This window comes from Melopsittacus undulatus, chromosome 12, assembly GCF_012275295.1.
Source record: "Melopsittacus undulatus isolate bMelUnd1 chromosome 12, bMelUnd1.mat.Z, whole genome shotgun sequence".
NCBI classification, from domain to species: Eukaryota; Metazoa; Chordata; class Aves; order Psittaciformes; family Psittaculidae; genus Melopsittacus; species Melopsittacus undulatus.
This window is the reverse complement of record NC_047538.1, coordinates 18,604,548-18,855,778: the sequence shown is the minus strand read 5'-3', so window position 1 is coordinate 18,855,778 and position 251,231 is coordinate 18,604,548. Positions and strand designations below refer to the sequence as shown.

At 51.3% G+C, this 251,231-nt stretch overlaps 5 protein-coding genes across 8 annotated transcripts; all 5 read left to right on the top strand.

The window, feature by feature from the left end:
* The first annotated feature begins 28,620 nt into the window (after positions 1–28,620).
* On the top strand, positions 28,621–74,510 carry KIAA1671 (KIAA1671 ortholog). Of its 3 annotated transcripts, XM_034068150.1 has the most exons (12): positions 28,621–28,715; positions 29,224–30,874; positions 31,959–32,052; positions 32,669–35,860; positions 36,651–36,761; positions 64,687–64,805; positions 68,261–68,516; positions 69,804–69,978; positions 70,585–70,712; positions 71,075–71,214; positions 71,374–71,456; positions 71,928–74,510. In XM_034068150.1, exons 2-11 carry the CDS (start codon positions 29,277–29,279, stop codon positions 71,450–71,452), a joined length of 5,892 nt encoding a protein of 1,963 aa, XP_033924041.1. In that variant the 5' UTR covers positions 28,621–28,715; positions 29,224–29,276; the 3' UTR covers positions 71,453–71,456; positions 71,928–74,510. The 3 variants fall into 3 exon arrangements, with proteins under 3 accessions (XP_033924041.1, XP_033924042.1, XP_033924043.1); XM_034068151.1 differs by lacking the exons at positions 28,621–28,715; positions 29,224–30,874; positions 31,959–32,052; positions 32,669–35,860; positions 36,651–36,761 and adding an exon at positions 40,237–40,437; XM_034068152.1 differs by lacking the exons at positions 28,621–28,715; positions 29,224–30,874; positions 31,959–32,052; positions 32,669–35,860; positions 36,651–36,761 and adding an exon at positions 61,847–61,958.
* Positions 74,511–77,624: 3,114 nt separating this feature from the next.
* Positions 77,625–80,584, top strand: CRYBB3 (crystallin beta B3). 2 transcript variants are annotated; one of them, XM_034068267.1, is made up of 6 exons: positions 77,625–77,839; positions 78,038–78,117; positions 79,205–79,323; positions 79,488–79,620; positions 79,727–79,869; positions 80,340–80,584. In XM_034068267.1, the coding sequence occupies exons 2-6, from the start codon at positions 78,043–78,045 to the stop codon at positions 80,503–80,505; spliced, it is 636 nt and encodes a 211-aa protein (XP_033924158.1). In that variant the 5' UTR covers positions 77,625–77,839; positions 78,038–78,042; the 3' UTR covers positions 80,506–80,584. The 2 variants fall into 2 exon arrangements, with proteins under 2 accessions (XP_033924158.1, XP_033924159.1); XM_034068268.1 differs by lacking the exon at positions 77,625–77,839 and having other exon boundaries at positions 78,035–78,117.
* Positions 80,585–83,399: 2,815 nt separating this feature from the next.
* CRYBB2 (crystallin beta B2) lies at positions 83,400–85,577 on the top strand. The gene is made up of 5 exons (XM_005144883.3): positions 83,400–83,471; positions 83,767–83,885; positions 84,586–84,718; positions 85,042–85,184; positions 85,287–85,577. The coding sequence occupies exons 1-5, from the start codon at positions 83,415–83,417 to the stop codon at positions 85,453–85,455; spliced, it is 621 nt and encodes a 206-aa protein (XP_005144940.1). The 5' UTR covers positions 83,400–83,414; the 3' UTR covers positions 85,456–85,577.
* Positions 85,578–99,924: 14,347 nt separating this feature from the next.
* GRK3 (G protein-coupled receptor kinase 3) lies at positions 99,925–156,912 on the top strand. The gene is made up of 21 exons (XM_034068534.1): positions 99,925–100,131; positions 114,580–114,656; positions 130,180–130,253; positions 133,478–133,579; positions 135,013–135,087; positions 135,927–135,988; positions 136,935–136,986; positions 137,236–137,327; positions 140,053–140,152; positions 143,827–143,905; positions 144,792–144,922; positions 145,474–145,568; positions 146,749–146,856; positions 148,949–149,015; positions 149,238–149,338; positions 150,431–150,497; positions 150,927–151,022; positions 153,373–153,535; positions 154,188–154,324; positions 155,235–155,348; positions 155,855–156,912. The coding sequence occupies exons 1-21, from the start codon at positions 100,019–100,021 to the stop codon at positions 156,014–156,016; spliced, it is 2,067 nt and encodes a 688-aa protein (XP_033924425.1). The 5' UTR covers positions 99,925–100,018; the 3' UTR covers positions 156,017–156,912.
* A 7,874-nt stretch (positions 156,913–164,786) lies between these two features.
* Positions 164,787–220,947, top strand: MYO18B (myosin XVIIIB). Its single transcript, XM_034068431.1, has 43 exons — positions 164,787–164,823; positions 165,458–165,612; positions 166,065–166,994; positions 167,129–167,195; positions 167,380–167,492; positions 167,608–167,778; positions 168,499–168,694; positions 169,497–169,639; positions 170,527–170,627; positions 171,157–171,220; positions 172,080–172,224; positions 176,647–176,817; positions 177,537–177,627; positions 179,386–179,578; positions 180,572–180,652; positions 181,084–181,231; positions 181,344–181,503; positions 182,557–182,740; positions 183,269–183,461; positions 183,955–184,064; positions 185,744–185,809; positions 187,267–187,539; positions 188,717–188,806; positions 189,660–189,779; positions 189,888–189,996; positions 190,565–190,689; positions 191,455–191,609; positions 192,131–192,254; positions 192,746–192,946; positions 193,047–193,157; positions 194,408–194,512; positions 197,483–197,629; positions 200,759–200,872; positions 201,216–201,332; positions 202,033–202,116; positions 203,340–203,477; positions 203,951–204,136; positions 211,998–212,131; positions 213,131–213,172; positions 213,842–214,003; positions 219,064–219,249; positions 219,371–220,353; positions 220,820–220,947. The coding sequence occupies exons 1-42, from the start codon at positions 164,787–164,789 to the stop codon at positions 220,350–220,352; spliced, it is 7,224 nt and encodes a 2,407-aa protein (XP_033924322.1). The 3' UTR covers position 220,353; positions 220,820–220,947.
* Positions 220,948–251,231: the final 30,284 nt, after the last annotated feature.

Sequence of the window (251,231 nt, the reverse complement as noted above, 5' to 3'; positions counted from 1 at the left end):
TTCCCTATTGCCCACCCTGGCCATGCTGCCTGCATGGGAGCAGGCAGGCAGGGACAGGCTGTGACAGTCGCTGTGCTCTGCCCTTCCCCAGCCCCTGTCCATGTGTGATCCCAGCTCGGTTTGATCATCACATCCGCACTGGCAGCTCTGCTCCTTGCTGGCCACAGGTTTAGGTGCTTGTAGAGACCTGGTGTGAAGCAGCACCAGGAGCCTGGGGCTCGAGATCTGTTTGATGGTTAAAACCTGCTAAATTTAAGTGCAGGTTTTCATTGTGCAGCTGCTCGTGACCCTTCTGCCCCACTCTGCCCCTCTGCTCTGGGATGAAGCTCTCTTGTGGGCTCCTGACGGTGAGGATCCCATGGTCCTGTGGGACACGCAGCTCTCCCAGCTGTGCTGCCACAGGATCGTGTTAGCCACAGTAGGAGAAGCCCGTGGCAGGGAATTCTTGCCCTTATACAGTCATCTTGTCTGGCTCCTTGGGGAGAGGAATGTCTCATCCCAGCAGCTCCGTGCCACTGAAATCCACCCCCTGCAATGGCACTGCAGGCTGGGACTATCTTTAGCCTGGTTGCTCTGCTCTGTGGGACCAGGGACTGGAGCTGCTGCCCCTTCTGACTCAAGACTGCTGCATCCTGCCCCTGGGCACAGCATCCCACTTGTCTCAGCCCATGTTCCCTGCTCCAGGTGGCTCGAGACCGAGCTGGAGTGAAGGATGGACATGGACTGAGATGCTCAACTCGCATTGCACCCATGCTGAGCATCCTCAGAGGCATGAGGATTCACTTCATGAGCTGCTCAGCTCACAGTTATCTTGGTATCTTTAAATGCAGTGAATGTCCCAGTGCCATGTTTCCTGAGGGTGTTACTGATGGATTCCCTTTCTGCATTTGAGCTTTCTGCTGATGCACCCTACCAAATAGCTCCTGGTACTCATCCCTTTCAGTGCTACTCATGTAAACCCTTGAGAAGTTGTCTTTGTTCCTAAACACATGGTTTTTACAGGAGTTTTTCTCTTACCGTGTCAAGTCTCTGAGCCGCTTTGCTATGGGTGTGATTCATGAAGACTGAGAGGGCTTTTTGCATGGGGACTTCTTGCTGCCACCCTGCTCTGCTCTCACCCAGCCTCTTGTGATCTGAACATCCCTTCACATACCCATATGGACCTTTCCATCACCGAGAAGTGAAAACCAGCTCAAGAGAAGTGACATTCTTGACGTGGTAACTTGGAATTGCAGTTCTGCCACAGCCCATCCATGGGTGAGCTGCTCCCATCCCCAAACCCCACCTCAGAGACACCAGCCTTGTGGCCAAGAGCAGTTTAAGGGATAAGATTCTTCTTATGCTTTCTCCTTTATTCTTATTTAAATCCAGCTGGTTGGTTTTCCTTTCTCTCCCCATTTACTTGGAGTAGCTGGTTAATCCCCTGCACGGGGAGCTGCTGTGGCACCAGTCCTCCCAACGGGTGTGAGACCAGGTTAGGATCCTCATCACCACAATTTGCTTGTAAGAATCTCTTACAATGTCTTAGATCTCTGCTCTCTCCTGTGGTGTTGCTGTTCAGAGCCCTTCCATCAGGAGGCCTGAAATGATTGGCATTTCATCAAACATTCCTTACTCCATTGGGGAATTACCACTTGGGCCGAGCAGTTCTGGGCTGGTTTTCAGCATTTCACAACCGCCTGAGCACAAATTGGTGGTGAAAGAGCACAACCTGCGGATGAAGTGACACTTCTCCAGCGGGCCCGAAGGGTTGGAACTCGCCAGAGCCAGTTTCCAGACACCCTGAAGCAGATAAAAGGCCACTTCCTGCTGCCTGTGCTGTTTCAGGCACCCCAGTGGTCCTTGCCCAAGGTCATGATCCTCCTTGCCTGCCCTCAAGTAAGCACATTATCACTGATAAAGGCACCTGAAGTCTCTGTGGTCCCACTGACACCCTGTTTGTGTGTGGTGCTGGCAGGGAGGGCTGGGTTAAGCTGTTCTGGTGCCTTTTCCATGGTTTGGAGCATTCAGATTTGTTGTAAGCTTTGTCCGAATCCTGAGTTTCCTGACGAATGTGTTGCTGGAATAGCCATAGCAGTCTGTTAATGTGTCTAATTTTAGATCGGTGATAAGCATATTCAACCTTAAATTCCCAGTCAGTACTTTAATAACTTCCTTTCTGAAATGGGTTTTGCACAGGGGGACCGAGCGGGAGCCCAGGGATGGAGCTGCAGGTCCCAGCCCCTGGTCCGTGTCAGGCTGTGGTGGCTCCTGAGCCGCTGCCACGCTGAGGGTCTGGGGCTCTGTTATTAGTATTATTTAAATGATTATTTAGTTTTTAATAAATCAATGCTAGAGTTTAAACTATGCACAAAATGTTCGAGATACCCGGAAGGTTTGAGGGTAGGTGAGGCTTCAGCGCCGGGGAAGGGAAGGGATTGAACAGGCAAATCCTGGATACCGAGGTCCTAAAAACTTCCTTTTCACAACACGTAAGATCCACTTCAATCCTTGGAAGTTCAGTCTCCTCTTGGAGGTTAATTCCCAGGAGGCAGGGAAGGAGGATGGTGTCATTCACAAACAGAACTAATGAGACCCTGTGTTGGTAATCCAGTCATAGACCCACGGGTGTCACCTCCCTTGTGCTGAGGTGTGTTCTGCAGAGCTTGGTGCTGGGCTGTCACCCTGCTGCAGCCGTTGTGGAGATGCCAGGAACCATCCCAAGCTCTGTGGGACATGGGGTTACCTCTCCACAGCAGGGTTATGAATGTATCTGATGTCTTGGCATTAGACTTTTCTGTTGCCCTACACTGAATTGCTGCTTTTCTCTGTTGATGCCATTTTGGTCTCTGGGAGTTGCTCTATTGAGCTTATCAAGCACTATAGCTTTTAATATATTTGTAGAAGTGCTGCTAATGTTCTGGGATGATTTGAATTCCACTCTGTGGTACAATATCTGTTTTATATTATTTTATCCATGCTTTTGTTTTTTATGTCAACTGTTCCTTATTGTTGTTCAGAAAGAAGAATTAAAGCTCTATTCTCTATGGTTAATGTATTTTCAAACCGATACCATCCTGGTGGTTCTTTATGGCTGCGTCAGTCCCTGGTAACACAGAGGCTGTGGAGGGCATCAGAAAGGCAGCAGGGTCCTGCCTGTGTGTGGGGCTGGCACTTGGCATCCCTGCAGCATCCAGGTCTTTGGGTGCTGCCTGGGGAGAGTGCTGTGTGTGGGGAGATGTGAATGGTGAGCCCAGGAGCGCTCGGTGCCATCAGCCACCTCCTCATGATGGGCTGTTGGCTCCTGTTCCTGCACTGGGAAGAGAGAAAGGATTTGCATCGGCCCCAACATCGTGTTTGAAGCAACACGAAGCAGGTTTCAATGCATTTCTAAACATGGGATAGGAGTAAAAGTGAGGGTGGATGTGAGCTCCAGATTCCTGCCTTGCCGTACTTAGTGCAAGAAGAGGCTTAATTAAATACAACCTGGCATTTAATTAATCCTTAATATGTTTGCTTCTTGGGGCCGGTTTGCTCTCATGGCACAGCACCAGGTTTCAGAACAGGCTCGCAGTGAAGGGCTTCAAAAGGCTGGTGAAGACACTCCCAAACACACACAGTGTGTGAAGTGCCAGCGGGGATTCAACCAGCCCATGTTACTTACCTGCTGTTGGTTGGCAACTGAATCAGTAGGGGCCTGGTCCCCGAGGTGTGGAAGCCAACATGCTCTGCATGCAGGGTGCAAGGTGCTGGCCAGATCCTGCTTGTAGAGAGTAAATGATCCTGAAAGTGAGTTTCATTCCTTCTGACCTGGGATATTTTCCCACAAAAGCAGGTTCCTGAGGTTGTGCTATGAAGCGCTCCGAGATGTCCATCAGGATCTTCACCTCCTGCAGTGAGGAGACACCAGCAGCAGCGGCTCCTCAATGGTGATGCTTCCCTATCTGCTGCATGGAGACAAGCTCCCTGGGCTGCAGACAGGGTGGGCAGGGCAGGAGCGCTGCTGGCAGCCCCACTGTGCTCCATGTCCCGTTTTGATCCTCTGCTGCATGAGTCTGAGCCCTGAGGCTGCTGCTGCCAAACCAGTTCCATGGCACATGCCCAGGGCAGCCCTTGGCAGTGGTGGGGTTGGATGGGAAGAGGGGCTGTGGGGTAAGTCTAGGGCTTGCTCCCAGTCACCCTCCCTGCATCATTGTGGCACAGGGCAACCACACAGCACCTCGGCCGTGGCCTCAGTGCCAGGAAGGATGGGGTGTTGATAGCACATCATTAACGTGCATGAATGAACACGTTAAACCTGGATGCAAACAGAGTACTTCTCTGAACACCTACTGTACACAGGACTGGGCTGTCCTAGTAGCACCTCTGGCTATGTCTGACTGTGAAGGTGTTCGAACACGTATTCCAGGATGCCTTTTTGCTAAGGAAAATAAAGCCATTGCACAAAGGCTTACCCACAGAGCAGCAAACCTGGGCACATCCTTTGGAAAGCCCCATTTCGGCTGGCACAGGCAGCACTAATTTACCCCGATGCCAGGGTGAGGGGCACTAGCATGAACCATGCTGGCAGCTGGGGCTCCTTACCCTGCCCAGCACCACTGTCTGTAGGACAGGACCAGATTTGCCAGCCTGGGGTTTGGAGTTTCCTGCTGGGTCTGAGTGTGCTGCAGTGATTTGAGCCATAGTGTTCCCAACGAGCTGTGGATGTAGCTCACAGCCATGAAAAACAAGCTCGGATACAGGAGATAAAAGAGCAGGGATGTGCTGAGCTGCTCCCAAAGCACAAGGAATTGGAGTTCTTTTTCCTGGAGCAGTTCTCAGAAAGCGAAAGCATTTCTGCAGCCCTTCTATCCGCTGCATTGGGGTGACATTCAGAGCAGAAAGCTCCCATCTGTGACCATGTACCGAGGTCACTTGGGCTGCTTTAGACTGAAGTCTGTTTCCTGGGCACCTTCCAGGAGCTGGGTTGCTCAGGAGGAAGATGCTGGGAGGGCTCATTCGTGCTCTCTGGTTTAGGGACTGGGGTGGACAAGTTTGAGCTGTTCTGAGACCAGCAATGGAACAAAGACACTCGCTGGCCTTTATCGCCTGGGCTGACAGTGTTGTTGTTGTTGGCTGCGGTACAGGCGCGCGCTGAAATCTGAGTCACTGCTCAGCCTCGGGAAACACAAACAGACTCCCAGGAAATCTGCTTCCCTTTGTTCTCCCACCACCCCCCCACGTCCCACCATGTGCCGTGTGCTGATAGCGGGGCTCGGATGGGTTTGTATCGCTGGCAGAGATTCCACACCCATGGAATGTTCACCCTCGTGCAGCAGAACCACCCCTCCAGTGCGTGCTAACAGCTCCTTCCTGCCCCAGAGCGCTGTGCACACAGATGGGATGCTCAGTTATCCCTGTTGTTTTGTCAAGGATTCCTGGCTATAGCTGCTTGGTTGAGAACCTTCCTGGAGGAAGAAGTATGCTGCGGCAGGGCTGTGCTGTCCTCTGTGCTCTGTGCTGGGCCCTTGCTGCTGTCTGTGCAGCTCTGCACCGATGTTCATGGTGGATGAGGATGAAGAGTGGGGAAAGGAGCTTTTGAGGCCCCTGCCATGGTGGTGATGGGGAGCAGGAGGGTTTTCTGCCTTCCTTTCTGCAGATGATCCATAGTCAGCACCTTCCTGCAGTATTCAATACCTGAGAGGTGCAGTTTCCTCCTGGTCAGTTCCTCCTGAGGCCACAGCCTGAACCTTGATGGATAGGTTTGGTTTTCATGGGAGCACTTTCTTCATGGAGGGTTGCAAGAGGGGACATTGAGGTGCTTCACTAGTTAGAGCCAGTGCACTTCAAACCCCCATGGGCCTGAGGAGAGAGATGCTCACTCCCCGGCTCCAGATGAAGTGGGTTTGCATACATCTGCACCTCTGCACAACAGGAGTGACTTGCTCAGTGGGAAGAGATGGAAGTTGCTAATGGCTGGAACAGAGGAGGGAATCTTGGCCACTGCACTGGTAAGGTTGGGCAGAGCCCACCGCTGTTATGATAGAGGAGCAGGCTTACATCCCCATGGAGGCAGCAGGGCAGCTGCTGCTCCAAAGGTGGGTTAGGAAGGAGCAAAGGCGTTTGCCTGGGATCTCCACACTGGCTCCGTGGCCTGACCGCAGGTTTGCAGGTGTGTAACGGGGTTTGGCAGTCGCTCCATGGGATATATGCAATTAACCCGTTTCTCCACTATAGGGCACTGACAGACTATGCGAGAGGAACGGATCACAGATCAGCCTGACTACTACACCCAATAGAGGCGGTTATTCCCTGTTTAATGCAGTTCTTAGTCAATTGTGAAAGAGTTAATTCTGTCAGAGAGAGAAGAAACATTGGCACTACCCATGCACATGCAGAGCTGCTGGTAAACTGGTGCATCAGCCTAACAGAGCCTTTTGTGGGCTTGATGGCAAAGAATGTGCTTGAAAATGGAATCTTCTGATAGAGAAAGGGCCTGTCATTCTGTTCCATATGCGAGCTGTATATTGCTTGCATACCATCACACTGATGGGCTGGTGAAATCATAAACCAAAGGTTCAAAGCTCAAATGTCTGTGCAAGATGGAGCTGGCAGTGTCTGTTTGCTATTGCCATCCACACCACGGGTGGAATTACAGCTCTAATGTATATACATGGGGTGATAGGACAGGGCTCTGCATTTAACTCTGCCCCTAGATTCTGGCTCACTCTGGTCCAACACTGATGGACCAGGGGGAGAAAGGATCACAGAGGGTCTCAGGTGGGGTGGGAGCACAGGGGATGAAACCCTTCATAGAGGGCTGTGTGATCTGTGCTTGCCCAAGGGAGCCACAGTGGTGGGTGATGGTTGGTGATGGTGGGTGATGATGGGTGATGATGGGTGGTGGTGGATGATGGTGAGTGGTGGTGGGTGATGGTGGGTGATGATGGGTGATGGTGGCTGATGATGGGTGGTGGTGGGTGATGGTGGGTGATGATGGGTGGTAGTGGGTGATGATGAGTGATGGTGTTCTCCTGCCTGAGCTGGGGTGCAAGGGCTGAGTGTGATGGTTGGTGCTGGGTACCTGGCTCCCACAGTTCCATGGTTCCCTGCTCTGTGCTGGACCCGCACTTCAGCCATTCCCATTCCCCCACATCTGGGACATCCCCAGGGCAATAGGAGCCAGGTGAGAGTGAGGATATGGCCCCTCCAGCTCTGCACTGGAGACTTATTGTGACCAGGCCTGCTCTGCACAGCGGCACCCACCTCAGCTCAGCGCTGCCGCTGCTGCCTCATGCTGGGGCTTGAAGCATCTCTGTGGGTCCTTTGAAGCTCCCAGCTCTCATGTCCCGGGGCACTCGCAAGGGCTCACACTGAGGCTCCTCTGCAGGCAGTGGGAAACGCGGCTGCAGCTTCTTGGGAAGGCGCCTGCTCTTCTTGAAGTCACCCATTTGAATGCAGGGGCTGTGGAGCCTCCGGAGCCCGGCTCGCCCAGTTCTCCATCTCATGTAGGTGTTTTGTGGAGGGTGCTGCCATTACAGCGGCTCCTGAATAACTGATCAGATGGTTTTGGTGGTTGGCTTTACCTGCTGAAAGCCCCATGCGTTACAGCTGGGGTTCCCAGGCCATGGGTGCGACAGAACCACTTCAAAGAGGTGCAAGAAGCAGGAAGATGCTCTTTGCATAGGCACTGACCTGAGCCACGGATCCCCCTCTTCTATGGGGGCAGGTACCAGTGACAGCCCGAGCTGCAGGCATGGAGGGGGGATATGTGGATGAGGGGACAGGTTATGCCTTGGTTTCAGGGAAAAGAAAGGCAAAGGAGGCAATGAATCGGGATCCCTTTGTGTTTGTGTGTGTGGCGAAGACAAAAGGCTGGCTAAGGTGGGGAAAACACATCTATTATCCTGATTTGGGAGCAAGGGAAAGGGATCTGAATTTAACTGGGGTGTGGACATGCACAGCAAGGGTGGGGACAGGGGCTGAGGCTCGTGTATCCCTGCAGCTGCCACAGGGATGGATGCTTCAGCTGCTGAAGCTTTCTGCTGGCCCCCATCCATGCACCTGCTAAGAGGCAGCACCCACAGCTAAGCTGGGGCTGCTCCTGCAGCTGGGGAATGGATCATGGGGACATGCAGAGCCTGGACTGCTCGGGACCGTCAGCGGCTGCAGGAGGTGAGGTTTGAATGGCTCCCTCGAGGGCTGGGCAGCGGCACACGAGGAAGTTCTCCATTGATGCAGGGACACGGGGCCTGCTGCCCGAGCGGCCAGGGTCCTGCTGAGCACCGGGGCGAGGACGTGGAGCTGCCTTCCTGTGCCACAGCATCGTCCTTGTGCCACAGCATTGTCTTTGTGCCACAGAATCACCCTTGTGCCACAGCACTACCGTAGTGCCACAGCATTGCCCTTGTGTCACAGCATCGTCCTTGTGCCACAGCATTGCCCTTGTGTCACAGCATTGTCCTTGTGCCACAGCATCCTCCTTGTGCCACAGCATCGTCCTTGTGCCTCAGCTCTGCCCTAGTGTGTCAGCTCTGCCCTCCTGCCCCGCTGCTGCCGTACCCTCTCACGGCCGCAGCCCAGGCGCTGCCCGGGGCCGTGAGTCACACACCCGGCGCCGGCCCTGCCTCAGGAGCCGACTTTGGACTCCTCACACGGCCGCACCTTTTGTGAGGCCGGAAAGCAGCGTTCGGAGCGTTCCGATCCCCACAACCACGGCACGGCCTTGGGGGCGGCTGCGGACGGGGTCAGTGCTCGGCGGCCGTTCCTGGGGGGGCACCGGTGGAGCGGGACCACCCGGTGTGACCGGATGCGCTCCCGGCGGACCCCGGCTCCTGTGGGAGCACCCTGCAGACTGCCGCAGGCCCCTCCCTGCAGCCCGCAGCGCCCGGGCCATGGTGGCACAAAGCTCACCCGGAAGGGCCTCCCCTGCCCCTCACCAGCGCCGGTCCGGGGAGGCTGGGGGGGCGGGGGGGGGGGGGGGGGGGGGGGGGCATTGGCAGGGCCGGGACTCGAACCCGCGGCCCCAGCGCCGCGGCCGGGACGGGACCACCGAGGAGCAGGTGGAAAGGGGGCGGAGCCACCGGGGAACGGTGGCCGTGCTGCGCGCGGCCGGCCCCGCCCACCCCCGGCGGAGCCGCGCGGTCGCCATGGCAACAGAGGCGCTTCCCGCGGGGCCGGGCCGGGCTGCGCGCGCGCCGCGGCTCCTGGCGCTGTGGGGCGAAGGGGCCGTGCGCGCTCCCGAGGCTCGGCCCTGGGGGGCGGCGGGACCGGGACCGGGACCGGGACCGGGACCCGGAGCTGGAGCCGCAGCCGGAGCCGCAGCAGGAGCCAGGCCCTGCCCCTCCGCTCCGCTCCCGTCCGCCGCCCTCCGGCAGCCCCGCGGCCCTGGGGAGCGCGGAGGGGCGGCCCCCGCTCCGCCCCGCCCCGCCCCCGGGTGGGGGTGTCCGGCCGTACCCGGCCGCCGCTCGCCCTCAGCCGGGCAGGCCGCGGGCTCCGCCGCGCTCCAAGTTACTTGGGAAGTTCGTGTCTGCGGCGGGACCGGCCCGAGCTCCGCAGGGTGAGTGTGGGGCGGAGGGAGCGCGGAGCGGAGCCGCGCTGCGGCCGGCGCAGGGACAAAGGCGGCCGGGAGCGGGGAGTGACCATGGAGGGAGCGCCCCGAGCCCCAGCCCTGAGCCGGAGCCCACCCATGGGCAGGGCTGGGGGGGCTCCCGGGCTGCTCCCGTGGGTCCGCGTTTCCCCGTAGAGGCGGCTTGGGGGGGGGAGTGGACACACGCGGGGTCCTGCGGTCGAACCGGGGCTGGGTCCGTGGGGTCCGCGTGTTGATGCATGTTCCACTGCGTCAGAACCAAGGGCGAGGGCAGAAGTTGGCTTCGCGAGTGCGTGTTTGTGTTGGGAACAGAGAGGTCCCCCCTGCCCCTGCTCCTTGGGGTGCGCCGGGGGGGTGTGGGTGGCTCTGGGGTACGGTGCTGTGCTGGCGAGCGCGGCAGGTTAGAGCCTCATTCTGTAATCCAAGATGACTTTGGTAAGCGCTGCAGTTATCTGCTCCCCTCCGGATTAGGGGATAATGTGCTTGGCGTTCTTAAATGTACAAATAAAGATGCCCCCTCCCTCTGCCCCCAAGAGTTCACGGCAGAGCTGACTTCTGCTCGGGTGAGAGCTGTCTGCGGGAGAGATACAGCATCCCAAGCGCGGTATGTGACTCCCTTTTGCCTTGCACTTCGGGAAACGTACCTGAAACAGTTTTAAGTGCCAGTTTAAGGTCATTGCGCCTGTTCTTTTCAGTTGCAAATGCACATACCTTGGCTCGTTGGCACATCAGCCCGCGTGTGTGTCCGTGTCTTTTGTTTTACAAGCACGTCTGGCGTTTGGGAGGCGGATTTGTGTTGTGTTATGCAATTCAGTTCGGTTTTCCTCCTAAATTCCGAATGTAAGTGGTTGATGTGTGGATGGGGGTTGTGGAGTTCTGTTTATGGGTGGAGAAAGCTGCTCCGAAGGAGGTCAGCTCCCAGTTCCCTGGGTTTATGGGGAGTTCTGCGCCTGGGTTTGAGAGGGAGCAGAGCTGGGATTCTAGGAGGGTGAAACTGACCTGGGAATTCGCTGTTTCCTGCGTGGGTTTGAGTCCTGTGAAGAGCTTTGCCTTCCCCGATGTGTTTGCAGCATCGTTACCGTTGTGGCATTTCCCCTGTCTGAGCGTAGGAGATTAATCCTGTGGATTCAGGTATTGACTTGACTTCTATTTCTGTGGCGTAATCCCTGTGTTTCTGATTTGTGTGTGAGGAATGGGATTAAGGGAAATCACACTTGGCAGATGGCAGAGCTCTTCTGTACCATGACGAGAGACCGTAACCTCTTACAATACCTATGGATTTGATTCCCAGCGCAGTTGTACTGGAGATGAAGTGTTGCTGATGGCAGAGCACGGGTACTGCGTAACAGGAATGGCAGCAGGCAGCAAGGGACATTTTGTCAAGCTGATGCTTCCTGCCACCCTGGTAACTGCAGGCGGTTTTCATGGTAGGCTGAAGGGGTGAACTATGTTTCCAGGGTAACTGGGAAGTTGTTCAGCTGCTTCAGAGGTACTTTTGGCCAGAACTGAAGGTTGTTGGTGTTTCCTTGCCTTGCCTCTCTCCCAGAGATCAGAAGGGTTTGCATCTTTGTAATGACCCCATGAAAATAGCATCTTTCTTTGTTTTCCCGTGATGTTTTCAGGGTGCAGCAGGGAAACAGACAATGTGGGGCACAAATTCCAATAAAGATACCTGGCAGCTTGACCCAGGTAAAGACTTTATTAAACAAACTCCCAGACTTTATAAACTTCTGTTCACGTTTTTATTTGGTAGGATTTTCATCACTGCTCAGCCTCTTTCTGTGCAAGTTGTCAAGGACATTTATTAGCAAGTAAACCTATAAAGCCTTTCTACTTGAGTATAATTAAAGAGGTAGGAATCCCATTTAAGTAGATGCAGCCTGTAATTCACTTTTGAGAGGCGTATGGTTTGTTGAAAATACACTCATAAACTGGAGTCTGTTCTCTCAGACGATGCTCAACTAATCCTCACTCAGTGTTTCTTTTCCAGTACAGAGAACACACAGAACAAAGTGGCTCCAGAATGTCATAGTATGGGAAGTCCAGTCCATAAAAGAAGTCAAAACTAGGGCTATTTTCTAACTCGGATTCCTGAATTTGTTGGGTTTTTGCTGTCTCATTTTATATGTGGTGGTAACAACGTGTCACAGTCCCAGGTTTATGCTGATGCTGCAGTTCTGGAGGCTGGAGGAGAAAGGGCAGAGTCCCCAGGTGTGCTCCCCCTGCCCTGGGCTCTTGACTGCCACCATGCCAATAGAGTAGGAGAATCTTAATGTCTGATGATGAAGCAATTTATCACCTCTGATCATTGCCATCTCGATGGCTGTGTGTGGTGCTTGGTTGGGGTAAGTGCTGTTTCCAGCTGTGTGTAGCAGTCATCCTGGATGCTAATTGGGTCCCTTGTGTGTTTGCAGGCTCCTCTGACAGTAATAATATGCTTACCGTGTGCCTCATTTCTCCCAAAGGAAAAGGAAATAAAATAGATTTTACTGCAAGAAAGGATTTCAGACTCCAAGGTCTGTGCAAGTGTGGCAGCCCCTACTGCCCATGGACTGAAGGTCTGATTTAGACCCTGTGTGAAAGATTGGAGCCCTGACCAGCAGCTCCCCATGGACAGTCAATGGGGGGGAGCTCAGGTATTCCTGCCTGGCATTCTTTGCTCGCTCTGTGGCTTTGCCTGGGTGGTGTCTTGGACTCTGCTCCATTCAGCACTCGTGTTTCTCTGGCTACTAGATAATTTTGAAGCCAGTCCTGTCACTCCCTACTTTCACACGTGCTTGGTTACTGTCAAGTGAAAAGCGAGCGCTCTCGCCCTGGTGAGGAATGCATTGCTGCTTGGCTGCCTAGTCCCTTCCCTGCGATTAGCCTTTGTTTGATCTTAGCTCATGGAGCTCTTGTCATGGTCTCTTGTAGATTTCCCAAGTATCATCAGAGCTGGGTTGCTAGAGCTCCTTGTGAGTTTGTCCTGTCCTTGGGTTTTTAAATAGGGGTAAGAAAACTTCCCATGGTCCAGAAAATGTCAATGTAGCAGTGGTTATGGGGAGTGCTCTGCAGACCAGGGACATGGGGTTTGGGATTGTATTTGATTGGGAAGCAGCTGGGGGTTGGAACTTGGTGATCTGTAGGGTCCCTTCCCACCCAGACCAGCCTGATAACTTGAGAGGATTACTCTGAGCATGTCAGTTAGGGACATGGGGAATGATGGCAGCAGCAATCTGCCTCTCTGCACCTCGGCCTGCTCGTGTCTTTAAAAGCTGTACTGGTTTCTCCCTGAGCAGTATCAAGGTTTTCCTCTAGGACTTGGTATGTTCTCCCGAATTGCTATTCCACGGGAGCTGGTAACTTGGCTCTGCTCACCGGCTGGGGGAGTTTCCCTTGGCAGATGAGGTTGTCATGCTGAGTTGTGAGCTGTGGAGTCACTTACAAATTTGACTAGTAAGGGGTGTGTGTGTGCATGTCTAAGTGTGAGTTCTGCAGCCAGTTCAGTGTAATGTCACTGCTCTTCTTTTCAAGCTGTTTGTACCTACAGGATGTTTTCCTGCACAAGGATGTGAATGATGCCGGTTGGAAGTCTGTCTTTCACTTCTATGGCTTGATGAATTTGCATGGTACCATTGGAGGTATTCAGTGCCTTAGTTTTTCTGCTGATTTATGTGTTAGTTTATTTCATAATGCAGGTGCAGCCTTTTGGGGCTCCTTATTCAATTGTGAAGTAGTAGGAAGCCTTTGGGAGCAAAGTATGATGTATATTGGATACTTCAAAGAGACATTCATAGAATAGGAGATTGTTCTGCATTCAGTGGGCTGTTTGTAAAAGCCAGACTGGAGTAAACTACTTAATCCTGCAAGCCCAGGCATGAAGCTCGCAGTGATGCTGTGAGCACAATCTGTATCACTTGTTTGTGTTTGATGCATGAGGGTGAGTAGAACCTGAGAATGTTGCAATGGTTTCGGTGTGTTTTTTGTTGTGTATGTAGGAATTGCCCAAAGACATCCTATGGAAAAAGCCACGAACCTTTTGCTTTTGCCTCAGAAGTCTATTTGACTGCTCCTATGCTGATTGCAGTAGTAGCCTCTGCAGTGTAAGCCACTGTGGGGCTATCTTAAGTGTGCAGCCAAAGAGACTGGAGTAATAGCAACAGGAGAGCTGTGGGATTACCTCCACAGCAAACTAGTCCTGAATCCTATTGACAGCTTCTGAACAGCCACAGACCTGGTAGATTTAACAGTGTAACTGGAAGACCTCAGGCTTGGTAAGCTCTAGATGCACTGCCCTGTGCAGTGGAACATGCAGGCTTTCCCAGGACAGGGACTAAGAAAACCTGGATATTGAGGTTTGGCAAAACATGGTAAATCTTCCCTATCCTTTTGCACCTACTGGTTTAAAAAGAAATGAGTAATGTCTCCCTCTTTTTCTCATGACTGGATATCAGTTCATGTCGGTATGAGCTGAATGTCTGATGAGAAGAGGATATGTCGATCTCCTGGATGATGGTTTTCCTCAGGCCTAGGCTTCAATGCTTCTTTTAAGAGCCTAGATTATACTTCAGTAAACAGCCTAATCTTCAGGTTCTTCTCTCAAATCAAGGTGGTTTATTTTCCTGCCTCCCACTGTCTCTGGTTTGTTCTGGAAATACCTCATGCTGGAGCTTACAGACAAAGCTTTCAGGCAGCTTCCTGGGCTGGTCAGGGTTATTTTTCAGTGCATCTGTGTAATTAGGAGGCTGTTAATACATATTTTCTCAGTTCCTGAATACCTTAAAATTACATTGAAACAATGGGAGCTGAGGGTTTTTTTAATACTCATCACTGTGAAACATGCTTGGAGAGGAAATGAATTTGTTCTTAGGCTGTGTGATTGCAGTGATGCAACGTGAGCAATCTGGGACTAGAGAGGATTATTATCCGAAACATTGCTTGGTTTTGTTTTGAGTCATGTCCTATGAGCATGCACTTAAATGTTGGAAATGGGGGGGGGGGGGGGGGGGGGGAGGAATCTGAGCTGCTTTAAAGCCACTTACAGAGCTGCTCATTAAAAGTTCTTATCAGTATCAAGTGCCCAAACTCTGAGTTTTGGGCAGTAATAAAGCTGCTGCGTGCCTGAAAGAAGATAAGCGTTGGTCTCGCAGCAGTGTGGGAACTGAAAGCTTTGTACTGTTGCAGTGATTATGAGTCAGGGTGGTCATTAGCCTGCTGTAACAAGTACGAAAAGATAACAGTTCAATTGCTGCAGGTTTGGTTATCTGCATGGCTTTCACTCAGAAGGAAAAAGGGGACATGTGCGCTCCAGCGCTTCCGAGAGTGTAAATACACAACATGTGAACGGCTCCAGCTTTGGTGTGATTTTGGTTTGCCTGATTTTCCAGGTTTAGTGTAAGCTTTCGGGGGGGTGGCAGCTGATCCCAGGCTTTTCCCAGCTCCGAATACCCCTTTGGGTTGGCTGCGGGCTGGGGAGGGAGCCGTCAGCTGCAGCACAGGCCTGACCCAGTTCCCGTGCAGCGGCTCTGGCCTCTCTGGGAAGCGTGGGAGCTCCTCGAGCTGGGCCAGCCCAGGATCCATCCACAGCTTTGGCTCTGCTGCACAAGCAGCACTTGGGTTCAAAGGGGATGATGGCAGAAATAGAAGAAATGGAAAATGAGCTGCATTTAGGTTTTGACAATGGGTAGGCATGACACAATGGAGATGAGGTGGTGAGGAGAAGATGCTGATGCCTTATTTTGTTAGCTTTTCTTTAAATCTAGTCATTAAAAACTGTTTTACCCCTCGTAGTTCCCGAGGGTAAAAAGCTGTCAGTATTTTAGTGCAGTGCATGAAAAGATGAGTATTTGTGTGTGCTTTTACTGATGCAAACAATGTTGTTGCCACACATATCAGCCCCTTCTGTTTGTTTTCATAGTGACTGTGTTTTCTGGTATTGGTAAACATGCTTCCCATGCCTTTCAACAAGTCGTATCAATAGGGATAAAGTTCTAAGACTTGTTACTCCTCCTATTGTAAAACCAGGATGATCTTGATTTCACCATCTTGATAAGAATTTGAAAGACATAAAGAGGAATGGGATGTAAGTGTGTCTTTGTTCTGTGTTTTAATGAGGTCAGACTGCAGCCTGCAGTAAGTCTGGCTGCTTTTCAGCTCAGCCATAGTATCAGGAACTCCTGGTAGGGAGCGAGTTGTGCCAAACTTGAAGAGGGATGTTTATCTGCTGCAAGCATGTTCAACCATACAAGGCTTTGGATGGACAAAGCTGTCTCATCCATAACGAAGGCATCCTGCCCAGCAAAGCCATGATGTGTTTGGAACAGGGCTGGAATTTTTGGCCACCAGAATTGTGCTCGATATTTCGTGAGAACACTTGGAATTCTCCATTGAACAAAATGGGCACAGATGCCTTTCTAAAAGGAGTGTTCATGCTGGGGTTGTGCAGCTCAGCTGCTGCATTAGAGACCTTTACAAGAAAAGCCATTTCTATTCTTTGTGGTCAAGCAGTGCTCTCGCTCTTTTGGCATTATTAAATGTCAGATATTAGTGTAATCTGCCCTTAGAATATTTTAAGCAACATGATGGTTGCAGACTTACCTAAATATCATCCTGTTGTAGTCCACATGTACAAATGATACAGGGCTTTTCTTCTGTATTGTTGAGCCTACAATAACAGTTATGTCCAAGGAAACAGATGTCTTGATTTATGCAAATGACATTAACCATTTCTAAAACATGTTTAAATTAATGTATTGAAATTCTCACTGATCATCATAATGGTCAGTTTGTTCTCCACAATCTGAGCGTTAAAAAAATCAGGTTACTGCATGTGAATGAGAGATGAAACTAACTAATTTGATGCTATAGAGTTCCAGTGCAACTTCCCAGCTTTACTTACTCTCAATTCAGTCCTGCTTAGGACAGAGATGCTCACTGTTGCTGTGTGGTGGTGTGAGGCTGCAGGAGAGGGTTCCACATCTCTGACCCATTCTTCCTCAACCTGACAGAGCAGCGGATGTTTTCTCACTTCTTCCTTACCATAGCTGAATCACAGCGCTCATAGGAAGGGCTCATCGATGGCTACAGAGCAGCGTTTCAAGGTCAGGGAAGCGGGTTTCTGCATGGTGAGCATTATGCTAATTCAGTTGTTAAACATATTGGAATTGTGCTTCCTTTTGCTCCTGCAGTGCTTGCAAATTCCATCAGAGCCTTTGCACTGCACTTGGAGTACAGAGGCTTGGGTTAGAGCAGGGAGCAGCTTTCTTGTGTGCTGCGTTGTAACCACGTGCAAGAAATGTGTTTGATTCAAGTTCTTTACATGGAATACTTGCTTAAGCAGTGCCACTGTTGTGTTGGTGCTTATGCCTGAAGATGAAACCTAAGGAGGTGATGCCACAATGGAGAGGGTGAAGCCTTGAAGGCGGGGGGAGACTAGCAGCTGTAATGATGGAATTCATTGTTTGTGTGCATGCAGGAATGAAATGAGTGTATTGAAGCAGAGGTGGAACTTAAGCCCTGGTGCTGACACCCTTTACAAACAACATGAAGCTTTTTGTCTCATATTTGGTCTAGAATGCTATGAATGTGTATTGGTATTGATGCCTAACCAGCATGTGTAGTATCTTTAGAGATTTTGTGATACATTAAAGTGTTTGTGATACTTGTCATGATCAGCCAGTGACCTGTTTGTTTGGTATCAGTTGCACACAGTGTTAAAAGTAGCCAATTTTGAATCGGGCTTATCTGTACTGCAGATGTAGGGTTGACTGAGGTAGGTTTTGCACCAGCTTGGCCCTGTAAGGAGCAGGTTAGTGTAGTTTTCAGTGATTGTGCTTGTATGTGTGTTACATCCTTCCTAATCACCCTGGGAAGCTGAGCTCGGTGATGTTCCTCCTGGTGAGTTAGAAGCATCATTGTACCTTGGGACAGTTGGAGCCTTCCCACGGGTTCTCAGGGCAGGGTGATGTCTGCTTCCTGTCCTGCTCCTGCTCAGGGCTGCTGTAGCCTGGAGTTTTCTTACTGCTTTCAAACCTTTATAGATGGTGACCTGCTCCATTTTCTGCTTATGTTGGCTCTGCTCTGGAGATCTGCATCTCAGCATCCTGCTCATTACACTGGTTCTGCCAGGACTCCCTTGCTGATGGGAGTGTGGAAAAGGCTGTGAATGTGGGAGGAGCACCTCAACCCAGAGTTTGAGAACATCTTCAGCAATGTGAGAAGGGAGCAATGAAGCAGAAGGCGGGTTAGTGTCTGGAGAGCTTTAGAAGTGGTGATGGTGCATGTTGGAAGGCTGGGGATGCTGTTCGGAGCCTTGGCTGCCTGGGAGTTTCCTGCTCCTGCTGGGTGCCTGGCATTGCTTTGAGTGGAGGCCACTGCCAGTGCTTGCTGGGCTCTGGCTGGGGAGCTGTCTGACTAGTTTGAGACCAGGGGTAGTAACTGGTAAGGATCAGAGAGAGACAGCACCAGAACCTGTCTTCAAAGAGCGACTACAGAACATGGTGTTGGCCGGATTCAAGGGCTCTGCCCTTGATTACATCCGGAGAGGGGCCTGGAGTGAAAAGCTTGTTGAGACACGAGTGTGTATTTTAAACTGTATCATTAACAGGTTGTTTATAACTGTTTAGCCAATATTGGCTTTAAACCAATGTGCAAAGTGGTGTTTAGAAGAAGTTGGACTGGCTTTTGTTAGGCATCACAGTGTGGAGAGTTTGTCATCTTGCTGCAGAACAAACAGGCTGTGTGCTGCCTGAGCATCAGGCAGTTTGGGTCAGGTAGATCTCATCCTGCATAGCTGTCTTGCGTTCACCTGGTCTTCTGTTGGCTCATCAGGTCTCTAATCTACAGACTACTGGAAACTGAAAAGCAAAGGTATGTTGTGCCTTTGTCACTTCTGAAGCATCCTCCACTGGCTGCTCTCATGAAGGGTGCTGGGATGTGTGAATCATTGATTGCACTGGCCAAGCATGCTACGACCTTGAGGAAGCTGAAGACATGTTTGACCTCCCATCCAGCTCCCTGGATTGGCAAAGCTGTTCTGAGAAGGAATTGATACAGATGGGATTCCTGCTGCAGAAACTGTGGATCCAGAGTCAGTCACTTGTCCTTAGGAGAGCATCATGTCACTGCTGGAACGTGCAGGTCTGCAGCAGAAAGGTCAGGGAGGGAGCTGGCTCCGCAGATTCCCCAGGAGCTGCAGGACTTAACTGTGCCTCTTGAAGTTGGTCAATGGGTCCTGTGGCTTCCAGAGGCATCCAGTGCTGTTAGCAGAGAAGCTAAACCCGGGATCAGTCAGTCACACTTTGCTGTGTGGCTTTCTGGGGGCAGGAATGGACAAGGATGGAGGTGGGGAGCTGGGGCGACTCTGGTTTTGCTTTGGGTCAGATTTCAAAGGAACCTTCTTTGCAGTGACCTTGGGAAGGTGATGGTTCTAACTTCAGTGTGAGATCATTCTCACATTACTAAAATGCTGTTAAAATCCCTTCCTTTGGATATGCCCTGAGAAATCTGGATCAGGCTCTGGGGCGGCTGTAATAGTGGTGTGGGTGTGATGCGAGGGAAGCATCCAGGCCTGGATGCTGCCAGGCAGGTGAGTGCAGATACCCTGGTCTGGATGGACTGCTGAGAGCATACCTGTGACCCTTCATCCCTACTGATTTTTGTGACCTCCAAAATAAGCCTTAAACTGGAGGTGATCTCCACAGTGCACCATGGGTTCTTTGACAGGTCTGCGCTGTGTCAAGTGTTTCTGTGCTACTCTTAGCTTCATTTCCATGTGTTGAGTGGTTCTGTGGCTTCTGTGCTTCAAGCTCACCAGAAAGTGTTGACTTGTGGTTAAAGTGCACTTCTATGCTCAAGGTGTGAGCAGCCACTGTCGCCTGCCCTTGCCTTGCTCTGTGCCCCTACTAGCACAGGGGGGTGCTGGCAGCCGGGTGCTGCTGGTTCTCCATCCCTCTGTGCTTTCTGAGTGCTGCTTTCTCACACTGCTGCTATTTCCCTTTATAATCCCACCTCCCTCAATAGAGACATGAACATTTGAAGTGTCTGAGCTGTTGCCTTTCAATTAATGGGCATTTCCCTCTCTTTTGTGCTTTCTGAAGCATCCAGGGAGATGGAGGGGATTGTGTTGTAGTCAATATCTTCTAGATTGTGTGCTGATCAATAATTCCTTACAGGCCTTGGTTGTGCTGTATAACATCGTGTTTGTGAAGAACAAGGTAGTAGATGACGGCTCATGTGTGTGCAGGCTTTGTGCTGCAGAGGTCTTGGCTTAAACATACTTCAGAAATGGGAGGACATGTATCATTGATCTGGTTCCTCATGTTTGTAGTTCGTGTTTGTTCAGCCTGGAGAAGAGAGGGCTCCAGAGAGACCTTGGAGCAGCTGCAGTGCCCAAAGGGGCCACAAGAAACCTGGAGAGAGGCTTGGGACAAGGGGAATGGCTTTAACCTGCCAGAGGGGAGACTGAGCTGAGCTCTTAGGCAGAAGCTCTTCCCTGTAAGGGTGCTGAGGCGCCGGCACAGGGTGCCCAGAGAAGCTGTGGCTGCCCCATCCCTGGCAGTGCTCAAGGCCAGGTTGGACACAGGGGCTTGGAGCAGCTGCTCCAGTGGAAGGGGTCCCTGCCCGTGGACACCTTCCAGACAAAGGTTACAGCTTAGAGGAGCAGCTTAGAAGTTGTTTATTTGTTCACAGACTGGAATATCCCTTGGAATGATGGAATCATCTGGTCCAACCCCTGTCCAGAGCAGGGCAGTGTCTTTCTCCCCTTATGCTGCAGTTCATTTCTAAGGTAGTGCTTGGGACAAGTGTTTTGGGCTTAAGTGTATTTGCTTGTTGACTAAGCCTGACTACATGCTTCTGTTATGACTAAAGCAGACATTTGGAAGGTAAAATAGTGGATTGAGTGGGAAAAACTGCTGCTGGACAGTATTGGCTGTTTGTACTGAAAGAAAATGTGTTGATAGCAGTAAAACCAAAGCTGTTGAACACAGCTTTATAGAGTAGGGGTGTTTTTAAGAAAGCAAGTAGAACATCAGGTGGTAAAGAAGTCAAATGGCAGAGCTGTAAGAGCCAAAGCATGAATGTCTGTAACAAGACTATGTAATGACAAGTTTCTTTTCAGTTGGGTGAAAGCTTAGAAGCAGCATTACCCATTACAGCATCTTTGCTCAGTGTTTTGCCTGGAGGTGGCACGTGCTTTTTGTGAATGAGTCTATGAGCTGGTGGCTGTACAGCTTCAGAGCCTGTCCTTGCACACAAGAACAGGTAAAACTAACACAGTGCAAACCCTTTCCTTCCCCCTCACCTCAGGAGCAAACACTGTTATCCCCAAAGACTTGTCCCCATGCTCAGTCACTCTTGTTGTCAGTGGCTGTTGGTGCCCCGACACAGTTGGTTTCATGGTGAGAGCAAATCCTGAGGATTAAAACAGGAGGAAAGCTGACTTCCTTGTGGAAACCATGCAGTTTGGCTTTGCCCAGGTGTTCTGGCATGGAGAAGATGCACATGCATATACACACATGTAGTTTTTAACCTGTTATGATTCTTTCTGGTCTCCTATCCCATCACTGTGTTTCCTGTATCCTCTGTTTTATTGGTTCAGGTGTTCTCTGCGTGATTCAGCTGTTGAAGGGACCTACTGAAGGTGCTGCTCCTTCAGCAGCCTCAGGCTTCCCTAAAGGCTTGATGCAACCACTTGTTCTCTTCTCCATATGGCAACACCCTAATCCCGCTTCTGGCAGTCAGATGAAGGTGCAGGAGCTGTAGTATTTATGTATTGGTACCAGTGATATTTGAGTCAATCACAGCACAGTGTGAGCTGGGTGGACGTGCTGAAGGAGCTTTACCATGCAGGCCACCGCCGCATCCTGCAGCATGGGAAATCCTGTTAGAATCTGAAGAGGACGATCAGGGATTATTGGATTTGTCCTTTCTTATGGGCCCTTCTGCCACAGAAGCACCTGCCATGCTCAAAGGCAAGCAGGAAACGTCTGCTCACATCACTGCAAGCTTGTATGACACGATCCATCCTCCATCCCCCAGTTCCTTCCTGGGGACAGGGGGATGTGTCAGGTCTATTGGTGAAGGCAGCAGAGCCTGGCTCTGTGCTGCAGCTCTGGTTCTCTGCAGCCTCTGGCTATTTCTGTATCAAGTAGGTGGCTTTGTTAATAGCCCCAAGCCCACAGATGGTTTCACTCTGTTCTTTGGCTCCGTGTCCCGGGTCAGGCACTGCCTCACCTCCCCGGAGCAGCTCTCCTTGTAGCTCTCCTTAGCTTTGTTCCCATCCTGCTGGCAAGCTTAGCAAGGGCCTTTCTGAGGAGGACTTTAACCTAACGTTTACCCCATGCAATAAATAGTGTCAGTGTCCATGGAGTTCTCACGAGTGCCTTAGGAGGAAACTGGCCCAGTGATACCACTGCTGCCTATAACACATTTGCAGCAGTTGGTAGCTCTGATGGCAGCGAGCACAGTGGCAAACCATGGACTCCAGCAGTGATGATACCTGTGTCCTGCCAGCTCTGAGACTGGGGACAGTGTCCTGTGCTTCCCTTACTGCCAAGAGGACAAGTACAGGCATGTACAGTAAATGCTTCCTGGTGTGGGTGGCCTCTGAGCTCCATTGACTGTTGAAACCTGGTACTGAGCATGGCATTCTGGAGGGGGGTATGGAGTGAAGGGATGCCAAAGGTTTTTTTCCATCCTGTATTCCTGTCTGTGCTGCAGGCAGCTGGCTTCTCCATCACTTGCTCTCCGTCCATGGAGTGCCTGCCAAATGGGAGCATTCCCACCCAGAGCAGGAGCCTGCAGGGAAAACACAGCCCTGCCTTGCCTCAGGGCTTCGTGCCTAGAAAGGGATGCTTGGAAGTGCTGCCTGCTCCAGGGCAGAGGGGTTGGTGGCTGCTCCATGTCTTCCTGAAACAACAGAGAACCAAATTCACCTCTTCTAAAGCAAGGTCGTGGAGACCACATGCTCAAAGGAGGTATAAATACATCAGCATGTGATTAATTTAATTGTATTTGGGATGTACAGCATAGGAGAATGAAAAGGACACAGCCAGGGACTTATCCCCTTTCCTTTAGAATCTTATGTGCAGGAAAACTGAATTCTCATCAGAATGTGAAGCTGTCCTGCCCCATCCCTGGCAGTGCTCAAGGCCAGGTTGGACATGGGCTTGGAGCAGCTGCTCCAGTGGAAGGGGTCCCTGCCTATGGTTGGAGCTGGAGGAACTTTCAGGTCCTTCCCAACCCAACCCAGGCTGGGATTCCATGAAGCTGTATTTTAAATGCAGTGAGGAGCTCCCTGCAGCAGGAGGACTGTGTTGTTCCTGCACGTTACCCAGGAGGAAGCTTTATAATGGCTCTGAAATGGTCTGAGGAGAAAAGTGGCAGGTTGCAGATGAAGGAATCCACCCTGTGCTGTGTCAGGGGCACAGCCCTGGTGACCCTGGGGAGCTGCAGATAGGGCAGGGTTCTGCCTGAAACAACCCAGCATCGGCCTCCAAGAGCCTTGGCTTGACCTCTGTATTTTGTCAGTTCCATAGCCAGTTCTCCTTGCTTGTATCCAAGCCCAGTCATTAATATTTCACCTGGCATGTGCTGGAGCTGGCCCTGGAATGTCTTCTTTTCATGCTAAACTGCATATAATGGGGGGAAGTTATTTGCAAGGTCTTGTCTGTGGGCGAAACACATTTACAGGGATGAAACCTGAAAGAATCTCACCAGGAGCTGGAGCTGACCACAAAGCAAACACTGGATGACACAAGCAACCAAACCGGTGCTTTCTGAGGCTTCCTGGGAATACCGACCTTCTGCACAACCACTCCTCAGCCTCGTGTCATTCCTGCCAAGTGTCCTCCTCTGCTGGCACAAATCAGGGTTCTGCTTTTGTTCCCTCGTTCCAGCTGCCGAAAGAATTGGACTTTGTGAAGATACCCACGCACTGGTGAGCCCATGGGATCCCTGGTGCAGGGAGTGAGCTGGCCAGGAGGGTGACTCAGGAGGGTGAGGATACACAGCAGCTGGTACCAAAACCTGATGAGTCACCAGCACCTGAAAGCATTTCTCCTCTGGGTAGGGTTTGTTGTAGCTCGCTCTCAGGAGACTGAAAACAAATTAGACCCTCTGTGAAACTTGGAAGGGAGAAGCGTTTGCTCTGAAACTGTCAATGAGAGGGTTGTGGAGAATGGAGTTATGGGAGAATGAGGTGTAATGAGGTAGTTGTGCAGGTCAGGAAATGCCTAACGTGCTCTTTCAGTCTGTGTGCTCTTGATGGGTCTCTCTCCAGAGAACACACTGACAGTGGGGTATGAAGAGGGAACACCTGAACCAGCAGTCTGGCTTTGACAAAGAGAAGCAGTTGCCTTTGATTGTCTTAGGACAGTTGTAGCTGTCCTCAGAAGACTGCAGAAAGCTTTGGAGGTCTTGCTTGTTTTCAGCTCTGAGAACTGATGATAAATGTAGCCACGCAGGGGAAGGGATGGTCACCGCTGCTGTTTGGAGGGATCTCCTTTTGCTGGGAAGGATCCCACATTCTTCCTTTAAAGCCATTTGGCACTGCAGAGGAGAAGAGGTGGGAAGGGTGACGGGTGCCATGCCCAGCTGTGTGGAGGGTGGAAGCTGGGCTGGATGAGGAGTGGGAGCACAGACCAGAGGCTGATAGTCCAGAAGGGATGACATTGAGAAGCTGGAGTCAAACCCCTCTAGTTCCAGGTCTGCTCCACTGTGCTGCCTCTTCCAAGCAGTGTGGGCACACTGCTGGGCAAAGGGCCAGGGATGCTCCTGCTCGCTGGTTTCTGTCCATGAATCCTGTCTGGTTACTCCTGCCCATGACAGGCTGGCACTGACAGCTCTGCAGGGCTGGAGGCTACGGAAATGGGTCATTACCTATAATTTGTCACAAATCCTTCCCTCCAGGCCCATCTTTGTCTTGCAAACTCCAGGAAATTTGGAGGATGGGGTGACTCTCTGTGCTTCTCAGCCCTCACACTGCGTTCCCTCCTGGTTACAGACAGTTGCATTTTGCTGTTGAATCCTATCTGAACATAAACTGATGTGTTCCTGAATGAATGTCTCCATTGTCCTGCTACATCAGGAATGCAGTCTCAGATTTATGTTGTCCATTCCATGGACACGCCAGTGTATTGAACACCCCATTTTTGCCTTGCTGTAAATGTTATTGCCTCTGTGGGGCCAGTTTGAATTATTGCACCTACTGGCTTATAGTGCTTTATCTTCTGTTACCCTTTTAACTGCCTTACCCTTATAGCACGGGTATTGAAATACAAGGTGTAAAGTTTTCACTTGGCTTAGCAGCACATGATGAAAAGGGTTGTAGAAAATACTCCTGCTCTTTAGTGCATGCCTGGATCTCGGTGCAGCTCTAAGCAGTGATGGTCGTTATGCAATTGTCCTGGCAATAGCAATTAGAGCTTTACAAGTGCTTGTAAATGATGCTATTTATAGGATGAGCACTTTGTTTAACCAAAGGGTGATCTTTCTCTGCAGAGAGAGAAATGTCAGAGCAGTGGTTCATCCTTGAGGTGGGACTGGACTGCAGTGTCCAAAGGAACAGCACTTTGGCCTTAAAATACTAAAATAGAGCCTTCAAATAGGCTTGTACCTGGGGAATGGAGGCAGACTGTAATTTGGACTATTTGGAATGTTGGTATTAAAGATGTATAGGGCTTTGCAGGTCATAGGGTATCTCAGTTCTCAACCTGTTACTATCGATTATTGAGAAGCAGAAGCAGCACCTTGTTCTGAACTGAAATGTGTTTTGTTTCCTGCTCTTCCTTTGTGAACCAGTTTGTCCAGGGATAGCTGTAAAACTTAGAGCCAGAATGACAGTACTTTTGTTAATCTTTCCTCTTCAGTACAGCTGATGATCCCATGTCAGGGAATGACAGTGCTAATAATGGGAATCGGCCTTAAATTCAAGAACAGAAATAACCCTTTTTTACCAAATTAGTTGCATTATCTGCTTGGTGATAGAGAAGAAAAATCCCTTGCCTGAAAACTTCTGTGTTACTTTGGTCGTACTGGGTAGATTGTGTGTTCTTGGTAGGATCCACACGCACGGTGAAGTTATTCCCTTCTTCTTACGTGCCCAGTAAGCAACTGGATTAAGCAAGAATTAACGGAGGGATCCTGTCAGCAGCAATCCAAGTGCAGGAGGAAGCAGCAGAAGGACAGTTGCTCAGGAGAGCTGATGTGAGCTGCTCTACACCGATGCCAAAACATGGTCAGTGAGGAGAGGAAGGGGAAAATGGGAAAAGGAAAGGATTCTTTTTATGAAGACAGGAACATTTAAGCCACAGGAGGAGCCTTTTGTAGAAGGCAGGAAATAGATCCTGGGTTGCTGTGTGTCTGCTCATTGCCTTTGCTGTCAGTGGTGCCTCTGGCCTCCTGTCGCAGGGAAAACCTGTGGGAGAGGTGAGCATATCCTGCCAGAGCTGGGGTTTTGGGACCTCCTCCTGCATTTGCACACTGACGTTCATACTGGCAGCAGATTTGCTGGAAGAAGGAAAATGCTTTGTTTGATAGTTGTCTGCTGGAGTATTCTTAGTGTGAACAGGGATAGTCACTCTTGAGCTGTGCTTTTGGGTTGCTTTCAGTTTTATAACTGGATTTGGGGGGTTTATTGTTTAGGGGTTGTTTTTGATATTATAGAGGTTTTTCTCTGTGGAACGTTTGTGCTTCCCATCCTTAGGAAATACAGATGGATAGCTCCGGGACAGATCATGGGTTATTCTGCTTTGTGTTGTTTAAAACACTCTTTCTTTCGGAACAAGGAAGTTAGTGATAACCACGTGGTTCGTGGTGCAGAAATGACCTGCAGGCTGCTGCTCCTCTTGGCCTAATAGGCTTAAAGGAATTACCAGCGAGGTAAATACCAGTTCTGTGCTGGTGGTGGGCAGGGCAGCGTGCGATGCAAAAGGGTGTGTTTGGGGTAAAGCCCTTCCCATAGGATTTTAGCGAAGGCAGCACTGCAAAGGGAGCAATCCATCCTAGGTTTTGATGGGGAATGTGGATCACTGTTTAATTGGATTGCTTAGTTAAAAACCCAGGCAGCACCTCAAGACATTGACTCTGTAAGAGTCTGCTTGAGCTTGGAGTGGTGTTGGCATGCGCATCCCTGTAACACCCTGTCCTGGCTCAGCTTGGCTGCAGGAGCTGTGAGGAGGAGCGGAGGGAAGAGCCAGGCCTGCACACGCTGTTCTGGTCGTTATCAGCAGCAGGAATTTCGGGAGTGATTTTGGTGCCATTGATAATTTCATTTGTGCATCCAGGATGTGCCATGGAACAGTCACTGGGATGTGTAGTGGGTGAGCACGGGACTTTGCTGGGTCATGTGGAAGAAAACAGGATCCTGGAAAGCTGTAGTGTAGTAAAACTAAGGTACAAGTATCATTGGAATGGGTAAGCTGTGTTGGGGAATGTTGGCTGGAGACAGCAGTTGTACACTGTTAGCAGGGATTATGTCCTGCATTGTACTCTCGCTGCCAGCTGAACGCTGCCTTGCGTTCTGTTGAGGATCAAGTTTTATGCCATCTAAGAAGCTCTGTGCCCCCTTCTTCCTTTCCAAAGGGAAAGAGCTCCAGGATGAGAGGAGCAAACACGTTCTTGAGTACTGCAAGGCAGATGGTGGGTTTGCAGCTTAATTTTTGCCCTGTGGTATTTCCTGTTGGCATTGCCTTCATTGCAGCAAGTTTCACTGTTTTAGAGCATGTGTCTCCTCATAAAACCTTTGCATCCTTGGAATGTGAGAGCATATTAATCAGATTTTAATGGTGTTTCTTAGAATAAGGAGTGGGTGAGGCAGGAAGACCTCATTCAGATCTGTGAGACCAGCAAAGGGACAGGTTGATGCTGATAACCTGATTGGGTTAGAGCCTGTTTTGGAAAGCAGAGATCATGGGCTCTCCGGGGCTAGAACAGGGTGTTAGTGGTTGAGACACCATTCCAAATGGATTGGGAGGTGGAAGGGAACGGGTGAGGTGAGAGCTCAGCCTGCCCCAGAGGGGAAGGCACGAGTGCAAGGGCTGAAAATAAATCCCTGCAATCTATGTGCCGGTGTGGTGCCAGGCTGCTCCAGGGAAGCTGAAGGTGAAATAGCCCTTTTCCAGAGGGCAGGCCCAGGAAGGCAATAGGCCCTGGTGGGCTTTGTGCCTTTTAGTTTAATACTCACATGCTGGGGGCTGTGTATTCCATGGAATCTGCAAAGAGGCATTTTGGTAGGGGATTAAGTATGCAGCAGAATAGATCGGGCGAGAGGAGCCCAGAGGCTGCCCAAAAGTAGACGAGAGGGTGGCAACACAAAACTGAGCCCCTCAGTGAAAGACTGTGAAATACAGGATGAATTGCCTCAAAACTGAGGGAACAGCAGCTTTTAAAGGGGAAAACCCAAAGCGTCTAACCTTACACAGCCACCAGCATCTGCTGCAGAGCTTAAATATGCTTCTTATTAGGACAAATTCAGGTTATTTCTTGTTGCTGAAATTGTAATTACTGTGCTTTGCCCTCATCTCCGCACTAGGAATAGAATTAAAGCCAAAGCTGCTCTGCCTTTGTGGTGAGAGCCTGGAAAAACTGCTTTGTCATGGCAAAAGTCCTATTTGGCTGGAAAAGCAGGCGCTTGAAGGTCAGCTGCTCAGGTGGCACTTCCCTGCTGCTGCCACGGAAAGGAGATTTACCATTGAAAGTGAATGGCAGTAACTGAGATGATGGCAATGCAGAGCTGGTGTTTAAGCAGTGACTGACAGCACTGGAACCTGCAGACGGTGCTTGTGGAGGTGTGGTTTTACCTGTGGGTCTGTCTGTTGTGCACACCTTTCAGTCTGACCCTTCAGGCTGTAGGTGACTTCTGTTGATGCTTTCATGACTGTCTGAACCCCCCCAGTTGTGTTTGCTGTATGCAGTTCAATGAGGTGGGTTTGTGCTCCCACATGGGAGTCAGCTCTTGTCCCTTTGGATGCTCGGGTGTTTTGTCTCGTGGTGTTACCTGTGTGCATCTGGGTCTGTGCCACCCTGGAGTCTGAAGCTCGCTGTTTGTGTGCAGGAGAGGCCTGAGCAGTGCTGCTGCAGTGATCCCTTCCCCTGCTCTTAATGTCATCCTGGGCACCGGGACCCAGCTGTCACTATGAGGAGTGAATCCGGTTGTGTGGATTGGTTCCAACAGGAAAGGCAGATTACGGTAAGTGACAGCAAAGCTTCTGGAGATGCATTTATTCCTTTGCTTAACCCTAGGCCTTGCCTGAGAGGTAACAGCACTTTCAGACACACCAATCTTGCTGGTTCTGTTCGCTGCAGGGACACCCTCAATGCAGCTGAGCAGCTCTTTATGTTTTCAGAAGGAGCTGATGTTTGCATGTCAACACTGAGATGTTTGCTTTGAAAAAGAAATCTGTTTCTTTATGTTAAGCACCTCAACCCTTGAAACTTGCCAATGGGAGCTCTGTGCTGAGCTCTGTAGGTTTTGTGATGTGTTCTTTGGTTGTTAGGTCTGATCAGTGAATAATTGTGTTGCTGTTTCTCTAGGGGAGGAGCAGGATTTCTGTCCTTGTGATACACTCTCTAAGCAGCCTATCTGAAAGGCACCTTAATTTGAGTTTAGCTGCTGCATGAATTTAAATTGGCATGATGTTATTTGATATTCATGCTGACTCCACATCAATACTTGCATTTCCTTTCTTGTTTTGAAGGTCCTTTTTCCTTGTTGGATTTTCTCCATTCTGTTGAATGTGTAATTACAACTATGGCAACAAGAGTAGAAATAAATTCGACTTTGGCGTCTTTGACGACAGTGCCTGACTTAAATGAGATCAGAAAGGAGGATAAATCACAGCGTGTGTATGTAAGTGTGCTTTCAGATGCAACCAGCAAGGCAAAGGAGGCTTCAGCATCACTGACTCTGGAAGAGAAGAGCAAGTTTGGGAGCACTTTGAGATCTGCAACGATGCCATCACTGGGATCACGGCCAAGGCTCTTCCCAAAGCCCTTTTCTAAAGAGAAATCTTCAGATACGTTTGCAAATGTAAAACCACCTGTTCCAGCTTTCAGATCAAGTAGTCTCATTAGGAAGGCCCCTGAAGAAACATCATCTCTTAAGGTATTGAGTGGAAATGTTCCTCCGTTAGTAGATCAGAAAGCAATAGACAATGAAAGTAAGGCTGGCAGCGAAGTGCTCACAAACATGACTTTCTACACCGGGCCCAGCACAAATACTGTCATTCTCTTTGAGGCAGCAGGCACAGAGCAAGCAAAGGTGAGCCTGGCCCAGGAAAAAAGGGCTGCTGATGACCGCAGGGTATTTACTACTATGCAAACGAAAGAGCTGCAGTGCAATGCAAAGCTGGAGAAGCCATCAGAGCCGTGTAGGAGTCCTGAAGGGCCTCTCCATAGGCAGATAGTGCTTTCCTCCAGTGTCAGACCAGTGTCCTGGAACTCCCTCAAAACTGGTGAAAAAAAGGATGCTTCTGAAGTTCATCCAGCGGAGAAACCCAACGGTGATGCAAATAGCATCAGCAGCAAAGCTGATGTCTCCACTGATGTGCAGCAAAGGCCAAAACAAAGACCAGTATCTGCTATTTTCCTGGAATCGTTACGGGATCAAAAGCATCGCACTGTGGAAGCTGCTGAGGAGACATCTCCTACAAAGAAATCCTGGGCTACGAAACCCAGGCCTTTGTCTGTGGACCTGACAGCAAAGTTTGAACAGAAAGATCTTTCTCCTTGCACAAAGACTTGCTCATCTCATGGTAGTAAGGAGAATGCATCAATGACATCTTTTACTGACGTGGGCTGTCTTGATCAGGCTGAAATGAGGCCAAAACCTGAAGAAACTGAATTTAATAAAGGCACTTCTTCCAAACCAACTCTGAAGTGCAGTAGTCAGGACATTGGTGTTCTAGATAATGGAAAATACATCTGGGAGACAAAGCTTAAACCTAGAAGTGAACAAATTGAGACAAAACCAGAACTAACGAGTAACTCGCAGGGTTCGGAAAGGAGCCATGAAAGCACGTGTGAAAGCAGAGCTGGTAAGGGGGTGAAAAGGCCGGATCAGAAGGATGTGTGCATGATCCCAGGCTCCGAAAGCCCTGCAGCTTCCTCAGAAACAGAGAACACCATTGTAAGAGGTAGTGTTAAAAAACACATTCATCTGTTCACTCCCGAAAGTCCCAGTACCCCAATGGATCCAGAGCTGCTCCCGTCGGCGGCTGAGAAGGAGAACAGAAGTGTGAGCATCCAGCAGAGAATCAAAGAGCTGACGATGGAAACTGCTGAGGCCAAGGCAGGAAACCTGCACAGGTCACTGCAGTCGCGACCGCGCTCTGCGGACTTCACCAAGCTGTGAGTTCAGAGCGGTTCTGTTTAATCCCCCTCATTCAGTAAAACTGATCTTGGTTTGGTCCCACTATATGTCATTCTTCTTTATACTGTTATTCTTGAGCCCTTTCCCACCTTTTCCTATCCAAAAAGTAGGAAATGTAATGAAAGAGACCCCGTCGATAGCTGCGGAGAACAGCAGAAATAATGCTGTCAGCTTTGTGGCCTCTGCCTGTTGCTGTAACTGTATCTTATTAAAATCTCATGCATTTTGGAATCTCGAGGTGAGCACTGCAGCCTGCAAGCTTCTATATCTGTTAGAAGGCAGAAGGATGGTTCCCGTATCTCAGCCAGCAGTACAGAGTATCGGGTTTTCAGCCAGACAGGAATCTTATTTTGCTGTCATATTAAAGCCTGAAGATCGATGATGTCTATGCTGCCAGAGCTGTAGCCCTGAGCAGTGCTATTAGAGTAATGTGAGATCTGCTATTTTTATACACCCAACCAAAGGAGCAAAAATCCTGTCCAGTACAAAGAGATTTAGTCCAAGATAAATGGGTTCTGCCAGTGCCAAGTTGGGTAACTGGGGCCAGCAGCAGAGGGAGGGGATTCTCCCCCTCTGTTCTGCTCTGCTGAGGCCCCCACTGCTGTCCTGCATCCATGCTCATGGGTGTCTGTCATGACAGAGGGAGAAGGACAGAAAAGTGACGGGTGTAGGTTGTGTAAGGGAGATGTGCTTCACGTGATGAACCCAGTGGGTGCTTTTCAGCAGGACCTGCTTTGTCAACCTTGGTCTTTTAACACTGGTATCAAAATAATGATGTTTACCTGAGGCGTGAGGGTATTGGTTTTGTATCCACTGTGCCTCATTGTCTCTAAATCTTACACTATAGAGTCAGCTGCATAACCAACCATTTTTTGGGAAACAACAATCCCTTGGTCTAGATGCAATGAAACCACCACACACCATTGCTGACTATGAAATGCTGATGTTTCTCCTTTAAGAAATAGAATTTATTGGCTAATTTCTACCAGTCTGCTTCAGTGCAAGTGTATTTGTGAAGTAACTTGCTGGAGTAAAGGAAATAACAGAAATCTCTTGGTTTAGGTTTTCAAGTCCCACCTCAAGCAGGGAAGCAAAGCCTGAGAAACCTGCTGAAACACGAAATGACTCCATGGGTGAAACACCAGAAACCCCAAAGGTAAGAAAGTGCCACCAGCTCGGTGTGCTCTCCAGCTGCGTGTGCATTGGTTTGGAAGGCAGAGAGCACTGTCCTGTGGGTCTTTATCAATCAGTGACTTGAAAATGGGTATTGAGAGTATTAAGAATGACATAATCCTAATAGGTTTACTTGTGTGAGGCTATCTTTAGGACATGCTGATCAAGTAGGGAAGTCTTCAGTGCTGAGTGGATCTGTGGTAGCTGGGGTTATGAACCTTCTCAGGTTTTGTGCTGTTTTGGCATGTGTTGTCTTCTCTGGAGTTTGTGGGTATAAATTGACCACAGATTAAGCTCTCTTGTGGAATCTGTGCTTAGGAGCTCAGTCCTGCACCTTGGGTACCAACACATCTTTCGGGTTTTGCATTAAAAGGAAAAATCAAGCTGTGGGATAATTCTGTTACAATCAGGATTCAGGAGCTGGAGCTACACATTTGCTTAGTTACCTTGGTCTGAGTGGATTCTGTGTTCAGAGAACATGGATGTGTTTAACTTGACTAGACCATGTTGTACAGGGTAGGTGCAAGTAAGCTTTATAGTAAGCTTTATTACCCACCTTTTCAATGTACTCTCCTAACTGTTGGCTTTTCCTGTTCCAGAGCAAGGAGATCAAGCTTGGGCATGGCACTGACTGCGCTGAGGCACATGCTGCTGGGAGCCCTTGGAAACCCCGACAGATAGTGAAGATAACACACAAACCTGTGGAGCTAGAGAGGAGCAGGAGCTTCCTTGGAGACAGTCAGCGTTTTCCCCAGCAGAGTGACAGCTCTGTCTCCTTCACAAGCAGCTTGGAAAGGAAACTAAACCCAAGCACACCTCTGGAAAAGACCTCCATTAAAACTGTCCGTGCCACCATGTTTGAGCATCACGTCCAGAGGCATAACGTTGCTGTTGATCACCCTGGAGCTGATGCTGCTCTGAAAGTGAATGATGAGCCTGAGGCAAAGCTCAGCGTGGTGACTTCAGGGCACAGCAGACGCTCATGGATGGGAGAAGTAGAGGAAACCACTGGTATAAAGAAGGAGTATCAGAAGCAGTCTGATCTATCAAAACATATAGCAGGTGGAGAGAAGAGTGGAAAACCAACTTGTTCAAGTGAAGACAAGAAAATGACTTCAGGAATTCTCTTGGAAAAACCTTTGGTTGAGACAAGTGAAAAGCTCCCTCCTAAAACTGCAGAGGGCTCTGTGGTTTACCAGAGAATAGAGCCAAGGTATGAAATCTTCCAGACCTGTGGTGAGAGAGCTCTTAGTGAAGCCGTTACAATGGCTCCAGAGAAGAAGGCCATGACTCTCCGAACTAGGAAATCATCAGTGAAGGAGAATAAAGCCGATGAGGATGTTTCACACCCCGGTCAGTTGGTTAGGATGAGTAGTAAAACTCTCTACTTGAAGGAAGATAATGTTATTTCAGAAGCTAGAGACACAAAGGTGTTTTCAAGCAAGGCTGCTTTGAGAGAACCCACTGAGTGCACTTTACCTGAACAGAAAAAAGAGTCTGATAAGACTGGTCCAGTATTAACAGCTGAGAAAATGCCCTATTCTACAAACAAAAGTAAGTGTTTGGGAATGAATGAAGAAGCAAACAAGCTACATTCTGAAATTCAAAACGATAAGAGTGAAGCCTCTTCCTTGGATAGGACAGAGAGGTCCAATGTGATGAAATCCTCCTCTGAGAAAAGGAGTTTTAGACCAGGAGGGCCAGACAGCTGTGAATTCAGAACCAACTTGGATTGGGAAGTTACTTCAACAAGTGTCACTAAACACAGGGCCCAGTCCTCTGTGCTTTCAGGTGGACAATCTAGTACATCATCCAGTAACCCCCAGCCTGATCCAACTGCACTAACTGTTAACAAAGAGGAGCCAAGGGCTTTTGGTTTAAGGAAAAGTCTGGACTTCACTCGCAAAGAGCAAGACCTCAGCTTAGATGGTCCAGCTCGTGAAAGCAGTGAGAAAAGCAGAGTCACAGACCCAGAGGAGAAAGTCAGGAGAAGCAGAAGCAACGTTTCTGACCTGAAGATTTCTGAAAGGTGGAGGAGGAGAACCTTGCCTCAGGATTCCATCAGGACAGAAGAAGTCATCTGGCTCACCCCTGACAATATCAAGCGGCTGAGCAGGACAGATTCACTGCAGCTGGATGAAGGCTTGGTTAAAAAGAGAAGCAAAAAAAGCAAAGAAGGGCTGGAAGGGGATGAGGCAAACCAAGCTGCTCTTGCCAGGCATGATGATGACTTGAAACACCAGAGTTCTCCTTTTGAGCCAAAGGCAACTTATTTTGCAGTGACTTACCAGGTCCCTGATAACAAAAAGGAGAAAAGCTTCATTTGTGCTCCCAGTGCGAGTGAAACCAGAACAAGTTCTAGCTCAGGTGAGGGAACAACAGTGAATTTGGACCCTGGTTTTCCTGGAAGGTCCAAACCTTCCTTGCAGCAGCCAAATGCAAACGTGAGGAGTACAAACTGTAGAGAATCCTCACGGGAAGTGCATATTAATAGGGACTGGGGCAAGGATGATCACAAAGATGGTATGTTTTCCAAGAACATTGCCTGTGGTAATTTTCATGTATCCACAAAAGATCACCAACAGTACCATGAGAAAGGGCTGGATTGTTCTAAAGAGAAAATTATAGATGTTGATGCTTTCCTGTTGAAACAGGATCTGGAAAGTCCAGCTCAAACTGATCTCAAAGGTAGCAGAAGAAAAGCCTCCTCTTATGTTGAGCCCAGATCCCCCCTGCGTTTTGCACAGTTACCTAAAGAGAGTGAGCCAGCCCCCCAGACTCAGAGTGGAAATCACTCTGATTTCTCTAGGAGGAAGGCTGGGGATGGTTACAGGTCCCATATCCTCGATATCGATGCTCTTATGGCAGAGTACAAAGATGACTCCATGAAGGCCAGTAATGTTCAAGATAAGCTCTCTGAAGAGCAAAGTTCACTGAATAGGGAGAAATCAAAGAACAAGAGAAATGAGTTGGATAGGGTGGCTTCTTCCTATAGCTGGAAAGAGTGGAAGGGGTCAGGTCTCTATTCCGTTAATAACAAGCAAGGTGAGTGTGCAGAGGAGTACACCAGGCCGGAGAAACTAATTCTAACTGAAAAGAGCAAAGAGAAACAGGAATCCCATAGCCCTGAATTGGATAAACCAAAGTCCAAAGACAGAAAGTTCCTTCCTCCTTACTGGGGAAATCCAAGCAGCTTTAGTCCAGATAAGTTTGTGAACTCCCCCATGGAGTTCACGAGGAAGAAAACGTTCATCACTGATGAGGATGAAGACGTGAACTTCAGTTCCAGGAGTCAGAGTTCAAAACTGGTGGTTGATAAGGTACAGCCCATCAGCGCCGTTGGTACAGACCAAAAGGTGGAAGTGAATTTTGCCTCCAAGTTGTCCATAAAGGCAGATGATGGCCTCTTACAGAAGAAGTTGGTCACAAAAGAGCAGTCCCTGGAGGTGTCTCCAGAAGGTGACTGGAGCAAAAATGTAGCAAGGATCTCCATAGTGAGGAACAAAGACAGTGCAAATAAGACTGTGTGTGAGAATGACTCTTCCAATGTGAAGAGCAAAGCTGACTGGAAGAGCTGTACCCCTGGCTCAGGAAGTGCACACCCGGATTTGAGACGATCCTATTCGGAAAAGAGCCGCCAAGGAAAAGACAATCTGCTCCTGGTGCAGGAAGTGAGGGCAAGAAAGGATCTGCACCCGTCCAGGCAGAGCTTCCCGCTGGAAGGAGCCGACAGTGGATGGAAACACAAGGTGGCAGCTCGGTCAGAGTCATTCTTCTATGAGGATAAAAAGGTATTACTGGGGTATCCAGGTGTTCCTGGAGCTAACACTGGAAGTGAGGAGAAGCTTTTGTTAGGTGTCTGCACAGCTTTTCAGTGTCAGCTGTGGCCTGGCAGCAAGGGAGCAGTAGAGTTCCTGTCCTCTGGGTTATGTTTCTTGAGGAGTTGGTATTGTCCTTCAGGACTGGATTGTTTGAAGTGTATAAATGTTGATGTTTCCATGGAGAGCCTGAAAAAGCTTTGAAATGTGTGTGTATGTTATTAATGCTAGGATGTGCAACTGTTAACTCTGCAGTTCGGTAATGATGTGAGCAGTACTTGGGGTTTGTTTGCAAGTTGTCAGCAGTGAGCTTGGAGTTCTTTTTGGGTTGTTTTTTATTGTATCTTTTTTTTTCTGAAGGAAGCAAATCCATGGAATCCCAGAATCCCAGCCTGGGTTGGGTTGGAAGGGACCTTAAAGCTCCTCCAGCTCCAACCCCTGCCACGGGCAGGGACACCTTCCACTGGAGCAGCTGCTCCAAGCCCCTGTGTCCAACCTGGCCTTGAGCACTGCCAGGGATGGGGCAGTCACAGCTTCTCTGGGCACCCTGTGCCAGCGCCTCAGCACCCTCACAGGGAACAGCTTCTGCCCAAGAGCTCATCTCAATCCATTCCGGATTTTCCCTGGATGAATGGCCCTCAGCTGTAGATGAAACTTCCCTGCTGATGCTGACTGGTGACGCGCTGAACATCGATGTCTGTGATGGTTTCTCATTTTGCATTTTCAGCTTTGAACTTCCTCTGTTCTTCTTTTCTTTACACAGGCTTTGAGGAGAGAGTGGAGCAGGCAGAGTTCAGATGGAGCAGACTTCTCCATGGTCTCTACCCAGAGAAGCCACCACAGCTTTTACAAGGAGAGAAGGGACAAGGGGACGGTAGGTGGCTGTGGGGAGGTTCTCATGTGGGGCTCTCAGCTTAGATCATGGAAGCTGAAACAGTGGAAAATGACAGCTTCAGGTATGGTCTGTGAGCAGCACACAGAACTATTTATGTGAAGGATCACAGCTGGCGTTTTTGGTTGTCTCATTTGTCCTTTGGGCTGAACTCCCACTTAGAGCTGTTGGGTGATGTTCTCCTAAACGGCAGGAGGATGTCCTGACTTCAGCTCACAGTGGAATTTTCTGCTGGGAGATGGTGTTCTGTATCCAGGTGTTGTGAAATCCAAAGCAAAAACCTGGATCTTCCGAAAGGTCCGTAAGTGAAAGATCAGAATTTGCTGTGGGAAGTAAAGGGTTTGGACCCACAGCAGCAGCACAGAGCTCTGCAGTTTTAAGAGGGACGTTGGTGCTGCCACTGAAATCCTTCCTTACTGGAAGAACTTGTTTGGAGCCGCTGCAAGTGCTGGGGGGGGAGGGTTTGTTGGTTTTGGTTTTAACCTTGTGCATGGAAACAGATTGGATACACTGGAGTAACAGTGTAGTCGCTTCAGGGTCTCCTCTGTTGTAACGCCACACACGCGTCTTTGCTGTCTTTGGAAATCCGGGTGTCCCATGTCTTGTCAGAGCTCTTCCAGTTGTGTGGAAAGGGGTGACTGGAGGGTGTTTCCGGACTGAGTGTCCCAAGGTCATCTGTCCTCTTGGTCTGCTGCACACTCGTGTGGTGGATGAGAGTATTGCTCCTTGCAGGGATGCTGGTTTTATCGTTACTCACACTGCTATTAACAGCCCTTCAGGTGAGAACAGACAAAAGGATAACAAAGGGAAGGAGCTCAGTGAGTTCTTTCTTTCTCTTCTAATGAAGAAAAAGGAAACCTCTAAGTGTTTTGTGAAAAGTTTCGTAATAGTTGTGGAAACAGGCTCACAGGGTCCAGTTCTAGGCTTAAAACTTCATGGAAAGCATCAAAAGGCTCATATCTCCTTGTCCTTCCCATTCTCATCTTGAGCCTTCATCTTAGGGGGACTTGGGTTACTTACAAAGTTGGTGATTCTCATTTGGTCCCTAAGAGTTGTTAAATGCCATCAGCTTATGGTGCAGGTATGTAGAATGATGTTGACAAGGTAGACTATGGGGGAGAAAAGTGCTGTCAGCAGTGGTGCTGGGATGGTTGAGCTCTTCAGGTGCTGTGCTCTCATAAACATGACTTATTCTCCAACTCGGTCAGGAAGTGTGAGGTTACTCAGGGTAAACCTTTGACTCTGTCCAGCGTAGCCTGAAGCAAGAAAGGAAGTCTGTGAGCCCCGCTGAGGGAGAGCACTCAGTGTCCAGCAGCCACTGGAACGGCTTTGAGGAGCCAGATCATGGTGTACTTGTTCTGCAGAGCAGTGGTAGCAGCAGGGGCAGGCAGGCCTTTGTGTGGGTTGGGAGGTGGAAAGCTCACCTTCGGTTCTTGTTTGCCAAAGCCCCACATGGATGTCACAGAAGATGATGTAAAACTGAACTGTTCCTTCTGGCAGCAAGGCTGAAACCTTCGTTTTCCTTTGGAGAAGTTCTTGGTGGGCAGTTTGCTGGGGGGGGTCTCCGTTGTTGTTGGGATGTTTCAATACTTCCCTCTGGTGGAGAGAGCCGTTGTGGTTGTGTTGGAGCTCCCTCTCGCACACTGTGACTGCACCACGTTGTGGTGACCCGCTGGCTTTCAGGAGATGTTCTCAAGGGTTGTCTTTGATAAATCAGGAGGATTCCATCACAGCTGACACATCTTTATTTCCCTGATGCTGGGTCACAAACCTCAGCTCCTGATTAAGTCATCAAGATCCATAGGAGTCTTATGAATGACAAAGTGAGGAATGTGCTGTGCAGCTCAGCCCCTAAGTTAAGTAACTGTGCTTATATTGGGCTGAAGGGGTTGTGCCTTCATCTGCAAACAGAGCAGCTTTCATGCAGCTATGGGTTAGAACCAAAATTGCTGCTTTATGTGGTTCAAATGGAGCACTCTGGTACTAGAGCTGGTGTAGGCATGAATTATAGTGAAGCCTCTGGTTATGCATTTAATGTATGTATTTAATCACAGAATCCCAGGCTGGTTGGGGTTGAAGGGACCTTGAATCTCCTCCAGTTCCAACTGCTTCCACAGGCAGGGACCCCTTCCACTGGAGCAGCTGCTCCAAGCCCCTGTGTCCAACCTGGCCTTGAGCACTGCCAGGGATGGGGCAGCTACAGCTTCTCTGGGCACCCTGTGCCAGCGCCTCAGCACCCTCACAGGGAAGAGCTTCTGCCTAAGAGCTCAGCTCAGTCTCCCCTCGGGCAGGTTCAAGCCATTCCCCTTGTCCTGTTGTCCTTTGGTGGGGAATCTGGTATCCATATAAATATGTGGCGTGTGGGTGGAGGAGGATTTGTTTAAGGAAATCATGAGCTGACTCTTGGAAATATTTTGGAAGGGAGCTGCAAGGGAGGGAAGATAAATATTGTACAAACACGAGCAGATGAGTTTGTAGCTGGGCTCGGCACAGTTCAGCAGTTCCCAGCTCTGCCTGGGATGGTCTCTCCTGCCTCCTCATCTCCAGTACTGCAGCTTCACCCATCCCAGGGCCGGCAGATGCACTGAAAGCCACGTGTGGAAGAGTGGGTGAAGGTGAACAGGACTTGTCAGCTCTGCAGGGTCTTCAGGTGCTGGTTAGAAAGAATCCAGAATAGAAAAGAGCCAGAATTCCAAGCAGAGGAGGCTGTGGTGTCCTGGAAGGGGTTTGTGTCCCCTCTGTGCTGTCCTCTCACAGGGAAAGGTGAGAGTTGGAGAGGGAGCAGCCATCAGGGTCCTCACTGGACTGGCTCCGGTCACTTGTCTTGCCTTTTCCCATCCACAGCCAGACACAGGTCAGAAAAGCAGGAGCAGGTAGATGTGCTGCACTCTCCTTTCTGCTCTTCACAAAGTACCTACCACTACCTACACCCTTCAGCCACTCAGTTCTGCTTCCTATTGCTAAAACCAGCCCGGAGGAGGGAGGCTGGTGTTGGTTAAGGACTGGGTTTGCCCAGGCTTGCTTCCTTTTTTGGTAGTATTCACTTGCTGGGAGCATTCCAGCGCTGCATAAAAAGTCACTTTGTTGTGTCTGTTCCTTCTGGTTCACAAAAGACGTTTTCGTCTTTAGAGCAGGAGCTCTTTTCGCATGTGGTTTTTGCTTTTCCGTCTACATTAACTGGAAATAAGGTCAGCTGGCAAGCCCCACCATTAGCAGCATTTCGTAACCCAGCAGAGAGGGGGGAGAAGCTTCTCTTTCCCTGCAGATGAAGGGCTTTTTAGCACAAAACCCAAAGTACTGTTATTAATTCCAGCCTAACACACTCAGGATTACGGGGAAGGGAGAGGTCGGAGCAGTTCGATGCTAAATAGCAAGTGGTGAAGTCACATGGTGCTGGGAGCTCAGCTACTGCTTATAAGTAGCCCCAGCATCTGTTAAAGGCACAGAGCGGAGCGTGGTGACGTGGGGCCGGGCAGCACACACCATTCCTACAGCAGTCCTGCTGCTTCTCATCCCACCGGGCTGCTTTGAGCTGCTGCTGGAGGCGGGGAGGAGCAGGAGCCGGGCTCTGCCCACCATGGTTCTGTGTGAACTTTAGCTGTGGAAGATGGAGTATTATTACTGTCCTCGTCTGCTGAAGCTGCTGCAGTACCTGTGGGTAAGAGTACTCCGGTTGTGCTTACCAAGCTGGGTGTTTGTAGCTGTTTTCAGAGATCCTGAGGAGGTTCACATGCACCAGTGGCTTTACTTTGGAGTTTCGTTCTGATGTAGCTGGATAGTAACATTGAACTTACTTGGGGGTTATTTTGGGTGAGAAAGGCTATTTTATCTTTAATACTCACTTAAAATGAGGAGACTCTGAACTACTTGAATGTGCCTCAAAATCCTGCTAGTAACTGGAATTTCTTCCTTGTTAATGTCTAACCATAGCAGTTGTAGCTTTGTATTATTGTGTTAGAAATACTCTTCCTGATGTAGTGATAGGGAAAGGGGAATGGCTTTAACCTTCCAGAGGGGAGACTGGGTTAGGGTTTGGAAGCTGGGCTCTAGCGAGTGCTGTTCCCAGGGGTGCTCCTTCCCCTGCTGCCTGTGTGTGTGATTTCACAGGTCCCTGTATTTCATTTGCCTGTTCTGGGTCTCCCCTGTCTCGGGCAGTGCTTCCTCTCCAAGCAGCCCTTGGTGAAAAGCTCTTTCTGGCCGGCTGCTTGTGCCGGCTGCAGCCTCTGGAGGGTCACTGTTGCCTGGGGATTGCTATTTGATATTTTCACATTCATAAAAGATGAATGTGATTGTGAAGGGTTATGAATAGATGCTCTGTTACTTTGAGCCTAATTCCTTCATGTTTTAATTTCTTCTGTACAAACCCAACATCAGTTTTCATGTGCTTGTTGTGCTGTTGGCGTTAATCTCACGCCGTTTTCAGCTGTAAATCCATGTAACCAGCACTGACACACTAAACCCTTTGATGTTGGCTGTTTGCTGGTGTGTTTTGAAGCTAGCAGAGAGTTGGCCTCCCCCCTTTAGAGCTGGGTTTTACAATCCGGTCCTTGTGTGTTCTGTGAGCAGTCGTGAGCAAAGCTGGGGCTGCCAATGCAAAGTTTTTGCAGCTGGGAGAGCAAACAGTGCTCAGAGAAGTGGCTCTGTCCCTGTTGGAGGCTCTAGTGCTGCAGCCCATGCAAGTCCATGGCCATTTCTGATTTCATTTGGCTATGTTTTTAAGAGGCAAGCTGTCTTTAAAGTGCCTATTAAAGCATGACCATGATGTACCTGACTTCAGGGTGGTGATGGGGTGGATGTTCTTCCTGGGGTGAGAATGCTGAAGTGCTCCAGGTGCTTTTGCTTTCACATTATCGGGTGATTTTTCCATAAGGCCAGGAAAAAACCCCAACCTACCCTGAACTGTTTGATCAGTGCAGGTCCTCATGGGGGTCATGTCTCACACTGGGCAGTTTTAGTCTCTGACAGGACAGGTATGGTCTATTTTCTGGGTGTACAGGCTCTTTTAGGGGCCTCGAGTGTTTCTTAAGGTGTTTTCTTTAGTGTCCACTCCTGATATGTTGTAGGAAAATATTGGAAGGACAATATGATATTATATATATATAAAAGAAATGCAAAGGGAAAAGCACATTTGTGCCTTTAGTCACTTTCTATGATGATGTTATAGCTGAAGGCTACTAAGGAGGTATCAGTTCTCTCTTTAATCAGGAGTAACTAGAGAAGTTGGGGTTAGTTGTCAAGTGTTACTTAATCTGTCCTGGGGAGCTAGGATACTTTATTCATGAGATGGACATGTCTGAAGAAGCTGTGACTCTTAATTAAAAAGCATTATAATGAAAATGCATTTTAAAAGCTCTATTTTGATTTCCCAATAGGTTGCATCTCTCCTGCTGTGCATCTGTGGTGCTCCTGTGCAGCGGTGGAGCTGTTGGACACCAGTGGCCACTCAGTGCCAGCTATCTGCTCACTGTTTGGTGATTCCTCTCCTGATCTGTGGATAGGATATGTAATGTTGCAATGAGTAGGGAAGTGTCAAAAGGAGTCCTTGGTGGTGTTTGTGTGCTCTGCCTGAGCATGTGGGAAGTGGGGATGCCCACCAGGAAGCCTGTTTTGTTCAGTAGGCTGTGTTAGCTGCAGGCAGAGTTCAGTCCTGCAATGCAGCCAAGAGATCTCTTTCCAGTTGGAGTAAGGAAGAGAGCAGCTAATCAAACATGGGTCATTTGCACCTATCATGAGACCTGCTGCAGTGTTCTGAGGTACCGCAGCTCGCTTCATGCCCGTGTGTAACACTGACATGGGATAGCTGAGGAGGAGGTTCCAGAACAGCACCTAGCATTGGACTTTGTGATGGGTAATGAGAGCTCCTGAGGACTCTGGCTCCCACTGTACTGACTAGCAAAAGAAAGAACAGTAAAAGAGGAGGGCCAGCAGTGCTGATGGGTCATTCAGATTACTGCATAAGGCTTCAAGTGTTTAGGATGGCTATTCCAGAATCCAGGAGCTCCTGGCTGGTGTGATTAGCACAGTCTGGGTTTGAACAGGCTGCTTGGTGTTTCCTGGAGAGGGGGAAGAGCAGGACCCTTCAGTACCACTCAAGTAAATTGTCTCTTCTTACTATAAATGTGCTGCTTGTTGGGAGGATTTCTCAGCAACTGATGCTTCTTTGGCTCTGAGCATGCAGATTGGAGGAGCTGTGAGCTATAACCCATGTGGCACAGATGCAAGATCGTGCAGTGACGGGGAGAGGGGTCTGGGCTGCCTCTTGGGTCTGTCTGCAGCCCTTGCTGGGACTATCTGTGGTTGGATCTGTCTTGGGATGGGTTTAAACCACAGCACCATGGTTTGGTGTAGGCTGCTGGGGGTGTTCTGTTCCTTTTCCTGGGCAGCCCAGGGCTGGCTGTTTTCCATCAGCCGGTGTGAGCACCGATTCCTCTTGCTGCTTTTCCATCCGCCTGGAATCCACACCGGCTGAGCTGCTTTCAGGCATGTTCTTAATTACAGAGCAGAGGTGTTATTTGGAGCCCTTCGGACACGTGTGAAGCCAGAGCACTGCTCACTGCTCACCAACTGCACTGTGGTCGGCAGCTGACGTTCAGGACTGAACCATAGCTCTGTGCTCCACGTCATCACTTCCTCCTCTGCTCTGCCGTGCACTTCCTCCTAGCTGAGCTCTTTCCATCATCTTTAATTGGTTCATTATTGTAATTACATACCCAAGTGTCAGTCTTGCAGTGACCACGTGCTATATTTATTCTGTTTGAGTGTTTTCCAGGGTACACAAGGTATTCATCCTCCCTTTTCCAGATGGTGAGGAGCTTTGCTGCAGCTGATAAAAGACATCCTTAGGTCTGACTTGCAGAAGTCCTTTAAGTGCAGCTCAATAGTCTGGTGTCCAGCTGCCTGCATCAGTCACACCGTGAGCTGGTCAGCATGCCAGGGTTGCACCACAGGAGGGTGTTTTCCTGCTCCTCTGCAATGCCCTTTATCCAGTAACCAGCTTTTTGGCTTGCTTGTGGACACAACCACTACTGGAGGGCCCTGGCAGTTCTCTCTGTAGCTATCTCAAAGTTGTGAGCAGTTCTTGCTCTGCCCCAGGGTGTTTGTGGGATGGTGCAGCTTTGATGCTGTGTCTGAGGCTGCTGTAGGAGCACTGTGATAAGCAATGATCCATGTCACAGGTAGAACCAGGTAACATAAGCCAGCTCGGTGAGTGAAGGCCAGGCTTCAGAGGGGGCAGAGCTGGCAGGAGATAGGGAAGCTCTGGATCTCTTCCAGAATAGGTGCTAGAGGGAAGGAATTGGCTGGCTGTGAACAGGCATCACTGTGCTCACAGGCAGAAAAGGGTTGGTGTCAGGATGTGAACTGTGCTGGGGCAGTTCTTAGTACCTTGGTCAGGTAAGTGCCTGAAGGTGCCTTAAAAACAACATAGATGTGATCTAAGGGTGGCCTTGGCTCCCACTTAACAATGAAGGTGCAAAAAGCCCGTGGAAATTCAGTGTCCTCCTCTTAGTAGCAGCAAATCTCTTGGGAATCTTGCAGCTGTGTCACACACAATACTGTGATACAGCTGGAATGGAAGTGGGTTGCTCAGTTTTGGCCTTCTGCTGTGGATGCTGGTGGCGAGTCTCCTGGTAGACGGGTACCATTCCTGACGGGTTGTTTCGTCCCAACCTGGCACTTGTCTTTGTTCAAGTAGCAAACAAATGCTGCATCCTGGAAGCATTCAATGGAAAACAGCATGTTTTAAACGCAACATTGCCCTGCAGCACTGTGATGGTTGTAACAGACTTCCTTATTCTTTATGAGCAGTCACTGAACAGTAATTGCAAAATCAGAAGGAAATTGGGGCATTTCAGTAAGAGCTAAAGTTTGTGTTGCCAAGATTTTGTTGCTGCCCTTAATGGGTGGTTTTGGTGCTGCTTTATCGGGTGACTGCAGAGGAAGTGGCAGCTCAGTAATAGCCGTGGCACACTGCTGCAGCATTTCCAGGGGGATGGAGGGAAACCCTAATGGTGGATCTGTGTGCTGTGGGAATGGTTATCCCTGCTTGGAGGGAGGGCAGGCACGTGCTGGGGGTGCTCTGTGGCTTCCCCTGCCTGTGGTTTCCTCTGGACAGCGTCTGTTCTGGTACAGGTTTAGCTCTGCTGATGGGGCAGTTGTGTTTCAGGCACATGCCTTTTCCCTGGACACTTACAAATCCCTCGCACCCAGGTAGTGTCCGAGGTGTAAATCTGCCTTTCAGACAGGGAATGGAGCCTGATGCAGGGAAAAATCTGGAAAGACATTTTCCTAATCCCTGGAAGCTGCTGTGGAAGAGGAATTCTAACTTGTGTCATAGCTAAGAGCAAGCAGAGAACATAGGGAAGCCCATTCCTGGCAGGAACACGAGAGAGTGCTGTTCAGCCACCAAGGCCGGGTGCTGGCTCCAGGCCACTCATCCTGCTGTGACTCCGGGATTGCACAGGGGACACGGGGCAGGATCCAGGACAGGCGCTTGTCATCAGATGTGCCATTCAGTGTAACTTACCATCAAATGCTGTGATGAAATGGTGCATTCTAGGTTAATTCTGCACAATAAGGACTCTTCAGGAAGAGGCAGCCATTTGTAGACCTGGTCATTTTTATTCTGGAATGAGTCATTCCAGGCTGGGAGCAGCTGGAGCTGGGCACTGCCTGCCCCTTCCCCTTCAATACCAGCCTCAAGTGGTGCGCACGCTGGAAGTGGGTTGTTAAACCTCATTGCTACACACAAAGCAGAGGTAACTGCTACCTCCCCACTAATGTTCTGATGTAGAGTTGTTGTGACTCAGTTCCTGCTTTCCCATGCTGTTGTCCGTGTTCCTGGGGCTGGGACACAGCCAAGTTCCCACTATTGTTCCCATTCTTTCAGCGCCTGTCCGCAGCCAGCCCGTGTTTACTGTACTGAAAGGAAACAGCAGTTTGGAGAGCAGCTTGAGCAGGGGGAAAGCTCCTCCTTTGTTGTGGGCTTCCCTCAAGGGATGCAGGACTTTGTGCTGCAGAGCTTCTGAAGTAACTGCAGGGGATTCTCAAGCCTGAAGGATGCTTGGAAGTATTTGCTTTAGTGATTCATGGCTGAGGCTGATAAATACCTGCAGTATAGATTAGTTGCTAACCACAGGACCTAATTTGGCAAGTTCTGATTGCTAGGGCTGGAGATGGCAGATGTCGGATGTGGATTGACTCCTGGATTTGTTCTTAGCTCAGCAGCATTCCTGAGGGCAGGAAATAGAGCAAACCTAGTTGAGATCACAGGAGGAATTACAGCAGATCAACCTTTTAGCTCCATGAAGTTCCAGACCAGGCAAGAAATAAGGCACTTAATCTATGAAATGTAAGTGAAGGCCACTCCTGGAGCAGTGACCCTGATACACAGCTTCAGATGTGGCCTCCTGCAGCACTGTGGGGCTGGTCTTGCACCATGACACTGCTCAGGGCTCCTGAAAGGCATCTCTGCTGGGTGTAGCTTGATGCAAGCATGGACTTGGCCAGCTTGTGGTCCCCCTCAGTGACCTGGCCTCATCCCAAGGGATGTGGGAGCATCAGCCTTCATGTGGCTGGGCCACCCTCCAACAGGTGATGTGGGGCTGACGTGCTCTGTGTAACAGGAGGAGGAGGAGGCAGCAAGAGCCAAGAGTCCAAGAAGTAATGGAACTGTGTATACGTGTGAGGTCCCACAGCCATGGCAAATAAATGCTATTGCTTTTGTCATAAAAATGGCATGTGGCAAGATAAAATGGATAAAGGACCTATTGTAGGAACTTGTGCTTGGTATTTGTTCTGCTTCCTGCCATCAGGAAGTGGCTGATGTAGATGAAAGATGCATGGAAAGGTGTTTGTAGGGAGAAATGGAAATTGCCATCAGGCCTCATGTTGGGGGCCCCACAGCTGAACGCAGTTGCCTTGCTTAAGGTGTGAGAGTTCATTGGAGGAGGTGATGGAGAAGTAACTGTTCTCATGTTGGGACCTCGGGGCAAACTGCACCAGGCCCATGCTGAGATGGTGCCTTGGGTCAGAACAGTGAATCTGCTCCCAGGAGTAGTGCAGGGTGGTCAGCCTGCTTTCTACTTCTTTACACCCCCATATTTTAATTTCAGTGTGCAAATAGCTGCATTTCCTTAGGGATAGGTTTCACATCAGGTTTCGTGTTGACATCCGATACCTCCCCTATTGTAAGACAGCTCCAAGTTTGCCAAAGCCCCTTTTCTTAGGTGATGCTAAAGCCAGTGCTTAGCTTGCTACTAAGCTTGTAGCTACCTCAGCTGTAGTTTCCAGCCCCACTGGAGGCAATGTCTGGTATCTGTATGGCAGTGTTTATCCGCAACAAGCTTTCATCCTGGGCTCTTATTTGTATAAATGGAAACCAGCAACTCCTCATCCTTTGCTTGGCCTGAACCTTTGGATGTAAACAAATGTAAAGCAAATGTTTTCAGGGCTTTCCAGAAGATCTGTGCGCTCGGAATTTCCTGCTTCTGTTTTGTTTCTCAGTTTTTCCTCCTCCATTGAGATAGAAGGGAAGTGCTGACTGATTATGGACGTGGCCTTTCAAACAACACTGGGTATTTTTAGCTTGGTCCTTCAGTTTTAACGTCGATCGCTTTGTTTTATACTGAAACAATTCAAGGTACAAAAGCTGTGCATGTTCAGGATGTTTAATGGAGCCTTTCTGTAGGTCAGGAGAAACAGAGGTGGGGGACAAAAGAATTAACACTTCCCAAAGAAAACTCTTTTTTGGCACTCTGGTTTTTGCAGTTATTGCTGGTATTCATCTTTAAAGTGCAATGGCTGAAAACCTTAGGTTAAAAGCTATAGTTCACCGTTACCTGTATGTAAAAGCTTGGAATAATCACATATACCATAAAAGGGCACAGAGATTTGTACAGGAAAAGGGATGTCTGGTTTCAGTGAAGTGGGAAGCTGCAGTTTCTCACTGATCCCATCAAGGATGACCATGGTGGTAGAAGGATAAGATTATTTAGGGAGATAGAAACAAGTATGTAGAGAGTCATGAGTTACTGCTGTGTTTTATCACAAGCATTGCTCTGTAAGGAGCACAAGGAATGCAAACTTCATGTTTTCCTTATCTGGCAGCCTTGGACTACATTGATGAGATAACTTCTGAAGTGCTTTAGCACCTTTCTTTGTCTCTGGTGTTAATAGGTGGAAAAGCCTGGATCCAGGACCTGTTGCTGCTGCAGCCTCTCCTTGCTCCATAGTTTATGAGGCCTCTGTGGGCTTTTAGAATAGCCCAATGTAAGGAAAAGGCTTGGAAATGGCATTCCCATCTCTTGCAGCTGCCTGTACGAGGGGAATGCCTTTAGTGTCGTGCTCTGTGCAAACTGACTTAAATTTTGGATCAGCCTGAGTTAGAACTGTCTTTGTGAGTCCAGTTGCTTCGTATCAGGAGAAAACGAAAGTAGGAGCAGAACACAAATATTTAGGGTAAATATTGAGACAGCCGGTGGTGGAGGTGACGGGAGAGTTCACTGTGCAAAGTCCTGGGGCTAAAACACCCTGTCCACTCCTTTATTTCCCTTTTTGTGCTGCCCACAGGCTGCTGGTGGTGGTTGGGGTGGGTGGAACAGTCTGGGCATCAGAATGAGTTGTAGTTATCCATGCAAAAGGAACAAGAAACCCCAACAAACAAACCTGGCACAACCACTGAGGCCTTTCATCTTTGGCTGAGCCACGTTTCATTGCGCATCCTAGATTTGTGGGATGGAAAAGTGAGGTACAGCCAGTGGGAAGAAGGATGGAGGAAGAAGCAAACTTACTGTAGTGACTGGCTGAGAGTCCATGGCATGACAGTTATTCTGGGGTGGTAGATGTGATACTGTGTCAAAATCAGAGGGGGAGCAAGGTTTGTGTTGTGTTCAGAGCACCTGGGCAGCAGGGGCCTGTGCTATAAGTTTGTTCCAGTGTGGGCATAGTGGTACCTGCATCCCAGCTGGTGATGCCCCAACCCTGTGTGTTGGGATCATACAAGAAAGCTGGAGAGGGGGTTTGGACAAGGGCCTGCAGGGACAGGCCAAGGGGAATGGCTTGAACCTGCCCGAGGGGAGACTGAGCTGAGCTATCAGGCACAAGCTCTTCCCTGTGAGGGTGCTGAGGCGCTGGCACAGGGTGCCCAGAGAAGCTGTGGCTGCCCCATCCCTGGCAGTGCTCAAGGCCAGGTTGGACACAGGGGCTTGGAGCAGCTGCTCCAGTGGAAGGGGTCCCTGCCTGTGGCAGGGGTTGGAGCTGGAGGAGCTTTAAGGTCCCTTCAACCCAAACCAGGCTGGGATTCTGGGATAACCTCAAGGTCCTTACATTATCACCCAAGCTGTGTTCACAGCCTGTGATACAGGGAAGGTGTCAGGCTGAAGGATGTCAAGCTGTAGATGGTTCCTGGCCTGCTGCAGGTCCCTGTCAGGACTGCTGGCTTTGGGACGGAGGTGGATGCGGTGGTGTGAATCAGCTCATCTGTTCCTGCTCTCTCAGCACAGATCCTGACTGCACCAAGGGTTTATTTCTGTTTCAGATGAAGGATGTCACAGTGATCTCTGCACCGTGCAGCTTGTCATGGCTTTGAGGTTCTGCCGGGTTTGGAACTCAGTCAAGGGAAAGCAGGTGCAGGAGCCCGAGCACTTCCAGTCCTTTGTTCATGCACCTAAATAGAAACCATTTGTTTAACTTCAGCTCTGGGTTAATTCCTATTTTTTAAGTGTAAATGAAGGAGATCAGTGCGTGCTGTGAGCAGAGCCCTAAATGAAAGGCTCTGTGCGGTGCGGGTGCTCTGCGCACAGTTGTGACAGCTCCCTGACAGGAACGGGAAGCGCCTGCAGCTCTCCAAGTCTGCCTGCTTGCCAGCGAAGTCAGGTTTAACCTGGCAGACACACACAGACAGCTTCTCCCCAGAAGCCTGATAACCTGATGGAAACTTGTGCCTTCGTCAGACTTCCCCAAATCCAGCTGATGCGAAGCTGCGTGCAGGGATCTGTCACTTTGTTTGGGTGACAGCGAGGTGTTCCGAAGGGGAAAAGGGGGAGTGAGAACGGGTGGGTTGGCAGGAGCTTTGTAAAGAAACCAACTTGAGATACAAACACTTTCATTCTTTGTGCATGGAAAGCCAGTCTTAGGTGCTGTGTCTTTTCCCAAGTTACAACTGGTTTTAAGCGGTCCGGTTGGTCTTGGCTTGGAAGGCAATGCAAACCTCTGTTCCAGCTGTTGGGCTTTGTGCCTGTGCCAGGTGTGGGGTGGTGGGAGCGGTTCACAGGGGGGTCACTGGGAAGCCTCAGGAATATTACTTGGCATTTCAGATGACTGAGTGCTGCAACATTCCTCTTTCCTTCAGATGAGACTCTGATGGTGATGTCGTAAAAATGATGGGATGTTACATGTAGGAAATTCAGGCTGTGGTTAGGAATGCTTGTTGGTCCTTCTGCATATGTGACAGTTCAGGTGGCACAGTAGAAACTACGGGGCAGAAATAAGGAGTGTATAAAAAACCATATAGTGTCTGAGGAGCCCACGGAGCAGCTGGGTCTGGAGCTGCACAGCTCAGCTCAGCACAGTGCTGTGTGTCTTTAAATAGTCCATAATGTCAAACACAACCGGTTAAATTAAGTTCTCTTACTAATGAAACGGAAAGAGTCGGTGTGGAATGCAGGCCCAGGACAGCCTTACAAGGGCAGGCTTCATTCCTCACGGTGCTGAGACTGGACAAACCAAGAGGCCCGGGATGGGATTGAAGCTGTCGTGAGCTTGGCGAGTACTTGGTCATATGTGGGGTGATGGCTTGCAGGGAACACTGCAGAAATGCCTGAATTGTTAATTGCTCACCTAAGTGGAGTGATGGGGTGGGAGGCAGGTCAGCGTCAGGATGGTGGGTTTCTGACTGAAGGTCCCACAGGAGGAAAGCCAACACTGTTCTCTTGGTTAGAGAAGGATGGGCAGCGTTACTTTAAACTGTCACATCTGCTTTGCTGGCAAAGGATCACCCCAGGATCCAGCCAAGGTGCAGACTAATCCCTACTGTCCTTTTGATGGTGTTTCAGCAGGGTTGCCCTCCTGGTTCCATGCACCCCAGTGCTGCCATAAGGGAGGAGGTGGTGGTGATGGTGGGATCCATGGCCATGCAGGCTCACACTCGTCATGGGGCTGAGCTGTGAGTTCCACCTCCTCCCACGGCAGGTCCATCATGTGCTGTGCTACATGCACGCCTGTCTTCATTTGACCTTTCAATCCTGTATAGTCATTAGCATGATTACCTGTATTTGAGAACAGGTAAAGCTCAAAATGAGCTGAAAGAGCTCTTGAGGAATAGAATGTAACCATAGAATTTTCCACTGAATAAGGGGTAAAATAGGGATCGTTACCTCTTTGTGCAGGGTTGTGTTTGTGAGTTGGAGGTGGAATTGATGTTAATAATAAAAGTATCCAGCAACGTTTGAATAATGAGGTCCCATTTGCCACTTGTGCAGTGCCAGTTAGCTGCGTGTGCTCTGTGTTCTGGAGCTGCAGACCCTCAACAGACCCAGGGTGGCTGCAGCTCAAGATAATCACTAGCAGCTTTCAAGGGCGGAAGATCATCTTGTGCTGTTCTTGTTCAGAAACAAACCCTTACTCAGCCAGAAAGACTGCTGCTGAAGCGGCTATGAGACAATTATAGAACATCTGTATGGCTCGAGCTATGTTCTGGAGGCTGGTGGTTATAAAAAGATGCATGGATTCACCACAGAAGAAGGGGAGAGAGGCCATGTGTAACCCACATGCTGTTATTTAATTAAAGTACAGTTGTGAGCCTTTTGCCAGCTGGGAAGTGTGTGCAGTGCTGCAGAGCATTGTATCCTGGGCAGCCTGAGGAGAGAAAGAACAAGCACAAGTTGGCCTGCTCCCCGGAGAGCCCAGGCATTGCTGCAGTGTGGGGTGCAGAACCTGCTGCTCTCCTATGGCTAATACAGTCCTTACCCCACTGTGAAGGTGATTTGTGTCTCTTCAGATGATTTTTAATAGAGCTTACGTTTTCCACACAGATGAAATGTCACTTGAAAACCATGATTTGCTACTCACAGTTATTGGAAACTCTGTCCGTTAGACTTCCAACTGTGCTCCAGCTTTGGCTGGTTGATGTCATGGGGTCCTCTAAGGGCTCAGTGGATTCTTTTACCTACCAGAATAGAAGGGCTGGAAGCAGTCTGTTTTAATAAGGTGGAATAATAACCCTCCTCACAGCCCCTGCACGGATCCAGGCAGAGCTCAGCTGTTGACGAGGAGGGGCGAGAAGAACAAATTGAGAGACTAAATTTAGTATTGCAGATAGCCTCAGCTCAGCAGTTTTCCAGTCTCCTAAGGATGAGGAAGGTAAATGGGACATTAACACAGGCACAGCCCACTCTTTCCTGGGAGGTCTAATGACAAAGTGAATATATTCTGTAGGGAATTCTCAGATCCTTCAAGTCATGGACACGTGTAGAGGCTCCTGCAGCAAGTGTGAGAGCTGCCTCCTGAGGATGTTGGGTTGAATCTGGTCATGCATCTCCTGTTCTGTGGTGGGTGTTACACCAGGTACTGGTTGAGTTTCAGTTCCATCCTGTCTCAGTGCAGAGCCTGGTGGCTGACCCGTGTGGCTGCTGCAGTCCACAGCTCTCTGGTGGCTATTTTGGGGGGCTGCCGAATCAGACAGAGCCTGAACCCACCCGAAATAGCCAAGTGCCTCGTGAAGAATCCCTGTACTGCAGCAAGCACAGAGCTGTGCTTGCAAATGCACACGTTTGAAATGGAGAGCTTAGATCCAACAGCTTAAAAACATGGGGCAAGTCTTGAATTTCAGCCTTGGGCACAGGCTCTCCATCGTTCGTGAATCATCATCCATAACTGTCAGAATGGGTTTAGGGTTTTTCTCTCTCCTTAAAACTGTAAGGAACACCCAACTCTTGGGGCATCTGATCAGGAGTCTCTCTGCCCATGTCTGTACAAGAACAACCGTAGCTCTTCAAAACAAGAGCTGTGTAAGGGGGGGGGGAATGTTTTTCTCTATTGGTTGCATTCCTCTTTAACACTGAGGGTTTTATAAGGCTGCTCATTTGAGAATGTTCAAACCAAATGTAATGTATTCAGCAGTGAAGGAGAGCACAGGGAATGGGACACTTTGTCACCAGGGTTTTTTCTTGGAGCTAAGTTGCAGGATGGTGGAGGCTTTCAAACAGTGCTTAAAAGGCAAAACCCCCCCATTTCCTCAGAGCATCTCATGCTCCTGTGCCTGTTTCTAATGCAATAATACTCTATGTGAGAATCATTTCATAAGCCATCTAGAAATTATTCAGTAATGTATGAACTAATACATCTAAATCTCTTCCTGAATGGTTTAGAGGAGGAGAGGATGATGCAAGACCATGGTACTTTGTATGGCAAATGAAGCAACAGCAGCAAAACCCCCTTGAACAAACAAAGTGAGCAGCTCTCAACATGCCTTTTTTGCCTTCAGACCCATAGCTGTCTCCCCTCAGTTCTGAACTAGTCATGTTTTGACTTTGGAGAACTTTTTAAGCTTATTAATAGAAATCTTTAGCTTTTCTTTCTGCTGTCTTCCCAAATGGGCTGTTCCAAGGAATTCCACAGTTGGTGGCATCTGACTGCTGGTTTTGTCCATGGGGTTCTCCTGTTATCCCCATGCATTCAAGGCTTTGCAGCAGTGGTCCCAAACAGGATCTCCCATCTGGGGAGGGAGCAGAGCTGGTGCTGACAGCTTGCCTTTGCTCACAGAAGTGTCTGCAAGGAGGGGAAGAGCTGTTTCTGTGGTCAGACCTGCTTGGCTTTGCTTTGAGCTCTGGTTTAGTCTTTGTCTTGCACTGATGGCATAGTCACTGACTTGGAAGTACCTTGTTTGAGTTTAGTCATGTCATGAATGGTTAGAGGTGATGATGCTGCCCCAGTGCCCTGTCAGACAGCAGCAGCAGGGTGAAGGCTTTGCCTGGAGCTGCCCATCCAAATAAGAAGCCTTTTGGTGTCAGTCAGACACTCCCTTGGCAGAGATTTTGCTCCCGTTTCCCCATGGAAGGGTTAAAATCAGTAAGTGCACGTGACATATGCAAACTATGAATCATTCCAATGGATCTGTGCAACTCCTGCCTGCTCCGGCAGCAAGCAGATGCTGTTCCCTCGTTGCCGTGGTAACCCTGCCTGTACTATAATAAAGCCCAGCCCAGATCCTTCCTTAGGCAGACCTCTGCGGCTCTCCCACCTAGCTCATTGTTTCCTCTCCGGAGCACAGGGAAGGCAGGGACACAGAGGAGGGAGCGGGATCCCGGAGCCAGCGTCCCTCCTGCTGTGACCTCTGGTGCCTTACCCAGGGAGCGCTCGGAGCGGGGCCGGCATCCAGAGCCGGCACAGACCCAGTGCGTTCTGCAGCGCTGTGCTGAGGAGCGGGGTGAGCAGCGGGGAAGGCTCCGTGCTGGTCCCCGTGCAGCTGCATCGCTCTGCCTGAAGCCCCTCGGAGCGGAGGAGCTGATGTCAGCCGGCAGGCTCCGAGCAGCGGCCGGTCCGGTCTGAAGGCAGCCGCTCCCCACGGGTCCCCTGCAGCCTCACTGGGAGCTCAGCATCAACACCTCGAGGATGGCTCTGGCAGGGGAAGAGTGGTGAGGAGGGGGTGCTGCTGGGGGCGATGCCTTCCTGCGGAGCTCCTGGGGAGGGAAGCCGGTGGGATTTACTGCTCGGAAGGTCTAACCGGGTTGCTGCTAAATGGATTGTATAGAAGCATCAGAACTTTGTTTCATGTGCTGGCACCTGACAAGCCGCCGAGCCAGAAGAATACATTGGGGTTTATCCTTCTGATGGTATTTACAGCAAAACAAAAACTTGGCTTAAAAAGGGAGTTGCTTTTCCAGCTCTGAGATGAGACGGTGAGAGACCAGTTCTCTGCTTGTAGATGGACCAATTTCAGGTGACTGTGGCAGGATTCAGACCTTGATTTCTCTCTCTAACATGGCTGAATTAAACGTGTTTTGATGGAACTCTGGAAATCTGATGGCAAGTGGGAAAATTCCTTGATTTCTTCCTACTTGACAAATACCAGTCTCCAAGCTCACCTCTCCTTTGCTATTTAAATACAGAAGTATGCTGATGGTTATCGTGCAGAGCTCTTTGCCTTTATGAGTGGAATCCTTTTAGCAGAAGCAAACCAGGGTTGTTAAGGAGAATCTCTTTGCCAGCAATTCCTCCTGAATATTGATTTCTCATCTCTGCCGGAGAAATGGATTACCTTGGAGACAAGCTGACAGTGGCACAAACCCACATGACCCAGTGGATGGGCACAGTGCGGAGATCCTTGCAGGAAGCACTAAATTTAGTCACTACTGCGGTTGCTCACGAGCGGACTAGCGGGGAAGGTGGCAGCAGGACTCCCTTCAAGCGGACCTCCTCCTTCAGGCACTTTGCATCCCGGAGCAGAGAGTCCTTCCGAAGGTTTTCAGTGCGGAGTCAGCAGAGGTTTTCCTCTTTGAGGAAGAGGCAGCCCAGTTCAGAGCCACCCGAGCTTGTAAGCGAAACACCTTTTTGAGCCTCTCGAGGTAGATAACGCAATGCAAAAACCTTGGTGCTGTTGCAGCCTTTGATCTTGATAACAGAACCTGTATCACATCTGCTTTCCATGCAGAAATAGCCCCCCCAAACTCTCGCAGGTAGTGGTGTGTGTCTGTCTGTCTGCTCCCAGCTGGTTCCTTTCCACAGCGCAGGTGGGTATTTTCATGTGCCAGGGAACAGTTAGTCCAGGTTTGGGGAATGGGGGGGAAATGGTCTTAAACTGCTTTAAAACAGCACAGCCAGGTAGGACAACTGTTTGGCTGACACCAGAACCAGAAAGTTAGTGTGCAACCGCACTTGGGTCATTGCCACACCGTGGGTCAGTGTCACTTTGAGCTCACATCGCTATTTGTGATTTCTCAGTAAAAATACCCTAAGCTAAAGTAAAAATCATGAAGTGCTGTCACTCTGCACTCAGTGAGCATTATGCTTTTTGTCATTGAAAAAGAGGTGTTTTTCTCATTATAATTGCTGTTTTGTCATGGAATAGATGCTCCATGAGCATGGCTTCTGAGGGCTGCAGTGGGGTGTATTTTCATGGGGTGAAGGGAAGGTGAAGAGATCTTGCTTCACCCCAACCATGTGCCACACAGAGCCCCCATTCCCTCACTTCTCCTTAAATGCCTTTCCTGGTCTCCAGGTTATTTTCAGGAAGGACAATTGGCATCGAAGAGCCTCACAAAGTGGTGGAGCAGCTGCTGGCTATGGAGAGAGAAGCCCCATTCCAGTGGAAGGGGTGTGGGTCTGGTTCGGGGTCTGCCCCGCTCCTTGCAGGCATTGTGTGCCACCCCCTGTCCCTAGTCCTACCAAATAGTGCCAGTGCTTTTAGGCTGGAGTGTGTGAAAGGTAAAGGAATCCAGTTTATTCTGGTTTATTTCATGGAGAGGAGCCTAAACAGTGATTTGAGCTGTACCTGGAACTGAGGGCTTAGGGCTGATGCTGGAGCTATGGGCGTGCAGAGATTGAGTGGAATCAGCCCAAAGCCTTGGGAGCAGCACGAGGGTAAATCCTGAGGAGCTTCCTCTCCGAAGTGCCTCCCGTGTTGCTGGGGTTTGGTTTTGGTTTCTAAACGAAGCAGCTCCTGGTTGATGCAGTGCAAACACAGGGAGCTGGTGCTGCTGAAGGTAAAGCTGCATTCCTGGGGCAGGCGTGGCCGTTGTGTGCGGGCTATTTCCAGGGCTTGTTATCAGCCCTGGTTCCAGCATTTCTGTCCCAGCTTGCTGCCCTGTGGAACAGAAAACATTGTCAAGTGAGCACAAAAGAATGAGCAGGGAAATATTTGGTAACCAGTGTTACAGTGTTAGCGTGGAGGGCTCTGCTGCTGCCTGTGTAAGCTGATGGTTGGGATGTGTTAGAATCATCTGACTGAAAAGCTTTAAAGCAAGATGAGAATGGGAGCGTGGAACCTGTGCAGGACAAGTGGACAACTTCCTTTGTGCTTCTTATAGAGCAGAAATCGTGGGACATGGGGTGACCTTTTTGCTCCAGCCATGGTGACAGCGTGGAGCTGCTGTTCCCCCCTTCAGCAGTCATTTGGTGTGTGCTTGGCTTTATGCATGGGTTTGCTTTAACTTGTGCCCAGCTCCTGAGCTCAAAGTTAAGGTTTTGGCACTTGTTCGTAGCCTGTCCCGTCCACAGAACAACTTGTGTATATGGACTTTGAGCTATTTATTATACTGTTATCTGGGTGGAACAGAGTCCTGGGTTTACTTTGACATTGGAGCTATTGATGTTTTTCTACAAAACAACTGTGGGATTACTGTAAAGCACATAATTCATCACAGCCTGAGCCTTTATTGGTTTAGGGATGTGCTCTAGAGTAGCCCTCAGCATTGGTACGTGAGTGATGCAGTTAAAATAGAGCAGCCAGGGACTGGGGGGTCTCAGCTCCCTTCTCTGGTGGCTTCTGGCTGAGAACTTAGCATCATACGAGACCCAGGAGCCTGTCACAATTCAGGTCAAACAGTGCAATTTGAGGTAGTGTGAGTGAACTTCTTGACCTATGAATGCCTTGCTGCTGGGGCTGAAGGCAGGGGAGATGTGAGGGTGAATTCTGCTGCATTGTGTAGCTGTGCACTTGTCCCCTCTCATGACTTTGGACAGGGTAGAATTTGTATGTATCTCCTGTCGCTGATGTAGAGGAATGAAGAGCATTGCATTTAAAACATTCATCCATTTGTAGGTGTATCTCTGAATATACAATGCTTAGGCTCATAAACTGTCCTGTTTGCTGTAGTTGCCACCCTGTGTTTGCAGTAGCTGTAAGGGCAAAGGGCTGATGTTTTGTGTGCTGCCTGTTGGACCCCTGGTGAGAAACCCGGGGCTGTTCCATAGGCCTGGCATTGGTGCAGTTCCCCAACTCTTTACAGGTAGAGGAATGGGGAGGTCAGCACCTTTCTAACAGCCCACTGCAGTGTATTGGAGCTGGTCACTGCTGCCTGTGGATGGGGAAGGGCTCACGGGTACCATGGTGCTTTCTGGGGAAGGGATTTTTATCGGCTATGGAGGAGCTCTGGGATTGGAGCAGGAGGGATTTGACGTAACTGCTGATTTCCGTGCTGAGGTCAGAAAAGTAGGAATCAGGCTGCGAGAGAGAGGAAATGATTCTCTCTTCAAGCACTTCTCTCCAACAGCTCTGAATGATGTACTCACTGTGCTGCTTGGTTCCTACCTCGTCACATTTTCCTGTTGGATGCAGGGCTGGATTCCTGATCCAGCTCCCATTGTGGCCACTGCTTCTCTGCAGCACCACAGCCAGGAGGTTCTGCAGCAGGTTCCTGAGGAGGGGAGATGGGTGGGTACACATTCCTTAGAATGTGACCCCTTGATTTTTATATGGGAGCCCAGGACACTGTCAGTTTGTGCCTCTAACCTCCACTTGTTCTTTTTATCTTCTCTGTTTTAATTCATGTACCTGACATGACACCTCAATAAATCAATGTCTAACACAGGGCTCTTTGATTCTGAGTCTGCAGAAAGTACAACCTAAAAGCAAGGAGAGTCCAGGGATAAAATGAACCCAAGAGCTAAAGCTGTTTGTCTTGCTCTCAACACAGTGGTTGATCAGTCAGAGTTTCATGTGTGCACATCACAAAGAGGAGTGCAGGGATAGATTTGATTTTTAAATAGCTTCTCTGGTATATTCAGTGGGACTGCTTGGAAAAGCTGTGGCTGCCCCATCCCTGGCAGTGCTCAAGGCCAGGCTGGACACAGGGGCTTGGAGCAGCTGCTCCAGTGGAAGGGGTCCCTGCCTGTGGCAGGGGTTAGAACTGCATGGGCTTAAGGTCCCTTCAACCCAAACCAGGCTGGGGTTGTGTGGTTATTTCTGAGCCAATATAAGCTTGTGCAGCCAGCTTGCTTCTTGGGACTGTGGCTTTTTCCATTGGAGAGGATCCCTGTCCAGCACAGAACAACAGGAGAGGGATGAGAAGAGCGCTGTTAAATCCTGGATGGCACCTCAGCTGTTAAAGAAGCATTGATCTGTGCTCTCCGGTTTGACTTTACCCAAGGTCTGTCTGCAAATGCTTGTCCTTTATGGCAAACGCCCTTCAACAGACTGTTTGGAAGAAGGAATTAAGGCAAGCTGGTGTTTTTATTTCAAGCTTGGCTCTTTTGGTCCTCATGAACTGTTTTGGCCTAATGTTCACTGAGAGCACAATGCATTGCTCGCAGAAACACTTTGTTGTGTGAGTTGTTTGTCCTGTTTCGAGGTGGAGAGGAGGAGCAAAGCTGTTTGGTTTAATTAATGGAGATACAAGGGCCAGTGCTGAAACAGTTCAGGCTTTTTCATTCTTAATAGCTTCTCTCTGGTTTAACAGGCCATGAACATAGCTGGCAGCAGGAATCTGGGCCATGAGATGCAGCAATGGGCATTTGGTAGAGTGCCTTTGTTGGTCCCTTGTTGTTCTGACAGGGATAATCACTTCAGGGACTTTACACTGATTTTACTTGGCTGGCTGCAAGGAGGTGATTTTGACCATGTTAGAGCAGAAGAGAAGAACTGGAACCAGGCAGTTTGTGCTCATTCACCTTGGGGGTTTAGGTTTCTTTGCCTTGTGTTTTTTGGTGGTTATTTGTGTTCCTTGTGTTTGTTTTTAAGCACTATCAGGGGGAAGTAAATTGTATTAAACAAATACACAGCTGAACACAACTCTTACCACTGGCAGTCCATTTGTATTGAGCTTTTGTACCAGGGCAGGAGTTGCAGGAAATCCTGGTGCTGGTTCACTGGGGGAGGCGAAGGGGATGATGTATTTTGGCTGCTCTCATCTAAACCAAGATATCCTGTCCCTTCCTGCAGATATTTAAACCCAGACTTTCAATTAAAGAGCACTTTTTTCCCCAGGAATGTTTGTTTGAAGTTTAACTTGTGTCTTAGGTGGCAAAACATTAACTGTGCAGAAGAGGTGTGAACTCAAGTATTTCAAGTAGGAGGTGTTGATTTCAAGTATGCAGCTTCTCAAAAAAAGCAAATAGCTTCACTTCCTAGCATAACAGCAGAAAACTGTCTCGGCTTGTTCTGGCTTGTGTCCCTTGTGGTGCTGGAGACAGGGATCCTGTTCAGCTCTGGGTGCCAGCTTTTAGTGGTGCTGCGGAGGTAGGACAGCACTGCTGTGCTCAGAACCTCCTGATGGGCATGGCTCTGATCCTGCTGGGTTTGATTTCTGGGACTTTAATGTCTATAGAGCTTGACTGCTTAAAGCTGGAAACAAAACTCAATATAGAACCGTGGAATGGTTTGGGTTGGAAGGGACCTCAGACCTCATCCACTTCCAATCCCTGCCATGGACAGGGACACCTTCCACTAGAGCAGCTTGCTCCAAGCCCCAGCTGGTACAGGAGGGGTCTTAAAGATGCTCCCAGCTATTTGCTCTGCTTTGGTTTTCAACCACTTCTCAGAGCTGTGCTTAGCCCTAGCAAGGTATATTTAGTATTTGGTCCTTCTCTGCTCTTTGCACGTCAAGTCAACCTCTGCTCTGTCTTCAGCCTTGCACTGAAACCACATGATAGGCGTGTGGTGACTGTTCACAGCAAGTCATAGCAGCTCTATTTTCAGGGTAGAAAAACTGTCAACTCTAAAATGGCTTTGGAATCCTCGGTGGAGTGAGCAGGTTCACTGGGAGTCACTGCAGAGCAGTGAGGAGATGGCATTGCACAGTGATAACCAGTTTCATGGCAAAATGGAAATGGGCTGGATTAATTTGGCCACATTCTCTGTTGTGCAGTCACCTCTGGGTAGACTTTGGGTCTGTGGTCCTGCTGCTGTCAAATCCCATGTCTCAGCTGGACCTGGCTGGCACAGCCAAGCAGGGGAAGTCATTCAAGAGGTGTGGGAAATCATAGAATCATGGAATGACTTGGATTGGAAGGGACCTTAAAGCTCATCCAGTTCCACCCCTGCCACGGGCAGGGACACCTTCCACTGGAGCAGCTGCTCCAAGCCCCTGTGTCCAACCTGGCCTTGAAACAACCTGTCATTTGTAAGGTAAAAACACTGTCAGCTTTGGGGATGTCACTGGTTGTTGCTTATCATATCCCAGTGGAAGAGGTAGAGAAGACACATACGGCTGAGGCAGCCAGGGTTGCATGGCAACAGCGAGGATGTGGCTGACATCATTTATGCGAATGTTGTATACTGTGGGACTTGGTACCTACTCCAGTGCACAGGGGAAAATGAAGCATCGAATCAAAGAGTATCTGGAGTTGGATGGAACCCACCAGGATCATCAAGTCCAACTCCCGGCTCCTCACAGGGCATTTATTATTTAAAGGTTTGCTGAGTAGAACAGCAGTAGATCCTTAGGATTTAATGGTGCTAAACGTGCTGTGTGAGTGCTTTCAGACGTGGGCTGGGGCACCCTGTGTTTCCCCAGGCTCATGTACCCCTGCAGTTTCCCACATCAGACCGGCCTGTCCCCTCCGGGGCTTGTCCCACAGGAGCCAGCAGGATGTTCCTCTGGAGTGATTTAGAGCCATTCCCCTTGGCCTGTCCCTACAGGCCCTTGTCCCAGGCCCCTCTCCAGCTTTCCTGCAGCCCCTTTAGGCACTGGAGCTGCTCTCAGGTCTCCCCTTCAGGAACCTTCTCTTGTCCAGGCTGCCCCAGCCCAGCTCTCTCAACCTGGCTCCAGAGCAGAGCTGCTCCAGCCCTCGCAGCATCCCCATGGACTCCTCTGGACTCGCTCCAGCAGCTCCACATCCCTCTTGCGTTATGGGATTGATAATTCCATTACTTTTGTGGCTGCTCTTAGGCCTGGCCTCCAGTGTTTGTAAAGTGCTTCCTTGGTTGGAAGTGGGCATTCGGGAGGGCAGAGGGACTCGTGCTCACTGTCAATGCTGCGGGAGGAGCCTGCACTGGAGGTCTCTTAACTTCCCTCATCAGTGAGGTCAGAAAGAAAACGTACAATTCCTGGAACTGCTTATCTGGCACTGCACATGGGGTGGGGGGGGCAGAAGGTGCTGCTGCTGCCCAGGGCGCTGTGCTGAAGCAGTTACTCCTTTCTCACATACTGGGGTGGCAGATCTGCTCGCCTGCTCAATAGGAACCAACTGGGGTGGTGGTCTTGAACCATGACTTACTCCCTGTGGGCAGCACTCATTCGTCGGATAGTAAGTATATATGGAAACCCCAGGATGCTGATCCCACAGAGTTAGGCTTTCCACTTGCTGTGTAGGCATTTGGCCGCTTACCAAGGGAAAATATATAGGTTGTGAAGTGTTATATAAGGCCCTCTGAAAGTGTGGTGGGTTGCGTTGGTTGGTTGGTTTTGATGTGGTGCTATGTTCTTGATAATTCTGTTAATGGTGCAGAATATGCAGTGTACCTTTTAGTAATGATCCTTAGAATAGATCAGGTTAGAAAGGGCCTCTGGAGGCCATGGAGCCCAGCATCCTGGTCAAAGCAGAGCCAATTGTGGGATAAGAGAGTGATACTTTAATAGAATAAGGTGTATTGCCATCTTCCTGGCCTAGTGCAGGGAACAATTGGGATGGTTTCCTGCAGCCACAAGGACTTGTAAACTCTCCTTAGTGCAGGGTCACTCTTAAAGGGCAAGGGAGGTCTGAATATGGGTGATTTAACCCAACTTCTGACTTCTTTTAATAATAACAAGGAGGGAGAAAGAGATAAGGGAAAAAAGCTTTCCAATAAATAGGCTTTTCTTTTTCTCTTTGAGTTGCACATTAAGAAGGCAGAATGATCACAACTTCACTCCATTGTGCAGTCACATTCATCTGCAATTTATGCCAGCAGATTTTAACTTCTATTTCTTGCACTTCAAGCTGTGGGGTGTCATTTTGACTGTCGGATGTCTCGGTCTCTTTGGCAAACAAAGCTATTTTTGAAGCTGTCTGTGCGGATTCTGACTCATGAGATCTCTTTCAACTGGTGGAATAAAGACGTGGTGGTGTATGAGGAATCCATCAGTGCAGAAGAGACTTTCACATCCGTCTCTGTTCCTGCTTGGTTACGGTTAATTTTTGTGCTGTAGGACCAATATTGTGTGTGCATCACTTTCAGGAACTGGAAATTGCAGGAGTAGTCAGCCCTGGATTGTGGCCAAACCCAGCTTAATTCCAAGGGAGCACTGAAAGAGCTGTAATCGTCATGTCTCATTTTAGAAGAACTAGAGGGAAATCAGTGTAGCGCTCAGCTGGTTTATTTTGTATGAAAATTAAGGTAGTTTTTTCCTGGCTACTGGTATAAGAACGATGAAGTTTGAGATCAAAGATGGAGAATTACAGCATTTGAATACTGGAGCAACAGTGCTGGTTATGTCATTGGGGAGATTTTTCTCTGATTATGAATAAGAAAGTTCCCAATTTGGGTTTATCTTGTGCAGTAAGAAGACACCAGATCCCCTTTTCCTCTGACATGACTGGTTTTACTGTACCATGAATACCCTGTTCATTGAGGAAGGGCTGTCTCTGCCCTTGCTCCACGTGTTGTACACCTCTGCCTTCGGCTTTGGTTGCTTCTGCCAAGGGATGGAGGAAGAAAGAGAAAGGATCACACATATTAGCACAAGCTTGTCCAGTTACTGATGGGTGGTTGTCTCTTATAGAGGAATGGTTTCTGTTCAGAGCAGGTCTGTTCTTAAGAGCAATAAAAGTCAAAGCCAGACGTCTCAGTGCTTCATCCTGCAGGATCCTGGGTTCTGTAGAGCTTCTGCATTAAAAAAGACCTCAACATTGTCACTCTGCTACATTCAGTGTCCTATATTATTCTCCCAGTCTGTCATGTTTTACAGCTTTTGGTTTGTGATCCCAGTTTGTTCCTCATTCGTGCTCTTTGCCTGGAACATCAGGTTGTTCCAAGTAAAATGTCAATGCCGAGAAATGCAAATGTATCCCTATCATCAAATTGGAGTTGCTTGCGTCTTAAAAGCATCTCACCCATAAAACACAATAGTACGTAGGTGTAGTGCTCAGAATTTGGGTGATTTTGACTGGTAATTTAAAACCCAAAAGTTAATACAAACTATTAAGTGCTATCCAGAGAGTATGAAGGCCGAAGGAGGATGGAAGCAGAGAAGATGATCCATCTTTTTTAACTAGCCTCTATTGTGTTTGAAAAGTCATCTCGTACTTCCTGACAGGTAAACCTGTAGAGGAAGGAATGGATTTTTCCCTGGCACCTCCAAGGTCCCACTTTCAAATTCCCAGTTAAGAATTGCTGAGCCTTTAGAGGAGCAATACATTTGCATCTAGATGTTCTGCTGCTGCTGCTGAGGCGGTGTTATCTGGGCCATCCATGCTTTCTCCTTCTAACCATCACATTGGTGATAACACAACACCCATTATAAACAATGTCTCCTAAATGCCATTAAATGAAGTTGCTTTTCTGCTGCTCCCATTCCTGTTTCTAAGCTTTTCAGGCTGTGTTTCTAGCTAGAAACAGTGGGAGTGGTTGCAGGTAATACTGTCTATACACCCTGCATAGAGAGAAGTTACATCAGTCACAGCTGGTGGGACATACTGGCTTCCAATGACAAGGAGATGCTCATGTGTGTTGGGTCATCTACTGTCCAGGTCAGGGAGTGTTGTCCCACGGCTGCTGGGGATTGCAAGTATGGGGCTTAACACAGATGCCACGTTTTCAATGCAGAAAGCAGCTCTTTGTATTGATAAATACTCTATAGGTAGTGATTACAAGAATGCAATGGCTCGTAATGGGAGATAGGGATTGGAAACAAATTCATAACAAGCAAGTTTAGTCCTGGCTTTATGGTGACCAAGCAGAATTGGTGAGTTCCAGCCCATTGTGGCAACTGAACCCTTTGTTAATGGTTGAGCTGGGGCTGAAGGAATGCTGAGAACTCTGCTGGTGTCGTTGCAGGATCAGCTGAAGCAGTGCTTCTCCAGACAGCCTGCGGGAGCCAAGGATACCGACACGCTCGTGCAGGAGCCCGACAGCCAGTACGGCACCTGGAACAACCCACGGCACAGCGGGGACAGGTAAGGGGACCGGGTCCCACCAGCACAGCTCTGCTTGGCCGAGTGAGGAGAGAAACCTTGGCCTGGGTGTGCATGGGGCTTCTCTGAAGCTTCATGCTCGGCTTCAGTGACCATGTGGTTTCAGTCTGTCAGCGAAGAAATATTCCTTTAATGTCTGCAAACTGCAGTCAGTTTTGAAATGTAAACTCCACCCTCAGTGAGAATGCAGCATCACCACCTCTAGAATCAGTGACAATACCTGCTTGGACTGGAATAGACTGGTTTGGGTTGGAGGGACCTTAAAGCTCCTCCAGCTCCAACCCCTGCCACAGGCAGGGACCCCTTCCACTGGAGCAGCTGCTCCAAGCCCCTGTGTCCAACCTGGCCTTGAGCACTGCCAGGGATGGGGCAGCCACAGCTTCTCTGGGCACCCTGTGCCAGCGCCTCAGCACCCTCCCAGGGAAGAGCTTCTGCCTAAGAGCTCAGCTCAGTCTCCCCTCGGGCAGGTTCAAGCCATTCCCCTTGGCCAAAGCCCCTCTCCAGCTTTCTTTTTGGCTTCTTTAGGCCTGGAAGCTGCTCTAAGGGCTGTCAGGTGAATGAAAGCTGGTATTACAGATGCTTTTCTTCTATTAACCTGATTTAGTGAAATAAACCTAGAGCACTGAAGTGTGAGACTTTGTAACTTACACCTGTTGTGTAAATTATAGCTTCATCTACACTGAGCCAATATCCTCTCCGCTCAGTGCAGTGTGAAAATAGCATTTTATCTGGGTTTTTAATGCTATACTTGCTGAGATCTTACAGCAGACATTAGTGTCAATTATGTTTGGTGTGTTCTATGCTGGAGAACAATGTGTTATAAATATTTTATTGCTTATGAGCTGAGGGTGGCTTTCAGGCTGCAGTCAGTGAGCTCACTGACACGCCAGCAGTGACATCCAAGCCTCCTGTTAAATTAACTTTGATTTCAGGATGTTAAAGGCACTTTATGAAAGCAGTTTCTTAACAGCGGTGCTGTCGCAGCTCCGCAACAGACGGCAGTTGGATGCAGCTTCAAACCTGGGGGATTCTTCCTCATATGAAAAGCTCCACCTGGAAATTCTGGTTCATGAAAGTGCTGAACTCAGTGCCCATGTCCTGGAGCTTTGTTTCCACTCTAAGAAATGTTTGGTTTCTTCTGTGTTTACAGTGTAATGGTGACAGTATAGGGACTCTTCAGTGTTTTGCCACCCCCTTGCTCTGCTTTAATTTGACTTAGGTCTCACTGCAGGGGAATTACTGGTGTATTCATTCAAACAGAGGAATGGGAATAACGTATTCTAAAATATTAAAGTAATAATAATGGGAATCTTCCTGGAATCTGCATTTTGCTTGCAGTTTGTTTTATGAATCAGAGGCCTTGTCATAAGGACAGGGGCAGCTGTTCTGCTGCTCTTGCCATGGGTGATGGAGCATGTTCCTGTGCTCTGCTGCTGCAGTGCTTGTCCCCTTCTCTGTTCAGCCAGAGGCAGGAACTTAGAGGAGACTTTGATAACTCAGCCTTCCTGTTTTGCCTGGCTCACTTCCCTTAGACTGGATATCTTTCCAGCCAGACAGCCCTCAGCTTGTGTTCCTTGGGCACCTTGATACTCCTGCCCAGGCAGTGTGTGTCCATGGCTGAACTGAGCACACTGAGCACACAGTGACCTGGGTGCACATGGGGAGCAAACAAGGAATATAATGACAACAGGGACAAAACAACATCACCATCCTGGTGCTGCTGTGCCAGAAGACCTTCCAGCCTCTGGCATTTTCATAGATTCATGGAATGCCAGACTGGTTTGGGTTGGAAGGGACCTTAAAGCTCATCCAGTTCCAACCAGATTAGGAACCATCATGTGAAATTAGCCTTGACTCCTAATTCTGTGTGATAAAACAACACATTCTTTATGGCCTCTCAGCACTGGCTTGCTAAAATGAATGAAATTTAATTACAGTTGACAGTGAGGATTGATCTCAGTTTACTGTATACGTGTGGTGCCCATGCTGCTGGCATTTGTGTGGGCTGGATGTAGGATAGGTTTCCAGAGAAGCAAGTGTCTGTAAATGGCACCAGTTGCACACTGTTGGTAGCTTATGGATGTGCTCATAAAACTTGGAATCTTAATGAAGTAATAGAAGAAGATGCATAATACATCATCTTCCATATTCTAGTGGATCTAAAGCCTAACGCTGCAGATAGCAAATACAATTCAAAGCAAAACCAGCAGACAAACCCTTCCCTCTGGAACTCATTAGAACCATTGCTTAATTATCCCGGGGCCCACACGGAAGGAGGGAAGAGGCATTCACTGTGCCCATGTGCTGGACACCCTGCGGGCAGGGTTTGCTCTGCCAGGCTGGAAATACACCATGCACTGCTGCGTGGTAGAACGTTGTTATTCAACAGCTCCTGAGGGTTTTCCTCTGAGATCACCATTGGACTGTACCAAATACTAAGGTCTGTTGTTCAAAACCTGTGTGTTCCTGCGTAAGTGTTGAGGTTTTGAGGGGTTTTGAACAGTTTTCCTGGATATTTGCTGAAGAAAAGGTTCTCAGTAACAAAAGGCTCTTGTTAAACCCCCACATATCTCTATGAAATATACACTATTACGTTTGTAATAGGCTCATATGAATTTAAATAAATGCAATCTGAGTATTATATCTGTGTGTGTATATATGCACATATATATGTATATATAATATATAATGTGTATGTAATATGATGTATAAAATAGATATAATATATTATAATGTATAGAATATATAATACATATTATATATATATATTATATATATTATATATATAAAAGTGCCCTGCTGGGGAGAAGGGAACATGAACAAGTGATCTTGAAAGCTCTGCAAGTACCTCCTAGTGTCCTGCAGGAACCCACTTACAGGAAGAGTATTGATTGTTCTGGATTGATAAGCATTTATATGTATTTGAGATTATTTTGGATGAGAAAGGAGAAGAATCTTTTCTGAGTGCCTCTTTGCCTGAGGCCTGCAAGCAGGGCATTACCCTTCCACAGTGGTCTCACATGTACACAGTGCCAAAGTGTAAGGTCTGCTGCTGTTATATTAAACAGGGAAATCACTGTGGGGTTTACTTCCTAGCTGTTATTTCCTTGCTCTTTCCCTCATCTTGTTTGTGTGTATATATATTTAGAGGGGCCTTTGTGCTGGGGAGAAGAAACCCCAAGCAATAAAAGAATCTTCCAGTCCAATTATTCCAATCTGTTTGCGTACTTGCATTATTCAGTACACTGTAAATCCATGTGGATAAAAAGCTGTGCTAATGAAAGTGATCCATACCCTTTCTGCTGGTACCTGCTGCCTCCAGACATGCCTTTGGTTCTTGTTTTAGTTCTACCTTTCTTTACCATCTGCTGAGCGTGTGTGATCCAGACTGTCCTGGCTTGTATTTGTCTCTCAGATTCCATTGTCTTCATTTGCAGCTTTGTGCCCGAATCTCCTTCCTTGGAAAACGATGTCATTTCAGCAAGAAAGCAGCCTCCGAACAGCCACCCATCCTCACTGTCCTCACAGACTGAAGCTGCCTCCCTGGCTGATCACCATGACTTCTCTAAAGACCAAAGGAGCACCAGTCTGGATCGATCCAGCACTGACATGGACTCTACTGATGGCACAGATTTACCTCCTTCGGGAGACACCTACCCTGATGAAAAGACCACTGACTTCTCTTTCATTGATGTAAGTTACCGTAATGGGTAACAACTTCTTCCTTAACTATATAGTTACCTGTGTTGATCTCAATGGAAACTGCGCTCAGTCTTCCTCTGCCTTTTCTTTCTCCCATGGAGTTTTCCCAACTGACTTCCTGCCTGAAAAGTTTAAGGTCAAAGGTACGAAGTTGTTCTAGTTTCTTTAGTGCTTAGATTTTTGAGAGATTCCAGAGCTATTGGCCTTGGGTAATGTCTGCCAGTGGCTTAATAAAGTTGCTGTTTCTGCTCCTCGATGAGCTGTAACAGAAGAGTTAAATGGCTTTATGAACACTGGAAGCAAATATCACAAATAGCTACTGATGGCCGTGCTATGAGCCCTGCTATGAAGACATTGACTCATATTTTTCTCATTTACAATTGCCCTCCATCTGAAGTCACTTACAATTGCCCTTTAAGGGACTTCTTTCATCCTTAAGAGCTTTGCAGTTAGTGTAAGAACAGCGATTTCCTCGGCTGTGGTTATAAAGGTATCTCTTTAAAGCATGACTAGCTGCAAGTTCAGCTGGCAATATGCTGTTTTAATGAGGAGTTTCCTCCTGACCTGAAACCTCTTGAAGAGGCACAAAACCACCTCTCCTGAAGGAGGGGAGGAGGCTCAGTGCTGTTTGCTCATTACCAGCACGTCTCTCACAACAAATTGCTTTAAACAAATAAATTACAGCTCCTTCTTTTGCCCTGTAACTGTTGTGACTTTACTGCCACAGCCAGAGATGGATGTGTCGGAAAAGACTGAGCACAGAACTTTTGTGACTGCTCTGACACTTCACTTGCAACATAACAGCTTCCTTGTTCCTGGTGAGCAGCTGGAGGTGTCTGTGGATGGCAGCCCATCAGGACAATGAAATCCCAGCACTCTGCTGCAAGAGAATTTAATGTAGTTGCTCTGTTTAGGTCCCAGTTATCTTCTCTGCCTTCAGCTGGTACTAGCGAGCAAGGCTGCGATCTGAAAACACTGAAGGAACCAAAATCCTATTGATTGCAGTTAGTTTTCTATTAATTTAGCTAAAATAAGTCATGCAGATCAGGCATCCACAGCCAAGAGAGATCAAAGAAGCAGCAGGGCACCCAGTTAGCCACAATCTAACTTATCCTCATTAGAAATTCTCTTTAATGTAGTTTTAAGTAACTACAAGAATGATAATTAGGCAAATATCTACAGTTTAATTAAACTGAAGGGGTTAATGCAGAACCATTACGGAGCAGATGACTTTTATTTTCCAGCTGGTTAAAGTCAAGGCTTTGTCTCTCTTCCCAGCAAACCACTGTTCTGGACTCCAGTGCTCTGAAAACGCGTGTGCAGCTCAGCAAGAAGAGACGGCGCCGGGCGCCCATTTCCCACTCCCTTAGAAGAAGCAGAGGGCTGGAGTTTGAGAACAGATTTTCTTTGACAGAAGAACCAGACAGTACCTGGATGTTTAAAGATTCCACAGGTATCCCTCACTACCTGAAATCACCAGCTCGGATCCGTTCGGTTGCCAGGGCAGGGATTTCTAACTGGTACAACATACCTGCAGTTGATAGAGGTTTAACAGCAGCTTCCTTCTCCTGCCTCTGGGCCATCCCCTAAATAAAGTCTCCCCCTCCATTCCTTGGAGCCTTTGGAGCAAGGGAAGCTGCAGCACCAGACCTGCAGAAGAGCAGGGTGAAGGACAATGTTGCTGCAGTTTCCCTGAGTTTCTGGCTGCTGGCTTTTGGTCACTGAGGAAATGCTGAGTTTGGAAATCGCTGCAGTTGGATGTATTCTTTCACACTGAAACTTATCTCACATTATGGGATCAACCGAGATGTTTAGAAGCAGCAACATCCATTAAATTAGGATTGCCTTCTGCTCCCTCATCTGTCAGCAAGGAATCTTTCTCTTGCTGAGTACCTAGTATGTTTGTTGGAGCACTGAGCTCAGTCCTGTTGTGTGTTAATATAACTCTTAATACACATTTGAATGGAAGGGGAGATCTAGAGCAAGGTACAGATGAGAAAGCTTGCTGACTAATGGCTTTTCCTCTCCTCTGCTTCTTCTCTTTCAAACAATCAATTAGAAGAGAAGCAAACTATGCAACAGGAGGACTCCGATGAGGGAGACAAGGTCCAGCATCCTGCGAGGTCCCCGTCTGTACAGGCCCAGAGACTCCCCGTGTTTCCAGGAATGGATCATTCTGTTCTCAAGGTGCGTGTAGGCAGAAGGTGTCAGCTGAGAGTTAAACCAGGTCAGGAGCTGCAGATCCCCCCCAGGAGCAGAGCTCGGAGGTTTTGCTGAAGAGGTCTGCAGGGTGGGTGTGAGGTGTGGAAAAACCACCTGGTTATCTGTCTTATTTTAACTCTTGGCTAGAAATACGAGGTGATTTGGAACAACACAAGCTTTGCATTGGCAAACATGCTTTTGAGCCTGCAAGGTTTGTAAGGAATCCCTTCAGTGATTTCAGCCATGGATCCTTGTGGCTTTGTAAATCTCAGAAATCCCTTTTCCATTCCAAACACCATCTGAATGTTGCCTTAACGAGCAGCCCTTGTCTTTATGTCTGTATTCAGGCCCAGCTGCGGAGAAGACAAGGGTCGGAGAGCCCTGCTGAAGTGAGTTCTGCTCAGCCCTTCAAATCCCCTAAACCACAAGCGCAGCTCGGAACTCCCGGTGGCAGAGTGCTGCCCTCCAGTGTAGAGAAGGAGGACAGGTGAGAGGCTTCCTCGGCGTCGGAAAGATGCTAAAGTCGTGTTGGTGGGAGAAAACCATAATCCAGATGCACTTCTCAGGGCTCATGGGGGAAATGGGATATTCCTTTTTTATTCTGTAATGAATTTTTATAATTGAAGAAGGGTTTTTTGTATCGTAGGTCAGAAGAAAAGTCTCCTCAGTGGCTGAAGGAGCTGAAATCAAAGAAGAGACAGAGCCATTATGAGAATCAGGTTTGAAAAGGTATCTTCTGACAGCAAGAGGGGCTGTGCAGTGAGAGAGAAACACATGGAAAATGTGTCCTTACCATGGCAGTAAAACACCTCTGTGAGCATAAACACTGAAGCAGACTTACCAACAAGCGTGCACCCAGGAATGTGCAGTAATTCTGTGCTGAAGAAGTGATTCACTTCTAGGAGAGAAGCTTTCATTCACAGGTGACACTGATCCCCTGGTTGTCTGCAGCTGATTTCAGGCTGTTTGTGCTTCCATCAAGCCAGAACGAGTCTGTCACTGAGTAACTGAGGCTTGCACACAGTCTGAAAACCTTCAGCAGCATCCTGGGCAGCTCATTTAGCACGTTAAGCAGCATGAGACCCAGACAACACTACAGCAGTGGGACTGGTTTGTGGGGGCTTTCCTGTTGCACTGAGAGGGGCCTGACTGTGTTCTTCACCGTGTCATCCCATGACTCCAGTGTTCCTTTCTTTGCAGGTAGTGATTCTAACTAGAAGAAGATGAAGAAGTTTAACAGAAGCCTTAACTCATCTGAACCTAAAATTCACACGTCACGTTGCTGCTGTTTGCTTCCTGCCTCAACTGCTATGTGCATGGTGCCTTCCTGTTTCGTGGAGAAAGCTGCTTCATCTTCATAGTCAAATACAAAGCTGGATCTTTTTGGATGTGGGAGGACAGTCACCTAGGCCTGCCTGAAGGAAGAACCCGTGGGTCATAGGTAGCCCTTCAGAAAGTCAGGAAAGATGGGAATACTTGATCTAGGAGTGGAAAAGTCGCTCGTTGTTGAACAGAGACTACATTGCTCCATAGGTTTTCAGCGATTCAGAAGGGTGACTGCTGGTAGCCACATCAGGTGGAAGGTTGGGCTTTGTGTTTGGTTATGAAAATAACAATTTTAATCAGATTTATCTTTTTTTGGGTTTTTTTTGTGGAAAAACTAGTGAGCTCCTGTTGCGGCTGAAGCCTGTGGAAGGTGCGAGTGAGCGAACAAATGATGTTTACTGCCATATTGCAAAGGAAACTTGAGTATTTTTTGTAAAATGTATTTTTGATTGGCTTATATTTCCATGTGATCTGCTGAGCCAGCAGATGGGGTCGTTTTTAGATGAACACGATGTTGACTTTGTCACTATGAAATGGTATATTCTGTGTTTTGTCAGCATGTGGAATAATTGCTTCCTTGGAGCGTCCTTCCTAAAGAGGATCGAGCAATAACGTCAACCAGTTCTCTCTGAAAACCATAACTGTGTAAATACTGTTTTTATAACAAAAAAGGAAGGGAAGAGGGAGGATGTTACACTCATATCAGGGTTCCAGTTAATTCTTGAATGTCACTTTAATAGCAGTTTGGGTAGTCCCACTTCATAGTTTTATTTGTTAATCTGTAAATACCAGGTTTAAGGTTTTATTTTTATGCTGATTTTATGGGATAACCTCAATGTGATCTTCAGCTTCTCAGATCATTTACTTTCCTGTTGCTAAGACCGATGTTCTAATAGCGGCATAGATCTCATGCACAACACGGGTGTTACGGATGCCACTGATATCTCAAGTATGTTCATATCTTTGAATACAGATTCTGAAACAGCAACCGAGGTGTCCATGTCAGACATACTTTATTCTCTCCCCAAATAAGTGCTCTTTCCAGTAACCCTTTCCAAGATGTAGCCCCTCGAGGGAGGTTATTGTCGTGTCAGTATTCCTCGCTCAAGGCCCGAGTGCCGAGGCTGGGGTGGGAGCAGGGGCTGCTCCTTCCTTTGCCCTTCCCGTGTCCTGCTTTTGGGTTTCTCTGGATATTAATGATAAAGCACCAGCACTTGAACTCATTTTCCTTCTATTACAATCAGTGTCTCGGAAAGCTCGATCTTCCTGGGGTCACCGCAGCGGTGCATCTGCGAGCCGGAGAGCATGCCTGCTCTGCTGTCTATCAAGCTTGTAGCTGCCAAAACCATGTGCCAATTCTTCTCATGGAGGAGTCAGAGAGGAGGGGAATTTTAGTCCCAGTCTGCTCATAGGAAATAACAGCAGTATGTCAGGAGACAAGTCCCATATGCCCAGATCTCTCTCCCAGATTTAGTTCCGATAGCAGCTCCCTGTACTTAATGGAGATGAAATGAATATGTTCCTTTTAGGGGAAAAAAACCTTTCCTCGCTGCTTTGCCCCATTTCACATCGGAGCTGTTGCAGTGTTCAAGTTTCACAGCCCCAGATAAGAAACAATCACCCCAAATTTCTGCCAAGCCTTTCATTCTGTATGGGTTTAACCTGGGCCATGAGGTGGGCTTCCCGTTGGATGCGGTCAACCACTACTAAAGAGCTGCTCTCAGCTCACTTGCACATTATTCCTTCCCTCTTCTTTAGCTGGTGGTGGAAATGGTGACTCTTAAGCTTTGCTTGTGTGTCTTTTGGGATGTGTTTTGTGATGGCAGCACTCAAGGGTACCATCAGTTCCATCAGTGATGTGAGAGGAGCAGTGATGCTTTGCTTACTCAGACGAAGTGGGGCTGACTTCAAACAGTACCTAGAAATCAGGTAAATTCCCCCTGCTCACCAGAGTATTTGCCCAGGCTCCATGTTCAAATTCAGCAGGGTGAGAGTGTTGCATTACCAAGAGCTGGAGGATTTACTGGTTCTTGGTCTCATAAATGAAGGCCAGAGGCTGTGTAACTGAAGTGTTTGCTCTGTGTTTGAGGAACCTGAGGGGATTAACACCAGGTTTCCACAAAGCCCTTTGAATGTGTATGCATTTCCACATCTGCTTGGACAATGCACTGAACCTTACTGTATTTAGTAGTTTAACCTACTACTGAGAAATGTTTAATGCTTAAATGTCTAATTAAAAAGCATCTTTAGAATGTTGTTGAATGGGAAGGTGTTTTTTCTGCTCTATCATTTCTTTATGTTGTACATGGATTAAATACCTACTCCCTTCTCTTCAGGTTATCGCTATGTAATAAAAGATATATAAATATATTATTACTACTTACCTGATAGAACATTCTGTAATACACTTTATATAATTCTATTTCAATTCCAAATAATGCTTGTTTGACTTTGTTACACTCTTGCTTTTGTTGCCACGTAGTTCTTTTGCTGTTAATATAAGATGGGAGCAAGCTCTTGACCTCAGCACTTGAGGGATGAGTCCTCTTGGATTACTGGAACCTGCCTTAGAGCAGGATCCAGCTCTTGTCCTAACAGAGGCTGAGTAATAACAAGCGTGATGGAGATCCTGGCACTCCAGCATCTCTACCCGATGTTCTGTAAGAGTCTAAGTGTATGGAATTTAGAAGTCGTTTCTGCTGCACTGCACTTGTTCTTACCAGGATCCCTCCAGTTCAGTGTGAGGGTTTACACAACCATCCTCTTCCGTTTCCTTGCAATCCCACTTGTGGATTCCATCCCTGTCATTTTCCTGTTTGCAGATGCACCTCTCTGAGGTCTGTGCAGCTCAAATATGAGCCCTGAGCTGCTCAGAGCTTCGCTGCTTTGGTTTTACTTCCTGTGGAGTAAAGCAACATTTCTGCTCTTCAGCCTTTGAGGTCTGGAAGTGCCCCTATAGGAATTACCCCCTCCTTCTGCTTGCACAGGGTTTGTTCACCCTCTGCAAACAGTTACTGGGGAGCTGTTAAACACTGGGTGTCACGTTCAGAAAGGCAAACCCTCACCTGGCCCTTTCATCTGGAGCAGCAGCATCCGTTCGCTCATAACCTTTAGGACTTGTGCAAACACACTGGAATAGGCCTCCTGGCTTAGGTATTAAAGAAAGGATGTGGTTTGATGTCTGGGTGTTAAAAGGAGAGCAAGAGAGCTTAGTGGGGATCAGGGCAGTTGTAAGGCAAATATCATATAAACAGTTTAAATACACCGTGTTCAAGTCTGTGTCCCGGTGAAAGGTGCTGCTGTCTCGAAGCCTTTTCCCCCTTCTGTGAAAATCCTGGTGCTGATACCGCAGAGTGGTTGCCCTTTGTGTTACTGTGAATGGGATGGGAGAGAACCTTTGGCAGACATTTAACTGGATGCTGTGGAGCCAGAGGAACTGTGTATCCACAGCTCTGCTGGTCCATGTGGTGTCCTGAATGCGGTCAGTGAAGCCATGGAGAGCATGGATTGCCTGCATGGGCTGGGATGTAGGGAACAGGCCAAGGGGAATGGCTTTATCCTGCCCGAGGGGAGACTGAGCTGAGCTCTTAGGCAGAAGCTGTTCCCTGTGAGGGTGCTGAGGCGCTGGCACAGGGTGCCCAGAGAAGCTGTGGCTGCCCCATCCCTGGCAGTGCTCAAGGCCAGGTTGGACACAGGGGCTTGGAGCAGCTGCTCCAGTGGAAGGGGTCCCTGCCTGTGGCAGGGGTTGGGGCTGGATGGACTTTAAGGTCCCTTCAACCTAAACCAGTCTCTAAAGCACGATGGTATCTATTAAACACAATGGTATGAAGCCTGTTTTTAAAGGAGCTACTGTATAGATTAACATTTTATATTGTTCCACATAGCCTTATAGCTTATGTAAATATGGGTCACAATAAATATATTGTGCTCTAGAGAATATTTTGTACTACGCAGTTTCCTAAGTAATAAAGATATTCTGGCTGCTGTGTATTGTACTGTACCATTACCATTCCCATCCAGCCTTAGCAGATATTAGGGAAAACCAATCTGTTTTCCAACACTATAACCATTTCTCACAGGGATTTAAGGGGCTGACAGCAGAAGGAAATGGAGCTCTGTTAGGAAGGGAAATCGGTGAGATCTGGTGCCCCTTCTGTCATGTTCCTGTAATTGCCTTATCAACGTGCAAAGGAAGATGCATGGGCACTTTAGAGCTGGCCGGGAACAGGCTGGTGGGAAGAGATCTGTGCTTCCCATCAGTCAGAGCCGGATGCTGCTGTGTTTGATGAAGGAGGCAAACTAACCCAGCCCAGGCTCGCCTTTGGGTGCCCTCCTGTGCGGAAGGGGTTTGGTGTTTTACAGCCAAGCAGCCTCACATGCAAAGGGGAATTGTGCAAAGGAGCTGCAATGGGAATGGGCAGTGTGGGACTGCTGACAGTGTCAGGCTCTCTGTGAGCATCACGGCCACAAACAGGCTTGTACCGTGCTGAGCCACCACGATAGCTTCCCCTTGCCAAGCCCCTCATCCCACCCCAGCTGGGTTCCATGTGGTGGAGCTGGGCAGCACTGGGCAGCAGGGCTGCAGCCCATGTTCTGATCACTTCTCTTGTGGGCAAACTCCAGCTTTGTCCAACCTGGCCGGGTGGACCTGGGCTTTGGGAGCTGTTTCCTCTGCATCACCTTGAAGATGAGACCCAGGTGGGAAGCCCTGCAGGAGGTGCAGTGACTGGAGAGGTGTGGAGCTGAGTGGAGTTTGTGCCCATTGAAGAGGGAAGGTGCTGGGTTTGGTGTGGAAGGGCTGCATGTGCCCTGTTCGATTGTGCTTCACCTCCGAAGGTTCATGGCCCCACGTGCAATGCCCTTGGCTCCCAACCAGAGATGGACTGGGAGGTACAGGAGGAAAAGGAGCTCGATGGAGGTAACTTCCCCTTGAGGAGCAGCCCTGATCCTGACCCCAAATCCTGAGGACCAATCCTGCCCTGGTACCAGCAGAGCCCCCAGGTCTCTCCTTCCATTCCAGCCCAAACCATGACCATCTGCATGCCTTTGCTCTGTGCTGTGCTTGGTTTCCAGGCCCATTCCTGCTGATGGGAGAGTTTTCCCTGGCCGGAGGCAGTGTGAACGTGCTGATGTACTCACATCCACGTTAATCTCCTGTGCGGGCAGCGCCGGGGGCACCTGAATGCTGTTTCCATGGTGTGCTGCGAGCCAGTGCTATTGAGCTGGGATCTCCTGGGTGGAATTCGGTGGACGCAGCTGCTGCATCAGCGCCAGGGCAATCTGCTGCTCTGGACAGAAGCAGACCATAAATAGGAGGGTGCCCGCGCCGGGCGCAGAGCGGAACCGAGCCGGAGAGGTACCCACAGCCTGGGACGGGAGATAGGGGAGCACCGGCCTGAGGCAAGGTCCTGGCATCTGCAATGCTTGGCTTGGATTGAGGATGGTTTCTCCTGTTCCTCTCCTATTAACTCTTGCCAGCCCCATGCCCTGTGGGGCAGGCGCATTCCAATGGGTTTCCTGTTTGAGGAGGAGCTTTGGGAGATGTTCCTGCAGAGCGGCAATGGGCTCTCACTGTTGTCCTACCAGCCGGGATACTGGGAATGTCAGATTTATGTTAGTGGGGAGAAATGGCAGCAGCTGGAAGCAGAAATTCCTGCTGGAAACAAAGGATGGGCTTTTAGATGTGATTTGATTGAGCAACTGGGTGAGGGACAGAGAGGGACCCGGTGTCACTTGGAAGATGGCTTGGTTTGGTCATAGCTCTCTGGCCTCATGGTGATGCCTGGGTGAGGGCACAGGGCCTGTGTGCCAGAGGGATAGAGGATGGATAACGGAGCCCTTCCTTCCAGCCTGGGCACCCCTGGGGCTTTCCAGCTGCTGCCCTGGGGGGAACTGAGCTCCCTTTGCTGCCTGCTCCCAGCAGCTTCCCCTGCTGTGTCCCAGTGCATCTCCCCCCCTTAACCTCCTCCCTTTGGGTTTTCCAGGCACAATGACCGAGCAGCAAAGTCCCCCCGAGCAGATGGTGACCGGGGAGGGAGCTGGCGAGCGAGGAGGCACTTACAAGGTACCCGGGGGACAGGATGGGCTCCGGGGATGCTGTGGGTCCCTGTGCTGGGACCGGGGGAAGGCTTCGTCCAAGGCTTTGCTGCTGCCCGGCAGGAGGAGTCGCTGCTCCCTTTGCCTGTGCATTGAGCTGGGTTTAACTCGAGCACTGGTGCAGTGGGACCGGCTGTGGGGGAACCCCCCGGGGGTGTTCTGGGTTCTGATGCTTGTGCTCATGGGGTGTGGGAGGTGAATGGGCTCTGGGCGTTGGGATGGCTGCAGCCCTGCCTGCAGCTCGGGAAGGCTGATCCTGGCTGCCAGCACATCCTGTAAATGGGATGCTGCTGCTGATGGGGATGCTCATTGCTTTGGGATGGAAAGAAGCTCCTGAGGACCATGGCATCACCTCCATCCCCCGGTACCCACAGCAGGTGGGGTCTGCAGGAGGCTCTGCCCTCGTCCTGGGCTCAGGGTTTCAGCTGGGACCCTGTTAGTGCAGGGTTGGGGGTACCAGGCCCTCCTGGTCCCCAGATTGCACTGGGGACCCCAGGCCCTGCTCCCTGCTGTGCTCTGGCCCCAGGCACTGGCTCAAACCCATCCTGCAGCTCAGCTGAGAGTAGGAGGTCCCAGGGAGGCTCTTGTGGCCTCTGCACATGGCAGGGCTCATAGGAAAACACCGAGAAAGGAGCTTGTGCCAGGCCAGGGGCACAGATGGACCTGGAGGGAGCAGTGAGGAGGAAAGGATGAGCCCTGACCAGCCCTGGGGTCAGAACTGCAGCCCCAGCCCTGCAGGTCTCTGTGCTTTGAGCTGATCAGTTTGGTCCCAGCCTGTCAGGGGTGAAGCCTCAGCCTGTGCTTCACTGAGCAAACACCTTTGGCCAGTACAGGGCTGCAGAGGGAAGCTCCGGAGCTGTGCACTGGGGCAGAGGCACATGCAGGGCCCAGCTCTGCTGCAGGGGAGCAGCAGCATCGGCACGGGGTAGCTGAGGTAGAGGGGACGTGGCCGGAGCTCTTCCCTCTGCTCCTGCTTGTGCTCGCCCAGCAGGGTTCAGTGTGCACCTCATGCAGTGGGGATGCAGCGGCAGCCGATGGCATCTCTGCTGCCTTAGGTCATCATCTATGAGCTGGAGAACTTCCAGGGCAAGAAGTGTGAGCTGACCGAGGAGCTCCCGAACATTGCCGAGAAGGAGCTGGAGAAGGTGGGATCCATCCAGGTGGAGTCTGGACCGTAAGTGTGGGATGGGGAGGGAGAGCATCCCCCTGCGATGCTGCATCCTGCTGGGTACCCATCCCATCCCTGGGTACCCGTGCCATCCCTGGGTGCTAGTGCCATCCCCTGGTGTTGGTGCCATCCCCTGGTGCTGGTGCCATCCCCCGGTGCTGGTCCTGCAGGTGGCTGGGCTTTGAGCGCCAAGCCTTTGCCGGGGAGCAGTTTGTGCTGGAGAAGGGGGATTACCCACGCTGGGACTCCTGGTCCAACAGCCACAACAGCGACAGCCTCATGTCCATCCGCCCGCTCCAGATCGTGAGTAATGGCTGTGTTGGAGGCTCTGTGCCCCCAGGGACAAGCAGGAGGTCACAGGGGGCTGGGGGGACACAAAGGGCACCCCCTGACTCCCTGTTCCCCCCAGGACAGCCCTGACCACAAGATTCACCTCTTTGAGAATGCAGGATACACCGGGCGGAAGATGGAGATCGTGGATGATGATGTCCCCAGTCTCTGGGCCCACGGCTTCCAGGACCGCGTGGCCAGCGTCAGGGCCCTGAATGGAACGTAAGGATGGGGGCACCGGAGCACCCCAATGAGGTCCTGTCCTGTGCCGGTGCAATTGGTGCCCCCCGGTGGTGTCAGGGATGCTGGAGCAGCAGGGATGGAGCTGCTTGTTCCCATGGTGCTCATGCCCATCACATCCCTTTTCCCTCCTTGCTGCCACCCTTTCCCTGGTCCACATGGAGTGATGGAGACCAGGGCAGCATCCCTAGGGCTGTGTGACACCTCCTTGCACTGCTGCAGGAGCAGTGGGACTCTGGGCTCTCCAGCTCCTCTCAGTACAATGGCACATCCCATGTGGGCTGCAGGAGCACTGGGTGGTGCTGGAGCAAAGACCCATCAATGGCAGCAGAGGCACCGGCACTGCTGTGGTCCCTGGCATGGCACAGAGCTGCTGCCCTCCTGCTCTGTGTGGGCTGTGCCATGGGGCTGGATGTGCCCCCGCCCCACTGACACAGCCTCCATCCCTGCAGGTGGGTTGGCTACGAGTACCCCGGGTACCGGGGCCGGCAGCACGTGTTCGAGAAGGGCGAGTACCGGCACTGGAACGACTGGGATGCCAACCAGCCCCGCATCCAGTCCGTGCGCCGCGTGCGGGACCAGCAGTGGCACCAGCGCGGCAGCTTCGAGGAGAGCTGAGGGGGGGACGAGGGCCCTGGTGCTGCTGTGACCGTGGTGGATGTTGATGTGCAAACCCTCAATAAAGCGCTGAGCTGGAGGCTGCCGGGGCCGCCTGGGCTGGGGTGTGTGTGGGGATGGAGCAGGGATCCCATCCGTCCTGTGTGGAGCAGGGAACAAGGGGGTTTGCAGCTTCCCCTGGTGCTGCAGAGGGAGCTGAGCCCGAGCCGGGGGCAGCTCAGCCCCGGGGATGTTCTCCAGGTACTTGCCAAGGGCTTCTCTGTGACTCTGCCCCTTCCCAGAGCATCTCCCTGCACTGGGGTTGCTCCGCTCATGGCCCCTTCCCCACCTCCCTCAGCTCTGCCTGCTCTGATGGGGGCAGTGCCCAGCACAAGGGCCATGGTGGGGGCCTGGCTCCGTGGGCAGCCTCTGCGATGGGAACAACCCCCCCAGGTGGTGCCAGGCCTTGTGCACCCCAAAGGAGCCTGTGCCCATCCCCTTGCAGGGCCCCTGGGGAAGCTTCACTGAGCACGGGGTTTGCTGCTCCCTGGGGATGTGCCCTGGTACACGGGGGCCTGTTCTGGTTGCACAGGCAGGGGTCAGAGACCATCCCCATGTGCCCCGGGGATGGGGCAGGGATGGGGCAGGGATGGGGCAGGGATGGGGCAGGGATGGGGCAGGGATGGGCATCGCTGCCGTGCCTGAGCTGGCTCAGAGGGGCAGAGCCATGGGAGCTGTGCTCCGGGACCACTGCACCGGTGGCAGGGATAGGGCTTTGTGCTGGTCCCTGAGCAGCCGCCCCAGAGCTCTGCTGTCTGGGCCCAGGTCTGCAGCCCTTACAGGGCCCTGAGCTGCTGAAGCTGCTCCCAGCACAGCCCATGGGGCTGCCTGTGCCATTGCTGCTGCCCGAGGCTGAGCTGAGCTAAAGCCCATCCGGCAGGAGCCGTGCTGAGGGGTTGGGATGGGCCATAGGGATGCATGTGCCCTATGCTGGGACCTGGGGCAGGTCCATGGGGACCCCAGTGTGTTAACCCTGAAAGATGGGGAGGGCAGCAGCTGGATACATCTGTGGTGCTGCAGGTGGAGGCACAGGACAGGCAGGAAGAGGGTGATAGGGCTGGGAGCGATGTAGGAGCTTCCTCACAACCCTAATGTGCCAAAGCCTGCCCATGACATTGTGTCTGGTGGAGCCCCATGAGGTCCCATCACCAGGAGCCGGGGCAGATGCAGACCATGGGGACCGATCCCTCTGCATGTCACTGGTGCCCAGAGGTGCCATTGTGGGGCTGCAGCACATCTGCTGCAGGACCCATGGTTGCTGTGTGCACAAGAAAGCTGCTCTGGGCCACATTAATGCTGCGTGACACCTGCTGCAGTGATGCAGGGGATGCTGCTCTGAGGGGTAGGAGAGAGCTGTGGGTGCTGCACAGTACCCAGGGTCTGAGTGCATTGGTGGTGTCCCCCCTTGCCCACTTTGCTTCAGCCAAACCCAGCCCATGGCCCTGACACATCCCCCAGGTCATCCAGCAGTGAGATGCCAGTGAGGGGCCCTCAAACCTCAGTTCATCCCTTGGGAAGTGCTGCTCACTCTGGGCACAGCTCAGGTCTGGGGACACATCCCAGGCTCTGAGCCCCTGCTGCAGCCTCAGTGATGCCCTGGTGTGATGGAGCAGCCGCTGTGCTGCTGGACCGGCTGCCCCGGGGCTGGGGATGCGACTTAGGGACCCCAAATGCATGGGGATAATGGAGGAGCCCAACGCTTGGCAACCCCGCTCGGGCTGAGGGTGCTGCCCCCGGACCAGCCCCTGCCCATCCCCGCAGCCCCTGTGCGGTGGCCGCGGGCACTGTGAGTGCATCCGTGCGTTCCCCACTTGTTTGATGCCATTTTCCGCGCTCGGGAAGAGCCGAGCTCAGCAGATCCGGACCCGCGGCCCTCGGGGCTGGGGAGGGATCAGATCCCTGGCTCCAAACGCCCTGGAGCGGGGCTTTGTTCGCAGGGGCCGCCCGGCTCTTGGCACCCGTTGGGCTGATGCAGGCAAACTGCAAAGCTCCTTCCCCACAGAGCCAACAAAGCGAATTGAAAGGTAATGGAATAACTCGGGGCGCGGGGCTCGGGCAGACAAAGGCAGGGGCCCATCAGCTGACCCGGCCTTTCAGAGGGGTTTAATCCAGCATTCTCGCTCTGAGTCACGCTTTGACTGCTCCCTCCGTGGTTTTGGCACCGTCCTGCAGCGCCCCGCTATAAATGGCACCTCCCGGCCCCAGCCCCGCACTGGCGCAGCGGGTACTGGTATCACTGGTAAGGCTTTGCTGTTCGCTCTCCTGTTCTTTGTCCTTGCAGCTCCTCAAGAGCTGTGGAGGTGGCAGTGGTTGCGGGAACGGGGGGATCCATGGGGATGATCCCGGTCCCCGGCCCTGGTGGCCAAGGCAGGGAGATCGCTGCCAGCCATGGATCGGGTTTTGGTCTGTTGGGAATGGCCGTTTGGAGCCTGCTCAGATGGAGGGGTCCTGCTGGGCTTGGGGATGAGGCTGCTTCATGGCAGCGGCTGTGCTGGATGCTCGGTGCTTGTCACCCTGTACATGCACTGTGGGAGCCCCGGAGCTTGTCCCTATCACCCTGCATGGGACAGGGACCCCTCAGCTGCCCCCGGCAGGGACAGTGGGAAAAGCCTTGCCCACGGGGCTGGGCTCAGCTCAGGGATGCCGGGGCCCGTGGATTCCTCACTGCAGGGCCCATCACGGGTGATGCTGCCCCAGGACCATTCCCTGGGCTCCTCCACGAGCCTGGGAATGGTTTGTGGTGACAAACAGCCCTGGGTGGGCCTGGTGAGCTCTGGGGTACAGATGTGCCTGGGATCCCAATCCCCACATCCTCAGTGCCAGCTTTCAACCTGCTCTGCTTCCCCCCAGGGCACCGGACAACCCAGCTTATGATGGCTTCCGAGCACCAAATGCCAGCCTCCAAGCAGCAGCAAGGCAGCTCCAAGGTCAGTGTGGGACCTCTCTGCCCTGAGGCACCCTCAGCACGCCTGGGAGCAGCTGAGCTCCGGCTGCAGCCCCTCGCCAGCACCCAGCACCCCACAGCAGTGCTGAGCTGAGGGATGAGGGGATGAGGAGCAGGGCACAGCGGACCCAAGGGGGTGTCTATGGCACATCCCACATCCCGGTGCAGCCGGAGCGGGCGGGATCAGACCCAGCCCTGATCCCCGGCAGGTCCGGGGCTGTGCTGAGCCGGTGCCTGCGCCCAGCGCGTCCCTGCCCTGAGCGCCCCTTCCCCCCCAGATCGCGATCTTCGAGCAGGAGAACTTCCAGGGCCGCTGCCATGAGCTCAGCGGCGCCTGCCCCAACCTGAAGGAAGCCGGCGTGGACAAAGTGGGCTCCATCCTCGTGCACTCCGGACCGTAGGTGCCGGGAGCAGGGCAGGGGAGGGGGCTCTGTGCTGGCAGCACCATGGGCTCCCCGTGGCCGGTGCTGCTGTGCCCACAGCCGGTGCCAGGGGGTGAGCAGGGGGCAGTGTGCCCAGGGCAGGCTGGGCTCCCCCAGCCCTGCTGGGTCCTGGATGCGGGCATGGATCACGGTGTTTCCTCTCTTTGGTTTCCTTCCCGTTGGGCACAGGTGGGAATGGGATCCCCTCGGTGGTGTTGCTGGTGGCAGCTCCTTTCCCCATCCACCTGCTGACCCCTGTGTGTGCTCTCCGAGGGGCTGTGCCCCCCCATGTTGGGGCTCTGGGCAATGAGGATCCCTTGGGAAGCACTTATGGAAGCACCAGGGGGGGTTCCTTGCCTGCATCCTGTGCCTAGCAATGTGCTGCACCCTGGACCTATGGGGCAGTGCAGAGCATCCTTGCAGGACCAAAGCCTCATCGGGGACATGTGGGTGATGCCATCCTTCTGCAAGTCCCCAGGCCACCACATCAGAGCATCCCCCTGGCACTGCTTCCGGCCCCACGGTGCTGTTTCCATGTACAACAGGAGCAGAGGGGTCCGTGCCCTGCTGCGGACACAGTTGGGGCTCAGCCCACGGGTGTTTGCTGGGGTCAGTGCTGGGGTGCTGCTCCCTGCACCGCCGCCCCACCTGAAGCTGGTCCCTGCTCTGTTGCAGCTGGGTGGGCTACGAGCAGGCAGGCTGCAAGGGGGAGCAGTTTGTGTTTGAGAAGGGGGAGTACCCGCGCTGGGACTCCTGGACCAACAGCCGGAGAAGCGACAGCATCACTTCCCTGCGCCCCATCAAAGTGGTGAGAGCACCCAGACAGCCTCTACCCACCCGCCAGACCAAGGTCTGCAGCCACGCGTGCTCCCCAGCCTTCCTGCCCCCCCAGCCCCGCGGGCAGGGGGACCCCCCCTGTGCACCCCCGGGTGGGGGGACGGAGGGAGTGCGGGGACGGGGGCAGCGGCTGTGGTGAGTCTGGAGGTGCCCAAGCAGGTGCCAGCAGCGGGTGGGAGCCGGGGTGCCAGCCCCCCGCTTTGTTTCCCCATAGCCCTGGGCTTATCCCCCCATCCCTGCCTGCCCCTGGGTACCCGCAGCCGCTGAGCCCTGCTCCTGCTCTGCCCGCTGCAGGACAGCCAGGAGCACAAGATCGTGCTGTATGAGAACCCCAGCTTCACCGGCAAGAAGATCGAGATCATAGACGACGACGTGCCCAGCTTCCATGCACATGGATACCAGGAGAAGGTCTCATCCGTGCGGGTGCAGAGCGGCACGTGAGTACCGGGGCAGCGGGGCCGGGGCGATGCTGGAGCATCATGCACTGAGCAGCATTGGCCGGGCTGGGTTGGAGCCTGAACCCATTGCTTGCCTCGCAGGTGGGTGGGATACCAGTACCCCGGCTACAGAGGCTACCAGTACCTGTTTGAGAAGGGGGACTACAAGGACAGCTCAGATTTCGGGGCTCAGCACCCCCAGATCCAGTCGGTCAGGCGCATCCGGGACATGCAGTGGCACCAGCGCGGCGCCTACCACCCCACCAACTGAAGCCACCAGCGCATGCCAGGGCCTGGGGACCAGAACAAGCTCTCCCCTGGCCACCAATGTCCCCCCATGGCCTCGCCTCCCACCTCCCTCGTGTGATGCCCAGCGCTGCTGAAGCAACTGAATAAAGCTTGGAGTTTCAAAGAACCGGCTCCAGCCTCTTCATTCCTCTGGGGCACAGAAGGACCCCACCAGGGGATGCACACCCTGACCCTGTGCTGCTGGGAGGGATGGGGACCCATTGCTGCATCCCAATGCTCTCGGTGCTGCCCACATCCCACCCTCCCCATCACCACCAAACTGCACAGGGGAGGTGGGCCAGGGTCTCAGCATCAGGGACAGGAGCCATCCCCTTGGGGGGGTCCAGCCTGACAATGATTCCTGCTGTGCCTGGCACAGCACCGTGGTGCCAGTGTGGATGTGAGGATGTCTGTGGGGTTCACCTTCTCAGTCAGGACACCCCCAGGGCAAATTGCTGCCTCATTTATTAGGCATTGTGAGCTTTAATTTAGCATTAATAATGCTAAAGAGTGGTGTCACTATTTGTATTGTAATGCAATGCCACTGGAGGGTGCAGGGGCTGCTTCCCAGCCCCAGTGATGGGCATCTGATGGGACACCCCTGCCACCCCCATGCCACATCTTGCCGTGTTTCTCTCCCATGCACTGCAGTCCCCGGGGAATGGGGACCCTCTTGTGGCTGTTTGGCTGCTGTGTTTTGGTGTGAGCACCATCAAAACCGGGAATCACAGGGAGATGGGGACGTACGGCCCCCTCTTACCAGTTCCCACACGCAGCCACCCCACACATGGTGTTTTGCCCCCAGAACCCTCCGCCTTTCAGAGCCTTTTCCTCTGTGCCTGGACTGAGCCCGGCATCAATCCTGCTCTGGCACAACCCAAAGCCTGAATTCATCATCTGCCAAGTGTTGCTGTGAAATGTCAGCTCTGGGTGAGTTGTGCTTTGGCAGAGCATCACCAGGCCCAGCATCCCTGCGGAAATCTGTGCACCTCCCTCAACAGGGGCAATTCAGAGTGATCCCAGACCTCAGCATTCCCTGTGCAAATGGGGTTTAATGGAAGCAGGGACACGCACCCAGCCTGTGCTGCTGATGAGCGGCCTCTGCCTCGTCTGAGAGTGGGAAACGGTGCATCCTGTGGGTGCAAGCTGCTAAAACCAGCAATGAGACCCACAGTCCCCTGGGGACCACAGGGCCCAACTGGGAGCAGTGGGATGGGGGCACCTGGGGCCAAGAGCACCGAAAGCAGAAGAGGAGAATGTGCATGAGCCCAGAGGAGGCTCATGTGGGGCTCGTTGGGGAATCCCCTCAGCTGGTGCCTGGGCACTCAGGTGGGTGTCCTCAGGTCATCTCCATGCAGCTTTAGCTCTGCTCAGGTCGGGTTTTCCACTCTCTGAGCTCAGCCTGGGGTACCAGGAGCCCCTGTGCTGCTCCAGGCGAGGGGACTCGGTGATGCCCCAGTCATGGCTGCTATTCCCGGCTGTTATTCCCTGTTCATTGCTGTTGTTCCCGGCTGCTGCAGGTAAGGATAGCTCTGGAAAGTCTTGTGCCAAACACCAAGGCAGGGGCTGCCAGATTCAAGCACATGGTCAGGACCCGCTGGGGCTCTGGCTGCTGCCCAGCTTTGCCCAGTGGCTGCTGCAGTAATGGCACAAACAATCACTGCACCCCTTACCCATGGGGCTGCGGGGATGGGGGGCAGAGGACAAGGCCCCCACTATTCCCTGCCCCAGCTATCAGGTGCTGTTCTGCCAAGCGATGGGGGAGCTGAAGCTGTTCCAGAGACTGGCAAAGGAAGAGTTCTGTTCTCTTTCACCCAGCAGACACTATGGGAGGGGTGAGGGGTGTCAAAGCCACGGTGGGTTTCACCCCCCTCCGGTGGCTCTTTCCTTTGGTACCCAGGGCATGTTGGGTGCCATAGGGTGCTGGGGCCCCCCTGGGACCCTCTGCCTGCAGTAAAGCCCAGCAGCTGTTTGCTATGGAGTAATTCATGCAAGAATCAGAGTAGCACAAGCCCCTGGCTGGATCCCAGCTGAGATTTGGGTGCTTTTCCATTCCTGCTGTATTTTTGAGCTTGAGCATCAACCTCTGTGTGTCCTTGGAACATGCCCCTGTGGATGTCCATGTCCCATGCAGGTTGGGCTGGGAAGCAAATGCAATGAGGAGATGACAACGGGCTCACACCAGCTTCCCTTTGCCTTCCTGTGCTGCCCAGTGAATCCCACTTTGCACAAGGCACCAAGGCCATGGGGATGCACCAAGGTCAGGAAATCACTGACTAAAACCCAGTAGCCCTGAAATATGGGAAACGTTTGCTCTCGGTACAGTGGGGTGAGCTCTATCTTATCGGCAGCCTTGGGGCTGCGCGTGCCTTGGATTCCAGGAGGCTTCATGGATTTCACAGAGTTTTGTCCTTTGGAAATTGCTGTTGTTTTCATTCTCCAGTGTCTGGAGCCATGTAGCTCTATGGGATTCTTAGCTCTGGTGGCTTGGGCCTTTTCTCCTTTATATTAGGTTGAGCTGCAGCCTCATGCCTGTGCACACACCCCGAGTCACAGATCCTAAATGCTTAAGAAAGGAAGGAAATCTAAGCAGGAACCCAGCAGTGTTATTAAAGCCTTGCAGGGCTGTGATTTATCACTGCTCAGCTCTGGCATGTGGAAAAGTAAATCTCACTTCTGATGGATGTGAAAGCCGGGACAAGAGCAGAATAACACAGCTGAGAGAGGGGCTGGGGGGCACAGGGGTGATGGCACTGTGCCCCATGGTGAGCAGGGCATCCTTGGCCTGGCTTTATGGAATCACCTCAGTTTATAGTGTTCAATGCTCATGTGTGAGGGCTGGGGCATGTCAGGTAGTTTTTCCATTCCAGGTTCTGAGTACTGCAGCCAAAACATGGGATTAGACATGGAGAGCTGGGATTGAGGCTGCTGGGCACTGGCTCAAGGCCTGTTGGCATCCCTGGGCTGATGCCAGCCCCAGTTACTGCTTCTCCCACCCTAAGGGGCTGTGGGGGTCAGTGGAGGAGATCTCTTGTATCAGAGGCAGAGGAAACACCAAGTCCTGTCCAGCCACTGATGAGACAAACCTGCCTCGGTCACCTTGTGGTACCCAGGGTGCTGTGCTGCATGGGGAGAAGGGGACCGGATCTGATGGATGCCCTTGTCCAGAATCCCAGGCTCCTGTTTGGTTTCCTGCTGCTTGTGTTTGTTCCTGTCAGTGTGAAGAGGGACAAGATGGGAAGACAGAAGCTTTGCAGCTTCGTAGCCTCCTTCCAGCAGTGAAGCTCCTGTCCAGCTGAAGCGTTGATTAAGAAACATCACTTCTTCAAAGGCCAGAATTGGAAACAGCCACATGGAGACGTAATGGGATTAACGTGTACCAGGGGATTACAGCAGCGGAGAGGGCTCAGCCGCGCTGCTCCTGCCCTGCTCTGCAGCTCGGGGTGCTCTTCCCAATGCCTGGTTATGAAACAGGGCAAAACCTTTATGATCTCATGTCATGAGAATCCAAAGGTACGTGCTGGGAAACAACAAGTCGGCTGCAGCTGGGAGCAAGGAGCATCCTTGTGTATGTGGCACAGGGGCTGCAGCCACCAGTGTGATGGGCTGTGCTGTGGGGCAGGGCTTTGCATCCCATCAACCTACAGGGAATGGTCCCTTCCCCTCCAGGCAAGCAGCCAGGGCAGCCCTGGTGCATTTAAACCGCAGTGATCAGCAGCAGCCCCAGCAGCTCAAGGTGGGAAGCTGGAATGTGAGCAGCCATCACCATAGAGCAGCAGCACAGAAACCAGCAGCAGGGTCTCGCTTTTAATGACAGCAGAAGGCAAAGGCACTATTGTGAACGAGGCGAGCTCCTGGGCAGCAGAAGTGCCTATTAGGAAGCATTGGCTCCTCCTGGTCCAGGCGGTCTATGGGCAAGCACATGGCAACATAATGGGATTAAAATATATCACTGGATTACAGCAGTGCCGCAGAGATCAGCTGCTGGGGATGTTCTCATGAAATCAGGGGGAAAGTGAGCATCGGATTTCTCACTTCAGGATGGACATAACCTTTCCTTTTTCCTCCTTAATTTCTATCTTTTATAAGGTGCAGGAGCTGGTGCCATGACTTTAATCTCCACGGTTCAGCTCATCTAAAAGCCTGTGCTGAGCTGTGTGTGAGCAATTTCAGATGAAATGGCCATAGGAGCAGCTGGTCCCTCCTGGTCCCCAGGCACTGCCTGTGTGGCCAAGGCTGCACAGTGGGAGGCTGCAGCCCTTGAGAATTCCCTTCATCTGGGAGCCTGGGATGTGATGCAGAGGCTGTCCTGGGTCTGGAAGGTGCAGTGTGAGCAGGATTTCGTCCCTGGGGTGCAGCAGAGAGAGGCTCATGCAGGGGGTGCTCATGTGAGCATCCCTGGGGTGCAGCAGCGAGAGGCTCTTCCCCTCAGCTGCATCCCCTGCTCCCAACATTTGGCCTGTGGTAAAGCCCTGCGTGAAGCGTTAGGACAGAAGCAGCAGCGATTTCCAGCCCTGCAAACCCCGCAGACAATAGGGACATTCTTCAGAAACCCATACAAACAACCCAGGCAGGCGCACACTATTTCGGGATGCTCGTATGCTCGGAGGCAAATGTCATTTGTATGTAACATCCATTTCGGGAGCCGAGTAATGAAGTCGTGCATCATAAGGAGGGAACTGCTCGCTTAGCAACCTTCCAGCTGTGACGTCTTCCCTCCGCAGGACAGGATTGCTCCTTCCACAGCCAGGAGATGGAATGCTGCTCACAGCTGCCCTGAGGGGTGTTTGGGATCGAGACACACCAGGTTCCCTGACAGCAAATCCTTAGTTTGGGCTTGTGCCCCCAGCTACAGCCAGGCAGCATTTGTGCTGTGAGGGGTGCTTGTGTCCTGCCTTCCCCCAGCACATCCATGTGCTGCCTTCCTGAGGGCTTCCCATGCTCTTGTAGGGATGGAGAGGAGGGGGAAGGCACTGGGTGTGCTGATTGCACTGGTTGCTCTGGCTGCACTGGATGCTGTGGGTGTGCTGAGTGCTGTGGGTGCACTGGGTGTTGTGGGTGCTGTGGGTGCACTGAGTGCTGCGGATGTGCTGGGTGCTATGGGCACACTGGGTGCCGTGGGTGCAGGCTGCAGCAGGGCAGAGCAGGGAGCAGAGGATGGCTGTATCACATGGCAGGGAGCGTCTGTCCTGGCTCGCTCTGAGGTTTCCAGATGATAAGCAATTAAGGGAGAGCGATTTACAGAAGGTTAAGTCCGAAGGCAAAGTCCATTATCTCAGAGCTGAGCTCCAAGAGAAGAGGCCGTGCGGAACGGGGAAGTAGGACACTTTAACTGTTAACATCCCTATCAACACCAATCCGGTGCCTGAAGGACAGAGGCTGATGGTCCTTGCAAGGATGCTGATATGAGCACCCCAGTGCCCTGCTACAGTGATGGCATCTGGGTACCCAAAGTGGCCCCGATTCTCCCCCAGCAGCCTGGCTGCAGGAGGAATGTGAGCACATGTGACTGCAGTGCTTGGTTTAAGCTCTCTGCACCTGCTGAGTGCAACGTGCCACCACCCTGGAGCTCTCACATAGCAAAGGCACCAGGGAAGGTGTTATTTGCCTGGTTTGTGATCCATGCGCCTACACAACAGCCATAATGAATAGCCTGCATGTTCCTCTGGGTGGTTTAGAGGCATTTAGTCCTTCTTTGCCCTACCCAAGCAGAAAGGAGCTCATTGCTTTTAGTGTTTTAATTGAAACAAGTGGCTTTTCTACATCCCATCTGGGTTTGATTTGCTGTTAGTACAGTGCATGGTAATGGATGCATCTTTTAGAGGCCAAACTAAATTGTCCTGGTGCAAAGGTGCTTCTCACCAGTGCCAGGGTCAAGCTGAACTGGAGATGCTAGATCCATGTGAATGCATTTTAGCAGAAAGATGTTTTGGAGGTCACTGGCAGGTTATTCACTGTGCTTTCCTCACATGCGGATCTCTCTTCTCCCAGGCAGGCTGCCTTGGGATGCTGCAGCCATCTGCCTGGATGTGCCCCCAGACCCCATCCACAGGGTCCTGCAGGGATGCAGACCTGCACCCCAGGGCTAGGAGGCCTCCCTGGACCACATTCCCTCAGCTGTGAGATGAAAACAATTCACTGGTGTGCTTGACAAGGGCGCAGAGAGGGGAGATGAATTGTTTGGCATCTGGGGACTGCAGATAGGATGGGTTATGCTCCTGCACATCCTGCTCTATGGTTATGCACAGCACAGCAGGAGCATGGTTTCGCTCCGCTGCGGTCCTCGGCTCCTTTCCCCCATGGACCTTTCCCATGGTGCTGCTCCTGCCCAGGCAGGCACAGACTCAGGTGGCAGCACAAGGACACAGCCAGTGTCCTGGGAACAGCATCGACACTGGCTCTGGTGGCCCCATGCCTGGCATGCAAACCTAGTGTCCAGCATCTGTATGTGGGGTGATGACACAGCCATAGCTGCCAGCCAGAGGCACCTGCTGCCATACTTACCTTTGGTGTCTGGATTAAACCTGGTACCTAGAGCCTGAAATCTGCTTAAGTCAAAGCTGACATAATTCTGTGCGGCCAGGATGGGCTGTGGAGCGGGGGCAGATCCCTCCCTGCTCTCCTGCTGGTTAGATGCTGAACCCATGGGTTTACCCACAGCTGATGCAGCTGGACACCCCCTGCACCATCCTACAGCCAACAGGAGGAATCCTCTTACAGGATGATGCTTGGTGCCTGCAGATGGGCAGCAGACCTGCCTGATGTGCTGCCCACAGCCCTTCCTCCAGCAGGGATGTCCCCATGGATGTGGGAACAGAGCCATGCTACACTGTCTTGCTCCCTGCTTGGTCCTTGTCTGGTAGGGATGATTTCCTGAGCATCCCTTTGCTCTGTCACCAGCACCAGTCCCTCAGCATCCCTGTGGTAGCAGTGACCCCCTTGCCAGCCCATTGGCTTGCTGGGTTGCTCCTTCCCCTCCCTCCATCCCAGTCCTGGAGAGGTTTAATGTAAAATCAAGAAGTTTGGGGGGTAAGGCCGCTCACTTCTCTGCACTGGTGGCTCTCTGGGCACAGGAGCACCACGCAGCTCCTCTGGGCCCCGGGTGCTACTGACACAGAAGTTCTCAGTGTCATCTCCTGCCGAAGTGGAGAAGGCAGTAATTAAAGCTGCTGAGCACACACTTCTTCCAAAATTACCTCATTTATTCAGAGGATCAGATGCCGCAGTCTTTCATGGCTTCTTGCGAGGCTTGGATCTTGTGGGATGCGAGGCTATTAATAGGAACCAATCTTTCCCCTTCTTCTCCTCCAGGCTAAAGGCAGAAGAATTCAAACAAGGGCCCCTTTGATGTGATAGAAGTACAAATAAACTCCATGCCACTTTGTTCCCAAGCTGGCAGCGCATTCCTGCCTTGTCGCCCCATGTTTCTGGTGGGGTTGGCCTGTGTGAGGGCTCCATCCGCAGCCCCTGGGGTGCCCTGGAGCAGGGGAGCCGAGGTGGAGGTGCAGCCTGTCACACGGCAGCGCTGCCACAAGGCATGGAAAGCACCAGGTTGGGTCTGTTTTGCAGAGCTGTTTTCTCTCCCTGAAACAGAGATGCAGCCAAGTAGAAAAACTCCCAGCGCAATGGTTGGCTCAGGCAGAACACTGTGATTTCCCTTCTGCTTTCCTGAGCAGCCTCGCACGGAGGACTTTTCCCATGTAGGTTTTAAACACAGACGGGGAGAGGAGGGCTGGGACACACGCAGGAGCCTGGCACAGCTTTCCCTGTGTCTTGCTTCCTCCATCTGCAGCTGATGGGGATGAGCCACTTTCCACTCCTCTGGGTGTGGGTGTGATGGCCGGGGCTGAACCAGTGCAATCGCTGCCTGAAACAGTGACCAAGCAGCAGGGACAGGGCTGAACAGGGCCAAGGCAGCAGCCCCAGGGCTGTGTGTGCCAGAGGATGCTGAGCCCTGGCTCCGCTCTGCCCACACCAAGCCTGAGCTGCCAGCTGGAGGAAGGGGACATTGACTGCAGCTTCTGGTGTCGGAGCAAGGCAAAGACTCCCCATGCTCATCCAGCACCAGGGATTCGCTGGCTCAGGGGTGGCTCGGCCATGGGGAACCATGACTTTGTGTTCTGCCACCCTGCACCTTCCATCTGATGCTGCTGTCGTCTGTGGTAACATCAGGCACTAGGGCCAGCTCGGGGACCAGATGTGTGCTGTTGGATCCGGGTGAATGATCAGCCAGGGCAGTAAATGCCAATCTGTGTGCAAATAGACTTTAAGGACTAAAAGCCAGGGGAGAGAAATGACTAGAAAGCATTTCCCACATAACCAGACTCGTTTCCAAGGAGCACATGTGAATGGTTTCCTCGCAGGCTGCCGAGGCTGGCTCAGCACACTGGAGCCCCAGCACCCACCGGCTGCCAACTGCTCCCACCAGAGCACCGGGTGCTTTGGCATCACCCCGGGGTGCTGCCGTGAGCCCCACACCTCCCACTGCCTGCCAGAGCTCCCTCTGAGACACTCCTGCATATGCTGATCTATGGTGTCCTTCTGATCCACTCCTACAACGGGCAGCAAAACCACGCGGGAGGCGCGGGAGGGCTTTTATTTCCAGCACTGCATGATTTACCTTCCATCAGATGCGGTGACAGAGCCCAATTTAACTTGTGCCATTTCACTGTCTGCGCAGTTGTGGGTTCGTTCCTTCCACCCCTCAGAATTTATGGCTAAATTAGTCAATTATTGATTTTTGTTTTCCCCTTTCTCTCTACCAAGTTACATTCAAGCCAGGCTGTGGAACAGTGAATGCTCAATGGTTCCCTCTTGGCATCTGTTTGTCTAATCAGGCTGTACAGGGAGAGTGCTGCTTTAATGCCAGCTGATATTAGCTCTCACTTCTAGTGCTGAAAGGGGACTCAGAGCTTTAAGACATTTGTTGTTACAGTCCTCATTTGGTTTATTTGCCTTTAACTGAAGCAACATCTTTGTTGTTTTTAAATCAGCAAGTTCTGGAAGATGGTAACTTCTGAGCTGGGCAAAGGGAGGCACAGGCAGAGGGGCATGGAGAAGGTCCCTGTGAGCCCAGGGACTGCAAGGACAATGAAGGCTGGAGAATTAAGTGTAAAAGTAAACTGAGGATCTCCTTGTTCCCCTCTTGCTCTCAGAGGTTCCATGCAGGGCAGCCTCCCTCGCAGAGGAGCTCATAGCACCAGGTGATGGTGTTTAGGGAGCAGAATAAGGGCTGGCCATTAGCCTTGCTCCCTGGGTCTGCCTTCCTCCCACAGCAGGGGTTTGATACCAGCAGTGTTGTGGCTGGGCTGGTTTCAGTGTGGTGATGCAGGGATGGTGATGCTGGTTCTGCAGCCTCAACTTGCCTGGCAGCTGCTCTGCACTGGGGATGCTGCTCCTGCGTGTCTTAAGCTCGCCCCAGCCAGGTGAGAGGCATGTTTCTTCTTTTAGGTGTGTGGATGGTGGGAACAAAGCTGTTTCCTCACCTTGCTCAGGTTTAGAAGCGTTCCTGTGTGCAGTGCACAGAGGTTGGAGGCAGCTCCGGTAGCAGTGTGAGAGCATTGGGCTGCAGTGACAGCACACAGCCATGGGAAGGGACCGCTGGCTGCGTGCAGCTGGGAGGCAGAGCCTGCTGGCATTCCTGTTTGCAAGGGAAAGCTTTGGGGTTTTGCCATGCCTGTGGAGCCAGCAGTGGCTGTTCAGGTGCTAGGATTGATTTCACATCCAGCCATTGCAGGTGGCCTCGGATGAGGGTGTCTTTCAGCACACAAATGTTCCTCTCCAGATCGTTAACTCCCTATTTACAGCTCAGTAAAGACATAAATGGTCTTTATTTCCATTCTGAGCCGGTCACAGAATCCTGTCCAACCTGGCCTTGAACACTGCCAGGGATGAGGCAGCCACAGCTTCTCTGGGCACCCTGTGCCAGCGCCTCAGCACCCTCACAGGGAAGAGCTTCTGCCTAAGAGCTCAGCTCAGTCTCCCCTCTGTCAGGTTCAAGCCATTCCCCTTGTCCTGTCCCTACAGGCCCTTGTCCCAAGCCCCTCTCCAGGTTTCCTGCAGCCCCTTTGGGCAGTGGAGCTGCTCTCAGGTCTCCCCTTCAGGAGCCTTCTCTTGTCCAGGCTGCCCCAGCCCAGCTCTCTCAGCCTGGCTCCAGAGCAGAGCTGCTCCAGCCCTCGCAGCAGCTCCATGGCCTCTTCTGGCCTCACTTAAGCAGATCTATGTGTTAGGGGTCTGAACACAAACGGGGGTCTCAGCCCACAACAGTTGGATTCAAACACTCTGACACTCAGTTAACTTCTGGTTCTAACATAAGCAAACAAGTGAAAAGAGGGAAATGGTGTGATGCAATTGCAAAGGGAAGGACTCGTACCTCTTGCGCCTGTGTTTTCTCATGCAAGACTTGAGCCTCTGCATGACTGTTTTTTCTCTCTGCCCCCATTGGACGTTATTATCAGCAGTCAGACTGTTCAAGGTCGAATGTTTGATGGTGATAATATTTTTTTGAGTATTGCCATTTGTTTCCTGGTTCAAACTTGGCTTCATCATCATGTGAGCTAGTTACAAACAGGGGCATGATGGCGATGAACTGCATTGTGTGATTTACCTGCCAGAGATGGATGAAGTACCTTCACTAAGAGTATTTGGGAGAGAGCTGGAAGGATGTGTAGAGATGCAGAAGAGCCTCTGTGTTTCTCCAGAAGGCCAGAGCTGCAGCACTCATTCCCCTCCTGAGATTCAGGGTGCCTAATGTATCGGCACTGTGCAGGCAGAGGCTGTCTTCTGTAAAATTGCTCCTTCTGGAATAGTCAGCGAATAAAAGCAGCAGCAGAAATGGCCATTAATTACTCTTTGGTTTATGTATTGCTTCTCACCACTTATTAGTGTAGCATGAGATGGGATGGAACTCAAGCTTCAGTGCGGGTGCTGCAGAGGAATGTCTGGGGGCTTGCCCTGGATGTGCCTCTCCCACCCTGCCCTGCCCTAGGCTCGGAAAGGGTCCAAAGCCTCCCAGAGCCCAAGCAAACCCAACAGGCAAAGGGGATAGAGTGAGGCTGTTTCCTTGGGATGCTGGGCTAAAAACATCCCTGTCCCTGCATCCCACTGGGTGAGAGTGGGAGCTGTGGCTCTGATCCCTGCCTTGGGGCAAGATCAGAGAAGGCAGCAGCAGGCTGAGGAGGGCTAACACTGCCCAGGATCCATGGGGAATAGTTTGCACTTATGTATCTCTTGCTGTCCTCTGGGCACTTTACCATTGCTTCCTAATGAATGTGAGTCAGACAACCTCCTTACGCAGGAGCGGCTGCTCCTGTGCTTTACCTCCAGGTCACCCTGCGCTCCGAGGCCAGAGCAGTGCAGGGAAGGGATTTCTGCCCTCTCCCTTTCAGCCGAGCATGGGCCCACCCCAGGTATTGCTGCCAGGAGGAGAGGAAGCAGCAAACACAACCTCTCTGCTTGGCTGTTACACAAACAAGCCATGGAGAGTCAGATCCCATTGGGATCCATCACTGATAAATGCATTATCCCTACCAGCATTGTAGAGGAGGTGCAAGGAATGCAGTGGGATTCTGGCTGCTGGCTTGCTCTCTGCACAGACAGCAGCATCCAATGGAGGGAACTGAGCTAAGCACTGCTTAATGCTCTTAAACTTAAGCTATGTGTGTTTCTGGTAATAGATCAGAAATACGTAAAAAATAGCATTTAATAATCTTCTCCAGAGAACAAATACTCATAGGTATATCATTATTGTTAGTCACGCACAGAGGCAGAGCTCTGCCCTGTTTGCAGGTCTGCCTCCATCCTCCTGTGCCCCTTTGCACCATTATCTTGCTGGGATGGTGTTGGAATAGGGCACACTAATAAATCTGCTTCAGACGCGTTACTCTCTGTAGTATCATCTGTCATCCTGCGAAGCAGAGCAGTGCAAAATTAAACATTTAAATCTCATACAGATGGTAGGAGAAACTGGCTCCTCGGAAGGAAGGAATGCCAGAGGGGAGGCAAGGTTTCTTGGCTCTGCAAACCCGGCGCTCAACCCAGACAGGCCTCCAGACACGCTTGAATTGATTGAACAGGATCAATCAGCATGCACAGAAATGTCAGGAGGTATTTAAATGCATTCACAGTGTGCAGGAGTATCGTGTTCTGCGCTCTGCTAACCCTGGCATCGATGGAAACAGGGTTCCCTTCACCCTGGGGAGCACTCACCGTGCGCTGGTTATAAACACACAAATACCACACACAAACACTGCAACCACCACAGACCAGCACACAGGCAAACCCCACATACAGAGCAAACACCAAACCTGGGATACAGACAACGCCAAGAAAAGCTGCCGACTTGCATAGGAGGAATCGCACTTCCCTGTGTCAGATGCCTGCATTACCTGTTCTGCTCGCTGCAGGATGAGGAAAACAATCGGGGTTGCTTCCACCCCATAATTAAAAGAAGCCCATCCAAATGACCTTTACAACCTGTGCTTATAGAACAGCAAGATGTGTGTTTTCATCGTGCTGGAGCCAACAGGCACTAACCCCTTGGTGTGACACAGCCCTGTGAGTGGTGACACTGGCACCTTTCCTTATAACCCAGCACAGGTTTCGTTGCAGGTGCAGCTGCCACAATGGTTTGCACTGATGGAAACCCCAAAGCAGAAAGAAGAGACCAAGTTTCTTATTTAGGTTTCTGTATTGGCCATCACCAAACATGACTTCCTAGAAACTGTCACCAAGAACACCTTTGGAGGGTCCATTACAATAATACCCAGATGATAATGGTGTAAACATGTCAGGGAACAAAAAGGACATCACCTAGAATCCAACAAGCCATTTCTGTGGCTGTTATTGCTATCACCAACATCACTGTAAAGTCATTTAAATGTTTTAGACCACAAAAGGTCCTCCTTGGAGGTGGCACAGGTGGACAGTGATGGATTTGTGTTTGCTCTCCCTTTCCTTGGCACAGCTGCATCGGGATGATGGGGCTTAGCCATGCTACCAACAGGGCTACTGCTGCTTCAGTTCTCTCCACAGCAGCAGACACAGGCCAAGGGGAATGGCTTTAACCTGCAGAGGGGAGACTGAGATGGGCTCAGAAGCTGTTCCCTGTGAGGGTGCTGAGGCGCTGGCACAGGGTGCCCAGAGAAGCTGTGGCTGCCCCATCCCTGGCAGTGCTCAAGGCCAGGTTGGACACAGGGGCTTGGAGCAGCTGCTCCAGTGGAAGGGGTCCCTGCCTGTGGCAGGGGTTGGAGCTGGAGATTCAAGGTTCCTTCAACCCAAACCAGGTTGGGGTTCTGTGAGCCCATGAGTTTACAATGCTGAGATGATTCCAGAGGACCCTCCCTGCTGGAGGAGAGACCTTCCCCATGGGATCTGCTCCGGTGGGAAGCGTTGGGTTAAGTTCACGTTTCCCACAAGGAGCAGGTTCTCAGACGGCTCATGAGGAGCCGCTCGGTGAAACCCTCCCGGCTGTGTGCTCTACCTTGCTTTAATCACATCATTAACTTTCATAAAGCTGTAGGAAGGAGGAGTGGCGGCACTTGAAAAGAGCTCAAAACAAGCTGAGTTTCAAACTTCAGACTTGTCATTGACTTAGCCTTTCATTGAGCCAATTATTCATGACATATTTGACGAAATCCAGAGCAGAAAGCAGCTGAAATCTGCATATCTGCTCGGCTGCAGCACAGCTACTACTACAGCTCCAACCAGGACCGCGAGCGCGGGGCTCCTGGTGCGGGAGCACCCACGGCGCCTCAATGAGCACCAGCGGGTTCCACACAGGTGCATTTGTTCACATCCCACTTATCTCACACACACCGGGTTTTAGGGGGCTCTGCGGACACCCGTCCCAAGGCAGCGTGTCCGATGGGTGCTGCTGCTGTGCTCGGGGGTGCGGTGGGCCGTGTCCGATGGGTGCTGCTGCTGTGCTCGGGGGTGCGGTGGGCCGTGTCCGTGGGGCCGCGTCCGTGGGGCCGCACGCAGCTCCTGCTGTCCCCTCGCTGCCATGAGGCTGAGCCGTGGGGATCCCCCAGTCCCCCCCGGTTCCCTGAGCCCCCGCTCCGGCCCCCCCGGCTCCGGCCCCTCCGCCCGATCCAGGTCCGGGTTTTCGCAGCCGCCTCCGGGCAGCCCCAGCGGCCGCACCGCCCGCCCATGGCCGCCGAGCGCCGCGGGCGCACCCGGAGCTGCCCGCCCGGCGCCGCGGGGGCCGCGTAGGCTGCGAGCGGGGGGGGGGGGGGGCCGCGCCGGGCGGCGCTGCCGCCGCCATGGGCCCGGTGAGGGCGGGCGGGCGCTGAGGGGCCGGTGCGGCGGGGGCGGGGCGCGGCTCCCCCCGCCCGCCCCGGCGGCCGCGGGCTGAGGGCGCAGGGCCGGCGGCGAGCCCCGGAGGGCGGGGAGGCGGCCGCTGCCCCCCCCGCTCACACACGCGCAGCCGGGAGGCGCTCGGCGGCACCGGCGGACGGGGACGGGAGCGGAGCCGCCGCCAGCCCCTGCCTCGGGGGCGGCTGCCCCGGCGGAGCCTCCATCTGCAGCCCGGCGGCGGGAGCGGGAACATGGCGGACCTGGAGGCGGTGCTGGCCGATGTCAGCTACCTGATGGCGATGGAGAAGAGCAAGAGCACCCCGGCGGCCAGGGCCAGCAAGAAGATCACCCTGCCCGAGCCCAGGTACCGCGGGGCCGCGGCCCGGCCGCCTCCGCTCCGCGGGGCTCAACATAACGGTCTGCGGCCTCGGGCGGCCCGAGCGGGGAGCGGGGCCGGGGGTGCGAGGGCTGGGAGCAACTTGTGGGGCTCCTGCGGGCAGGTGGAGGTGCGGGGAGCGCCGCTGCTCCGGGGCACCGACCACCCCGAGGCCGGGCGGTTGTGCGAGCCGGGACTTGAGGCTTCATGGAGCGGTGAGGGGCAGCGGGAGCTCCGCAGGACGGGAATCCCGGACGGAATCACGCTCGTTGCTGTGTTCCGCAGAGCCGTTTTCCCGGTGGTCTGACCACAGAGCAGGGAGATGCGGGGACAGGGTCGGGCCGAGGCTCTTCCCTTCGCAGGCAGCTCTCGGAGCAGGGCTGGTGTGTGCTCAGCCATGAACCGGGGCACGGAGAGGGCTCACGGCCGGCTCCATCGCTGTGGGTCCTGCCGGGCTGGGGTGGTTTGCTTGGGGCTGGGAGCGAGCTGCTCAGCGGAGGGCAAGGGTTGGAGCTGGAGGAGCTTTAAGGTCCCTTCGACCCAAACCGTGCTGGGATTCCATGAAAAGCATCCTTTTTTTTTGCTGAACGACAGCCCTTGGTTATGCACGGGTTATAAAATCACCTGAGCATCGCTGAGTTATTTACTGCTGAAATGAAAAGTAAGCTTTCACGGCTCTCTGTGTATATATATATATATATGTATATATGTATATATGTAAAATGATGTTTTAGCAGGCAAGCTACAGATTGCAGCAGAAAAAACCAACCCCCCATGCACTGCAAAGCGTGTAGGCAGTGTGCATGGCTGCTGGTGGCCTAGCCCAGCTCTGCCGCGAGCGGGGGCTCGCTGAAGCCCTCTCGCACTTGGTCACTTGTTTTTCTGCCTTTAGGCTTGAATTCTAGGCAGTGTGGAAGGTGAGGAGCACGGGGGTGCTCGGCCTCTCTTAATCCCCCTTATGAGGGTGTGAAACCTGAGGCTGAGGGGTTGGCAGTGGGTTTTAGGGTCCATTGAGGATGGATTGGTGAGCAGCAGATGAAGGTGCTCTGTTTTCTCCTGATGTGTGGAGATGCTCATGAAAATAATACCCGTAACATTTAGCCTGTTAGCCTGAGGTGCTGTGTGTTTACTGGAGTGCTGTAGCCTCACATTCCTCAGTGCTGCTGTCCTCGGTGGCAGGGATGTGCAGTGGGGCTCTGCCTTTGCAGCAGGGATGGGACCCCTCTGAGGAGGCAGATGGTGGGATGTGGAGGGTGCAGAGGAGGAAGGATCCTTCCAGCACCCACATGAACAAACAGCAGCACTGCTGGAGCTTGTGGGGGGGCTCAGAAGCTACTGCTGGTACCAATACCCTATTGCACAGGGTGCAGAGCAAGCCTCATAGCCCAGCACAGGCCTGGAGAGCGCACAGCACAGTGCTCTCCTCCTCCAGGACCCGCATTTGGCCGATGCTTGATGCTGAGATGGTTCAGCCGCGTTCGGGAAGCAGCAGCCGGGTACAAGAGGAAGTTTGGTGGAGTAGGAGGAGAGGTGAAGGGTGAGGTGGGTGCAACGCCTCGCTCCCGGAGCTGCGTGTGGCAGAACCTGTTTGCAGCTTACATGCGATGTTAAAGGAAAAGGGTTGTTTGCCATCCCCCCCGGACTGGTGTGCTCTGCAGAAGGAGCCTTCGGCAAGGGGTTGGTTTGTGAGCGGTGCCAGGGTGCTGTGGGGCAGACAGGACAGCTCAGGAAATGAATGAGAGGAAGCGTGGACATAAATGAGAGCGGACTTACCTAAGCCTGGGACCACAAACGGCTCTTAGGTTGCTTGAAATGACTGAACTTCTCAGCTTCTAACTGAAACCAGGGATTTCCTCATGCAGTAGGAAATTGTGACCGTTATTCGGGTGTCAGATGTCTTCCTGCTGGCTTCTAGTCGGGTTTTTTTTGGTCCCTCATTAAAACAGCCACAGTGTGTTGGCTATACTGAAATATTCTGTATCGCTGGCAAGGGGATTCATTTAAAATTACATAAATCGGCTGGTTAATGCAGGTTGATATAGTAACAGTAAAAAAAACACAGCACACAACGTCCGCCCTTATGCGAGTTTGAAATCAAACAACATTCCCAAAGATGCATTTTCCTTTTGGGGTGTGAGAGCAGCTCCTTGGAGCAGCACAAGCACTGGCTTGGAACACTGCGAGCAGCATCCTGGCTGTGTTGGGCTCCTGGCTGTCAGCGGGACAGACGGCAGGAAGGTCACTGGGATATCACATCCACGCCTGACAGTCCACGGCTCTGCCTTGTTGCAGCAGGAATGTGTTCGCTGCCGGTTTATCTCCAGCGGGCAACCACTGCCCAGCCACGGCATCCTGTGCGCTGACGTTACCTCCTGGGGATAGATCACAAAGGTTTTCCGCCCTGTCCCACTTTGCCTCTTTGCTGGAGCCTGGCACACCTGTAGGCACCGTTCTATATCGCTGAGATAAGAGCAAATGAAGTAAATGAGTTTACTGTAATGCGAATTTGAGGGGGCTTCCTGTTTACAAGGAAATAGCTGTAGTGCAGCAGAATGAATTCCAAGGCCGCAGGCCAAGGCTTAGCAGCAAATAAACGATGAGAGTGAAGAGTTTATTGGCCGTGGGGCTGATTATTGCTGAGTTTACGTGGAGTATCCTCAGTGTTTCTGTACCGAACATGTTAAATATCACAGTTTGGGAAGAAAAAGGCCAGCGAGCACCGATGAGACAAGAAGTGCCCGAGGAAGAGGCTGAGGCTGTTTCTGTTGTTTTAAAACACCAAAACAAAACGACCCTTTTTCCATCCTCTGTCATCTGCTTTTCCTTCCCTTCTTGCATTTCCTTTCGTTCCAAAGGGCCTTGCCAAGGCCTGGGAAAGCTGCGGTATCCTTGAGTTCTGCGTTGTTCCTTGGGAGCTGCTTTGTGGGTGGATTCGCATGGGTGGACAGAAGGGTGTCAAACGCAGAATGTCCTGCACAGATAGGACTGAAACGGAAAAGCAGATGTGTTGAGACATGAGCAAATCTGAAACCTTGATCATTTTCTGTACAATTGATGTCCAATATTTTTAGTTTTGGGGGAAGGAGTAAATTCACTGCATTCCAATTTTTAGGCTATTCAGCAGGGTTCTGAAGGTCTTCACTTTTCTGTGTAGATTTTAGATTTCCCTTATTTTGATCAAAGGGAGTGGAAGAACACTATAGAACAAACAGCTCCTTTTATTTGCTGCTCTGAGTAAAGGATTTTCATAATGTGAAATAGAGAAAAATGGTCCAAGAAATCCAGTAACAGGAATCAAAGAGGGTGCGGGGCTTGCAGTGGGTTCCATCCAGCTCTGCTGTCCTCCTGTATGCTTCCGAATCCTGCCCCGTGGGGAAAAAGGAGCATGTTGCTGTCACTTCCTTAAAAGCCATGCTTTTAACATGTTTTTCCTCGGTTATCATCCATCCTTGCTTTACCTTTAGAGTTGAAGTGAGGCACTGGTACCCCGCTGCTTCTTCCTGAGGCAGGTTTGTCTGGGGTGTGCTCTTTGCTTTCCTACCTGGTACTCAAACCAACTGGTGTAAAACCAGTTGAGGTTCACTGAATGCATGGAGGTTGCTTTTTCTTTCCCAGTTCTATCCTGAGCTATCTTTGCTTTGCTTTCTTCCTGTCACAGTGCTGAAAACCCAAGGGCATCTCTAGCTAAGAGTTAAGCTTCTCTGTCCTCGTCCTTCTGGTTTTCAGTTTTGTTCTCTTGGCATTGCTGTACTTTCTCTGAATTTCAGTTGTTTCTTCGTGTTCCCTCCAGCGTTTTCTTGTACCTCTTGAAATTCTCTAGCATCTCTAAGTTACAGGCTAAACCTCTGTCTCTGTCAGTCTCAGTTACTTTGATGGTGTTTTCCCTGGCTTTCTTTAACATTTTCTTGTGATGCTTATTCATTTAGAGTGCTGTTTCTGCCCATATCTTCCTGACAATTGTTTGTGTAATGTTCATCCTTGTTGCTATTACACTCGTGTCATCCCCTCACATCTTTGTAGGTGCTTCCCTGTTGCTCCAAGCATACCCCTCAGTTTTGGGCTTCTGCTTTGGTACTTCACTCACTGAGCATCTCTTGCTTAGTGTCACGGTATCGGGAGCTGCTGCAGCTTCTGTTGCCCGATGTGAGGTGAGGGGCACTGACTCTGTCCTGATTATTGCCTTCAGGTCCACAGAGCTCCTCCCTGAATCCCTCATTAAAACACCCTGTTTGTTATGAGGCTCCTGAGGTTTATTGTGTTTAATCTCCCGGTGTTTGCAGTGCTAAGGCAGTGGTTGCTGTGTTTACACGGGGTGTTTCCCATCTGCTTCTCTCTACCCATTTGCATTCCCTTCCCTCCGATGGTACTCACAGGACCTGGAACACCTTTTGTGTTGCTGGTCCGTGGCATGGCAGGGTCTCACCAGTGGCATTAACACCAAACCCCTACTTTATACACAGGTTGTTTAGAGAAAGTAGCAGCTCCAGGAAGTCTTGTGCTGTATCACGCTTCTTCCTCACTATCTGAATGCAAATGGTGAAATCTTCAAAGAGCTGTTTTCCTGTTTTCAGAACACAGGCCCAGATTCTGCAGAGGCTTATGCATTTCCTGGGCTTGGCACAGAAACGTGCCAATGAATGCAGAATTAAACAGGAGATGCTATGGAGGATTAAGGATCTAATGCTTAATTTGGGTGAATTTAGCTCTGTAAGGTGGTGGTGCTTCACTTGGAGCCTGTTCCATCTGCTTGTGGCAATAATGACTGTAAATTATTTGAATAGAATTTCTGAAGCTTGGGTATCTAAAACTGCAAAACAGTTGAGGGTTTTGTTTGACATTTACAGGTTTTTTAGTTAAGTGTTTCTTGGTATTTTTATGCCATTTCCAGGACTTACTAAATATTGAATTGAAAAATGTGAAGTGAGAAAGTAAAAGCAGCATACAGGACCCTCAGACTGTTCAGAATGGTTTCATCGACACACAGTTTGTGAAATACAGAAGGAAAAAGGATTCTGAATGAAATGGCTTTAGGAACTCATTTATTGTCTTGCAGCTCTACTGCATCTCCTTGTTGGAGATGAACGTTTAAGTGAAGATTGCAGGAGGCAAAGCTTGGTGAGAGCTAGGGATGGCTGAATGTGTGGTGAACACAGGGCAAGGATTCCAGCAAGTGCTGTAGGTGACCCTGGAGTAGGTGTGTGTTGGAGACAAGCAGCAGGGACTTTCCAAGGCCAGGGTGTTGCTGTTACGTGGAGCTTCGCATAGTTCACTGGGCACTGTCATGAAACAGGTAGTAAACTACTCGTACGGATGCATTATTCCATGTTACTGTACTTCTGCAATGCAGCTGACATTTCTGAGATGGTGTCTTCTCATTTCAGTGAGACAGCAGAGCATCTGCCCAGTTTTCAAGTGCTAAAAATACCCATGAGGGTGTATTTTTACATATTTGAGACACTCCAGCATGCCTTTTGTCCCCTGCCTCAAGCAGTAGTGCTGTTGGATGCCTGGAGAGCAGCGTGAGCACTGCACTGGCCCATCCTGCTTGTCTCCTGTCTTAGGCTGTTTTTTATTTCCTTACTTAATGCAGTAAATTACTATTGACAAGTACGGTCAAGAAGGCAGTTGTTCATTTAGTTTAGTGCAATTCATAGTGAGGTGTGTGTTTCAAAGGTTAGTCTTCCTGTTCAGCAATGATGAAGTGTGTAGACTGAAGCTTACATCTTACCTTGCTTGGCTGAAAAGGGATGCTTGAATATTGGTTGAGGAGGGGTTAAAACTTGATGTTTTTTCTGTGCTGGCATTACAAGAAGGGCTGAGCAGTTGTGGGTTTGTTGTGGAAGAGCTCAGCCCTGCTAAGGGTGAGGACAGATGACAGTAGTTAGATTCTCTTCAGCGATTCAGCCTCCTAAGTGCTGTCAGTACAAGTGTGTGGTTGGGAAGGTAGTAAAAAGATGGGCTTCTCAAAATAGTTTCGTGTACATACGGGAAGCTTGGGGCTGCTGACAACGGGTGCTCGCTTTTTCTCTCAGCTTTGTGCTGCAGGACAGGCTTAGGGAAAATGCAGGCTTTTGGGATGGATGTGGACCAGCAGTGATGGAGCCTGTGGAGCAGGGCTGCGGATGCTGCTCCCTGCACCCGTTGGGTGTTCTCTCACTTGGGAATTTGGGCTGTTATTTGTTTATCTGTTTATCTGCAGTGACACGTTAATAAAAGACAGGCCTGTGTGGAAGAGCATGGGAGGATGAAGGTCCCGTGGCATGGCTTTAATAGATGAGAAGTGAGAGTCTGAAAGAAGGGCCCTGGTGCTGTCTGTGCTCTACAGATCAGAAACTAAGCCTGACAGAAAGGAAACGTTCACCTTTGGCCACTTGTAGGACCGTTGGCAGATACAGGGGTTGCAGTTTGATTTTCCAAGCCTTGGATAAGCAGCGAGGCCCTGGAGTGTCTCGGCTCCTGAGCACACAGTACTCACTCAGCACATCTCTGTGTGCAGGCAAGAGAGCTCTGGCCTCCAGAGAGATGCTCCAATTAGCTCTCCTGTGGGGATGCTGTGAGACTGAAGCTTATGTTGTGAAACAGAGACCTTCCCTCGGGTGTCATTACTTTAATTAAGAAAGAAGGTAAATGAGGTTGATCTGGAAAGGGATCAGTGTGCAATCTGCTGATGCTGTGCTGAAGACAGGGATGTTTCCAGGGGTGTTTTGAGGGGAGGCTTCTGTGATGTGATGCTGCATTGGAGGTGTGATGCATCTGACCAGCTGCAGCACACGGAGCACACGTGGTGTTCCTGGTGGGAGATGTGGACAGGCGGATTTGCCTTTCCAGTAAAATTAATAGCCACTGCTCCTTGTACAGGTATGACAGCTTCACAGTGCCCAGGCCTTCCCATGTGAAATGCTTTTGGCAAAGCTCTGCAACTATAACATCAGGACGTGAATGTATGCAGCTCTCAAGTTTCTTTTCAGGTGAAAGCCTGTGGAATGGCCTGGTTTAATCTTCTTATCAATAACAACATTATTAGTTCTTTTTTGGTAATTAATAGAATTAGAAAAAAGCCAATCAGGAGCTGTCAGGTTCAGGTGCATAAACTGAATAATACAATTTAATTGAACTAAATTGAGATAAAAGCAGCAGTTCCTAGCTTTAGAAAATGCAGCTGATTCCCACAGCAAGAGCTTCACCCAATGCTTGTTAGTGTCTGCAAGATAATCCTAATACTGAGTAAACACCTATATAAATATGCCTTTCATAAATAATAATGTCTGAGAGGGCTGGGATATGTGTAGAACCCCCCAATGCCCTTCCAGTGTGCCAGGAATTCATCCTGTCAGCATCCTGTGGAGAAAGGAACTGGGGAAAGGGCAGGTTTCTCAGGTAGAGCTCTGCAAATCAAAGCCTTTATTAGAGGCAAACAGCAATCCAGCCCGGCCGATGCCGTGTGTTGGTGATGCACAAACCAGCACCAGCTCCTGTAGTTTGAACTTGTTTAAAAGACTTCTGGGAAGAGGTGATTCTTAGGCCACGAATTATGTGAAAGGTTTCACTTTTGATCCGTTTTGCATTACTAAACCTTTCAAAGGCACTGCTCTAAAGAAGGAAGGGTTGGCTGCACTGGCTGCATGCCAGTCTGGCCTTGCTTTGAGTTGGGCTTGTTGACCCTGTCATGCTGGCAGTTCAAAGGCCTTTGGGGCAGGATCTGTGGTCCAGTTTTAGCAAGTTTCTGATGGATTTGGATAGTGCAAATAAACACTGAAGTCTCTGTACAATTGCATCCAGAGACTATAAATGAATAAATAAATCACAGGCGAAAGAAAACGTTTGCCATAGTTCGTGGTAGCTCACTTCATGTTTACGGTTGCACACTGCATTTAAAGAAAGATCTAAACATTTTATAGATATGGGAAGAGAGAGAAAAAAAAATTGGCACATCTTCAGTGTTTTGTATTTGTTTAAGAACAAGAATGATGAGTGACAAATTACTTAATTGCAGGAGTGAGGAGATGTGGTTTTGCTCCCATTTCTCCTCCTTACATTCTCTCAGTCGCAGCACTGTGGTGGAAGGGCAAGTCCTTGATGTTACCCAGCAGTGTAATTATTCCTGAAAAATTCATGTACTTAGAGGCTTTTATGTTAGTTTCAGATTCCAGCAATGATAATGCAGCTGATCCTCAAGGAACATGAGGATAGTGCATATTTTTACATCATCACTATGTAGCTCTTGCTTTTGGCTCTCTACTTGTAAACTTGTTCCATTACTACAATTTGCATAAGTGGTGCTGCTTCATCTCCTGGATGAGATACATGCACTGAAGGGGGGTGAGAGGTGGGAATGTGTGGCTGAGCTTTTAAACAGGGTGAAATATGCTGTTAATTGTCCTTGACAGGTACAAGAGCATTAGTTGGCCACAGTGAGTGACTTGGCAGTGGGCTTGGCATCAGCTTCAGAGGGTGCGGAAGGGCAGAAAATTGGGTAGAAGTACGTGCCAGTTTCTTTCCCTTTCTATCCCAGTTCTTGTCCTTTATGACATCCATGCAGGAATGACCAGGACCCATGCTGCAGGTGCCTGTGCTGCTGCATTGGTGGAGGGAGATAAAGTTTGGTTTCCTTCACGTTATCTGTCAGCTGATGAGACTAAGAGTAGGATGAGTGTGTGCTCTAATTAATGTAGCACCAACCATCACTTTTATTTCTCTTTTAAATAATGAAGTCAACTGGATGTTGCATTGCTGTCAAGGGTATTGCAGTAATAGGATAGGATAGTTTTGGATGCTCAGAAGTAAAAGAATAGAAGGAACATATATTTTCCATGTTATTTCATTGTTGTCAAAAAAAGTTTGGATTTTGCTGTTTTGTTTTTTTCCCCACAGTGTTCTAATGAGTTCTTTCCTCTTCAAATGTGGAATTTTACAAGTGAGGAATACATAGATGGTCTCACGGCCCCTTCTAGCTTTACATGCTGGGAATTTACTTTGCCCCATTAATAGCTTGAACAAGCGTTGAGATGTGTAAAATACCTTTTACAGCATCTGAGAACAAAATAATTTGGAGAAGTATTAACTTCTGCTGAACTTTGAGCTGGGTGCAAGGCTGAGAGGAAGCACAGTGAAATGGCTTGAGTGGGTTGTGGTATGTTCACCATCTCTTTTACGTCTTAACACAGGAGGGAAGCTCATTCTTTTTTACTGGTTGCATCGAGTGTCTGCCCTTTGCTTTCACCCCTGAAGCAGAGCATTAAGCTGAGCTGGGGGCTGTGGTCCAGCGATTGTTGCCGTTTAGTCTCGTTCACAGGGAATTTTCTGTTCAGTTGGAGAGATCCTTCATGCCAGTGATGAATACTACAAGAAAATAACAGCACCCTTAGCAATCAGCAGCACAGATTTACTCATTATGTTGAGATGTTTCCTTTCTTCTCCCTGTTGCCGTCTGTTATGTGACTTGTTTTCTTTCCTTCTCCACAAAACCTCAGTAAAAGTACTTCTGTGGAGAAGCTGTATTACTGAGGGTACATTGGTAGTATTATATTTCAGGCTTCCAGATTTTCTCCTCATTTGAAATTGAGTCTTAAGTGGGCTTGGTTATTTTCTGACTGCAGCAAGCTCAGGTCTTTGGGAGACTTACCTGCAGGCGTGGGCTGGAGTATTTGTGCAGAAAGAGAAGGTAAAGAGGAAAGCAGAGATGGAGGGATGGGATGAGGGGATGTGATGAATGTGGCGAGCAAGGTGAGAACAGGAGGAAAGAGAGGTTGGGAAAAAGGAAAGAGGGGGTAAGAAAAAGGAGGGAGAAGACAGATGAGAATAAATGGAAGGTGACTGTCCAGGGTGGAAACGGGATGCTGGAATGGGGGCAGTGAGAAGGTGGTACCAAAGGTTGTCAGCCAGAGGCAGTGGTGGTTTAGCTACTGAGTATCTTCAATCCTCTTGAAATAATTATTAGCATCTAAGCAGTTCTTGGATGTGCCAGGAGACATCAGGAGCTCGTGGTGGGTACAGATACACACATGCAGAAGGATGCTACTGCCTTGACGACAAAGAGGAGGAAGAAAAGAAACCCAGCTTAATTTTACAGACTGGAGAGCTCAGGCAGAGAATGTTCAGGGCTTGCCCAGGATGGTACAGGAAATGATAGCAGAGTTGTATACTGCACTCTGCTCTCAGGCTGGCCTACCTAAAGCTGCCATTTCATTCTTGGTTTGTTTTTCTGTTCTCCTTTTTCTGGTTCAGCCTATAGGTGAATGTAGTAGTGAGTGTAACCGTGCATTCCTAATGTGGGTACGATTCTTTAATGCTTGCAGTAAGGCCAAATGTTTTTCTTCTGGAGCTGTTGGTTGCATCTCTGCAATACATAATATCCCACAAACCTGAACTGTTAGTGATTTATAAGGAAAAATAATGGCCCTTTATGATAAATAATTAAAAGCTCCTTTCAGATACAGTAAGGCCAGTAGTAAATAGCTTCTTGATCGAGTTCCAATAGTAAGAGTATGTATTTACATACACACCATCACATTTTCTTTACCCTTTTCATTTCCTAGGTGCAAGATTCTTCCAGAAGAACTTGTGCACAGTGCAGTGTATCAGACCTGTGGGGACAGAATCCATGCAGCTTTGAAATTAAGAGCACAACTTGTAGGAAATGCCAAAATGAATGCTGTTTATTTTGCCCTCCTCCTTAACTTCTGTTTCTGCTTATGCCCTCATCCTCACCCTGCTCTCCAAGGGACCTCCTGGTTTGCTGCTGCTGGTGTCGCTCACCAGGGAGGGAGGGCTGTGGGTGAATGATGCCTGTTCCATACACATCCTTTTCTGTCTTAAATAGAACATACTGTGTTTTCTTCCTGGTTTTCAGACGCTGTGATTTGAAGTAGACATGTTCCGCCTGTACCGACCTTGGCCCCGCGGCAGTCGGCTGTGTCCTGTCAGACCATGTGCCACCGCACATGCTGGTAGACAGCGAGAGCTTTTGAATTGCCAAATGTATTTTAACCTGAAGGTTGCTTTTCAGTGTGTTTCTTTGATCAAGTCTGAGAGAGCAGGATGCTGGCTGCAGTAACTACAGCTTCAAGATGCAGCTTAAAGCTCCTTTGAACAGATTCTTCAGCTCATGCTTGTAACAAACTACTCTCCTGGGCAGTGGAGGAGCTGACCAGGTTAGAGTGACCTGTGTTGCTCACAGAGTTAGGTATCAGTGTCATCTTCCTGCCTGCTCCTGGGCAGGCAGTACACTCTGAGCTACTGGGTTGTTCAGCCTTTGCTTTAAGGGCAGCTTTTCCCATGGGGCTGCAAGAGATGAGTGTGTCAAGTACCTGCAGCCCCCCTCTATGTCAGCATGAGGCACTATGTGGGTGCTGTCTGCACTGCCAAGGATGGAGGTGACTGCCTTACCTGCAATGAAAAGCTCCCCCAAAACTTGGCTGATGGGTCACCTTTGCATTAGTTGTCTCTGGCTGACCTTGACACAGTGCAGCTCTCTTCCCTGCCTCGCCGAAGGCAAAGGGCTGCATCATGCTCCCAGATCCCCACTTCAGTTCAGTGCTGGCTAAACCAGCAATGAAGTATCCAGAGTCCCTGTTGCATTTGTCATCAAATCTTAAACTTGACTTGTGATTTCCCCTGAATGTACTTGCTATTTCAGTTGACCTGTGGTATGTGGACAGCGAACTGAGCCTTTCTGATGTTTCTCTTTGCTATTCTCCATTTCAGAAAGGAAGAAGGTACACGGACAGAAGGTTTTGCCACAGCACAGTCAGATACGCTTTTGTTTCTGAATTTAACTTTTAGCCAGCTTTGGTTTCTGTGTGATGCTGTTAAGGGAGATCATGCTGTGAACTGAGGTGAACTTGTGCAAAGTCCATTCTCTCATTAGTGTGTGGTTTGTGCTGAAAGCACATGTGGGTATGGAAAGCTTTTCAGAAATGGTTACCTCTCTGCAAAATGCAGCTTTTAACCCAGATTGTTTGAGTGTAGGGCAACTGATGATTCAGTGTATGGAAGCAGAGAGGGCTCTTCCTTCCTGTTTATGGAATGTGCTAGGCTCCATTTCAGAATTTCCCGTCCTTCTGAAGCATACATGGACTGTGCTTCATTTCTTTTGAACACAGAAGGATTTCTACCTTTGCTGTCTGTGTGAGAACTGAAGGTGGTGATTCTAGGTAGTCATAATCTAGTCCATGTCCTTTATCCCTATTTATTCATCTGGATAAGGAGAGCTGCTTCTGCAGGGGTGGCAGCCTGCGTTCAGAAGCTGGAATGCAGTGTGGACTCCCAGAGCCTGTGATCATTTTACAGATTTGTTCAGATTCTGTAGCTGCCAAAACATTTTGTTCCTTTGACATGTTATCCATCAGACCAGAAGCGCTGCGTGTCGAGGGAGAGGAGGAGGCGCGCTCCTTTGTTCCCATCACAGTCAGTGTTTTCCTGGCCACTTCAGTCACACGTTAAATATGTCATTCTCTCCTGCCGTTGTCCAGACTGAGCTATGTTTGTGTAGTTTCTTGCAGTGCACTTGTTGGAGCAGAGAAAAGCTTTCTTGATGTCATTATTATTAAAAGGGCTCATTCTGTTACTAATGGTCTAGCAGTCAGTGGGAACGGGACGTTGCACAAGAGTGCTCCAAATGCAGGCGCTCTGATGGGCTCAGGTCAACCAGGTCAGCCAGGAGAGAATTTTGTGGTCTATAGTAATGCACACCATGGTCATTTATGAGCCCTCCATAAGCATGGAGAGACAAGGGGAAGGGCTGGCTGGGAGAAGCAGGATGCAGAGCAGGCCATGCTGCCCGTGCTCACTGCCACATGGTGGTATCGGTACAACTGGAGGTATTTTGCCATCGATGTGCTTGTACTTAAGAGCAGAATTAAGTTTTACCATCACTAGTTTAAACTCAAGTGTATATTTTTAAAAGCTCACCCATAGAACAGGCGGCCAAACTTGGCAGTTCTGCCACTTAGATGAGATTTCCCTTTACTACCTTGCTTTTCCTGAGTACAGAACCACAGTATCTGCTGCTTCCTCTTTGCTTGGAATCAGTGTTTTGTTTAGATTGTTAAAATACGCAGAGAGGAGGCACAGTTTTTAATGAGCAGATAAAAAGATTAGCAAGTTCGTCACTGAATAATTTATAACCTTGAACCTGATTAACAGTGTTCAGCCCTCCCCGTTCTTGTTTAAGTTGACGTGGTGCTTACACTCCAGAGTGCTCGCCTGGGATCACAGTGTTCGTGGGGCTGTGTTCCAGGCGGGGCTTTGAGATATACATAAAAACTCTGCATGGAGAGATTCCCTACGCTGGGATTTAAGCCTTCCAGCTAATTCTTGGCTCTCATTAGAGATGTTTTTCTGGTCAAGTCATGCAGACTTCATGCCTCAGGTCCTCGTTGGAAGAGGAGTGCAGATACTTTCCTCCCTCACAGATGATGGAAGAGATGCTGGTTGATATTGGGAAGGGTTTTCAGAAGCTCCGGTGATGGGTCCTTGTAGGTAGGCACAGGGCTGGGGGTGGTCTCAGCCCTTTGCTTTTTCAGGCAGGGCTCTGCTGCTCAGGGTAACCCAAAGCAGCTCAGAGGCCACATTGTACAAGGATGAGGTGCTCAGTCTTTCTTCTGCAGGAGCCTGAGTGATATTGAATAGTCTTGTTTAAGACATGAGCACTTTCTACAGGGCACTTGTGGTACTTCTTAGAAAACAGATAGAACATATGAAAATAGCAGTTGTAAAATTGGAACAGAAAAGGTCCAGTGGAATTTTGGCTTCGTGTTATGACAAGAGGGTTGGTTTAGCAAGGCACGATGCTGCTGGGCTGCATGGATTCTCAAATTTATGAACTTGTATTGTTGCCCCTGTGGAATTTTTATGGGCATTATATTGCAATGAATATTGAGGTTACTTGACAAATAAAGGAAATCTTTGTTAATGTGGTTTAAATGGGTGATTGTGACATTATAAATTAGGCAAAGTAGATGTTAAGTGCATTGCAGCCAAGCTAGGGGCCTAATGGAGCTTGTGTTGGCTCGTTTTCTGGATGATGGATGGCAGTTGCAGTGCTAACAGCCTGCTCTAGCTCTGAGTGACTTGTACACTTGTTTTACATGGTGCAAATTAAAACCTGATGCAAGAATACAGAAGTGATGACCAGAATGCCCCTGGGAAGTGCTGTGACCCCGAGGGAAGGGTCCACCTGATGCTGCCTATGAGTTTCTGCTGCAGTCTCTGTGTCTGAGGAAGAACACTCAGTGTTTGGTGCTCCAGCTCCTGCTGGCAGCCCCATACCTCCCTTTACTTCATCCCACAGCTATCTAACTGGGGTAAAAACTCTCATCTTGCATGAGTCTTTTACACTAACATTTCATTTTAGAGATCTGTTTCTCCAAAGGATGCTAAAGGTCTGGTTTAAAATAAGCAGTTTCAAGTAACTCTTTTTCCCTCCTTCTCTTTCAGTATCCGCAGTGTTATGCAGAAATACCTTGAGGAAAGGGGTGAATTAACCTTTGGCAAGATGTTTCATCAGAAAATTGGTAAGTCATAGTTAAGTGAAATGTTACTCATGTAGATATTAAGACCTGCTTGCCTGCCGCCTCTCTGTAATGACTGCTGGAAACCAGTGTTGGAGATGGTCTGAGGAGCACTGGAGTATGGACAAGACGCAGGAAAACAAAAGGTCTTCAATAAAATGAAATGCTGTGGAAGGGAAGAGGACGAAGCAGAGCAATCTGTCAACTCTTGGGCTGGAAAACTACCAGGAAAATAATTAAATTATTGGAAACATCAAGGAGAAAATGATGTTATGTGGTATGGGCTTGTCAGCAATGTAATGTGTCACATCATTACACTTTTTTGTTTTCTCTGCAGGGCTAATATGCCTTCTTGATAAGGGAGCAGTAGTAGAAAAGATACTGTATGTGTTGTCTTGACTATCTGACATCATGCTTTTGCTGGCAACAGAGGGAGATGTGGCCTGGGTGAACCTGCTGTGTGATGGGGCAAGCTGCTGGGGAGATGGGCTTGAGGACCAGGCAGTGAGCACTTCCATGGGAGCGTAGGAGGAGTTTGCACCAGAGCATCAGGGATTTTAGGTAATGCAGCATTTTAGGTAATGGTGTAAACATTGGGATGAAGAATCTCTGTATGCTGTGTGTGTGACTGTTGAAGAGGGGAGGAAAATGTGATGCTTCCCAGTCAAAACCAGCAGTGCCCTCTGTGTCTGTGCTGGAGTGACCACACAGATCCAGGGTGGAGCTCAGGTAGACGCTGTTAACTGCCTTGGCTGTTACACTGAGGTTGTATTGTCTGTGCTACATCATATGACTAAATATAAAGGCAGGATCATAGCCAGTGAGGCATGTGAGGTAATCCTCTTTTGGCAGAGTATTGTGTCCATCCTGGCGCTGGACTACAAAATATACAGGGACCTGCTGGAGAGAGGCCAGGAAAGAGCAGTGGGAATGAGCAGACCTCACTTAGCAGTCTGCTAAACACGACCTACAAGGAAGTATTGAAATAGGGTGTTAATGCAGGCTATAAAAGGGAGAAGTGAGGTTGAACAATCTTCAAAACCAGAAAAGCTGTTGCAGAAATGATGAGGTTGGTCAATTTTCCAGGGGCCTGACATGTGGGTTATTAAAGAATCTGGATACGACTGAAACAGTTCTAGTAGTAGGATGGGTGGGGAAGCAGGGGAACGGATTTCATGAGGGGCTTGTGAAATCCTTGTCCTTTGGCATGCATCTGCTGGGATAATACAGCTGCTCTTGTCTTGCAAAATGGGGACAAAACCGTAAAACAGGCTGGGAGGAGTTGAGGAGGTCAATGGATCTATTCCTGTGTGAAGTACGCCAAGACTGTAGCTAACAGTGGAAGCAAATGCCCATGGGCAAGGTGCCATGCACCTTGTTGCCCAGGGATAGTGGTGCAATGGGGCATCTTTGGGCTGATTGAGCTTTAGCTGGGTTCCATGGCTGGAGCAGCAATGTCCAGCCTTCCTGGTTGCCTGCAAGTGTGCAGCTCAGTAGGTGGGAGAATATTCCAGGGTGGGAGCTTTGAGCATTGCCAGATTGAAATAAGGAGTATTCACAGATTGTCATTAATGGATTGCATCGCTTTGTGCAAAGAGGGTTATGGAAACACTAGTCTAAGGGATGCATTTGTAGCAGTCTCAAGGAGCTTTCCATTGTGTTGCAGTAGCTGAAGTGTGGTCTGTGTTTTTGTGCATAAAAGCTGTCACTTCTTCTTCTGGCCTGAAATTTTGCACTGTAAATACCTTGTTTGCTTGTACTGACGTCTCCCAGCGTGTGCTTCACTTTAGATGTCTGTGCTGAATCATTAGGATTTGCTCTAGCATGGCAGTTGCAAAATAAGTGGAATTTTAAGCAGGCAAACACAGCCTGCCTCTAACTGTTCCATTCTCCTTGGTGGCAATGAAGTGCAGTTGTCCTTTTTTTTATCTCCTTAAACCCAGAGCAGCTTCACTGTAATGGATATTTCTATTTCTGCAATGGAATACGTTTCATTCACTGTTGGTTCCAAAGAACAGTGAAGAATGCTGCTGTTATTTAATAAGTTATGGCGATTACAGTCGGGTAACTGTACCCTTGGAAGGATTCTGGCTTTGTGTTCTTCTGTCCCCCATTCTGGTGGCCATGGAACCTGGTGTTTTAGAGCCCCTGGCCATTTAGAGGCACCATTAACACACCAGTTTGTGCCCCTGGTCTCAAGGTTCACAGCTAGCAGACGTGCAGGGAGTTTTCCTCTCCTCTCCCCATGGTACACTCATAGCAACGATTGCCCTTGTTACCTGGAAATGGGGAGGTCACCTGTGACCACTTTGGTGCTGTTTCGGTTATTTCTGAAGCTGCATTCTTCTGAAGTAGGGTTTAGACTGGAAGAAAACAAAGATTCAAGAGAAACATGACTGTTTTTACCAGGAGGCTTTGCATTGTTCTGGAAAATGTTGTATTTCCTTACTGTGGTGGTTCATTTGAATTTGATTGCATTTGCTAGCTTGTTCTTTGCCATTGAATGAGTTCTGTTTCCAGACGTTAGCATAATTGCTTGTGGTAAAGTACCTTCGATTTTAGGGAGGCTGTGAAAATAAATCTGGTGAGGTCATTAAAAAGTCTAATCACTTCTTTACTCTCATTGTTATCTCTTTGCATGGTGGGGATGAGGCTCAGGCTGAGCCCCGGACCGGGAGGCAGCTCCTGCTCTGAGGAGTTTCAGTCAACCAGAGCTGGATGAGTGTCTGGTCCTGAGCTGTAATTCTGCTGCTTCACCCCCTTGCTGCTGGCTCTTCCTGCGCCTTTGTTTTCTCAGTTAAAGAGCTGTCTAGTGTGCAGTGTTTCATCCTTGTATACTAACTACAAAGCTTCATCAAGGCACCTATTCTTTCCTTGGCAAGCATGTAGATGAGCACTGTTAAACTGTTTTTCTCCCCAGAGCACAATTCTTTCTTGCAGCCCCAGGTCATTGTTTTCTCTGGTTTTCAGTCTCCTCCTTTCAAATGCAAACCCCAGGGCTTTGATCAGTTGTCTGATATGATTCTTTCTGATGTCCTATGTGGAGCCATTCCTGTTGGATGTTTTCCTATGAGTATGTCTAATTATGGTGCTGTTCTTATCAGGTGCAAGTGCTTATCTTTAATGAGCCCTTAAATCCTTTTAGGATCAGTGTTTTCCAGGGCCCACTCTAAAAGATTGGCCTAAATTCCTTCCCTGCCACCTTCCCCAGGTGTGCAACCACAAGGACAGCTTGAGCTTGGAAACCAAAACCTTAGCTCTGCCCTTTGGAATCACACTGAAAGCAGGAACTCCATCAGCAGGCAATGGCAGCAGCCTTCCAGGGATGAAACTGGCCTGGAGGCTTCATAAGATCTGCACAAACAAGTGTATGTCCTCTCTTTGTATCTTTGTCTTCGTGAAGGCAAATGGGTTGCTCTCCTCTCTCAAAGATGGGATGACTGCTTGCAGGAGTGATGCTCCAGAATGATCTTGAACTCTTAAGAATCTCCTAATGACTCAGAGGACATGAAGATACAGAACCACCCAGAAAAGCACTCTGGCAGCGCTCAGTAGCCCAGCAGCCGGCTGTTCCCACAGAAGCTGCTTCCTCCACAGCAGAAGCTTCATGGGGGAAGTACAGGCTGTCTCGAAGCGGAGTGCGTAACCACCTCTAGCTAGTTTTCATTTTACCACATCCTGTTTGCTACAACACCAGATTAAGTGTTTGCTTTAGCAAAAGAGACGTTTTCTGGTATCCCCATATCTCTCACCTACGTGTAGAACCTGCTCTTGGTTCCTGACTGAGTTGTCCTCATGCTGCGGGGTGGGCATGCCTGTGACGGTGCCGCTTCCAGAGGGCAGTTTGGGATTGAGCTGGAATGAGCGTAGCTGCTGGGTGGATCAGGGTCTGCTCAGGCAGTGCAGCTGCCAAGCGTGAACTGGAGTGAATTAGGTCATAGTGTTGCTTTAGAACAGGATTATCGAGGTTATTAAAGTTAAATGCTTTGGAGCAAACTTGTTGCTGGTTATAGTTCAATGACTCTTATGTCTGACACTGGACTTACTGACAAATTGCATCTACATGGTAGGCAGTGAACAAAATCAGCTTAGGACTTATGGGATGTGACAGTAAAGCATCCTGCAGCTTCAGGTCCTGGCTCGGTTCAACCTTGGGTTCTCTGGTAACGGCCTGGGAGCTGGTGGGATGTGGCAGTTTGTCTACACCCATCTCGGTTTCTCATCAGTTACACAGAGCCGTTGGGTTTGGGTCTTGGGGAAAGATGAGAGCAGAAGGTGTTTGAGCTGTTTCAGCAGCTGGTCGTGCTGCAGTTTCACCATTCACCTTGCCTAGGAAGGGACTTGCATGGGTTTTTTTTCCTGAAACTGGATCTAATTTCTGGTTTATTTTCTTGAAACACACTTGCAAAAAGGACCAATTAAAACCCGTGTAGTTGACGTAAGAAGTTACAAACGTGGGGTTTTTTTCCTATTTACCATCTCCTTTTGCTTAGTGAGGAATGATCGTTCTTGAGTGATTCATTTAACTGTCTTTCATATCCTCTTAAATCAGCAGGCTCCAAGTTGGAGGTCTTCCCAGCCAGGGTGAGCATTTTGCCATCTGCATCAGTGCTTCTTCCTACACACGCACGTCTTCTGCGGGGCTCTCGCTTCTTATCTGCTCCCTTTACACTGCAGCAGCTAAGTATAGCTAATGTATATTCCTTTTAGCTGAGTTTCCAGAGCAGATGAGCGTTGGGTCTCTTTTGTAGTTCCTCCTGCACAGGCAACCTCCATCTGCAGGGAGGGACTTTTCTGCCTGCCCTCTGCAGTTAGAGGGAAATGTGCTCCTGGCCATTGTGGCTGCTGTTTCCTCCAGCTCTGTCAGTGCCAATGCTGAGAAAAGCCCAAACCCCTCCAAACAAGGGTGAGAACAGCTAAAGAGGTTTGTTTTTTAAGGGCAGTGAATCACGCTTTCTGTTGCCTGTTCCTCTACTGATGGACCCAGCATATTTGATTACTTCAGAATTCTGATGCTAATCACTAGGTGGATCTTGAGTGAAAATCTGTTGAGAAAAACATTCTTGCTCTTCCTCTTTCTGCTGCCAGTGTGGTAGCACAGCGCACTGCGCTCCCCGAGATGCCTAAAAATAACAGGCTGGGAAAAGCACCTCCCTAGAGCATTAGTTAAGCTATTGTTTAGTTTAAGCATAAGATCTATGTGCCGTTGGCATTCTGAACTAATTAAATAGGCCCCTGAGGACAGAACAACGAAAGCGGTAAAACTTGGTTGGGAGTAAAGAAAATCACCTGAGGTTTTTAGTGTTAAATGAGCAGGGGATGACAACGTTATTAGCAGATCTTGCTTCTAGCCTGCTCGAGATGACTCTGAAGCTGCAGCTTGGACGTGCAAGTGGTGGGGCTGGCCTGGGCCTGCTGGGAGCTGATGGTGGACCGAAATCCTCCCTCCTTCCGGGGAGAGGACTGTGGTGAGCAGGAGGGGCCACCAAAACCCCATGTGAAGTGTTTAAAACCAGATTGTTTTGAGAGCCAAAGGCACCTACAGGTTGTACATTAGCTGCTGACCTATGACTTGGGTGAGGGCAAGTGTCACAGCCTTGGATTTCTTTCTTAACAGTATCTATGAGACTTGTAGCACTGCGATAGTTTTACTCTGTTCTCGTATGTGGATGTTGAATGAAGTGCAGCTGTATAATAGGGGAAAATAGGTACTTGCTTGGTGGGTTTTCTGGGCAAGCAAGAAGGCAGGTTAGTTGTTGAAGTGCTTTTCCCCGAGGTTCTGTTTCTGACCTAGGGGAAACAGCCACCATACAGAAGTAGGCACCATCAGAATTAGGAAGTAACTAGATGAGCACAACCCCCATATTTAAAACACTGTTTGAAGACCGATCTTCTTCTTTCTTGTGTTACTTCTTATTTTTCAGTTCAAGTTTAGACTAAAACCTGGATTCTGGAGAGCCTGTGGGAGGGTTTCTGAATCTGTTGAACTCCTGCTTTCCTTGTGCCCTTGATGCAATCAGTTAAAACCAGCACAAACCCCAGACCGCAGGTCGAGGTCGGAAACCGGGTGACTGTAAACTGAAACAGAAACGATTCATGTAAGATGTTTCATAGAATCATAGAATGGGTTGGGTTGGAAAGGACCTTATGAACATCCTGTTCCAGCCCCCAAATTCCAGCCAGTTTCACAGTGATTCTCCACTTGTATCAAACTGGGGTGTGGGCACTGAGAGAGAGAAAATGCATACTGTGTGCAGTCTCTCTTCACCAGAGTAGGGTTAGGTTGGAGATCTGGTTTCTGTGTCGTGATGTAAATGTTACTGGATGCTAAATTTCTTTAAACATACTTTATTTTGTGGTACAGTAAAAGTGATACTTGCATGAATTCCACTGAAGATCATTTAGAGGGATATTGATGAACATTCCCACTGCAGATTTTATGTGCAGGAAGCTTTAAGGAGGTGTCTGTCTTGTGTGTCAGGGATGAATAGTATCCAAAGTCACTATAAAAAATGTATGTATTCTTTTTGGGTTTTCTTCTGGTCATAAATAATTGAGCATTTCTTTGCTGGGATGCAGCCTGATATGCTTCCATGCATCCTGGTGCAGGGGGGGTGGAAATACTCAATTGTGTGATTTCCCAGAGGAGTTGCAGATTAATTCTGGGCTTTAAGGTAGAAAAAATATATATCCTGTCCTCTGAAACTTCATATAATGTGTAATGTACTGAATAGCTTTAACTTGCCAGAGGGGAGATTGAGATGAGGTATTGGAAGAAGCTCTTCCCTGTGAGGGTGCTGAGGCGCTGGCACAGGGTGCCCAGAGAAGCTGTGGCTGCCCCATCCCTGGCAGTGCTCAAGGCCAGGTTGGACACAGGGGCTTGGAGCAGCTGCTCCAGTGGAAGGGGTCCCTGCCCATGGTTGGAGCTGGAGGAGCTTTAAGGTTCTTTCCAACACAAACCATTTGGAGATTCTGTGAAACTCATCTTTAATATACTGCAAAGTGACTTCTGTACCAAAGATGATTTTTTCTGCCTTCTTGTTTGAGCTTTCTTAGCCCTTTTCTGATGGGATGTTCTCCTCGTGTACCAGCAGTGATGGTGTGCAGTCATGATTTCCCCCCTCTCCTCCCCAGCAATTTCTCAGTCAGTCCAAAACATTTACACTCCCATGGAGTTTTTATCAACATGCCTTGAAACAATTCACCCACTAATGAAGCCTCTGAACACCACTGTGAAATAGGTAAATATTAGTTTCCCCTGTCTGTAACGTGGCATGATAACAACTTTAATGAGATTTACCTACATAGCTCTCTACTCCTAATAAGCAGATTCTGTGGTCCTGCCAGTGCTACTTATTCATCTCAGTGGGATAACTCATTAGCAACAGGAGAAAAGCTCAGGAAGAAGGAAAAAAGTAAGTAGACCCTGAATTACTGAAGCTCTTCTCTTCTGACTTTCAGCTTTTAAGAGACAGAGCAGTTAGTCACAGAGCAGGGAAGCTGGAGACCTCTGGCTGTTGATTTCCTCACTGATTTGTTTGTAGAGCAGGTATTTACTATAAACCTTTCAAATGCTGTTACTGTTCTATACCAGTATCTGTCCTCTAAAAGAATGATGCATAACAGGACTTGCAAACCCCCTGAGGAATTTGTCCAGATTTCCAAGGTTCTTGCTGCAGAGCATCACTTGGTGATGGTCAGGAGGCGAGTAACACACCATCAGAACATGAAGCTTCACACTGTGTAGGGGAGCAGAGCAGTAACCTTGTGGGGTTGCTGCTTCTCTCTTTCCTGGCCTCTTTCCCCTGACAGCATCGTGTCCAGCTAGCGCCTCCATAACGTTCTGCTCTCAGATGTGTGCACATCTGCAGTGGCTGGATAGAAAATCTGCAGTCAGAAATCTGCAAAACAGTTTCTTAATGTTTCTAGATGCCTCTGTCATTAACGTCTTTGATTTAATGGGGAAAGAGGCTGAAGAAAAGTAGAACCATCTGTTTCTGAACCTCCGGCTCTCAGCAGCTTTCTTCTTAGAGTGCACAGAATGAACCAGAGGAAGCTTTAAAATTCATGTAGGAGAATCATCTGTGCTCTGTCACTGTTTTAGCGGTTTTGCTCCTTTTTACCTAAGTGCTGCGTGTATTTACTAGCTGAATACTACTGGTTTTGTGTTCAGATTCTAACCACAGTACAACAGACTTCCTAGATGCTGAGGCAGAACGGTTTGGATCCTCACAGCGGTTCAGATACTGAACAGTCCTGGCTAAGGTGAATACTGGCATCAGAGACTTGAGAATCCCCCTTTTGCTGTGAACTTATTCCATGTCTTCAATAAGTGATGTTAGTGCCTCACTCTTCCCCAAGCAAAGCCATGCACAGGCCCTTCCTCATGAGTAGAAATACACCTCCCCGTGGGCTTTGTGTGCTTAATAATTCATAGTGGGGAGCAGTTCGTGGCGTGGAGAGGTCAGAAGAGACAGTGTGCTTTCCAATAGTGAGGGATGTTGCCTTGCATTATGTAAGCAATTTGCAAAGGTTGTATAATGGAAAAACACTGATGAAGAAAACAACTGGCACGTCCTTCGTGGGGACTGAACATCTTTGTGACGTGGGGAAGGAACCACCGCGACAAATAACAGCCACCGTGACGTTTGTAAGCTGCTCATGCTTGTTAGCTTGCTCATAGCTTGCTAGTAGCTGCTAATGCCACTTGCAGAAGTGGTGGGAGTTTCTTCTATGTACAAGTGAAAAGAGAACAAAACCTCAAGTGCTGTATATTGATGAACTTCAGTGAAGGAATTTAATCATGTTCTTTGCAATAACTGATGGATTGAAATGAAATGCTTCAGCTCTGTGTTTAGTTGTCCTTTTAAAATTAAAATAGTTATATGTGATACCAGTCCATCTTTCAGAGGAAGGTTTTCTGATGTACAACCCTCTTTTTTCTGTCACCTTTGGTATGTGCATACATACTTGACTTCCTCATCCCTGGCAGTGTTCAAGGCCAGGTCAGACGGGGCTTGGAGCAACCTGCTGTAGAGGAAGGTGTCTCTGACCGTGGTAGGGGCTTTGAAATGGATGGGCTTTAAGGTCGCGTCCAACCCAAACCATTCTATGGTTCTGTGATTCTGTGACTTTAGTCAGATGGAATTGTGGAGACCAGAGTATGAAAGATATGTCCTAATGTGGTTCAGCTATAAATTTTTCCTGTTATTTTCATGGCTTTAAGTAGTGATTTATTGCGTGTTCAGTATTCACAGGTACATTTCATGAGGATATTAAGGTGATAACCTGGTGGTTTTGGGGTTTTTTTGATGTAAAGATCCAGTGACAATTGCAGTGGGTGAAACACAAACATGGCATTTTGAATGGTTTACAGCTGCGTGTTAAAGACAGAGCACGCTCTCCTTTTCCTTAGGAACCCTTTTATCCTGTGAATTGCTGTGCCACCACTTGACATCTTGACAGCTGCTGGTCCTGCCCTTTGGAAGTGCTGAGCTCCTGGCTGCTGTCAGGAAGGGTATTTACAGTGTGCCTTCTTGTTTGAGATGCAGGCTCTCTAATCCACCTCAGGTATTAAGCTCTGAGCTGCTCTGTGGGGCTACAAGCAGAATGGTGATTGAATGCTCTTGGTAAGACAGTGCATTATCTGCTTAAGATGCTCTCTACCTTGTGGGCCTGGGTTGAGGATTAACACACAATCTCTGAATACTCCTCCATCGTATCCAATATGTGTGTGCTGGAGGAGGTGAAGGCCTGCACAGCTCTGGGATGTGGGACCAGGGCTGACCACGTTGTCACAAGTGTTAGTGATTTCATGGGAGAAAACTATTGGAAAACATGCCTGGAAATGAGGATTTTCTTTGGAGACACTTGAAACCTTGTAGCCAAAGTTTATTTTCCTATAATGATTTATAGGCATCATTAAACAAGCTACCTGGCAACTTAGTAATGCTGAGCTCAGTTGGAGTCTGTTGTAGGGAAGTTGTTCCGTGCTCCTCCCCACTGTATGCAAGTCCTGTCTTGGAAAACACAATTTGTTCTTCTACCCTGCTTTTTATGCACACAGATATGTTTTAATTTGTTGTGATGTATTTTTAAGGAACAGTGAATGTACTTTAGGCTCTATTAGGAAAAATAGGTTAAGGACAAACAGCTCGTAATTGGAAAGCAAAGTGGTGAAATCTGTGGTGCCTTCTGGGCTGGGAGGATTTTTGTGGCTTTGTACCTAGCCCAAGCTGTGATTCCTACGCAGATGAGTTTTCCCTGGTAGTAGCAAGTCTCTTTGTTCCTGAACAAGGAAATCCGTGGTTCTCTCAATTCTGGAGCTTTTAGGTGGTCTTAATTATGCTGTGCTATGGCAATTGAGTGCATGTAGCGTACAGAACAAGATCCTGAACTTGACTGGATGTGCCTTAAACTGCAGCCTGGTTCGAATCACAGCTTTTACATGGTTTAATGACAGAGTCTGCCCCTGATGTTTCATGTCCGTGACCCAGGTTTATTACTGCTACGGGTGGTGGTCACTGTGGAGTGTTGGTAGAGGTTTGCTGTTACTGCATCCTGCAGGTTCCTTGGCAGTCCTGCACAAGAGGGTTTGCTGGAGGCAAGTTGTCTGTGTCCCTGTGGTTCTGCTCCTCTGACTTCTTCAAGCTGTTGTCTGAACTCAGCCACATAAGAAATATCAGGAGATTCTTGGAGGGTCTCAGGATAGAGACATTTAAGGGCCCTAAATGAGGAAAACTCCTTGTGTTGCCTGGTTCAGCCAGCCTGATGTTGGGAAGCTTGTGCTGACGTTTCCTCTGCCTGGAGCCGGAGCCATTCGCTGCAGCCGAGGTCTGAGGAGCCTGGTTCTGGTGCAGATGTCGCTGCTTACTGGGTTGTCGTTATTCTCTATTTATACACAGCACATTTAGATAGGATTTGGAAGCAGCTTGATATTTTTGTTTTCTAATTTGCTATTTTGCCTACTTGAAAGTGTCTACATCAGCATTTTGGACCACGTTCAGGTCTGCTGTAAATAGCGGCAGCTTCCTTTCAGTCAGTGACATTGTGAATACTTACATCAGGGCGGAATGTGTCTATTTTTAGCTCTGCTGTCTTACCTAGTCGTTTCTGTTTGTTTTAATAGGGTTGTTATTTACTCCAGTTAAAAGTGTATTTGGATCAGATAGGAATAAAATTCCAGTTAGAGTGAGTTAAGTTGTTCTCTGCAAGGTGTGTTTCATTACAGAGTTCCTCATTAATTGTGTTATTATTATCCCATGCTCTCAATTAATTGACATTCTGATGAAGATCAAGATATGGGGTTGTGGGTGCAGGAGTGACCTTGAGCAGGCAGAAGGCCAGCGCTGTCCCCTGGCTTGGCCTGTGGCATGGCTCTGGCTGCTGTCCTGCTGCCCAGTGCTGGCAGAGCTGAACCTGCTGATGGGGCAATGCCTTCTGCTTAAATAACACTGGTAGCAGGGCAGGAAAATGGCATGGAGCTGTAAAATGAGAAGGTGGCTTTTGTCCCTGCAAGTGGAAAGGGCAGCATTTCTTTATTAAAACTGTAAGAGAAGGGTTTGACATTGGAGGGTGGATACAGCCCATGGGCATCGGCCTCACTGCAGAGCAGGCTGGGATTGTATGAAATATTGCTGTGTTCCTTTTTAAAAGACGTAGGTTAACCTAAGTCCCTTCCTTGTCCCTTTCCAAGCTGGTGAAACCAACCTTGGCTGGTGGGGGATGAGCTCTGGGAAGGGGCTGTGGATTGAGAGGATGCCGGGGGGTCATCACCTCAGTCTCCCCATCTGTCCAGTTAAGACTGAGCTGCAAACCCCAAGGGTTGTCTTCATCCCTCCTTGAAAGACATTTTGTCTTGGTTATTGGTTAGTGCAGTTAATGGCATGTGGCAAACTTACCTGCAAAGGATTGCCCAGCAAAAGATGATGGGAAAAAGATACTGTCTGGAGAGTGGGAAAGCTGAGGCTGGGCACTGGGTCTGTCTCGTACTCCAGTGTGTGCAGGATGGGAACCATCCAGCGCTTTGGTGCTACCAGAAAAAGCTTTTAAGAACTATTTTTCTTTTCCCTTAACAAGTAGTAATGTGGCTGTTGCAGAAATTATATAGTATAGAGGAAGAGATCTTTAAAGCAAAAGCTGTCAGCATCTTGATTTCATAAATAATTGCTGGTTCCTTTTATCTGTTACTTAACGCTATCATTTTTCTAATTCCTGCTTTCTGTTCTGGGTCTGATTTTTTGGTGTGTAGTTAAAGGTGCTTATTGTGCTCTGTGTCAGTTCTGCCTGAACTTCTTCAAACTCCTGTCACTTCTTCACTGCTGCGTCTGTCAATTAGTTCTGCAATTATGTGAGAGCTGCAGTTTCTGGCTAGTAATTTTGCACTCAATCTCAGAGCAGCAATAGGAGAGATTTCCTTTGTGCTCCAGTAGAAATGCAGACTCCAGGAGGTCGCAACACAAACACTTCCAGTGTGGAGAACGTCAGGCTGGATTTGTTTGAGATCAGGATGGTGGGAAGAGGTGACATGTGCTGATACCTGGGGACGTGCGTTGAACAGACAAGCTGCGAATGCAAGATGAAGGAGGAGTGGGATGTTTGTATTTGCATTGGTGGTGTAAAAGTTTAAGGCAGATCATTCAAGAAAAGGTTAAAATCGCAGAATCTCAGACTGAGTTATGTTGAAGGGAGCTTAAAGCTCCTCCAGCTCCAACCATGGGCAGGGACCCCTTCCACTGGAGCTGCTCCAAGCCCCTGTGTCCAACCTGGCCTTGAGCACTGCCAGGGATCAGGCAGCCACAGCTTATCTGGGCACCCTGTGCCAGCGCCTCAGCACCCTCCCAGGGAAGAGCTTCTGCCTAAGAGCTCATCTCAGTCTCCCCTCGGGCAGGTCAAACCCATTCCCCTTGGCCTGTCCCTACAGGCCCTTGTGTTTTCATGCTTTGATTTATTTTACTGCAGTATTTTAATATTTTTTTTTATCATAGGCTTTAAAATGCAGCTGTAATAATTCTGCTCATGTTCACTGGAGCTGGGTAGCAGCATTTTCTCATACTTGCTATGGCTGTAACATATGACTATATCAATCATCTATAAAGGTTCCTAACTTCTCATTTGGGATGTCTTTATTTTCTTGCACAGCAGTGCAGTTTAGAACAGAGCCCTGGAGAGAAGCAGCTTTGCAGCGTGAGCAGCATCAGCCTCCTCTTGTTCCCTGCCATAATGAAATCAAACAGTTTGGAAAACACTAAGCAGGGCTCCCATGTTTGCCAGGGCATTGTTGAGGGTGCGTGTTGGTGTATTTTCACACTCCTCCCACAGTTGTCTTTGTGGGTTGGGTTTTGTTGTTTGTGGGTTTGTTTGGTGACCAGCCAGTGGCTGGGACCTCGCCAGGGATTTTTCTTTCAGTGCATTCATTGCTGTTTGTGCTGCTCTTTAGTCTCTTAATTACACGACTGTAATCTTCTTTGGTTCATTGTCCAAGGGAAAGTTCAGTCAATTCAGCAGTGTTTTGCTCGGTGCTGCTGCTGCTTCCATCATGTGTAAAGTAAGGAACTGGGTTCGTGCCCTCAGTGGCAGGTTTTGCTCTGAGCCATGTTTGGGCCATGTTCACCGTGCTCTAGAGGTGCCAGGAGCAGCTTTGGGCAGGAGAAGGGACAGTCTGGGACCTGCTCAGAGTCCTGCTCCAGGGACCCCTTGTGTCCCCACTGGGGCCTGGGGGAGCAAGGTCCTTTGCAAGAGGGATGGCAGGGGCTGCTCTGGTGCTGCGCTCCTGTCCCCTCTGCAGCAAGAGAAACAGCTCACCAAGAGTATTCCCAGCAAACCAGGAGCTGAGACAAGGCCTTAGAAGAGAAGAAAGGCCCAGTGTGAGTGCGGATTGCTGCAGGATGCATTGGTTGGTTTTCAGAAAAGCGTGTTTCTTTGTGAAATGTTTCAGGAATTCTTTTTGGTGGGAATAATGAGAACGTTTGGAGGACCTCGGAAGGGAATCTCGTCATCAGATTTCTGTCCTCCTTCAGAGAACAAAGCTCAGTTTGGGTAACCTTTGAAATACCATCCTAACCAGCTAAATGAGCTGGGCAAAGTGTGGGAGCCATCTGGTCAGAATCCCTTTGCTGGTGTTCTGATTGTGACAAATCCAGAGGACGCCAGGAAAACAAGTGCTTCCAATAGGAAGTGTAACTTGGGATCTGGATGTATTTAGAGGAGCTATCAAGAAGCTGATCAATGTTTTCATTATAAATAAATCAAAGCTTTTGTTTGCCTGATTAGCAGTGCTTTATCTGCTGGGACTGAGGAGTTTGCTGCTAAGTAGCTGGTGGGTTTCTTCTTATCTAGGTCCTTGATGAAATCAGGTGATAGTGAGTTGAAAGGACATGATGCTTGTAACTGACAGTTAATGCCCTTCTGTACATACTACAATGGAATTACTGGGTAGTATAGTCTGGAATACAGGAGATGTTGTAGGTGGTTGTATTATTTCTTAGTTGAGCATATAATTTTTCTGTAAATTCAAATTATAATGACATTTTAATTAAATCAGGCCTTCTGTATGTATAATCCCTTCTCTGTGTTCTCATAAATATTAAATATTATGTATATTTTAAGTTGAAGAGGGGCATTTTCTGTCTCCACATGTTGCTTTTTTGGGAAGGAAAAGGATGGAGCGATGGAGCAGTGCCCAGCCAGTGTCAGCCCTTGGCTCAGCTGCTCTGCTGCTTCTTGCTCCCTTTGCTGTTCAAGTTGATGTTTTCCTGGTCTTACCTCCAAAAGAGGGCTGTGATTTCCATAAGGAGCAGTAACTCTAAATAAGGAAAGGTATTGCCTGGTGTGATGGAGTGAGACCTGGTTCATTTACAGCTCTGAGGGGCTGTAAACCCAAAGCATGAGCTGCGGCAGCAGATACCCATGTAAAGTCAAAGGGGAGCAGGTACCAGCCCAGGTGCACATAAGGACACCACTTCCATGAGACTCAGCTTGTCACGGTGCATGGAGATGCTTATAATGGAAAATACTCATCAGCAGGCTGCAGAGGTCATGCTCTAAATTATTTGTAAAGGAGCTATAAAGATTCTGATGTAATTTATTGTGCTATAAAACCTATTAGAGTAACATTAACCAGTAATTTTAAACTGGGAATGCAGAAGAGGTTGTTTTTGTCCATAAAATGTAGGTAAATATATTTCAAAACCAAACCATGTGAATAGTATTTAGTCTTTACTCTGAAAAAAGGAACAAAATCTGATCCTTTGAGAGGAATGGGATATTCCAGTGCAGTATGGAAACATTTCATACCATTCTCAGCAGGTAGAAATGGGAATATGCTTTATGGGAGGTAAGTGAGGTTTATGATCCTTTTCTGTTCTGAATGCTGGTGATGGGAATTGCTGAGCCTTGGGACCAGGGGTCTCTGCAGGTATAGATTACCCAGGATGTTACCTGGGGGCTGTATCCCTGTTGACAGGTTACTGCAGTAATGATGTGGCATTTTCTGAATTTATTTTTCCCTTTTCTCTTTCCTTTCCAGGATTTTTGCTGTTTAAAGACTATTGCTTGAACGAGATTGATGAAGCTGTTCCTCAACTGAAGTTTTATGAAGAGGTAAGGAGCAAGGATCTCCCTCTGCTCCTCGGGGATGCTGAGAGGGGAGGAGCAGCATCCAGGGGGACGCTGGGACCTTGTTCTCAGTCACTTCAGCTTCACAGTGGAATGGTTGGTTCATAAGAGACAATCTTTGATATAGTAATGGTGGCACCTCAAAGGGACAAAACCATCACTTTAACCAAGCTCAGGAGAGTTTAGCAGTGTAACTATTGCCAAGTTGGCAATTTGGTGCAGTCATGGTTGATATGGTCAGTTGTGCTCCATTGTCAGGAGGTAATCAATGAAGAGACCCACAGACACTGTGCCCAAGGCAGGCATCATGCAGAGGGATCTATAATTTGGGGGAGCACGTTGTATCTTTCCCATCTCTGCTCTGCTGGGGGGCCCCAGCAGCGTGGGGACCCTGAGGAGCCTCCTCGCTCCATTCATTCCATGCTCTATTTGTGAGGCTCTAAATATAAAAGTGTAGTTAATCCTGTCAGAGGTGCTGGTTTCAGTTCAAACACGCAGACGTGCTGGGAAGAGGCAGCCTCTGCTGCTCACTAGTAATTAGAAAAGCTGCCTGAGATAACCTTTTGTCTGGATTACTCTTAAGCTGATGAGTTGAATTTCTCTTGCTGGCAGCACAGAATAGCTGGAGTTGGTCATTGGTGGAAGAGAACTCAACAACGCACAGCTCCCCCCCTCACCTATTAGATACTGTCAATAAAGAAGGATCTTTTTCCTATTGTTTCCACCTTTTTATATCCTGAAGGTATCACTGTCATAGGTAATCAGAAAGACACGTTGTCAGGGATTGTTTAGCAGGTATTTTTAGCTGCCTCTTTATCTCTGAAACAATTTGGAATTGTATTTTTAGGTTATTAGCAAAGTGTGGCTTAAAAAGAGCTTCAGTGCTTTGTCAGGTACTGCTCAGAAAGTCCCATTACAGATATTGCAGGAGGGGTTTGGTGCAGCCTTGTTGGTGTCATACCGGATTTCTCTTTTATTTTGTAATATTTGATTTACTTGCTGCATTTAGTACATGTGGAATAATTTGAGTACCTCGCCCCATTAAAAGCACTTGATGTAGAAGGGCCCCGTACTCGAGGGATTTCATGTAACTGCAGCTGAAGTCACGATCAGGCATTTAGCTGGGGGAGTGATTCATCCAGCTCGGCTTCGGAAAGAAGGGGAAGAAAAGGAGAAAAAGAAGAAGTACTTCTGGGTGCTCGAAAACCAGCACCTTCTGGTTCCCATTTTCAAAGCTGTGTCTCTGGAGGGGAGCTGAAGTTGGCCAAGGAAGGGTTGAAATCCAGTGACAGGGGCATTTATCTCTGGGTCAGGAGCAATGCTGCGGAGCTGCTGCTGACAGAGGCTGGTGACAGCTCTAAACGCTGACACATGGGCTCTGCCTAGTGCTCTGGTTTTTTGGCGTGCTCCAGTCATGTTCTATTTAATGAATATATAAAATTAGCTGTGAATATGTCAGGCACATGTGTTAAACGTGGTTTGTAGTAGAGGTGCCTCATGGAATCACCTGTGATGAGCAGCATTGGGCAGTGTGCAGGGGGAGAGCAGGCTGAGGTGCCCCGGAGTGCATCATCAAAGTCACCTCCTGTCCCTTTCTCCAAAGCTTTACAAGACAGAGGGACTGTGGTGAAAAGGTGAGGGCAGGTGAGGATGTACCTGTGAGGATGTGGTGGAGGGATGCTTTGCGTGCAGAATTAGGTGGTTTGAAAACCAAATATCAAAGGGCAGGAAATTGCATTCAAGTAAGACAATATACCATGTATCAGGCTTTCTCCTGAACTTCTAATTAGTTTATGGCATTGCATTAATTAGAAAATGTTTCCTTGGCAAAGATGTATTGAATCATTTTAATTATAACTGGGTACGAAGGGGAAGCAGTCACAGATGGCAGCTCGTGGGGAACTGTTGCCTTATCATAGGCAGCAAACAAGAGGACTAGGAAAACACGGAGTTCAATGATGGTGTTGCACCTCCCGAGGTAGGCTGGTCTGAGTTGTCACGTGGAGACCTGCTTGAGAGCTGTGAGGAACAGCTCATCCTGTGAAAGGAGCAGGCTCGGAGTGAAGGGACAAGTGTATTGTGACAGAGGCGGAACACTGGGTTTTCACATCTTCGCTTTCTGAAGTCCTCAGGGATGTGCTTTCTGTTAACCACGGTGCTGCTCTGCTCTGAAGGGTCTGGCAGGACAGCAGAGCCCTCCCTCTGTCCCTGCTTCAAGAGGAGATGCTCTGTACATCTTTTGTGCAAGGTTTATTCTGTAGGCTGAAGGTACAGACAGCTCTGATCTGTCCTGTTCCCTCTCCCACCAGCACTGAATGAAATCCAGCTGGGAACTACTGTGCTCTGGTTTTTCTGAGTCTGAGCAGGGCCCCAGAGCAGGGCTGCACGCTTCATTTTATTTGGATCCAGGAATCTAAAACATTCCCTGGTTGGATGGGGCTTGGAGCAGCTGCTCCAGTGGAAGGTGTCCCTGCCCATGGCAGGGGTTGGAGCTGGGTGAGCTTTAAGGTCCCTTCAACCCAAACCAGGCTGGGATTGTGTTCTCCAATTCTGTGATGCTGAGCAGGTCTCAGCAAGCCAGAGCTGAATCTATTCCCTAAAGATCTCGTATGGTTTCTACATTCTGTCAGGCCTGGAAGAGCTCTTTCCCTAAAGAAAGCCCAAAGGACCCTTGGAGTCGGTGAGGGTTCTGGAAAAGACCATTGAGATCATTGAGTCCCACTGTTAATCTGCTCTCAATGAACATTAGTTCCAGACTTTTTGATTCCTACCAGCAGGAGTGGCAGCAGAACTGCCCTGATGGGATTCCCTCCATGCATGTCTGGACACTTTTTTGCCAGGGAAGTGATGCACTGCAAAGGGATTTAGCTGTGATGGAAGCATGAAGGGCGGTATCTGCCTCAGTTTGAGCTGCAGGGAGAGGAGTTTTCTGCAGACAAACCCAAGGGGGAAAAGGAGCTGTTCCTCAAAAGTAGCAAAGACTTCCTGAAGTCTTCAATGTTCTAAGAAGTCTCCTCTTCATCCTCGGAGCCAATGCAGCATTTTTCAAAGCAATAAAATGTTGCAAGCAAATGTGCTCTCTAAGCATTAGTTAAGAAAACAATAAAGTAAAATAAACTTCAGTGAAAGTATTTGGGCTTTTTAAACCAAATCAGTGAAAAATCATGAGGAATGTGCTGATCTAATGGACCTTTTCTCTTATATTGCAGATAAAAGAATACGAGAAACTGGATTCTGAGGAAGAGCGACTGGCCCGGAGTCGTCAGATCTATGACACGTACATCATGAAGGAGCTCCTGTCCTGTTCCCATGTGTGTATCATCCCGATCTCACACTGCTCTTTGCCTTATTTGAGTAGCTTGACAGCAGGGATAATTCAAAATAACCGTTGTTTCATTCAGAGAACAACTAAGATTATTACTGAAAGGATTGTAACCACCAGTGCTTGTAGTGCTGGGGATTTCTGTTTGAAGCCAGTGGGACTGCTTTTGGCTGAAGTCAGCACAGAATCCAAGACTGGTTTGGGTTGGAAGGGACCTTAAAGCTCCTCCAGCTCCAGCCCCTTCCACTGGAGCAGCTGCTCCAAGCCCCTGTGTCCAACCTGGCCTTGAACACTGCCAGGGATGGGGCAGCCACAGCTTCTCTGGGCACCCTGTGCCAGCGCCTCAGCACCCTCCCAGGGAAGAGCTTCTGCCTAAGAGCTCAGCTCAGTCTCCCTTCTTCTGGCAGGTTAAAGCCATTCCCCTTGGCCTGTCCCTACAGGCCCTTGTCCCAAGCCCCTCTCCAGGTTTCTTGTGGCCCCTTCAGCTCTGGGAGCTGCTCCGAGGTCTCCCAGAATTGTGTCTTTTTCAGTCTATTTTCAGTAATGAGAGCTGTGTGCCAGTTATTGTTAACTCGGTGGTAGGAAAAGGAAATATTTGGAGATTGATCTCTTTTTATTTCTGCAAACAAGATATTTTACAATACGATAGCACGAGTGCCATTTGTGTGTGTGTATACTTGCACACATTAACCAGCCTTCCCCAACCCAGCAACAACCCTGCCCTAAAAACCCAAAGGAATGGAGCTGCCAGGGATCATTTGGATGTGGAAATCTGGTGTGTGGGAAAGCTCAGAGTAAAGGTTGAGATGATTGTGTTTAAAACTGGTCACACACAGTTTGCTGGGGGTTGTGTTATGATTTGCTTGACCATAAAGCAGGCTTTCATACCACACGGAGACAAGGCACTCTTTAGCCTCAGTGTGGCGAGTTGAAGGCGTGGGGCCACGTTGGGACAGATACTGCTTTGTTACAGCCCATGGAAACACGTGTTCCCTGCGGCTGAGCTCTTGCCCCATTGATCTGTATTTATCAGTTTCATTTGCTGTTGCTTTAAAGAAGGATCTGCAGTAGGTTTTAATGTATTAATTATGTTATTATTAACCTATGATAGGCTCTGTAGTGGTGGAAGGTCCATGTCTGCTGTCTCTGGAGCTGTGAACAGACAAGGCATTTTTCACTGATTTGTTAAAGGAGCATCATGGGGCCCTTCTGTCTTTGCCTTTCTCCTCCTCATCTTCCCCTCTCCTGCCTTCCTGCTTTAGAGTAATTGTTTCACCGTGAGCTGCTTTGAAGGGGGTGTTGCACCCATTTGTTCTGAGGAACGTCTCTCTCACATGGGTAAAAGAACAACAGTGCTGTAGACCTTCTGTGAAACTTTTCCATTTCCAGCTGTTTGAAATGTTTCTCTTTCTTTTCCAAAAGCCATTCTCGAAGCAAGCTGTAGATCACGTACAAATGCATTTAGCCAAGAAACAAGTGCCAGCCAGCCTTTTCCAGGTGAGCCTAACACACTCAGAATGGTCTTGTTTCCTTCACTTCTATGACAGTGAGTGACTTGGTGCATGCTATTTCAGGAGGCAGAATAAACTGTTTTGGTGTATGTTCTTAGCTGTAGTAGTGATAAAAATGCATTTTTAAGTCAAAAATTATAAATTATTATCTAGAATATTGTAAGCACATTTAATGAAAGAAAACTGTACATTGGTGCATATGAACAGAGTAATTCTTAAATCTGTGCAATTTTAAGCCATTAAATGATTTAGAGTAAATCACTGTCTATCAGGAGGATACACATCCTGTCAGACTGATCTGAACTGAGAAATAGCCTTAATGTTTCAGTAATGTGAAACCTTTGAAAGCATTTTTCCTTTAATTTTCAATTGTATTAATTCCCAGCTGATGTTGGTGTGGAATTCAGCGTTTGTACCATCTCACATGTTTTAGTGTTCCTCTAGAAAAAGCTGCTTGTGAATGGAAGGTGCTGATTTCTTGGTAAGGACAGAGAGGAGATGAAGCAAGAGGGCAGCTCTGGGAGTACAGACTCCACAGCAGGGACCATTTACTCTGTTTAAATCCATTGGGGAAGAAGAGCAGTGCTGTGATTGATTTCCCAGACCTGTTGTCCATAGGCAGGTGCTTCACACAGGTTTCGTACATTAATCGGATTCCAAAAGCTAAGTGAAGCTTCAGTGCTTCATTCAAAGTGTCTCCTTCAAAGCAAACACAGTAAATGCCGTTGTTGTATAGGGCCGACAAGAGTTAAATGCAGTGGGTAGTGCTGCATCATCAGTTCATTGTATGCTTAAATACTAATTGTGTTTCTTATCCCTCTTCAGCCATATATAGAAGAAATCTGTGATAGTCTCCGAGGAAAAATATTTCAGAAATTTATGGAAAGGTAGGAACACAGCACATTATCCAAGCTTTCTGCTGAATGCAGTGGGAAGCCAGGTCCTTAAGTATTGCTGTAAGATAATGTTTCATAAAGTTCATTTAACTAATAGTGTATTATCAGCGAGCTTCTACAAAGGAGTGGCTGCTTTGTATATCGTGATGAATGTCAGGATGCAGGAGTGGAGAAATAGTAAAGCTGATTTTCTCTTGCTCCATACAGCAGCAGTAATGGGCTGCAGTTTGATCTCAGGGGTTTACAAACACAGAACTGTATTCCTGGGGGAGATTCTCATGAGTAACCAGCTCTTGAGTGTGGCTGAAAGACCTGGTTTGTATCTGGACACCCTGCAGTTAAGCAGGAAGGGTCTAGTAAAGAACACAAGACGGAGATGATGGTAAAAATCCTTCTGTAGAACTATTATTTCTTACTGTGAAGATAAATACTTCATTATTTGTGTAGAAATAAGAAATGATTTTTTTCTTTGCAACAGCTTGTGGTATTATCAGTGTTTTTCCTATTTTAAGATAAAATTAGTTTAAAATGTTCCTTGGAGTATATGGAGACTCATTAGCGTGAATCGAGCTGCCTCTGTTTTCTTACAGTTATCTTACAATTATCTTCCTCTTTCTGTAATTTAAGTGTTTGTTAGTTCCAATTTTAGTTGGTTTTAAAAGTTAACCATCTGAAGGAGAGATGTGAAGACACAGTGAGCACTTACAGGGATACGATTATCTCATGTCTTTCTCCTACAAGGTTGTAAAACCTGAAGCATGCACTGCTAGTAATTGTTTTGCTTGGTGGGGGTAGGATTGCAGTGTTTTGAAAGGGAGACTGTCATTTGCTAAGTAGCACCACGTACCCTGGTTATTTTACATAGCAGAGTCTTGATGCTTCCTCTGATGCTTTACACAGTGTCTCAGACCACTTTTAAACTTTTTTTTCCCTACAGTGACAAGTTTACTAGATTCTGTCAATGGAAAAACGTAGAACTAAATATTCATGTAAGTACCTCCAAGTATATTTATCTTGTCAAAGGAAGAACATGTTCCTTTTTGAGTAATTGCTTGCAAGTAGGTTGAAATAGAAACAATAAGGAGCGCCTTCTTCCAAAACAATGCATGTTATATGGATTACACTTGTTAAATATCTTACCACATGAATAGGTTCTTTAGATGATTTTTTACAGTAAGTTTTTGTAATGCTGCAAATTGAATCGGCTCTTGTTCTGGTTTGTTTTTTTGCATTTACAGCTGACCATGAACGATTTTAGTGTACATAGAATAATAGGAAGAGGGGGATTTGGTGAAGTGTATGGTTGCAGGAAAGCAGACACTGGAAAAATGTGAGTATACACCCACTTTATTTTAGGGCAATGCTAAGCTCTGAACTAGTAAGGAAATCCTTCCAGCTGTTTCTTACCAAACCGCTGGGAAGCAGCATCACGTTACTCTGTAGTTCTTTGTAATTAAATGTTATCCCAAGAGGTTCCGATTTCTGGATCATCTTTAAGCTTAGTTTGATATTTGATCCTGTTACATGCCATGCAGTGGGGCTTCAGTCTAGCAGAGCTCTTAAGAACATCCTACATTTAAATGGTCTTTGCAGAGGTAATGGAAAGGGCAGATGTGTTTAAAATGAAGTGTGTGCTTAACTGATTTCCTGGCCTGGAGCCTGACGGCACAGGACTGTGTCCCTGTGGAAGCCATGGTGGTGTGAAGTGGTGCCTCCGTCTGCTGGAGGTTGTTCCTCTCGCAGTGAAGCCCATCCCGTAGCTGGTGCTGATGTAAGGACATGACCTCATTGATGATGTAGGGACAGGACTTTAGTGCTGTGCAACATGTAGGGTCAGGCCTGAGCAGGTTCTGAACATGGAATTCCAGCTATGTGTGATTGTTTGTGCCCTGAAGAGCACGTTTCACTGGTGAAAGCAGTGATCCTTATTCACATTTGGTAGACTATAGTTCCAGTGTTGAAGTTCTCTTTAACAGAGCTCTCGGTGGGGACTCCAAGATCAACCCTCCATGGGTTTTATCCTTTTTCTGGTCTTACCATTCACACACTTCCCATGATCATCAGATTTGAATTTCTAGGCATTAACTGCCCAATTATGTTCTCTTTGGAACATCTGGGCATTGATTTAACAAAGCGTCTCGATATCTCTCTATCTGTTTATTTACATTCCACCCCACTCCTTTCAACTTGCTTTTCTCCTAACAATTTTAGTCCAGGGACCATCCTTACACATTCCTCTTCTAAGGAAACACTGCATGTTCCATGTGCCAAGTGTCTGCGGTTACAGTTGGCTTCACTGGCAGTGCTGTGTGCTTGGCATCCTTGATAATAATAAACTTCTGAGCTATTAACAAGTGGAAGATGTCTTAATGTTGCTGTCATGCTCACTATTTTTGCAGTGACTTCAAGTATTTATATTAATGTTATTACTAACAATACTGCCTCTATTCTTGCTTGGGGACTTTTTTGTCCATGTACAGTTTGTTAATTTGTCCATGTACAGAACTAAAGATCTTATTTAGCTTGAGCCACAATAAGTAGGCATCCATCCTGAAGAGGCAGTTGACAGATTCCCAGGCATTTTTATGTCTCAGGAGGTGGATGAACCCTGGGACTAGCAAGTTAAGCAAAGGACAGGTTTTATCAGATACAGAGTGGAGTGCAATGTGGGATAAACCAACCTATTTCCAATTTGAAGCAAACCTTTAGATTAGGTTCAGTTGCTGGGTAAAGGTTTGGTTTAGTTCTTTCTTAATCCAAACCTGTTTACCCATCCCTAATCCAGATCCCGTCCACTCTAGATGGCTGCCTCTGCTGCACTTACTGCCTGCAAGGAGCTTGGGAAGCCACCCCTCGAAGGTAAATGCCATCGGTGTTTCACTAACCCACAAAGACACACCTGAGGCTTCTTTCACATCACCTCCTTCAAGGGCATCTAAATAGGGGCCAGAAGCATGATGCAGAAAGCAGGCTAAATGGGGAGGGATTGCAGTGCTTTGTAAGCATGCAGTTCCAGATGAGGATGAGGTTCCCTGTCTTGGTCAGCCCTGAGCAGCCCCTGTCATTCACTTGATCAGCAGAGTCAAAGCGTAAATCAAGGACAGCATGTGCAGTGTTATTTATAGTCATCGTCTGCAGACTCCCCAGCAGGAGCACGTGCTGTGAATATATTCCTTGTTTTGGAAACGTAGAATCCGGGATGTTCACGCTCACTCTTCCCCCACTCACCACACATGCATGGCAGGAATGACGTGGCTTGTCGAGGGAGTGCAGGGCGAGGTGATGCGAGGCCCCGTGGCTGTGCAGAGCTGTCAGCGTAGGCAGTTGATGAGCATCGATGCAGTGCTGTAACACGGTGTTCTCCTCAGTGCAGTTTAACACCAGTGGCCTAAAAACCCATGGTTGCCTGTGTCTAGAAATCATCTCTGCAGGAGCACACGTCTCCTCCTCAGCTGTTGTCTAATAGTGGGCTCACCTACTGTCTTCACCAAATAGCCAGACTGTGTAATACCCTCCTCTTGTTTGATGGTTGTTAGGGTAACGTTCTGGTTTTGAGCAAAATGTTATTAATTTGTGTAATACAGATGGTAGAAGATTAAAAAAAAAGCTTTCTTGTGTCTGACCTTTGAGTAGAAAGAAAACTTCAAATCAAAACTCAGCATGTGTTCAGGATGTTATTTTCCTCGCAGAAACTGTTAGAATTCCATGTAACTGTAATAGTGTCTGCTACTTAATTCATACTGCAAAGCCCTGCTTGTAGGTATTAATAAATGGATGTATGATATGTAATACCTCAATCTCTGTGCTTGTTTGGACCCAGAATTATTTGTTAAAGCACATTTCTGTGTTAGGAGGTTTCTGCTGAAAATGTCTTAACTGTGAGATGTTGGAGGTTTGCTTGTTTAGTCATGCAATGATGTTTTTAGTACCAGGTTTAAGTCTTTAAAGAGCTTGCTTACAGGATATTGAAATATGCATGGCATAACTGCTAGTGAATAACTCTGAGTAAGGAGGAAGTGTTTTTGGTGCTTTTTCTGAACGGTTAATATTTTCAGGTATGCAATGAAATGTTTAGATAAGAAGAGAATCAAGATGAAGCAAGGAGAAACATTAGCCTTAAATGAAAGAATTATGCTGTCTCTTGTCAGTACAGGAGTAAGTATCATTGATTTATTATTTTATTTCTTCTTTTTCTTCCATGTAATATAAAAGCTGTTACATATAATACATATTCCATTAATTCAGTTGTGTGACATGCAAATATTAACTCCTCTTGGAGCCTTCCAGGGGGACAGCCACTGCCCTGGCCCTGCTGCTGCATCGGTCTTAACACAAGCAAGGATGCTCTTGGCCTTCTTGGCTGCCTGGGCACAAGTTCATATTTAGTGGCTGTTGACCAACACCAACCAGGTCCTTTTCCCCAGGGCAGCTTCCCAGCCCCTCTTCCCCAAGTCTGGAGCATTGTGTGGGGTTCCTGGGACCCACCTGCAGAACCCAGCACTGAGCCTTGGTGACCCTCATACAGTTGGCCAGAGCCCAGTGATGTGGTTGGGATTTAGCAGTTAGACTTTTAATCACGTGAACTGTTTCACCAGAGAAGTTGTGGCTTATCCAGAAGTGTCAGGAGTTTCCAGAGCTGGAGGGTGAAGTTCTGTAGCAGGGACTAGACAAGAAATCTGGGCAAATTAGTAATAATTGTTCTATTAACTTCAATTTGTGGTTCTGTTGCTGTGAATTCTCATGTCTAGCAACTCAAAGAGAAAATTACTCCCAAGGCTGCTAATGGTGGGGGTCGTTTTCTTACCTGACAGCGCAGAGCTCGTCATTGAGCAACAGGAAAGCAGGACAACCCATTTATTTTTTCATTAAGGATTATCAGCTCATTGGGGAGAAACTGGTTGTAGGTTTTTAGGAACTTGAAAGCGAGTTTAAAGAGAGGTTTTGTACAGAATGCTTCCCATTCAGGGACATAGGTGCATCAGCCAACACGAGATACTGGAACGTTCTGAATATACAGAATTCAATAGGTTTGCAAGGGGTAGAACAAGGTAATTAATTTGATTATCGAATCTGAGCTGTTAGGTTTGCATGGCGCGTGCTGTGCCCGGTGACAGGATTGATGTGCTGCCCGGAACAAAATGGAACTGGGTAGTTCATTGCAGTACAGTTAGTCATGAAACTGGGAATCCAGATGTCTCTGCAAAGCACATCATAACAGCTGTGCAGATTACACATACCTTTGTGTAATCAGATTTGGTAATCCACCTCAGATGCTGGCACTCACAACCACTTCTTCAGCAGGGAGCTGCCAGACTTGAGTCCATCATGGCTGTCTTGTGAGAGCAGCTTCTGATGGTGATGCTGCAGATGAGCACAGCTCAGCAGTGGGATGGACACCACTAAGGAGACAGGGAGCTGATGGGCTTGGCCACATAACACCAAGTGGGGGTTCCGCACAGTGGTATGTGCTTTGTTACTGATGGTTGGTGTAACACGGACAGACTGTTTGTGAGGTTTGTGTTTCCTGCAAGATACAGGCCCTGGCTTCCCTTCCCATGGAGATGTTCAAGCTGGGCGCTGGAAATAGGTTTTGAAGTTCTTGGGAAATAGCAGAGTATGGAAAATATTTTACTTTCTGTTAAAAGAAAGAAAAATATTTACTTTCTGTAATAGCCAATGTTTGCCTGACTTCTGTTCAAACCCAGTGCATGGAGGTCAGCTGGGACCATGGCTGCTCATGGGCTGTATAACAGCAGTGTGCCAAAAGGTGCAGTCTGTGTTAGGAAGTAGGGGCTCTGCAGTGCTGGGGTTCCATCCACTCTGCTGTGTCTTCTAGTTCTCCTGTTCTGAGAACAGTAGGTAGTCAGGCTTCCTTATTAAGGATAGTGATTAAATTAGGAAGGCTTACACAAAAATGGATTATGCATCACATTTACACCTGCAGAGTTCCTTTAAAAAACAAGCTCCATAGAAGTACAGGTGCACTGCTATAGATGGTGCCCTGCATTTTTCTGTGTCTGGTGTTTAAATTCTGATCCTTCTGGGTAATTAGGTTGCTGTAAGGATTTAGGAAGCCTGCTTGGGGACCCTGCTGAATTATCCAGCTGATTTAGGAAATGAAGTTAATAATTCTGCTGAAGCTTTTGCTCTGAAGTTAAGTTGAAACTACAGAATATGGAGTTTGTCACGAGAGGTAATGTCTTTTGTTAGATGCCATTACAGCCTTGCCTAGAGCCCCCTTTTTCTAGGACCATTTAGCAGTTATTTTCTCACTTTTCAGACACATATCTGCCTTCTGCACTGGGGGTTGATATGGGCACAGTAGCAATAACACATGGTTAGATTTGAGTGGTGCAGCCGGATTGCTCCATGTAGTGTGGGAATCACTGGAATTCAGTCAAGTATAGAAAGGTTCACATTTCAACCTTATCTGGTTTTGCTGTGTGGGAGGATGAGCTGACCTGAGCTGTCCCAGTGGCTGGTGAGGATGGAGTGCGTGGCTGTTCCCTCCCTTCCGGAGCCCACTCTGCGTCCTCTGCTCTGCCCAAGGCCACTGTGTTTTGCTGCTTCTAAATTGGGAAGGAAGCGAGTTCCTGTTAGAGATTCCCAGAGCTTTCACTATCAGTCCTGCAGTCATTAACTCATTGTTTAAGTCATGGTAGGTCATATTCATGCTTCCTGCCTGCTGACCTGGCTCATCAGCAGTTAAGCTCATCTTGGCCCATCTTCCCATCAGTGCTTTGGGGTCAGAACGTTGTCTGTTGGCGTTACTGTGCAGCCCAGTCTGTGTCGGTAGCACAGCCACTCCTTAAGCTTTCACTATAGACTAACCAAACAGCCCTGGTCTCATATGGCTTTGGAGAAGGGATTGACCAGGTAATAGTCACCCCCTATTCATTAGCATCCAGTATAGGCCTAAGGAAGAGAGGTTGTTTTGCCAGCTTTCTGCCATGGCCTGTGCACTGTAGAGGTGCCAGCACAGTGAAAAGATCACTGGCATCACAGAGGTGTTTTCCCAGCTGTATTTTCAAGGGTTGCTTGTCTTAGCCATCTGTGTGAATTAAGGCTCAAGAGCATCAAGCAGTGGCAGTATAATCCCTCCCCGTGCACAGCCACCCTGCAGTGACACTTAAATCTGCACTCACCACACTTGTTTTCTGGGATTTGCACAGTCTGGAGCTTGCTGTTCCTGCTTCCTGGGCATCACAAACTCATCAGAGCTGTGGCTTCCTTCCTGGTGTATTATGTTCCCTTTAACCATCTGCTGCGAGTGCTGCTGGGGAGCTGCAGGGCAGCAGTGGGTGGCTGTCCCCCCCCCTTGCAGGTCTTCAGGGGCTGGCACCAGTGTGGCTGCATTTAATGTCTAGGTGAGGATAACATCTTCTCTCCTTTGGGATTTGGTACGGGACTCAAATTCTCAGTCAGTGTTCCAACAGCTGAACATTCACCGTGCAATTGTGAGAAACAGCGTGTGTCCTTTACACTTCATGGGAACAGCTTTATTTCTCCCTGAGCTGGCTCAGAGCTTGTCAGCTTTGATGTATCTTTCATGCAAATCTCATGGAAGCTCAGGTAAATAGAATATTTGTAGCTGCTGTAGGTGCACGTCTTTAGAGGATAGTGATGGTCACTGCACTTTTTAAGCTCCTCATAGCAAAATCTGAGATCTCTAAAGTGCAAGTGAAACCAGAGGGTGTAGATGAGATTGCTTTAGAAAACTGTTATGAATGTGGACAGATATCACAGGAAGAACATCCCATGTATTTTTAGCTTCTCTAAATGGTACTTTGCTTATTGCCCAAATGAACTCTTTGCTCCTTTCCTTCTAGGACTGTCCTTTTATAGTGTGTATGACCTATGCCTTCCACACCCCTGACAAACTCTGTTTCATTCTGGACTTGATGAATGGTAAGCAAGACTCATGCAGATGATGGTGGTATTACAGAAATACTGGCAGGAGGACTTACAGAGATCATAAGGAGAATGAGGGAAATATAACTCCAGGTGTGAAGCAGTGGCCTGCAAGCACCAGGGGTAGATTGAACGGAACCAGGGGTTGTATAGAATAGGCTGGAAAAATCTCTGTAACCTTAAAATACTGACATGTTTAAGTAAAGATACCAAAAGGCCCAGTGGGCTGGAAGCTTGGGGAGGTGCTGGTCATGTGGAGAAATGTATGAGGACATCAGGGACTGATGAGTTTCAGGATAAAAGGGCTGCTGTACAGAGATTTGCAAAGAGTTGATGGGCAAGGCATTCCTCACAAGGGAAGAACTCATACCTAGAAGCCTTCGCATACCTCTCGTGAGGACACAGAGAGAGAGGAATTGGTGGAGTTAAGAGAGAGCAGGTGCTGCAGTGCCCATATTTGCTGAGGATGCTCAGTGCTTGTGGGACTTGGACTCTCTCCTAGGAATATTCACAACTTGATGTGGTGATGGCATGGCTTAGCTCACAGAGTGACGTTGTGTTGTGCCTGCTCTTACACAGCGTTTTACTTGCTGTGTAAATCCTTTACATTGAGACTCAGTTGCTGAATTAGTCACTGAATGCAAATGTATATGAAATAAATATATTCTTAAAAGAGAGTTTGAGATTGATGAGATTTATTTATTACCTTTCTCAAGTATTTTGTCCCCATTGGTACTTGCAGAGTGTAGGGCTGGGCCTCTGTGAGCTCCACAGGTTCTAAGAACCTACAAATGCTTCACTGCGCCTTGCAGCATCCTGCTCTCTGCCTGTGAGACAAGGTTTGACTGTTCCTTTGACCTCCTCTCAATTCTGCTCATTTCAGGAGGAGATTTGCACTACCACCTCTCCCAGCACGGAGTCTTCTCTGAAAAAGAAATGAGGTTTTATGCTACTGAAATCATCCTGGGTTTAGAACACATGCACAATCGCTTCGTTGTATACAGAGACCTCAAGGTAATTGAACACAGCAACTGCTTTCACTCCAGTGCTAGACAGCAGCAAGTATACCCACAGGTTCAATTATTCTGCCTTAAACCTTTTGTGGGGAAGAATCCACATTATTTGTTCATCTTTGGCTGATTTTTTCTAATAATTTTCAAAAGAGTTGTGATCTGAGCTGTTACCCAATTTAACCTGCCTGGAAGATGCTTCCTTGGGGTCAGAATGACTCCTGCGCAGTGTTACTCATCTCACCAGCTTAATGGTGCTGTTAAATTGGAGACTATACCACAGTGGTGTGGACTTGAGGCCAAATGGGATTTATTCTGTCATGTGCTTTTTGTTATTCTTCAGTCTTTCATAATCTGTGGGGTTGCTGGTGCTCCATTAGAATGTTGATGAGAGCTAGAAAGTGACTGTTACATTGACATAAACCCCCCAAAAAGCAATTACCAGTTACAAGAGAGTATTGATGTTTGAGGATGAGTTACTGTGTTCAGAGAACGTGTAGTTCAGAGAGCTGTAACACGCCAGGCAGTAACCTTTCTGTGCCTCTGGCTTTCCAGCCTGCAAACATCTTGTTGGATGAACATGGGCATGTGAGGATATCAGACCTTGGGCTGGCTTGTGACTTTTCCAAGAAGAAGCCCCATGCCAGTGTGTAAGTATTACATCTGGGGGCTGTGCTGCACATACAGCTACTGCTGAGTCCTTAAGGGAGAAAGGTAACACCTGTGTGGCATGGGCTTGCTTTGGCACGCAGCGGAGCTGGGTTCAGCTCTAATAAGGTTTTTCAGTCTCCTCTCTCTGTTTTCCTGCACAGTTGTAGCAGCTGATGTGTAGGCATGGCTGGAAGATGACACATCATTTTGGGATGATTCACTGCTCAAAGAAGAACTGAGTTAAAGTACCAGATTGTTTTAATTGTCCTAAATGGATAATTAAATATTCCTAAACTGACTAAAAAAACAGGGTTTATTGTGCCTTTCTCTCTCTGGATCTCTGTAGAAATGGAGACAAATTGTATTCCTTTCTGCCCCTTGGCATCAGGTCATAAACTGGGCTCTGAGTTTCTTGGGTTGTGTGTGGATTCCACATTGTATCTGGCAAGTTTTATTCTTAGGTCCTCATTAGCCCTGATTTAGTCTCAGAATTTATGCAAAAAGGAAAGCTTCATCCTGTCATACCTTCAAAGATCTGCAATTCAGTGGGTTCTTGGGAAAATCCCTATGTTCCACTTACAACAAAGGTAAAAGCAATGCACAGTGACTGCTTTCTAGCGGTGACCAGCCATGACTTCTGGTGAAGCTGTTCTCCTGTTGCAGCTTGCTGTTAGTTGGAAAGAGACACGAGGAACACCTCGGGAGAGCAGGAGGCAGCTCTGCTTGCCTCTGGGCTGGGGGCAGGAGCACGTTAGGGGCAGGAGCACGTTAGGTGCAGGAGCCCTTACTGGGCCCAGGGCTGGAGTGATCTGGTGCTGACTGTGTCATGGGATCCGTGTTCCCTGTAAACTGAATGAACAGAGTAGGCAACCTTCCTCTCTCTCTGTTGTGTCCACTCTTAGATGGAAGCTACTTACCGACCCCTGCACTTGTTCTGCTAAATCTCTGCTTCTGTTTGCCTAATCACCTCTGTTGTTCATGTTTGAAGGTATTTCCTCAATAGACACACACAAACAAAACATGCATATGTATGTCTGACCACAGAAAAAGCAAAATAAAATCAAGTTTAAAAAGAGTTATTTTTAAATTAGGCTCTTATTGAGCAAACACCAATTTTGAATTATTTTTCCAGTGATAGTTCTGGTTGTAATCAAGATTTTGTCCCTTCCTGCTTCTCAGAGGTACCCACGGCTACATGGCTCCCGAGGTGCTCCAGAAGGGAACCGCGTACGATAGCAGCGCAGACTGGTTCTCCTTGGGCTGCATGCTCTTCAAACTCCTGAGGGGGTGAGTGAGGTTTCATGTCCCGTGTGCTTTTTAGCCTGAACCTTGTCATTGTCTGTCCCTTGAAGTACTAATATGTAACGTATTGCACAGCATCTGAAATGGTATCTTACTGCCATCTCTGCAGTGTGGACCATGTCTGTATGCGAGACTTTTTGCTTCCAAACCAAACAAGGAACAAGCCCTGCTTCCTTTAGTAGGTGCAGGTGTGGGGCAGGGAGGAAAGCAGATGCTCTATCCACTCTTTTGACTTCTACTGATACACAGTTTACTCATCCCTTGGCAATTGTTAGTATTTTGAATGGTAGGATGTTACTCATTGCTTAAATGGATAACAGCAGCCCTGTTAAATGATGGGCTTCATTTTATGCTTAAGGCCTGCTGTTGTGCTGAAACTGTTCCCTTTTTACATGAAGTCTGTCCTCCTGTGCTTATAATATGTGGAGTCTTCCACTTGTTGAATCTGGCCTGTTACCATATTGGTGTACACAAATACATGATAATTACAGCCTTGTCAACCATTACCTTCTCACTAAAGCAGCTGCATAGAATTTATTGAGATTATAGGATTTATCTGAATCAATAAGCACTGATTGGCAAGTGTTTGGAAGTAGCATCCTCAGCATTAATGGTGAAACAGAAGAAATGTTTTAAGCTTTTCAGAGTGCTTCTCTGTAAAGACTGATCATTAGTTAGATCACCCTGTGTCCTTGCACCTAATTAATTATAAGCTCTTACCTCGATCCCAGACACTGTACAAAAGGTGTATGGCTTCTGAATAGAACTACAGAGCTGTATCAGTTTAACAGTAATTGTTCACCAACTAGACTGAATGTGTGCAGATAAAGAAAGCAACAGTGTTTAAATTGCCAGGAAAATAAATGTTTCTAAGTACAGGCAGCATCAGGCAGCTGGGAGCTGCCTGTGTCTGTAATCACCCACTTGAAGTAAGCAGCAGGACACACGATGGTTGGGGTTTGCTGGGAGCAGAGGGGAGAGCATCCTTCAGTGGGACCACTGTGGGCTCCTCATCTTTCCATCTGAGACTTCCCTTTGAGTCACTTGGGCCCAGAGGGTTAAAACCACTGACTGCTGTGGTTCTTCCTTCACAGGATTAAAGTCATGTGAAGAAAGAACTAGCACCTGGGGACAAGCAATGCCATCTACTACAGGCACTCAGGCTTACAGGGTGGGGAGATCTCAGTCCTTATGGGCTGCAGTTCCTCCTGACAGAGATGTGTGGGGTGTTATCGGTGGGTGGACAGAAGCCAAAGCATTATTCACTGGGAGCTCTCCTTCCTCATCTGTTCTGAAGGCAATTAAACATCTCACATCTCAAAACAAGGGCTGGGCACATGGTGCCGTTTCTTGGTGTTTAGTAAATTTAGTCTGGCACAAAATGTGCCCATAAGTCCCCAGTGAATCATTTGCTTCCCTGATATACTCAGAACCTCACCATCACAGTACCTGAGGCTGTTACTCTTGCCTTCTTACTTGTCATGCTTAAATCCAGAAGAATGGAATTCCTGGTCCATCCATCGGATCCATTCATCAGAAACATTTTTGATGATAAAAGGGAAATAACTCTTTGAATAGCAGATCCCCAGCTGAAACAAGCTGGTACCCAATGCCACATGGCAAGACAAAATGGTTTCTGATACAGTAATGTATTAATAAGTAAATTACATCTTAATTTTGAAAAACACCATTCCCTCAAGGTTTTGAAGAAAAGTGAGAAACAGGGAATATATCCTAAATCTAATGAAAAAATCTCATACTAAAATGTTTCTGCTTTTGTGGTTGTTTAAATCTGTAAATATTGGAAGGTCTTCTATAGCTAAAAGGAAAAGTTCAAACTTGGAACTATGAAGCAGGAAAAGGACAGCTGATAATTTACCAGGTAAATTGGAGGTAGTTAGTAGCCACCGCATGCCAGTGTTGTAAATGCTCAGTGTGTTCCTAATTGTTCCATGTTCTACAGGACAGGATTAATGAGGTGGAAGAGTGGGGCTAAGGGGATGCTATGCTCTTTCCTGCTGTGATAACCTGATGTGTTATGGCTTTCTATTGACTGTGCATTCTCTTATTTCTACAGTCACAGTCCTTTCAGACAGCACAAAACCAAAGATAAGCACGAGATCGACCGGATGACGCTCACCGTGGTAAGATCCTGGTGAGGGTGGCACTTACATTGATCTGGGTTAGTAAATTCCCATCTCCTTAAAAACTGGAGCTCTGGAGCCTGCTTTCTGCTAAAGCTGTATTTGCACGTGGAAGAGTTGCTTACAAGCACTATCAAAGAAAAGCTACTCTCCTGTGTGGGGAAAGCAGATCACACCACTTGTACAACGAAACAGCTCTTCTTGTGCTTCTGTTCTTCATAGAATGTGGAGCTCCCGGATTCATTTTCTCCTGAACTGAAGTCCCTTTTGGAAGGGCTCCTGCAGCGGGATGTTAGCAAGAGGCTGGGGTGCCAAGGAAGAAGGTAGGTGTTGTCTTCTCCTTGGAGTGCTGCCTTGAAAAATTTCCACTTCTCTGTAAATGAGTGAATTCGTTTCATGTCAAAATCTGCTTCCTGTTGTGATGACTTTAATTTTGGAAAGAGAACATTCAGCAGCGTGGTGCATGGAGTAACGGTTCAGCTTCCTTTGCTTTGGACAAGTTCTTGGACAGTTTCTGTTCATGAAGGCTTCCCTGAGCTCCCTGCAGTCGTGCTCACATTGGGTGGTGTTTGTACTGTTCATCCCGGTGTTGTTTTCATGGTTTTGCCTGATCCGTTTTGGCAGGAAGTCACATTACTTGACTCAGACTTACTGATAGCTTAAAATTTACTGCTTATCTTGGATCTGTAATGATATATTGCACGCAGAAAACCCCAAACCCAGAAAGCTGTGAACGCTTGTTTCATTTTGGGTTCCTCTTTCATTCTGGGGCTGTAAGGAAAGGGGCATTTTTTGTCTGTTGGCTACAAAACCTACTTACCTTGCTCATAGCTGCTCACTGAACCTGGTGTTATCACCTACTCAGAAAGCCAGGGTGAGGCCAAAGAGAAAACAATGGGAGGAGTAAACAACTGTTGAGAACCCATGGGCAAGGTGTAATGACAGCTGGTTGAGAGTCACACCTGCAGCTGGGCTGGCTCTGATTCCAGAGGGATAGGCAGTTTTTATCATGGAGCCCTCTGAGGGTGACCTGAGGTTGCTTTTCAGCCTTGGGTCTATCCAGAGGAGTTGCTTATTTTGCCATAAAATATGTATGATATGAAATCGTGTGGAGTAAACTTGTTACATGGAAGTAGTATACGGGGTCTGACAGATGGGTGTTGTTTGGCATGATGGACTAGCATAGCAAGGCAGTAGGGATTGCTTACCAGCCATACAGCACTGTTTCCACATAAAAGTCTTCTGTTGTTTGCTTAGGAAAACTTATTATTTTTTTTCCTTAAAAAAAGAAAAACATAAAAAAAACATTTTCCTGATGTTTTCAAGTGATAGAAATGTGACCTCTGAAGGCTGTTCCTCAAATACATTTGAAAAGTCCCATCTCTTTGTTAACTTCAGTTACTTTTCTTTTGCAGTGCACAAGAAGTAAAAGAACATCCGTTCTTCAAGGGCATTGATTGGCAGCAAGTCTATTTACAAAAGGTAAAGGGTTGGGATAGTAACCTTGGATTGTTTGGTAAAGCAATAAAGGAAAATAAGGCCAAACAGGTAATGGCCAGAGAACTGCAGGGTTCCAGTCTTGTACTCACTTGCATGAGTATGTGGAGGGTGTTTGAGGCAAAGTGCTGTATGCTCATTACTACAAGTCTTCCTCGTCAGTACTGAATCATTCAGGGTTAAATGACTGCATGGTGCCTACTGCTTTGCTGTCTCTAAACTGTGGGGTTTTCTCCCTGAATATTTGAAGGAGCATTTATTAAAGGAGAAGAGCTTTGGGCTGAAGCTGAATTTTAAGGGACATATTTTTGCAGTCGAGTGCAATCTGTGGAAAAAATAAAAAGGCTTGGATATGTTATTGATTTCAGTAACGTCCATGAATTTGTCTTTAATTCTGCTGCTTTTAATTCCTAGTATCCTCCACCATTGATTCCTCCCCGGGGAGAAGTAAATGCAGCGGATGCTTTTGATATTGGGTCATTTGATGAAGAGGACACTAAGGGCATTAAGGTACACAGCTTTAATTGATGGGTACAGAATGGCTGCCATGCTTAACTTGCCATGTACATGCCATTCCTTTGCTCCTGGGCTACTGAGTGTGCAAGGGATTACTTTCAACGTTGGGAACTTAATCCGTGCTGTTATGAAAGAGGTAGCTCAGGCTGCTTGGCTGCTTTGTTGTTGCATGCTAAGCCCTTACATTTTACTTTTTAGATTGACTGAAATCTACCTTCCTATCAAAAGTTTCATAGGACTAAGCAAAAATTCCAAATGGTCAGATGGCTTTTGGGAAATCCTCAGATTTTCAAGAATTCTTAATGGTTTGTAGTTTTAAAAACTGTAATTTGTTCCTGCTAGCTTGGAGAAATGGAGCTAAACCTTATTTTAATAGTGTTACTTCATGGTCAGAGTGGACACTGGGAAGCTCTTGAAAATGAACAGCTATGTGTCAATGGTAGCACCTTTACAAGTTAGAAAAGTGATAAAAAGAAACTTTCAGGTTCTGATAGTATCCAAACCCATTTTTCACTTAATTTAAGTGAAGAATGGGAAGTCAAAGATGCTGGCCTGTTGCTAACACACCTGGAGGGGGTGTGATGCACCCTGTGTTTTCGTCCCACTCCCAGGGCTTCCTGGGCACTTGGAGACAAGAAGTGAATCAGTGCTTGTCTTGGGTCTGTCTTGGTCTTTATTCTTACAATGCATTTCTTCAGTAAATCAGACTTTATTCTTGTTAGCACAGAAGTGAGTCAGGAGGGAAACTAATTGCTCTAAACTTTATAATCAAAACCACATGTTAAGTACTCAGTGTGCCGAAAAGGAACTTGTCTGTCAGTGTCACCTGCTGTAATTACAGAAGTTGGCACAGAAAAGGTTTTACGTGTTTAAAGAGCAGCTCAGAGAACCCAAGATGTTCTTTATCCCAGAACACTCAACGTTGTCAATGTTAGACCAGCAGGATTCCAGTTCCCTGCAATTCTGGAATGCTGTAATTCAGAGGAACATTTTGCAATGGGGAACTGGGTGGTCTTTCTTGTGGGAATCAGATACTCTCAGCAAGGCCTGACACTCCTGTAGCCAGAATACTTCCATGTAATCTTTGTTCAGGCCACCTATAAGAGAAGTTTATTCTTAGTCATGAGTCAGTGAGGGGTATCATGTACAACTTCTTTGCTCTGCGCTCACACTGGGACGTCACAGCCTTTTAGAAGGGACTGAATAATTCCTGCCTCTGAGTCAGCTGCAGCCGGAGCTCCCACTGAGGTGTCAGGAGCCGCCTCTGCCCGTGAGGATGCCGGTTCTGAGTGCCTTGCCTCCTCCCTTGCTGATCAGCGTGATATTTATACTGCAGTGTCCTGTGACACAGAGGAGAACATGTGTTCTTTGAGGTTACAAGTGGGAAAGCCAACAGTGGATGCCCACAGCTTTCCTCTCTTACTCAGATGCTGTCAGGAATCCCTGTAAACCACGTGCACCCAGCTGCAGTGAGGTCTTCTGACTTGAGATCCAACGTGGATTTTCCTGCTGTGGTCATGGAATCCCAGGCTGGTTTAGGTTGGAAAGGACCTTAAGATCATCCAGTTCCAAACCCTTCCACTGCAGCAGCTTGCTCCAGGCCCCTGTGTCCAACCTGGCCTTGAGCACTGCCAGGGATGGGGCAGCCACAGCTTCTCTGGGCACCCTGTGCCAGCGCCTCAGCACCCTCACAGGGAAGAGCTTCTGCCTAAGAGCTCATCTCAATCTCCCTTCCAGCAGGTTAAAGCCATTCAGCTTGTCCTTACCTACATGTTCTTCCTGAAGATCCAGTAATTTCAGTTTCCTCCAGTGCAATTCAATTCAAGTACTGTAGTTAGGGATTAGGGGAGAAAAGAATTCATGTAACAGGGAAACTGAGGTGTGCAGCATGCACTGCTGACTGTTGAAGCTTAATTATTAAGAATGCAGAATTTGGCTGTGGAAGCATGGAAGACACTGTGTACAAGGTGTCTTTTCATTCATTCATGGGTTATTTGTGCTGAGAAACTTGTTATGCAGCCAAGTTAAGAACAGTGGTTATGTTTAAGGGATTATATAAAGGTAAAGCCTAGAGAACATGATGGGGCAACGCTGAGTGAGGCTTTTAGAGATATCAGACCAAACAAGTTTTGAATAGGTGGCCTATTCTCCGTGTATGAATGAATATCTTTGTGTTTCATTAATATCATTGCTTATTTGTGTTTTGTTTGTACCTGTTTTGTTAACATTAGAGTTCATCTTTTAAAATAATGCTATTAATGTGGGTTACTATTGACTACTGGGGCTAAGAATAGTAATAAGTTATTAAAATGTTGGTGTTTTTATGTTGTTTTTCTCTTGCAAGTTGCTCGATAGTGACCAGGAATTATATAAGAACTTCCCTCTGGTAATATCGGAGCGTTGGCAGCAAGAAGTAGCAGAAACTGTTTATGATGCAGTAAATGCAGACACAGATAAAATTGAGGCCAGAAAAAGGGCTAAAAATAAGCAGCTTGGCCACGAGGAAGGTAATCTGTCAAATACACTTGTCTCCATCTTTTGCTGCGAGGTAGTAATTCATGTGTTTGAAGTTTCACACGGCAGACTCTCATATTACTGTCATTCACCAGTAATTGTTAGAATTCATTTAGTCAGTGTCGTGTTTCTTAAGATGGTTCTTAATGTTTTGAAATGCTGTATGATGACATAATGTTTAGGAAAACCTTTTGTACTCTCTTTTAAAGAGTATCATGTACAGCCTTTCATCGCTTTTGTTGGTGGTGTGTGCTCAGAAGAAACTATGTGGGATTTGATGTCATGACAGAGAAGCTGAGAAAGCAAACAGGAGGTCCTTTACAGCAAACCTCGCTTGTTTGCAGGAGGGTGTTCAGCACAAACTGAACTTTGGATAGCAATACATAATTCTTTTAATAGTTAATGCATAAGAACTGAATTCTGCTTCTGATTACTTGACTGCAGCAGCAGCAGCCTGTGTCATTAGGGCAGAATGGGCTCTGTGTCTGCCTGTGCACATGAAGCACTACTGGAAACCTGTTGAGGGCACGTGGAGTCATGGTGATGGTTAAGAAGAAAGGGCCATGCCCTTTCTTAACACAGCACACTTGCAGGATGCTTTTGGCAGCACCTCATTGTGCATACTAATGCTTTCTCTTGTTGTAGATTATGCACTGGGGAAGGACTGTATCATGCATGGATACATGCTGAAACTGGGGAACCCCTTCTTGACTCAGTGGCAACGTCGTTACTTTTACCTCTTCCCAAACCGACTTGAATGGCGAGGAGAAGGAGAGTCACGGGTAAGTGGGGTCCTCTGGAAAGCAGCAGCAGGGAAGGCAGGTGGATGCTGAGGCAGATCTGATGAAGTCCTGCTCAGGCACATACCTGCTGTGGATTTGTCTGAGTCAGTGACCGGTGGATTTGGGTAGCTTATCTTGAGTTAATGGGTAGCTACAGTGCACTGAGGAAACAACAAGCAGACTTGAGAAACCTGTTTACTCTGTTCTGTTGTGTTTTGAAAGGAATTTGGTAGTTCATGGTGTTGTTTTTCATTTAGGACCTCTGGACTATTTATACAAAAAAACATAAACTGGTAAGGTCATAAAGGCTATAGCATTTTGTTTCAAAACAAATGCTATAGGAACTTTAGTTTAGTCCAGCTGTGATGGTGTGCTAGGAAGATCCTGTGTGTAGTTAGTTAAGTAAGGTTTTGGAGTTTCAAAACACTGTTGTCCATAGGGAAAGCTTTTCTGCACACTGTTTATGTTTGCCTCTTTGCAAGTATAGAGTGCTTCAATATTCATTCCCTTTCAGCTCTTTGAAATAGTCAGATTGCTCTTTATTTATAACAGCAGTAATACTTGGAAAATAGATAGCATTATTTGCAACCCTCTTGAGGGAAAATAGTGACTATTTGGTTGTAGACACACCTATTTGTAGATTCTTATTTTGTGCTGTCATTCCTGGCTTTCTCAGCTTGTATTTTGTTGCATCTGTTGGGGCAACCAAGCCCCTTGCTAAATCCCTCTCTTACCTTATAGTCTATCTTTAGTTGATGACCCCACTCTTCAGAAATAAATGTTTGTGTAATGATTGTTCATGTTCATAACTCAATTTACGTGGGTAGTCCAGAGAAATTAGGTAGTGGTTTTGTTTGATGGGCAACAGGGTTTTTTCAGTCATCTCTCTGCTTTTTTGCAAATGCTACAGCAAAGCCTTCTGACAATGGAACAAATAGTGTCTGTTGAAGAAACACAAATTAAAGATAAGAAATGCATCTTACTGAGGATTAAAGGAGGAAAACAGTTTGTCCTGCAGTGTGAGGTGAGACACTTGTTTTTCACTGTCAATCAAATTGATTTTGTGTATGATAAAACGATTGACGTTTTCAGGTCCTCCCATTACGCAGTAGCTAAGGGTACATTATGAAGCTAAGTAGAACTGGGAAGTTCTTATCCCACTCTAGTTTTGAAAGCAGGAAACCATGCAGCTCCTGTCCTGGATTTCAGTGGTTAAATAGTTTAATAGTAAATAGCTAAAAACCTCAAAACTTCTCAACCTCTGTGGGCTTGGAAAGCCTTGTTGGCACATGTTGGTTGGTGGCAGCTGATGTGTTTGCGAGGGAGGAAGGACACCAGTGCTCAGCACGTTTTGACTGGCTGTAGTTGCTGCTGCCTTGCCTGCCTTTGGAGAAGCAAGGGCTGCGCATTTCAGTGCCCAAAGTTCCTCATTCCTGCAGAGAACTAAACTAAGTTGCTTAAAGGGCTAACTAAGAAGATGCTATTGGCAGTTAGCTGTGAAGTGCCAAACGACTTCTGTATCTCTTTCAGAGTGACCCAGAATTTGTTCAGTGGAAAAAGGAGCTGACAGAAGCTTTTACTGAGGCACAGAGGTTGCTGCGCCGGGCTCCAAAGTTTCTCAATAAATCTCGCTCCACAGTTGTAGAGCTTTCCAAACCACCGCTCAGCCACAGGAATAGCAATGGTCTGTAGGAGGAACAGCAACCCAGGTTCACTTAGGGCAAGCTGCTTCGTGAACATGCCGAGTTTCACAGAATCCTTACGAATTACTTTGTGCAATCCTGCACGCGGGATGTGCTTAGAAGAGGAAGAACTTGATGTTTACAGCGTGGGATATGTCAGAACTCTGTGTCTGGAGGTTGTGAGGACTGGAACCGTGGCAAGTGAATTCGTGCTCCTAGCAGCGGTGGAAATTGCCGAGCGTAGAGGCTGCATGTTGCTCCCATGCATTCCCCACCCTGGCGGTGTCGGAACCGTGGTCCGTTACCTGGAACTACTGATGGAAGGAAGATCCTGTTCTCTCTGCAATATCCAAGCCTGGAGACTGGGATGGTGACTGCTGGCTGGGAGCACAGGTCTGTGCGGGACCGACGAGCCCCTCGGCTGCAGGAGGAGCTGCAGACTTGCTGTGTTGGATAACCTTCAGTCTGTCGTGTTGCCATGTTCTTTCCGACCATTACTGCTGACTTTGTAATAACCTTTCTCCATACTGCTGATGATCAACAGTGTGACTCTTATGCACTTCAAAGTACTGAATTCTAACTGTCCTGTGGTTTAAATGTTATTGCTACTTCATGGAAGCATTGAACTCAAATTATTCACTTGGTTTGTTGTACTCACTAATAGTAGCTACCACCGTTTTGCTTCTTCTACGTATATGCAGTACTATAACTGACACCATAGAGTAATAATTGGTGAAGAGGAATTTATGGTAGCTTCATCTAGTGCTCTGTTGTATAAATTTGACTATTTTAGCACAGTTTTTAAAGAGCAGATTCCTTTTGACAAGTTTACAGTGAACATAAAGACAGTTCTTTTCCATTTCAGGTCAACTGCACTTTTTAAAGATTAAACAGAAATTACTCAAATCCAATGCATACTAGTGCATGTACTGGGTTCAAGTGTCTGGGTACCTCGGTACGTAGTCGGGATCACTCCTCAGTTATGGGACTTGTGGATCCCTCTCTGTTGTACACAAAACCATGAAGCAAGTGTGTTCTCATAGCGTAGGTAGCCCGGGCCATTGCTGTAGCTCAGCTCAGGAGCTTTGTGCACCCATCAAACGGCTCAGCTTGCAAAAGGATTTTCAATTGTCTTTTCTAGTGAGTTCAAACTGTCCACATTGAAAACAGTCTGAGAATACTGGGATGGAACTGAAAAACGAGCTGATCAAATGCCAGGTTTATATTAATTCTGCTTGAGGCGTCAGTCCTGTCATGTGGAAACTCTTGCTAAAGTAAAGATGTAATCTCTTAGCTGCTAGACAGCTTCAGGCACGTCAGGTCTGCTTTCCCTGGCTGTGCTGGTGTTTTGTAAGAGGGCGGTCAGGGCTGAATTTGAGCTTTCCTTCCGATACAGTGAACACCTGAACGTGTTCTGCCTGGCTGTGATGGTACAAGTCTCATAGTCCCTAAAGACGATGGGAGTTGTACCTGCATGGCTGGGGACAGCAGCTGCACAGGCAGCGTGCTTTGTCCCCTGGCGTGTGCTGTGTGTCTGGCTGCCGTCACTAACAGATTTCCATGGAGTCTGGGCCTGTTTCCATGTAGGAAAGTACAAATTGGCAAAACCAGGAGAAATGTTTTGGAAGTATGAGTTTATCCTGAACACACTTGTGATAAAATTGGATGGATTTGCTTCTGGAAGTGGCTTAACCCCCAAAGCCTGTGCTTTGACCATCCCGTGCAGTGGGAATGGAAAATGCACTTTGGAAAATACCCCCTGTGAATCAGGTGATAGCTTTTAATGATCCCCCCATTTATTTTTCATGTTATTCAGTATAAAGAGTACCAGCTTCTGCTATCCTTACTGGTAAGTGATGTTTAGCACCTCAGCATCCTCTGTAAGGAATAGGGGTGGTGCTTATGACAGTGGAATAGGAAAAGTCTCATCTCACTGGTGCTGGCTGCACTGGGTGTTGTTAAGCTTTTCCTACAATACCATGCAATGGGCTTATTTTCCTTCTTGATTTGGAAAAATACCCTCAGATTGTGATGAAAACCGCTCTTAGTTCTCATGTAACTTGTTTGTATGTCCTTAGTTGACGATCAGTTCAATTCTTCTCTTTCAGTTGCTTTCCATGGTTGCTTTTTACTCTAAATCCTTGTTGGAAGCATTTTGCAGCTCCTGATGTGTCTGTGAGGAGGGGAGGGACACATCTGCAGTTGGGAAATTGTGCCTCAAACCCATAGATTTTATATGAAATTAAGGCTGTGTGTTGACTTAGGGAAATAGGCACTTCTTGAAGTGTAATGGAGTTGGGATGCCCTGGAGCATACTCGTTCATGGGGTCCTTCTTGCCTGGTGCAGGCTCAGGGCAGCCCCACTCACAGTGTCAGTTCTTCGGTCAGCTGATTTATTGACCATTTATAAAAGCTTTATGTTGGTGACTTACACACGACTGTGCTGTAAGGAGGGGAGAGGTTGCCTCAGATCCCAGTCACAAGTGGGGTTCTGCATGGAAGGGAGGCAGAGCTGGAATTCCACATCTCAGTGTTAGATACTGCTGCGGGCGGCTCGGTCCTGGGTTGGGTACCAGGTTCTCCGAGGTTTCTTGCACAAGATGCTCTTACTTGATGGAAGGTCTTTAGTTGTGTGTGTGGCAAACGTCATTGAGCACAGAGCACCTGGGGCACGGTGTGGTCTTTGGCTTATTTTGAGTACAACTCTAGGACTGGGGTTGGGGGGTTCAGGGGTTGGGGTTTTTGTTTCTTTCCTTTTGGGTTCAGGTGGGGGGAGTTGGTTTTTTCCTCAATGATTCAGGGAAATGAAGATAAAAGAAATGAGAGCATCAGGCAGCAGCAGTGAATGACTGAACATAGACTTTTACACAAGGTATCTGTATGTCCTGGCAAACATGGCAGCTGTGCTGATGTTCTGCTTCATGTTCAGGAGCATGTTCAGGAATTGTTTCTTATATTCCCAACCAGAGAATTCCCAACCAGAGAATTCGGTGCCATATTCAGCACTCCCCAGACACATCCACATGCCTCCAGTGCTGCAGGGAGTATTTTCCAGATATTCCTTGTGTCTGATGTATGAGCTGACAAATGACTGGATCCCGGAAAGGAAGTGCCTGAGTGACGTGATGGGAGAGGGATGTGTAATTCCTGCTGGAGCTGGGCTGGGGACTCACAGCGACTGCTTGGGGAGCTGTGACTGTTCCATGTCCTTTCCGTTTCCCTTCTCCCTGCCCTTGAGGTAGGGTGGTATTTTTGTCAGATGGGAGTTGCTGTAAATATGGGGAGGGGGGGAATAAAGGAAATAGATCCCAGCCTGGTTTGTGTTGGAAGGGACCTTAAAGCTCATCCTCTTCCAACCCCTGCCACAGGCAGGGACCCCTTCCACTGGAGCAGCTGCTCCAAGCCCCTGTGTCCAGCCTGGCCTTGAGCACTGCCAGGGATGGGGCAGCCACAGCTTTGGGTTGGTTTTGCTCTGAATACAATGCAGGAGTTTGGTGGCAGTGCTCAGGTAACAGGAGATGTGTTTGGTGCTAAAAGCAAAGCTGTTTCTCTCAGCTGTGACCTGCACAAACTGAGGCTGTTGGAGCAGCTCGAGGTGTGATGGTGTGCGGCACCACGGGTGCATGTGATGAGGTTTGCAGTGTGTTGGCTCATGGGAAGAGGGGTACTTGGAGCTTTGTGTGTGGCTCTTTCCCTGGCAGCTGCTCAGCTTTAGGCCTCAATTCTCCTTTCATCCCATGGCCATACCCATACCGCAGCCACTCGCAGTCGCACATGGGTTTCGCTGTCCCCACACAGCACGTGGCAGGGATGCAGGTATTTCACTCTGGGATGCTCCCACTCGAGGTGTGGCTGGAATGGAGGAAGGACTACTTTGAAGTGTACAGTAGCAAGTAAATAATTCTAGTTGTGTTGATTAATGTAAGGAATGTGTCAATTCCACGAATGAAAGAAAAAAACCCTGAGAAGTGTATTTTGGGAAAGCAAAGTATTAATTTTAATATTGTAAAAAAAGACAAAGGAAAATATCTAAAGTCTACAGAGAACAGATGTATATCCAGATGTCTGAGGAATTTCCAGGTGATCTCTTTTGTTTTCTGTTGATTTCTATTCCATGCTGTACATATTGTGTGGACTGAACATCGGCTGCTTTAATCCTGTTGTTCAGTTGTACTTTATTTTGTGTTAACCTGATCCCCCCGGACTCAGCTTTATTTTGTTGATGTAAAGGTCGCTGTGCTCTGTAGCTATAAACCCAGAATTCTATTTTAACAGAGAAAAAGCATTTTATATTATTTATTAAATACGTGTTTCTCCGACTTCTGACATTCCACAGAACCTCTGCTCCGTACATGTATGGAATCAGCAGTTCCTTTCGAGCAGGATCAGCTTTATTCTGGTTTTCGTAATAAAGGCAACCCAGTTTCCCTCATCTGTGCAGCCTCTGTTCCCAGCACGGTGATTCAGGCGCCGTCGGGACCATGTCCAAGTGCAGAACCCCCCCTTGATTTGCTGGGTTTCAGTTTCCCGTTATCCCTTGGCATTCCTGAGAGGAAGCTGGTGTTCACGTGAGTCTGCGCCGGGTGAGGGGCGAGAGTGAATGACCTTAAATGGGGGCAAGGAGTTGGCGTTCAGAAGAGCTCAGGCATCAGCTCAAGAGGTTTCAAAGCTCTTTGGTCATGGCTCGCTCAAGCAGTGGCTGTCATCGGGCTGGTCTGTGCAGGGCAGAGATAGCCGCTTGGCAGCGGTGATGGCAAAATGTGTTCACCAGAAGGGATTTTTGCTGTTTTGGGGCATCACTTGGTTCTGAATGACCTTGGTTCAAGGCAGTTACTTGGCTGGAGCTCTGAAGACAATGGAGGTGTCCTGGCAGATGTCTGCCCATAGAATCCCAGCCTGATTTGTCTTGGAAGGGACCTTAAAGCTCCTCCAGCCCCAACCCCTGCCACGGGCAGGGACCCCTTCCACTGGAGCAGCTCCAAGCCCCTGTGTCCAACCTGGCCTTGAGCACTGCCAGGGATGGGGCAGCCACAGCTTCTCTGGGCACCCTGTGCCAGTGCCTCAGCACCCTGCCAGGGAAGAGCCTCCATGCATGGTGCAGGGCTGTGCCCAGGGAGGTTGGGAAGGGGACCCTGTGCTCCCTGAGGCTTGCCCAGGGCAGGGGCTGGCTCCAGAGCAGGCTGTAGGTGACCAAACCTGGCAGCTCCTTCCCGAGCAGGGGACAGAAATAGCACCAAATTCATGGGATAACTCACTGGCTAAATATAGTCACAGCCGTGGCCCCTGCAGCCTGGGGAGTCCTCGAGGCACTGCAGCTCCTGCCTTTGATTCCCACCATGGTGGAGCCCAAAGCGCGTGGTCATTGTGGCTTAACCCAGGGGCAGGTTGGGCTGGTGCCAGCCCCACCACTGGGGCTGCCTCGTGCTGGGATGGGGGTGGCTGCTTTTCCACCATCACTTTCGCTCCCCATTTTCCATTTCCCCTCCTCACTCCTGCCCTATGGGTTTGTATTCCTGAGCTGAGGAGCGAGCTGCAGTGCTGAGCGCCGGCAGCAGGGACGGAACTGTGCTGATGCCAGTGGGATTGTGGTGTCTTGGGTAACTGGGATCCCAGTGCTGCAGACCCCACGTGTGCCCATGCAGGACTTCATTGGAAAACCTGGGAATGGTGGTGTGTGCTTGTTGGTGCAGGGTCAGGATTTACCCAGGGTTGTGTGAGTTGGTGTGTTGCCAGACTGGAACAGGAGACAAAGCTGCTGCTTACCTGGATGCAGGGCTGGGAAGAGGCTTTCCCAGATGCATCAGGCAACTTTTCCTTAAGGAAAAAGGGAGGAGAGAGCAGGTGAGGTGGCAACTAAAAATGAGTCTGAAAAACAGAATAAAGCGAGAGCATCCTGAGAGAGGTGTTTTATGAGCACTGTTTCAGTGACTGCATTCGGTCCTTGACAAACTAAAAGGAGCAGATTCACATGAGTAGCTACGAGTCGTTCAAAGAGCTATATTGAAAGAGAACCTGTTTTCAATGTGTAATTTAATGGTCAGACAAGCCAGTGTGTGTAAATACCTTTAGATATTGTATCTATGAGAATCACTTTGTTTTATGTACTTGGCTCTGTTCATATTTATTGTGCAGAGGAGGGGGTGCCCCGTGTTCGCTGCTGCACGTGCAGGGTTCTCCTCCCAGGGGTGATCTCCAGGTCCCTGTGGATTTGTGATGTGCCACTCCTGGTTATCCCACCATTCTTCTGTTTTAGAAGGATTCTCTTGGCACAGCTAAGCTGCTTCTGTGTGTTGGTCAGTGCAACTGCTCTCATACCACGAGAACCCCAATAAAAACCGTCCTTTGCGTGTGTGCTGCCGCCTGGTTCTTTGGGTCTCACTGATGCCCACCTGGATGGATCCCTGCATCCCCACATCCCTGCCTGCCCTTTGCTTGCTGGAGGAGCCGTGGTTCTTGGTGCTGTTTCCACTCGTGGCTGCCAATGGGACGGTGCCTGCTGTGGTGAGGAGGGTGCTGGGGGGTGATGTCTGGCCTGGTGTGATGGAGCAGCACAAACCCCTGGCAGGGCACATGAGGTGTGTTTTGGGTGATGAACAGCAGGTTTCCAAAGAGCTCATGTCCAGCCATGAGCCCTGCAGGGGCTCCCGCATGGCTGTGGTGCCATCAAGGATCATGGGAAGGATGAGCTGAAACTGCAGGGCCTCATCCTGCTCTGGGGTGGAAGTGGAGCAGCTCAGCCTCCTGCCAGGGAGCTGCAGACCGGCAGTTACCTCCTTTCCTAACAGCTTCCCCAGGTGCTGGTGCTGATGCCCTGGGCACATCCAGGGAGCTCTGGGGGGGGATGCTGAGCAGAGGTGGTTGGGTTTTGCCTTTGCAGGTCGGCTTTGGCCTGAGCCCCAGGCTGAGAGGTGGATGCTGGTGGGGGATGGCACATGGATCCTGATGGTCACTGTGGGGTCATCTGGTGGCACTTCCACTGCTCTGTCCCTGGCAGAGGTCGGCGGGGAGGTGAGGCTGGGAACGATGGGGCCATGGACCCTGGGTCCCTGCCTGCTCCCTGCCTGCTCCCTGCCCGTGCTGCTGATGGCGCTGCCGTTAGCGCCGCGGTGGCTTCTTTCCATTGACTGGAGGCTATTTTGGGCCCTGCTCTCAGGTCCCTCCCCAGCTGATTCTCCCCATATCAGGATGTGAAGAGCCGGGTGCTCCAGGAGCCCAATGTCTGCACCCTGACCAAGGGGACATCCCGGGGTCCTGTCCTGCAGCAGCAGAGCCCCCAGGCCTGGCTCATGTCACAGAACCACAAACTGATTTGGGTCGAAGGGACCTTAAAGCTCCTCCAGCCCCAACCCCTGCCCCAGGCAGGGACCCCTTCCACTGGAGCAGCTGCTCCAAGCCCCTGTGTCCAACCTGGCCTTGAGCACTGCCAGGGATGGGGCAGCCACATCAGCCCAGAGCAGTTCCCCGCTGCTGCAGACCCTCGACGGGAGGGACGCGGCTGCAGCCTCAGGAGTGCGGGGCTCGGGGGTGGGGGGGGGGCCGCGTTCCCGTCCGCTGTCGAGGGGGTATTTTTAGCAGGACACGTGGGGCAGCTCAGCTGCCGCGGGGGGAGGCGCCGCTCCCGCCCCTCCCCGTCCCGTCCGGCCGCGCTCCCCGTGCTCGGTCCCGGTGCCGCCGCCGCTGCCAGGTACAGGGGTCTCGGGGGGCTCCGGTGCGGGTCGGGGGCCGGTGTGGGGCTCGGGGGCCGCTGTGGGGCACGGGCCGAGGCCCCTCCGCGTTCCTGGTTATTTTTAGGTGGGAATGGACGGAGATAGCGGCGGCTCCGGCCGTTGTGTGCCGGGGAGCGCTGCGGTGGGAGCAGGGATGGGAATGGGGACGGTGCCTCCTGCCCTGTGCGGGGGGTGGTTGGGGAACTCGGATCTCGGCCCCCACCGAGGTGGCAGCGGGTCCTGGGTGCCAGCAGGAGGAAGGCCCCAGCCGGCTCCCGCTTGGGGACCAGACCCGCATGGGGCCGCATCCCTGAGCGGGGGAGCCGGGATGGTGCTGGTGCTGGTGCTGGTCCCGGTCCCCAGCCCCCAGTCGTGCCCTGCTGTGTGCTTGGCGGAGCCACCTTCCCCTCCGTGCCTCAGTTTCCCCCCGTGTGGAGCAGGACTGAGGCTCCAGCCCCGGGTGCTGTTGGGCTCCCGCAGGCACCCTCCGGGCTCCGGCCGCGCTGTGTGGGTTCGGTTCTATCCCGTGGCCGGGGGCACAGCGCTGGGGCAGTGCCTGTCCCCACTGGCATCCAGGGCTCGTGGCACCCGGGGCCGCTGCCCCAGGAGCAGATGACATTCCTGACCCGGCTCCTGGCGCTCCTGGCGCTCCTGCCCTTTACTGTACAAGGAGATGCGGCTGCTGGAGCGAGCGGCTGGGCCGGACGAGCCCCGACCCGCTCGGTGCATGAATGATCTCGACAGGTGAAGCCGGGGTCAGCCCAAAGCGGGGCAGGGGCTGGCTCCTGCAGCCGCCCAGAGCCACCAGAGCCACCCAGCCCAGGGCAGCGGGGCCCCAGCACCGCCCCGGTGCCACCAGCACCGCCCCGGTGCCACCAGCACCTTGTGCCATCACCTCCCTGTGCCATGGCAGGGGCTGGATGCGGCTGCTCATGGCTGTGCCCACCCCAGCACACCAAAGCCCTGTCCCTTCAGTGAACAGCCCTGAGCATGGCCGCATGGCCAGTGGTAGCCCCTGGCTAACTCTGTCTCTCTCTGCCCGTGGCTCTCCATACAGCCCCATCACTCGCCAGCATGGCCATCTCCTCACGTCTGGCGCTCTGGGAGCAGAAGGGAAGTCCTGATCCGGGGTGGTACCAGTGGTGTTTGGGGCTGGATGCTCGTAGGGTGCTGGGTGGGGGACGCACTGCAGCCATAGCCCGCATGGCTCCAGGGTTGGTGTCCCTGCAGCTCCAGGGCACATCGCTCATGCTGTGTCCTGCAGGCCCTGGCACCATTGCAGCCTCAATGGTCTGATTAGAGCATCTCTGCTGCGGTTTGGGGCAGGGCTCTGCAGGTTTGGTGCTGGGGGAGCCGGTGCTGTGGGAGCTGCAGGAAACGGGGTTCAGCTTGGGCCCGGCATGGAGGGACCCGCATGTGGCTGCAGTGATGCTGGGAACTGCTTCTGGACTCACTGCAGCTGGGATGGTTCCTGCCATGGCTGTGCTGGTGCTGCTGGTGCTGGGCAGAGCTGGCAGCACAGCCACAGCTGGTGTGTGGGAACCTGGTGCTGCCCTGCAGGGCTTCTGAGTGCTTCTGCTGCTGCTCACCACAGTCCAGTGCTCACAGGGGGCTCACGGCATCACCAGCATCCTGCATCCTGCAGCTGGTGCTCGGCTCCGTGCCTGTGCTGCTGCCAATGGGGTTGGCTTTGCTGGGGATCCCATCCCTGTCCGTGCCTGTAACCAGCCTCTGCCCCTGCAAACAGATCCGGGACGAGGACCGGGGCCCACCCCCTGCTGCTCCCCCCCTGCTTCTGTCGGTCATCCCCGGGGGGTTCATCAAGCAGCTCGTGAGGGAGACTGAGAAGGAGGCCAAGGCTGCCAAGCTGAGGAAGGAAAAGGGGAGCGGCAAAGAGGAGGTGAGAGGAGCCCTGGTACCAAGGGGTGTCCCTGTCTGTGCCCAGGTCCTTGGGGACTGGGGGCTGTGGGGCAGAAGCCTGAGGTGGTTTTGGGGTTGGATGCCAGGGCCTCAAGTGTAAATCAACTTGGGGCTCTTGACTGCCTTGATTGGAAGGTGAGTGGTTAAGCAGAGCAGGAGGCTCTGGCTCAGCTGGAAGGGATGTCCCTGGGCCTGGCACCATGTGGTGACTCGGGAAGTGGCCAAGCGGGAGGAGGATGGGATGATACCGACTGCTCCCATGCAGCTGGGTCCATGCAGGCACCCGCAGCCATCGGCTGAGCCTGGAGCGAGCAGGTCAGGGCTGGGCTCTGTGTCCAGCCGGGCTGTGCTTGGCACAAGCATCCCTCGTGGGGCTGGGTTGGGTCCTTGTCCCTGTCCCTGTCGGACCCCGCTCCCCTCCTTCACTTGCAGCCCGTGGCAGCAGACAGTGGGGCCGGAGCTGGTGTCACCGGAGCAGAGGGGACCAAGGACAGGCGGCAGCTGCCCAACGGGCTGCAGGGAGAGGGGCCAGGGGGCAAGGGGGTGACCCCCCCCACACCCGGGAGGGCTGCACCAGGGCCCAGCACCAGCAAAGCCCCATCCCCAGCACCCAGCCCCACAGCAGCAGCCCCAAAGCCAACGGAGACCCCTGGGCTGGAGGCTCCCAAAGCAACGCAGCCGCTGTGCCCCAAGAGGAGCCCCAAGGACCCCCAGCCAGGGGGCAGCCCCCAGGCTCTGACCCCCCCAGCGGCTGCCCCCAAACCAGCAGAGACTCCTCGGCCAGAGGCTCCAAAGGCGGTGAAGCCGTTGGGCCTCAAGAAGAGCCCCCAGGCTCTGACCCCCCCACCGGCTGCCCCCAAGCCAGCAGAGAGCCCTCGCCCTGAGGCTCCTAAGGCAGTGAAGCCTCTGGGCCTCAAGAAGAGCCCCAAGGACCCCTGCCCAGGAGGCAGCCCCCTGCCTCCAGCCCCTGCGCCCAGCAAGGGCTCCCAGTGCTCCAGTAAAGCCCCAGCAAAAGTGGGGGACACGGCCAAGGACCCTGAGAGCACCGAGAAGGAGAAGGGGGCACCCCTGAGCCCCACAGAGCCTCCGGCCAAGGCAGGAGCCCAAAGGGAGCTGGGGCTGGGCAGGAAAGAGCCAGAGAAGATGAAGAAAGATGTTGGAGATGGGAAGAAGGAGCCAAGGGAAATCAAAAAGCCTGGAAAAACTGCGGACAAGTCAGAGGGGCCCAAGGAGGAGCCAGGAGGGACCGAGAAGTCCAAAGATGTGGCAAAGGAGGTGGGGAAGGTGAAGGAAGAGCTGGCAGAAGGGAAAAAGTCACCAGGAGAGAGCAAAGAGACAGGCGAGAGCACGGACAAGGACCAGGTAAGGTACCGAGGACCTGCCAGGCCAGGCAGGCATTGGAGCGCAGGGCTCCTGCTGCTGTCCAGGGGCAGATGCAGTTTGTCCAGTGCAGTTTCCACTGGTTCCTGCAGGATTCCCTTCTCTCCTCCCTGCAGGCTCCTAAGGATGTCTGGTATGAAGCGGAGAAGGTCTGGCTTGTCCAGGAGGATGGATTCACGCTCGGTAAATGCCTTCCTTTGCCCTCACTTTTCAGCACTAAGAGGTGTCTCCAGCCTGGCTGTGACTGGGAGCAGGGTGGGCACTGGGTGCTGCTCCATGTCCCATTGGAGAAGGCCCCTCTGCAGCCCCCACAATGCAACCCCCTTCATTGTACCGCACCGGGGGCCTCACGGGCCTCTCATTGCAGCCACGCAGTTGAAGCCGGACGTGGGGACACCGGAGCTGCCGGCGGGGAGGGTGCGGGTGCGCCGGGATGTGGACGGCAGCATCACCGAGGTGGACGAGGACAGCGTGCAGAGGGTGAGGACGGGAGCCAGGGCTCGGGCATCGCCCCGGCTGACGTGCCCGAGGGGCCCGGCACAGCCCGAGCCCCGGTGCGTTGCTCGAGGGGGGGGCTCCATCTCTCTTCCTGCAGAGCAACCCCCCCAGCCTGGACCTGGCCGAGGACCTGTCCGCGCTCCTCAGCCTCAACCCCTGCAGCATCATGCACACGCTGCAGCAGCGCTACCGAGCCCGCCTGCCCTGCACCTTCGCCGGGCACAGCCTGGTGTCCATCCGGGACAGCGGCACCGGCACCGCGGGCAGGGTGAGCGCCGACACCGCAGCCCCAGCGGACGCGGAGGGGCCGGCAGGTGGCACCGTGCGACTGCTGCTGCCGGGGCCGGGGATGTGCTGAGGGCGCTCGGGATAAGGGATGCACGGAGAGGGGATGTGCTGAGGATACTGGGGATTGGGATGCTCAGAGAGGGGATGAGCTGAGGATACTGGGGATTGGGATGCTCAGAGGGGATGTGCTGAGGATACTGGGGATAAGGGATGCTCAGAGAGGGGATGTGCTGAGGATACTGGGGATTGGGATGCTCAGAGAGGGGATGCGCTGAGGACACTTGAAACAAGGGATGCTTGGGCTGGAGGATGCTCTGAGAACACTTGAGACAATAGATGCTCCAGGCTGGAGATGCTCTGAGGATACTCAGGACAAGGGATGCCTAGGGTGGGGAAGTGCTCTGGGGATATTTGGGCCTGGGGATGCTCTGAAGACACTTGGGATCAGGGATGCTCAGAACCATTGCTCATGAGCAAGTTGGAGTTGGTTTTCCTGCTGTTTCCCTGGGTCAGTTCCCAACCATTTCTCTGGTACTAGTGTGGGAAGGCCAGACTGGAGAGGCTGGGTGACATTTCCCTTTCCTCTGGGAATCTCGTGGGGTTTTGCACCCTGGGGAGAAACCATCCCCCTGAGTGTGAATGCTGTCAGGATTTCCTGTGTAAGAAGCCTGGTTTGGGCTGTGCTGTCCCCCTCCCGCAGGCACTCAAGGGGAAGCGGGACATGCCCCCCCACATCTGCTCGGTGGCACAGCGAGCCTACAGGAACCTGCTGCTGCAGCGCCAGGACCAGGCCATCATTCCCCTCGGACGCAGTGGGGCTGGCAGGACCTCATGCTGTCGGAAGGCTGTGGAGTTCCTGGTGGGCTCTGCGGGCAGCATGGATGGCAGAGTCTCAGGTACAAACTCCAAGTCCCACTGCGGGATGCTGGGCAGAGGCTGCGGGATGCTGAGCAGAGGCTGCGGGATGCTGGGCAGAGGCTGTGGGATGCTGGGCAGAGGCTGCGGGATGCTGGGCAGAGGCTGCGGGATGCTGGGCAGAGGCTGTGGGATGCTGGGCAGAGGCTGTGGGATGCTGGGCAGAGGCTGCAGGCTATGGAGAGCAGCAGACACGAAGGGGATGCTATTTCCATCTGCTGGCCTCTGTCTGACCCATTCCTGGTGTGATTCATGCCCTTGGGGTGGCTCCCAAGCAGCCGGTGAGAGTGCAGCACGGGCTGGCAGGGCTGCAGGTGCTGCTGCATCCCAGACCCAACACATTTACTATTTTGATACAGAGCAGGGCAGGCACCAGGAGGGAATTAGTGGTGTGCTTGGGGCAGCGCTGTTCCCACCTGATCAAGTTACCGGTGACGCGAGGGGAAGCACTGCTCTGCAATCAGTAGTGTTAGAGGGCAGCTTCGGGTTTCGGAGGACTGGGTACACTGTGCTCCTGCAGCAAGGGGCGGCGAATGGCCTGGAGCAGTGCGCTGCTATAGGCACATCCCCATCTCACCATGTTCCCATGGTGCAGGATGCTGACCCCATGCCTGGCTGGTCCTATGCAGGCAGGGGAAGAAGCCTCCATCAGTGTCTGTTTGCAGCCTGAGGCTGCGCTGGTGCAGCAGCAGCATGGTCTGGGTCTCTCCTGGTGAGCACCACAGCAATGCAGCGCTGCAGCCATCGGGATGGCTCAGGGGGCTGCCGCTGCTGGTTTTGCAGTGGAGAAGATCCAGGCGATGTTCACAGTGCTGGGAGCCTTCGGGTCGGTGACCACCGGCCACAGCAGCAGCTCCACGCGCTTCTCCATGGTCCTGTCGCTGGATTTCAGTGCCATTGGCCAGATAACGGCTGCTCACCTCCAGGTACACCATGGACCTTGCTGCCTGATGAGATGGGAGGGCTGTGGCTGAACCCGGGGTCCTTGGGATGGGGCAGGCAGTGATGCTCAGCTCTGCTGCTCCTGCTGGACCAGAGCTGCACCTAACCGCAGCTGAGCAGGAGCCCTGTCAGTGGTGTGAGTGGTGCTTGCAGCACATCACCCGTCCCCAGGCAGGGAGAGCAGAACAGGGCTGGAGTGATGCAGAATTCAGCATTTCAATAGCAGCACCTTCCACATCAGCCTGGAGCCTCCGAGGGCTCTTCCCACCATCAGGGCTGTGATGCAGAGGCACTTGAATCATTGGTGCTGGGGCCTCGACTGATGGAGGAAGGGGCTTGAGCTGGTGTCTGCTGTGGGGAGTACCAGGGCTTCCCATGCTGGGAGCACTGAGTCTGCCCACTGCTGAATCTCTCTGTGTTTGCTCTTTGGACCACCCTGAGGTGCTGGTGGGAGGATGGGACAATCCGAGAGGGGAGTCCCAGCTCTGCAAGGACTTGTTCCTGGTATCAGTGCTGGCCTGGAACAAGCTGACAAGGCTGAAGGCTGATCCAGCCTCCCCTCAAGCTCAGGCAATGGCTTAGCTGGAGACTGTAGCCTCTTTGCTAAGTCCATCACACAGCCCAGACCTCCAGAGATGGGGAGAGCCTTGTGGGTGCTGCATCCATGCACTGAAACGTTGCCCCTTGATGCGCGCCTGGGACACAATCCAGCTCTTGCCTGCACACCCTGCAGTGCACAGCACCCAAAGCCAATCACGGCCCTGCAAGGGGAAATCCAGCCCTTGACAGCATCTCCATGTCCCTGGGTGCCACTGCCCCCTCCTGCCTGCCCTGGGGCTGTCCCTGACCCCTGCCTCCGCTCCCTCCCCAGACCCTGCTGCTGGAGCGGGGCCGTGTTGCCCAGCAGCCCCCCGGAGAGAGCAGCTTCAACGTCTTCCCCCTGATGCTGGCGGGGCTGGATGCAGCACAGAGGTGGGTGTGAGGGTCCCATGGGCTCGGGTGGCTCCGCTCAGTGCCTGGGTGCTCAGCTGATGGGTTCCCCACTGGCAAGGGGCTCCCCATGGTCTATAACCAAGTTGGCTCCAGCAGTGTGGTTTTTGAGACCCCCCTGATAGAGCATGTGAGAGTGGTCCCATTAGTGATGCTGCAAGGATTTTACACATGTATATTAGAGATTTTCTAGGAAATGGGTGTTTTCTACTGCCTTTTATGCCCTTTCACTAGAACCAAAATTGGACTGATCAAATAGAGGTCCCTTTCCCTGGTTTTCCCCCAAAGCTCCATGTCCCCAGGCTACCCTGGACAAAAAAGGGTCCTGATGTGTCTGGTGCTGGCTCCAACCCCTGTGTGGGCAGACCCATGGCAGCGCTCCCATCAAGGACCCTGGGATGCTGCTGGTAAAGGGGCTCTGTGGGTGTCCCCAAGGAGCAGGCAGGGGTTTGGGGAGTGCTGGAGCAGACAAGGAGGGAGCTTGACTGTTGTCTTCTGTTACTGCTTCCAGGACAACGCTGCACTTGCACCAGGTGTCTGAGAACAATTCCTTTGGGATCAAGCCATTCACAAAGGTGAGGGGAAACACTGGAGCCACACACTGCCTGCAGTGGGATGCTGCAAGTGTGTGCTCTTCATCACCCCGGACAGAGGATGCGCTGGGTCCTCAGCTGATGGGTGACTCGGGATGGTGCTGGGCACATGGAGAGTGTTGGGGTGTGAGGATGTGTCTGCCCCACGGGAGCTGCTGGGACTGGGGTACCACTGCCTGGGATCTGCACTTGGGTTTGGATCCCCCCATCCATCCCAGGGACAGATCCTGTGATCCAGGACCAACAGCCCCTGACGTTTCCCTGCAGCAGCAGCTCCTGGGTGGGGGAATGCACCCTTTGGAGAGCCCAGAATGTGATTTTTAGGGGCTTAAAGTGCCAGCATTGATTCCCAGCCCCTCATTAGTCTGAGCTGTTAGCAGAGATCAGGCAGATTGTGCCAAAGCACCACGATGCATGGCAGCAATTTGCAGTTACATCATTCAGTGATGGATTCAATACTCAGTCTTCATCAGGGAGCTCCTGCTCCAGTCCAGTGGCCAAAGGGATTGGCTGTTGGAGCAGCAGTTCCTGTGCAGAGCACAGTGAGGTACCATGATACCCCATTCCTGTGGGTTCCCCATCCCAGCATGGAGGGGTTTCCTGCTGGGATGCAGAGGGTCAGCAGGAGCCAGGCAGCATCTCTTCAGTCTGGGGAGTGCATGGTCTGCAAAAGGGACAAGATGAGCACTATCCCTGCCTCTGCTTCTCCATGGAAGCCTCATTGTCCTGCTGGCCACACAGTTTCCACCCGCCCCATTGTGCTCCCCCATATCCCCTGTTCTGCGATGCTCTGGCAGAGGCAGTGACATCTCCCCCCCCCCCCCCATCTGCTCCCCTGCAGCCCGAGGAGAAGCAGAAAGCCTCGGCAGCGTTCGCCCAGCTCCAGGTGGCCATGGGCACATTGGGCATCACCGAGGAGGAGCAGGCAGCCGTGTGGCGTGTCCTAGCCGGCATCTACCACCTGGGAGCCGCCGGTGCCTGCAAAGGTGAGCGGGCTCCTGCCCCTGCTTCCCCTGCACCTTGTTTAAGGGTCCGAGGAGGGAGCAGGTCCCTGTGATGTTCAGTTCTGGGATCCAAGGTGAGGTGTGCGGGGGTGATGCTCACCCAGAGGCTGCTGCATGCCCGTGGTGGCTGCCCATGGAGGAGCTGGGTGATGCTCGGCGCTGGTGTCCTGCCCATGGGGGATTCTGGAGCTGGTCCATGCCCCGGCTGTGTGGGACAGGACAGGAGCTGCAAGGTGTTGCCTTGTGACTGGGGGAGGTAACTCATTGGAACAAGGTGCCCAGAGGAGCTGTGTCTGCCCCATCCCTGGCAATGTTCAAGGCCAGGTTGAACACAGGGGCTTGGAGCAGCTGCTCCAGTGGAAGGGGTCCCTGCCCATGGCAGGGGTTGGAGCTGGAGGAGCTTTAAGGTCCCTTCAACCCAAACCAGGCTGTGAATTGATGAACTCATTTGTTTGCACGTTGTCCCCGGTGACATTATGAAGGGACAGCTTCAGGTAGCAATGATTCTATAATCTCCTGGCTGCCTAATACAGTAACTGAATTATAGGATGAGTCTGGATGAAAATTGTATTTATAAAGACTTTGTTAATACAGGTTGTATAGAAACTGCCTCATCCCTTATAAATTATTTTAAGATGTACTCAAACCCATTTTAGAGGCAGCCACATTGATTTATGCACTTCAGTTTATGAAGGCTGCATAAAGGCTGCTATAAACTAAACCGTAGACATTTATAAACATCTCTGCAACATGTCATAACACATCTTATGGTAATTTATGCTATTAATCATATATTAATTATTTTAAAGGGATGAATGTTGTTGTCACTTAACGTGAGTTCTCTTTCCCCTTCTCTCTGGTGTTCTCTTTCCCCATCTCCATCTCCCCTAACTTCCTTCCAACTTGCACATTATGACCCTGCTGTCTCAGGCTGAAGTGTGGGATGAGGCTCTTGGCAAAGGGATCAAAGCCCTCCTGCCCCCAGGGTTTCCAGGAGAGCAGGTTTTGGGACCTGTGTGTCAGCTCCAAGGCAGAGGGGAATGGTCACTATTGGCTGCTGAGGGTTTGCTGAGCTGCTTTGCATTAAGGTCCCGAATATTCCATCCCCATCATCCCATCACTCATCCAGGGAGCGCACTGGGGGCTGCATTCAACAAACCTGGTCACAATTGCTCCAGCACAAACATGGATGTTAATAGCAGGCCCAGGCAGGGCTGTGGCTTTCAGGCACTCAGGTACAGGATTAACAACCAGAGCATGTCGCAGCATCACTCGCTCTGGTATTGATTCCCCCATCGTGTTTCAACAAAAGGGGAGAAATGAAAGGAAATATGGATAAAAAATGGATCAAAGCTGCATAGAGCAAAAGCCTCAGTGGGGGCGATAACTCTTTTAATGTGGTTAAACCTCTCTCCTGATAGCCATCTCTTCCCTTCCCCTCTCATGCGCTTTGAAGCTGTATGTTCCAAATGCTCTCTTTGAAATCTCACCCAAGGGAGCCTCATCGCTGGGGCTTCACTGGCATTGAGCAGCGCAGCCGGGTACCACGGCCACCACCAGCCCTGGCACCGTGGCCACACCGCAGCTGATGCTGATGGCTGTCCCCTCATTGCAGATTGGGTTGTGCAGGAATGAAACAGGAGGGGAACAGCATCACCCCCCTCTGCCTGAGGTGGAAAACACATCTGCAGGTAGAAAAACACGGAGAAGAAAAGGTTGTGTTTCAAAGGCCGGCTCCATCCCGGTGTCACTGACTCCCGTTGAGTTGTGTTTGAGCTGGGTTTTTGCATGGATGCAGCCAGGGGCCAGCAGGGCATTGCGGTCCCCATTCACCTGAGTGCTCCCAGACCCTTTGTAGCTGCAGAACATGGCATATTTCAGTCATTCTCTGCCTCTTTAACCGGGAGGGAGGGTTTGGGTGCAGGGGGGTTAGCATTCAGCTTGCTCTCAAGCTGTCTGTTCTGCTGACTGTTATAACAATAGAGCATCTTGGCTCCCTGCTTCCTGCAGGCTTCCCACCGTGTGCCTTTCAGAGAGGGAATTGGGTTTCCAGTGCTGGCAAGTCATTAGAGCCCTCCCAGTGCTGTGGTTGGCATCAAGTGTGGTTACCCCAAACCCCAACATGCTCTGACACAGCCACAAACCCAGCATCCTGAGCCCCTTGGAAACCCCTTGGAAACCATGAAGGCAGATGTGCAGGAGGGGGATGGAGCAGGAGGGGCTGAGCCTGTGTCCCATGTGCTGGTGCACAGTGCCCTGCTGTTTCTCAACCCCATTGAACACCCTGTGAGTGTTCCAGAAGGCTGGAAGCCATTTAGCCAGGTCTTGTAATGGGAATGTCCACCACGATGTGAGAGGGAGAGCACAGACAGGATCAGCACCGGCAGGATCCAAGGGGCAGTGATTATGCAGCTTCCTGAGCACAGATGTCTATCAGGAGTGGACTCGGTGACTTACTGCTTCCTCACCAGAGCTAAGGAGAAAGAGTTGGACCTGCATTATTTCTGCTGCTTTGCAGCCTCCAAGATGTAATGACCTTTCCTGAACTGATATGGAAATGACACTTTGCTCTCAAAGGATCCCAAACAATTCCATGATTCTGTGAGAGGAGGGAGCAGGATGCCAATGGAGAGCCTCTGCCCCTGCTGTAGCTTTGCTGTCCCTCACAGAGTGGCTGTCCTGGTGCTGGCACCGAGCCGTGGCCTTGGCTGTGGTTAAATCACTGCTGTGCCACAGCTCGGTGCTGCGGGTGAGTGAAAGGCCACCTCACTGCTGCGGGAAGAGCTCCTCTGCTTCCCTGCATCCTTCATCAAAATGCCTCCTGGAAAGGATTGCACTGGGGCTGCCCTCTCGATCTTGATCGTTTTTCTCTCTCTGTTAAAGCCTTTTGCTTTTCAGCACGTGGCTTTTCCTGCTGTAGAGGGAAGTGCAGCCAATGTGGTGTTGGCAGGATGGTGGCTCTTTGTCCTGGAGCTCAGGAGCAACAGTTTTGTCCTGATGGAGCCTGATGGCTTCCTGGGAAATACCCCACCCAAGGTGATGCAGTCTCCAGGGCCTGGATCACGGCACAGTGACCATCCAATCACAACCCTGGTTGGTAATGGTTGGACCTGATGATCTTAAAGGTCTTTTCCATCCTAGCTGATTCTAGGCCCTGTTCACTGTGGGATGTCCTTAGGGTATCTTTTCCCCAGGCCAGAGGATTTAGGCAGGATGATTTGTGTCCCAGGGCAGATGGATCCCGGTTGGAGCATGAATTGGGCAGAGCTCCATGTTCTGCTGCCCAGGTCTGCAAAATGAGGAGGTTTTCTGGGAACTGTGCTTTGTAGGGAGCAGGGAAGAGATCCAGGCCTGTGGGCAGTGGGATGCTGGGGGGGTCTGCACCCCAGTGCATCTGCTCAGTATGGGAGCAGCTTTTCCTCTGTGTCCTGGCCATGGTCCAGGGTTCAGAGCCAGGGAAGCAGGAGCAGAAAACACTGGGAATAGCTGAGTCCTGGCTGGAGCCTGGTTGGCTGCTGGGGACTGGGGGGTCTGGGAAGTGCGTGGAGATCCTGTTAATGGTGCATCTTCATGTGGTCACAGCCCAGCCCTGGTCCAGGCGGGCTGTCTCCTGCATTATGGTGCTATCTGTTCAGTGCTCTGACATCTTTATTGCAAGCAGTCGGGGAAATGCAGCCAGAATGGCAGATTTCTTTAATCATGCTGTTACACAGCTCTTCCCTTTGTTATATATAGGCTTTAATATGTCATACATCAGGCAATGGGTCAGCAGAGAATAGACTGGAGAATTTAGTGCAGGACAAATGGATTAACCATTCAAGCCAGGAGGAGCCTCTGTCTCCCTGTCCCCTCCCAGGGTAATAAGGAAGAACAAATGGGCTCGTTTATTTGTCCCATTAGCAGGGCAAATGTTTTAACGATAAAACAAATGGAAGTGAATGGGCAGGCTGAGGAAGCGTGCCTGCTGACTCAGCACTCATCAGCTGGGTCCTTGCTCTGAGCACTGGTGAGGGCAATGCCTGGTCTGGAGCTGCCCATTAGGGATCACAGAATCCCAGCCTGGTTTGTGTTGGGAGCGACCTTAAAGCTCCTCCAGCCCCAACCCCTGCCACAGGCAGGGACCCCTTCCACTGGAGCAGCTGCTCCAAGCCCCTGTGTCCAACCTGGCCTTGAGCACTGCCAGGGATGGGGCAGCCACAGCTCCTCTGGGCACCCTGTGCCAGCGCCTCAGCATCCTTGAACGAGAGGATGTGAGGAAAGGGCTGATCCAGCCTCCTTGGCGGACGGGGGGAAGCCGGGGAGCGCTGGTCCTGCACCTCCACCCCCCTGTGGGGTCTCTGACGGGGCAGGCGGGGGGTCCGCAGCCGGCTCTGCTGATCCCATCCTGCCCCATCCCCTCCGCAGCGGGCAGGAAGCAGTTCCTGAGGTTCGAGTCCGCGGTCAGCGCGGCGGCTGCGCTGGGCTGCGACCCGGAGGAGCTGAGCACGGCCACCTTCAAGCATCACCTGCAGCACATCCTGGCGCAGGTCACGGCTCGGGGCCGCCGCCTGCCCCCGCCGCAGGACAGCCCCGCAGGTACCGGCGCTGCCGCCGCTGCGCTTCGCTTGCGGGTGATGGGAGCTCCCTGTGCGGGAGGAGGGGGCTGCAGCGGGGAAGCGCCCCTGTTCTGTGCGGGCAGTGAGGTCCGTTTAAGTGTGTCCATGATGATTTAACTGCTCACGGGCTCTGTGGGTCGCTCCATGAAAGTCAGGTGAGCTCTGATAGTGCCCCTGACACACAAGGGATGTGGCTGGTTCTTCCTAGGAAAGGGAGGGAAAACCCCAAACCAGGAGGGCAGCAGGGTGGGCTCATTTTCCCTGCCCACAAATGAAGCTGTACTGGTGTTGTGCTGTGGGCACCCATCTCCTGGAACGTCCCCAGCAGGACAAACTGCTCCTGAGCTGCTATAAACCTCGAGCTAGTAATACAATAATCTAATTCCAAGGCAGATCCAGCATGTGAGATATGCCCAGGTTTAAGGTGAACCTTTCCACACCCAACTCATCCTCAGCAGTAGAATTACAGCCAGGCCCCCACAAGTTATTCTGATAAAAGCAAGAACTGGCCTTTAACATGGCAATAGTTTTCTCTCCTCAATGCACGTTAGGCAGGAGGTATGGGGGGAGCTGGAAGCAGGTGGGTGACACACAGTGATTGTGTGAGCAAGTGATGCTGTGCTTGGTGCTGCTACCGGCCAGGCTCAGTATGTGCTGCAAACAGATGGTGTGTCTTTGTCTCCTCTCTGCCTGTGCCAGGGCCAAAGATGACAGGTGTGGAGTGTGTGGAGGGGATGGCTTCAGGTCTCTATGAGGAGCTCTTTGGTGCAATCGTCTCCCTGATCAACAGGTACAGAGCTGCCGGATGCTGCGGGTGATGGCTCCTTCTTCAGGGGCTGCTCAAGAGGAGCCTTCCCTGGGGGTCTCCAGGGAGCTGGCAACTGCTGCCTGCTCAGAAAGGAAGTGATACGGAGATGTCCATATGGGAGATGCTCTGTGCTTGGGTCTTCTGAGGGCTGAGCTTCGCACTGGGGACAAAAGGGCCCTTCGGAGCATCAGTGTCTGCAGCGGGTGTTGCACAGGGCACCACGTGTCCCAGTCCTCTTCCCAGCATGTGCAGCCTGGCACAGAGACCTGGCCCCTCTCCTGCTGCAGCTTCTAAGCTGTGCCACGAGCAGACATCCTGGGTAGGGCACCACGGTGCTGAGAGGAGCAGCCCAGCTTCCTATTAATAATAGATGTGACTTTGCAGACTGAAATCAAGGTTACCAGTACAGGCAGAGCAGCAAACCAGTCCAGGAACCCTGCTGTGAGCCCTGCAGCTGCATGCTGGAAGTTGCTCCATCACAGGGGAGAACTGAGGTGTTAGTGTGAGGCTCTGGTACCCAAGTAGCTGCCAAGGAGCCCTGGGAGCTGCAGCTGCATCCCTGTGCTGGTGTGGCCAAGCAGGCAGCTCCTACCTCTGCCCCGGGGGCTTATTTCCATCTGGAGAGCCAGGATGGGAAGTTCATCCTCTGTGGGCTGATGTATCTGCTCAGGTGCTGTACATCTGAAAATGTCTACTGGGATAAATGGAATAAGGTAACACCTGGGTGAGGATGAGCCCCCCAAACTGTTCCATTCTCTCAGTTCTGTTGTGCAGCTTAGTTTGTTGAAGTCAGCATCCACATAAAGGCTGGTGCCCAAAATACTCCGTGTTGTTGCTGCTGCTGGTTTATTTTAACCTGCAGTTATTTAACCTGCAGAATATTTTTATTGTAATTCCTAGCAACCACACTCCAAAGGGAAATTGCTGATGGGACTCAAAAGGCTGACAGAGAAGCAAAATGCTGCTGGTTCTCCTAAATAACAGCATTAGCTGAGATGTGCCCCAGGCCCCTTCTTCTCTTTAAAGGTAGCTTTGCTTTGCCCAGCTTTATTTTCCATCTCAGCCCACCAAAGCCTGTTAAACCACTGCAACAACAATCCAGGCACGTTCCATGAAAACCCTGCTCCTCAGTGAGTTGATGGTGATGATGAACCTGAATGTTTCAACCCCAGCTGCAGGAGGATGCTGCAATGGAAATCTGCAGGCAGCACTTCATAAATATACATCTGTTTCTTCATTCCACCCTGTGTTTCATGGAAGCATCCTCGCTGCCCCATGCCACCGAGGAGAAATCCTTGAATCTCACCCTGCTGCAGGGGATGGAGCAGCAGGATGTGATGGTGATTCAGATGTGCATTAAAACACCCCTGGAGGTTTCCCAGGGTCGGACTCCTCTGCTGCTCTCTCATCCCATGCCACTGTTAAGGGTTCATTAGGCCAGGTCAGGAGAAGCCCGTGCCTTGTGCTTCCATGCAGGCTGGGAGGAGGTGCTTGGCTTGAATAGATCCAAGACGAGGGAGAAGGGAGAAGCAAAGGGACAGTGTCAGGAGGTGCAGGTGCTCTCTGCAGGAGACATGGGAAGAAGGGGAGATGGGGAGTGCTGGTCACTGCTACATGGGACGGTGTGCACCCAGGAATGCTGCACATCAGGAGGAGGAGGAGGAGGCAGCATCACCTCCACAGGGAGAGCTGGGCCATGGCCATGGGTAAAACCTATGATGTAAGTGCCTCTTTCCGCAGGTCCTTCTCCTCCCCACACCTCTCCATGGCCTCCATCGCCGTGGTGGACACCCCCGGCTTCCACAACCCGCGGCATCAGCACCGTGAGCGCGCAGCAACCTTCGAGGAGCTCTGCCACAATTACATGCACGAGCGGCTGCAGATGCTCTTCTATGAGAAAACCTTCGTTTCGGAGATGGAGAGGTACAGAGAGGTGAGGAGCAGGGGCTGGGGCTGCTTCCCCACATGGGGATGGGGCTTTGACCAAACGGGTCCCTGTGCCCTGCCATGGTGCGGCCAAACAACTCAGTGCCTTTAGTGAGGGGCTGTAGAAATGAGGGTCTGTTTGGAGCAGTCACCTTGAGCTGGGTCTCTCCTCACTGCCCCACTCAGGGATCCTCTGGGGTATTCCTGACATTCCCAAGGTGTGGGGCTGTCTTCTTACCTCTCTGGAAATGCTTCCTCCGGCTCAGGGACTTTGTGACCTTCTGGTGCAGCTGAGTTTTCCCTCAGGTGATGAATAATAGAGGATAGGAAGGAAGATGATAAATTATTGCAGAAATAAGCTCCTGAAAAACCTACCAGCAGAGATGAACTTATTAAGCTTGCAGGAGTTACTCTAATACCTCTAGCCCTGGGAAAAGAGTTGAATTCCCATGGCTTAATATTCACACAACGCTTGCACCAAGTAAATATCTGTGTGCTCTTCAGTAGTGATGAATATACAGGTACTGGCTGAGCTTGAGGTGGCAGAGGGCTCAGCAGGCTCCGCTTTGATGCTGTCTGCCCTGATGCAAGCGCATTCCCTTTGAGCCATGGGACTGCTGCTGTGAGCCCGAGCCCCAGTGCCCTATTTCCTCCTGAGCTGGCTCACACATGGGGTCATGCTGGCACGTGCCCTGCTAGGCAGAAACTGCAGCCCTGCTGCTGCTTTCTCCACTCGCATGCTGAGGCTGCGAACCTGAACCTCACAGTGCTGCCATGCAGGCACTGAAGCTCTGTCTCCTGCTGAGCATCCCTGGCTCACACAGGAGCAAGGGCTCAGTGTGGGCACCCACTGCAGCCCTTGACTGAGGAAGGGAACCCCACAGAGCCGAGTGGGAGCAGCATCCATGCCACCTTCCTCCCCCTCCATGCTGATGGATCTCCTCTTGGCTTTCCTATGCCAGACTGTGACTGAAGCAAGCTTTTAAATGATGTTTTCCAGGAAAATGTTGAGGTGTCTTTTGATCTTCCAGAGCGCTCTCCTCTGGACACGCTGTCCATCATCGACCTGAGCTCCTCACAGGTAACCTGTTCCCATGGATGCTGGTTGCTCCGGTGACACTTGGAGCATCCTCCTGCTCAGAGGAGGGAGGGATTCAGAGGCAGAGCAGGGCCTCATGGTGTGTTTGGCACAGAGCAGCCTGTGGGGTTGCAGGGGAGGGTGCAGCATTAACCTAAAATACAAGCACCCATCCTGGCCAAGCCCTGCACGCCGGGCACATCTCCCAGCCTGGCTGCAGAACGGGATGATTGGTCCCTTCAGGATGCTGTGTGGCTGCAGAGGTCTCAAGGGTGAAGGTGTCCAGAGCTGGATGGGGCCATGAGGGTTTCCCAACCCTGTTCTGACTGTTCTGGGGCAGGGGACACAGGACAGAGGTGGTGGGGAGCAGGATGGCAGCAGAGGGGGGAGCAGGCTGGCACGGCTGCCCCATTCCCAAGCCAATCCCTCTGCAGCCACAGGCACTGCCGGGCAGCCCGGGATCTGATCGCAGGGGGCTGCTGTGGATCCTGGATGAGGAGGCCCTGACCCCTGGCTCTGGGGATGGAGCCGCCTTTGACCGCCTGTGCTCCTACTTCACCGCAGAGGGACCTGACCAGGAGGGTAAGCTGGGACCAGCTCTGCTGCCTGTCCTTTGGCATCCCTGTGTAGCTGTGGGAGCTGAGGAGACCATGTGGCTGGTTCAACAGCTTTTCTCCTGGGGTTGCTGCTGCAGGGGACAGCCACATGCGGAGGTGTGAGCAGGGGCTGCACTTTGAGATCAACCACAGGCTGGGCACAGACCCCGTGCGCTACGACATGACAGGATGGGTCAGCAAAGCCAAGTTCAACCTCTCGGCACAGAACGCCCTCCAGGTGCTGCAGCAGTCCACGGTGTAAGTGTGAGCCAGGTGCCGTGGTGCTGGCATCCCTGTGGAGCGGGATTGGGATCCCATGGAAGTGGAGTGGGATGGGGGTGATGCCAGTGAGAGCTGAGATTGCAAACCTGCCTGAGCTCTGAGAGGCTGCTCATGGTGGGGAAGGAGAGGATCATGTGGGGCATCTCAGCAGAGAGGAGGGACCCTGCAGCACTGGTGCTGCCTATCCCCATACCTCCTGCCCCATGCACAGTGCAGTGATAGAGTGGATCTGGCTTTAGATGGGCATGGAGCTGATGGGATCCTGTCTGCCAGGCAGCCTCAGGCACATGCTGACACCAGTGCAAGAAAGCCATAAACCCCCACAGCTTCAGCCCAGCTTTGTGGGAATCCTGAGAGCTTAGCTGAGGTGTGGGGAGCAGATGTCAAGTGGTTTGACTTGCAGCCATCAGGCCCTGGGGCTGACTGACAGCAGGATGTACACATTGTGATCACAGCAGATGCTGCCGGGTGAGCTGGTGAATAGCACTGCAGTGAACGGCTTCCCATCAGAGCTGTCTGGCTTCTTCCTGTCAGCAGATCCATGACATTGGCCTTGCAGTGCGGGTCTTCTTCTGCAGGCATGGGCAGTGGGGAAATGAGGGGCACCAGGGGAACCCCACAATGTCCTCGACTCCACAGTGCCATAGGGTGGGCATTCAGTTGTGAAGCATCACTGCCCGAGGTCGGGTCCCTGTGCAGCAGTGGGGCAGGTTTTCCCCACCTCCTCAAGGAACCTTGTACACTAAATTGAAGTTGAAAACTAATGGAGCTGCTGCACACGGCAGGATTTCGACCTTGTGCTTAAACATTCCTAGCTGCAATTCAGGGAAGTTTCAACAGAGGTGAGCAGCTCGGTGCCCAAACGAGAGGAGCAGAGGGGTGGGAGCTGTCCTGACCCCTGCTCCGCTCCTCGGCGGGTGCCCTGCGGCAGCACCGATGCTGAAGCTGGGACTCTGGGGGTTGCATCCCCGTGGAAGGGGCGTTGAAGCCGAGGACCCCCAGCGCTGACCCCGCTGTCCTTGCCCGCAGCGAGGCCGTGCGGTTGCTGGTGGAGCCGCGGGTGCGGGCAGCGCTGCGCTGCCGCGGAGTGGCCGGGCTGGAGGGACGCTCGCAGGCAGCCCTGCACCGCAGTGCCTGCGTCAGGAAGAGCTTCGCCAGCAGCTTCGCGGCCGTGAGGAAGCGCTCGGTGTGCGCCCAGATCAAGCTGCAGGCGGTGAGTGCGGGGGAGCACCGGGGCCAGCACCGCGGGGCTGTGTCCTGCGGTGCCCTGAGCCCGGGGGCTGCTGTGGCCATGCAGGAGCATCCCAGGCAAAGGTATCATGGAGCAGATTACACACACACCTCGCTGTGCTCCGCTTAATCCTCTTAAGCACTCGGGCAACTGGAGCAGCCTCCCTGCTGGGCACACGCCAAGCTCCTGCTGACCTCAGCCGTAATGAGGTGCCTAAACTCTCTCGAGGAGTGTAGCACAGTCTCTGCTGACTCCTCTTGCAGGCCGCTTTGAGGTGCTGGGTGTCTCTGGCAAACTCTCACCCAGCACCCTGTGACATTCGGTAGCCCATCAACTGAGAATGTGGGGCATCAGTAGGCAGGGTCTCAGTCTCTGTGACCCGTATGCTGGGCTCACATCTAGGACCGAAGCTGTTCCTAACGGGCTCTGAGGGCTCTGAGGATGACTGCAAGGGGTGCGGGGGGGTCCCCACCACGGCTCCATCCCTGCTGACCTCTGCTTGCCCGGCAGGACGCGCTCACGAACCTCCTCCGCCGGTCCCGGCTGCACTTCGTGCACTGCCTGCTCCCTGGAGCGGGGCCGGAGGGGCAGCTGCCTCGTCCCCCCGCGCCGCCGGACGCAGCCCCACAGCTGGATGTGCCCACCCTGCGGACACAGCTGGAGGGGACCCAGCTCCTGGATGCCCTGCGCCTGCACCGCATCGGTATGCCCGGCCCCCCATGCTGCTGTGTGGGCTGCTCCCCTTCCACACCCGGCTTTCCAGCCCCACTTCAGAAAGGCCTCGAGGTTTTAGTGCTGCTTTCTGCAGCGGTTCCCAGCCCTTCTCTTGCCTGCATGTTCCCTTTGGAGCATCCATGCATCAAGCTAGATCTGCACCTACCATGGTCATAGTCACTGCCAGGGGGAGAGGGACCCATGCAGGCAGCTCAGGGGCATCTACTGCATGACAGGAGGTTCTAAGGTGCTGTCTAGCCACCTCGAGTGCATCTCTGCTGCTTCCCTGCTCCATCTACCCTGCCCTCACTGTAGCTCCCTGGTGCCGTCACCCTCAATGCCTCTTGGTGTGCACAGGACATGCCCCTGGGGTGTGGTACCCCTCACCTCAGCCCCCCACTGCTAGTTCCCTCCCCAGTGTTTGGTGAGAGCCTTGTTCCCTGATGCTGGTGCAGCCCCCAGTGATGTCTGTGTGTCCCCAGGGTATGCGGATCGCCTGCTCCTCACCCAGTTCCGAAGGCGCTTCCAGGTCTTGGCTCCGGATGTCATGAAGAAGCACACCTCTGCCTACGAGGTGCCGGATGAGAGCAAGGTATGTGCTGGGTGGTATGGCGAATGTGGCCTGGGAGCCTCTCATTGGGCTGTGCTGATGCCTGAGCTCCTCCAGCCATTCCCAATGCCATAAGGGCTTTCTATGCAACGAGGAGCAAATCCTGCAGCTCCCTGCAGGCAGCCCCTGTACTGGCATTGCCTGTGCCCTGCACGAGTCCCTCTGTCCTCTCTCCAAAGAGGTCAAGCCAGCATCTCCCTGCCCTGGGACAGGAGCTGCTTCCCAGCCCCTGCCTCACTCAGGCACCCATTGTTGCTGGGATGCAGGGGGCCCAGCATGGCAGCACCCATCTCTTGCCCAAAAACCGGCTGTCTGAGGACAAGCCAGGCAGCATTCCCAGGGACTCACCAGAGCAGGACAATGGAGGTTCTTGGGCATGGGGCATCATCTGCCTTCAGGCCCTTGTAAAGCAGCAGCCAAGGGTGGCTCCTCACCTCATCCCACAAAGCCTGGAACTGAGAGGAGCTCTGGAATGAAGATGATTTGCCAGTTTTATTTGTTTCATAACAAATTTAGAGTAGAATCTTGGGAGACCCCCCCCCCGTCCCTGGAAGAGGCTGTGGGCAGCACTGGGAGCCGGGAAGAGCCGTGAGGAGATGAATTAAACATGGGCACGTGCTCTGTTGTGCAAACTGCCAGCCAGGGTGTGCAAATTCAGTTAAGACCTCGGGATTTAATAAGACAAGTTTGACAGCCGGAAAAGGTCAATATTGTTATTAAATGCTGTAAGGAGGCAGAGGATGCCTTGTCAGCACTGTGTAAGCTGGGGATTTGGAAAATCCCGGCCTCCCTGGAGCTCACTGCCATGGGCTGTTAGCGGGAGGCTGCTTCCCAGTGAGTGCATTATCTCGGCCATGGCAGCACAAGAGATGTTTGTGTGGAGTGAGGGTGGTGGTGCAGCAGTGACTGCCCCTGTGCTCATGCTGGCCCTGCTGTTGGAGATGGATAGGATGGGGCAGTCCTGCACTGTTCCAGCAGTGTCACAGCAGCGGGCACTTCCTCACCTCTGGCACACTGTTCCAATCATGGCAGTGGTCCATATCCTCATGCACTTGCATGCTCCATCCCCATCTTGCCCAGGGCACGCAGGGCTGCAGGCTGGGGTGCAGTTCTGCTGCAGCAAGGTGCTCCAGGGGCCACTGTGAAATGATTCTTCATGGAGATGTGTGTGGCCTCCAGAGTGAGTGAAGTGTTAGCGGAGGGGTTTTGTTTCAATTTTGGGATCTCTGGGGTTTTAACATCATCAATTTGTCCAGATAGTGTTGGCTGCCCTGGGGAAATGTGTGGTGCTCCTGGCTGCTGCATTCATGTGCTGGGCCAAGGCTCACAGTAATTGAGTTCAGGCTTCTTTTCCCACTTGCCTCCCTGCAGGGGCTCAGCTCTGCACCGCTTGGCTCCAGGGGGAACTTGGTGCTTTCGCTCCTGCTTTCAGCTCCACAGGCAGAGCTGTTGGCTGGATGGGCTCTCACCTTCCCCTCAGTAGCCTCCAGCCACAGCCACCCATGCACTGGGGCTCTCTACCCTTCTCACACCAGGACTTGGGGCTGGATGCTCCCTTACTTGGGTGCCCATAAGGGCCAGGGCTCTGCCCCATTTCAGCAGGCTCACACCAGGGTGTAAACGTTTTCTGAGCAGTTCAGTGATGTGCTCCTCCTCCACAGGCCATACAGGAGCTCTTCCAGGCACTGGATCTGGAGAAGAGCAGCGTTGCCATCGGGCGCAGCCAGGTACGAGGGCTCCGGGCTCTGCTTCCCTCTTGCTCTCAGTGTGTACAGGCAGAGCCAGTCCCATGCTAGGCACTTCCAGCTGCCTAAAGCTTCCCAAAGTGGGGAGAACCCCTTTCTCCTGCTGTGCCCAGTGGGATGGGAAACCAAGCCTCACTGAGCACCAAAGCAGAAGGTCCCTAATTCCCATTTGAGAGCATTCAAAATGTGACTGAAATGCGGTGATGTGTGAACCTTGTTATCGAAATCCAGCCCTCTTGGCATTGATGTTCCTCTTTACCTTTGGTATTCCCTGGGAGTTAATGAGGATTGGGCCCCTGTGGTTTCAGTGGGCTGGGGTTACCTCTGCACAGCCGGGCAGCTGAGGCATCGCAGCAGCAGCGTTTGGCCTTAGATGTGATAATCTCAAAGCCAAGCGAGTTTTGCTTGCGTGCTTACCTGCAGCTCCTGGAGCCTGTGAAGAGAGGATTCATGACACGGTTCTGCAGCACAAAATAACTTGCTTTTATCCTGCACAGTGCAGTTTGCAATTACCTCTTCTATGAAACCCTTGTACTTAATCAATAGCGCAATAGCAGCTCCAGTCACATCTTGTTATGGAGAGTTAGTTTTGCCATTGCTTTGAGCATTGATTTTGCACTAGCTTCTAAAAGTTACTGTCTTCTGAAGTTAATACAGACATTAATGAGGCAATCAGATAGGTGCTGAAGCAATCATAGCATTATCTCTGGAAAGGGAGTTTCCTTGGAATTGTTCTTTGATTCAATTTAGCATCTTTTAAATGCAGCTCTAAGTGTGCCACTGGCTTCACAGGTGTAATTCAGTGTTTATTAAAGCTGTATTATACAAATGGGGCACAGTAGTGGGGAGGGATCAGTCCCATGTGCTGAGAGATTCCCCAGGCAATGACAGGGATCTTACACTGAGAGATTGATACAGGCTGAATTCAATGGCATCAGCAAATCTGTATCAAAGAATCCCAGCCTGGTTTGTGTTGGAATGGACCTTGAAGCTCATCCAGCTCCAACCCCTTCCACGGGCAGGGACCCCTTCCCCTGGAGCAGCTGCTCCAAGCCCCTGTGTCCAACCTGGCCTTGAGCACTGCCAGGGATGGGGCAGCCACAGCTTCTCTGGGCACCCTGTGCCAGCGCCTCAGCACCCTCACAGGGAACAGCTTCTGCCTAAGAGCTCAGCTCAGTCTCCCCTGTTCTGGCAGGTTCAAGCCGTTCCCCTTGGCCTGTCCCTACAGGCCCTTGTCCCAAGCCCCTCTCCAGGTTTCCTGCAGCCCCTTTAGGCACTGGAGCTGCTCTAAGGCTGGTGCAGGGTCTCATGCTCTGGTCCAAGGACCTTCAGTCTCCTGCAGGTCTCTGGGGAGGCTGCTGCGTGTTTGCCATACATACATCCCGCTGTCTGTGGGCAGGTTTCAGACCCCATCCTGAATGTCTGTTTCTTGCTGTCAGGTTTTCCTGAAGCCAGGAGTCATCTCCCGGCTGGAGAAGCAGCGTGACAAGCTGATAGCCCAGAAGATGATCCTGCTGCAGGCTGCGTGCAAGGGCTTCCTCAGCCGACAGAAGTTCAAGAGGCTGAAGATCCAGCGCCTGGCCATCCGCTGCATCCAGAAGAACCTGGTGGTGTTCCAGGCCATCAGGCACTGGTCCTGGTGGCAGCTCCTGAGCCGTGTGCGGCCCCTGCTCAGCGTTAACCTTACTGAGGAGCAGCTCCGGGCCAAAGAAGTATGCATTGAAGGGTGGGATGGGATGGGATGGGATGGGATGGGATAGGATGGGGTGGGATGGGATGGGATGCTTTAGGGGCTCTGTCTGGTAGGTTGGACAGAAGTCACTCCTGTCAGAGCAGAGCTCTTTTACTGACCATCAGAAGCTGTCATCTGTTCTTGGCAGTGCATTTTTTGCCCCAATAATGTGTTTTGCTGTGGAGGGAGAAATAACTCTCCTTTAAGGGGACAGTAGCAAATGCACTGTGTCCCCATAGCCAAAGCCCTGTTCTAGGGTTGTGGCTGCCCCACTGCCCTCCCCATGCCTCCTGCAAGATGCTGGGTCTGCTGAGCCAAGCCCTTTGTGGGACATTTTGTAGGACGATGGATGCCCCATGTTAGTCTGTAGGATGATGGATGCTGAGCAGCCAAACACATCCCTGGGGCAGGGGACTGCTCTGTACTGTCCCCAGCACTGTGCTGCCACTGGAGATGAGGGGGGTTAATGGGCATCTGCTGACCTGGGACAGGCACATTCTGCACCGTCTGAGACCTGCACTATATTCTTAGTCTGTCTTCCTGCCATCCTGCTCCTCCTTTTGCCTCAGTAAGGTTTTAACAAGGTGTTTTCAGGCTGGTTCAGATGAAGCAAGAGCTGCCCAAGCCTCTGTTTCTCTCTCCAAACCCACCCGGGATCCATCAGGCCCCATCACCCGTTAACCTCTGGTTTTATCACAGCTCCACACGTTTGGTTCTGCTCAGGGCTGAGCAGGAAATCAAAGCAGGACAAGGCAGCACCAAGCGGCTGTCGCCCATGTTACAGCCAGGCTGCCTGGACAGGAATCACAGCAAACAAGGTGCCTTTGCAGCCGCACTATGATGGTCTGCCAGGGCCCCAGGAATGCTCCTGGAGCAGCATTCCAGAGCTTGGCTGCTCATCCAGGCCTTTGAGGGCTGCTGCTCGCTCATAAAGTGTGCTCTGTGCACACAGCAGAGCTGACGTTCCCTCCGATGGAATTCATGTCAGGAGCTGCAGTCCCAGCAATTTGCAGTGAGCAGCCTTCAAAGCTGCCTGTGAATTGTATTAATGAGGCAGCCGTGTCTCTCCCGCTTATTCTGAACAGAAAAGGAGGTTTTCATCAATGAGCTGGGGATGCTGGGGCTCTCCATGGCTGATGTTCTGCAATCTTCCCTAGGAGGAGCTGGCAGCGCTGAGAAGGAAGCTGGAAAAATCCGAGCAGGAATGCAGTGAGCTCAGGCAGAATGCAGAGAAGCTGGAGAGCAAGGTAGAGCCCCAAACACCTCTGTAGAGCCCCAAAACCACCTCTGTAGAGCCCCAAAAACACCTCTGTAGAGCCCCAAACACCTCTGTAGAGCCCCAAACACCTCTGTAGAGCCCCAAAACCACCTCTGTAGAGCCCCAAAAACACCTCTGTAGAGCCCCAAACACCTCTGTAGAGCCCCAAAACCACCTCTGTAGAGCCCCCAAATTACCTCTGTAGAGCCCCTAACACACCTCTCTAGAGCCCCAAAACACCTCTGCCACAGCCCTGCATTGCCCAACTGCAGTACTCAGGAGCAGCACCATTACTTGGTCCACGGTGGGTGGGATCCTGCCTGCCTCAGCAGTGAGTGGTTGCACCCAGAGAGCAGCCCAGATGCTTTGGGAGTGGGCTGTTCCCAGGGAATGCCTCATGTCCCCTGCAGCAAGGGCAGATGTCACCCTGTGCTGGCACCAGTGCAGTGTATGAGTGTGGTGATGTGTCATCCCTTCTGCTGATGAAAGGCTGCAGTTCGAGTGGGATATTACACACTGATGTAGCCCATGATGCTCTCAGGACTGCAGGCTTGCTGACCTATGCAGGCACCACAAGTGACTTGGCTCCATGGGATGAATGCTGATACTGAGGATGTGGCATGCAGAAGTGTCCTGCACATCCACTGCAGGGATGCAGCCACAGGGTCCTGCAGTGGTTGCTCTTTGCTGGGTGCTGTCAATGGGAGCCTGGGGTTCTGCTGACACTGACTGGTGCTGATGTGCACTCACCACATCCCCTAAGCACAGGCAGTGGGAGCAGTTGGGACACTTGGGTTGATGCCTGCACAGCAATACCCAGACTGACTCCCTGTTCCCCCCAGATCATCGACCTGAACACGGAGCTCTCAGATGAGCAGTACAAGGGTGATGTCGCCTGCCAGGTCCTGGATGGGGAACGGGCAGAGAGGCTGCGGGGAGCCCGTGAGCTGCAGGAGCTGCAGGTAGGAGAGCCCTGAGATGTTGGGCCATGCCAGTGGTGATGCTGCTGTCTCGGACCTGAGTGCCTTGGAGCCAGGTAAAGCTGCTCCCTCCTTCCCTGCCTCCCCCAGAGCAAACATGACCAAGTGCAGAAGAAACTGGAGTCAGTGGAAAAGCAGCTGGAGGAGGCCCAGCAGCTGGTTCAGTTGCGTGAGATGAAGATAAGTGGCTCTGGAGGAGGTAGGGGCATCCCTTCGGGGTGATGCATGCTCTGGGCATCCAGCCTGACCTGTCCCTGTAGGGCAGCAAAGCCTTTTGGTTTGCCCCCTCAAGCAGTGCTGCTTTCACAGTGTGGTTTTGGCACCATGTCATTCTGCATTGCTTGCCCAGCAAGGAACTGGCAAGAGCAGGAGCATGCATGGTTCTGGCTGTTGCATGGAGCTGGGATGCAGGCAGGGATTCTGCCTAAGGGCACTGCTGGCACTGACTGGCACTAGTTGGCATTCCTGCAGCTCAAGTGTGGTTGAAGCATGTTGTGGAGTGATGAGGAGGATGGGATGGGATGGGATAGGATGGAATGGGATGGGATGGGATGAAACTGGATGGAATGGGATGGGCACGCGTGCCTTGCTGAAGGTGGGGTACCTGTGCTATGTGAGCTGGGGGAGAGCTGCACCCCTACAAGGTTGGTGCTGGCATTTGTGCCATGCAGGAGCCCCAGTGCTGTTGTATATTCACCCATCCTGCCCTGGCATGGCTGGTCGGGCCCGAGCACCCCCCAGCCCCTCGTGTCTGTCTCTGTTGGCAGAGGATGAGTGGCAAGTGCGCTTCGAGTGCGCGCAGACGGAGATCTCCTTCCTGCGGAAGCGGCTGGTGCAGCTGGAGCAGCGCCTCGAGTCTGAGCGGGGCTCCAGGACCGGGCTGGAGCAGAAGGCAAGTGCTGCTGCTGGCCATGGAGCAGGGATGCTGCTGGAGCTCAGTGTCCTCTCCCTGCTCCCTGGGCAGGCTGAGGCTCACAAATGCAGCCGTTTGGTGCTGATGCTTTCACTGGCCACTGGCTTGAGAATAAATATCCCCAAATTCCTTCAAGTTTATAAAACCAGTTTTGCACCAGAACGTGGCAAAATTCAACCATGGTCAAGTGTGAGCATGAGCACAGGGTGGGGAGGGGATCAGTGGCTGGTCTTGCTGCTGAGCTGTCTTTTGGGTACCATGCTCACATCATCCCTCATGCATAGAGCTGCTAAGGTAAAAGCTGGCAGCTCCTGAGCTCTGCCGTGAGGAGGGAAAGAGCCACTGTGCTTCCCTGAGCAGCTCCTGGGAGTCAGGTCACATCCCATGAGGATAAAACAAATAGATACTATTCACGGTACATTAAGAAGTAATAAGACAAGCAGTCTGGTCATTGGAGTTTGGGTAAAGCAAAACAGCTCATTTGCTTCCTGATAGTTGGTTTGGAATTACAGGCTCCATTAATGCAAGATTTTGCTTATTTAAAGTCATTCCTTAATGGCTCCATTCTCCGGCTGGCGAGAGCTCTGTGTCTGTATCCCAAACACGATCTGATTCCTTGAGGAGCAGGCAGGGATGCTGCAGGCACAGGGGGGTCAGGGCACCTCTGATGGTGCTTGTTTAGCCGTGGGTCTGGGCTGACCCATCCCTGGTGCTGGGTGCCCATGCTGTGGGTCTCACCTGCAGCTCGGTGCGGAGCAGGCAGCCTGCGAGGCAGCCAAGAAGGCATCGCAGCAGCTGCGGCGGCAGTGCCGGCGCCTGGCCTGTGAGCTGGAGGATGCACGGGTGCTCGCCGAGAGCCAGCAGAGCCGCAGCCATGAGCTGGAGAAGAGGCAGAAGAAGTAAGGCTGGGGGAGGAAGGGGGAATGGTTCGGGTGGCACCGGGAGTGGGGCTGCTGCTGATCCTGCTTTGGCTGGTGGAGGGTGCACAGAGCATGGGGTGGGTTTTATGTTGTGTTGCTGTGTGTCTGTAACCTCCTTCCATAATGGAAAGCGCTCTCAGTGTGATGCTGTGGGGAGAGATGCTGGGGCTTGGGGCATCCCAGGCTTCTGTGTGCTCTTGGTGTGCATGAGCTTGTGCTGGGAGCACTGCTGGCAAACATGGTGTGCAACAGACGAGCACAAGAAATGACCCCCAGTGTTTTAGTGCTGCTGTTCGAAGGAAGTGTTTTTCTGCCCCCAAATAGGACACCAAACAGGCACAGAAAACATGGGGAAACACCAACTGCTTTATCATGCCTTTTAATTTACCCTTCGTTTCTCATGTTCCCTGCTGTCCTGTGCTGAGATGCTGGCTGTGGCTGGGGCTCGCTCTGACCCACAGATACAAAGGTGCTGAGGTGACCTGTGTTTCCCCATCCAGGTTCGACCTGCAGTTAGCCCAGGCCCTGGGGGAGTCTGCCTTTGAGAAGAGCCTCCGTGAGAAAGTGTCACAGGAGAACACCAGCATCCGCTGGGAGATGGGCAAACTCCAGCAGCGCTTGGAGGTAAGAGGGGAATATCCCACTTTGTGGCATTGAATCCACTTTTGGAAGAGCTCTCAGAGCTAAGCCATTATCTTTGCAATTATAGCTGAGGCAATCAGGCACAAGCCCAGCAACTTGATTCCAGTTTCTTTCAGTGCAGTTCTAGGATGTGCCTAATGTATTTAAATGCCTTCATCCCCTGCCAGAAGAAAGGCTATCATTGTACATGAGTGATAACCATCCATGCTGAGCTAATTACCAGCCCCTCGTTTCCACTGAAGCCACTTGTGCTCTTTTCCATGCCTCTACCAAAGAGACCACAGGGACATGGTGTGCTGGGGCTGGGGAAGCTGCAATGCTGCTGCAGCCACCCCAGGGCTTGGGATGGGGATGGGGCTGCTGGTGCAGGGAGGGTCTGAGGATGGTCCTAAGGATGCAGTTGGGAATGGACTGGGTATTAGGAGCAGGTGCAAGTGCAAAGCTGCTGACCCCCTGCTCTGCCCCCCGAGCAGCAGAAGGAGGCAGAGGTGTCCGGCCTGACACAGAAGGTGTCGGTGCTGGCCGGCCGGGTGGAGGAGCTCAGCACCCCCAGCACCATGGATGCCTGGGCAGTGCCTGCACTCCGGAAGCAGCTCTGGGACATGGAGGCCAGTGCTGCTGAGCAGAGGAAGGAGCTGGAACAGCAAACGGCTGCTGTTGATCACCTGGAGCAGGTACCGTGGCTGGGGATGCTCATCCCTGCTTGTGTGTGTGTTAAACCTGCAACAACCCCATCCCTCCGGGGCTGTCTGCAACCCTGGGCAATCCCTACAGCAACACCAGCGCCTGGAGCTGGAGATAGAGCGGATGAAGCAGATCCACCAGAAGGAGCTGGAGGACAAGGACGAGGAGCTGGAGGATGTGCGGCAGTCCTGCCAGAGGAGGGTAGGTCGACGATGGGCTGGGGATGATGCTGAGTGCATAGGGGTCTTTCCTCCTTGCTGCTTCCCCACCACCACCCCAGCATGAGCCCCAGCCTCAGCCCCAGGGTGCAGAATCAGGGTCTGGGTTGGACATGGGCCCCCGTAGGCTGGAGGGGGTGCATGGATGATGCACAAGAGCCATGTGTGATGCAGCACATGGGATGCTGCTCCGGGTAGCACAGGCACCATGCTGAGGGCACAGCTCCAGCCAGCCAGGGCTTTGTGTTGGGTGATAATGAACAGAAAATGCCCCTTCAACAAGGCCACAGGGTCAGTGGCATGTGAACAGGAACTCCAATTCTTCAAAACCCCCTGGGTGTTTGATGTGGGATGGGTGGTAGCAGCCAATTCCCATTAGGCCTAGGGCATACCTGGCTGTCCGTAGTGAATTAGCATTGCTGAGGCTCAATGAAACAGCCAGTGGGGCTTTGCATGTGCTATTTTAGGAGGGCATGACAAGTGGAAAGGCAAATGAGGCAATCTCTGCTCCTCCTGCTCCTGTCAGCACAGTCATGCCCAAAGCCATAAAGCCCTGTGTGCTTTGGGGGCTGCCATGGTGCAGACATCGTTTCCCTGTGCTCCCCTTCTGCTGGATGCTGGAAGCTCTGAGCTGGTTGTGAGGATGCATTGCTGAGGGATCCTCCCTGGGGTCCTCCCTGTCCTTCTGCACTTCTCTGCCTGTCCAATTGCCCTGTGCAGAGTGGCAGCATCACTAGAGATTCTGTGCCTTGTGGCTCTCTCAGCCAGCAGAGCCATTCATCCCTTCTCTCCCTCACCCTGCGTGGCCTGACTATTATTTTCCAAATGAGTAAATGGCAGAGACACACCAGAGAGCAATTGATCCTTAGCAGCCTGCTCCTGCTCCCTTTCTGAGCCCTGTTTCTCAGCAGTGGCAGGGATTGGAGCCAAGTCCTAGGTGGCTGAAGGCCCTGTGTTACTGCTCCAGAGCTGCAGGGGCACCCCTTGAGGGCCTCTGGGTGTGGATTGGCTTAAATAGTTCCTGGAGTGCTTCCCCTTGCTCCCCCAGCCATTGCACTGCCTGAGGGCAGCAGATGCTGCAGGGGATGTGGCCCATCCCTGGTCCCCAGCGCTGGCTGTGGTGATGGGAGGTCTCAATGTGCACCATCCTGGGGCTGCTGTGGCTGTGCCACACAGAGCCTTGGCAGGGGATGCTGGGCTCTGAGCACGGCTGTGGTTGTCTCCCATGCACAGCTCCGGCAGCTGGAGATGCAGCTGGAACAGGAGCATGAGGAGAAGCAGATGGTGCTGCATGAGAAGCAGGACCTGGAAGGGCTCATCAGCACCTTGTGTGAGCAGGTAAGAGCACAGAGCCCACCCCAGAGGCTGCTGGTGGGGAGAAGCTCACTCTGCTCTCCTGCCTGCTACCTCCTGGCTGCTAAACCCATGCCCTGGCTCAAAACATGTAACAAAAGGGGTGTGAATGTGAGTGTGTGTGTATGGATGGGCAGCAGCTTGGTTCTTCACGCTCAGCTGGCAGCGATGCCCTTCCAGATGCTGCCCATCCGAGCAGTGGCACATGCTGCAGCAGGCACTGGGTGCTGGGAGGGCTCTGGGGCTGCAGGCATTGTGCAGGGCCCAGCCAGCCCCATGGAGGGGAACTGGGGATTCTCTAAACTGGGGGAGTCATCTGCTTTTTGCTGGTATTTTCATGAGCCAAACGGCTGGAGCAGCTCCAGCTGCCCAGGAAGGCAGTTCATCCCATTCCGCTCTTTGCGGAGGAATTCTACCCCAGACACATTTGTTGAACAAATCCTTTTTCACTCTCTAATGTGTCTGTGGCAGTGATTGAAGTGCATGTAATGGGAAAAACACACACAGCTGCTCCCTGTTAAATTAGAAGGCGAGGGGCTGAAAGCAGCCTCATTGAGCAGCATTTATCGGGCTGGGCATCACTTGGCATCACCCACGTCCAGGGGCTGCCTCATGCACAGCTCCTGCTGTGGAGACCAAGTGAGGTCCTGCCTGGCCCTTCCCTGGGGTCAAGGGGCTGCTGGGGCTGAGGGTGGCATCAGAGTGGTGTGTTCAGAGTCCATCTCAGTGCTGGTGCACCCCAGGGCTCCCTGGTGCTGGTGCCTCCATCACACTGCACCCCCCTGCACACAGCAGAGAAGGAGCCGGTTATCCGGTTGTTAGGCACCATGCTCTCCAGCCTCTGGCACAAGCTGGGTTTCACCAGCTCACCAACCCTGGCAGTTGCATGTGTTCATCCCATGAGATGACTCCGGGAACACTGGAATGCTGGGCATATTTCACATAGACACAAAATGGTCCAATGAGGTTTATCCATAACATCGCCCCTGCTCCTGGCTTATAAAATGCTTTGGGAGCTGTCAGTATAAATCTCGCTGTATAAAAGCAGGATATGATTACAAGTGCCTCTCAGTCCAGCACGTCCCTCCTGCTCAGTGGAGGAGAACTAAGATGGATGAGGAGAGGGCTCTTGAGGAAAGGCACCTTCTCCTGAACAGGCCTGGCCCCAGTGAGGGCAGTGGACGTGGTAGGGGACAAAGGGATGGAACAGTGCAGGTAGGGAATTGCCACAGTGCTTGTGACCAGCTACTGAATGAAATCCCAGCTTTTTAACTTGAAAAGCACCAGGCTGCAATGGTGGGAGGTGGTGGCAGCTGCCACTGATGGCACAAAATCCATCAGGGTAGACCCTGAGCTACAGGGAAAGGATGCTGAGCGGCATCCAAGAGCCCATCCGTAGGGATGGCAGGGATAGCAGCAGCCTGCTGCGCTGCAGGGTTGCTGTAAACACGGTGATTTACAGAGGACACTGTGCTTCAGAGTGGTTTATGAAAGCAGGGGAAAGAAACTCAGCAAACTAATGAAGGAAATGGAGCTGGGATGGTTTCTGGTTCCAGCCCCAGAACCGGTTACGGGGGCAGAGCCGCACAATGAATTTTAGCCACTGAACAGAAAATGGGAGAAGAGCTTTGAAACAAGAAGAGATGCGGAAAACAGGCTCCGTGGAGATGCTCTTGTACCTCAATTGGGCAGAAATCCAGCACTGACACCACGTCCCTGTTTATTTGCTGTCTCTAATTCTCTCATCCTGGTAACCATGGTTGCTCTCTGCTTCAGTGGGGAGTGGAAAGGGCTTTTTTTCCAAGGTGCTTCCCACTTCCCTTCTTTAAAAGGCTTCAGAGTAACACAGGGACACCACAGGCCTGGGATGAGCATCCAGATCACCCAGCAGTGATGCTGCAGCAACAGCAGCAGCATCAGATACATCCCTCTGTAGCTGCCAGGGGATTCCAGATGCTTTGCAGTAGAGTCGTGTAAATAACTCCTGTTGGAGCTTTCCTTGCTGGTGTTTGGTGTTTTCTTCCCTTCCCCCCTTGTGCTGGCTTTCTCTTGCCTTGGGCACTGTTTTCCCCAAAGCAGCAGAGGGGTTTTCTGGCTGTTTTTGCTTTCATACCGTGACTTTCCTGTGCCAGGTCTCAATGCAGACACTGGGCACTGCCCTTCTCTGGCCCTGCTCCTTGCATCATGGGGGTTGACATGCTCAGTGGTAAGAGGACAGTTTGCTCCAGAACTGGGAACCCTGCCTGTCCCCCCTGATTTCATAGCCAGGCTGTGCATCGATCCTATGGGTGGTCACAGGGCTGGCACGTGGCTGATGGACACCAGGGGAGGGCAAATGCTTTCAGAGAAACAGCTTTCTGATAGGGAAAAACGTGGTGTTTTGGTGGAATCTGTTAGTTTTAGTGTTTACAAAGTTTATTTTCTCACTTTCACCAACTATTAAATCATTATAATAATGAAAATAATAATTCAATTAAATAAAGTAAATAATATTAGTTAAAAAATTAAATAAGATTTTAAGAATTAATAAGATGGAAGAAGGGAGGCTGAGCTGAGCTCTTAGGCACAATCTCTTCCCTGTGAGGGTGCTGAGGCGCTGGCACAGGGTGCCCAGAGAAGCTGTGGCTGCCCCATCCCTGGCAGTTCTCAAGGCCAGGTTGGACACAGGGGCTTGGAGCAGCTGCTCCAGTGGAAGGGGTCCCTGCCCATGGCAGGGGTTGGAGCTGGATGGGATTTAAGTTCCCTTCAACCCAAACCAGGCAGGGATTCCATGATTTGATAGATGGAAAATGGTAATATTTGCACATAGATATTTGCTATCTTCTTGTATCACCTTCAGCATTCCCAGCGTGTTTCCCTATTCTCAGACTGTGCGGGGAACACCTCGGTCCAATGGAGGCTTTGTGGGGTGGAATGGGGCAGCAGCGCTCAGGACAACCCTTCCTCCCTCCCCAGATCGGCCACCGGGACTTCGATGTGGAGAAGCGGCTGCGGCGGGACCTGCGCCGGACACGGGCTCTGCTCGCTGATGTACAGCTGCTGGTGGCAGTGCCCACAGAGCCGGGTACCAGTGCCCAGGACATGGAGCGCCTGCGCAGGCAGGTGGGTGCTGCCGGTATCTCCCTGCCCTGGAGCATCACCCCTCAGTGGGACCCTGCGAGAGGCATTCCCACATCTCCTGGGTTTAATGGTGGTGAAGGGACCCTGTGCTGTGCCAGGCCGTGGTGAGAAGTGCCTCTTGCACTGATGAGGGCCTCCTTGTGAGGAGCACTTCTCTGTCATGAAGCCAACAGGGCTTAAGTATCTTTTTGCCTCCTTTATTTTCCCCGCATCCCTATTAATTACCTTCTGTTGAGTGTGTTTTCTGCCTGTCTAATAAGGAGCAGTGCCTCGTTTGGGAGGCGTTGCCATAGGGATGCTGTAATGCAGGAGCAGGGATTGCCATGGATTTGCCATAGTTCAAGAGCCGACAGTCCAGGTTCACAGCCATGTGCCACACTTTGCCCACCACACCAGGGATGGCCTCAGCCCTGGGGCGAGCTCAGGGTCCCATGGGGTCCCTGCCATGGGACAGGAGTGGCATGGGGCTGCCCATCCACAGGCTGACCCTCCATGTGCATCCCATTATGCTGGGACTGAGTGAACAGTGCCAGTCCTTCCAACCCACCCAGTAATGAATCTGTACTGTACATTTCCCCTGGAAACAAACTAATGGGGAAGCCTGAGCAATTCCAGCAACACACATGTGTAATTGAGGTAATAGTTCTGCATAAATAACATCTGTGAGCAGCAGCTGTTCTCACCTGTGCTGAGGGAGAAAGGGGAAGGTGAGCCTGGCCTGGTGCAGTGTCCGTGCCCATGCCCATCCTCACATCTGTACCCATGCTTGTGCTACTGACCCAGCCACCCAGGGCAGGGGATGGCATGGCTGGGGTGGGCAGTGGGAATGGCCATTTCTGGCACTCCTGTGTTCTCTCTTGAACATTATTGAGCTAATGGCCAGTGCTGCACTTAGCAAATCCTGAATCCTGCTTTGAGGCTGGAGATGATGCACAGCCTCTCCTTTGCTCCTTTCCACCCATGGAGCAGTGCCCTATGCTCAGTGATGGAGCTCACAGCAATGAGCTGGAGCTAAGGGACCCTTCCACAGGTTGATCTGACAGACCAGGCAGTGATTGCACTGGTGGAGCATGGCCATACCCTTGGTATCCAGCCCCATCTTGTTGTGGGAATACTGCCTTGTTCCCTGAGCAGCCTGGTCCCTGCAGCCAGGCAGGCTCCTGCTCTTCCTGTGGTGCCTTATGGCCCACCCCAGCTCTCTCCTGGCCTCTGCCGGCTGCCTGCTGTTTTGGAAGAGAGCAGAAAGCCCAACTGTTGGGGATGCTGACATTTTACTGCACCACCAGCACCGGGGCTCTGCCTGCATTAAAATGCCGCATGATTCTTTATTCCATCCTTTAAATGGAGCACGTTTCTAATGGCATTCATGACGACTCTCTCAAAAGCCAATGCATCCTCGCACCAGCCCACAAACCTCCCCAGGAACGAGGACTTTGCTGAAATGCTACATTTCCGTTAATCAAAATCCATATGGCTGTGAGTGTAGCATTGTTTCTTAATAAGGCTGAAGCATCCCTTTTCCGCAGGTATTTACTAGATGGTGCAGCACAAACTCCTGTTGTTCTGAAGTTCATACATTATGCATTTTGGGAGGGGGGGGAATTTCAGTTTATTCCTCCCAAGTGGGAAAATTCCATCACACGAAGTGAAATGGAGGTTGGGTTTTAATGAGAGGTGCTGGGATGTGTTTCTCTTGGATTAAAGTATCCGGAGTTTCAGTGTGATCGTGGCAAGGGAAATGCCGTGGTTGGTGTGGATGTGGTTGATTCTGGAGTTGCCTGGAGCTGGGCAGGTGGAAAAGCCCTTGGTCACAACACCAGCAGTTGTGCTTGGCATCAACACCTCCCAGCAGCCATCACTTGGTTCATTTTGGTCATGCCTGAGCCTTATGCAAACCCAAGGGCTATTTCTCAGCACCTGGAAGGAAGGGGAGCACAGCACATGGCTCTGCAGGTGTATGAATAGACCGACCATCAGCACAGGCTGAGTCTGGGCACAGACACAGCATTTCTGTAGCAGTCAAAGTGCCAAATGCCCCCGTGCCAGAGCTTTGTCTTTCCCACAGTGAGCAGTTTCTGGCAGGCTCAAAGCTGGGGACACGAAGATGTTTGGGTTTATTTCTTCCCATCTGTTCCTCGGATCATGCAGTGGTGACCGAAGGGCTCAGGGATGGAGGTGGTGGTCCCAGGAGGTGGAGGTTTTCTCACTGAAGAGGTTAGAGATAGTGAGAAGGGGATGCAGTGTAGGAAAGGCTATTGCTATGGCCCGGGGATGGAGAGGGAAGAGGTGCTGTGCCAGGAGTATAAAAAGAATCATTGACTTTAAGGGACTTCCATTTCACCTGCAGATTAGGCACTGAGGAAGCAAATTATCCACTCAACTTCGAGTAGGTCTCAGTCACCCCAAACAATCGAGGGAGATGAGCCGAGGGTTGCTGCTGTTGTAGTGCCTCATAATCCGCCTTTGTTTTAAAGGAAGGGAGTTTAAAAACCCAAGTAAACCCGGAGAAAATAGCCTAAAAGGCTCCAACTTCTTGCTCCCATTTCCTTGGGAGCTCTACATCCTCTGCAGGGAAACCGGGAGCCGCTGTGGGAAATGAGCAATGAGCAGAGGGGTTTAGGCTTCTTTATGATACAGGAGAAACAAACCCGACCGCGAGAGAAGGAACTGGCTGTTCAGGTACAGCCGCCTCCGTTCTGGCACTGTGGGCTTGGAGGATGATGCTGCATCTTCCAGATGTTTCGCAGCCCATTTAAGACCATTGTAAGTCTTAACGGCTGAGCTATAAAAACCGGGAGCAAAATTAGCATTTATAAACGGGGGATTTCGCGTGTATTTGCAAATGTGATTTCTGCCTCGTGAAAAGCCCATTTGCAAACTCGGAGCCATGAATTGCTCTAATCAGGAATTACACGTAATTCCCATCATTTTGCAAATTAATGATCCCTGCTCCCCCCGTGCCGCAGCAGAGGCCGGGCGCGCAGAGAGAGGTGCAATAGCAGGGGAGATGCTCTGGGGGCGAAGAGCAAACAAACCGGGAGGCAATGGGAATGTCGGGATCTGCGCGTGGATTCTGCTCCTTTCATTGTGCTCTCTCCCGATTTTTCCCAGTTGGAAGAGAGCGAAGCGAAGTGCGCAGAGGCCCAGAGGACCCAGCAGGCAGCGGCCCAGCAGCTGGAGAGCTTGCACATGGAGCTGGAGACCCTCAGCAGAAGCAAGGCCCTGGTGTGTGCATGGAGATGCAAGTTTATTAAATCACCAGGCAGGGATGCAGGAGCAGCTGCTCTAGAGGAAGGGGTCCCTGCCTGGCAGGGGTTGGAGCCGGATGAGCTCTAAGGTCCAACCCAAGCCATTCCATGATTTACTAAATCACCCACCCATCAACAGCCCCAGGGTGGTTTAATGGGTGGATACACCGACTACAAGGGTGCAACTGGATAGGGCTGCCTTTGCCTCTCCTGGTAAAGCACAGGATTGGAGGCTGGTGTATCCCAGAGGATTCCACTGCCTGCGCAGCTCTGGGATGCACTAGTGGGATGCTGAAGGGGCCCCGTGAATCCTCCCACAGGTGGATGAGCAGCTCAATCAGCTGCAGCATGAGAGAGCTGACCTCCTGAAGCGCATTGATATGGACCAGGAGGACCTGAACGAGCTCATGGAAAAGCACAAGGCTCTGATTGCCCAGGTAGGAGCCGGGGCAGCATCTCCCTCCCTGGGAAGGGGCCTGCGAACCCCACAGCCTGACTGGGGGCAAACATCAGCCCCCATTGGGGCACAGTAGGATGAGGACCCTGACACCGGATGATATGATGAGAGGAAGGGATGGGTCACAGCTCCAGCTCCTCCCATCCATAGCTTTGATCCTTCTTTCAAGGGGAGCCTTTAGTTTCAGTGTACGACCCTACACAATCCTATAGCTTCTCCTCTGGATCCTTTTCTATTCTTTCTTTGCTGATTTCTCATGCAGAGCTCAGAAAGCGCTGACAGACAGCTTAGGGCTTTCTGGGCAGCATCCTAAGGCAGGCTCTCCCAAAGGATTGTACCCTGGAGCTGAGGGAACCCAAGGCTCCCAGAGGAGCAGGGGGAGGATGGTGAGGCTGGCAGCTCACAGTCAGTGAATTGTACAGAGCCACGAGCCTGCATGTGAAAGGACCCTGAGGACAGAAATGACCTTGACAGTGTGGTTTCTATCCCTGTCTGTCCAATGCAGGGAAGCTGCACTGAGTTCGGAGAAGGAAGTTCCTCCAGCCCAGTGCAGGAGGGGCTCTTTGGGTGGTAGGAAGGTGCAGGCAGGAACCAGCCTCCAGCCCCGAGCTCCCTGCGGTGTGGGTCCTGTGCTCCAAACCCCCATCTCTGACTCCCTGCTGCGCTTTCTCCTCCCTCAGTCCGCAGCAGATATTGCTCAGATCCGGGAGCTGCAGACGCAGGTGGAGGATGTGAAGAAGGAAAAGCAGAGCCTTCAGGAGAAGGTAAATCCTCCTCTGTAACACCCAGAGCTGAGCAGCGAGAGCCACCCGGGTGTCCTCTGATGCCTGTGCCCTGTGCGGATGCTGTGTTCTTGTCTGATATCAGACCAAGTCTCTACCCAGGGGTACAAAGCCACAAGGGCAATGGCTTTAACCTGCCAGAACAGGGGAGGCTGAGCTGAGCTCTCAGGCAGAAGCTGTTCCCTGTGAGGGTGCTGAGGCGCTGGCACAGGGTGCCCAGAGAAGCTGTGGCTGCCCCATCCCTGGCAGTGCTCAAGGCCAGGTTGGACACAGGGGCTTGGAGCAGCTGCTCCAGTGGAAGGGTTGGAGTTGGAGGAGCTTTAAGATCACTTCCAACACAAATCATGCTGGGATTCTATGGTTCTAACACAGTCAGGTTCCTCTCTTCCTGACGTGCTGTAAGTGCCCTTGGGAGCAGCATGGCCCATGGGCAGGATGGGGCAGGGCCACTGCAGGGCTCTGCCAGCAATAGCCTTGGGCTGGAGAAAGCTTTTCCTGGCAAGGCTTCTCCCTCTCCCCTTCCTGAGCTGCTGGTCCTGTGGGATGGGGTGGACCCCGCAATGGGGCTGACCCCAGGATGGGTGCTGGTGGGTGCTGCACTGCCTCACCTCTGTGACTGCACCAACACTCCCAGAGTGGATTTCATTTTAAACATGAGTAATCCCATTAACTCCAGTTCTTTGCTGGAGCGTGTTAAGCTGCCCAGCATCAAGCAGGATTCGCTCCCTCTGAGGCAGAGCGGGTGGTGCTTTAGAGATAGGCCAGATAAAAGAAAACAAATCTCTGTAGGTTTAGGTCAAATACAGAATGTGAGCAGCATCGCTAAGGGGCAGTTTGCTTTGGAGAGCTCAGTGTGAGCACTGAAGGAGCAGCTTGGCCCAGGCAGGTTTCCTCATAGGAGTAAATTGCAGTTTGCCTCCTGTCCTCAAAGAGTTTGTGAGAAGAGGAACTCAGAAGAGCCCCAGACATATGTGGTGTGGCCAGCACCAGCGTGCTCTTCACTCAAAACCACACGTTCCTGTCATGCCTTTACCGTAGGTACCAGCAGCAGGAATCCTTCAAGAAGCCCAATGAGATGCTTTTCATAATGCCCCATCAGCGAGCTCAGGGGCCATGAGGACCCCAGGATGGATGCGAGGGACTGGTGGGGATGTGGGGAGGGAGTGGGTCAGGGCAGGAGGTGCTGACTCTGCCTGTGCCCCCAGCTGCAGGCAGCGCAGGCCAGAGCAGCGCGCATGGAGCAGTGCCCGGCCGAGCGCTCCATCGTCAGCCGGCAGGAAGCTCGGATCCGTGACCTGGAGAGCCAGCTGGACTTCCAGGCCGTGCAGATGAAGCGCTTCGAGGTACAACCTTCTCACTGATGCTGGAGGGGATGCGGAGCTCCTGGGCAGGGGTGCTGGCACCTTGGCTTTGGGACAAGGCACTTAGGGAGGGCTGGGGAGGGACAGGTTGGGTCTTTGGCCAGCTCTGCTGTGCTTTTGGACAGCCCATATAGCTCCTGCCCCTGCCATTATCAATACATGCTTCACTGTGGTATCTATTGAAAGCCAGCAGGGCTATAAGTGCCCAGAAGGACAGACAGTCCCTATCTCTGGGTATGGAGCATGGGGCTGCCTGCTCAGCACATCCACCACAGCACCCCTCCAACAGGCTCTGGTGCTGTGCAGATGTCAGGACGTCAGGCCCAGTTACAACACTTCCCTGTCCCCATTAAGCAGCACATCCACAGGCACCCCGGGGTCACTGGGGTCTGCACATTCAGTTGCTAGCTCCTCACATCCACCTCCCCAGCTCCACCTCACACTCTTCTCCCCAGGTGCTGGTGCTGCGCTTGCGAGACAGCATCATAAAGATGGGTGAGGAGCTGGAGAAGGCGGCAGAGTCAGAGGCACGGGAGAAGGAGAACACCAGGTACTACCAGAGGAGGATGGAGGAGATGAAGGCTGACATGGATGAGCTGGTGCAGAGGGAGCTGGAGTCCAGCCGCCGGCGTGTGGAGCTGGTAAGGGAGTGCTGCGGTGCCAGCAGCTTTAACCTGCCCGAGGGGAGACTGAGCTGAGCTCTGAGGCAGAAGCTGTTCCCTGGGAGGGTGCTGAGGCGCTGGCACAGGGTGCCCAGAGAAGCTGTGGCTGCCCCATCCCTGGCAGTGCTCAAGGCCAGGTTGGACACAGGGGCTTGGAGCAGCTGCTCCAGTGAAAGGGGTCCCTGCCCATGGCAGGGGTTGGGGGTGGAGGAGCTTTAAGGTCCCTTCCAACCCAACCCACTCTGTGATTCCCTGATTCACCTCTCTGTGGCTGGGCTGGCAGCAGGGACAGTCCCTCTGCTCCGTGTGCTGTTCCCAGGAAGGACATTTCTTTGGTTGCTCTGATCCAAGAAATGCTGAGGAGTTGCTCAGGTCATTCCTGCACCTCCTGTGCTGCTTTTCCTCTTGTTGGGCACTACAGCAGTGGTGCTGCACATTCCCTGGCATGGGGGAAATGCTCTCCTGCCAGCATCCAGCGTGCCCAAGCCTGTTGTGCAGTGTGTTTGTTGGGCTCCTCAGGGTGTTCCAGGCTCCTTGTGGTGCTCCTGGCTTTGCCAAGCAATGCCTGGGGGCACAGTGGTTCCTCAGAGGGTGCCAACAGGCAGCGAACCTGCTCTGCACAAACAAAGCCCCAACTGGAAATCGATAGAACAGCAGAAATAGATTCACCTTCATTTTGGAGTCCTTCATGAGCATCTCTGTTCATGTTGGTTGTTCCCAGTAAACAAAAGGGAAGCCGTGCTTCCAAGCAGTAATTGAAAGATATTGCATTTCTGCTGGCAGCAGAGCCACATTAGAAGCAGTTATTTTATCAATAATCTTTAATTTAACAATCAAGGAGACTTCAGCGTTCATTTCACGCGATGCTGCCAGCCTCTCTGATGGGAATGGTGCTGTAGTGTGAATGATTCCACATCCGCTGCCTGCTGTGCCATGAACAGGCTCTGGCCTGGCTCTGCCAGCCTGAATCCTCAAGTGCTCACACGCAGCTCCGGCTGCTGGTCACCCTCCTGGCCACAAGACAAAGCTCCTCGCTGGGTGGGAGCCATGCAGGCACTGATGCTCTCTGCAGCCATGAGATGTTCTGATGCAGGGCCGCAGCATCCCACCCCTGGGCTGCATCCCACTGCTCTCCCTGTGGGGTAGCACTGCACACAGCTTCGGCTGCTGTGATAACTGTGTGTTTATTGCAGCTCTGTTGGAATGGGATGTTTGGGAACACAGATGCGCTGTTTGTTAGGATACGGGTGGCTTCTTTCCACTGAATTTTTGTGTTTGGGCAGGTATTTTTAGAAGCTTTTTGAATGCTTCCTGTGGGGATGTGAATGGCGGGTGGGCAAGACACCGGTCTTCACACGCTTCTGTTCTCACAAATGGTGTTTGCAAAGAAGCCTGAAAGGGATTTTAGAGGCACCTCCCTGGAATAAGACACAAACCCGCATAAACAGACAAACTCATAAGCAAATGCAGAAGGGTCTGGGCTTATCCAGACACGCAGACATTTGGGGTTATCTGGGATCTGCTGCAGGAAGAGGGAGCCAGACCCATCACACCCCAGGTTTATCCCCATGGCTGTTTGTGATGGATGCTCCTTGTGATCCAGGCTCCATGAGCCCACCATGGGAGCCAGGGGTGCCTCAGCATTCCCAGGAGCACAGCGGTTCCCCAGACTGTGTGTGCTCTTAACAGTGCTTGAATAAAACATCTCGGGAGAGCTGTGATGGCAGAGCCCAGCCCTGCTTGTCGAGAGGCTGGCGGAGAGCATCAATAGTTAATAGAAAGCCACTTCCATCTCTGCTCCTGATAAATCCCCATCCATTATGAATTCTGCATGAATTATTCACTTAACATTACTTAAGTCATGGTCTGCACCTAACAGGGGTTTTCTAATTCATTTAAATACACAGCGGTGATGTCATGGGCCTGTCACTCACTGTCAGGCTCAAAGAGAGGTGTCGAAGGGACAGATCCATTGTACAGATTGGATTGGAAATCCCATCTTGTTTCCTGGGTTCCAGGAGCTGGTGCTGTGTATAAGGTGTTTTGTTCTCACTGCTTGTGTTTATCAGTGCTGGTGGCACTGCACAGCCCAGCCCCACCATCCCTGCACCTTCAGCCATGCTCAGGGCAGCTGTTTTCATCCCTCCCTTGTTTCAACCCAGCTTGGGGCAGTGGGGAAGCAGCCTCCTGCCGTTCGCAGGCAGCAGGGAGATCCATGGTGAAGCAGGGCTGGGAGACCAGGAGCTGCCTGCCAGGCACATGGCTCAGCTCTGCCTTAGGAATTCTGTAAGCATGGGCTTTGAGCACTTTCCGAGCCAGGTGCCATCACAGCAAGGGAATCAAGTTTCCTATCAGCAAGGGCAGCGCTTGGCCCTGCCTGTCTCTGTCTTTGCTCTGGTTGCGTGACCTGGGTTTCCTCTGGAGCTGTAGCTCCTCTTCCAGTAAGCTCTGGATCCCAGCCTGCAACAACAGCTCCTCAGTTCCCGGCTGCTGTGCTGACACCCAGAGCCTGTCAGGCCAGACCCAGGCGCCTGGGCACAGACTGAGTCATAGCCAGAAGCAGGAGATGGATTTCCAAGCTGGAGTCAGTCCTGGGGAGCTTCAATCCAAGCCCCAGTCTCTGCTCATTGTGCATGTGCATGAGCTTGTGCCTGTGCTGATAGAAGCATCCCCTGGTGAAGCTGCCCACTGCAGCACAGGGAAGGATGGAGCAGGGCTGGGAGCAGGCATGGAGCAGGGGTGTGGAGGGTGATGAGCTGGGACCAGCCACTGGCTGGGAATTCCCTCTTGAGGCTGTTTGAGGACAGGATGGTGCTGGGTGCTGGCCATGGCTCCTGGTGGCAGTGCTCAGGAGATGATTGGATGGCTCAGGAGCCAGGTTGGAAGAGACTTGGAGCAACCTGCTCCAGTGGAAGGTGTCTCTGCTCATGGCAGGGGGTTGGAATTGGATGAGCTTTAGGGTCCCTTCAACCCAAACCATTCTGTGATGCTGGATAGGTGTAGGTGGTCCATCATGAGCACCAGGGGAACAAGGCTGTTTGCAAGATGCCTCTCCTCAGCTCTTTTGGGTGTCCACAACCACCACTAAAAGCCCTGGGCAGGAACAGGGATGCTGTGAGGACCCTGTCCCCTACCTTGCCTTTACAGAGCTGTTTCCACAGAGCTTCTGGCAGAGCATCCTTCTCCTTACCCATGGGTTTGCTGCAGCAGAGCGGGGAGATGTGAGCTGCTACCAAGCCAGGATGGACTCATTCCATGTTTTAGACACTAATTCTTCCAGTAGGTGCCAAGAAATAACTGAGAAGCTTCAAAGAAGCTCATGTTTCTGTAAGAGGGCACCTGCAGCTGTGCTGCTCATGGCTGAACTGCCTGAACAGCTCGGGTTTCATGGGGAGAATCAAGTGGCTGCCGGATGATGGGATGGGAGCTCTGGGATGGAGCTCAGTGGCAGCAGGAGCCCTGGGGTCCCTCCTGCCCTGGAGAGCCGGGTGCTTCCCACCTTGTGTTGGGATGCCCATGGAAAAGCAGGGGCTGATCCTGCTGGGATGAAGTCCCAGTTGGCAGGCTCATGCTGGAGAGGGGGTCAGACTCATTGCATCCCCTCCAGCCACCCTGCACCCCCACGGGGCCCTGCTGTGCACCACAGGGCCTTGGTGGCACTGTGCTAAAATCCTCTTTCTTTACCGAAGCTGGGAAGTTCATCAGTGCAATAATTAACTTTTTTCACCGCAAACTCAAGTGCAGGTGTGAAGTTTTTTTTCACACTTTTGGTTTTCCTCTTTACGTGGGAGTCACGGTGTAAATAACCCTTTTTTCTGCTTTTTAAGCTGGCAAACCCCCTTTGTAGAGCAGCCCCGTTAGCGCCTCGCACCCAACGTGCTGCACATCACAGCCTCAGCTCTCTCATCTCACTTTTGTTTTCATTTACAAGCTTTAAAGGCTTTTCTGGCGCTTTCAATGAACCCGAGAAGCGAAGCGGGAGCTGTTTGTGCCTCCAGCCGGGAATGGTGCGCTCCCAGCCGGGCAAACCCGCAGCTCCCAGCGGGGTCCCAGCCGAGCCCTCTGATGTCTCCGCATCCCTCGGCCCAGCCGCCCCCTCCCGGCTCATCCTGAGCTGCTCTTTTCTTTACGATCTAATGGCTTTGACAAAGTGTAACACAACGAGCATCAAAGGAGCCGCTCCTCGGAGGTGATGGGGATGCTGCAGACGTGCTAATTGCCAGTGGGGCAGGGTGTGATTCCTTTGCCACTAAAGCAGGGAGTTCTTTAGGAGACCAGCAGCACTTCGGCTGCTCGCACCAGTTACAGGCTCTGCGCTTGCTCCCACTCACTCGAGACTTCCAGCGCCTGGATTTTGTCACTTCAAACTTCCTGAGAAGCCGTTAGTTAATTGCTTAATTAAAAGTAATGACGATTGATGAACGGTGCAGGTGCACTGCAGTGGCACCAAGAGGCGCAATCCAAGTGGGACTAATTAGATCCCACTTCACTCGAGGTGGAGGGGAGCTGTTGGGTTGTGTTGTGACAGCAGAGCTGCAAACAGCAATAAAAGGTGGCTGCTCTGGTGCCTGCCCTGACATCCTTCACAGCCCCCCCAGGTTGTCTCACTGCTGCATTGGTTCAGTGCTTTGTAACTGTTCTTCATGTGTTTTGGAGACAAAATCAGTTGAAAAAGAACCTCTTGAGACAACGAGGGTTTAGAAGATGCCCCTGTCCCTTTCCCCCCTCCCTTTTCTGCTCAGAGGGAACAAAAAGCCAGCCATGCTGGGCAGTTCATCCTGAGTGAGAATGCACATGCTCAGACCAGTTACTGTATTAAAAGGGAAATGCTTCTGGCATTTACATTTAGATTGAAACGGGTGTCAAAGATGTCTGGTAGCTCCCTGGGATAACAGTGCCTGATGCTGCAGCTATTCTTGTCAGTTTGTATTACAAAGATAGGGGGTTTTGGCATTTGAGATGTAATTATATTGACATAATTATTCTCTTCCTTTAGACAATTGTAGGGTGCAGAGTAAAACATAAGATATCTGTGCACGAGAGTTGGGATGGAGCATTGAGACAGGTGGGATGTGGGGTTTGCAGCCTGCTTCCCACCACGGTGGTGTCATCATGAGCACAGTGTGATGGACGTGGCTGCTCTTTGGCTCCGTATGCAAGAGCCTTTCTCTTTTGCACTGATTTGAGCCCAAAACGCTGAGCAGCACATTTACTCAGAGCATTTCCCCTTGCTCTGCCTCTGACCAAGCTATGGCTCTGCCCTCCTCCTCCTTCTCCTCTTCCTCTCTGGCTGCAGCATCCTCCGGAGCTCATGCTGAAAGGCAGGGCACAGAAATCGAGCAATATCACTTCTCTTTCCCACATCTTCTTGCTGCAGATTTATATCACCAGAGTTCACTTTACAGCAATGCCCCAGGAGCTGAAGTTCACCTTCTGAACAGGCTCATGCAAGTCTCTTGGCATGGACTGAGCATGGAGCAGCCCCAGCTCAGTCTCTGAAGGAGGCTGGTGCTTCCCTCTGTATCCAGCCAGCCCGGGTACCTGGGGTGATGTCCTGGTGGCACTGCTCTGCTGGAAGGAGTTTGGTTCAGTGGCATCGCTGTGCTTGAGCTCTGTCAACTCCCATTCAGAAACTGGTGTTTCCAGGCTTACATTGAAATTGTCGCTTGGGTGGCTTGTGGGCAGGGGACACCAAGGTTACCTGCAGTGCTGTGCAGTCCCCAAAGCGCCCTGGTGCCCTGGGCACCCCCTGCCATGCAGTGTGGGTGCCATGGACCAGGGGTACCCAGTGCCTGGGGGGAGCTGAGCAGCATCATCCCCTCGGTGGTCCTGCTTCCTTTGCTGTGCCCATGGCTGTGATGCAGTAGGGTTGGGGAGGACCCCCAGCCTCTGGAGATGCTGTTTGCTGCTCTTGCAGCTGTACCCAGGGGCAGCAGGGTCAGGGTGCAGGAGGGGAGCACGCTGCTGTGTCCTCCCTGTCACTCACTGCCAGGTTAATAACAGCAGAACGGAAGAAAGGAATTAAATGCAGCCACTGAACTATACTTAATTTGCGCAGTGTCCTGGAGCTGAGGAACCAGTTCAATAGAAGCTCTTATCAGCCTGTTTGAAGGGTTGAGCTCTGTATCTGGTGGCTGGTTTACTGCCTGCTCTTGCATTATACAGACACAAAGCCAGCCGGAGCTCGGGGCTCTCTTCACCTCTCTCCACCCTTTCACCATGTCCCTCTTCCCAAGCCTGTTTGCAGGGTTATCCCCAGTGTGGGGAGCATCTCCACTGCCCCACGTGCCTTGGAGTGGTTTCCATGATAAAGCAGGTCCTTTCCACCTCCGCATTTGCCCAAGCCGAGAGGGAAGCAATGGGTTTCCAGTGGCTTTTAGCAGTGTTCTTGTTTTTACCAGTACCAGTGTGTTTCCAGACCCAGCTGATGCTGCACAGCCCAAACCGGGCTGTTCCATGAACTGGAATGCTCCTCCCTGCAGGCCCCTGTGCCTGCTGATTCCAGGGCTCCCATTATTTACCCTGACAGGCTGCCGGCCCCGGCGCCACAGCCTGTCACAGCCTGCACTGCAAATCATCTCTCACCTTGTCACCACCGAGATGGCAATTTTACAGCTGGCAGCTCCCATCATGGTGAATGTGCAGCCCTGTCTCCCTGTGCTGTGTGATGCTCTGGAAACGGCACCGAGAAAGGACCTGGCAGTGCAGGGTCAGCATTCCTGGTGCGCTGCAAGTGATGCTGGGCCCATCGGGCTGTGTGGGTTGTGCTGCTTGTTCAGCTCTTCTTCCTTGTAGTTTAAATTATGAATGGAGTCTCTGGTTTTTCTTATCAGCTCTGGTGTTTCTGGAAAGGGCTTTGTTTCCGAGCAGGAATGTGAGATGGGTGAGTGGGGAGCAGCCCTGAAGTGCTTGAGAGCATCCCTGCGATCTGTGATTGCTCCATCCCTGCAGGGATGTGATGCTCTCACCCCCGTGCTTTTACATGTTCCACAGAGGGTTAATGTTTAATGTCAGAGTTAGTTACTTATGTAGTGCATTAGTGTTAAAGTTTAATTTACCCATGTCACTCCGTGGATGGGATGCTGTCCTCAGTCCCTATCCACTCACCACCATGGCACTAGGCATCCGCCACTTCAGGAACTGATGCGGAGCTGAAGTCAGCTCTATCCTGTTGCTCTCTTCAAAGATGAGTTTATTACTCACCCAGGCTTTATACTCCATGTTGGCTGAGCCATGTATTTGCTTCCCCCACACTGGCCTGGCTGGCTCAGGAAGGCATCACTACTAATTATCTCCAGGAAGGCTGTTTGTACAGCCCAGGATGCCCTGGTGCACCTAAAGCCAAGGTCACCCTCCCCTCCCCGGCATTCAGTTCAGTTTCCTCAGTAATTGCTGGTGGTTCCTTGTGTTCTTGCCCTGTGCCTGTGGCTTTTGGCTCATCCCTGAGTCTTTTCCCATTGTGTGGGGTGTCGCTTGGTCATGGAAGGGTTCAGCTTTGGTTGCTCCTCTTGTGAAGGGCAGTGTGCATTTACAAGCTGCTGCAGGCACAGCAGGGTGCAGTGGCAGGTTGCAAGCCTTGGCAGGGAACAAGGAGCATTGTTGCAGGGGGAGCTTTCACAGACCCCTCACTGGCCTGCTCCAGGATTTGGGGTGCTGTTTTTTCAGGTACCAGCACTAATATGGTGTGTCAGGTACCAGCACTAATACAGTGTGTTAGGTACTAGCACTAATATGGTGCTGTATCAGTGTACCAGCAGTAACATGGTGCTGTGTTGGGTACCAGCAGTAACATGGTGCTGTGTCGGGTACCAGCACTAACATCACGGTGCCGTCCATGCAGGAGCAGCAGCTGGCAGAGCTGGCAGCAGTGCGGCAGGCCCTGCAGGCTGACCTGGGCACTGCCATCCGCCGCATTGCACATCTGCAGGCAGCCCTGGAGGAGCGGCGGTCCAGCGATGACAGTGATGCTGAGAGGTGAGGAGGGGAGCACAGGGAGCTGTGGGGGGCTGTGGGGCAGGCTCGGGTGTGCTGTGCTGCAGAAGGATGCTGCACTGTGCAGAGGCAATGCTGGGGTGGCTGTAGCTGCATCCTTGCCTGTTTCCACTGCAGCAGCATGTGTTTGTGACAAGGAACTTGGTGTTAATGGAAGGTTTCATGAAAAAGCATCACCCTTAAAATCATGCTGCATGGCCCAGCAAAAGGAGTGGGAATACCCCTATTTGCAGAGCAGGCTCCAGTCTCTGGCACAGCGTGCTGCTGTGTGTCAGCACATCCTCAGTGCTGGGTTTATTGATGATCTTACTCTTCGATCAGCTGCAGGAGCTGGGGGCTGGAGGAGCTGATGAAGCAGCACAGATTGGGTAGAGGATTTTACTAGGAAAAAACGGGGGGAAAATTCCAGCCAATTTTCCAGGTATCATTTCCACAGCCTCTCAGTTTCCTCTCTGCCTCATTGCTAAAGGGAAAGCGTGACAAATAGAGATAAAACAAATAGATGTATTTTAGAAAGATAGCAGAGATGTGCTCATCACTTGCACAGAGATTCTTTATGCGCTCATTAAACCAGGGCAGGGTGAGAGAGAAACCAGGAGCTCAGGAATTCAACCTCCTTCAAAGGCAGTGATTTCCAACCCAGCCAGCTTGCTAACAGGGGGTTGAAGTGCTGCCTGCAGGGACCCCGGGGGTTCTGCTGCCTGCCCTCCTCCAGCCGGCACCCCAGAGGTGTTCTGTGAGTGCAGACACTGCAGCAGCAGTGATTGCTCTACAGGGCTGCATGCATGGGGGGCCCTTTGCAGCCTGCAGTGTGGGGAGCAGGGGGAGAGGTCTTCAGCCACACAGTGCTACTGGCTCAGGCAAAACCCTGCTCTCAGGTGCTGGCATTGTTAGACTGGGGAGGTTTTCATCTCATCAGGCTCCGTGGCTTTGGGGGGGCCCTGTGAGTGCTGGGGCTGACTCTGGTTTTGTCCCTTGCAGTGTGCAGACGACGCAGGAGTCCCTTTGCTCCAGAAGAGAGACGTGAGTGAAGGGCAGGAGCCTGTGCCTGGTTGTGTGCTGGGTTGTGGGCCCCAAGCTGAGGGCAGGGCTGGATGGGCTTTTGGATGGGCTTGTTTTGTGTCCCAGTGCCCACCGACCCCCTCACTTTCCCTTTGAGCTCTGATAAACCAGTGGGATGCTCTCACTGCTTCAGGCTGCACTTGGGGACTATGAGGCTGATTTGTGGCTTGGAAGGAAAACTGAGATCCTCATGGATTTCACCCTCTGCAGCTGTTCTGGGGGCTCCAGGTGGGTGGGCAGGGGCATCTCTGACCCCAGAGGAGCCCTGGGGTGCATATAGGGCACAATGGCTACCCAGGGCCTCACTGGTTCTGTCACTGCAGCTCTGGTCCCAGGCACCTCAGGCAGCAGTAGGGTTTTCCTGCCTACAGTCTACAGCAGGGCGCTTATAAAAGCATGAAGGAAACATCAGTGGCAGCCACAATGGCACAAGGTTAGCTGGAACCATTTGTTTTACCCCATCTGTGCTGGTGCCACAGGGCAGGACCCATCAGCTGGAGCTGCCATTGCTGCAGCTGTGAAGGAGTTCCCAGTCTGTGCTCTTCTCACATGCTCCAGGACCCTTCCCTGGTGCTTCCAGCCCTCCTGCCTGTGCTTGCAGAGCTAATGGGGCCTCTCCTCTCCCCACAGGGATGCCTGCTCCAGCATTGGATCCACACTTGGTCTGGAGCCCACAGAGAGCATCAAGTCCTGGCTGGGATCATCCACGGGCTGGTCCTCCCCTGTGGGTGGCAGCGTGGCCGGGAGCATTTCGGCACAGTCCATCGGCAGCCGCAGCACCCACAGCCCCAGGTAAGGGACCCAAAACCCTCACTGGGCTGCACCACACAGGGCACCCCCCACAACCCTTATGGTAACAGGTCCCACCCTGGTGGCACCACTGCCATGCCTCTGGTTCATCAGGGGATGCTGCAGACTGGCCCAAGGATGCGGGAGCTTCACGTCTGTTCCTTTCGGGATGCGCAGAAGGGAGGGATCCTGTGGTATTTAAGGTCAAAACACCAAATCAAGGAAGGTAGTCGCTGCCATGCCAGGATCAGTGAAACACTAGATGAAAGTCGCTACATCAAACCCGTGCTTCAAGCAGTATAATATCCCTTGATGTATTCTCTAGAGATAACTTAAAGAGGCGAGGCAGCCTATTTGAGGGTGTGTGTGCCATATGCTTGCCTTTCACTGCTGAGGAAACAGGCTGCATTTATACAGTTCTAATATAAAATATGTTAATTTCTGACGGTAATGCTAATGGGCTGCGAGGGAGCTGGAGAGTGGCCCAAGCACTCCTATGGCCAAACTGCCTCAGCTCAGCTCCTGCGGAGCTCCAGGCACCCTCCAGCCTACAGACAACCCCTGTTTTTACAGCCATCCCCAGCACTGCAGGGTCACAGAGAAGCTGGTTCGTTGTGTTTGTCCCGTGATGCACAGGGGTGGTGTATTGGGACATACATCACTATTTTCCCATCTTTTCCCCCATTCCTCCAGCACCAGGGCTGACTCTTGGCACAGCTCACTGTAGCATCATGCTCACATGCAGGTCTGTAGAGAGGTGCTCCAAGCTGGTAGTCTGGGGGGTTGCAGATTGCCATAGCACTGCAGACACTGGTATTAAGCTTCCTGCTCTGGTTCTGGTGTGATCTGTCCCCACCACATCTACCATTTAGATGGTTAAATAGCTGGTGCTGGAACTGACTGAGGAGCAATTCCTGTGGGAGCGGATGCCTCAGCTGTGCCGGAGGAGCTGTAAGTGTCCATTGCAGACACAAAGCAGAGATTAAGAGCAGACAAGTAAGGACCTGGGGGGAAGTGATGGGTGGGAGCCCTGAGAGCTGTCTGGGACCTCACAGCCCACCCCAGCACCCATCAGTAAAGCAATTCTTAAGTACTACCAGGTTGCCCAAGCCCTGTCCTACTTGGCCTTGAGCACTGCCAGGGATGGGGCAGCCGCAGCTGGACCAAAGACTCCTCAGGAGTACTTAGGAATTGCTCTACTGATGGGTGCTGGGGTGGGCTGTGAGGTCCGTGTGGTCCCCCATGGCAGGGGTTGGAACTGGATGAGCTTTAAGGTCCCTTCCAATCCAGACCAGGCTGGGATTCTGTGATTCTGTATAGGCTGGGCTGACTGTGGCCACTGTGAGAGGTAATGTGTACCTAACCCTGGCAACCTTGCGACAATCTGTCTCTGTCCTGGGGGTGATGAAGATGCTGGTGTGGTGGCTGTGTTTGGCTTCAGCTAATCTAAGATGGAAATATTGGAGAGGAGGCTGCATGAAATGCAAACAAACAGACAGGGAGACCGGTGAAGTAATAAAAATGAGATCAGGGAAACAAGCTCTTCCTTATTAAGATTCCTTTGTCTTACACAAGCACCCAGAAATGAAAAATGAATCTTCCCAGCACTACATATGGGATATTTGCTGAACAAACAGCTGCCAGGAGCTAGAGGAAAGCATAGCAGCCTGTTATCATCAGTGTGGCGTACGGGAACGAGAGATTTGATTAACGTTTCCTTTGACTCTCTGCTATTTAAATGTGTGTACAAGACGCTGGCCAGCAGGGCTAAGCCTCCAAAACACAACACGTTGCAGAGCTGGAACAAACTCTCTCTTTTATTATTTATTAGGAAGCCAATGCAAAACTTAATGCATTTTCTCTGCCCCTCACCAGGCAGGCTGAGGTTGCACTGTACATGAGGGGTTGACCTTGAGGCACAGGCAGGGAGCAGACTGGCAGCACAGGGCTCTGCTTCTCGCTCCTGCATCCCGCAGCATCATCCCAGCATCCTTCCCCTTCTTGAGCTCACAAACTGAGGTCCCCAGGGCCCATGGTTGGTGGGGATCCAACACATCTATTTTTGAACATTATGGTGTCAAAGGCAGGTTCTGATATAGGGAAACTGGGAGTACTTGTGTAGATGACAGTGTGACAAGAGAATCCTCCTCTGACAGAAATGAGGCCAGTCTCTCCCCCTGAAATGGAGTTGTCTCAGCTTTATTTATGAGCTCCCAGGAAAAGCATCCGAGCCAGACTCCCATCCCTGGTCATGTGTTGCGTCGCATGTGTGGATTTTGTTGTATAAATTATTTCAACTAGCATAATTGTAATCATGTTAATTGCTATGTAATCTGCACTAATTACTGTTGTATGTCATTTGCTTTGGTGTGAATGGCATATTGCAGAACTCCATTTGGCTTACAGATGCCTTCCGAGTCAGCTCGGATGCTGTGGGATGGGATGGGACCATCTCACATTGTGCCCTGCCTTGTGAATAGGCTTGAGGATGGCCAAGAGAAGATGAGCCATGGTTTTGGGGTGGGTTTTCTTTGGACAAGGTACTGGTACAGCAGTGGAGGGTACAGTCATGGCATCACAGCTTGACTGGTGATAGGGGACAGCAGCCTGTTGGGATGTGGCAGCACCAGCTCCATCCTCTGGGCTTGTTCCACTAGAAACCTGTTGATGGGAGAAACTATTCTGTGGTCCTCAGGCTCCTTATACAGAAATGAAGGTGTGATTTCGGTGTGCCTGTGGCAGGGCTGATGCTGGGGTGGGCTGCAGCTTGGAGCCACCATCGGAGAGTCTCTAGAAGCAGGTTTTGGCTTCCTGGAAGGAGAAGCAATGACAGGTTTTCCTGGGAGGGAGCTCTTTAGATGCTGGAAGGCAAGAGGAGAAGCATCAGAAGTAGTGAAATCCCTGCAGCGTTTCCCCATCACACGATGCCTTTTGCTGCTCATCTAAACCCCAGGGAGGATCTGCATTTTCATTTAAAATCCAATCAGAGCCGCATGCTCTCACCAGGCAGCTGATGCTGCTCCGAGCTAACACACCATGACCTTGGCACCGACCCACTGGTGCCGGCACCGCATGCACCAACCATGGGCCGATGAGCTGTGATCAGAGAGATGCGGCTTCCTGGGGGGAATTGGCCCTTTCCACGGTGGGTTTTGCTTAAGGAATGCAGCTAATAGGAACTGTGGGGAGAGACAAGGGTGGTTTTGGGCTCCAGCTCCTCTGCTGAATACCAGGGCATGGAGAGGCAAGAGATGTTCCAAGAGGTCCCTGTGTGGACCCTGGGGGATGCAGTGTCAGACTCATAAGACCCATGGAAGCTGGAGGAACAATCCCATGTTTTCAGCTTTTCTCCTATTTCAGGCTCTAAAGGTTTTCATAAAAAGAGTAGCTGTTCATCGTGCTGAACAGGACAATAAATAGCAGCGTCTGAGCGCTCTGTGTTCACAGTCCATTAGTGCTCCTCACCTCTCCAGCTCACTTTTATCTCAGTCCTAACAACCAAAGGCAAATATGAGAGCTGGCTGTTTAATTTATGAAAGCTGGCCGTGCAGCAGGCAGCTTACGGTATTATTTGTAAACATAGAGAGTGTTCAGAGCCATTGCTGTACAAATTGCCCAGGAAGGATTACACCAGCTATTTGGGTAAGATGCAATTTAGGATCCTAAGAACCAGCATTATCGAAATGTCTCCCGCTATTAATCAGCTGTGATGCTTCCTGGGGTAGACCTGGAGCTCGCTGTGTTCCAGGGAGATGGAATCTCTGGTTAATTCATTTTGCAGTGAATAATCCCACAGTTTGGACTGGTTTCATGCGCTGTGGGCACAGGGCATGGCAGGAGCACCGGGGCAAGGTGGGCACCACCATGCTGACTGTGCCAGCTGGTGCTGGGGAACTGAGGCTGCTGCATTCCCCATCCCTGCTGCACTCACTCCCTTCTCCCAGCCCTGGAGGCCGTGTTCAGCCCATCTCAGCATGTAAATTATTTCATGGGTCAGCAGAGGCTGGGCCGAGCAGGTCTGGTGGTGGCTGGATTATCCGCTCTCATCCTGTTCCCATGGCAACGCCAGCATTCCCGGGGCAAGATGCTTCATTACTGCTATGTAGAACTTGACCACTGCTCCCACGCCTCGAAGCCTGCTGGCCTCCCAGACATGTATTTATATTTGGATCCTGATGCTTTACTCTGCCCTTCGCTCTCCTTCTCCCTCCTCCCTCCTTTCTCAGGCAAACTCATGTCCCAGCAGCCGGTTCCCAGTCCCCCTGGGCTGAGCAATGCCAGGGTATCAATGAGTGGGGATAATCCTCCTGCAGGGCCAGCAAGAGGATTCCCTTTCACTTTTCCTTTCCCTTTCCTTTTCCCTTTCCCTTTTCTTTTCACTTTCCTTTTCCCTTTCCCTTTTCTTTTCACTTTATTCTTTCCCTTTCCTTTTATCCTTTTATCCTTTTACCCTTTCCCTTCTCCCTTCTCTCCTTTTCCTTTCTCTTTCCCCTTCCCATGCTCTGGGGACAGTGTCCTGCTGTGATGGTGACCCCTGTGACTCCTCTTTGGTGAGCCCACAGGGTTCCTGAGCCAGCCCTTGTTTGCCGGTGAGGTCCCATCCCCACACCTCACTTCTGCCAGTCCCAATTCAAGGGGCAGCCCCTGCCCAGGCACTATGTGGCTCCTACAAGCCCCAGTGCCAGCAGCCTGGGGGAAAGATGCCCTGTGATGCCATTTGGATGCATTCAGGGTGCTCCTCGAGCTGCTTTCATGAAATTTTAGTGAATAATCTTTGGCCTTGGCAGAACTGAAATAAATCCCACATCATCTTGCTGCAATCTGTCAGGGAACAAGGACGTTTGAGGTATGTGTTTGGCAGAGCTGAGCCTGACCGCGCCAGCTTGGCCGACCTGGAGTTATTTAAGATAACATCTTTGGGCATTGCCCAATGCTTGGTGCAGCAGCAGGATTTCATTCTGGGACTGCCATGCCAGGAGCAGCTTTTCACTGTGCAGCCCTGTCCTTGCTGAATGACATTGGAAATCCCATGGCTTAAACTAATGCCAATATCTCTTGTTTAGGCTGAGCAGAGACACCAAGGAACCCGCACCGAGCCGGCCGGCTTCTTCCCGGAGCTCTGCCATGTCCGTGGATGCTGCGGATGCGGGAAGGATGGCGAGCCCCCTGCTCGGGGCTAGGAGACGGGAATATGGAAAACCTCCAGCAGATGAGGAGGAGCTGGGGAGCCTCAGGAAGCCTGGGGACAGGATGGGAGAGACGTCCCCATCGGTGCTGCGGCAGGGGGGGTCCCCTGCCCCGGACGGGAGGCTCCCCACATCTCCCACAGTGCCGAGGAGGAGGAGGAGGGGGGGGGCTCTCTCCAGGGGCAGCACCAGTGCCCAGCTCCTCGGCTGCCCTCTCTGAGTACGTGGAGGAGCTGCGGCGGCAGCGGGAGCCGGGGCACACGGCACTGGGTGACCCCTCTCCCCTGCCCATTTACCGCACCATGGGTGCTGTGGCCCTGCGGCGCTGCAGGGCTTCACCAGCGGCAGCCGATGCTTCCATGGGGAAGATGGATGGGAATGAACCAGGAGAAGAGGGTGAAGGAGCAGGCTCCGGCCTCGTGCGCTCCTGCAGCCTGCGGAGCATGGCCTCGGAGCCAGCGCGCTCACCGGTGCTGAAAAGAGCATCCAAGTTTGGCTCCTACGATTCCCTCCTGCAGAGCCTGGATGGGTCCAGCCGCCGGCCCAGCTCTCCGGCTGCAGGGATGGAGGTGCTGGGAATGCTGCGGCCAAGCTCCTGGAGGAGCTACTTGGAGCCATCGCTGGAAGATGTGGAGGTGGGAACGGGCTCTGCGGAGCTGCTGAGCTCTCCCTCCAGTGACAGGCTGGGTGAGGGGAAGGGGAGCGACCCCTTCACATGGAGAATCCCCACCCTCAACTACGAGCGCAGAACCAACGTTGACTTCGATGACTTCCTCCCGGCCATACGCAAGTCCCGCTCCACCAGCAGCCTGGCCAAGCCTGGAAGGGATAGAAGGGATGGACACCGGCCCCTCACTGTGCGCTTCGAGGATGAGGCCATAGCGAGCACCTCAGCATCCTCCGAGGTGAAGGGAACCACCAAGCGCAGCCCAGCCCTGCAGGAGGACCCTGGGAACGTCTCCGACTCCTCCTCATCCTCTGGCTCCCACCAATCCTCCCGGAGCGCCGACAGCATCAAGCGCCGGCCGCAGCCACAGAGAGGGGATGGAGAGGGATGCAGCAACAAAGCCAGCGCCCAGAGCAGTGGGGCAAGCCGGAGGGCTGAGGCAGAAGGGAAGGAGGATGATGTCAACAGCATCATGAGGAAGTACCTGGGAAAAGACTAAGGTAACCCCTGAGCTGGTCACACCATCAACTGTGAATCCACTGGGGTCCCCAAAATAGTGTCCCCCCAGGTCCTATCATGCCAGCAGGCAGACAGGTCCTCCCAGACTCCCATCCCAGTGCTCGTGCTTGTTTGGTTAATGTGAAATTGGCTTTAGCTGGATGCTGGAGGTCATGTCCCTGGTTCAGAAGGGCTTCCACCAGTTAGAAACTGCCCTGTCCAGGCCTTGGATCCAACCCCTATATTGCAACATACACTGCAAGAACTGGGATTTATTACTGCGATGCAGGTTTGAAAGCAAAGTCCCTAATGAATGTGCCACAAGTGTAATTAAGTGTTTAAAATAGATTAGGGAAACATTTTGTAAACCCATTGCCTTCAGACTAACTCACTGGGTGTCAAGCTGTGCCCAAATTGACTAAGCCAACACAAGACGGGCGCGCCTGTTAATAAAACATTTCTTTCCAGGAAGCACAATTTGCATAATGAAACCTCCCCACTTGCTCCAGCCTTGGTTTCAAGAAGCTGCATCCATGGCCTTGGAGCTGCACTGAGCAAGGGGCTGTGACCCTGCAAGCTGCTTCCCTGCTCCTGTGGAAGAGCCCCTGGTAGGAAACTCGTCGCTTACACAGAGACTGAAGGTGGCTCCCTGGAAACCATGGGATGCTTTCACAGACTGTGGGGCTCTTGGGGTTTAGATGCGGTTTCTTGCTCCTCCTTCCCCCTTACCTATCACTGCCGCTTTGCTCAGGGCCAGCCGCAGGGCCAAGGGACTTTCTTGTTCTCCTGCAGTTGTTTGACTCAGGAGTTGGTGCTGTCATTGAAGCCCAGCGGCTGCCATTGGTGCCTGATAATGTGGGATGACCCTGCTCTAGAGCTGGAGGAACACCAAACCCCCTCCTTTGTAACCCAGGAGGCCTCATCCCATGTAACACTGCTCTGAAATCAGCAGAAGGATGCATTTGGGTCTTGGTGTGACACCCACCATGCTCTGGAGCTTTAATAATTCCATAGATGTCTGAAGGCAGGTCCGTACATGCTTTCACAGCTGGTTGGGGTATCTGGGCACCTGCCCCTGGGCTGCAGGGGCTGTGGGTGGATGGCAATGGGAGCCTGCCTTCAGATGTCTGCTTGGGTTTTACACAATAAAATACTTGCTTCTTTGACATGAGCCTCTTCTTGTCCTTCCTCTCCCTGCAGGGAGCCAAACGCTCCCACTGCCCCTTCCATCTCCCTGCACTCACAGAAAGCTTTTCCCAGCCTCAACCTTCCTGCCTAGAAGAGACCCAAACTTGCTCAGTTATCAGAGGTCTGTGGCATGAGCAAGTCTCTCCTCTCCATCAGTCTAAACCTGCTCTAGTGGAAGGTGTCCCTGCCCAGGACAGGGGTTGGAACTGGATGAGCTTTAAGGTCCCTTCCAACCCAAACCAGTCTCTAATTCTATGATTCTAAGTAATCTGCTGAACTGGGAAGCATGCACCAGTTCCACATCCCTGCTGGACCCTCTGGGGCAGCCACAGTGCAGCATCGCTCTGAAAGGCAAAGTGGGCACTTGTCAGTGTTTTAGTTTGCCTCTGGGATTCATCCCATTCGTTTCTAATTTAGACCAAAGCCTCTCAATAAGAAGCATTTTCCTTGTCACAGATGAGCGCCAGAGCCCGGCTGGGGCTCACATCAGCACTTTGCTCGGCTGCCGGGAGGCTGTCAGCAGTTCCCAGCAATTCCCGGATCCCCGGCAGCTCCGTGCTGCAGACAGCGGGGCAGGCACAAGGTGACATTCCCTGCACCTCCAGGTCTTCCTTTTGCCATGTGTGACTCATGGAAGAAGACAGCAACTGAAGAAATTAGCTCTAATTGGTTTAAAATTGGCCTTTCTGATCGTTCTCTGCTATTTCTGGAAACCAAAAGCAATGCTTTGCATAGCTCTTGTGTGCTTCCTAAATGAAGCTGGGACCAGTTGGGTGATGCTCCTGGAGCCTCCAGAGGTATAAAACAGCTGGAAAAAAAGGTGCTGTGCAACCATAACCAGGTCTGTGCTGTGGGAGAGATGGGAAATGTGGGGTACAGGGCAGTAAGGTACTGAGTAGGATGGGGATCAGGGGGTGAAGGCAGATGATGACCAGGAAGAGCATCACAGCATGACTTCTGCTCGCAGCATCACAGCTCTGTCACTCTAATCCATCCCTGTGGCACATGGCGGGGGGGTTCTGCAGGCTGGTGGCATGGTGGGGAGGGACATCCTGAAGGGCACTCAGAACCCATGCCAGGCATCCAGCCCCATTCAGCATCATCCCCACCCCCTGCTCCCGAAGGCTGACAGACCTACACACACTGGCAGGCCAAGGTGTTGCTCTGCAGCTCGGTTTTAATCTCATCTCAAAATGCTACATAAATTGCTCATTATTTGGTGGCTGTAGCAAAATGATTCCTTTGACACTGAGCCTTTGATGTGGAATTACTACAGCAGTGGGTTTGCTTAACATGAAGCTGTTACTATTTAGTCTTGCAGCAGGAGCACTGATTGGTGGGTAATACAGTGACTTCTATTCTTTTTGCCTTTTCTTTTGCAGGACACGAAGGAAATTGCTCTGTCACTAGGAATGGTTTTGCACATCCTTTAGCAGCAAACCTGGGGAAAATGATGCTGGGGCTGAAGCTTTTTAGGCTGAGTCCAGAGAACTGTTTGCCCTTGAAGCAGCAGGAGAGAAACACTGATGGGTGGTGAGACCAAGCCATCCATCACCTCTGGACAGCAGTAAATACTGTGGGTTTATGGCACATGGGGGGAAATGCCTGTTCCCTGCCTGCTCTGAATGCACTGGAGACAAGTAACCAATGACCAGGTCAGTTGAGTTTAGAACCGTGGCAGTTTATAGCCTGGGGTGGGAGGACAGGAGTTACTCTCTTTGCCCCTGATTTTTAGCCACATTTACCTCTCTCAGCACAGGAGCTTTGCTGTGTGCTGCTGTGAGGGATGGTGCCTGCAGGGAGGGAGGATGCTGTGCCCTGTGCCACACTGCTGACATACAAACTGTGCCAGCCCAGTCTGGGGTCCTGCAAGGGAGCTTTTCCCCTTGGGCATGTTCATGTCACCCACAGAGAGGGGAAAGAGCTGCCAGCTCAGAGCCCCCCCATCGGCATCCTTTACCTGGGTGCATCACAGGGCCTGGTGCTGTGAGGGTACCCCCATCACCCCACATCACCCTCTCCAAGGAAGGCAGGCACTGGGAAGGGGAAATATCTCTACATCAGAGGGAGAAGCATCAAGCAACTGAGGCTGCCAAGTTTGTATCTACCATAATTACAACATGGATGAGGTTTTGGAGAGCCTTCATCACAGACGTGATCTCTGTGAGGAGCTCCTTCCTTTGCAAGATGCTCATCATCACACTGAGAGTGCCCAGTTCATTAGCAGGTAGATAAACCTCTTTTCAAACAAATAAGCTGGTTTTCCTGGTGCCTGCATTTGGGAACACTCTGCTTTGATTCCTAACTCTGCTCAGTGGGATAGCACACACACAACAGTGCACATCCCCACTGCATCCCTCCTTGGGATAGGACCTGACAGAGCAGTCGGGGCTGCTCCCACAGGCTGGTGGCTCCAGCAGCAGGGAATGGATTGAGGAGCCTCCCCTCTACCTGCACAAGCAGGGCCAGGCAGTGTTCTGCTCCCGCCCCACATGTGATAGGATTCAATTTCATGCCTGTTGGATGCAGGGAGTTAATACCCTATCGCTGCCATGCACGGAGCTAAATGTGTCCGTTCCAAAAGGGAGATATAACTGAAGTCATTCTTCCTGCAGGTGGTTCAGCAGGCGTGGAAGCTCCTCTTGCTCTCCTCAGTGTTTGCCATTGTGGCTGGTCTTGCAGCCAAGCCCCTTTCAAAGCGCACTTTCACTGCAATGATTCACTGGTGACCTTCAAACAGGCTTGGGCTGGGGAATTCCCTCTGCAAAGAGGTGAGACAAATCCTTCTTGGCACAGTGGAGCTGGGCTCACCAAGTCTGATTGCCTTGGCCAACCTCCCTCCTCCCTGTGTGGATGGAGAGCAGGGCCAGTGCACCTGTGAGGGACCACAGGGGTGACTCCAAAACCTGGGTCCCTCAAGGCTGCATGGTTCTGAGTTACTTGCTGGGCTTAAACCATTACATCATATCATCTTATCATATCATATCCTATCATCATATCATATCATAATATGATTATATTTATATCATATAATATTATATTACATTCTATTACATTACATCACATCACATGTATTCCGTTTATCTAATGTATTATAGAGGTGCTTGCTATGTCATCAAATTATTGGCTATTAGGGAAAATCCAGCATAATTATCCTCATTCTATTTTCTAGTTCTCACTAAAGGGACTTCTGTTTTTCCTTTCATGCTGGCACAGGGTGCCCAGAGAAGCTGTGGCTGCCCCATCCCTGGCAGTGCTCAAGGCCAGGTTGGACACAGGGGCTTGGAGCAGCTGCTCCAGTGGAAGGGGTCCCTGCCTGTGGCAGAGGTTGGAACTGGATGAGCTTTAAGGTCCCTTCCAACCTAACACGATGGCCATGGCTCTTGGGGAACTATTGCATCTCCACAGCTCTCAGTCGAGCTGCTCATCTGAGCTGGAAGTGATGAATTTCTCTGTATTGAAGACCTGAATGAGCAGCGAAAGCTGAATTCCAGTGAGAGGTCCTTGTGCTTGTGCAGCACGTTGCAAACCAGCCGGGGACAAAAGTCTCTGCAGTAGGAACCTTTCCCGAGTAACCTGGGGTGCAGTGAGCTGTTTAAAGGGAATAAGAAAAGCCCAGCAGAAGCAAATCACCGGTGTGAGCTTCATCTGCGTTTCTATTGCAGAGCTTCAGCACTGGCAAAACAAACTGAACCCACCCAGAGAGAGCTCAGAGGAACAAGTGCAAACCCCAGCACGGGGCAAACTGTTGATGCTGAAAACGCTTTTCAACAGGAATACTGATGTTCTCATTGGCAGGCTGGGGGGGGCTGCGACACAGGGATTCTGTGGGGAGAGAGCCCCTCGGAGGTGGCTGTAAGGCTGTGTTGTGAGCGGAGATATCACATTGCTGCTGATGTCTTAAAACCAGCTCAAAGTGTTGGGGTTTCATTGAAGGCAAAGGTAGGGGGGTTGGTACCTGTCCATTTTAATTACTTTCCAGCAGCACAGCCTTTGTCAGCGGGCATCCCACAGTATAAACCTACTCTGCTTTGCCAAAGTGGGATTTCAGTGGGAAGCTGCATGCAGAGCACAGGACAACCCCAGCCTTTCCCAAGGCTCCTGTCCCTGGAAAAGGGACCAGCACCAGCGTTTGCCTCTATCACAGGTTTGGGATGCTCTAGGCAGGATGCTCACAGGGACCGCAGTGGCTCATGTGAGCACAGGGAGTGTGGGCAGGGATCCAGGGTAACAGGGCTCCGTGCTGAAAACGTGAACATGTGCTTTAGGGGAAGTGCCAAGAAAGCAACATTTGGAGGTGAAAGAATGGCAGAAAACAGACAGATTTCTGCATGTGAGATTCAGGAATGAAGACTGAGTTCCGCAGCGTGCAGGCTGTGCTGCTTGTAACTAATGGATGTTTGCAGAGGCTCTGGGATCCTCCTCTGAATGGTGTCAAGTGTAATTGCTGTGATGGATGGGCGATGACAAAGGAGGGTATGAAGGTGTGTGGGGAGGGGAGCAATGGCCAGGGCAAAACAGGCAGAGATAGGGGGATAATCAGAGACGTGCACCCAGACAAGGCCTTGAGGGCTCTGCTTGCAGAGCCCAAGCACAGGGATGGTGAGGGGGGGTCTTTGGCCCTGCATCTTTGCACTGATGTCGCCGATTATAGCTCTGAGCCTGAAACACCCTACAAATTGAATTATTTATTCCATTGCAATGTGCTCACAATTGCAAAAGGGATTCACTTAATTGGAAGTGCAGCCAGCATGTTAATAACCCCACAGAGGGGTGAGACGTGCACAGACGGGCAAGAAGTGTTTAATCTCCAAGCGATCTCTTGATGTTAGGGAGAGCGTTTAGCTTCCAATCGTCTGGAGCAAATAGCACTGCGATCCCACGAGCAAGGAGCTATTTCTGTCCCTTTGCACAAGCCCTAGGTTTAAATTTGCCATGATAATTGTGAATTATGTTCCTTCATTACCATAGCTACGGAAGGCTTTGACCAGCTGCTGGATCACCTTACTAATGGCTGTCACAGGGATGCGGGGCAGCAGTGATTGCTGGCACGGGGCTGCTGTGGCATCACTGAGCCAGCACCGGCTTCATGGGGCACATTAGGGATGCAGGGTCAACACGGAAAACACCCTATGCTTGTGTTTAAAGCACTTGGATTGTAGGAGGTTGCAGCTTTTTGTGATGAACCTGGCTAACAAGGGGAGCTGATGGTCACCTGCCACTGCTCTGCTGGCTCTTGTAGATCCCAGAGTGCTCCTATGAACCAGCTTAGAGGGTGAGAAAAGCTTCTGAGCACCTATTAACTATCAGCCCAGGGTGCTCCCCTCTCATAGGGACTGTTTTTAGGAAGGAGCCTCAGGACCTGTAATGATTTCCCAGCTTGGAAGGTTCTGGAAACCCAAGGAGGCATGGAAAGGGGCAAGGAGCTGCTGGTTCAGGCACCAAGGATGCTGCAGCAAGGCCATGCCCAGCCCTGCACATGCTCAGGGGCACACAGGACCCAAGAAAGTATTCGCTTATAGAGCATCAGCCCAACATGGTCACGGAGCTGCACCTCCTTGCCATCAGTATTGTACTGGCCTGGGACACAGAGCTGGGAGCAGCACCCTCCTGGCTGCACTGGACTGTGGGCAATGGCTGTGGCAAACGGAGTCCTGTGCTGGTCCACACCAGGTATAACAGCAGAGCATCCTCATTCCCACCTGCCAATTAATCCTTTGTCTTGTTCATACCTGGGAGCAGCTTGTCTGGGCTGCTCCAGCCTGTCTGCTTCGCCATGAATAATACAGCACAGCGGGGAGGCTGCTCAGGAATTAGGCAGTGATTGCAATTAGTGTGGCAGGTGGAACAAGGGGAAATGTGGGGCACAGAGGGGATGTTCTCTAGGAGTGGGAGGGGAGGATGGAGCTCGTGAGCTTTGCTCTGGCCCAGACTGGTGCATCCCCAGTACGTGCTGTTGCCTATTAATAGCACCCAGCTCCATGTCAAGGACAAGGCCATTAATGCTGGAGGAAGCATTTCTGCCCAGCCCTGCAGTGATGCTGCTGAGTGGTTTCCTGCCAGGAACCTCCTCTCCTTCCTTCAGCCATCTGACAACAGAAGTCCTGGATGCTTGGCACAGAATTGCATCACATCCTGCTTGGAAATGCCCCAAATGCCCCATCCTGCTCCTTGGGCTGTGCTCAGCCTTGCACATCAGGGTTTGTCCCTGCCAGGACAGGGCTGTGGGATGGACACGGTCACAGGTATGGTCGCAGGGGAGCAGTCAAGAGATCCTGGCTTTGGGGACATCCCTGTGCAGGTGCCCTGAGGAAGGGTGAAGCAGTTCTTCACAAGGATGCTCAGCTGGCATCTGCTGAGAGGAATAGAGGGACAAGTTCCAAAACCAATGCAGCAAGAGGCTGAAATGCTCTGCACTGCTCTGGTCATAAACCCCCCATCTGAGCTGCAAAAAGTACCGGGCAGTTCCCAAGCTGGTGTGAGCAGGGATTGCACTGAGGAACATGCCCTGCACCCAGGGACAGCCCCATGGAGCAGTGCCTGGAGGCTGCACCCTTATTCTGTACCTATGGGACCCCCCACAGAGGGCACAGTGATAGAGAGCACCAGGAACCAGCTGGTGAATACAGCCAGAACCCTCTTGTTCCCATACACAGGGCAGAGTATTAATATATTCCTGCCTATTTTGGAGCATGCTCCTGGGGAGGAAAGCCATTATTTAAACATTAATTCCTTGTGTGGGCTCTCCTGCAATAAAGCAGGAGTGCGGAGGTGTTGAAGGAATTACGCTTCTATTTAATCACGGAGTAATTACAGGACCACAGCTCTACGGAGAGGCTCTGATTGACTTCCCTGCCCAGCCCAGCCTCAGTGCACGCAAGGGCTGAGCTGTTTGACACCAAACACACACAGGGATGACTTCACATGGGGCATGGCCTCTGCATCTCTGCTGCAGCATCCTGTGAGCTCCCTGGGCTCCTGCACGCTGCCGGAACCACACCAGTGCCAGCACTAATGCAGGATGCTCAGCAGGAGCTCACCAGTGTGTATTTATATATATATATATATATATATATATACATATGCAGATATACAGAGTCCTGCAAAGTGAGCCCCAGCTTGGACAGAGCTTTAGCCCCATCACACAGAACAGATACCCCAGGGGCAACCAGAACCTTATTTTGTCATGAACGTTCCACCATTCCCATCAAAATGCTGAGGTGAAGGCCAGAGGGATGGGGCAGGGTCTGGGCTGGCCTTCAAGCACGGGTTATTGAACTCCTCCATTTGTGTTTGAGTTTAAAGGAAAAACATCCTATCTTAATCTGAGAAGTGCCACTTCCCCTCGACAGTTTGTTCCAGTGGTGAATTACCCTCACTATTAGAAATGAGTCCTTTGTTCTCGTTTAAATGAGTCTGGCTCCAGCTTCAAGCCATTAGTCCTGTTACGCTTTCCCTGTCAGATTAAAGGGCCCTTTCAAAGCCGCTTTATCCCAGGGGAGGTTTTTCCACAGTGAATTCAAGGCATCCCTGGATCCTCGTTTTCCTCAACCACACAGACCCTGCTCCCCCCTCGCCTCTCAGAGGTGTTTTTTTCCAGACCCCAAAGAATTTTCCTACCTCTTTTATTCCCCCTCTCCCATTTGCTCGAATTCCTCTTTAATTAAGCACAGCTCCCAGACCTGCCTGGAACTTTCCCTTCTGTCCCATGAGGATGGAAGGAGCGGAGCAGAGCAGAGCCACTGCCAGCCCCACACCAGGGCCATTTGCTCCAGCACAGCGCATTGAAGCACATCATGACCTGCAGCCCTATAAGTGACTGTTGAGCTGCTTTTCTCTTCCAGCCTCTGAATTCCTTTCACATTTGCTGTTTTCAGGGAAGCAGCCTCTCAGCTGGTGAGCAGAGCCTGTATTTTCTGCCTCTGGATTGTAACATTACCTGAATTGTATTGAACTGCAATTTTCCTTGGATTTTACCACGTAACCCAAATCTCCTGCCCCTGATGGACACCAGCATTCCCAGGAAATGTTGCTCTTGAGCTGCTTTCCAGCAGCACCCAAGCCTTGCAGGAAGGTAACTGTGTCCAAGGCAGTTTCTTAATCCCACAGCAGCACCTCTGCCAGCAATAATAGGCTTAGCATCAGGCCCTATGACTTAAGCTCCTTAACAGGAGTAATACTGGGTTTGTGGGGAGATGAGGGCAATGCTCCCATATAGGGATCCCTGCTCCCAGCCCCGTCAGCACAGGCAGCACAAGCACTGGGAGAACTCCCTCCCATCCCAGCACATCCATGGAGTCATGCTCTTCATCCCGTATTACAGCAGGTTTGGTGCCAGCACCCAGTGAACCACAGGGAGCTCGGATGAGGTTACTCACACCTTGCTCCTTGTGTTGTGCAAGTGGCTGTGAACAGACCCAGCATCACTCCTGCCTCCTGGCTGGGTGACAAGCAAACAAGCTGAGACCATGCACCACCTACCAGGGCACAGGAGGATGGGGAGGGGGGGGTTCCTGCAGCAATGAGGAGGATCTCTGGCAGCCTGAGTGAGACAGAAGGTTCTGACAAGACCCTGCACAGCGAGGTTCATAAATCATGGATGACTTGCTCAGCCCTCCTCTCTTGGAGCCAGTTTCTTATGGACCTGCTCCTCCTACTCAGAGGAGCATCAGGTGATGCCAAGCGGCATCAAGCAGATAAAGGTCAGATTCCTGCTCATGGCTGCCCACGTGAGTCATTGCTGGGTCCCACAAGGGCATCAAAGGCAAACACTCCATGTTCCCAGGCCTCTGCATCCCCACTGACAACACAACTCCTGGCTGTCCCCTTGCCCTTGCTCTGGGCTCTGCTGCCAGCGCGGAGCTGCCAAAGCCCCAGCACAAGCAAGCTCTGCCAAGCATCTGCAGCCGGTGCAGACACCCAGAACGCTGTGCACAGAACTGCCTGTACTTCCAGCAGCCTGCCTGGGCTGCCTGCACGGCCTTTGTTCCACACACAGGGGAGAAGCACCAGTGGGAAAGGCACCCGAAGGAAGAAAACAGCCTCGGTGGCAGGGAAGTGACCTGGAGGCATCAGCTTGGGGATCTGCTGCTCTCCGGCACAGCCCCACGGCTGAGCTGGAGGGTGAGCAGGGCTCTTGGCATCTCGATGGCTTCAAACCCCAGCACAAGCCCTTGGTTGGTGCTGCAGGGCAGCAGCCACAGCCCATGATGTGAAGGGAGCACAGCCCCAGGGAAATGAGGGGCTGAAATGCTGCTCTGGGACATACAGCTTGGTACTAAGGGATGTGATCCTGGAGTGAAGTGCCCAGCACCGAGGCAGGAATGCACCATCCTGAAATAGCAGCCCAGCCTGCAGCTCTGGGCAGGTTTTATGGCTGAAGAAATGGATAAATGAGGGGTCTTGCAGCAGCAGGACTCCACAGACATCCCTATCCTGGCTCCCAAGTGATGCTTTAAACACTGTCCATGTTAAAGGGCCCATCTGCTGCTGCCAGGAGCATCCTCCACCACCCCCAAGCCCAGCAAGCATCCACAGGGCCCACGTGTTGCAGCATGAGTGAGGGTTGTTCTGTACCGACCCAGGAGCTGAAATAAATTGCAGCTATACAATGAAGAGGCACTTTATTGCTAAGGCATTAGGCAAAGCTAATGTAATCTGAACTGATATTGAATACAAATCCTTGACTGTGAGTCACCCTGCTCTTACATTGTGTTCTGCGGCGGAGGAGCGACGTGCCTTCAGAGAGCCAGCATTAGGGGAAAATAAGACAGGAATATGCTTTTCTTTCTCCCTATGAAAGGCAGCTGCAATGGCGGCCAAATCACCCAATCACTGCAGTAATTAATAAGTGTTTGGAACCTCCTGAGATTGATTGCATCATTATAACACCCAGGGAAACCTAAAGAGACAGAGCTCATGGGGGAAGACGGTGCTGATTTCTTGTTCACTTTGCCTCTGCTCACTTGCAGAAAAAGCTCATCAAAGCTGAAGCAGTTCAGGAGCCCACAGAGGCCTTTTTTCCCTGGATAATTCATTACAAGTGGCACAAGACTCTGCAACTGCTTCTGTTCTTAAAGCCCAACATGGGGCCGAGCTGCTGCATCAGGCAGCAATGAGCTGGTCAGGGATGCTCCTGCCACCCCTCCGGTGCTCCATCACTGCTTTCCCATGCACATATCCTGCTGCCCAGGCTGAGGAGCTTCATTTTCCACAGCCCAGCTCAGAGGCAATCCCTCTCCCTCCATCCCTGAGAGCAGAGCAGAGGAGATGGATCCTGCTCAGCAGGACATTTGTTCTACACAAGATGATTGTGGGTGCCCCGTTGGTGCACGACACACAGTTAACAACCATAATAGTGCTTCCCAGTGACGGAGCATCCTTCACCCCTGGGTAGGAATGCATTCCTGCAGACATTGATTAATGGAGCCCCTAAACCCTCCTGCGAGGCGGGTGCTGTCGATGCACACAGCAGGAGGTGATTGAGAGCTGAGCATGGCCTTGCGCTGACTTAGGGAATTTCTGCTGCTCCTCATACCTGAGGTCAATACTAATGCAGTGCTCGAGCCCACAGCCAGCTGGAGGCTGAAAACCTTCTAGACCAGCCAAGAACCTTTCCCTGTTTGAGCTCTCCCTTTCCCTTTAGCTTCTTGTTGCAAGACCAAGCAAACTTGGGCCAATCAGAGCAGTGTCTCTGCTCCACCAAGGCCAAGAGCCCCAGAGCATCCCAGACAAGGAAGAGCTCAGCCATGAGGAAGGGCAGAGGCATCTCCGCACAGGGGATGCTCACACTGAGCTTCTGCAGCCCCATCCCCTGCTGAAACCTGCACCCAGGCAGTGCTGGGGACAGCCTGCTCCTCCTCTACACCCTACAACAGGAATTATCAAAGCGTGCCAAGAAAATAAACATGATCCCAGAATGAAAAAGCAAAATACCACCCACTCATGCGTTGGATCATCGCCCTGTCAGATACCCATGCTGCGAGCACATGGGCATGAAATAACCATGAGTACTTGAGCATAGAGATGGGGCTTCAGCACAGTGAGGTGTCATCCTGGCTGCAGCACGCTGCCAGCCCCATAACAGCCCAGACCCCTGTGCACCAAGCCCAGCACTGACTCCATGGCCCTGCAAAGTGTTGAACACATCTGCTGCTTCCCCTGGCTTTGGGACAGAAGGAATGAGCTGTGCCTCATGCTGGAGCAAAGCTGATAGCAAAGGCAATCAGTCATTTGCTCCTCTCCCTCTCGGAGCACCCCTGTTTAATGAGGCTATCCATCACCAGGCGTTTCTTAAGCTATCAGCACAGTTCAGGGTGAAGGACTCAGCTATCTGTCACAGGGATCATCCACCAGTGGCTGAAGGCAGAGGCACCGGATGCTTCCCAAAGCTTAAAGCAGCATTGCACTGAATCCCAAGCACTGATTTGGAGTGCAGCAAAGCTCCTCATCCAGGCAAACAGCACACCCAGACCCAGAGAGCCACCGGCTGCTTGGTCACATTGCTCCAGGCTCCCTGAGCCAAGGCCACGAATCCAGACCCTGGAATCAGCCACCTTTCCAGCACAGCAGCACTGGGAGAGCTGCACACAGTGGAACTCTCCCAGGAACAGCCTATGCCCAGGCTGCTGGAGGCTGCATACTGAAAAGGTCAGGCTGACACAGTGCAGCCTTCAGTAGACGATGCCCCAGCCTCGCAGCAGGACCAGCCCCTGCATCCCTCCCCTTGTTTATTGTCGCTCCTGAAAAACTCAGGGGGAAGGGAAGCAGCTCTGGAAGGAGAAGGTGGAAGGGCAGTGGGATGAAAGGGGATGAAAGCAGATGGTGAGATGGGAGGGACCAGAAGCACCTGGAAGGCTTGAACCGTGGAGAATCGCTCTAACACGTGAGTAAGTGCATTCTCCACAGTGCTGTGCCCTGCAGGAGGACAGGCAGAGGCTCCGCTCCATGAAATCAATCCCACCCAGTGCACACAGGCCCTTCTGCTGGAAACCACCACTCATTCCATCAGGAACCTTCCTGGGTCTCGCTAACACCCACAGCCTGCAAATGGAGTTAGAGCAGCAATGAGTAATTGCGACCTTGTTTTCAGAGTGGAAGAGAGCTTCTGAAAGTGAGAAATGCCAGGAATGACTGGTTTGCAAGGAGGTGTGGGACACGCTGTGAGCCGGGAGGAAGAGCGCACAGGGCAGCGTTGGGAGCAGCACAGTTCCATGGTGTGGAGCCTGGTGCTGCACCCTGAAGACAACAGCCCCAGGCACTACACACCACTGCAGGTTCATGTGTAAACAGCAGCTTGTGACAGCACACGAGCATCGCTCCGCAGCACCATTGAAGCACAGGCTCAGTGATCCCCAGAGAGATCTATTCCCTGAGCACTGAGTTTTGCAGAGTGAGGAGCATCCTTGGCCAGGGCTGGATCACAGGCTGCTGGGCACATCCCAGTCCTGAATGGCTTTGCTGCACCAAACCAGCTGCAGGGCAGGGTGATGGCACAATGAGCCAGTACATTCCTGAGGTTCAGGGGTCTTATGGAGCCCCTTTGGCCTACAATGAGGCTTTGCAACAGCCACTGAGATGTTCTTCAAGGCACTGGGGCACACAGCAGCCTTTGCACAGGAGGAGCTGCCCTTCCCTCCAGCCCTCTTGTACCAGCTCCAGAAACAAGGGCAATGGGAGCCTGGAGCTAATCCGAGGCAGCTCCCACCTGGGGCAGAAAGGCTCTTTGAGGATACTGGGGAGCATCATATGGGGGCTCTTACACACAGGGGAGCTTTTGATGCTCACAGAGGGTTTTGTAGGCACAGAACAGAGACAGCACTAAAGAGGGGCATGTACACTGCACAAATCTGCCACCACATGTACAGAAAAGGAAGCAAATGCAAAAGCTTTACAAAAAAGTCTTAATTTTGGGAGAACCACAAGAGAAAAAAACCCTCGCTGTCCATGGTTACAGACATCACATTATCAGGGTTACACGCTCAAGCCCTTGGCTCCAAGCATGAAGGCTTACACAGCTCATCCCCTCATCATCCCCAGAGCCAAGAAGCAGCTGGGGAAGGTCCCCATGACTCAGGGCTGTGTCATCGCCCCATCACACCCTCACGTGTGTGCACCCCAGCACAGGACCTGCACGTGAGCACAGCCCAACACAGGAAGCATCTTTCAGCCTGGGAGGAGGCCATGCACCAGCACTGCCTGGAGACAGTGTTAATGAACACAGATTCATTACAAGCAGGACACGCAGAGCTGGGGTCCACAAACAGGAGGCTGAGCATGCTTTGGACTGGGCAGACCAGGCCTGTTCCAGATGTGAGCCTCTCAACACACTTCTTGCCCAATTCTCTCTGCTCATTCCCATCTCCATCACTGCCAGGTCTGACCCTGGAGCCGTGGCACCAGGAGCACCACCAGCATCCACCTGGGACAGCCTGGAGAGGCACTGGTCCTGGAGCTGCTGTGCCTGGGGGCTGCCACCCTTCTCCCTCTGATCCTCCCATGTAATAACACACTGCCACACTTGACAGCTTCCCTTATCTGCTGCCAGGCTGATCAGTTCTGGCTGTAATTTCATGCTGTTATAAGCAATCACACTTGTAAAGCAAAAACCATGGCTGCGTTTCATAACAGAGACACAAAGTTGGCTTTTAGGTGCTGGAGAAATCCCAGCTGGCAGCTCCAACCTCTGTCCTTCCTGATGTCCCTGCAGCTGTCCATCCTCACCCCTGCTTCCAGACCCTTTCCCCATCCCAATCCCTTGGGGTTCTGCTGAGGCATCAGCTTGCAGCACCCACAGCAGGGCATGCAGGGATGCACCCACAGCAGGGCATGCAGGGATGCACTGGAGGCAGCATGTACTCTGCATTCACCACAGACCACATGTGCCATCAACACTGAGCCCTGAAGAAGCCTGGGGCTGGCTCTGGCACAGCAAGGGAACAAGCACATTGATGATGCTGCAGAACTTTGCTGTTAGGGTGTGTGGCTCCAGCAGCACAGCCCTGAGCCTCCACTAGCCTATTGCAGGGGCTCCAACCAGTCCTTTTGCACAGGGATGGAAAGGGGGTGTTCCAGGGATCAGAAACCACCCTCCCCTCAAGACAAACACTTGTCCCATGGGATGGATCTGACCTTGGTAAGATGCTGCCTCATCTTCCCTGGGCTGTCAGGAGCAGAGGCACCAGCCAGGGCTGGGACAGGCGATGAGTGATGCTGCAGCTCCTGCTGCACCCACCACAGTGAGAGCTGGACATCCCGAGGGCCAGGCAGGGCTGATTTTAGGAAGAAAAGAGAGGTTTAAGCCATTTGCAGCTGTGTTTTATAAGAAGCCTTTTGCAGATTTGCCTATGGGGACAGATCACCTCAGGGAGACTGCACCAAGCTGGAACCCTGGGGTTGCATGTGCTGATGAAGCTGTCCTTCACTCCCACCCTGCTGCAGAGAGCTGGGATTGGGCACCCAGCACTGGATGGGAGTGCAGGATCCCAACCCCTGAACCAGGATAGCTGCTGATAGCTGCAAGAAACCCTCTCACAAGCCAGCCCAACCATCCTCACCTGAGCCCTGCTCCATGGGCAGCCTCCTCTGCACCAGCAGCACCAGGGTGAGGCGGTTCCAGCCCTTTTTAATGGCTCTCAGTAACAAGCCCCAGGTGGGAGCAAACATCTCTGAGCTGGGGCTGCCCCTCAGCTCCAAACCTCCCCCAGGGAATCATGGAATGAACCAGGTTGGAAAAGACCTTTAAACTCATTGAGTCCAACCCCGAGGCCACCACTAACCCATGGCACTGAGGGCCTCATCTACCCATAGCGTGAACACTTGCAGGGATGGTGACTCAAACACTGTCCTAGGCAGCCTGTTCCAGTGCCTGAGCATCCTTTGGGGAAGGAATTGTTCCTCATCTCCACCTAAACCTGCCCTGGTGCAGCCTGAGGGTCTGTGCCAAGGAGCATCCCTGTGCAGGTTGCATCAGCCCTGGGATAACGCTGGTGTAGCTGTTATCCCCTGCATGCTCTTCACAGCACAGCATCAACTGTGCCTTGCCCCACGTAGTGCAGCCCTGCACAGACACCTTGTTAGACAGGCAGAGAATGTGTTGTGTGTTTTGGGAAGGAAACAAACCTCCTTATGGCGCACTCCATCTGGGCTGAAAGGTTGCCTGGAAGCAAGGAAGGACAGCCAAGTGCGCAGGGCACCGTACCAGGGCGACAAAAACCTGTCTCACTTCCAGCCCAGCCTCCCAGCACAGCTCTGCTTCCCACCCCTCTGCATCCTGTGCTGGGAAGAGGGGCTGGGAGCCGTGGGACCAGTGGGACACATCACGGCTCCACTAGCCACATGTCGCAGGGGAGAGATGCGCTGCTGGTGCTGCTAGGAAAAGGGTGTCAGGCAAAGCAACATATCTCCTTTGGCCATAGCAGGAAGGGAATGAGAGCAGCTTGGTTGAGCCATGGGGGGGAATGTCTCTGCCTGCAACTGGCCATTTTCAGCAGTGGATTTGGATAGGGATGGTCCAACCTGCCACTCTTCCAGCAGGGACAGGCTGCAAATGCTTGACTTTAGCTCCAAGCTGTCAGACAGCTTTGAGGCCGTGAGGGATGCAGGACAGCCCCATGCCTGCTTCACCTGGGGTTTCACTCTTGCATTGCTGGAGCTGATATTGCAGCAATGCAGTGGGAAATATCTTTAAAGAGGGAGAACTCTCCAGTCATGCAATTCAGCTTAACAAGGGATGTGCTATAGAAACACAGAACCACAGCCTGGTTTGGGTTGAAGGACCTTAAAGCTCATCCAGTCCCAACCCCTGCCACGGGCAGGGACCCCTTCCACTGGAGCAGCTGCTCCAAGCCCCTGTGTCCAACCTGGCCTTGAGCACTGCCAGGGATGGGGCAGCCACAGCTTCTCTGGGCACCCTGTGCCAGCGCCTCAGCACCCTCACAGGGAAGAACTGCCTGAGAGCTCAGCTCAGTGTTCAGTGTCTGATGCCAAACTGCACTCACACGAGCAGAAGGGCTGGTCCCCAGCACACCCCAGGGCCCCAAGGACGAGGTGCTGGAGCCTGGAAAACTGGTTATGCAAAAATTTGTCTCCCTGTGGGTTCCTCTGACAATTCCCAGCTTTATTTTGGATTTTTATGGTCCCCATAAAGCAGTTATAGCAAATTATTAGACCTCTGTGTGGGCTGTCAGGAGGCTGCTTCCATCTTACATCCCCCACAGTGCTGTTAATTCACTGCACTCAGGGGTGATTCCCTAAAAACAAGGGCTGTGCTTTGGAGAAGTGGGGGTGCCGCACGGGTGTCAACAGGATGCTGTTATCCCTGCAGGTATTTGGGATAGACATCCACTGCTGAGCCACCGCAGAGCTGGTTCTGCATGGTCAGTGGGTGTTATTCCCTGAAATACAGGTAAGAAAAGCAGCCAGGGACAGTGCTGGGAGAATTCCCTGCCCTGGCCAAGCAGCAGCACCTGTGAGAGCATCACCATTCACCACACCGGTGACAGCAGCACCAGTAAGAGCATCACCATTCCCTGCTTCAAGGGCAGCTGTCCTGGAGTGGCTGAAGCCCAAGGCCAGGCACAGCCCTGGGACAACCTCCTTGCAGCTGAAGGTGCTGCAGTCTGTTGTTCACCCCCAGCTTCCCTTTGCACAATTCCTGCATGAGGATGCTGCAAAAGACAGATCCATGTAAGAGGACATTAAGGGTTCCAGAGATGTGTCCCCACCTCCACCTCTTCAGTCCCAGCTGCACTGATACAGAAGTGCAGAACAAGCCCTGTGGGTGTGCAGGAGCATCGTCCCCACCAGGACAGGCAGGGCTGTGTACTGTGTGCTGTGTGCTGTGTGCTGTGTGTTGTGTGCTGTGTGCTATGTGCTGTCCCTCACTGAGCCCAGATCCCTCAAACCTCGTGGGACTCAAGAACAAGAACAGTCCTCATAAGCCACGCTAATGGGCAGGCCAAGGGAGAGCAGGACAGTGTCTGTGCAGGCTCTCTGCTCTGCACAGGCATCAGCTGGCAGCAGGAGCTGCGGGAGGTGCTGGGCTCTGCAGGCAAGGGACCACAGAAGGAATTGCACACACTGCTTAATGCCAGTGTGCTTCCAGGTGGGCGACTGAACCCACCGGGCTGGCAAGTGGCAGAGCTGTGATCCTGCTGCACCTCTGTGGCTGCCCTCCTTGGAGCAGAGGGAAGCCACCGCTGGGGACCGTCCTCTGCACCCTCTGCCCCTGCGCCAGCAGCACTGAACATGGTTCCTCCGAGCTTGTTTGGACACAGGGTGGGCCAAGGAGGGGTCCTGAAGCTAAGCCAGGGTGAATCCAATCACTCTTGCTCACAGGCATCCTCAAGGCAATGCCTGCTCTCTTCCCATTCAGATCGATGGAGGTACAGAGCCATCGCTCTGCTCTCTGCAAACAGCTCATCCTCTTGTGGGACACATGTGTATGAGGGAGAGAAGGAAAACTAATCTCTGCTGTTGCAGTTGTCACCATCATCAGTGGTACAAGCACAGCTATGTGTCTGAAGAGACCTCTCTGCTCCGGAGCTGGTACGTCCTGAGGGTTAAAACTAAGCTTGCAGCCTGCAAAAGCCCCTTCCATGACAACTGCTTCCCTCTGCCAAGCATCTCAGAGCCTGGCCAAGAGCATCCTCTGAAAACACGTGGCTCATTGTAACAGGGGCACTGGGGGATGTTACTGGTTATCGGTGTCTGCAGAGCAGCCCTGGGGCCCTGTGTGCTCACTGTGCCCAGCAGAACAGCCCCTGCTCCTGTCTATAGGTGCAGCACACACAGGCAGGGCCATGCTGGCAGCTCTGTGTGACATGGAGAGGATGCAGCCTCAGGCAGCAGTGTGCCAGAGCTGCAGGGAGCAAACACTGCTGGGTGTTCACAGGGACCCTGCACCAACATCACAGCGAGCCTCTGCATCCCCCCCTCGCCAACAGGCAGGGCACTGGGGTTAATGGGCGACATTACCCAGTAAACCAGGCATGAAGATGTGGGTCTGCTGGAGGGGGAGCTCTCCCTGCTAGACGGGTGGTGTTTGCAGTACATTAGCTAATCTCATTGCAGCTTGCGCTACATCTCCCGCCGTGCGAATGCACACGCACACACACTGCGATGCTGAAGCCCTGCCAGGGCCCCACACATGTTATTTCCAGGCTGCCTGCTCCTCCCTCCTCCACAGCCTCCCTCCTGCCTTTCCGAGTCGTGCCTGCATCCCACAGAGTCCCCCAGAGCTGCTGCCTCCGCAAACAGGGAAGGACCCGATGCCTTCGAGCACCGGCTGCCATGGCAAGGTGCCACCCTTCCCAATGGCACAGACCAAACCCCTGCATGGAGCCCGGGATGGATCCTGTGGGAGCACAGAGCCACCGGGCTGGCTCCGAGGGATGAGCCCTTCTGGGATGCTGGATCCCATCACCAGCTGTATGAAGTACCAGGAACCAGCACTGGACCTTCCAGCTTTGGCAAATCCCTGTTCTCAGGACTGTGAGCAGGTGCTGGGAGGCAAAGTACTGTTATTTCAGAGGAGGCACTTATATAGCAGCACTTAGTGACTGCTGGTAGGTTTATTACCAACCCCTCATCATACTGACACACGCAGCAGCATGAAGTTAGAGCAAGGCTTGATAATAGCTCTGCACTAGTGAAATGTTATTATTTTGCTAAGATCTCTGGGAATAAATAGGCCTGTATCCATACAGCTCCACTGTGCTGCAGGATGGGAGGGTCAATGCCCACATGGACCTCCAGCTCCAGGCAGGGTGCAAGGGCTGACCTGGTCACCAGCACCGTATGTTTTAGGGGGGCTTTTCCTTTTGAACAACCACAAGCATCAGCCCAAAGGCACTTTGCAGGCGGAGGGCTGAGTCTGGAGGCAGTTAATGGCTTTCCACCTGCGGGAGCTGCGGAAATGCTACCTGCAAAGCAGGGCTCTGCTGCCAAGCTCTTACAAGTGAATCAATTAAAGCATCACAGCTTGGGAGATGGGTCAGAGCAAAGCAGCACAGCATGGAGCTTTAGGGTTTTTTCTTGAAAAGAGCGTTAGAACAAATACCCTTTTTCCCTGCAAAGAGAACAACCGGCCCCTGCAGAGTCACCAGCTCCAGGGCGCTGCGAGAGGCCACGGCTGGGCTGCAGGGAATGATGCCTCCATAGCAAGGCACGGCCACTGTCCTGCTCCCTCTGCTGCCCGGTTCACGTGTGCTGGCTTCATGGGTGATGCCCAAACATGGGGAGTGCAGGTATGTCCCTTCTAGCCCATGGCTCTGCTGTTGAGGAGGGACAGACCCCATCAGAAACAGGCTGCACTGCCTCTGGAATGCCGTGATGCAGCAAAGCACCACTGCTATCTCGATGGTACCCTTGAGTCCCTTCCAGTGCTGGCTGGAGTAGGGCTTTCCACCCCCTGCTTCACAGCACAGGGATTAGCATCTGAGTGGCTGGACCACATCTGGTTCAATAATTCATCCTGCATCGTGATCCGGGCTGCGCCGTGTGTCTGCGCGTCTCCATTCATGTTAACCAGCCTGCTAATCTCCTGCTTGGCAATCCAATCACTGGTGATTCCGTGTTTACCTGCAGATCATAAGTGGGAATGTGGAGCAGAGGCAGAGCTAAGCACAAGTTCTTAACGGGCTCATTAATAATTCCTCCATTTGAAAATCCTTCTTCATTGCTGTTCTCTGAGATCTGTCAATGAGCTGCTTCTTAACCCACTTAAGATGCACTGCACTGATACTGCACCATGCTGCTTGTCATGAGGATACTGCTTGATACCACATCAAACACGCTGCAGCAACCTGTGACAGCGGCTCCGGCACCTTCCTCCATCAAATGGATAATCTCCTCAAAGATTACAGTCAGCTCATAGACAAAATCTGGTGTTCATAATGCCATGGTTACTGTGCTAATTCCACTCTTCCTTTCCCTCTTATTCCATTGTTCCTTTCCCTTGGCTGCTGCCCACCGTGCTGCCCAGTGGTGCCAGGGCACTGCTCTCTGCTCTCTGCAGTACCTCAGGGGTTATTCCCAATCAGCATCACCCAGAGATGCTGATTGCAGCAGCTCCTCAGAGGCTGCTTTCAAGATCCCTGAGGGGAAATTATCTGGGCCAGGAGGATGAGATCTGTTACCTCTGGTCAGTGCCCAGGCTGCACCGCACACACCTCGAGCCTTCCCTTTGCTTCTGCCTGGCTCAAGGTGCTGAGCATGGATGCTGTGCCCTCCTGCCCTGGGTTGGGGGACCCTGAAAGGCATGGGGAGACACTGGAGTACGTGGGGAAGTCGGCACATCTTCCTAGAGACAACAAATAGACTCCAGTAAGTGTAGAACAATGCAGAAGCAAAGAAACCCCTGTTTCTGGAGGCAGCAGGGTAGCACTGAAGTGATGCTGCACCAGAGCCCACCTTATATAAAACTTCTCTTTAAAAAACCTGGTTCTATTCCTCAAGGAAAAATGGAGAGGTGGGACACCACAGTTCTGTGCACTCATGAATTTACAAATCCAGTGTTCAGTAACAGAAACTGGTGCAGAGACTCTTATCTTGCCGTTTGTATGGGATGTGATGGGTAAGTACCAGCAGTGTCCTGGCATGAATACTGATTCTGGAATGAAGACTGAGAATGGCCCAGGCAGGAGAACCTCAGCAGAGATGGTGTTTTCTGACAGCTGGCACTGGTGGAAGGTGGTTGTCCCCAGCACTTGTGAAGATGCTCATATGGGCTTGCTATGGAGCAGCATTACTGCCTTGGGAAAGAGGATCTAACCCTGGAGTGGGACAGACTGGAAGAGCAGCAGTGCCTGAAGCTGATGGGAGCCTGTCTGAGTGCTGCTGTGAGGAACCTTAGTTAATTAAGCTGTGAATTATGCATAGAGGATAAATCAATGTCCTGCTTTGTGGCTGGGGAATAAAGGTGCCATGGGCTCAGGCAGGTGGTGCCAGGCTTCATCCCTGCTGCAGGATGAAAGCCTTTGCACAATGGGATGACTCCCTGGGATGTGCTGCAGAGATTCTCTCTGAAGCCAGAGGCACTGCATCCCTGAGGGATGCTGAGGTGGGATGCTGGGTGATGCTGCAGGTCACAGCCCCAGCCCTGGCCAGTGCTTGGCTGAGGAGCAGCCAGCACTGCCCGCAGGGTCCCTTCCCTCCCGCTCCGCAGGGACACTGCCTGCCATCCCTGCAGCGTGTTTGTCCCTCTCAGCCCCCTCCAGACCCCAATGGGCAATAGGGAGCCTATTTTTGAGCTGTGCAAAGTCTTCTCCTGTTGACAAGGAACAAGGACTTCCCTCCTGAAAGGGCCCCCAGCTGTGCCCGCAGGCACTCGCTCAAAGGGGCTGGACCCGAGCCTGGCCTCAGGCTCAAACCCCCCATTCAGGGCCGTGTTTGGGAGGCAGAGCAGGGAGGCAGCCTGCTCCCAAAGCCAAGGCCTGGAGTGGCTCTGCCATCCCAGGGGGACAAAGGCCTTTTCTGCCCTGGGACAATATTGCCACTCACCAGCAGTGCCCCCATCCAGCGGTGCCTGGAGACCGCTCCTCAGAGCCCCCATTCAGCCTCGCTATGGGAGACCTCAGCTTCCAAGCCTAAAGCTGAGGTTATTTTTCCGCTTCCTTCTGCCATTGAAGCCCCTCCAGGCACTGCAGGGAGGGGTGAAGGCATCCCGGGAAAGCTGCAGGGAGGAGACTGGCCCTGTGTGTGTGCACTAAGGGCTCTGGGGGCAGGACCCCCTGTGTGGCCTTACAGGAGCCTCTCTTTGCCCTCCACAGCATCTGTACCAGCCTGGTACTGGAGCCCCGGGGTGCTCTGGGCAGCTCTGCAGGGATCTGGAGCCAGGACCCCCAGATGCACCCAGGTTGGGGTCTGTCCTCCCAACATCTCCATCCCCCTTTCCCACCCTGGGATGCTCTGTACCCCCAGCACTGGGGCCTCTTTGCTCCACAAGCACCAGGGAAAACCCACCCTGCTGCTGAGCAGCAGCACCCCTGCTCTGAGCCCTGCTCTCCTTACACTGGCCATGGGCAAAGGGATCTGCACCCGACTCACATTTAAGCACTGAGATGCTCTTTGGTGAGGTTATGGGTAGCCCCATCCCTGGCAGTGTTCAAGGCCAGCTGGACACAGGGCTTGGAGCAGCTGCTCCAGTGGAAGGTGTCCCTGCCCATGGCAGAGATTGGGGCTGGATGAGCTTTAAGGTCCCTTCCAACCCATTCTGGGATTCTATGACCCTAAGGGTTGGGAATGAGGGCCCGGACACATCACTGCCCATAAAATCACCACAGGTTCCCAACTTCAGACCCAGGGAGTCAGCAGGAAGAGAAGCATCCCACAGGCGGATGTGTCCAAGGGCTCCTGGAGGATGCACAGGCCGGATGGAGCGAGGAGCAGGGAGCAGATGGCGAACGATAGGTGTAACTGCAGAGCACAGGCAGCAGCGCTGGGCTGCTGCATCTCCATTGTGAAAGACATGAGATATTGATTTTCCAGGCAGTTGGGATCTCATGGATCTCTCCTGCTGTGACAAGCAGAGCTCAGGCATGACCAGCACGGATGTGCTGACACCTCTGTGCACTGCTGTGTGCTGAGAGGAGGAGGTGGTTGGAGATTCAGGCACCCTGGAATGGGGCAGAGGAGGTCAGAGGGTCCCAGGTTCTTGCTGACATTCCAGGGGACAGGCCCCATGCAGGGAGCCAGGCAAGGCTGGGAACAGCCTTGGTGTCAGTGTTCACCAGCATCAGCTGCATCCCAGACCATGATGAGCAGCGCTTTTCTGCTCACAAGGCTCTGCCTTTCTTGTACCATCTTATCTTCAAGCTTCCATTGCTAAGTCACATCTGACTTAATTATGGTAATTAAGATTGACGTTAATACGAGATTAAAATGTGAAATTAAAATTAGCTGTGAAACTTATCTGGATTTTAGTGTGCTCATTGATTTTCTTCACTGTTAATCAAAGGTCTGAGGTAACTGCCATTGAACATGGTGCTAATTAGAGCAATGCCCACTATAGTGGCCTCCGGAGACATGTCTCTTTGTTGCCTTTGAATACCCCAGGTTTGTGACCACACAAACATCTCCAGCGCTACTGCTGCCTGCCCTGCCTGCCCGGAGCCACCATCCTACCCGCTCCTGCCAGCAGCGCTCCCTGCATGGTGATGGTGCACAGTGATGGTGCATGGTGATGCACAGTGATTCACGGTGATTCACAGTGATGATGATTGGTGATAGATGGTGATGATGCACAACAATGCACAGTGATGCAGGTGATGATGCATGGTGATGCACAGTGATGCATGACCATGCATGGTGCTGGAGGAGCCAGGGGCTGGAGGGGTCTCCTGGCTGCAGATCCCAGCTGTGGACAGGAGGACCCTGGTGTTTCAGGGGGAATCCGGGGAACACCAAAGCTTCTGATTCCCCCACTGCTGACATTGCTGTTGTTTCCTGAGCTAAAATTCCACAGACCATTAGGCCTCAGCACTGGCTGCTGGAGGAAAATTACTCAGATCACCCTGTTACACACCAGCTATGTGGAGCATATCCCTCAATGCATCCTGCATTGTATCCCGTGGTGCATCCCTCAGTGCATCCTGCGGTGCATCCCGTGATGCATCCTGCAGTGCATCCCACTGTGCATCCCACCTCATCCCAGCTTGCCCGAGTCCCCCACCAAGCGGTGCTGTCCCCAGCAGCCACTGAGACCCTCCAGGCCCAGGAACTGTGGAGAGTCAGGAAAAGCACCCCAGGATCCCCACGAGCCCTCAGTGGAGCAGCAACAACCTCACGTGTTTGGGTGCTGGGTGGAACGTCCTGGTTTTTGGGGTGCTGCAGTGGGACCTGTGCCTTACTGTGCTCCCTCATCCTGGCAGATAAGCTGAGGCTTGAGCGTAACCCTCTCCATCACCATGCACTTTGGTCACTTCGTGGGCATTTCTGCGTTACAAATACAGCACTTGTTCCCTCTCTCCTGGCTGTTACCATGGCGCTGGCGTTATTATCTGGTTATCTGCGGAGTTTACCACAATGCAGACGAACACAATCAAAACCGCTCAAGGAAAACTGCTAAATGAGAGACAACTTTAATCTTGAATAAAGGCAGGTCAGGAAGGGAGGCAGGGAGGGGGCTGGGAGCAGACTGCACTCGCTCTGCCACAGATAGCTTTGTTAGAGCAAATTAAACCTGAGAGCAGGCAAATCCCATTTTGTGTGCGGAGTGACAGCGCTGGGTAATGCCCTGCACCTCTCGGTGCCTTCTCTCCCTCTTTTATTGTGTCCTTCTCTCGCCTGCTCCCCAGCAGCTCCCAACTGGCTGCAGGCAGGAGAGACAGGGAATGCAAATGGCCTGGCTGTGCAGAGCCTGCACTGTGCTCCTCAGCCCTGCCTGCAGCAGCAGCATCAGTGCAGGAACTCGGCACAACCCAGCAGGGAAAACACAGCAGGATCAGTCCCGTGTTTGGACAGTTTCTTGACTTGATGTGTTCAGTGTGGCGGCATTTGTAGTGATACCAGTAGGTGATTATTGTTGCTGAGGTAACCGAATCAATGTAATTGCTCTCTCAAAGGTAGCAAGGACTTCTCAGATGGCAGCATCAACAAACTGGCTATTTGAGGGAAAGGCTGGCCTTGGTCTTGTGGTGCTGGACGCTGTGCCGTGCTCTGTGACAGTGCTCTGACTTGACAGGCGGAGTGGCCGGGAGGACCAGGCAGCTCTCACTGGGAGGTGAACTACAGTTAATGCAAATCACAGGATAGGATTCGGGATTTAGAGACAACAAAGCCTCTGTTTCTGTTCTTATCAAAGTCCTTGCAATCACCTGTGTGCTCTGGTGGGGCTCATGGTACCTGTGCAATTCACAGAATGCAGAATGCAGCTCCCCCCAGGCTGGCTTCACTGGCTGTAGCAGCAGGACCGGACGTTGGTGGATCCATGACCCCAAGAGGGGGGCACAGGGCCTGTATCAGCCCCCCACAGCACCACTGCCCTACTCACAGCCTGCCTTTGGGGAGCCGGAGGGGAGGAAAAGGGGGTGAGGGTGGGCTTGGGATGTTGAGAGGGGCTTGGGATGGTGAAGGGGGTTGGGGATGCTGAGGGGGGGTTGGGATGAGGAGGCGGCTGGGAGACAAGGGGCAGTGAGCTGACATTAGAGGCTTGGCAGGAGTCTGCAGCGGGGAGCACACCCAGGCTGGGGGCTGCTGGAGCCGGGGGGAACGGAGGAGGGACGAGGGAGCCCCGGGGAGCCCACGGGAGCGCAGCGGGTCTGTGGGGCTGGGGCGAAGCGAGGGGGGAGGAACGGGGGGAGCGGCGGGCGGGGCCGGAGCGAACGGAGCTGCGCGGGGCCGGGGCTGCCGCCGGCGCCCTCCCCCGCCGCTCGCTCCGTTCCGTTCGCTCCGCTCCTCTCCGCCCTCCGCCGCGCTCGCTCCCCCGCGCCTGCCCCGGCGGCAGCGCCCGCCCCCGGCCCGGCCCCGCTCGGCTCGGCTCGGTTCGCAGCAGCGCGGAGGCTCCGCCGCTCCCGTCGCCGCACGATGCCGGGGCCCCGCGGGCTCTGCCTGCTCGCCCTGCTGCTGGGCAGCCCCGCGGCCCCGCGGCCAGGTAAGCGGCGCGGAGCGGGGGTACCCGGGCACGGCTGCCGGGGCCCTGCGCCCGGCGGCGGGGGGGGTGGAGGAGATGCCGCGGTGACCGGGGATGGGGGGGGAGTCTGCCCGGAAAGGGGGCAGGAGCCCGGGGAGGAACCGGCTGTGCCACCCCCGCCGGGGGCCTCTGCTTCTGCTGCTCCCCGGGCCGGGATGAAACTTCTGGCATTGGCGAGAGAGCGCGGCACCGGTAACGGCAGCACCGGTAACAGCAGCACCGGTAACGGCAGCACCGGTAACGGCAGCGGGGCCCGGCGGGACAGCGGCGCTCAGCACCCCGGCGCGGACAGCTCCCGGCGCCGGGGCCGCGTCCTAACGGGAACCGTGAGAGACGGGAACCGGGTACCCCCGGGGAGCGGTGCCGGAGCCTCCGCCTCCACCCAGCAGGGAAAGCAGCCCGGTGCTCCCAGCCACTGCTGTGGGGAACGGTGGTGCTGCCGTCCCCACCGGCTGGGCACGCAGGGGGTGGCTGTGGGGTGGTGTTTACCCAGGGGCTGCGTGTTCATTCCACGTGTTTCACGTTTCCACGCAGATCCGCTCCCTCTCCCACTGCCGTGGTGACAGACCTAAGAATAGGCTCCGGGACCCGCTTGCCGGTGACTTGACAAAGTCGTTGTAAACTCGCGTGGGGCTTAGAGATCGCTTCAGCCGGAGCCTGCGCCAGGGCTGCCGCACGGGGGAGGCTGCGGGGATGAGGTGGTGGCATCCGGTGCGCTGCTCACCGGTGCTGGCTGGGGAGAGGGACCCGGAGGGGCCAGAGCTGCGGTCAGTGTGCGGGGCCGGGAGGCTCCTCCTCACCCCCAGCACCGGCTCTGTGGGTTTAGCAAAGATCAGCAGCTCCTGGTGTCGGGAGCACTGCATCGCGCTGCCTGCCCGGCTTCGCCTTCTGTCCTCATGCTCAGATTGCATTAAAAGACTTTGACTTCTTGGTCTTGCACCAAGACAGGGATTGTATTACAGAATCCATCTTTCTTTCTGGGCAACAAACTAAAAATGGGCGCAGATTACAGCATTTTCTCTCTCACCTGCATGGGTTTGTGCTCTGTGTATGGACATGCACGTACGCAAGAAGGAATCAGGTCTGAAGTCTCTGTGCACAGTTGCTGGCACCCTGTTTTGGCACTGAACAAACAGAAAGACCACAGATTCTCCATGGTGTTACATGAATGCTCTTGTCCAGGCTGTTGGGGAGCTGCTGTGGGAGATGTGTGTGTGCTGCTGCAGTCCCCATGCTGCCGGGGGGGGGGGGGAAGTTGGAGGGACCCCAGACAGACCCACAGAAGGTAGAGCCCCTCAGGTGTGCAGCAGCACCTCTGTGGGCAGGAGAGCAGCCCTGGTCCCAAGCACCCGCTAGGAGCATCAGCAGGCAGCCCAGCTCATCCGGAGCAGGATCTGGCCCTTACAGCAAGCGTGATCTGTCATAAATCTCAGGGAAGGAGAGCACGGTGCGCTGGACTCCCCTTCCCTTGGCAGAGCTGATGAATAGCTGACTCTTTGCAAGGTTTGGTGAATTATTGCTGTGAAACCCCAAGTGCCTCCACACGCAGCTCCCCCCATGCCCAGGAGGGGATTGTTGGTCTGTTTACAGAAGGTCACAGCCAGGCCTGGCTTAGCAAACCCTGCTGCTCCCAAACGGTGAGGGGAGCAGGAGCAGCCCCTGCAGAGCTGGCTCCTTGTGCTCCATCTGCCTGCTCTTTCACTTCGTGCTTCCAAGAAGCAACTAATTTCACGTGACTTGCACCTATCAGTTGCTGGGCTGGTGGCTTCTTGGTGCTTTGCACTCGTGGAGCCGTATAGCTCAACAGAGAGGAGGTGCGAAAGCCTCTCCTCCAGCATCCACTCTCACCCACCCACTGGTGCGGTGGCAGCAGAGCACGTCCCTTCCCGAGGACTCGTGCCAGGAGGCTCCGGGCAGCAGTGTGAGTACAGTGTGTGGCCATGGGCTGTGCGGGCAGGACATGGCCAGGCTGGCAGCTGCGGGCAGAGGAGGGGCAGCAGCACCGCAGGAGTGCAGCCCAGGGGTGCTGAGCATCACATCACAACGCATCGCACTCCTCTGCACTCCCATCATCAGCGCTCCCCTCCTGTTCTTCATGGCGTTCAGGCACCTCCAGGCTGGCTGCCCCAGCAGGGTAGCAGCCACTGAACTGCTCCTGCCTTTGTGGTGAGCATAGCACCACGGGGGGTATTTTCCAGAGAAGATTGTCCATGAGGAAGGCAAAGGGAGTGTGAGCTCCTTGCTCATGCAACAAGTGAGCGGTGAGCGCTGGTGCAGCCAGTGTCAGTGCCAGCACTGAGATAACATCAGAGCCAGGCTGCTGAGAGCTGAGGGGGATTTGTCTGCTGGAGAGCTATCAGAGGCCATAGTGAGCATCTCCTCTTCCTTCTCTCCTCCTTGGCAGAAAGAGCAGGGGAAGCCTGGAACAGAAGCAAATGGAATTAGTATCTCTCAGCCCTCTGCTTCTCCTGTGTTTTTCCCATTATGGATCGATAAAGATGCTATTTAAAGTGGATGGTTTGTGGTGCCACAGATGTTTCCTTCTATACATTTTTAACTTCTCTGTCAGTGAGGAATCTGATGGAAGGATCCGGGGCTGGAGAGGCAGGCTGCAGACCGATGAAGCTGAATGTGCTCACTTTGGCATGCAGAATACCACACGGAGGTCTTGTAAAAGCAAACCACATAAAAAGGGAAGCGTGGAACATGTTGGTTTATAATCCATCCCCTGTAGCGTTAAGATTCTTCTGGGTTCAGAACTTGATAGAGAGTAAGTTCCAGCTGAGGCAGTGTGCACAGTATGTGTCAGAGCAGCACTGGGGGGATCTGAGGGCTGCTGTGAGTGGCATGTCCTTCCACGGCTACTCCTGTGGGTATTCAGGGTCAGAGCCCAGCACTGTGACCCTTTGTTATCCCATTTTGTACAAACACATTTAGTTTTGTTCAGCGGAATAGGCTCTGTGCGATTAAATAACACACAGCTTTTGATTTGGGCTACAAGCACCCAGCAATCAGTGCATTTCACATCCTCTGCCATTGCAACGAGCACAGCCAGTTCCAGTGGGCTTTGGGGGGGGCTGGAGGGGGAAGAAGAGACCAACCTTCTGTGAGCAATCCAGAGGTTATTTACTTGATGTGGTTTTTCATCAACTGTTTGAAAGCAGTTCCTGACCAGTAAAACACGCTCCGAGGAAATCCTGTTACAAAACACAGGCTATATATTAATTAGCATAATATGCAGTTACATGGCTGGGACTGCAGCCTGCCACTAAATGCATCTTTCAGGACTTGAGATAGATGTCTATAGAAAATACAGTGTGAACACTGGCTTTCCAATTTTCCAGTCCATCAGGATGGATTTGCACTCCTGTCAGGGGATGGAATGGCTGAACTCGGTACTGAGCACGCTCTGGCTCTGTCAGCCCTTGCCTTGCCAGGCATGAGGAGCTCAGGGGGTTGTGTCCCTGCTTCTATGCAAGGGACCCTGCAGCTCTGCAGGGAGATCACCACCAGATGGGCAGGGGGTGCCGGACCCCCAACAAGCACCCAGCACCCTGAGAATTGCCCAGCACCCAGGGTGATCAGCAGAGCATCACCAGGGTGAACCCAGCTGGTATCAAACATGGTGCATGAGACAAGCCCTGGGGATGCTGGGGATACCCACTGCTGGCCAAGGCTGAGCCCATCAGTGGTGCCTCTGGGATAACGTGTTTAAGAAGGGTGAAAAACCCCATGCGACTGCAGTGGGAGAGAGGAGTGAGGATGTGTGAGTGGAACAGACCTGCAGAGCCCGGAGTGATTCCTACAGCAACTGCACCATGGGGAAGATGAAGAAGGGGAATAAGTGAACTTGTGATACTTGCAGCAACCTCCTTGTTGCTCACCGTGGTTATCTCTTAGGCTTCATCCATAAGCACTTCATGCATCAGAGGAGATCCATGGAGCTGGAGGAGCTGATCAGAGCCTGTGGTGGAAGAGGCAAAGCTAGGAAACAGCTGGAGGAATGGAGACTCATTTTTCATACCTGAGAGCGAGGTGCTGTGGATCCCCATGGATGGGGAT

Coding starts and splice junctions, on each gene's coding strand:
- KIAA1671 (XM_034068150.1), top strand. CDS start 29,277: ATGGCAACAAGAGTAGAAATAAATTCGACTTTGGCGTCTTTGACGACA. Junction 68,517..69,803: donor CTGACTTCTCTTTCATTGAT/GTAAGTTACCGT, acceptor CTCTCTTCCCAG/CAAACCACTGTTCTGGACTC. Junction 69,979..70,584: donor GATGTTTAAAGATTCCACAG/GTATCCCTCACT, acceptor ACAATCAATTAG/AAGAGAAGCAAACTATGCAA.
- CRYBB3 (XM_034068267.1), top strand. CDS start 78,043: ATGACCGAGCAGCAAAGTCCCCCCGAGCAGATGGTGACCGGGGAGGGA. Junction 78,118..79,204: donor AGCGAGGAGGCACTTACAAG/GTACCCGGGGGA, acceptor CTGCTGCCTTAG/GTCATCATCTATGAGCTGGA. Junction 79,621..79,726: donor CCATCCGCCCGCTCCAGATC/GTGAGTAATGGC, acceptor TGTTCCCCCCAG/GACAGCCCTGACCACAAGAT.
- CRYBB2 (XM_005144883.3), top strand. CDS start 83,415: ATGATGGCTTCCGAGCACCAAATGCCAGCCTCCAAGCAGCAGCAAGGC. Junction 83,886..84,585: donor ATCCTCGTGCACTCCGGACC/GTAGGTGCCGGG, acceptor GCTCTGTTGCAG/CTGGGTGGGCTACGAGCAGG. Junction 85,185..85,286: donor GTGCGGGTGCAGAGCGGCAC/GTGAGTACCGGG, acceptor CTTGCCTCGCAG/GTGGGTGGGATACCAGTACC.
- GRK3 (XM_034068534.1), top strand. CDS start 100,019: ATGGCGGACCTGGAGGCGGTGCTGGCCGATGTCAGCTACCTGATGGCG. Junction 137,328..140,052: donor AAAGCAGACACTGGAAAAAT/GTGAGTATACAC, acceptor TAATATTTTCAG/GTATGCAATGAAATGTTTAG. Junction 150,498..150,926: donor AGCAAGTCTATTTACAAAAG/GTAAAGGGTTGG, acceptor TTTAATTCCTAG/TATCCTCCACCATTGATTCC.
- MYO18B (XM_034068431.1), top strand. CDS start 164,787: ATGGCCATCTCCTCACGTCTGGCGCTCTGGGAGCAGA. Junction 167,779..168,498: donor GCACCGGCACCGCGGGCAGG/GTGAGCGCCGAC, acceptor CCCCTCCCGCAG/GCACTCAAGGGGAAGCGGGA. Junction 194,513..197,482: donor TCAGCACCTTGTGTGAGCAG/GTAAGAGCACAG, acceptor CTCCCTCCCCAG/ATCGGCCACCGGGACTTCGA.